Source organism: Aphelocoma coerulescens (assembly GCF_041296385.1).
Source record: "Aphelocoma coerulescens isolate FSJ_1873_10779 chromosome W unlocalized genomic scaffold, UR_Acoe_1.0 ChrW_unloc_scaf_1, whole genome shotgun sequence".
Classification (NCBI taxonomy): domain Eukaryota; kingdom Metazoa; phylum Chordata; class Aves; order Passeriformes; family Corvidae; genus Aphelocoma; species Aphelocoma coerulescens.
In genome coordinates, this window is record NW_027184080.1 from 289,528 (window position 1) to 577,885 (window position 288,358).

General features: G+C 46.2%; 2 protein-coding genes and 1 long non-coding RNA gene across 4 annotated transcripts; 1 reads left to right on the top strand and 2 right to left on the bottom strand.

The window, feature by feature from the left end:
* Positions 1 to 9,092: 9,092 nt before the first annotated feature.
* On the bottom strand, positions 9,093 to 12,728 carry LOC138102722 (uncharacterized). Its single transcript, XM_069000485.1, has one exon. The coding sequence runs from the start codon at positions 12,015 to 12,017 to the stop codon at positions 10,437 to 10,439; it is 1,581 nt and encodes a 526-aa protein (XP_068856586.1). The 5' UTR covers positions 12,018 to 12,728; the 3' UTR covers positions 9,093 to 10,436.
* An 82,389-nt stretch (positions 12,729 to 95,117) lies between these two features.
* LOC138102756 (amyloid-beta A4 precursor protein-binding family A member 1-like) lies at positions 95,118 to 224,363 on the bottom strand. The gene is made up of 12 exons (XM_069000501.1): positions 223,215 to 224,363; positions 214,227 to 214,325; positions 205,396 to 205,435; positions 197,590 to 197,735; positions 118,900 to 118,932; positions 117,277 to 117,363; positions 116,464 to 116,649; positions 107,202 to 107,381; positions 106,210 to 106,422; positions 103,174 to 103,293; positions 95,549 to 95,689; positions 95,118 to 95,189 (listed from the first exon to the last, which is right to left on the bottom strand). The coding sequence occupies exons 1-12, from the start codon at positions 224,361 to 224,363 to the stop codon at positions 95,118 to 95,120; spliced, it is 2,466 nt and encodes an 821-aa protein (XP_068856602.1).
* LOC138102758 (uncharacterized) lies at positions 204,496 to 206,966 on the top strand. 2 transcript variants are annotated; one of them, XR_011147520.1, is made up of 2 exons: positions 204,496 to 204,633; positions 206,460 to 206,966. It is a non-coding gene; the product is annotated as an uncharacterized lncRNA (long non-coding RNA). The 2 variants fall into 2 exon arrangements; XR_011147521.1 differs by having other exon boundaries at positions 206,471 to 206,966.
* Positions 224,364 to 288,358: the final 63,995 nt, after the last annotated feature.

The window sequence follows — 288,358 nt, forward strand, 5'->3', positions numbered from 1 at the left end:
AGGGGTTCGGATTTGGGGGCGGGGGGAGGCTCCAAGACAGCTTGGCCAGAGTCGCCTTGGCAGGGGGGGAGAGAGGATCGGAAGGCGTCAGGGTGTCCATGGCAACCCTTTTTCGTACGGAAGCCGCCGCTTTTCGATTCCCTCTCAGGCAGGGAAGCGGGGTTAGGAGCACATGGAGGAGAAGGGGGAAGGGAGGTTTTTTCTACTAACTTAACAATAATATGAAACAAGGGAATAAACTGAGAAACAGAAAAATCACCAGAAGCTTGAAGAGAGTAGATTTTTTTCCCAACGAGATCCCAAAAAGAGTTAGAAAGGATAGAGTCCCCATTAATATCAGAGAAATGCTTAGAAATCCAAATAATAAAGAACTTGAGTTTCCTCTTAGAAAGATTCCCCTTAGAAGACTTAAAATTACTAACAAGAAGGATTTTTAGAACTTGGGAATAAAGGTCTCTCTCAGATTGGGTAAGGCTAGGTTTTCCCAGCCTCTGTCCCATTCTGGTGGTCCCACGCCCTAACCCAGCAGAAAAAGGAGAAAAAAAAAAGCAAAAAGGACCCGAAAATATAGAAGTGCGCAGAAAAACCCCAATTTCAACTTACAATCCTTTCTCCAGGCATGGGGACAGCCCGTAGGGTCAAAATAAAATCTGCTGGGAAGGTGGTTCAGCCTGTAGATCGATCCTCATAGAGTTTCTTCTCCGAGATGGTAGGCGAGGGTCTCGACCTGTCTCCTTAGATAGCCTCTGCTAGAACGCAGGGGGGGCCTCCTCAGAGAAGTGACGATCCGACGGCGGCTTTCAGTCCCGCAAACAGCTGTGCAGGAGTCGCTCTCTCCAGGGACTTGCTAGAATGCAGGGGGGTCTCCTCAGAGAAGTCACGATCCGACGGCGGCTTTCAGTCCCGCAAACAGCTGTGCAGGAGTCGCTCTCTCCAGGGACTTCCAGCATAGGAGTCCAAGCAGTTCGGTGCGCCACTTACCGCAGGAGGTCCGATGCTGCTCAGCACCGGTATGCCGCGACCTTCCTAGAGAGAGCGTCCTGCAAAGAACAACTCTTCCAGGGGCAATGGCAGGCCTCTCTGGGCAACAGGTGATTTCAGCAAGTGCAGCAATTTCTCAGCTACAAGTGATTCCAGCTCTTGCGAATCAGCTCTTTGTGAAATCACCCAAGGCGAACTCGGGTGTTGGGGTGACCCAACCCACTGCAGGGCTGGGGCTGCGTAATGCCAATCAATCCCAGCCCCTCCCCTGGATCAAGTTCCCCGAAGAGTCAGACTCAGGGGGCGGCTCAGAAGCCTAAGCCGCACCCCCCCTTGGGCGGTGCCCGGGTACAAGCCACCTCCCCCGGTTCGGGAAAATTCTCGGTTACTCGGTCGTTCATTGGTTCTGTTATAACTCCCGCCTCTCGGTTTCCCCCATTGGTTCTTATTACATTGTATCCTCCCCCTGGCTTGTAACTCATTGGTTGTTTTCCCCTTTCACCGGGGTTTTCAAACCCCCTATAAAACTGAGGACAAGGCTCTAGCGAGCCATCCTATCACATCGGATACCAGCTTGTTCGGGTTGCGAAACTTCTAACACTAAACCTGTTAGAAGCCAGACCCGAACAGCCTCTCTCTTCCTTTGTCTCCGAGCTAATGTGAGCTGACATCATCGGCTCCTGCCGTGTTCCCTCTGCCGAGAAGCCAGCTAGCTAGCCCAGCAAGCAGCTCTTTTCCTGATCCCGAAGTCGCTTCAGCGACGCGTGGAGGTAACGCAGCTGGACTGTCTCTGACCTGGGGCACGCCAGAGTTCGTGCCTTCGGGCACCAAACCCTGCGTTAGGTTGGCGCCCAATGTGGGGCTCATGCGAGTGGATCCCTGCGACGTCGCGGCTAAGAAGCGACTTTGGACTGCCGACGCCTCTCGGAGCAGTCTGCTCTGTTTTAGGAGCAGTGCCCTGAGAGAAGGCTGCTAACTCCCACTGATTCTGCACTGAACTGACTTTGGAGAGCAGCCGTGCCTAGGAGAACCCCACCTGTGCCTTTTACTTTGTGACTGGATGACTGTGTGCTGATTTCTGAAACTTGTGTGAGTACCCCTAGTCCCTTATACATTGTTTCTTTTTTTCGTTTTGTGGGTGGAAGAAGTGCTGAGAGAGATGGGATCAAAACTCTCAGTCCCAAAGAGAGGTTTTTCTCCAAGTTGTGAAATCCCTTCAAGTTAGTGGTTTTAAATTCTCTAAGAGTCTGTTAAAACAGTTTGTTTGCTGGCTTTTCTTTTACCTTCCTCAAGTATCTCCCACAAATTTAACACCCCCTGCTTTCTGGCAGGGTGTGGGGGATAAGATTGCTGATTTAAAGTGAAAGGGAGACTCCTCAGGAGAAAAAATTTTCCCCCTTGTTCTAGTCCTTTGGGACTTGCATAAAATGGATCAGAAAGTAAAAGAAAAGCACAAATCCCCTCGCAGTTCTTCCCATATCCCTCCTTCCTCCCCTCCTGCTCCTCATCCCACTTCCCTTTTGTTGGAAAAACCGAATGGGGTGATATGCCAAGAGGCACAGAGTTGCCACCTTCTCTCTGACTCTTCTCGGTCTTTTCAGCCACCCTGTCGGGGTAGCCCTGGCCAGGCCACCTTGACCTCTTCCCAAACCCCGTATCCCTCGCCCTCTTCCCCAGTTGTAAGCCCAGAAAACTGTTCTAAATGCTCTCGGGGACAGAGAGACAGGAGCCTCGTTTGGCAATTCCACACAGGTGGCTTTTATTATCCAGCAGCCCCTGTGAAGGGAAGGACAGGGACAAAGACTCCCTGGTCAGGGGCAGAAACAGGGGCTTTTTATGGGAAAGGCAGGGGGTGGGGTAGAAACCAATTAGCCAGCTGGGTACAGGCTATTACCATATAGAAATAAGGCATGCTGGGGGTGGTTCACTTTGCCACCCTAACCCTGAGGAAGGTTGCTTATCTATGGGGAGATTCTTGTGGCCCTCAGGCCTCTCTCCTCCAAGGAAGTGCAGAGGGCTCTCGTGCCAAGGGCTCACTGCCCTCTACAATCTCTCAACTTCATTATGATGTATTTGTGTATGATTTTTCCCTCCTTGCTTATTTAGTTTAGTGTTTGGTTGGGCTTTTTAAAAAAAACATACTACATGAAATCAACAAGTTATGTGCATTGATATTTCTTTCTCAAAATGTTTGGGTTTTAGTGGAAGGCTGCTGTTAGGGCCTGCTGAAGCCTTCTCTTCTCCAGGCTGAACAAGCCCCGTTACCTCAGCCTCTCCTCATAAGGCAAGTGCTCCAGCCCCCTGACCATCTTGATGGCCTTCTGCTGAACTTACTCCAGTTTGTCAATGCCTTTCTTGAACTGGAGGGGGGAACTAGGCATGGTATTCTAGAGGTGATCTAGTGAGTGTTAAGTAGAGAGGAAGAATAATTTCCTGCAATTTACTGCTTATGCTCCTTTTAATTCAACCCAGGATGCTGTTGGCCCACTTTGCTGGCAGGGCATACTGCTGGCTCATGTTCAGCATTGCTGTCTGCCAAGGTTCCTAGGGCCTTTTCAGCAGTGCTGCTCCCCAGCTAGTCAGTCCCAGCCTGTCTTGTTGACAGGGTTTCTTCCTCCCTAGGGGCAGGACTGGTCATTAGTCCTTGTTGAATTTTATTAATGAAGTTCAATGGGCTTCCAGCCCACTCTACCTGGTCTATATGGCTCTCTCCTATGCCTATAACTTGCTCTTGACTGCTCCGGCTCCTAAAGCTACTGGATGCTGTCACGATCCGCTAATGCAAGCGGGGGTCGTGATGGTTCGTTTATAGATCTCAGAGTGTAAAAAGGACACAAGAAATTTCAGTTTAAATCAAAACAGTGCACCTTTATTAAGTGCCCACAACACAGTAATGCAATAGAAGAGAGAAAGGGAGAGAGAGAGAGAGACAAAGTAGGGAGGAAGAAAAAGAGGGGGGGGGGGCAATAGCTACCAACGGATGAGACGAAGTCCTCGTGGTCTTCCGCCAATAGATTCGTCTTCTTTCCGTGGGGGAGATCTCTCCAACTTGGTTATTTCAGAGAGTCCCTTTATAGTCCTTTTCAGAAGCGAGGGGCAACTGGCCAAGAGGTTGGGAAATTTACAGCCATTGTTGTGGAGTCTGTTGCTTTGGGAAACAGGTACAGGACAGACGCACAAGACCGGTGTGCAGGACAGGTGTGCAGGGCAGGTCGTTCCTTTCCGCTTCGGCGCAGTCCTTCCCGCCTGGGCAGCAAGAACGGCGCAGTCCATTGCGACCTGCACTAATTTTCCTCAGGAATGCGTACCAGTTCCCAGCGGGCACACCCCTAGGCAACACTCGGCAGACATCCCACCTCAGCAGGGCCAGGACTCCTGTGCTCAGTCTCTGTTCTCGGCGATGATCGTGAGGCAGATGAGGGATCTTTGGACCGTCTCTTACACCACCCCGTGACTCACGATTGTCGTCAGGAGAGCTCTATCTGCACGATTTTGTAGTGTCGTTGTGAAGTCTTCAGGACTCGTCAATGTTGGTAGCATATCCCGGAAAAGGGGTAGAGAACATAAGAGAGGAAGGGAAAGAGAAGAAAAGAAAAAGAAGGAAACAAAAGAGAAGGAAATGAATAATTTTAAATCAGAATACACATATAATTTTTTAATTAAAATACCTCTAATTTTTTATCACATCTTATTTTAATACTCGTGTAGTTTGTTTCATGTCAATAACCTTGGGTGTGTCTACAGCGGATGGGGTATTGGCTAAATTGTGGACATCTATTATAGATGTAAGCTGTGTTAGCCGTTTCATCATTCTCCAATTCATGATGTATAAGACTGCTGATAAAGCAAAACCAATCAAAACCAAAATCAAGAGAACAATGATGGGATGACACAATTTGTTCAGGACACCTGTAGCAGTAGGTGACCACCCAAAAAGAGTATCCCACCACCTGTGTTCAACATCTTTCTTTACCCTTTCTAGAACACGATGTATTTCTTTCACATTGTGATGAACAGTTACTAAGGTTTTCTGTCCATTTTTCTTGATCTTTTCCAAAATTTCAATTAAATCTTGGTGAAGCAACAATTGCTTTACCAAAGTAAGGTTCATCCCAATGGGGGTAGGCAATAATTGGTGGATCAGTGTGTAATTGGACTGTAAAAGATGATAAGAAGTAACTGGGGCTAAATATGAAAAATCACATCCTATGATTTTAGTAAAGTTACAAACACAAAAATTTGAATGATTTTTTGTATCTACTACTAAATTTTCTACAAATACTTCATCACAAGCAGTTCTTAAGCATGCACATCCATTACCTATATAGACAAGCACTGTTTCAGGAGTCTCGTTAGGATGAATTTCAAAATGACAGATATTTTGTTCTGTATCTAAACAAATGTCTTGAGCTCTAATTGCATTACTTTCACAGATGAACCCTTGTTGTTCTCGGACAATACAAGTTTCTAAATTAACGGTTTGCCACTTCTCACCAATTTGACGGGCCCATTCTCTATGCTCGAAAGGATAGAGAACAGCTCCATCATGGTTCAGCCCTAATGCAATGACAGGGAATATCAGATGCACTGAAGCATTACGTATAGTCAGTACAAAGGCTGTGGCTGTGTTTGTGAGGGGATCGTAGGTAAAGTTTACTAAGTTCCACCAGGATTGGAATTCTCTTTCAAAATCAGTGGCACTGTCCCAGATTATTTTCCGAATTTCAGTAGGAAAAGTGCCTTCTTCGCCTTCTCTTATAATTGAGGCAGCAACTGACTGCATCCATAATTGAGCCTGGATGCAGCTGAGAGCTAAAGAAATGTTATTTTGTGTAGCATCGAGTGCGTCAATTATCAATTTGTGGTCATTCACATTTACCTTTTCCCAATTTGGTAATATGTTTGATAACAACCACTGATGGCTTCCCAAGGCTAATAGGGATGACTGCAGTGGTTGTTGTATTTTAGTCAAATCTGTAGTTGTGGCAATTAATTTATTCATTAATACTTCTGAATCAATACTATTTAAGATTCCCAATCCTGTTCCCATGACACCGGTTATGTCTCTTCGCGTTCGTTTCTTAGAAGGGTTTCGCTTTCGCAACCAGGTTGTCCACCCCTCGAAGGAAGTTTGCAGAAAGGGTGAACAAGCTGGCTGAACTTCTGAGACATTGTTTTGCATGAGCAATTTGACTTGTTTAAGAGACCATGCTGGATTAAATAGTATTTGTTGTTGGCCTGTTTTCCTGATTGTATATGGTCCAACTTTAAAAATTCTTGGGCTCAGCATAACCGGTGGTTGGGTGGTAGGTATTACAACATTGACATTGAGTTTTCCCCAGTGTTTTGTATCGTTTTTACCACACATGACTTTATGGGAAAATTGCACATCAGTTAAGTTTAGCCAACAATCTTGGTTTTGAATTTCACAAAACAAAACGCGGTCATGAGGTCCAATGCTATAACTGTGTATAGGTTTAGTAAAAGATCTACCAATTAGTCTACATCGTATTGAAACATCATCACCTTGGGTTACCATAAAGGGAGGAAAAACGTTGTTCTTGTCATCTAGTACGAGGGAGGTACTTATACCATGGTACGTAATTACTACACTTAGTATGGGCTTTGCTACAGCATTTATTTTGAATTTATAAGTTAAACCTTTCAAACCTGGCTGATCTGTCTGGTTATTTTGCCAATTGCATGTTACATAGGCTGATTTAGTTAGAGTAAAGTTATACCAGCAGTCAGTTGGTTCATTTTTGCAAAGCTTCGTGATTTGGACATTGTTGGTACTGGGGTCTAGGCTGTAGTTACCGACATTCTTCTGACGACAACACAGGATGAAGAGGGTTTGTGTGTTACACGCCCACTCTGTTGTAGGGCAGAGTTCGGCCGTAATGTTGGGGTGCAGGTCACTTTTCCCATTTGGTTTTAGAAAATTCCCGGTGATTGTAATGGTGGAAGCTTTCCCGGAGAAAGGTCCTTCTACTTTTCTGCATCTTACCTCAATTTTCTCACCAATTGTTCCATTTAGGGTTGTAGTCCAATCTTTTGAGTCCCATCCCCATTCATTTGAATGGTATACCTTAGAGTCGTGCAGTACTGCAGTGTCTGGGTTTGGGCGACGATCTCTAGGATGGGATCTTAGAGCACTAGTGTACCTAATGGTAGTACCAGACCATGGCCACTCAGCTGCTTTTTGGCCATGGTGTTGTGGTAGGATGCAGAAAAGTATCACCAGTTTTATCATGGTTTATGTGGTCTTTTATGTCCCTCGGAGTTCTTCTGTGAAAAGCAAACACAAACAGAGTCTGCCACTAAAGGCAGAAAAAATTAGAATGATGGAATTATCCAGCGTGTATGTATCCGATGCTCTCTCCCTAGGGCATCAGAGGCTACCCATGCATATTTATTTAGAGGGCTTTTCAGCACTAATGGTACTTCTCCTACAGTAGGGAGGTCTACCAAAACAGGTTGTCCAGGGTAGTGTGCAGGATTCTTAGGATCATTAGGTCCCTGTAATGAAGGAATTATACTTGGAGCTGTTGGGCAAAAGGCAGTGATTTTAGGACACCCGTTTACCCCCCATCTATCATTCACACCTTTCACAGCTTCCCATAGCCGAACATCCCAGTTTCCCTCCTGTGGTTTCAGAAGTCGTTTCAGGAGACCATTGGTCCTTTCTACAATGCCGTTAGCTTGAGGGTAGTAAGGGGTGTGAAAAGTCCATTTAATGCCTTCACTTTTTGCCCAGTCCTGTACAACTTTGGCAGTAAAGTGAGACCCATTGTCAGATTGAATTTCTTGTGGTTTTGGGAAAGTTCCAAACCATCCCTGCAATGCTTTGACAGTGTTATCTCCTGTAGCTCTTTTAAAGGCATCGGCCTGGACTAACCCAGATATAATCTCTACTCCTACCAGTACAAAGTGTTTACCTCCTGACTTTTTAAAGGGGCCAATATAATCTACCTGCCACGCATCCCATAAGCCTTTACCCTTTCTTAAATGCAGAGGGTCATCTTCCAAAGGGTGTCTTTCCAGCCGTCTGCGGCATTGTTCACAAGCTGATATGCATGTTTTACACATTTCTCTGGTAACAGGCCACCCACGAGCAAGGGCTTCTTTGTACAAATCTTTTGCACCTGTGTGTTGTCTTTTTACATGCAACCATTCTAATAAGTGCTCCCAGTCTTCTGTAATCTGATCCTTTTTCAAAGGACTTAGTCTTGCTAATTCATCAGCTTTATTGTTCCACTCTCCTGCTGCATTTCCATCTGTCTGGTGAGAGGCTACCCACCCCACGGCAAAATTCCCTTGACTTGCAATATTTAGAATTTCTTGCCACTTTTCCTTTTGCCATACTGGGATTCTGTTAACTTCCCAGTCATTTTGCTGCCAAAAAGGAAGCCACTCAGTACATCCCTTAAACACAGCATAGGAATCGGTGTAGATACAGACAGGAGAAGTATTCTGTGCCTCATGTTGGAAAACACTCCAAACAGCTATCAGCTCGCCAACTTGGGCGCTGCCTTCCCCCTCTGTGATAATTCGTTCACCTGAGGAGGTGTGCAGGGCTACAGCCTTGTATTTCCACACCTTTCCTTCTCGCTTGGCAGAAGCATCTGTAAACCAAGAATTTGCTGACTGTTCGGGGGAAAAAGGAGGGGCTACTTTGATGGCTGAGGCAGGTTTGTCCTGACTGCTACTCAAGTTTTCAGTCTCTTGGATTGCCAGATTTTTTACAGCTCCTTCAGTTACTGAGAAGATGCTACAATAATGTTCAATCTGAGCATACCACTTCCTTACTGAGGCCCTCTGGGCCACCCCGTCAGGTGGGGGGGTCCCAGTAGAGACTGCCTTAATAACTTTGAAAGGGCCTCTCAAAACAATTGGTTGTTGTCGTGCAATCTTCTCCACTTCTATGAGAGCTAAGCTAACCACAAATAATCCTTTTTCCCAGGTAGTGTACCTTTTTTCAGCATCTTTAAAGCCACGAGAGTAAAAACCTACAGGCCTCGTTGGACCCTCAGGACCCCGCTGCCATATGTGTACTGACAGCCCTGAAGAGGCAAATCCCCATTCCACCTGGAAAGGATTTGTAGGGTGAATAGGGCCCAGGGCTTGGTGAGCTGTTGCTTCAAAAATCAACAATTGCAATGCTTCTTCTTGAGAAGCACTCCATTCCCATTTTATCCCTTTTCTTAACAAGTTATAAAGAGGTCTGGCAATTATGGAAAAATCTGGGATGTGTTTTCTCCAGAACACTAATAATCCTAAAGCATGTTGGAGATCTTTTTTGGATTCAGGCATTTTAATCTGATCTAAAGAGGTTAGGGTATCAGGTGGGATACATGTCATACCTCCTTTCCACCAAATTCCCAAAAATTTCACTTCATGTGAAGGATTTTGGATTTTTTCTGAGGGAATTTGCAAATCAAGGCTTTCTAAGTGGGAGATTATTCTTTGTTGGGTATCTCTCACTTCTTCTATTTCATCTCCTCCCACAAGGATATCATCAATGTATTGATAAACAGTCACATTGTCAGCTTTGGGTATTTTTTCTAACTCCTGGGCTAAAGCGTGATGAGCCAGGGTGGGGGAATGTTTGTACCCTTGGGGAAGCCTAGTGAAAGTGTATTGCTGTCCTTCCCATGTGAAAGCAAAACGGTCCATGTCTTCTGGCTGTAAAGGTATCATAAAAAACATGTCTTTGACATCTATAGTTGCCATAATTGAATGAGCTTTTTCTTGAATTAGTGTTATCAATTCTGCTAGATTTGGGACAGCTGCTGTGAGAGGGTCTGTGTTGGCATTTAGCCTGCGAAAATCAATTGTCAGCCTCCACTTCCCATTAGGCTTTCGCACTGGCCACACCGGAGAATTGAAAGGAGAATGAGTATTAACTATTACTCCTTGTTCTCGCAGCTCCTGTATCACTGGCTTGATGCCCTCTTTGGCACCCAGGGGGAGGGGGTATTGTTTCACATTAGTTACTTTGCTGAATGGTAGGGAGGGTGCGGCTTCGAGCAGTCTGATGTTAAAACGTGGTGTGCCAAAAGACCACAGGAGACCCTCTGAGTCCTCCCACTGCCTCCCAACGAGGGCATTCATCCCTAATAGATTGGTTGGGATATCTCCAATCACCATATTAATAGAGAGTTGATTTTCTTCCCCAGGTAAAATGAGCTTAACTAGGGCTACATTCATAGATTCTGTCGTTCCTAAGGCATTTAAAACACAATATCGGTTCTTTGTTGGGACAATTCCACATCTCTGGGCATCTTTCTTTGTCAGCGCAGAAATTTGTGCCCCAGTGTCAATTAGAAAAGTTACAGGTGCCCGTTTAGGGCCTGTAATAGCTGTGATCATTATATCTCCCTTTTTATTTTTAGTGAGCCTTCTCAGGTATACCCATGCTCCATCTCTTCGCTCACTGACAAGAGACGGAGGGTCTAGTTTCCCTGGTTTTGAGGGAGAGGTTGTTTTGGCTCACTGCACAGACTTTGAGGGAGTGGTTGGTCTGACTCACTGCCCAGATTCTGAGGGAGGAGGGGTGCACTGGGTTGAACTGATGGATTTGGTAGAACGGGTTTTCGGCAGTGCCAGTTAGACACTACCTTACTCAATTTATCAAGGGGTAAGCCATCCATCACATCTCTGGGGACCCCCTTTTTGATGCCTAATAACCACCAATGCTGACGGTTAGAGATCTGTTTTACATTCTCTGGCTTTTCGCCATGAGGAGCCCGAATGTACCTGACACCTTTTGTTTTGTCTAATTTTTCTTCTGGAATTTTTATAGGTCCATATTTTCTACTGTAATCAATCAGATCTTTTGCAACTTCACTCCATGTCCAAACTTTGCGATCACCCGCAGGTGAATTCGATTGTGAACCTGGCGGCTGAGAGGGGGTTGAATAGGGAGTAAACCCAGGATCGGTAGATCCAGTTTGGTCGCTTGGGTTTCCAAGGAATCTATCTAGCCTTTCTACGGGACCTACAGCCGCTATGGTTTTTTGAAGGGCAATTGCTGTAGGTTTGAGTGATTCTGGAAGGCCTCGAATTAAAGGGGTCATCAGTGCAGGTTTAACAGGTAATTGCATGGGGAATTCATATCCAGGAGTTAATTTTCTTTCATGGATCATTTGCAAACAGGCAGCTTTGTGGACACTTTCTAGGAGTTGCTCGGGGGTACCAATTATAGCTAAAGGGTCTCCCCTTTCTAAAGGATTGAGTCCCCCGGCCCAGAAGGCTGCACGCTGAGTCAGGGACCACGTGCCACGTTTGTCTCCTGTTGTCAAGAAAACTCCATGTCCCCAGTATCCACTGGCCTCCTGTTCAGTTAATTGAATTTGGTCTCCTCCGGTGAGAGACACTCGGAAGACATATTCTGTCTCAGATTCGTGGGGAAGCCGCCCATACTCCTTTTTTAATCTAGCTAATTCAACAGCACTGTATGGTATTTGTTTAGTGGTGATATGCGGTTCAAAATCTTCATCATTGATATAATTATATTCAGTTTTAATCAGAGGTCTCACACGAGGGCAGCAGTTTTCTCCACAATTTTTTACTAGTATTAGTTCTTTTTGGGGGTATATTTGGTCAATGTGAGGAGTTTCCTTTTCCTCTGTCTCTTTTGGTGAGTCAGCATTTTTCGAATTTCTAAAATATTCCTCTTTTAAAGCAGCCTCTAGCAAGTGATTTTTATTTTTTTCTTCATCTAATTGTTTTTGTAAAATTTCCACTAGGCTTTGAAGGGAATCTATGATCGCTTTTTCTTCAGTACATCGCTTTAAGCGATGATCTATGGCTGCCGCAAGGCATGCCCCTAAAACAGAGCAGATTATGGTTTTATTTCGGCCAAATTTAAATCTAGTCTCATGTTGTAAAGAATATACTCTATCAGTCACATAATCTAAATTAAACCAGTTATTTTGAGCCCATTCTTCCCCTCCCGGAGAGGGCCGGGCATTATGTTTTGCTAGCAGAGCATAAAACGCAGCTTTAACTTTTGCACTGGGGTTTTCAGTCATTTTATGACAGGATCAAAACCACCACAAGGAGGTAAAGTTAATTACACACTGCGACACACACACAGCTTCGCTGTGTCTCCCTTCACTTCCCTGGGTGGGTGAAGAGACCAAATCTGCTTGGGAGGTACTCCTTAAGTTACTTATGGTTGTCTCTTCACTACACCAAGCAGTCCAAATTCATGCACACACCAAAAAACACAGTTCCTCCTTTTACACTAAGAGATCCTTTGCAAAAAATCTGAAGACAGAGCCCTCAACTGAGTATGGGGTGCTTTTCACCCAGGCGTGTGCAGTTTGCGGGAAATTCGAGTCACCCCCCTTGCTTTCTAGACACCGCTCACCCCTTTTGGGGTGTCGGGCTAGGTGCGGCTGGAGTGAAACGTCCTTCCCCTATTACAGACTACACACAACCTTGCAACCCCTTCTGTCTGTCAGATCCTGTCCGTGACGCCAGTTTAATGTCACGATCCGCTAATGCAAGCGGGGGTCGTGATGGTTCGTTTATAGATCTCAGAGTGTAAAAAGGACACAAGAAATTTCAGTTTAAATCAAAACAGTGCACCTTTATTAAGTGCCCACAACACAGTAATGCAATAGAAGAGAGAAAGGGAGAGAGAGAGAGAGACAAAGTAGGGAGGAAGAAAAAGAGGGGGGGGGGGCAATAGCTACCAACGGATGAGACGAAGTCCTCGTGGTCTTCCGCCAATAGATTCGTCTTCTTTCCGTGGGGGAGATCTCTCCAACTTGGTTATTTCAGAGAGTCCCTTTATAGTCCTTTTCAGAAGCGAGGGGCAACTGGCCAAGAGGTTGGGAAATTTACAGCCATTGTTGTGGAGTCTGTTGCTTTGGGAAACAGGTACAGGACAGACGCACAAGACCGGTGTGCAGGACAGGTGTGCAGGGCAGGTCGTTCCTTTCCGCTTCGGCGCAGTCCTTCCCGCCTGGGCAGCAAGAACGGCGCAGTCCATTGCGACCTGCACTAATTTTCCTCAGGAATGCGTACCAGTTCCCAGCGGGCACACCCCTAGGCAACACTCGGCAGACATCCCACCTCAGCAGGGCCAGGACTCCTGTGCTCAGTCTCTGTTCTCGGCGATGATCGTGAGGCAGATGAGGGATCTTTGGACCGTCTCTTACAGATGCTCCATAGCTTTCAGTCACTGCTGCATTACTCCCTGTGAGCTGTTCTAGTGACTGGACAAAAGGGAATATTGCACCCATTTTTAAAAAAGGTAATGAGGAGGATGCCAGGAACTACTGACCAGTCAGCCTTACCTCTGTGCCCGGTAAGATCATGGAACGCATCCTCCTGGAAGTTATGTTGAAATATATGGAAGACAGGGGGGTGATTAGAGAAAGCCAGCATGGACTCACCAAGGGCAAACTGTGCCTGACTAGCCTACCAGCCTTCTACAATCAAGGGACTTCATCACTGCAAAAGGGAAGAGCTACGGATGTCATCTACGTGGACTTCTGTAAGGCTTTGATGCCGTTCCCCACAACATTCTTGCCGCTAAATTTGAGAGATATGGGTTTGATGGATGGACTGTTGGATAAGGAATTGGCTGGATAGCCACGTCCAAAGAGTCACACTCAATGGCTCAATGTTCAAGTGGAAACCAGTAACAAGTGGTGTCCCTTAAGGGTCCATACTGGGACCAATACTGTTTAATAGCCTCATTAATGGCATAAATAGTGGGATTGAGAGCACCCTCAGCAAGTCTGCAGAGGACACCAAGCTGAGCAGTGCAGTTGATTCTCTAGAGGGAAGGGATGCCTGCCATCCAGATGGATCTTGACAGGCTTGAGGAGTGGACCTGTGATAGCCTCACAAAGTTCAACAAGGCCAGGTGCAAGGCCCTGCACCTGGGTCAGAGCAACTCCCAGTATCAATACAGACTGAGGCATGGTGGGATTGAGAGCAGCCCTGTGGAGAAGGACTTGGGGATACTGGTGGATGAAAAATTGGACGTGAGTTGACAATGTGCGCTTGCAGCCCAGAAGCCAACTGTATCCTGGGCTACATCAAAAGCAGCATGGGCAGCAGGTTGAGGGAGGATTCTACCCCTCTATTGCGCTCTCATGAGACCCCACCTGGAGTCCTGCATCCAACTCTGGGGCCGCAACATAAGAAGGACATGGACCTGTTAGAACGGGTCCAGAGGGGGGCCACCAAGATGATCAGAAGGCTAGAATGCTTCTCCTATGAAAAAAGGCTGAGAGAGTTTGGGTTCTTCAGCCTGGAGAAGAGAAGGCACTGGGGAGAGCTTATTGTGGCCTTTCAATATGGAAAGGGGGCTGTATTGGGGTTGCATGGCCTGGTTTTTGGTAGCAGGGGGGCTACAGGGGTGGCTTTTGTGAGAAGCTGCCAGAAGCTTCCTTCATGTCTGGCAGAGTCAATCCCTGGCGGCTCCAAAGATGGATGTGCTGCCTGCCAAGGCTGGACCAATTAGAAATGGTGATAATGCCTCTGTGCTAACATATTTAAGAAGAAAAAAGAAACCCAAAACTGGTGGAGCAGTTGTAATTTCACCCAGAGACGAGCCAAGTGAGAAAATGTGAGAAGAACAACTGTGCAGACACCAAGGGCAGTGAAGAAGGAATGGGAGGAGGTGCTCCAAGCACCGGAGCCGAGATTCCTCTGCAGCCCGTGGTGAAGCCCATGGTGAAGCAGGCTGTTCCTCTGCAGCCCACAGAGGAGCCCCACGCTGGAGCAGGTGGATGTCTGAGAGGAGGCTGTGACCCTGTGGGAGGCCTGTGGAGAGAGGAGTACTGCTCTCATGCTGGAGCAGCCTGTCCTTGAAGGCCTGCACCCCGTGGAAGAGGGACCCGCACTGCAGCAGTTTGGGGAGGACTGTTGCCCATGGGATGGACTCATGTTGCAGCAGGTCACAGAGAGCTGTTGCTCATGAGATGGACTCATGTCAGAGGAGTTCATGGAGAATTGTCTCCTGTGAGAGGGACCCCACAGTGCAGCAGGTGAACGACTCCTCTCCCTGAGCAGCGGGAGAAGCCATGGGTGATGAATGGACCATACCCTCCATTCCCCGTCTCCTTGTGCCGCTGGGGAGGGAGATAGAGCTAGGAAGGAGGGAGGGGTGGGGGGAAGGTGTTTGTAAGGGTTTATTTTGCTTCTCATTATCCTGTTCTGATTTTCTTAGTAATAAATTTACTTCATATCTCTAATTTGAGCCTTTTTTTTTCCTGTGATGGTATTTGGTGAGACATCTCTCCCAGTCCTTATCTCAACCCATGAACCCTTCATTAAATTTTCTCTCCTCTGTCCAGCTGCAGAGGGGAGTGAGTGAGCGGCTTTGGTGGGTGCCTGGCATCTGGTCCAGGTCAACCCATGACAGGGGCTTATAAGAAAGATGGAGACTTTTTGCCAAGACCTGTAGCGACAGGACCAGGGGCAACCCCCTGAGAGAGGGTAGGTTTAAATTAGATATAAGGAAGATTATTTTTTTATTATGAGGGTGTTGAGACATTGGAACAGGTAGCCCAGAGAAGTTGAGATCCAAAATGCCTGTGATCCAAATGGTAGTGGAATCTGACAGCATGCTAGAAAACAAAATTTTACAGAAGCAGTAGGAAAGATGAGCAGCAATGCATTCATATGGTGACTCACCCGATCACCAATAGCAAACACAGTATTATAAGCGATGCCATGGCTCTGGTGGACTGCCAGGGACACTTTTTGTCCATGTCATCTGGCAGCAACAGCCAATTGTACAAATGCCTTTTGAATGTGGGTAAGAGTTGTGTCACCCAACGGGTTCACCAATGGTACTGTGATTTCACACAATTATACAGTAGTTGGATAACGTGGGTGGCGTCTTACCTATGCTGCCGATAATGGTCAAGGGGCAGGGTGTCAGTGTCCCATAATTGGAAGTGTTCAAAGCCAGGTTGGAAGGGGTTCTGAGCAAGCCCATCTAGTGAAAGATGTCCCTTCTAGATGGTCTTTAAAGGTCCCTTCCAACCTAAACCAATCTATGATCCTATGATTCTAGCTTCTACCACCTGCTACTGATGGTAGAGTCAGGGATGGGTAGAAAAACAAAGGCATGTAAAGGGAAAGCTCTGGTCTGTGCCATGCAAGGAAGCAGCTGAAAAGAGCAGACTAGTGGAATCCGTTGTTGTGAGGTGATCAAGGTAAACTTGGAATGATATTGTTTACAAGTGGAAAGCAAGATGGCATGAGGGCAGAGCTAATGGGAGCAGTGCAGGAAACTGAGTGTGGAACAGTGCTGTGCATAACCAGAGTGCTGAGTGCAGGAAGCACTGTGGAGTGTAGGGGTGCTGGTCACAGTGAAGAATGAAACTGCCCTCTGGTGTGTAGTTCTCGTTAGGGGGAAGGGAAGGGAAAGAGGATGGGAGGACTCCCTACGCTATGGTGTTGGGGTGTGCTGGAGATGCGGGAACAGAGCTAAGCTGTGTTTTTACACGCAGTCCAATTCAGGCTCTGGTAAGGAAAAGGTTCCCAATACCAACTGTTTGCATCATATCTACTCAAGGTAGCCCTAAACCTGTTGATGATGAAAATATGATCACTGGCATTCATTGAAAAATTCAACAGCACACAGAGTCTGGACTTCCATTATTTTGCAAACTTTCAGATCAAAACAATTTGATGGCAAGAACAATATGGCAAGAAGATGAGTGGACTGCAACTCATTAGATCAGCATGCTAGCTGGAAGAGAGGAGATAAATATGTACTTGTACATTCAAATGCATACACCAAGATGAACATCCAAGAAGAGATCAGCTGCCATTTAGACACCCAGCATTTGGCCATGGAGCTGAGCTGTTCTGAATATCCTGTGCCAGCTACACTTGGAAAATCTATTGTTGTTGTGGGGTTTTCTTTAAGATAAGGACAGTTCCAAGCAGGGACACAGTTTGGCCATCAGCCAAAGGCTGAGGTTTAAGGGATATCACAGTTGGCTTAACTGGGTAAGTTCTTCTAGATACCCAGCTGTCCCAGAAGAAGAAAAGATGACAGTGAAATATGTCAGACTGATATATAAAAGAGGCTCTACCACTCCATGGGATTTACAAGCTCTTTAGAGTGGAAATCTCTTTGCTGCAAACAGATCAATTTTTATCTTAACTCTTTCCAAGTTATATTTTCTCCTACTCGTTGGGATTTTTTAGAATGTCTATAAGCTATTTTTGAACTACTCTATGACTGAGGAATGCTCATGTCCTGAAAAATCCTCAGAATATGTTCAGACTATTACGTGATCAATGCTTTTTTTAGACCAACAAAGAGGAGTAGGTCGCTTATGTACCTGCAACCACAGAACTTATAAGAACATGATGCCTTTAAAACAGGTTCTCACGTACATAAAACCAGACACTTCTTAAAGGAAACTCTCCCATCTGGAAGCCCTTACAAATATTTTTGAAGGCATTTTAGGTATTAGTGAGAATTTAACATTTTCACTTTAATTTTTATTAATTAGTTTAATATAGTCTGAATTGTACTGCAACATCTTTGTGAAGCTCGGGTGAGGTGCAAGTTACAAGAAGGAGAAATAGGCTATAACAGGATGAAATAGGCTAACAAGATGCCTTAGCTGGCATGACTGCTGTAGTCTTGGCATTAGTTTTCTCATGGGAGTGATTCCTCTCCCTCTATATGAACCATCTGATTGGCATAAAAATGGTGGCCACCATGGAGACATAATATCCTGTTATTTGGAGAATGGAGCAATAAATGAGATTTGCTGTCTTGTCGATTAGATAGCAGTGTGAGATCATTTTATTTGGGACAAACCTGATTCTAAGACTGAAAACTCTCTATCTCTCAACTTCATTTTGATGTATTTGTGTATGATTTCCCCCCCCCCCCTTGCTTATTTAGTTTAGTTTAGTGTTTGGTTGGGCTTTTTTTTAAAAACATACTACATAAAATCAACAAGTTATGTGCATTGATATTTCTTTCTCAAAATGTTTGGGTTTTAATTAGTGAGGACAGGACCTCACGTTTGATAACAGACAACTCAGCCCTCTGTGGGGGTGCTTGTGCACCCCACACTTGGTAAAATGGCCAGGGTAAGAACAGACAATAAGATGCTAGTGTGGGTGGACGTATTGAGTCTGGCTGGGATGGAGTTAACTTTCCCCATAGCACCCTCACAATGCTGTTCTTTGCATTGGTAGCTGGAAAGGTGTTGATAACACACCAGTGTTTTTGACTACTGCTGAGCAGTGCTGGCACAGCATCAGCGCTGTCTCTCCAACTGTCCCTGCCCCAAAGGCCAGTAGGCTGGGGGTGGGCAAGAGGCTGGGAAGGGACATAGCCAGGACAGCTGATCCAAACTGACCAAAGGGCTATTCCTCCTTCTGATGAGGAGAAAGAGTGCGAGAGCATGTCGGTGGGCATCTGGCAGCCAGCCAAGGTCAACCCACTACAGTGGGTGTGAATGGGACACCCACAACTGTGTGAGAGGGCATTTGCCCCAAATTGATAACAATGAAGAGGAAGATGACCATCACCCACTTTAAACAGGAACTGAGGAATTATAAAGGGACTTTGTAATTACAAAGGACACTATTGGAATTCCCAACATTATTGATTGGGCTTTTTTGGGGGAGGGGAATAATATCAGCTACTCCTTCTGAACTCCATCATCATCTCAAAAGGACACACAAACAAACAAAAAAGCCCCAAACACCCCTTTATGGCATATATCAGCGATCCTCACGGCAACACTAGGAAACAGAAGCTCCCTATGAAAATAAACTTCGGTAGGTAAGCCAAGGGTTGGCATGGCATCGCCTGAGGGTGGCACTGCTAGCAGGAACATTTGCACTGCTCTTGGGAGCATGGAGAGTGCAGGAGCGTATCTGAAATGCTTGTGCAGTATGAGAAACAAACAGGATGAACTGGAAGCATTGGTCAGCTTCCAGAGCTATGGTATCATTGGCATTAGTGAGACTTGGTGGAAGGAGTTCCATGATTGGAGTGCTGGGATGGAGGGCTACAGGCTGTTCAGGAGGGATAGGCAGGGCAGGTGGAGGTGTTGCACTATACGTAAGGGAGAGGTTTGATTGTACAGCCCTTACAGTTAGTGATGATGTGGTTGAGAGCCTCTGGGTGAGGATTAGGAGGATGGAAAACAAAGGAGATGTTGTAGTGGGTGTCTACTACTGATCACCCAGCCAGGATGTAAGGCATGATGAGTTATTCTATAGGCAATGAGGAGACATTTCAGGACTGGTAGTCCTTGTCCTTATGGGAGATTTAAACTTCCCAGACATCAACTGGGACTATGATACTGCTGTGACAACCAGATCTTGGAAATTCTTGAAGTTTGGTGGAGATTACTTCTTGGACTGATACTTGTTGAAGATGGTCACCTGACGAAGAGGGATGAAGAAAAGAAGAGGCGTTCGATGCTTTAATAATACTGATAGACCTTGGGCTGCCCGGCCCTCTGAGTTGGAGGACCACGACTACAAGGACGGTGACTTTCCATTTGCGGACACTGAAATTGTAAGGGACCAGTTGCATCAGCTGTATGATCATAAGTCCATGGGGCCTGATGGGATTCATCCAAAAGCACTGAGACTCTGGGAGATGCCCCCTGGCTGGAAGCTAGCCAACATTATTCCAATTTGCAGTTGTAGTGATTGGGGCTGCATCTACCCTGTTCTGGGGTGCACCAAACACAGTAGAACCAACTGGGGTCAGGACAGGTGATTGTCTTGATGTATTTAGCTTTGGTGTGGCCCCACCTTGAGTGCTGTGTGCAGTGCTAGGCCCCAGCATTTAAGAAGGGTGTGAAGGTCCTTGAATTGTCCCCAGAGGAGGGCAACCAAGCTGGTGAAAGGGCTGGAAGGCATGTCCTGTGAGGAGCAGCTGAGGACTGGGTTTGTCTAGTTTGGAGAAAAGGAGGCTGAGGGGTGACCTCATGGCTCTCTGCAGCTTCTTGAGGAGGGGAAGTGGAGAGGGAGGTGCTGAGCTCTGCTCCCTGGGATCCAGTGATAGTGTCCATGGGAATGGTTCAAAGCTGCATCATGGGAGGTTCAGATTGACATTAGGAAGCATTTCTTTACCAAGAGGATGGTCAAACACTGGAACAGGCTTCCTAAAGAGGTGGCTGATGCCCTAAGCCTGACAGTGTTTGAGGCATTTGGACAACGCCCTTAATAACATGCTTTAACTTTTGTTCAGCCCTGAAGTGGTCAGGGAGTTGGACTAGATGATTGTTGAAGGTTCCTTCCAACTGGAACTATTCTGGTCTGTTGTAATATTTCAATTCAAGATTATCTTCTTTCTAATGGCCTCCTTAAAAGAAGCTCTGTGTCCTGCACGAGAATCATAAAATAATCACAAGTCCCATAATCACAGAATGCTTGAGGTTGGAAGGGACCTCTGGAAGTCATCTAGTTTAACCCCCCTTCTTAAAGTATTGGAGCCAGTATCAACCTCTTTGCCACACCACTGTTAACCGGCTTCCAGATAGACTTTGGGATGTTGATCACAACCCTTTGAGCCTGTCATTTTAGACAGTTTCCAGTCCACCCAAATGTCCACTTATGTAGTCAGTGCTTCATCAGTTGGTCTATGAGGGTGTGATGGGAGATGGTATCAAAAATCCTACTAAAGTCAAGATAAACAACAGCTACTGCTCTCCTCTCATCCACCAAGCCAGTCACCTCATCGTAGAAGGCTATAAGGTTGGTCAGACGTGAGTTCCCCTTCATAAATCCACACTGACTACTCCCAATCACCATCTTGTCCTTCATGGGCCTGGAAATGGTCTCCAGGATTAGTTGCTCCATCATCTTCCCAGGGATCAAGATGAGGCTGAACAGGCCTGTGGTTCCCTGGATCCTTGTTCTTGTCCTACTTGAAGATAGGAGTGACATTTGCTTTTCTCCAGTCCTCAGGAACCTCTCCCAATTGCCATGACCTTTCACAGATAATCGAGAGTGGCCTTGCAGTGACATCAGCCAGCTCCCTTGGCACTCATGGGTGCATCCCATCAGGCCCCATGGAGTTGTGTTTGTCCAGTTTGTTTAAATATTCCTTAACCCAATCCTCTGTTGGTGTTTTAGGAGTTCTCCTTTTGGTTTTTTTTTTTTTCTCTTAAGGAATTTCCCCCCATACCTGCTGCTAGGAGACAATAACGACTGGATACTTAAGAGAGACAAAAGAAGTGGCCACAGCTCAGGGGAGGGGTCCAGCTGGCTACTCTCTTTTACCTGGGGTTTTCTCTTGGAGGGCAGAGATGCCACGAGATTTGGACTGGGAAAACGTGGTTGGGTGCAGCCCCTAGCTCTCTTGTTCTCTCAGCATTCAGAGGGGAGAGAGGCTGCGGTCGCTGTGGGGAGAATTCACCACCACTGCGGGTTTCTGCCTTCTGCTGCCTTTCTTCTACCGTGAGTGGAGCTCTGCTCCTGGGAGCGGCCATTGCGCTGGAAGCTTGTTAACACCCTACCTCACAAAAAGGGGGACTTTTTACCATCTGCTCGGGTGCCTCAGGGGAAAAACCCCGGGATCCCGAGCCCACCTTTCCCCGCCCTGCTGGGAGCTGGGCCGCCACTGCCCCACCCCCGGCATTCTTCTGCCACTGTTCCGAGTCTTCGCTACACTGTAGCTCTGCACCCGCTGCCTGACAAGACATCCCATGGTTCCCGCTACAGCTGTGGAGTTTGATACGTCTCCTCTACCACCTGGGATTTTGTGCTCATTCCTGCCATTCCAGCTTGCTGCTCCCGAGAGTCCTGCTGGGGCACCGGGATCGGCTGCCCCTGGGGGTTTGTGAAGCAAGCCTTTCTTCCATCCCTTCCTGTCTCAGTCAAGTCCGCCATTACTGCGTGCTCCCCGAGCTTGCACTGGAGCACCCCCTGCAGCCATGGGGGGAATCATGGCACCTGCCCTGCCCACCAGGAGCCCACCAGCACCCCCTGCCGGCTGTGACCATGGCTACACCAAAGGGGAAAGTGCCTGCGGGTGAGAAGGCTGTTACTGGGTTTCTGGTTCTGTTTGTTGTTACTGCCATAGTTACTGTTGTTTATTTGCCTTGTTATATATGCTAGTAAAGAACCGTTATTCCTATTTCTCATATCTTTGCCTGAAAGCCCCTTGGCACATGGGATTCCTGAAGGCAAATCTTACCAGTAAAGACCAAGGCAAAGAAGGCATTGAGTACTTCGGCCTTCTCAATGTCCTTTGTGACCAGGTCCCTATTCCTATTCAGTAGAGGGCCTACATTTTCCCTAGTCTCCCTTTTGCTGCTGATGTACCTGTAGAAACCTTTTGTGTTGCCTTTCATGTCCCTCACCAGGTTAATCTCCTAATCCCATCCCCGCACACTTGGATAGTGTCTCTATATTGCTCCCAGGCCACTTATCCCTGCTTCTACCACCTGTATGCTTCCTTTTTATGTTTGGGTTTACTCAGGAGCTCTTTGTTCATCCATGCAGTCCTCCTGCTGCCTTTGCTTGAATTCCTGCTCTTTGGGATGGACTGTTCTTAAGCTTGGAGAAAGTGATGCTTGAAAATCAGCCAGTTCTCTTGGACCTCTCTTCTCCCCAGGACCATCTCCCATTGGATGCTTCCATGCATATTCCTGAACAGTCCAAAGCCTGCTCTTCTGAATTCCAGGGTTGTGATATTGCTTAATGCCTTGTTTCCCTTCTCTCGGGATCCTGAACTCTGCCATCTCATGGTCACTGCAGCCAAGGCTGCCCCCAACCTTCACATCCCTGACCAGTTCTTCCTTGTTTGTAAGTATGAGGTCCAGCAGAGCACCTCTACATCAGCTCCTCAGTCACTGGTGTCAGGAAGTTGTCATCAATGCACACCAGAAACCTCCTTGATTGCTTGTGGCCTGCTGTGTTGTCCCTCCAACAGATATTGTAATGCAGTTCCGGTGCTCATGGCACGAGATCTGGCATGCCCTCGATCGGAGAGAGTCCAGCTGCGTTTCTTCTGTGCGTCGCAGAAGCAACTTCGGCATCAAGAAGGGTGCTGCTGGCTGAGCTAGCTAGCTGGCTTCTTTTCAGAGGAAACACAGCAGGAGCTGATGATAATGGCTCACGTTAGTTAGGAGATAAAGGAAGAGAGAGGCTGTTCTGGTCTGACTTCTAACAGGTTTATTGTCAGAAGTTTCGCAACTACAACATGGCAATGATCTTAAGCTGGGATGGGATGAGATGCTGCCGAGAGGCTATTCCTCAGTTTTATAGGGGGTTTGAAAACCGCGGGGAAAGGGGAAAACAACCAATGAGTTACAAGCCGGGGGAGGATACAATTTAACAAGAACCAATGGGGGAAACCGGGAGGTGGGAGATACAACAAAGAACCCATGAACAATTGAGTAACCGAGAATTTTCCCAAACCGGGGGAGGCGGCTTGTACCCGGGCACCGCCCAAGGGGGATGCGGCTTAGGCTTCTGAGCCGCCCCTCAACCCACCCTCCAAGTCGTTCTCTTTGGGAAACTCGATCCAGGGGAGGGGCTGGGATTGATTGGCATCTTGCTGTCCCAGCCCCGCAGTGGGCTGGGTCATAGCAACAATATTGGAGTGGTTCCATTCCCCTATGAGGATCAAAACCTGCAAACGTGAGGTTTCTTCCAGTTGTCTGAAGAAGGCCTCATCTACTTCTTCCTGATCAGGCAGCCTATAGCAGACACCCACCACAGTGTTGTCTGCATTGCCCCCAAATCATGTCCCATAAGCTCTCAGCTGGCTTATCACCCATCCCTATGCAGGGCTCCATGCATTCTTGATGCCCTCTCACATAAAGGGTAACTCCCCCTTCTCGCCTTCCTGGCCTTCCTTCCTAAAGAGCCTGTATCCATCCACTGCAGCACTCCAGTCATATGAGCTATCCCACCATCTTTCCATGACCCCAATGAGTTCATAACCCTGTAACTGCACACAGAATTCTACTTCCTCCTGTTTGTTCCCCATGCTGTGTGCATTAGTGTACAGATACTTCAGAGAGGCATCCAGCTGTGCTGATTTCCCAGTTCTGTCTGGTAGGCACTTTCTTTTTTATGTGGATATCCTTGGGGTGGGCCCCCTTCAGCCCTGTTTTGTTGATTACAAGGTCCCTTCTGTTCCCATTACCCTGCACACTTTGCTTGCCAACCTGGTCCACCCCTTCCTCAGGTGATTGTTGGTCACTCTGTCCCTTTTCTGTCCTTCCTAGTTTACCCCAGGTTGGCCAGACAATTTGCAAAAAAGCTTTTGCCCCATTATTCAGGTGGATCCCATCTCTTCCAAGGAATCATCGATCCTCAAAGAGGGTCATAAAAGCTAAAACCCTGTTGCTGACACCAACTTTGCAAGCTATTGTTGAACCGCAGGATCCATCCAATCCTCCTCAAGCCCTTCCCCCTCACAAGCAGGATAGAGGAGGACACCACCTGGGCCTCCATGCCCTTAACCATTGCCCCCAGAGCCACACAGTCACACTTGATACTTTGCAGGTCACCCCTGGCAGTGTCAGTGGTGCCCACATGGAAGAGCAGCAGGGGATAATAGAGCCCATCAAGCCTCAACTCTCTTGCAACAGCATCCTGGATCCAAGCCCCCAGCAAGCAGCAAACCTCATTAGATGACAGGGCAGGTTGGCAGATGGGGATCCCCATCCCCTGCAGCAGGGAGTCTCCCACTACTGTCGCTCACTGCTTCCTCCTGGTTTTCCTTCATGTCTCAGGTCCAGCTGTTTTAAGTGCTTTGTTGGACAAAGCTCCCAGGCCCTTGTCAGCTATGAGGGAACTGACTCTGTCCTGTGATTGCAAATTTTGAGATGGAGCAGGAGCCTTCCTCCCAGTGCCAGAAGTCACAAGCTTCCAGCCTTTTCCATCACAAAAGTCTCAGAGATCTGGTTGACCTCTTTCTTGTCATCTTTGACCTCCTCCTGCAACTTCTTCACTTGGCAACACAGATCCTCAATGAGCACATGACTCCTGTGGACTAGAAGACTGTCTCCCCAATGCCCTGGCCTCAGCAAGAGGGCCCAGACACCCCCTGCAGAGTTTCATTCTCCTTCTGGAGCCCTGTCTGGGTCAAAACCTCTGATGTTACAGGGTCAGTCATTCCAATGGCTGCTAGGGACCATGCCCTGTGGTGTATTACAGAATCATAGAATTATTAAGGTTGGAAAAGACCTCTAAGATCATCAAGTCCAACCATTAACCAAGCACTGTCAAGTCCACTACTAAACCATGTCTCTAAGCACCACATCTACATGTTTTTTGATCACTTCCAGGGACAGTGATTCCACCACTTCCCTGGGCAGCCTGTTCCAATGCTTGGCCTCTGTTCCAGTGAAGAATTTTTTCCTAACATTGTAGCGGATTGGGTTTGTAACCGGGCAGAAACACCAATTTAGTGTAGTGGTTCGGTCCAAGATACTCATTACTGTTTATCTTCTGTGAGATAAGAATTAGGAGAGACGCAAAGCAGGCACTAAACTTGAAAGAATATAAAGAAGTTTATTAACAGACCTAAAAGAGGAAAAAAAATACCACACCTTCAGAACTCTTCTCCTCCCCCCACCTTTCTCCCTTCTCCCACTGACAATGTAGAAAGACAACCCTTAAGATGTGCAGTCTGTTTACCACTTCCATAATAACCTTGTTCAGTCCATTTAGGAAGAGGAGTCTCTCTTGCTCATGGTATGAACACATTATCACGAGACAGCCGCCCACTTCCAAATAACTTTGTTCAGTCCATTTAGGAAGAGGAGTCTCTCTGCTCGCATGTGAGTCCCTTCCCCCGACTTGCAGCTTTTCCCACAACTGCTTTCGAGGGTCCACTCTTGAAGGTTTTTGGAGTACAATTTTAAGGTTGAGCCGTTCAGAAACAAAAGTTCTGTTCACCCATCTCTGGGAACATTTCATCTCTAAGAACAGAGGCCCTTCTCCTTCCCTGGGAGCAAAGGCTCTTCCTCATCTTCATCATTAGGACTATTTCTGGGAGCATCTCTAGGAACTGAGGTTTTCTCCTTTCCCATTTTGAGCAAAAGTCCTCATCGCTTCCATCTCTCCCTGTCCAAACTTCTCATGAAATTACAGCTGCATCAGCATCTGCCTATCTCAGCGCAGGTACTTTTGCTAACAAGCACGAGTTGAACACTCCACCCCTCATATCTTCATGAAATTACAATGGGTACTCTGATATATCATAGCTTCACAACAGAATTTCAGCTTTAAGCATCTCCTCTCTCTCTTCCCTCAGGTTTTCAGCTCTTCACAGCAATAAAAGGGTTAATCTCACCTCGGCCTTGCAGCTGGAATGTGGCTTATCACAGTGGAGGGGGGGGGAGCCGAGCCACTCCGGCTGCCCACAGCCCTGCTGTGGGGGGGTTCCGCGGGTGGAACAGGGCCCATCGGCTCCAGGATGGCCGTGGCCCGGTCCAGCCTGGCCCGAGCAGGGCCTGGGCCGGGCTCACTGGCCCCTGCACGGGGCCCGCAGCCACCTGTCCCAGCACTGAAAACGAGAGAGAGAGTCTGCCTCGGGGTTTACTATTCTTAAGTGTGTATCACAGAGGCGGTCACAATTTTAAGTGGCTCAAAGAATTGTCCATATTCAAACTGGCCAGCTGATAGGTTCTGTTAGGTCATAGAGGAAGCTGTAAGCACTCCTTTGCGAGAACATCACTTCCGAGACTATGCTTGCTAACCTATGAGAAATATCCAATCTAAAGCTCTCCTGGCGCAACTTGAGACGGTTTCTTCTTGTCCTATTGCTTGTTACCTGTGAGAAGAGATTGAGCCCCTGTGTCTACAACCTCCTTTCAGGTAATTTTAGAGAGCAATAAGGTCTTCCCTGAGCCTCCTTTTCTCCAGACTAAACAACCCCAGTTCCCTCAGCCACTCCCCAGAAGATTTGTTCTCCAGACCCTTCACCAGCTTCATTGTTCTTCTTTGGACACACTCCAGCACCTCGATGAGGGGCCCAAAACTGAACACAGTAGTCGAAGTCTGGCCTCACCAGTATCACCACCTTTGCCGAGGAAGTATATTTTGTTCTGAGCAGAGTTTGTGGTCCCCTTCTTTGCATCCTTCTGGGCAAACTACTGCATTTGATGGCTGTTTCTGCTGGCAGTGTTCTGCAGCACAGATTTAGTTTAGGTTGGAAGGGACCTCTGTAAGTCTCTGATCCAACCTCCTGCTTAAAGCAGGGCCAGCTTAGAACAGGTTATTCGGGGCCTTTTCCAGTCATGTTTTGGATATGTCCAAGGAGGGAGATGGCACGACCCCTCTGGGCCCTTGTTCCAGTGTCTGACCACCCTCATGATGAAAAATATTTTCCTCATATCTAATTACAATTTCCCATGTTCCAACTTGTTCCAGTTGCTTCTCACCCTATCCCTGTGTGCCTCTGAGAAGCCTGGCTCTGTCTTCTTTACACCCTGCCATTAGCTAGCTGTAGACAGTAATGAGATCTCCCCTGAGCCTTCTCTTCTTAAGGCTGAGCAAAACCAGGTCTCTCAGCCCTTCCTCATATGTCATGTGTGCCAGGGCCCTAATCACGTTGGTGGCCTTTGCTGGACTTGCTGAAGTTTGTCCATGTCTTTCTTGTACTGGAGGGGCCCAAAACTGGACATGGTACTCCATATGCCATCTCACAAGTGCCAAAAAGAGGGGGAAGAATAATTTCCTTCACCCTGCTGGTGCCCCTCTTGCTAATGCAGCCTAGTATGGGGCAGGCCTTCTTTGCTGCAAGGGCTCACTGCTGCCTCATCATCCACTTGTCCAGCAGGACCCCCAGCTCCTTTTCTACAAAGCTGCTTTCTATCCCGTTGGCTCCAACCTGTCCTGTTGAATGCAGTTATTCCTCCACAGGTGCAGGATTTCCTTTTGCCTTGTTGAACTTCATGAAATTTGCAGGTCATTTTTCCAGCACCAATATTCCTGCTGCCTAGCTGCTTTGTGGAATGTTTCTTAAAGTGTACAACTCTTAAAAATATTCAAACAGCAATTGTGTTTTCAGCTATATAATTTAGATATATACCTGCCAAAATACAGAAGGAGGGCACTTGGAAAAGAAACCGGGTTATAGGGTTGCATACTGGAGATTGCAGTTTAGGTCAAGTAGACCATTCACTCTGAATTCCTTAAGTCCCTTTAGAATGTTTTTTGTCCTTCAGTCTCCCAAGGAATAACGTGTTTCCTGCAACACTGGTGAATGCTCTTTAGAGGCTACTTTTCCATTGACATGAAAAATCATGAAAAATCCTATGGCATATTTCTGCATTTATTTAAAACTGCCATGCCATCAAGCTGAGCATAACAAATGCTAGTGATGTTTCTATACCTTTGAAAAATGCCTCTGTGCAAAATTCTAAATTGCTGCCATTTCAGGACCTCATCAACCTTTGAACCAACATAATACTTCTCAAGCCTTTAGTTTAGAAATATTGTGATGTCATAAAGCCAGATTTATCTGTTATGCAACCTCCTTCATGCATTGCAGTTTGGAAATACTGCTCTAAAATAGTGCTTTTAAAGAAGTCGTGACAGACTCCAAAGCCACATTTTCAGGACTCTGTTTCTTCAGATTTTATTCATGAAACTTCACTTAATGGATGGGATAAGTTTTACTTAAGGGAGGAGATAGTACAATGGAGCTTTGTTTTTAAACAGTCTGTAATGCAATCAGAAATAATCAAAAAACATTTTTCATGAGCTGTATATAAAAGGTAAGAGCCTGCAGGTTGCAGTTTGGGAATACCTGCTCTAGATGAAGTAGCTTCTAGGTTAACTCAGGTTTGCGCATAACTTAAAACTAGGCCAGAACCTTTAGAACATTTGTATTCTACCCTCTTATGGTTATCTTGTTCTTGTAAGGTTATCTCAAAGCATTGATGTGACGGTTGTGCAAACCTCCCTATTTAGTGTGGTAAGATACTGAGGTTGTGCTTGTTTTCCAAAACCAAAATACTTATTTGAATACTTCACCAATAATAAGCAGCTTAGTTAATCTAAAAATTGATGTATATTGATTTGTTTTAGATGAAAACCTCTCTTGGTAACTCTCACCTCCTGCAAATATGGTGCAAAGTATTTGGTGGAAGCTTAGCAGATTTGTTTTCAGTCTCTGTACTTGGGCTGTTAGCTTATCAAACTGTCATATGTTGTACAGTACTTTCTGAAAATGCAACTGTCAGATTGGATTAGTTTAAAATCAGCTCAGTTGTCAGTATCATTTCCCACTGTCCTATTACTTACCCCATTCTCTTCTGTGAGCTTTCATACAGGGTGTTTGTTCCCTTTGTTCTTACTTTAATAGAATACATGAAAGAAACAAACAAAAAGAACAGTTCTTTTGTCTTGTGGCTGCAAACATTGTCTGAACATTCAACAACGATGTAAACTTAGTTATTCATAATGGATTTACTGTGGTTTGAGAGTATGAGCTTAGGTTGTATATTAGAACTCCAGACTGTCTCCCAGGTAAGACACGGGGTATAGAGTTGTAACCTTCCTTCAAAATTTATCTATTTCTGCCTTTTGTAAGACATTTTTCCATTTGAGTGCACAAAATGCCAGTCACTGATTGTAAATCACTATAGGCTGAGTTCTAGTTTATCTTAGATTTCAGTTAAGCACATTACACAGACTCTTTCCTAAAGGAGTAGGCTTGTCTTACTTTCCGGCTTGAAAGTTAGATTTGAAAGATTACATGCAGCAGGTGTACATGCTTTGTCATTTAATAAAAAAGCAGTTTCGGCACTACAAAACTGTTATGTGTAGTCAGTTGTGGTTTAATCCCAGCAGGCAACTAAGGACCATGCAGATGCTCAGTCACCTTCCCCCCCCCCCCACCCGGTGGGATGGGGGAAAGAATCAAAAGTGAGAAAACCCATGGGCTGAGATAAAGACAGTTTAACAAGGAAAGAAAAAGCCCCACACACGAGCAAAGCAAACCAAGGAATTAAGCCACCACTTCCCATGGGAAGGCAGGTGTTCAGCCACAGCCAGGAGAGCAGGGTCCCATCACGCATAAGGGTTACTTGGGAAGACAAATGCCATCATTCTGAATGTCCCCCCTTCTTTTCTTCTTCCCCCAGCTTTATATTCTCACTCTACTTTCCTTTGTTAGATGGTTACAAATGTCAACTTCTTTCATGACATTTCTTTGCAGCATGACTTATTTCTTAAACATGAGTAGGTGTTCTATACCATTAAATTAGCTTTATGAAATATTAGAAAAATATTCACTAAGGATTTTTTATTGAATTTGAGAGCAGAATTCTGAATGAAGTGCATAATAGGGTATTTGGAGAAACCTTTGACATAGGGTCTGCACTCTGGAGTTCAAGTTTTTTTTCCTCTTCTATTTCTGACGTGCTTTTCTTTTTTTCTGTGCGACATCCATCATTGAGTATAATTTCTAATTTTGTCTGGAAAAGAATCTGATTTGGGGGAACATTTACAATTGCTGATCTGGGGAGTTAAAAACAATACAAATAAATCTTACCTGCATGTGCAGAATTCCTTGTTCAGGATATGTATGTTATTTCTTAATGTCACTGTCAATTAATTTAATGGAGAGCCTTCAGTATGAGCCAGTTCCAATTGCTTTTACAATAGCCTGGTGATAGCAAACTATAGCATATTTCTCTATCTGAAAAAGATTATTAGAAATGTGACAATGTTTGGGTTTATTCGTAAATAAGAAACAGAACCTAATGTTTCACTTGCTGCTTTCACACTGGTTTAACTTAAATCTGGCAGACTTAAGTTGTTAGTTTGAACATAAAAAGTTGAGTACATCCATGATTCAGGCTTTCTGTTTGCAGTTCCTAATGCTAATTAGTCATAAATCTTTACCCTTTAGTCCTGTAATACTGTATTTCTGTTGGTAGTTTTCTGTTGAGTTTGCAAGGCCTCAGGACTGAAGTTTGTCAGGCCTGCTCTGTCTGAATTTTTCTGGATCCCTCCATAGCTTTGTGTTAAATTGGTTTAGCCATATGTACTAGTTTGAAAACAAACTAGTGGGAGACACCAAGTCAGAATAACAATTTAACAGGGAAATAAAAAGAGGGAAAAAATATATAAAGGCAGATAACACTGGGTTAAACTGACAGAGTCAGGATACAACCTGACACCCTGTTAATCAGGGTGGTGGTAGCAGTCCGGTAGAATGGTGGCTGCAGTCCTCCTGAAGCAGTGATCCTGTAGAAAGAAGGTCTGCTCTTCCTCAGAAAGTCCAATGGTGGCTATGTAGCTCCTGTCCTCTGGAAATCCAGTGGAAAAGGGTTGTCTCTGGTGTTCAGAGTCCCAGATTATATCCACGATGGGATGCTTGGTTCCTCCCTCTGGGTGGAGCATCTCACAATGGGATAATGAGTCATGAGGCCAAGTGTTGATTAGGCTCATTAACAGAAGATGGTCCAGAGGGAGTTATCTCTGAGTCATGTGGCATGGCATTGATGGGCCATTAACAGAAAGATAGTCTGGGGGGAGGAGGCAAGGAAACACTGCCCCACCTGGTTTCAACAGCTCATGAGGATGGTAATAGAATACACTGCAACCCAGGACACCATAACAGCAATTTTTATAATTGATGTCTATGGATAATATGATTTTGTATGGTGGCACTATGGCTTTATGATTCTAACATAATAATGTAGTATAGAGAAATACAAGGCCTGGTATGATAGCAGGAGTCCTGAGAATTGGAGACACAGGATGTGGTGTAGAGTAGAGGTATGGGATGATAAGAGATGGGGCACAGGCTTTTGTCACAGGAGACCCCGTGTCTATAAACTATTGAAACAGTATCTAGCATCAGTAAAAATACACCATATACAGTAAATTCAGATGTAACCTGGTGCTGCAGACCAATGAAGAAAGAGCAAGGATTGTTAAAGCATTTTAGCAAATATATACAAATTACCCCAAGTTGATCCTGGAGTGAAGAAGCAGCCACCAACGTGAACATCATATTCTTCCTGGTGGAGGACTCCAGATGCTGACAACTTGCTGTAGGACTGCCCACCGACCCCACTCCTCCCACCCCTGAATGAAACCACCAACTTTAGGCCCAATAAGAGCAGTGGAACAGAGAACACCTACACCAGGAACAGGGGTAGAAACTAAAGAGTGAGTGTATAAGAATTTCAAGTTTACTATTATTCTTTCTTTTTTCTGTAATAAGTAGATCTGGACTAATAATGGTTATGATGCCTTAAAGATCAAGGAATAAAACAACACACTTCCAAGACAATATAAGTATAGGAGGTAATATAAAGGCTGGCCTTTATTGGAGGCCTCCAAGGGGCAGCTATGGAAAAATGCCCAGCCCGCATCAGGTGAATACAGTTCTATAAGTTTAGCAAATTAGCATAATTGACAAGAATCCCCAATTAGAAGCACAAGTGATGAGGCAATTTCCCCTGGTTCTACCCTTTTCCGAATTCCACCCTCCCCCTTCCTTAGATCGGAACTGAACTTTGTTTATGAAAATGTGTCTTGAAGAGCTAGTTTCAACCTTGGCTCCCAGGAAGAACCAAGATAGGATTGGGACCTTGGTCCCCCGGGGCTTGGAGCTTCCTGAATGTGTTTTGTCTTTCTGCCTATCAGAGTAGGGAGAAGTACTGGAGCTAGCTAGAGACTATATAACTATACAACAATAGTCTACAAAGCTATGAATATATATATAAAGGAAATATAAAAGCAAAAATCATTCTGGCATCATTTCCCCCTTTTAGAGATGTGACAAGACTAAGACTCTATCTTGTCTAGTCTCTACTCTTTACATTTAACCACAGCATCACATCATACAGCCAGCTATTATGCAAAGACTAACTACAGATATAAGTAGTATGAACAGTTCCTTTTATCCAGGCCCAGTTCAATAACCATGTGGTGAGTGTATAGGAGATAAAGTTCAATGAACCTTTTGAAAGGTACCTAACATAGAATTTGAGTCTGCTTCCAAATTTCAACCAAATCCTTATTAATTCTTTCACTCTGATCTACAAAAGAACAACTAGTGTTAATGATTTTGTGGCTAGTAGGAAATTGAGAGCCATTCTGTTTTGTACAACTATACCAGACAAACCATGGACTTCTTCTTGTAAGGCCAAAATTGCATCTAAAGTTTGCTTTTCAATATGTTCAATAACAGCTGAGATGCTAACAATTGCTCTCTCCAGTTCAATTACTCCCAAAGAGGAAATGAGAGCTCTGATTACACTATGGAAAAGTGTGGGACCCTCAATGAGGGGATCAATGGATCTTTTCATCTTCCTCATTCATCCATTTCGATCCTCAATATGATAAAATATTGTTATGCTTGGAATTACAGCCCTAAGGGCACAGGCCCAATCTTTATCTAGGGGCAGTGTGGGAGACAGAGGAGTAGAAACTCCTGCAATTAAAGGAGGCTTTGATTTACAACCCTGGAAGAGACTAGGTCTGGCTTAATTGACAGAGATTTGTGGACTTTAAGCAAAAGGATTACAAACTTGTGTTCCTATCATTATAAGTAAAATTGTACACTGGGTGTTTTGGTGAAGGGTTTTAAAATATAATAGTGTGATTTTATATAGTTTAAGTTAAGAATTTAGATGGTATAAGAGAGACATCTGTGTGTACGTGACATGAGAAGTTATTGGTCAAGACATAGCTGCATTGCAGTGAGAAGTGCCACAGGTGATAGGTCATTAATCTAAAACAAAGTGTCGTTTTAAGTATCTATTGGATTAGAAAGTTATAAATTACGATGTAACCCTAAATCTTGTGACTAGTCGCCATTACTCGGAGGTGTTGTAAAATCTCACACCTCGACTGATGCGTTTGTTATTTTAAACAATAAATTCGTGTAGTTGCATAGTCCCATCCCTTAAAGTTATTTTCCTCCGACACGTGAAAGCGCGAGAAACGGACAGGGCAGAAATTTCCAGGCCTCATTTTCACATATCCAATACCACCCTGACAAGTTGTTCTTATGAAGAGCTTTAGATACATTTTGGACTAAAGTCACATGCAAGTTTTGGGGCCAAACCTGAGCCATGGTTGCCAACTGTGCAGATAACAGGCACAAAAGAACAGTTTAAATCACATCATCCTGATTTGTATCAGTCTCTGTTTTCCAGTTGTTCCAGGAGCAGAGGTCTTCTTAACCCTGGAGTAGTGAATTCAGGGTTGTCTGCCAGCAACTTTGACAGCAGTGAGGGTAGTCAGGACTCGGAATGGTCCTCTCCACTTAGCTTGTAAGGGTCACTGTCTCACCACTTAACATAGACTCATTCTCCAGGCTGGAACGGATGAGCAGGTGCGTTCATTACTATTAGTCTGGATAACACGACAAATCTCTGTAGCTTCTACAAAGTGGAACTTAAAGCTATTAAATACCTCTGTAAGTTAATTTGCAAAGACTAACTTCCCCTACTACTGTTGCAACAAAGTGTGGCCCCCTATCTGATGGCAACCCCAAAGAAACCCCAAACCTTGGAATTATATGATTGAGCAAAACTTTCACCACCTCCTTTGCTGTGTTAGTGAGACAGGGGTAAGCTTCAGGCCATCCACTAAAGGTGTCAACCAACACCAACAAGTACTTGTATCCTTCTTTGCGTGGTAACTCAGCAGAATCTATTTGCCAATAATCTCCAGGAAGATCCCCTGCCTTTTGTTATTCCTAACACAACTCTTTTGCTCATGCCAGGGTTGTTTCTATAGCAGATTTCACATTTGCTTACTATAGACTGTACAGTATCAGTCATTTCCCTTTCTATTACTACCTTCTTCAGATGTTTCAAAAGGTTCTCTGTAAGAAGCTGGCATTCTTTATTTGGCCAGATGCATGGGGGGGGGGGGAATAGCTCCTCCCAAAAGCCATGCATGCTGAGTACAGGAAAGTTTCTGTTCATATGCTGTATTTTGCATACATATTCATTGATTGTCCCAGACTAAACATACATATGATAATCATTTCCCCAAAATCATTAACATATTTCCCCTCCCCTTTGTGTTCTTCTGTCCTGGGGGTCTCTCTGGTGGTCACAGACTCCAATGTTCCAGGTGACCTGGCTGAGTTGGCAGGACACTGAGGCTGGTGAACTTCCAGTTCTCCTTCTTACACAATGGGCAATTGTGCAGTTTCCATAGGCCAGTAGTTTTGGAGAACAAGCATTGTGTTAGCTCACCAGGTGTAGGCCATTTATCATCTGGCAATAGTATGGGTGCTTTCATGTTCTCACTGAGCAATTTCCCAAAGGAGCAGGGGTGGGACTACAATCTGTCTCTCTGGTGTAATAGCCCATTTACTTTCTTTGGTTTCAGCCTTAAGGGACTCAGTTAACTGGTGGTCTTTCTGATCATACTTTGGGGTAAACCCTGACAAATCAATTTCCTTCTGTGGCACTACTGTTAAGATGCCTTTTTCTGCAGCCCCTTTTACTATTTCATCAGCAAAATGATTCTCTAATTCCAGAGTTGTTTCCCCGTTTCGATGAGCTTTGCAGTGCATAAAAGCTACTTCTCTAGACTTCCAAATACTCTGTAGCAGGGCATGGATCTCTTCAGTATGTTCGATTCCATTACCTTGAACAGTTGGCAGTCCTCTTTCCTTCCAGGTGACTTCACTGACATATACAACATTAAATGCATATTCAGAATTACTCCATATTTTTACCTTCTTTCCTTCGCTCAGTTCTAGATCTTTGTGATGATGCATCTGATGGTAAGGCCTTTGTCCTGATTACCTTGTTTGCGGTTGTCACTGCATAACTTGTCATCTGTTTGCCATCTTGGACGAAGCTGCTCTCATCTGTATACAGTTCCCAATCTGGATCTTCTGGAGGCATGTCCTTCAGGTCTGGTCTGCTGGAATAGGCCTCTTTGATGGTCTGTAAACAGTCAGATACATTATCAGTTAGTGTCAAGAACAGAGACATACCAGGGTTCACAGCAAATGTTTTCAGAATAACATTACCTTGTTCCAATAACATGGCACGAGGTACCTGTTGTCAATGTTCACAGAACAAACTTACAGTGAGTTGGATGCAATTGTAGGATGCAGCAATTCTTAGCTGCTGCCTTCTCCAGTTCCTTTGCCAGCTGATTTCTGAATATAGTTGGACTGTTCTTTAAACCCTCAGGTAGGACTGTCTCAGTGAGCTGGCTCCTTTTCCCTGTTTCAGGATTCTTCCACTTAACAGCAAAGAGTTCTTGGCCTTTCTTATTCACAAGAATGCAGGAGAAGGTATTTTTAAAATTTAATACAGTAAACCATGTTAAATTATCTGCTATTCTCCCCCCTTTGCAAAATTTCAATAGATTCTTCTTAGGAGAATTTGGCAAACAGAGAAACTGATGAATCACCCAGTGTTTTCCCAATTCAAATTTCAAAGGTTGGAAGAAAGGTCTCATCTCACCCCTGTGGCACTAATAATTCTTACAGTATCTTGACTCAGTTTCCCCTCTAAGGTGTTTTCTTGGGTTACAATGTAAGGTGTAACCAAAAGTATGTATTCTGCTACCATCTACATGAGCTGTTAAAATGAATGGAGCAGTGTTTCTTTATCTTTTCCATGACTCAACTGTGATAACTCCCTCCGGGGAAGCAGCAGCCACCCTGAGGGGGGGCGTCTCCGCTAATGGGCCATCAAGGTCTCCCAGAATGTCTCATAGAATTACATCATCCCATTGTGAAATGCCCCGCCCTGGGGGAGGAACCAAACATTCCTACCTGTATATAATTTGGGGCTTGGGACACCACGAGAACACCACCACTGGATTCCCAGAGGACAGGAGCTCTTGATAACCACCACTGGACCTCCAGAGAAGGACCAGACCTTTCTACAGGATCACCGCTTCGACAAGACCACATCCATCACTCCAACGGGACTGCAACCACCATTTAATCAGACTGCTACCACCACCCTGACGAACAGGGAATCAGGTCGTATTCTGACTTTGTCAGTTTAAGCCAGTGTTTCTGTACTATTGCCTTTATTGTCATTTTTCCTATTAAATTGTAGTTCTGACTTGGAATCTCTTGCAAGATATTTGTGTGGAGTTAATTCCTCCCACTGGTTTGCTTTCAAACTGATTTACTAAAATATGAATATCGATCTAGTATTGATATCCAACTGAGACGGACAAAGACTCTCTAACGGTTTAGAGTTAGAAAGTGGATGTTTATTTGGCGCCAGGCACTGCATGGGATAGCTCCCTAAGATGCAGGGCCCCGATACAAGCAAACACAAAGCTTTTTATTTACAAAAATTATGAATATCCAAAATACATATGCATATTCACAACATTAACACCTCCCATTCTCCGCTTCATCTGGAAATGAGCTTAAATGTCATTAAGCATGCGTAGTGTGTGCTCTGAATTGAGACGGTGGTCTCAAATTGGGTCAGTGGTCCCAAATAGATGAAGTAAGCTCCTCTCCCTCATTTTGACCTTTTTCGCCTTTCTGAACTTTAACAATCTTAATTACTTTAGTGACCTCCAAATTTCCTCTTGCGTGACTTTTGAATAGGTTCTCACAGAGGGAGGAAATTGGTAATTGTCCTTGTTCTCTAGACCAACTTATCAATGTTTCTGTTCCTTGTTCTAAGCACAGCTAAACAAACATACAAATGACAGATCATCAATTATTTAGTAATCAATTACTAACATCTTGAAAACCGTTTCAGGTCCAGCTCTCTTAACTGTTGGGGTCCCTCCCCTGCCATGTAGCCCTGAGGGAGGCACGGGGTTTCCCAGCCCCTGCTCAGCCTCGTTCCCCATTGGTTGGTTTGTGTTCCCCTGCGCGGGCAAAGCAGCTCGGGTGCTGACTGCAGAGTTCCTCGGCAGAGCCCCGGCCATGCGGCTGGGGAAATAAACATCTCTGAAACATCTAGCAAGAATCTGTCCGTATATATTTCTTTTCCACGGGACTCCTGGTTTGATATAGGCGTGTTGCAGTATCCCCACTGCAACAAAATGGTGGAGAATTGAGGCCAGAACGATCCCCGATCCCTAAGCGACTGATTTATGTGAGTAAACCCTGGAAACTTTGGATTCCTCTTCTTGGTTTTGTTTCGCTATTCCATATCTGGACTATGGAAGAATCGTGGGAAATGGGGCTCTCTGAGCCACAGAAAAAAAATGTATCTAGAAGTAAAAGGAATCCTTGAACAACAAAACAAAAAAGTATTGGAACCGGGAGATCTTGAACATTTTTTTATCTGGCTTTTCAAAGGGTTCCCCTGTATTTCTCGAGACTTACTTTTTGATATCGGACCTCCTGGATATTATCAGGAGTGTTACTGGAACGAGATCTGTGATAAGCTAAGGGATGGACGAGCGATAGAAGCTGTCCGCGGATCCTATGTAATCAGTGACGCTCTTCAGGAGCATCTGTATGGTCCCATTACCCCTAAAGCAGATGATCATACCTCTCCCGTGGCCGAGACCGCGTGGCAGCCATCCCGGGAGTGTATGACTGCAGCCGTGCCAGCGGAGGTGCCTGTGCTGGATGTGCCCGGCCCCCTCGGGAGCGCGCGCCTTACTGCGGACCCCATCCCTGTCTCGGGGTCCCCGGCCACGCGACCGCGAGTGAGGGAGCGACGCCGCAGGCGCCATGGGTGCCGTGGGCCACGAGCAGCCAGGAACCGGAGGTCAGCGTGGAAGCCCGCTCTGAGCATACGGCTCGGAGAGCCCTGTGGAGGGAGAAGCGGCGGTTTCCACAGTGACACGAGAAGCCGCGCAGCGCCGAGCCGAAACGAGGCCGCTCTCGAAGCAGCGTGGAGTTTGCGGAGCGGAGCCGCTCACGGGGTGTGGGGCCAGCGGCGATGGCAGCGCGGGGCCGCGCAGAGCCCAGACACGCACCGGAGCAGCGTCGTGCAGAGAGCGCAGAGCAGCCGCAACGCGGGGGCCTGACCGAGACGTCGGAGTCCGCGAGGCGGCGGCCACGCGGGACCAGCACCCACGACAGACACGCAAGCACGTGATAGGAGACGTTCTAGCAACGAAAGTCACAGGAACTGTGAAATGGTACAATGTAAAAAACAACTATGGATTTATAACACGAGATGATACAGGGGAAGATTTATTCATCCATAGAACTGCCATTAAAAGGAATAACCCTAAAAATTACCTGCAAAGTGTAGGAGATGGGGAAGTTGTTCAATTTGATATAGTGCAAGGAAAGAAGGGTTTACAAGCAGCGAATGTTACTGGGCCTGGAGGTATTCCCGTCAAAGGCAGCCGTTATGCACAAAATTATAAACAATATCCACTCCAGCAATTTCCCTACCCACAGCCTAATTTCCCCTTTTACCCTATACCCAATATGAACCCTTTCCTAAGTTTACCCTATCCCCAGTTTATTCCTAATCCGTTTTTCACCCCATGGCTTCCTTATACAATTCCATTTCCCTGCAATTCCTCTCCGATGCCGATGGGGGGATGAAAAGGGGGAGGGAAGAGATTGAACCCTCTCCTGCCTCAGTTTCCCCACAGGCATGTCCAGAGAGTTCTGTCTCCCTTCTGTCAGCCCTAAGATGTTCCACAGAATCTGTTTGGACATTTAAAGACTCAGGAGGGTGGCTTGTTTTGTTTTGAAACTGTCCCTGTTATGTTTATCCAGTTGTCTTCATTCTCCTTTTATTAAAATAAAACGGGTGAGATGTTGGGGTCCCTCCCCTGCCATGTAGCCCTGAGGGAGGCACGGGGTTTCCTCGCCCCTGCTCAGCCTCGTTCCCCATTGGTTGGTTTGTGTTCCCCTGCACAGGCAAAGCAGCTCGGGTGCTGACTGCAGAGTTCCTCGGCAGACCCCCGGCCATGCGGCTGGGGAAATAAACATCTCTGAAACATCTAGCAAGAATCCGTCCGTATATATTTCTTTTCCACGGGACTCCTGGTTTGATATAGGCGTGTTGCAGTATCCCCACTGCAACACTTAACTATTTTAATTAACTCTAGCTGGGCCCGAATTCCCTCCTATTCTAACTAATTTCAACACAGCTAGCCTATAACTAAAATCTTTGTTTCTTTTAAATCTATGTTTCAATGCTAGCACAGGTGTTCATTAAAACAGGAGTCTGTTTGCTTATAGCCTGTTTTAAGGGAGCCTGAAATGCGGCTTCTTCCTCTTTGGACCCCATGTGTCTTGCAAAAGGCACACTGATCCTGCCAGACCAGGCAACTGGCCCATAACTGGATCCCGCCTTTCCCTCTTGGGTAGCCCCATTCCCATTCCCACAGACCACACGCACGGCGGGGCAGGGCCGGCTGCTCCGACCAGAGCCTGGCAGAGCGGACAAGGAGCGCTCGCTGCCCGGTGCGGGGCAGACACAGGGCGGGGACACACTCGCCCGGAGATACTCCCGGCGCCACAGGTCCCACTCGCCCCGCGCCGCTCGCGCCGCGTGGCTGCACGAGTCCTGGGGCCACGGAATGCAAGGCCGTGCGGCGGCCACGCACCCCGGGCCACGGCTCCGCTCCTGTTCTCGGTTCTATTCAAAACAAAACTCGTTACTATGGAAACCGCGACAGTGTCGTCCATTGTAGGAGCTGTGCTCCCGCCCACAAGGATTACATCAGCTCCTTGGAGGGGTGCAGCCCCACCCCTGCTTCCGCCCCCAGCGGCAGCAGAAGCAGAGCTGCCCAGGGGGGTCACGTCACCGCCCGCAGGTCTCGCATTCCCGGCTCCGTCAGGGGCCATGCGGGCGGGTCCTGGGGACGGGAGGTGGGCCGGGCCATGGTCGCGCGGCGGTCCTCCCGCCAGACCAAGAGCGAGACGCCATGGCAGCCCCGGGCCGGGACCCGGTGCCGGTGTTGTGCGTGTTGTACAGGCTTTTCCTTCTCCGCCCCATCCACCGGCCGTGGCCGTTGCCAGGGTGACGGCAGGGCCCACCTCAGCCGCCGCTCTCAGAGCAGCTGTCCTCCTGCCTCCGTCACAGGGGGCGCGGCCTCCTAGCTCTCGGCGCCGTCCTGGCCTGTCGGCGGTGGCTCCGAGAGCCGCTCGCGCCCCGAAATCCCGAAAAAACTCCAAAAAATTCCTTCCTTGCTCACAGCAGAAGCTGGGGCCCCCTCCAAACTGGCCCACTCCAACTCGCTTAGGTCCGGGACCTCTCTTTCCACAGATGGAACACCGCCCATGTTCACTACAATATTGGGTGATTACAATATTCACTAAAAAAGGGGCGCCCCTTCCCCCTTTTTTGGGCGCCGAGCGGACCCCGGCCGCTCCGAAAAACCTGTCCAGACTACGCCGGAACCTAGGCCTCCCCAGGCGAACACACCAATCAAAACCCGCACGTGCTAAACACGAAAACTTCTGGAGGGCCATTTGCTCCTGTCCACCAATAAACAAACTCGAACGGTGGCAGACACACACACACGCCCCGCCTCCCCCCCCCGGCCGAGCTGGGGTGAGCTGCGAAAAGTGCCGAAAGGAAAAAAAGACAGAGAAGCCACTTCAAATGCAAGTGCCCCCTGCACACCACACCGGGCCAGAATAAGCGACCGCACAAACCTTACAAAACCAGTGGGATTCCACAAAAGGTCGCAATTTGGTTTCTAAGAACCAAACTTTCCGGAAATTGCTAGAAATTACTGAAATTGCACAGATACACAATACACGCACAAATACACAATACACAAGTACACAATACACAACGAAAAGAGCTGCTTTTATGTTACCTCCTGTGGGGTCCCGGGACCATGGCTCCTCACCTAAGGCCGCTGCAGGGAAATTCTCTACAAGTTGTCGGCAGGGAAGAATTGCTTGCAAGACGTATCCGATCCAGTCCACAGGAAGGTTATAAGGTCCCAGTCTCATCTGGGTGTGCCAGAAAACTGATACCTTAAAGATCTAGGAATAAAACAACACACTTCCAAGACAATATTAGTGTAGGAGGTAATATAAAGGCTGGCCTTTATTGGAGGCCTCCAAAGGGCAGCTATGGAAAAATGCCCAGCCCGCATCGGGTGAATACAGTTCTATAAGTTTAGCAAATTAGCATAATTGACAAGAATCCCCAATTAGAAGCACAAGTGATGAGGCAATTTCCCCTGGTTCTACCCTTTTCCGAATTCCGCCCCCCCCCCAGATAGGAACTGAACTTTGTGTCATGAACCAAACCACTATACTTTGTTTATGAAAATGTGTCTTGAAGAGCTAGTTTCAACCTTGGCTCCCAGGAAGAACCAAGATAGGACTGGGGCCTTGGTCCCCCAGGGCTTGGAGTTTCCTGAATGTGTTTTGTCTTTCTGCCTATCAGGGTAGGGAGAAGTACTGGAGCTAGCTAGAGACTATATAACTATACAACAATAGTCTACAAAGCTGTGAATATATATATAAAGGAAATATAAAAGCAAAAATCATTCTGGCATCAGTCAGACTTCAAATATACTATGCTTAGTGACCTGCTACACCACTTAGACACACACAAGCCTATGGGGCTGGATGGGATACACTCAGGAGTACTGGGGAATTTGCGGAAGTACTCACCAAGCCACGTTCAACCATTAATCAGCAGTCCTGGCTATCTGGGGAGGTTCCATTCGACTGGAAGTTAGCAAATATGACACACATACAAGAAGGACTGGAAGGAGGATCTGGGGAACTACAGGCTTGTCAGCCTGACCTTTACGCCAGGGAAGGTTATGGATCAGATCATCTTGAGTGCTGTCACACTGCATGTAAAGCACAAACAGATGATCAGGCCTAGTCAGCATGGGTTTATGACAACGTGACCTGCTTTGTGGATGAGGAAATGGCCGTGGATGTTGTCTACCTAGACTTTAGTAAAGCCTTTGACACCATTTCCCACAGCATTCTCCTGGAGAAACTGGCATCTCATGGCTTGGATGGGTGTACTGTTTGCTGGGTGGATGACTGAGCCCAGAGTTGTGGTGAACGGGGGTAGATGCATCTGGTGTTCCCCAGGGCACAGTATTGAGGCCAGTTCTGTTTAACATCTTTATCAATGATCTGGATGGGGGGATTGATTGCATCCTCAGTCAGTTTGCAGATGACACTAAGTTGGGTGGGATTGTTGATCTGCTGGAGGGTAGGAAGGCTCTGCAGAAGGATATGGACAGACTAGATCAATGGGCTGAGGCCAATTGTATGAGATTCAACAAGGTGAAGTGCTGGGTCCTGCACTTGGGTAACAGCAACTCCCTGCAGTGCTACAGTCTGGGGGCAGAGTGGCTGGAAAGCTCCTCAGAAGAAAAGGACCTGGGGGGGCTGGCTGACTGTCAGCTGAACATGAGCCATTATGTGCCCAGGTGGCCAAGAAGGCCAATGGCATGCTGGCTTGTATCAGAAATAGTGTCGCCAGCAGGACTAGAGAAGTGGTTGTCCCCCTGTACGTGGCACTGGTGAGGCTGCACCTCAAATCCTGTGTTCAGTTTTGGGCCTCTCACTAAAAGAAAGACACTGAGGTGCTGGAGTGTGACCAAAGAAGAGCAATGAATCTGCTGAAAAGTCTGGAGCACAAGTCTTATGAGGAGCGGCTGAGGGAGCTGGGGTTGTTTAGTCTGGAGAAAAGGAGGCTTAGGGGAGACATTATTGCTCTTTACAACAACCTGAAAGGAGGTTGTAGCGAGGTGGGTGTCAGTCTCTTCTCCCAGGTAACAAGTGACAGGACAAGAGAAAACAGTCTCAAGTTCTCCAGGGGAGGTTTAGATTGGATATTAGGAAAAATTTCTTCACCAAAAAGGTGGTCAAGCATTGGAACAGACTACCCAGGGAAGTGGTTGAGTCACCATCCCTGGAGGTATTTAAAAGACATGTATATGTGGCACTTAGGGACATAGTTTAGTGGTGACTAGGTAGTGTTAGATTTATGGTTGGACTCAATGACTTGAGAGGTATTTTCCAACCTAAATGATTCTATGGTTCTATAACCACAGTCACGCTTTGACAAACACCCATAGAAAACCAGTGTGGCAATAAGAGCTGTTCCACTGGGGGAGAGGGGGTGGGTGTGTGCAATCAGTTATTCCCTTCCTTGAACAAGTATGTATACAGTTCCTTCCCATTGTCCTGTTGGTATTACTTCTATTTCAATTTATTAGCAGTACATCAGTGCTTGAAACTCCAAGGTAATTTTTTTTCCTCTAGAGCATCTATGGTGTATATATTTATATTTATATTTATATTTATATTTGCAGATTTAAAGCACTCCTTTCAGTTATGTTATATGACCAAAAGCCCATCTGCACACACACAAATGACCAGAGATAAAATGGCAGGTGGGGGAACTCAAATAATAGCCTACCCAAGCTACTCCCAAGCCCATCACAGGAGCTATCAGCCCATCAAAGGCACATGTCCACAAGACCAGAGGAGCACAGAGACACTAAGGCAAGCAGGGAAACCGAAATTACAGACTCAGGAAGTGACCTCCTGTCCAGGTCTTTCCTCGGGCTTTCCCAGGAAAGCCTCTGCCCCAGTCTCCAGATATGAAACTCATCACTAAGATGAACTCATGTAGTGGGTTGACACTGGCCAGATGCCAAGCCCCCACAAAAGCCACTCTCTCACTCCCCCCCATACCGGACAGAGGAGAGAAAATATAACAAAGGGTTCGTGGGTTGAGATAAGGATCGGGAGAGATCACTCATTAAATACCATCACAGGAAAAATGGGCTAAACTTAAAGATATTAAGTGAATTTATTACTAAACAAAATCAGAACAGGATAATGAGAAGCAAAATAAATCCTTAGAAACACCTTCTCCTCACCCCTATCTCCTCCCTAGCTCTACCTCCTACTCCAGCAGCACAAGAAGACAGAGAATGGGAGTTATGGTCAGTTCATCACCCATGGCTTCTCCCCCTGCTCAGGGAGAGGAGTTGTTCCCCTGCTGCACCGTGGGGTCCCTCCCACAGGAGACAGTTCTCGGCAAACTGCTGCAACGTGAGTCCATCCCACGGGCAACAGTCTCCCTCAAACTTCTGCAGCATGGGTCACTCTTCCATGGGGTACAGGCCTTCAAGGACAGGCTGCTCCAGCAGGGGGTCCTCTCTCCGTGGGCCTCCCACGGTGTCACAGCCACCTCTCAGACATCCACCTGCTCCGCCGTGGGTCCCCTCCATGGGCTGCAGGTGGATCTCTGCATCCCTGTGGAGCTCCATGGGCTGCAGGGGGACAGCTCCTTCACCATGGTCTGCACCACGGCCTGCAGAGGATCTTGACTCTGGTGCCTGGAGCACCTCCTCCCCCTCCTTCTTTACTGACCTTGGTGTCTGCATGTTGTTTCTCTCACATGTTCTCACTCTGCTCTTCTCTGGCCACAATTACAACTGCACAACAACTTTTTTTGGTTTTTTCTTCTTAAATATGTTATCACAGAGGCATTACCACCATTTCTAATTGGCCCAGCCATGGCCAGGGGCATGTCCATCTTTGGAGCCACCAGGGATTGGCTCTGACAGACATGGAGGAAGCTTCTGGCAGCTTCTCACAAAAGCCACCTGTTGGGGAAGATGAAACAGGAAAGCCTTATAAATATGATTGCCTAACAAAAGATTTTGGGAATATGAAAACTATAAGCAATATCGAAATGAAGGCCACCTTTGAGATATAAAGTCTTAGTTACTGAACAACTAGAAAACAATGGTATAGCCAGCTGAAGGTAATCCCCTCTTGATTAGACAATACCCTCTGCTTGCAGACAGGTCCAAGGGTCAGAGCAGACTCTACTAGCTCAGCAGAAGGAGTCCAAGGAGTAGTTTTTAGAAGTTAAAATGTAACACTCTATGGTAATGTAATAACTCTTATAGGCTGTATGTAAGTGCTATAGGATTTGTACCTTGTATTAGATTGGCTAATGAGAATTAGAATATTCAGTACAGAAGATGATTTATTGTATTGTAACAAGGACCTCACTCTCTTGCTCTTGCTCTTAGCTCTTAGCTCTTCTCTTTTACTTACGCTCGTAACTCTCTAACTCTCTTAGCTCTTAGCCTCTTGCTCTTGCTCTAGCTCTCTTAATCCATCTCCCTTAGCTCTTCTCTTTTACTTACTCTCTCACTCTCTCTCTCTCTCCCTCCTACACCTTGGGCCTGCTTGGAGCTGCAACTGGCAGCTCTAAGCAGTGCCCTTGTACCCACGCCCTTTGCAATAAACAGCGTGCACCCCAAGATCTGCTTATAGAGATCTCTCGTCTCCAGCCGGGCCCGACCGAACCCTCACCCATCATCACGATCAGTTTCTACAGCCACTCCTGTAGCCACCCGCTAGGGAAAACCAGGCCATGCAAACCCAGTACAACTCATCAGGATCAGCTCTTCAGATAACTTTTCTGTCTAAGGGTGGTTGCTGTGTAGGGGCTGGGAAACATTATGGGATGCATGGGAAAAGCATCTTGGGGTCTGACCTGGTTTAAAAGACAGGTGTCTGCCAAGGAAGGTGGGAACCTTCCTGGAATGGAAAAGATGACCCCCTCCCTCCAAATTATTATAACTTTGAAATTACAGGGCTTTCAGGCAAAGATGTGGGAAAAGAATTTACAGTTCTTTACTAGAATGTATATATATATAAAGACAGACAAACAACAACAACAGCGGCAGCAACGAAAAAGAAACAGAAAACCCAATAACAGCCTTTTCCTGCCCGTCAAGCAATTTCCCCTTTGGTGTAGTTACGACCACAACTGGCAGGGGGCGCTTTTGGCTCGTGTCAGGGCAGAGAGGCTGCAGTGACTCCCCCATGGCCTCAGGGGTGCTCCGACGCGGGCTTGGAAAACCTCCTGAGGTGGTGGTGGGAGCTCAGGGGAGGGGGAGGATGGGAGGTGGCTCTTGTTTGCAAAACTCAAAGGCAGCAGAGGCAACAGCTGGTCTCGGTAACCCTCTGGGCAGCAAGTTAAACTGTAACAGTATCCCCAGAACAGCAGGCAGGAAAAGCGGAGATGGGCAGACCCGGGGCGGCAAGCTAAAGTCTAGCAGTATCCCGGGAGCAGCCAAACGCCCTCTGTGACACACACGACCGTTCTCCTCGACTGCCGAGCGAAAAAAGGGTCCAGCAACCAGCCCCCCACCCCCGCAGACGAAAGTCCCAGAGTCCGCAGACGAAAGTCCCAGAGTCCGCCGGCAAATACCTCTCGCAATATTTATGCTGCAACTCCCAAAACCCTTCCCCCCGTGTCTCGGTTTGAGACAAATTAGGAGGAAACGTCCTGAGACGAATGTGTCCTCTAATGGAAGGCAGGTTTCTGCAGCCCCTCCCCCAGAGGTTCAAAAGGAATTTCTTGGAGGAAAGTGAAAAAAAAACCTGTTTATTTATGTTGGGGTTTTAGTTTAGTCCTAGTTTTTTTCTGTTAAAGGAATTTTTCCCATATGCATGTTGCTAGGAGATAAATGGCCGTACTTAAGAGAAGATGGCCGTACTTAAGAAAGACAAAAGGGCCTGTCCAGGCTTTTGTTTTTTCACCTGGTTGTGAGTTCAGTTTGCTCTCAGCGTCTGGAGGGAGAAGCTGTGGAGAAAGGAGCTGCTGGTTCCCGTTTTCGGCATCTTTCTTTCTGCTGGAAGCAACGCCGGGATCCCAGGACTGCTTTCCCTGCCCTGCTGGAGGCTGGGCTGTGGCCGCCCTGCCCCGCTGCTGCTTCGAGCCTTTGCTGCATTGTAGCCGTGCTCGCCCTGCCTGCCTGGACCCCCGGGGGGTTCCCCCTTTGGATACATCTCGTCTGCCACCTGGGATTTGTGTTTGTGCCTGCCACTCCAGCCTGCCATTCCAGCCTGCTGTTCCGGGAGTCCAGAATCGGCTGCCCAGGGGTTTGTGAAGCCTTTGTTCCATCCCTCCCCGGGATCCCAGGGCACCAGAGCCGCCGCGTGTTCCCCGAGCTCGCTCCGGAGCGCCCCCTGCAGCCGCGGGGGAACCATCGCACCTGCCCTGCTCACCGGGAGCCACCAGAGATCCCTGCTGGCTGCGAGTGGAACTGCACCCGAGGGGAAATAGCCTGACAGCCGAGAAGGCTGGGACTGGGTTTGTGATTGCTTGCTGTTACTGCCATAGTTATTGTTGTTTGTTTCACTGGTTATATATCTATATCTATATATCTATATCTATATATATAGTAAAGCACTGTTATTCCTATTTCCCACATCTTTGCCTAAAGACTCTTGATTTCAAAATTATAATAACTCAGAGGGAAAGGGGTTATATCTGCCACTTCAAGGGAGGCTTCTGCCTTCCTTAGCAGACACCTGTCTTTCAAAACCAAGACAGATCTTGGTGCCCAACCGTGGGGCCTGAGGGCATTAAGAGAGAGAGATGGAAAAGGAATAACAGTTCCTGGATAACTTAATTTTGTTTGTTGGATATAGGAACCTTGTTAGGCAGCAATATGTGGTCTACTTTGCCCTGGTTCGGGTGGCATGTGGCCGTGGCTATATTCTTCCCCTTTGCAGCTCCTTACTTGAATATGGGTCCTCTGACTAAGGCTACCATTGCTGTTATCCAGCTTCCAGGTGAGGAATTCATGGGTTTTTAACTTCCTCTGGAATGTGGGCACGTGGATAAACGGCTATCACACACTGAGCGCATGTTTTTGGGGTTATGTTAACAATGGTACCTTCTGTGAGGAAATGACACCAGGGGAAGTTTTCCCCCAACCCCTCAACCAGTTCTTTGGACCCACCCCATCAATTTTCGAAGGGTTTAGATTCCCTCTGACAACTAACCATCTGCTGCTGGTAGGCCTACTCTATTTAGCATTCAAGGATAAGTTGAGATTGGCTTGGATAACTACCCAGACACCAGCCCCAGAGACTAGAGATCCTGCCCCAGAGCCTGATCCTGCCCCAGAACCTGACATGGCCCCAGAGGGTAGAGTTCCTACCCTAGAGCCTGATCCTGCCCCGGAACGTGACACGGCCCCAGACACTAGAGATCCTACCCCAGAGCCTGATTCAGCCCCAGAGCCTGACACAGCCCCAGACACTAGAGACCCTGCCCCACAGCCTGATACCGCCCAACAGCCCACCTCAGAAATGGACTACCCGAACTGGGTGGGGGTACTGGCGAAAGGGATGCAGGAGATGTGCCAGGAGATGGGCCAGGTGCGCCAGGGGATATGCCAGGAGATGGGCCAGGTGCGCAAGGAGATGTGCCAGGAGATGGGCCAGGTGCGCCAGGAGATGGGCCGGGTGCACCAGGGGATATGCCAATTGCTAAGGGAATACACCTCCGCAGCTAGTGAAAAAACCTCTCCCTGCCCCAAAGAGGGTGAGTCCGACGGTGCAGCAGTGGAACCCACGGATGTTACAACCGCCCAGGTTTCAGCTGAACCCCAAGGACAAGTACAGCCAGCAGCAGTCGCCCCTGTGCAAAGGAGGAAGTATAAGACCAAATCAGTACGACCAGTTAATGATGATGGGGAACCAGGGCCCTCACAACCAGCAGGAGAGCCAGAGCCAGAAATCATCACTGAGTCCCTGTCGTACGACAGTCTCCGTGGTATGCGAGACGACATTGAGCAAAGGGGGCGTGAGCCTTATACCACCTGGCTGCTTCGGGTTTGGGACCTTATGGGCACAAGTGTGCAACTGGATAGTGGTGAGGCAAGGTATCTGGGATCGTTGACCCAGGACCCAGGTGTGAACCAGGTATTTGTGAGGGAGCCAGGGCCCCTTTCTCTCTGGGAGCGGCTCTTAATGAGTGTGAGAGAAAGGTTCATTCACAAAGAAAGAATGCAAGAGTACCATCATAGAATGCAGTGGAAGACACTTGAGGAAGGGATCCAACAGCTAAGAGAGGTGGCAGTATTAGAGGTACTTTTTGGGAGGGATGGACAGCACGGTAATGACCCCGATAAGGTCAGGTGCACAGGACAGATGATGTGGAACCTGGCAAGACTAGGGCCATCTCAATACACCACCTTCATTGCAACGATTGATGCTGACAATACCCGAGAAACAGTGGGCTCTGTTGCCAGCAAGCTCAGGAATTATGACAGTATGGTCAATGGCCCGCTGAAAGCTCATGTCTCTGCTGTGGTCCAGGACCTCAAAGAGGAGATGAAGGAGATGAGAAAGGAAATGAGGGAGGAGATGAGGGAGATGAGGAAGGTCAGTGTGGCACCAGTGCGAGTCACAGGCCCCCAAGTCAGAGCCCGTCGTCCCCCTGCTAGAGAGAGAGGGTACACCCCACGAGCTGAGCTGTGGTTTTTCCTGTGTGAGCATGGGGAAGGCATGAGAAGGTGGGATGGGAAACCCACCTCTGTCCTGGCAGCACAGGTGCGTGAACTCAAGGAGGGAGGCACTAACCGAGGGGGTTCCGCTAAGGTGAAAGTAGCCTCAGCCTCCCGTGACCGAGCTGCCAGGTATTACAGAAGGGAGGATGATATGTCAGATCCCCTCGAAGGTACCTCTAGTATGTATGCCCAGGGAAAGAATGATAACCAGGGCTAGGGGGGCCCTGCCTCTAGCCAGGAAGAGGCACGGGAGAACCGGGTTTTCTGGACGGTGTGGATTCGATGGCCTGGCACATCAGAACCACAAAAATATGATGCATTGGTTGATACTGGGGCACAGTGTACTTTAATGCCATCGGGACATGTGGGGGCAGAACCTGTATCCATCGCTGGGGTGACCAGGGGACCACAGCAGTTGACTCTTTTGGAAGCTGACGTGAGCCTGACTGGGAAGGAGTGGCAAAAGCATCCGATTGTGACTGGCCCAGAGGCCTCGTGAATTCTGGGCATAGACTTCCTCCGGAATGGCTATTACAAAGACCCAAAGGGACTCAGGTGGGCATTTGGGATTGCTGCTGTGGAGGCAGAGGGCATTAGGCAATTGAACACCCTGTCTGGACTATCAGAGAATCCTTCTGCAGTTGGGCTCCTGAAAGTGGAAGAGCAACGAGTGCCAATTGCCACCTCGACAGTGCACCGCCGGCAGTATCGGACAAATCGAGATGCTGTGATCCCCATCCACAAGATGATCCATGAGCTGGAGAGCCAAGGGGTGGTCAGCAAGACCCACTCACCCTTCAACAGCCCCATTTGGCCTGTGCGCAAGTCTGACGGGGAATGGAGATTGACTGTGGACTATCGTGCCTTGAATGAAGTGACTCCACCACTGAGCGCTGCTGTGCCAGACATGTTGGAGCTCCAGTATGATCTGGAGTCCAAAGCAGCAAAGTGGTATGCCACTATTGACATTGCCAATGCATTTTTCTCCATTCCTCTGGCAGCAGAGTGCAGGCCTCAGTTTGCTTTCACCTGGAGGGGTGTGCAGTACACCTGGAACCGACTGCCCCAGGGGTGGAAGCACAGTCCCACCATCTGCCATGGACTGATCCAGGCTGCATTGGAAAAGGGTGAGGCCCCAGAACATCTGCAGTACATTGATGACATCATTGTGTGGGGGAACACCGCAGCAGAAGTGTTGGAGAAAGGAGAGAGAATAATCCAAATTCTCCTGGAAGCTGGTTTCGCCATCAAGAAGAGCAAAGTCAAGGGACCTGCCTGGGAGATCCAGTTCCTGGGAGTAAAGTGGCAAGATGGACGACGTCAGATTCCCACCGAGGTCATCAACAAGATCACTGCGATGTCTCTACCGACCAATAAGAATGAAACACAAGCTTTCCTAGGCGCCATAGGTTTCTGGAGGATGCACATTCCTGAGTACAGCCAGATTGTGAGCCCTCTCTACCTGGTTACCCGCAAGAAGAACGATTTCCACTGGGGCCCTGAACAGCAGCAAGCCTTCGCCCAGATCAAACAGGAAATCGCTCATGCGGTAGCCCTTGGCCCAGTCAGGACAGGACCAGAGGTGAAGAACGTGCTCTACTCTGCAGCCGGGAACAATGGCCTGTCCTGGAGCCTCTGGCAGAAGGTGCCTGGTGAGACTCGGGGCCGACCACTGGGATTCTGGAACCAAAGCTACAGAGGGTCTGAAGCCAACTACACTCCCACAGAGAAAGAAATCTTGGCAGCTTATGAAGGAGTCCAAGCTGCCTCAGAAGTTATCGGCACAGAGGCACAGCTCCTCCTGGCACCCCGACTACCGGTGCTGGGATGGATGTTCAAAGCAAAGGTTCCCTCCGCGCATTACGTCACCGATGCTACTTGGAGCAAATGGATCGCCCTCATCACGCAGCACGCCCAAATTGGAAACCCAAGTCGCCCTGGGATCTTGGAAATAATTACGAACTGGCCAGAAGGTGAGACTTTTGGGTTATCTTCTGAAGAAGAAGAGGAGCAGGTGATGCATGCCCAAGAAGCCCCACCATATAACGAGCTACCAGAGAGTGAAAGACAATACGCCCTCTTCACTGATGGTTCCTGCTGAATTGTAGGCGCTAGCCGGAAATGGAAAGCTGCTGTATGGAGCCCCACACGACAAGTTGCACAGGCTACTGAAGGAGAAGGTGGATCGAGCCAATTTGCTGAGTTCAAAGCTGTTCAATTAGCTCTGGACATAGCTGAAAGAGAGAAGTGGCCAAAGCTCTACCTCTATACTGATTCATGGATGGTAGCCAATGCTCTGTGGGGTTGGCTGGAAAGGTGGAATAAGGCAAACTGGCAGCGCAGAGGGAAACCCATCTGGGCTGCTGAGGAGTGGAAAGACATTGCCACTCGAGTAGAGAAGCTATCTCTGAAGGTCCGTCATGTAGATGCTCACATTCCCAAGAGCCGGGCTAATGAAGAACATCATAATAACAAGCAGGTAGATCAGGCTGCAAAAATAGAGGTGTCCCAGATAGACTTGGATTGGCAACATAAAGGAGAGTTGTTCCTAGCTCGATGGGCCCATGATGCCTCAGGCCATCAGGGCAGAGATGCCACCTGTAAGTGGGCACGAGACCGAGGGGTGGATCTAACCATGGACAGTATCTCCCAGGTGATCCATGACTGTGAGACATGCGCTGCGATCAAGCAGGCCAAGCGGGTGAAGCCCCTGTGGTATGGTGGGCGGTGGTCCAAATACAAGTATGGGGAGGCCTGGCAGATTGATTACATCACACTGCCTCAAACCCGCCAAGGCAAGCGCTATGTGCTCACAATGGTAGAAGCCACCACAGGATGGCTGGAGACCTACCCTGTGCCTCACGCTACTGCCCAGAACACCATCCTGGGCCTTGAAAAGCAAGTCCTTTGGAGGCATGGTACCCCTGAGAGAATTGAATCTGACAATGGGACTCATTTCAAGAACAGCCTTATTAACACCTGGGCTAGAGAACATGGCATTGAGTGGGTGTACCATATCCCTTACCATGCACCAGCAGCTGGGAAGGTTGAGCGGTGTAATGGACTGCTTAAAACCACCTTGAAGGCACTGGGTGGGGGGACTTTCAAAAACTGGGAGGTGCATTTAGCAAGAGCCACCTGGTTAGTTAACACCCGAGGCTCCACTAGCCGAGCAGGCCCTGCCCAATCCGAACCCCTACAAACGACAGACGGGGATAAGGTTCCAGTGGTGCACGTGAGAGGTATGCTTGGAAAAACTGTTTGGGTAAAGTCTGCCTTGAGCAAAGACAAACCCATCCGTGGGGTTGTTTTTGCTCAGGGACCAGGTTGCACCTGGTGGGTGATGCAAAGGGATGGAGAGACCCGATGCATACCACAAGGGGACCTTGTTTTAGGGTGAACTACCCATGGCTCTGTACTTGTATCAGTGTATCAGTATCAGCATGTATATATGTATATAATTCGGGTGATGCATGTATTTATATGGTTAAAAAGGTTAAGTTTCATGTAACATTTTAGTATGGAAAAAATTCGGGGTGGATAATGTTGGGGTTTTAGTTTAGTCCTAGTTTTTTTCTGTTAAAGGAATTTTTCCCATATGCATGTTGCTAGGAGATAAATGGCCGTACTTAAGAGAAGATGGCCGTACTTAAGAAAGACAAAAGGGCCTGTCCAGGCTTTTGTTTTTTCACCTGGTTGTGAGTTCAGTTTGCTCTCAGCGTCTGGAGGGAGAAGCTGTGGAGAAAGGAGCTGCTGGTTCCCGTTTTCGGCATCTTTCTTTCTGCTGGAAGCAACGCCGGGATCCCAGGACTGCTTTCCCTGCCCTGCTGGAGGCTGGGGCTGTGGCCGCCCTGCCCCGCTGCTGCTTCGAGCCTTTGCTGCATTGTAGCCGTGCTCGCCCTGCCTGCCTGGACCCCCGGGGGGTTCCCCCTTTGGATACATCTCGTCTGCCACCTGGGATTTGTGTTTGTGCCTGCCACTCCAGCCTGCCATTCCAGCCTGCTGTTCCGGGAGTCCAGGATCGGCTGCCCAGGGGTTTGTGAAGCCTTTGTTCCATCCCTCCCCGGGATCCCAGGGCACCAGAGCCGCCGCGTGTTCCCCGAGCTCGCTCCGGAGCGCCCCCTGCAGCCGCGGGGGAACCATCGCACCTGCCCTGCTCACCGGGAGCCACCAGAGATCCCTGCTGGCTGCGAGTGGAACTGCACCCGAGGGGAAATAGCCTGACAGCCGAGAAGGCTGGGACTGGGTTTGTGATTGCTTGCTGTTACTGCCATAGTTATTGTTGTTTTGTTTCACTGGTTATATATCTATATCTATATATATATATATATAGTAAAGATCTGTTATTCCTATTTCCCACATCTTTGCCTAAAGACCCTTGATTTCAAAATTATAATAACTCAGAGGGAAAGGGGTTATATCTGCCACTTCAAGGGAGGCTTCTGCCTTCCTTAGCAGACACCTGTCTTTCAAACCGAGACAATTTAACAGCAGGGTGCATGCAGGCACAAGGATAAAAAAAGAGAGAGTAATGTTAGATAATAAACCTTCTTATTGTGGAGAAAGATGGTGCCTGTTCCCATCACTCACTGTTATCTATTGCTGCAGCAACATTTTCCTGTGTAGTGTTCAGTAAACCTGGGCACTGGCGTTTCCAATGCCCTTCTTTCTTACAGTAAGCACACTGATTTGGCCCTAACCTCCCTTGGGATTGATTTGAGCCATCTCTACTATTTCCAGCTTTACCTATGCCTCTACCTCATCCCGACCACGTTCTCCTCTTTGGTGTTGCTCTAAAGCTGCCACTATGGCCCCTGTGAGGTTTTTCTTCTCTTGCTTGTCTGAGTTGTTATATACCCTCCAGGCTTCTCCCATTAATGCTTCTAAATTTCTATTATCTATCTCTTTTAATCTCTGTAGTTTCTGTCTGATGTCTGGGCTGGACTGTCCTAGCATCAAGGAGACTAACTGCTCCTTCCCCGTTTCTGAAGCAGGATCAAGGGTTGCAAACTTTTGCTCGGAGCCTGTCTACAAAGTCGGTAGGAGACTCCTGCTGTCCCTGTATAACATTATACATTAACGCCCAATTTACTGCTTTCGGAATGACATTCTGTAATCCAAATTTGACTAATTCCCGGTATCTGGTTAGCAAGGCATATTCGCCTGGATCATTCGTATCCCACAGAGGATTTGTGGTAGGGAATAGCATGTCCACATTACCCTGTAGGGCTCCACTAGCAATTTGTCTCTGCACATGTGCTTTAGCTGTTTAAATCACTAATTCTTTTTCCGTTTCTGTTCATTCTGTCAGCATTAAATCATTATCACCCCAATCTGGGTCCACACTTTACTGGGGTCTTCCCTGAAAGGTTTAACCTTGTCTCTCCAACTATTCAAATCGCTAGTGGAAAAAGGTACTTTTACTCTCATGGCATTTCCCGTGCGACCTACCACTTCTCTCAAAGGAGCAATAACTGGAAAAACATTTTTAGTCTTGCTTCTAGTGCGAGCTGTCACTGGAGTCCCTGAGCTCGTTCCCTCATCTGGGTCATCTGAGTCATCTTCTTTCTCACTTTCTAATCTACTACCACTAGGTGATAATTGAGGGGCCCCAGGGACTCTCCTGAGGAGATTAGATTGTAATTCTAAAAGATCAACCTCACTATCTTCTTCTTCTCTATCTCTCAGTTTAAGACACGTCTGACCTATACTACATCCAGAACAACACCTTCTCATAGTTCTTTTACCTCCATCCTTTTCTAGGGCCAAAACTAAGGGATCTTGTCGGGGTAAATTAATCTCACATCCACTCTGCCACTCTGATTTCCCTCTCAGGGTAAAGAACATATGCAATACTTCATCAAATCACTTTTCTTTAGATTACTTCCAGGGATCCCTCCTAAAACCTTCCAATGACCCAAAACACACCCTAACGGACTCTTTTTGACAATCTCCTTACTGTCGGTGCTGCCCATTCCTGGTGCTATCCAGATGCCCACACTTTACAGCAAAAATTATCACTTGTGTTCCTTTCTTTACTCTTATTCTGTGGACACTGCACAGACCACAAATTGGGAATCTTTGTTTCGACCTGCACCAGTATTCGCGTTTACAATGTTGACAAGCAATAAACACAAAAGGATCACACAGTCCACTCCCGCACAATCTACACCGTCCTGATCCACACAACAGACAAGGCAACGGAGTACGAAGTGGCATAAGCCGAAAACCTTTTAAGAGACACATGGACAAGAAACACTAGTCTTATATAGAAGACACAAAATGGCATATACAACAATCAAACCCAAAATTCCAAGACCTAGGCCAATACTTAAAGCCATCAGACTTCCTTTTAGGGGACTCTAACCCCTAGGGGACTCTAACCCCTTATGTATCAATGTTGGGAATTTCACCCATGATACAGCACCCTGCGTGAGCAGTCACACACATCTTACAGGAGTTACTTAACCAAGACCAGAAACAGAATTCAAAATAATCAACAAATACCCTAAATTTTCTGCAATTGGTCCTTGTCTACCCCTGCAGAGAGCCAGTGAAGCTGCTGCCACAAGTCGTAGCCCAAGGCAGGGCTTGTCTGAAGCTCCCACTCTATCTGTAATAGCTGACCTGAACTAGCCAAAGGGATATTCCAGACCATAGAATGTCATGCCCGGTATATAAACTGGGGGAGTTATCTTGAAAAGGGAACAATTACGGCTCAGGGATGGGCTTGTGTCTTGGTTTAAGACAATTTAAGGGGAACGCTCTAAAATTAATTACCTCCCCTTAGTTTTAACCAATCTCTTTCCACCAATAAGGAGAAAGAAATATGATTAAATATGTGAAAAACGAGGTTCACTCTTTATAAAATTTTAAGAAAAGTTTAATAAAAGGGGACAATTAGGAGACAATAGCAAAAAGGGTATTACGGCCAGGTGCTTTGGCAGAGCCAAAGGCACACCTCTACATCCAAAAGATCGTCTTTAAAAGTACATCTCTTATTGCATATTCATCACAATCATGCATGATTCATAAATTCTTTGGAGTTTCTATGTATCATCCCATCAGCCTTATCTTCCTCCTTGGCTCCATTCCATCTCTGCTCCCTCCATAAATTCTTCTCTCTGGTTTCGGGTTTTCTTCTTCTCCGATAAGATACTCCAGGAATGTGAAGACTTTCCCTGCCTATCTTTTCTAAATTGACTACATAAACAATAGACATTCTATATCATGTATTACATTACAGAACCTAGGTAAAGTTTTTCTAACATTATGTAACATGCAAAAAGCCAACATCACAATACATTCATAACAATACCTCCCTTTTCCTTTTTTTACAGATCATTTGGCTTGAGCAGTATCCCTTGTTTTCTAGCCTTTATTATTTGCTCATTTTTTTCACAAATCAATCTTTCTTCTTCAAAGGGGTCTTTGATATCATTTTGCTTCTTCAATACCATGATCTTTTGTGTCATTCCAGATGTAGCCAATTTTGGTTCCACAGGCATTGGTACTATTTGCATGCCTTGGACCACAGTAGACATTAATCGAATAAAACAGGGGATCAGGCAAAGGAGAAATATCAAGCCTGCGGTGGCACATAAGAGGAAGAAACCTAGCTTCTTCCACCATTCTATTTCCAATACATTATCCCACCAGTTAAGTTTTAGTGCGGATTCCCACTTTTGGACCGGTACATGGGCTATTTTTCTGATATTTTTGGCTATATCTAGGATGGCATCCCCATGGTCATCTATCTTCAAACATCAGTCTGATGTATTAAATTTTCCACAAACACCACCTTCGTCAGCCAATAGATAGTCTAAAGCCAACCTATTTTGATACACCGCAGCTCTTGTTTGGCTTTGTTGGCTAGCTAGTAATTCCAATGCCTGACCGGTTTGGTTCGTTATTATTTCTACAACTGCTTGGAGCCTTATAATCCGATTTAGCATGTAAATTGGGGTTTGATATCCCCAACTCCCATCTTGTGCCCAAGTGGCTGGCCCATATGTTTCAATTATGTGCTCAGGGGGCCATCCCTCGTCTCTCTATTTTTGAGATCCTCCAATCAATTCTCTTTTATTTCTTTTTAGATCCTCATACACTGGTATTCCTAGTTGATCTCCATCCAGCTCTGGTAAAAGAAAGGATCCTGGGTGTATGATTCTCAGGGTACAACTCCCTCTCCACCGAGAAGGGAGCTTTGCATATGCCCTTTTCCACATATCCAAAATAGGCCATCTGGTGCCTTCCAGTAATCAAATTTTTGTTGATTTATATTTTCCCAAAATTCTGAAATGTCTGGGATCCCAAAGTAAGATTTTTTGTTCGTATCATTGCATTGAAGGAGTTTGACCTTATTATTGTACTTACAATTCTTTTCCTTTGTTTTTTCCTGAGTCCAATACAGAGCTGGTTTCTTGGGAACCCACCAGGTAAAAGTTCCATTACTGACCTTATATCTCTTACATGGAGTATTTCCTACTTTGTTAAGGAAATTGTTCCAGGTACGCCAGAGACACTCCTCTCCTATCACTGTTGATCTTAGTACCCACCCTTCTGGTCTGTTTTTTCCCCTTATCTTTGTCCAATTCCACTTAAGGAGTTCTGTTGGGCTTAAGCTACTGCCTTTCCATGGCCGTTCCTCTGTAGTTAGAGGCCCTCCACAGACCTAACAGTTGGTTACATTAAGCTCCTTACGTATCCTTTCCCCTAATTCCACAAACAGGTATTTTCTAAATTTTGAGATTTCCTTTTCATTTTCTAATTGTTGTTTGAGTTTCACATACATGTCTTGAATTGGGGTTGATATAGAGTTAGATTGCTGTGCTAGCTTTGCCTTCTTGTTTATCAGTTGTTCTTTTACTAAGCCTGAGACTTTACTCCCAACAATATATGTGAAACAAATCCATCTTTCCCCTTTTGGACATTTACTTCCCAACCTGCTACCACTTGTTCCTAGGTTTTCTACAATTTAGTATTTTTTCCCATTTTGTATACAGTTTCCTAATTTGGATGGGTTATACAGTGACTGTTGACATGGGTATGCGCAATGAAAAAGGAACCTCGGTGTTTTTCCATATACAGCTTTCGGTAACACCTATGGCATGGCTGTGTCAGTATCCCCAGAGGGAAGAGACAAAAGAGGAGTGACAGATAAAGGAATAACAGAGGTCCGATATGGCTTATACCTCCACCTCCCATGCCTATCAGGTTGCTACCCACAGCAGGGGTATATGATCTTCTTGGTGGCAAGTACAACGGTCAATTCGGTCTTGCCCTCTATTTCCTCATCACTTCCTTTTAACTAATTTCCAGGCAAATTGCTTTTGACACTTTTTAATTGTAGCTTTGCACCATTCCTCAGGTATCTCCCATTCAACAGGCACTAGTAATTCCCATCCACAAAGCAAGGTTACTATTTCAGCTGTTCTTTGCTCTACCTGGATGGGGAATAGATTTGGCATTCGACACTTTATGCAATGAGTGTCATTTTAGTGAACTACAATACCAATATTTTTTACAGTCTAGACATTTACATTTAACCCAGCTAGCATGTCCAGTATTGGAATGAATCAGACAGGGTATATGGTATGGCACTGTTGGAAGTGGCAATTCCTCCTCCTTTGTAAATAAGTCACAGGCTAAGGCCAGAATATGAGAACTCTCAGACTGAAATAGTCCTGATCCTCCTGTTTGGAGTGGAAGTATTCCTCCCCAAGGAGGGTATCAGAGGTGTCTCAGGGCTTGTCCAGGCAACAGTTGAAACCACTGATATAACCTTGGCCTTATTTCCCAGTCAGGTGTGATTCTTGGTGTATCTCTTGGATCATTTGGGCCTTCCTAGTGCATTACCCCCCAGTTCCCTTTTAAGAGTTAACTTGGTATCACCAGGCTTAGATGTTATAGTCCACTCCTTAGGTTCTTCCACGGGTCCTTTGATTCTGCTGGCGTGGATCCATCCTTGCTCCTTGGTCTGGATTGCTGCCTCAGTCATCAGTAGCACCTGAAAAGGACCTTCCCCTTGTGGAGTTCAGATTCCTTTGAAAGTTACTTTCTCTCATAGTGGCTACCATAATTTTTGCTTCTACTTTGGCTTTTTCTTCATCTCTCCTGACATAAACTTTTTGAGCCTCTTTTAATAAATCATTTAATGATCTTTCGTGCCCGTCCTCCAATTTTTATAATTTCTTCCTAATATCTGGCCAAGCATGAGTGCCAAAATTGACTCTTAGTAAGGCCTGCCCAGCTACTGTCTTGGGATCTATCCCAGAAAATTGTTTCATATTTCTCCTAAGTGTCTCTCTAACCATTCAGTTGGAGACTCTTCCTTTCCCTGTTGCCCTTCAAAAGCCCTTTTTAAATGCTGCTCTCTAGGTGCTGCCTCTTTTATTCCTTTGATTACTAAATTACGGTAATCATTCATATTCCTTCGCCCAGCCCCTTCATTGTGATTCCAAGCAGGAGGTGTCAATGGCATCTTCTGGTCTCCTGGTAGTCCCTGCTGGTTTTCTCTTTCCCAAAACCTCATACCCACAACTCTAATCATTTCTCGTTCCTCTTGAGAAAATAATATTTTCATTATTTCTTGCATCTCTTCCCAAGTGAAAATGTTTGGGCCTAAAAATTGATCTAATTGTTCAGCTGTACCCATAGGATTGCTAATAATCCTTTGATCTCCTTTTTCAAATTTCTAACCTCTGAAGAATTGAGGGGGACATTTACAAATCCTGCTCCCCCAGCTCCCATTGGAATTTCCCTTAAAGGGAACAAATGGACCTCCCCATCCCAATTCTTGTGTCCTTTTTCTCTTATGATACTTCTTTCCTGTCTTGGGGGGGTGTCGGGAGAGGGCTGTTCTGTAACTGAGCTCCCCGTACTTTGGTGTTTTGCTTCCTCTTTAAGAGGAACAGCAGAAGCCGTCGTTGCCAGGGGAACGGTGCAGGCGAGGGAAGGGGGGTAGGAGGTGGGAGTCCTCTCCGAAGATAATTCCTCCAGGAGTGGGGGAACATAGGCGGGGACTGCCACCGGAACCGCCAAGGGAACAAGTTCTTCCGGCGGATACCAAAGTTTAGCGTGGACTCTCTGCACACGGTCCACAGTAGCCGTGGCGGCAGGACTCTGTGCTGCCGGCGGACCGAGCGCGGCCCGAGGGGCCGAAGCTGGGTTCAATGGAGCCGTGGCAGACAACACAGTGGGGGCAGGGGCTAGTGGAACGGCCGCGGACATTGGAACTAGGGCCAGAGCCGGAACTGGGGCTGCCACCGGGGCCGGGGCAGAGGCAGGAGCGGTGGAGGGGGCCCAAAAGCGGCGGGCTGGGCTGCCGCGGAACAGATACCCGGACTAGGGACGGGCGGGACACCGAAAGCAGCGGGCTGGGCTGCCGCTGGATCCGCAGGGGCTGGAGGGGGAGGCGGGAACGCCGGGACTACCGGCGGAGCCGTGGCAGGCAACGCAGCGGGGGCAGGGGCTGATGGAACGGCCACGGACATCGGAATCGGGGCCGGAGCCGGGACCGGGGCCGGAGCCAGGGTAGGGGCGGGGGGGGGACTCCAAAGGTGGTGGGCTGGGGTCCCACAGGGGCTGAAGGGGGCTGCGGGAACACCGGGGCTACCGGCGGAGCCGCCGCCGCTAGGACAAGTGGTGGAGCTGCGGGTGGTGCCATAAGAGCCAGGACGGGGGGGGACCTTGGGCCCCAAGACCGGCGGTGCAGCTGCAAGTGGCACCACAGGAGCCTGGGCTTGGGGGGGGGGGGGGGGGGGGGGCAAGCGGGAATGGAGGGGGCAATGCTTCCAGGGGGGCCCAGCCCTTCTCTTTCTTGTTTTCCCTTTTCTCCTTTTCTTGGGTCTCTGATAACTTAAAAATTCTTATCCCTTTAGCCTCTATGTTTCCCACCCAGCATGAAGCATACTTGCCTTCTTCTGTGTTAAAGGGTTCTTTTGAATTTACAAATACTTGTAAAGCCTGACAGATCCAAACTTCAAAAGAGCCATACCTGGGCCAGAAAACATGGTCGGATCTTATTTCCTTCTCGGCCCAATCAAACATACAAATCTGTATTATTTTGACTTTGCTCTTTTTTCCTTGTACTTGGGTTAGTATTCAGGTTTGCTAACATAACTCCCAAAGGGCTTTCCTGGGGTATCTCTGCTGGCACGCCTCCATTCCCTTTTTTATTTCCTGATTCTTGCTTACTGGTTTTATGTCCCATTTTCTCAGAATCTTTTCCATCCTTCCCAGGCCTTTGTTTCCCACTATATATATATATATATTTTTTTTTTTTTTTTAATAGAAAAAAAACCCCAACAATTCGGACCCCACCCCCTCTTTCCCCTTTTCCTCTCCTAGAATACAAAAGTTCCCCCCTCTTAATACAATATGCCTCCCTCCAGAAAATAAAGTTATATTTCAGGGTTTAACATTTCTATCACATACATTTTCATTCATTCTCACTCACTCTTTTTTCTATTGTTCCAATTTCTCTTTCTCAATCACTGTCAGTCACAACCACACAAGATTAAGGTACCTTTTAATTTCAAATCATTGGCTAATATTCACCCATGGGCCCAATGTTCCAGGTTTCTTGGATTTATCCTCAATTTGGCAGAATTAAGCCTGGATTTCTTGGAATTTAATCCTCAATCTGGAAATCTCAAAACCCAAATTTTTTGGAGTAATCCTCAATTTAGCAGAATTAAACCCGGATTTCTTGGAATTTTTAATCCTCAATTCGGCAGTCTCAAAACCCAAATCTCTGATCCAATCCTCAACCTGACAAATCTTTAGGGGGTCTTTTACTTTTTGTCTCGTTTTCTCGTGGTTTGTACTAGGAAACTCTTGACTCCCCTCCTTCAAGGGATCCAATCGCTCCCCTGAAACCCAGTCCCAGTTAAACCGGGGGTTCTTTCAATCCTTTTATCTTTCGCTTCCCCTCTTTACTGACTGCTTCCCTCACGGGAGAGGAGAAATGCAGCCTCAGAAGCTCCTTACTTGCTTCACAGGTCTGGGGGTAACCAGCCCGCGTCTCATACACACACTTTCATCCCCCGTATCTGCTCCCCCCCCAAGAAAAAGAGGAAAGAAAAAAATACTCACCTTTCTCTGAGTCTTCGTGCACAAGATTTTTACATGCTTAACTACCGCGGTATCTTAGGGAGCCTTTTCTTTCCTTTCTTTTTGCTTTATTGTCTCCTCTTTCGTCCTCCGGGTGTTTGACCTGCAAGCCCCTCTGACCACACTGGGAAACACAAAGCGAGGCCGCCAAAAGCGGGTGGGGGTGCCTCCCCGCTCTGGGTTCCCCGGGAGATCTCAGAGGCAAGGCCTTTTCCCCGTACGGGCCACCAATTGTGAAAAATGAGGTTTACTCTTTATAAAATTTTAAAAGAAGTTTAATAAAAGGGGACAATTAGGAGACGATAGCAAAAAGGGTATTACGGCCAGGTGCTTTGGCAGAGCCAAAGGCACACCTCTACATCCAAAAGATCGTCTTTAAAAGTACATCTCTTATTGCATATTCATCACAATCATGCATGATTCATAAATTCTTTGGAGTTTCTATGTATCATCCCATCAGCCTTATCTTCCTCCTTGGCTCTATTCCATCTCTGCTCCCTCCATAAATTCTTCTCTCTGGTGAAAAGCAGAAAGAACTCCACTACTAAATAAGTAGTAAAGTAGGTATGCTTTATTCCAGCGCTGGGACACACGGGGGATCGCTCCTCCAAAATCATGCGTGCCGACAGCTGCATTCAGCTCGGTATTTATCGGGTTACAAGTTCCATATTCATTAAGTTTCCTAGCAAACTTATACATATTCATCACCTAGCCCTGCCCAGCCTTGCTTTGTATTATAATTAACTCAAAAGTCATTTACATTCGCGTAGCGCTTGCGCAGTGTTGTTTGGTGGTTGTGGTAAGGGTCTCCCGGGGGTCTTGTGATGAAGTCAGGGGGAGTCTTCCTTGTCTGAACTTTTCACCTTTCTTTCCTGCGCATGCTCTTTTATACCTTTGACCTGGGTTTAAGCTTTGGCACTGGTTTGAGCTAGTTTTGGGATGAGGCAGGATGTCTGTCTGAGACTCCGGCTGGTCTTATCAGCGGTCTCTTATCTTTTCTTCCTGCTCTGGTATGCTGACCAAGCTAGATGCATTGTTCCTGACAAACGAATTCTTCTGCTCCTCATCCCCCTGATTCACTGGTTTCGGGTTTTCTTCTTCTCTGATAAGATACTCCAGGAATGTGAAGGCTTTCTCTGCCTATCTTTTCTAAATTGACTACATAAACAACAGACATTCTATATCATGTATTACATTACAGAATCTAGGTAAAGTTTTTCTAACATTAAGTAACATGCAAAAAGCCAACATCACAATGCATTCATAACTATTATATAACATGCGAAAAGCCAACATCACAGTACATTTGTAACAAATATAAGTGAAAAAATAACAGTTTACTAACAAGCAAAACAGCAACGGGCAAAAAATAACAGTAAACAATCACTAGATACAAAATTGTTAGATCTAGCGGACCCCCCCGGGAACAAAGAGGAATTTTAAATGGCAGTGACCTCCTCTCCAAGATGGTGCCAGCCACAGGCTACTGTGTGTAGGCAGACAAAGGGGAAATGGCGCCAGCCCTCCCCCTGCTTATCTCTCTGGCGGCAGTAGTTTCATTGAGAAAGGCAGCTGGCACACTCTGGCAGCTGGTACTCGGTTAAGGGCTAGAACTTGTGGAGGAACTTCGCCTTCCTCTCAGCAGGAGACGTCAAGGCAAGTCAAGGCAAGTCAAGGTGACTCGGACTGGATCGGGGCCACTCTGCTCTGCTCCACTCGGCCCAGTGCCTTGGCCGAAGACAAGCACTCCTGGAATTTGCCCCTAGGCAGTCCAAGACCGCGAAAGGCATCTTCTCAGAAAAAAACCAAAACCAAAAGAAACGCAAAGGAAAAGCCTCCACCCACGCTGCTTCAACTCTCTCCCAGCAAGAGCGACGGGAAAAAAACCAAAAGCCCAAGAGGCAAGAGAGAAAACAAAAATAAACAAACACAAAACCAAACCAAACTAAAACAAAAACAAACAAACAAAAAAAACCCAACCAAAAATAAAAACCCAAAAAACCCCACCACAACCAATGAAGCGGAGGCTCTGCCTTGAGCAAATGCCAAGAGGCCAGAGAGAGTTCTGCTTGGGCAACCTGGCTTTAGAAAAGGGACGACCCGCGATTCCATTTCTGGCCGCAGGGTCTTAAAGAGACACTAGTAATTTTTGGGAATAGATAGATATGGAATACAATAACATTTTGGGTTACCCAGGACATCTTGGCATCAGTCAGCAGAGGGTAAGCAATTATATTGTGCACCATTTGTTTTTCTTGTGTTTTATCTCTCTCTCTCTCTTCCTCTGCCTTTTATTACTACTATTCCTATTATTATATTTTTCTTTATTTCATTTATTAAGTGGTTCTTAACCAATGAGTTATACTTTTTTTTCCCTTATTCTCCTCCCCCATCCTTTGGGGGTGGAGGGGGAAGTGAGCGAGGACCTGTGTGGTGCTTAATTGCTGGCTGGGGTTAAACCATGACAGTGTGTCTACTAGGAATACATGCTCAGCCTCTCTACTGGTTATACTTGGAGCCACAGCAGCCTTGCCTCAGTTGAGCTACCTGATTTGGTCTGCCTCTAACACAACCAATAGCTCTATAACAACTTTGATAAGAAAGTACTCCCTAGTTGGTTCTTACTTGATATACTTCACGTTTCTTCTCATGTAACATAAGAAATTTGAAATTTCTGTTGACATCAGAGCTAGACATATTCGCCAACCATCCCTTTAGTTTCTCAACCGGCACTGTTATGATGTGCATGCTCCATGAATTCTATCTGCCCCTGAATTTAAAATCCATGGGTGTTCTCTATGTTCTTCTTCGGTTTTAAAAAAACTTTTTTTTTAATAGTATCAAAATCTTTGTATGTAAATAATTTTCCAGTATTACCCTGTTGGTATTAAGTCAACCTATAATAACACAAATATTTTTCAGTCTTCACACAAGCAGTTCCAGGATTTGCTGTAAGGACAAACATATTTCAAACAACTAGATGGTTTTTATTCAAGTTGTGTGATGTGTTAAGAATATATCACACTGAAGACTTTGGAAAGAGAATAATGGTTTAAGAATTAGAATCATAGACTGGTTCGGATTGGAAGGAACCTTCAAAGATGTTCTAGTGGGAAGGGACATCTTTCACTAGATCAGATTGCTCAAAGGTCTGTCCAACCAGACATGTTACACTTCCAGTGATGGGGCATCCATAACTTCTCTGGGCAACCTGTTCCAGTGTCCCACTACGCTCATAATAAAAAAAGAGTTCTTCCTTATATCTAGTCTGAATTGTCCCTCTCTCAGTTTAAAAACATCCTGTCACTACAGACTCTGGTAAAAAGTTTCTGTGTCATTCTTATAAGCCCCCTTTCCATATTGAAAGGCCACAATAAGCTCTCCCCAGTGCCTTCTCTTCTCCGGGCTGAAGAACCCCAACTCTCTCAGCCTTTTTTCATAGGAGAAGCATTCTAGCCTTCTGATCATCTTGGTGGCCCTCCTCTGGACCCACTCTAACAGGTCCATGTCCTTCTTATGTTGTGGCCCCAGAGCTGGATGCAGGACTCCAGGTGGGGTCTCATGAGAGCGCAATAGAGGGGTAGAATCCTCTCTCAACCTGCTGCCCATGCTGCTTTTGATGTAGCCCAGGATACAGTTGGCTTCTGGGCTGCAAGCGCACATTGTCGACTCACGTCCAATTTTTCATCCACCAGTATCCCCAAGTCCTTCTCCACAGGGCTGTAACGCAGTTCTTGGTGCCCGAAGCACGAGCTCTGGCGTGCCCCAGGTCAGAGACAGTCCAGCTGCGTTACCTCCATGCGTCGCTGAAGCGACTTCGGAGTCAGGAAAAGAGCTGCTTGCTGGGCTAGCTAGCTGGCTTCTTTGCAGAGGGAACATGGCAAGAGCTGATGGGATCAGCTCACGTTAGCTCGGAGACAAAGGAAGAGAGAGGCTGTTCGGGTCTGGCTTCTAACAGGTTTTATTGTTAGAAGTTTCGCGACCCGAACGAGCTCAGAAGGCTGGAAATCCTATGGGAAGGTATGCGATGGGATGTATGCGATGGGATTGAAGGGATGGTCCCCTGAGGCTTGTCCTCAGTTTTATAGGGAATTTGAAAACCCCGGTGAAAGGGGAAAACAACCAATGAGTTACAAGCCAGGGGGAGGATACAATTTAACAAGAACCACTGGGGGAAACTGAGAGGCGGGACTTATAACAGAGAACCAATGAACAACCGAGTAACTGAGAATTTTCCCGAACTGGGGGAGGCGGCTTGTACCTGGGCACCGCCCGGGGGGGTGCAGCTTAGGCTTCTGAGCTGCCCATCAACCCACCCTCTGAGTCTGCCTCTTTTGGAAACTCGATCCAGGGGATGGGCTGGGATTGATTAGCATCACGCTGCCTGTCGCGGGTTGGGTTTGTAACCGGGCAGAAACACCAATTTAGTGTAGTGGTTTGGTCTAAAATACTCATTACTGTTTATCTTCTGTGAGATAAGAATTAGGAGAAATGCAAAGCAGGCACCAACTTGAATGAATATAAAGAAGTTTATTAACAGACCTAAAAGAAGAAAAGAAAAAAAAAATTATACCACCTTTAGAACTCTCCTCCTCCCCCCACCTTCCTCCCTTCTCCCACTGACAATGTAAAGACAACCCTTAAGATGTTCAGTCTGTTTACCACTTCCATAATAACCTTGTTCAGTCCATTTAGAAAGAGAAGTCTCTTTTTGCTTGTGCTATGAAAACAGTATCACACCGAGACAGCCACCCACTTCCAAATATTGTTCAGTCCATTTAGGAAGAGGAGTCTCTCTGCTTGCGATGTGAGTCCCTTCCCCCGACTTGCAGCTTTTCCCGCAACTGCTTTCGAGGGTCCACTCTTGAAAGTTTTCTGGGGTACAATTTTAAGGTTGAGCTGTTCAGAAACAAAAAAAACAGAGGCCCTTCTCCTTCCCTGGGAGCAAAGGGTCATCTTCATCTTTAAGACTATCTCTGGAAGCATCTCTAGGAATTGAGGTTTTTCTCCTTTCCTCTTTGGAGCAAAAGTCCTCATCTGGTTCATCTGGTTCATCTCTCTCTGTCCAAACTTCTCATGAAATTACAGCTGCGTCAGCATCTGCCTATCTCAGCGCAGGTGCTTCTGCTTACGAGTTGAACACTCCACCCCCCATATCTTCATGAAATTACAACGGGATACTCTGGTATATCACAGCTTCACAACAGACTTTCAGCTTTAAGCATCTCCTCTCTCTCTTCCCTCAGGTTTTCAGCTCTTCACAGCAATAAAAGGGTTAATCTCACCTCGGCCTTGCAGCTGGAATGTGGCTTATCGCAGTTGGTCACCTGACCTCTGCCAAACAGAGGTGCCGCTTTGCTGAAATCTCGGCCGCAGTGGAGGGGGGGGGTTCCGAGCCGCTCCGGCTGCCCACGGCAAGGCAGTGGGGGGGGGGGGGGGTTCCACGGCTGGAACAGGCCCATGGCTCCAGGCTGGCTGTGGCCCGGCCCGGCCTGGCCCAAGCAGGGCCTGGCCGGGCCTGCTGGCCCCTGCACGGGGCCTGCAGCCACCTGTCCCAGCGCCGGAAACGAGAGAGAGCTTGGAGGGGGAGTTTGTCTATTCTTAAGTGTGGATCACAGAGGCGGTCACAACTTTAAGTGGCTTAAAGAATTGTCCATATTCAAACTGGCCAGCTGATAGGTTCTATCAGGTCCCAGAGGAAGCTGTAAGCACCCCTTAGCAAGGATATCTTCCGGGACTATGCTTGCTAACCTATGACACTGCCCCAGCCCCGCGGTGGGCTGGGTCATACCAACAGGGCTGGTCTCAATCCCACCATGCCCCAGTCTGTATTGATACTGGGGGTTGCTCTGACCCAGGTGCAGGGCCTTGCACCTGGCCTTGTTGAACTTTGTGAGGCTATCACAGGTCCACTCTCAAGCCTGTCAAGATCCATCTGGATGGCAGGCATCCCTTCCCTCTAGAGAATCAACTGCACTGCTCAGCTTGGTGTCCTCTGCAGACTTGCTGAGGGTGCTCTCAATCCCACTATTTATGCCATTAATGAGGCTATTAAACAGTATTGGTCCCAGTATGGACCCTTAAGGGACATCACTTGTTACTGGTTTCCACTTGAACATTGAGCCATTGAGTGTGACTCTTTGGATGTGGCTATCCAGGCAATTCCTTATCCAACAGTCCATCCATCAAACCCATATCTCTCAAATTTAGCGGCAAGAATGTTGTGGGGAACGGCATCAAAGCCTTACAGAAGTCCACGTAGATGACATCCGTAGCTCTTCCCTTTTGCAGTGAGGCAGTCACTCCATCATAGAAGACTGCTAGTGATACTGAAATAGTCCAGATACAAACTTTCTAACACAGTTTTGAGTATTAGAAAGCAGACATTCTTTACTGCAGTGTGCTGGTCACTTGGAGGATCCTTCCTCTAGTCGACTGAGCTGACCGTTTGGTAAACAGACTTTTTATCATACACACTGATTACATATTCATTAGCTGTCCCCACTTACTTGATGTATATGTTTTACTTTATTTTACATTGTCACACCCCTTGTTGGAAGTTCTTATTTGGTCTTTTGGGGTCTTCTTTAGTGGTCTTCAATGTCTTGTGTCCCAAAATTTTCAGGTGACTGTTCCTTTACCCCAGCTTTTGAATAGGCTCAATATCATTGTTTTGCATAATTCCTGCCTTGTTAGCCTTATCTAGGTACACAGAGCTGAGCTAGCATCCTGCTTGCCTAAGTTACATCCTTTATCTTCTTCTCCAAGGCTGCATTGTTCCCTTTATTTGGTAAGAGTAAAAAATGCTGTTCTGTTCTACTATTCTTATCACTAGATTAGAAATTAGCAATATAGGAAAGAAGCTGTTTGTACTGGATCTGTATAGGATGGAGTTACCTTTCTTCATACAAGTCTGTATGATGCTATCTCTACATTTGTGGCTAAAATGGTGTTGATAACACAGCAGGATTTTGGCTATTGCTGAGCAGTGCTTGCACAGCATCATCAATGCTGTCTCTCATTTTCTCACCCCCTATCCCCAGAAAGTAGACCAGGGGTGGGCAAGAGGTTGGGAGGGAACACAGCTGGGACAGCTGACCCAAAGTGACCAAAGGGCTATTCCATACCACATGATGTCATGCTCAGCAGTAAAAGCTCAGGGAAAAGAGGGTGAAGGGGGGACATTTGTAGTTATAACATTTGCCTTCCCAAGCAATTGTTACATGTATTGAGGCCTATGAAGTGGCTGGACATCTGCCTGCTGAAGGGAAGTAGTGAATGAATTCCTCTATTTGTTTTACTTGAGCCTGAAGCTTTTGCTTTCCCTATTAAACTGTTATTATCTCAATCTATGAGTCTTCTTGACTTCCTTCTGTTTTCTCCCCATCCCACAGGAGAGGGGAATGAGCAAGAGTCTGGGTGGGTATTTTGTTGCTGGCTGGAGTCAACCCACCATGCAGTTTTCTAAGTGAAAAACATAATTATTGTTAGACAGTGAAATAACATTTTTGCCATATACTTTGCATATTTAAATAGTGAATGTATTTATGGAAAGATTTGCACATGGGAAGAATTAAAAATGAAAGCTGGAACACAACCTTTGCTAAGTAATTGATATAATTTAGGTGCAGTTGTGTCATTTATTATCATAAAACAATGCTGTTTTAAATACATAGTTAATGTTATGCAATTGATTCTGCAGATGCACATAAACATTACTGCAAACTAAGTGGCAGAAGAAACACCTTGTTGGCATACATTAATTCAGTTTTGGCAAGCTGCTTCCTAAATGATCAGCAAACTCAGCCTTGTGATGCCTAGGTTTTAACTTTTATATTTTCCTGATTCTGTACTGCTTCGAGTGTAACTCCGAGGTTTCTTGTAGCTTACTAATTTCTGCTCCCTCATGCTAGGTAGACATAACAAAGCCTCTCCAGGCCTGCTCTCCAAGGTCACCCAGACCATCCTAGGCCCAAAAAGTATAATCCAAAGAGCTTCTAAGGGGGGCAAGCGTGTTTGGGTTTCAAGAGTTCTAGGTTTTTTTTCTGTAAAAGGAATTTTCCCCATACTGTTACTAAGACAACAAATCGCTGGGGTGCTTAAGGAAGACAAAAGAGCTACCCACGGAGGGTGGGGTGGGCCTGGCTACTCCTTTGTTTCACCTGGGTGTGGGGTCAGTTCGCTCTCGGCGTTTGGAGAGAGAAGCTGCAGAGAAAGGAGCTGCTGGTTCTTTTTCGGCCGCTTTTCTTTCTGCTGGAAACAGCGCCGGGATCCCAAGGCCCCACTCCCTGCCCCGCTGGAGGCTGGGCTGTGGCCGCCCTGCCCCGCTGTTGCTTCGAGCCTTCGCTGCGTTGTAGCCGTGCTCGCCCTGCCTGCCTGGACCCCCGGGGGGTTCTCCGTTTGGATACATCTCGTCTGTCCTCCGGGATTTGTGCTCATCCCTGCTGCTCCAGCCTGCTGTTCCCGAAGCTCCATCTGGACACCAGGGCCAGCTGCCCCAGGGGTTTGTGAAGCCTTTGTTCCATCCTTTCCCTGGGTCCCGGGCCGCCAGTGCCGCGTGCTCCCCGAGCTCGCTCCGGAGCACCCCCTGCAGCCGCGGGGGAACCATCACACCTGCCCTGCTCACCGGGAGCCACCAGTGCCCCTGCCGGCTGCAAGTAGAACTGCACCCAAGGGGAAATAGCCTGACAGCCGAGAAGGCTGGGACTGGGTTTGTGATTGTTTGCTGTTACTGCCATAGTTATTGTTGTTTTGTTTGACTGGTTATATATATATATATATATATATATATATATATATATATATAATAGTAAAGAACTGTTATTCCTATTTCCCACATCTTTGCCTAAAGGCCCTTGATTTCAAAATTATAATAACTCAGAGGGAAGGGGTTATATCTGCCACTTCAAGGGAGGCTTCTGCCTTCCTTAGCAGACACCTGTCTTTCAAAACCAAGACAAAGCAGAGGGGAAATTACATCATTGAACTGAAGCTTTAATTGGAGAATTTACCCTGATATGCAAATGAACCAAACCTATAAAGGTGTGAAGAACTAATGACCTGTTGTCCATCTTGGGGTCCATTTTTGGCAATAGCCTGTGGCTCCCAGGGTGTACCTTTGAAGGCCTTTCAAATAAATACCTATTTTATTCTTTTACTCCTGTCCAGTCTCTGTTTCTGGGAGGCCTCTTAAGGCATCAGTTCTTTGGCACCACCAGAAGGGACAACGAGGCTTCCAAAAATCCTCTGCGACTCAGAAAGATCCAGCTCAGCTCCCTCCCCTCTGCCGGCACCCAGGGGGGGCAGTTGCGGCAGTCCAGGAGGCAGAGGAGCTCCAAGAGTCCAGAAAACTGTCCAGATCCAGCACAGAGGCACGTGAGTAACTGAATAAAGGTGGTATTCTGTTGTTAACACCTGAATTAAGTGTTAAGAGATCTCTTGTAGTTAGTTTGGGGACTCGGGAGGGTTCAAGGGGGTTTCCTTTGGTGTTTCCCCTTTCTGTTAGCTTGGTAGCTCGTGAGAGCTTATCAGGGAACGTTCCATTCAGGGATTTAATTTTCCCTCTGTTGGTTTGTTCCTGCCTTGTGAAAATGTTAGGAGGATTGTAGCTGACATCCTTTGGCACATGGCCAGGTGGTGCAGAGGTTTAGGGCTTGGAATTGTTATTCCAGCCACAGTTTGTATCAGCGGGGTTGTGGGTTCAAATCCTACCTTCTTTAGTTTTCTCTCTTTGCGTTATAGAGTGTTTTTAGATCTTGTTGCTTTATTTTCGTTAATTTTCTGTTTATAAGCATAAAATCATGGGTGGTAATATTCCTTGTATGGGGACTGAAGTACCACCCAACACCCCTTTAAAATTTGTATTAGATAACTGGGCAAAGTTGATTGGCAAAGATAAAACCCTTACAAAAGCAGAATTAATTAGGCTTTCTACATTGATTTGGCCAGCTTACAGGATAATTAACTGGCAGAAATGGCCACAATACGTCACTCTGGATGAAGAATTAATATTGAGTTTAATATCGCATCATCAAAGAGACCACTGTTTCTTAGAACTAGAGTGTTATAAACATATATTATAATATTGGCTTCTCGCAAAGTATAAAGGTAGATATTATATAATGTTAGAAATGCTTTTTGCTGTGTGGATGTAGTTTTCTCTCTTCTTAGCAAGAATGTTAGCAAGTGTGAGCAAGTAAGATAACCTCCAAGTGAACAGAGGATGAGGCCCAAGGAGCTGCTAATCAACACTTTGTCCAGAGAACAAAAGGGCCCAAAGGCTACTCCGCCCGGACAACATGGTTATCACCACTCTGCCCGGAGAGACGAAGAGGCCCAAAGCTGCAATCAGCCCTGACTGTCTGGAGAATTAAGAGATCCACCCTACCATCAACTCTTACCTAGCGAGCCCAACCCCAAGAATCAAAAGAAATAAAACCACAAGGCAGAAGACTACGCATGCTCTAAAAAGGCGGAACCAAGGAGTGGCCATGCAGAACAGCTCCCGGAAAAGTTTTAATATGAATAAAGAACAGACAGTAAAAATGGTATAAAAAGGACTCACCTCTAGCATCAGGTGGGCTCTTGGCAGAGCACCAAGGCACCCAGCTGTTACCCCTTTGCTTTATTTTATGTGTCTCTTACTGTCTTTATATTAAAACCCTTTAAATTCTCACAGGAGAGTGAACCTCATTTTTCACAACTGGGGACTCGTCCCAGAGCTACACCTCGCATCTGAAAAGCGTGGGAGGATTCAAGAAGTGAGGGTAAGGCGCCTCCCGCCCAAGTTGGCAGGACCTTTGCTTAGCATCCTCTGGCGCGATTTGGTGGCACCAGGGCAACACCCGGAGGACAAGAAAGACACCAAAATAAAGCAAATGAAAGAGAGCGCTCTCGACAAAAATCCCACAGACACTGGAAAAGAAACAGGACTGGTAAGTATTGTTCAAAGAAAAAGGGGGTGGTTACGGGAGATGAGTGTGTGTGAATGAGACGCGGACTGGTTGCCCCCAGATCTGCGAAGCGAGTGTGGCAGTCTCTGAGTGCTGCGGTTCTGTCTTGTTCGCGAGAACAGCGGCCAGCGAGGAGATGAAGCGAGAGATAAGAGGAGTGAAAGAATCTCCCAGGGTGACTGGGACGGGGTCCCAGGGAAGGGGTTGCAAAGTGGGAGCTACCCCCCCCATATGCTGGGTTGAGGAAAACTCCAAGAGCACCCAGGGCCTAAAAGTACCCCAAGAGAAGTTGGGGGTTGGATGCTAGCAATGCTGGGTTGAGGGAAATCCAAGAACACCCAGAATCCTAAGGATTATATCATACCCATGGGTGGATACTAACAAGTGACTTGAAAGAGGTACCTTATTATTCTCTTGTGAGTAGGAATGAGTGAGTGAACAAATATTAAAAAAGAGTGAATGTGTGAATGGAAAACTGTGTAATTAGAACTTAACTTTGTTTTTGGGGAAGGTGTGCTATAATAAATTTTTTTTTTGTTTTTTGTACTGTGAAAGGGTGGGTAGTATTTTACAGCAGTGAAGTTGGTGTTTTAAAGGAATGAGTTAGTATTTCAAAGGGGGGGATAAACTGATATTTTGAAAAGAGTAAGTTAGAATAGAGAACCCCTGGAAAAATGGGACAACAACCTAGTAAATTAAGTTCAAATTATAAAAGGGTGCCAGAGGATATACCCCAAGACAGTCCCCTCGGGGTCAAACTCGCGAACTACGAAACTGATCCTTCTACAAAAGGAAAAGATAAAGTAAAAATGATTCAATTCTGCATGAAAGAGTAGGTAAAAAAGGAAATCAGATCTGATCATGTGTACTGGCCAAAATATGGGTCTGATGAGGTATGGATTTGCCAGGCTCTAAATGTATTTGTAAATTCAAAAGAGCCATCTCACCCTGAGGAGGGAGAATATGCTTCTTGCTGGACAGGAATTACAGAACCTCTGGGAACCAAAGTCTTTAAAATATCAGAAACCCCAGAGGAAAAGCAAACAGAAGAGAAAAAAAGGCTGGGACCCTTTAGAAGTATTACCTCCGCCGCCAGCACCAGAAGCTGTCCCCCGCCTCCTCCCCCCTCCGGGGCTTCCCCCGCCAGCCACCCTCCGCCCGCACCGGGGGCCTTTCCCCCGGCAGCCCTCCCGCCCCAATGGAGCGGGGGGGAGCTCTGCCCCCGCCCATGCCGGGGATCCCACCCTTCCCATATATCTCGGGAATCCCAGCACCCTCAATTGAATCAAGGGAAATGTCACACGTCCCGGCTTCAGCCCCCACCTCTCCTGCCTTGCGAAACCCAGCTTCAGCGCCGGTCCCCGCCTCCTGTGCTCCGGAATATTTGGCTTCACTGCCATACCCCACCCCCACCCTCTGCACCACAGAATATTTGGCTTCAGCGCCAGACTCTGAATCTGCCCCTCCTCCCCAGGAGAGTTCGGTGCTTTCTTCCCAAATAAACCCTCTTCTTAACGAAGGAGCAGCATACCAGAATACAAGAGGTGCCATTAAGGCTCAGAGGCAGCCCAACAATCCCTCCATTGCTAAACAAACAGAGGGAAGCCCAGAAATTCATTTATTTCCATTAAGAGAAGTGCCTATGGGAGGAGGGGGAACCGGCTTTGTGAATGCTCCTCTAACCTCTACAGAGGTTAGGAATTTCAAAAAAGAAATTAAAGGATTATTAGAAGACCCCATAGGTACAGCTGAACAGTTGGACCAGTTCTTAGGTCCCGACATTTTCACTTGGGAAGAAATGCAATCAATGATGAAAATAATATTTTCAAGAGGAAAGAGAAATGATTAGAATTGCTGGAATAAAAATTTGGGAAAGAGAAAATCAACAAGGTCCACCCGGGGATCAGAAAATGCCCATTACACCTCCTAACTGGAACCAAAATGATGAAGCTGGGAGGGGACATATGAATGATTATCGTAATTTGATAATCAAGGGAATAAAAGAGGGGGCACCCCGAGGACAAAATGTTAGAAAGGACTTTGAGGGGCAGCAAGGGAAGGAGGAAACCCCGACTGAGTGGCTGGAGAGGCTCCGAAAGAATATGAAACAATATTCTGGGATAGGCCCGGAGTCCCTAGCAGGGCAAGCCCTGCTAAGAGTTAACTTTGTCACTCATGCCTGGCCAGATATTAGGAAAAATTGGAAAAAATAGAAGACTGGTACGAGAAACCATTACAAGACCTAGTAAGGGAAGCTCAAAAGATATATGTCCAGAGGGATGAAGAAAAAGCCAAAGTGGAAGCAAAGATCATGATAGCCACTATGCGAGAGAGTACCTTCCAAAAAAAAATCAAAAGCCCTCAGGTAACACTCCTAAACGTTCAAGATTCAGAAATGGTGGAAAGGAGAAAAATAAAACCTCAGCACAGTCAAGATTCCAAGAACAACCCAGGGATGCCTGTTCCTATTGCAAGGAAGAAGGGCATTATAAAAGAGAATGCCCCCACCTGAGGAGGGATCTGAAAATATTTCAAGAGACACACACAGAAGAAAAATAGGAAAGTCATAGGCTCTATTTTTGGGGGATAAATACCATCTGGAGCCTTTGATAACTTTAAAAGTAGGCCCCCAAGAGGAAGTATTAAAATTTATAGTTGACACTGGGGCAGAAAGGACTTGTGTGATGAATATTCCAAAAGGGTGTGATGTAAGTAATGGTATGGTAAAAGTAACATGTTACGGTGGGGATGCTGTAACGCCTATATCAAACCAGGAGTCCCGTGGAAAAGAAATATATACGGACGGATTCTTGCTAGATGTTTCAGAGATGTTTATTTCCCCAGCCGCATGGCCGGGGCTCTGCCGAGGAACTGCTACAGTCAGGACCCGAGGGTCCTTTGCCCACGCAGGAAACACAAACCCAATGTGGAACGAGGCTGACCAGGGGCAGGGAAACCCAGTGTGTCTGTGCCCTCAGGGCCCCTCTTCCCAGGGCTACATGGCGGGGCAGGGACCCCGACATTTCACCCGTTTTATTTTAATAAAAGGAGAATGAAGACAACTGGATAAATATAACAAGAACAGTTTCAAAACAAAACAAGCCACCCTCCTGAGTCTTTAAATGTCCAAACAGATTCTGTGGAACATCTTAGGGCTGACAGAAGGGAGACAGAACTCTCTGAGCATGCTTTGTGGGGAAACTGAGGCAGGAGAGGGTTTAATTTCTTCCCTCCCCCTTTTTCATCCCCCACTCAGCATTGGAAAGGGATTTTTGGGGAAACAATTGGCAAAGTGTCTCGGTTTGAAAGACAGGTGTCTGCTAAGGAAGGCAGAAGCCCCCCTTGAAGTGGCAGATATAACCCCTTTCCGTCTGAGTTATTATGATTTTGAAATCAAGGGTCTTTAGGCAAAGATGTGGGAAATAGGAATAACAGATCTTTACTATATATATATATATATAGATAGATAACCAGTTGAACAAAACAACAACAACTATGACAGTAACAGCAAACACAAACCCAGTCCCAGCCTTCTCGGCTGTCAGGCTATTTCCCCTCGGGTGCAGTTCTACTCGCAGCCGGCAGGGATCGCTGGCGGCTCCCGGTGAGCAGGGCAGGTGCGATGGTTCCCCCGCGGCTGCAGGGGGAGCTCCGGAGCGAGCTCGGGGAGCACGCGGCTGCTCTGGTGCCCTGGGATCCCGGGGAAGGATGGAACAAAAAAAAAAACTTCACAAATCCCGGCTGGGCAGCCGGTCCTGGACTCCCGGAACAGCAGGCTGGAATGGCAGGCCTGGAGCGGCAGGCACAAACACAAATCCCGGGTGGCAGACGAGATGTATCCAAAAGGGGAACCCCCCGGGGCTCCAGGCAGGCAGGGCGAGCACGGCTACAGCGTAGCGAAGGCTCGAAACAGCAGCGGTGCAGGGCGGCCACAGCCCCAGCCTCCAGCAGGGCAGGGAAAGCAGCCTTGGGATCCTGGTGTTGTTTCCAGCAGAAAGGAAAGACGCCGAAAACGGGAACCAACAGCTCTTCTCTCCGCGGCTTCTCTCTCCAGACGCTGAGAGCGAACTCCCAACACACCCAGGTGAAACAAAGAGTAGTCAGGCCCACCCCACCCCCAAAACGGGCTGCTCTGCTGCTTTTGTCTTTCTTAAGTACAGTCATTTGTCCCCTAGCAACATGCATATGGGAGAAAATTCCTCTAACAGAGAAAAAAACTAGGACAAAACTAAAACCCCAACACAAAGGCATGGTTTTGTGAGGAAAACCATGGATGAAAAAACGGATTGGGAATACACTGGGGGTAATAGGACATAGGGTAAAAGGGAAAGGTGGGATTAGGAAAGGGAGACTATAGGGGGGGTTTACAATGGAGATATTGTCTAACATGACTACGATTTCTTGCATATATACTGTCTTTCACAGGAACACCATCAGGCCCAGTGACCTGTGATGCTTGTAACCCTTTTCTACCTTGTATAATTTTGAATTCCACCACCTCTCCATCTCCCAAGCTTGGGATGCATTTTTCAGGGTTATTCTTTTTAATAGCAGTTCTATGCACGAATATGTCTTGCTGGTTATCACATCTTGTTATAAAACCATAATTTTGTTTAACATTATACCATTTCACTGTCCCTAAGATCTTAGCTACTATGGTCTTTTCCTTTTTCCGAGTGGCTGCTGTTTTCTGTCTCGCTGTGTCTTTGCTCTCTCTTTCGGTCGCTCCCCTGTTGGAATTGTTGGGGCTGCTGGTTCCAGCGCGCTTTTCCCAGGGTCGCGTTCGGGGCCGCGTGGGCCGGGCCGGGCCGCGCCACTCCATTCTCCGTGCGTCGCCTCCTCTGGTCGCAGCTTTGCTGCTGCTGCCTGGGGCTGCACCCACATCTCGGCTGGGCCCCCAAGCCCCCCCAAACCCTGCTCCAGCGCGCGTGTCGGCTGGGCACGGCTCCGCACCGCCGCTGCCAGCTGCCGCCCGCGCGCCACCCCTCTCGTTCGGGCGCTCACGGGGCTCGCTCCACCACGCGCTGCGCGGGGCCGGGCGGGCACTGCCGGGTCGCGCCGGTCCTGCCGCGCCTCGCTCTGCTGCCGACACTGCGGCTCGCGTGGCTCCGCCCGCGCGCGGGAATTGTCTCGCTGCTGCTCGCAGAGTGCTCGGTGCACATGGCCTGGGTCGCACGGTCCCTGAGGCAGGCTTCCCTTCACCAGGACACAGCTGACATTGCTCAACAGGCTAAGTTATTAAATAATATTCACGAAAATATTCTTCCATCGGCATATATTTTGAGTCAAATATTAACTGGGTCCAAACGGTCTTCCAAAAGCCCTTGGTAAGAATTAAATCCCAAGAAACATAGAAAAAGTTCTTGAACAACCATGCCAGGAAGTGTTTCAGTTCTTTCTGAGCTTGAATCAAGCTAAAATTTACAAATCGTTGTTCAAGAATCATTTTAAGTTTAAGATAAATGTCCATATGCGGCTCTGAAAGCCAAGAGTCTTCCCACGGTTCCTCCATAGTTTAGATATGGAATAGCAAAACAAAACCAAGAAGAGGCATCCAAAGTTTCCAGGGTTTACTCACACAAATCAGTCGCTTAGGGATTGGAGATCGTTCTGCTCACAATTCACCACCATTTTGTTACGGTGGGGATGCTGTAACGCCTATATCGAACCAGGAGTCCCGTGGAAAAGAAATATATACGGACGGATTCTTGCTAGATGTTTCAGAGATGTTTATTTCCCCAGCCGCATGGCCGGGGCTCTGCCGAGGAACTGCTACAGTCAGGACCCGAGGGTCCTTTGCCCGCGCAGGGAAACACAAACCAACCAATGGGGAACGAGGCTGACCAGGGGCAGGGAAACCCAGTGTGTCTGTGCCCTCAGGGCCCCTCTTCCCAGGGCTACATGGCGGGGCAGGGACCCCGACAGTAACGGGAGCAAAGGGGGAAGGATTTAAGGTCCCTGTCATTAAAGATGTGGTTATTGAAGGGGAAACAAAAATAGGGATAGGGGATGTTTTGTTAGTTCCTAGGACTGGAAGCAATTTATTGGGAAGGGATTTACAAATCCAACTGGGGATTGGAGTCATACCAGAAGAAGGGAAAATGATGGCCAAAGTGTTAAAACTTAGCCAAGAAGATGAAAGAAAAATTAACAGAGAGGTTTGGGCTGGGGAAAGGAATAGGGGTGGACTAGATATTGACCCCATAAGGGTCACAATTGAAGAATGTCCCATTTGTGTACGTCAGTACCCTATATCTTTAGAAGGGAGAAAAGGCTTAAAACCAGTGATAGAAGAATTAATAAAGGATGGGACACTAGAACCTTGTAAATCCCCTCATAATACCCCTATTCTCCCAGTAAAGAAATCTGATGGAAATTATAGATTAGTGCAAGATTTAAGAGAAGTAAACAAAAGAACACGGGCCTGCTACCCTATGGTTCCTAATCCCTACACTCTTTTAAGCAAAATTCCACCTCAACATCAGTGGTTTAGTGTGGGGCATCTTAAAGATGCCTTTTGGGCCTGCCCACTGGCAGAGGAAAGCCGGAATATTTTTGCCTTTGAATGGGAAGATCCAAACACGGGGGAAAAGAACCAATTGAGGTAGACTAAACTGCCACAGGGGTATTGTGAGGCCCCAAATTTATTTGGGCAAGCCTTGGGAGAAATATTACAAACCTTCCCCACTCCCCCAGGAATACAAATTATCCAATATGTAGATGATCTTCTAATATCAGGAGAAGATGAAATTAAAGTTAAAGAAGCTACTATAAAACTTCTAAATTTTCTTGGGGAAAAGGGACTAAGGGCATCAAAAAGGAAATTACAGTTTGTGGAATCAGAAGTAAAATATCTCGGCCACCTGATAAGCAAAGGTAGCCGAAAACTAAGTCCGGAAAGAATTACAGGGATTTTATCCCTCCCTCCTCACTCTTCAAAGAAGGAGGTTAGAAGACTGCTGGGGCTGCTGGGATATTGCAGACTATGGATTGAAGGATATACACAAGCAGTAAAATTTTTATATGAAAAATTAACAGGGGGAGACAATATACAATGGACCAAAGATGATGATAATAAATTAGAAAAACTGAAGTTGAAACTAGCCTCGGTACCAGCCCTAAGCTTACCCTCACTAGAAAAGCCCTTTCATTTATGTGTGAATGCAGAAAATGGAGTAGCTAATGGTGTATTAGTCCAGGAATGGGGAGGGGTGAGAAGACCAATAGCTTATTTATCTAAATTATTGGACCCAGTAAGCTGTTGCTGGCCAGTATGCATTCAAGCCATAGCAGCTACTGCTATTTTGGTGGAGGAGAGCCATAAGCTCACCTTTGGAAGTAAACTGATTGTATACACACCCCATGCGGTCCGAAATGTGCTAAATCAAAAAGCTGAAAAATGGTTAACAGACTCCAGGATATTAAAATTTGAAGCAATTCTGATTGACAGTAATGATCTAACTATAGAAACAAGCAAAAGCCTCAATCCGGCCCAACCAAAAGATGACCTGGCACATGATTGCTTAGAAATTATTCAATACCAAGCAAAAGTTTGGGAAGATCTAGCTGAACAAGCCCTCTTAGAAGGGGAAAGAATATATGTGGATGGTTCATCCAGATGCTTGCAAGGAAAAAGAATGTCAGGATATGCCTTAGTCGATGGGATAAATATGCAGACCATCAAAAAAGGAAAACTACCTTCAAATTGGTTGGCGCAATCTTGTGAATTATATGCCCTAAAAAGAGCACTGGAGCATATAGCACACAAAAAGGGGACCATCTATACTGATTCAAAGTATGCCTTGGGGGTAATACATACCTTTGGAAAGATCTGGGAAGAAAGGGGTTTACTAAATTCAAAGGGGAAGGAACTGATACATGAAGGCCTGATTTCAGAAGTGTTGGAGGCATTAAAATTGCCTGAAGAAATAGCCGTAGTGCATATCAAAGGACACCAAAAAGGGATGACCCCAGAAATAAGAGGGAATAATCTAACAGACCAAGAAGCCAAAGATGCAGCAGAAAATGGGACTGAACGAATTATGTTAATCCTGACCCCAGAAAGGGGAGAATTGGAAATCCCCAAATTTAGTAAAGAAGAAGAAAAGGAATCATTTAAGATAGAGGGAGAACAAGATCAATCTGGAAAATGGAAACTTCCTGATGGGAGATAGTTACTTAATAAGCCACTCACTAAGAGAATATTAGAAGATATGCATCAAAAAACTCATTAGGGTACTCAAGCTTTGTGTGATCATTTTCTGAGAAATTATGGGTGTATTGGAATCTTTGGGGTAGCAAAACAAATAACTGGGAACTGTATAACTTGCCAAAGAGTGAATAGGAAAATAATGAGAAAAACAACATTAGGAGGCCGTGAGTCAGCTCTGCGACCATTCCAAAGTATCCAAGTAGATTTCACTGAACTTCCTCAAGTACAGAGATGGAAGTTCCTATTAGTAATAGTAGACCATCTAACTCATTGGGTAGAAGCAGTTCCTGCTACTAGAGCTACAGCTAACGTAGTATGCAAAACCCTTCTGGAACAAATTATTCCCAGATATGGAATGGTTAATAAAATAGACTCAGATAGAGGAACACATTTTACATCCAAAGTCTTACAACAAATAACTCAAGCCTTGGGAATAAAATGGGAATTACATACCCCCTGGCACCCACAAAGTTCAGGCCAAGTGGAAAGAATGAACCAGACTTTGAAAAGAACTTTAACAAAATTAATGATAGAAACTCAAATGTCATGGGTAAAATGCTTACCTTTGGCTCTGTTGAGAGTCCGAACACAGCCCAGGTCAGACCTGGGAGTATCTCCTTATGAGATGATGTTCGGATTACCCTTCCTTACCACTCAACATGAAACAGCCACTTATGAAGTAGGAGAAGTAAGTGTCAAAAAATATGTCACCACAATTGCCAGAACACTTGAAAATTTGTGGCTGAAAGGAATGATCCCTCAAACCACAACTTTGGAGTTCAAAATTCATAATATCCATCCAGGGAAATGGGTACTAATAAAAACATGGAAAGAACAATCTTTGACTCCACAATGGGAGGGTCCTTTTCGGGTACTGCTGATGACTGAGGCTGCAATCCGGACCAGGGAACGAGGGTGGATCCATGCCAGCAGAATCAAAGGACCTGTAAAAGAACCTGAAGAGTGGACTGTAATATCCAAACCAGGTGATATAAAATTGATTCTTAAACGAAGGCCAGGTGGCAGTGAACTGGAACAATCTAAATAATCCAAGGGATATGCAAAGAATCACACCTAACTTAGAAGTAAAAGCCAAATTTATATCAGTGGCCCCTGGACAAATTCTGGGACATCTTGGAGAAGAATATTCTCACTTCAGACAGGAAGGGTTGGGACTGTATCAAACAGGGAACTCTCATGTTCTGATTCTAGCCTGTGACTTGTATTAAGAAGGGAGAGAATCACAACTTCCATCAGTGCCACATCATATACCCTGTTTGAATCATTCTAACACGGGGCATGCCAGACAGGTCAAATATAAGTAATTAATCTGGAGGGAAATTGGCATTCCACACCATTGACACCCTAGTTGTAAAGGGTGTCAAGCACAAAATCGACCCCCCTATCCAGACAAAATCACAAGCAACAAAAGCAATAACTTTGCTCTGCAGATGGGAATTACTAGTGCCTGTTGAATGGGAAATACCTAAGATACAATAAGATACTACAGTTAAAAAAGGTGCCAAAAGAAATTTGCCTACAAGCTACAAAGGAAGTGACAAGGAAATAGAGGGCAAGACCGGGTTGGCCACTGTACTCACCACCGAGAAGATCCAATACCTGCTATGGGTTGCAACCTCATAGGCAAGGGAGGTGGGAGTATAAGCCATGCTGGACCTCTGTTATTCCTTCTTTTGTCACTTATCCTGGTCCCTTTCGGGACACCGGCAAGACCATGTTACAAATGCTATTGAAAGCTCTACACGGAAAGACACCGGGGCTTCTTTCTTATTACTCATACCCATATCAACAGTCACTGTTATGACTCATCCAAATTATGATAATGAAATTGGACTCTTTCAGTGCAATGACACAAGGAAAAATCCTTATTTTGGAATCCCAAAAATATCCAAATTTTGGGAGAATATAAACCAACAAGAAGGTGATTATTGGAAAGCACCAGATGGCTTATTTTGGATATGTAGGAAAAGGGCATACCCAAGACTTCCTTCACATTGGAAAGGGAGTTGTACACTAGGAATCATTCAACCAGGGTTTTTCCTTTTACCAGAACCAGAGGGAGATCAATTAGGAATACCTGTCTATGAAGACTTCAAAAGAAATAAAAGAGATTTGATTGGAGGATTCGCAAATGGAAAGATGAGGAATGGCCCCCTGAACGAATATTAGAAACATATGGGCCAGCTACCTGGGCACAAGAGGGAAGTTGGGGATGTCGAACCCCAATTTATATGCTAAATTGTATCATCAGACTCCAAGCTCTTGTAGAAATCATAACCAATGAAACAGCCGGGGCTATGGAATTAATAGTCAGCCAGCAACGCCAAACCAGAGCTGCAATATATCAAAATAGGCTGGCTTTAGACTATTTACTGGCTGAAGAAGGGGGTGTATGTGGGAAGTTTAATACATCGGATTGTTGTTTAAAAATCGATGACAATGGGGATGCCGTTCTAGATATCGCCAACAATATCAGAAAAATAGCCCATGTACCGGTCCAAAAATGGGAATCAATGATGACTGCTAACTGGTGGAATGGCATATTGGGGAAAGAATGGTGGAAGAAGCTAGGTTTCTTCCTCTTATGTGCTACAGCTGGTCTAATATTTCTCCCTTGCTTGATCCCCTGCTTTATTCGGCTAATCACCAGCGTAGTTCAAGGCATGCAAGTTGTGGCAATGCCTACTGACCCAAAGTTGGCTATGTCTGGAACAGCACAAAAAATTATGGTATTAAAAAAAAAAAGTAATATAAAAGACCCTCTTGAAGAAGCCAAATTGATCTGTGAAAAGAACGAACAGACATTAGAAGCCAAGAAAAAAGAATTATTGCTCAAGCCAAATGATTTATAAAATAGAAAAAGGGGGGATTGTTATAAACATATATTATAATATTGGCTTCTCACAAAGTATAAAGGTAGATATTATATAATGTTAGAAATGCTTTTTTGCTGTGTGGATGTAGTTTTCTCTCTTTTTAGCAAGAATGTTAGCAAGTGTGAGCAAGTAAGATAACCTCCAAGTGAACAGAGGATGAGGCCCAAGGAGCTGCTAATCAATACTTTGTCCAGGGAACAAAAGGGCCTAAAGGCTACTCTGCCCGGAGAAGGGGGGGCGGCCAGGAGAGTTCGAGAGCTGTTATCACCACTCTGCCTGGAGAGACAAAGAGGCCCAAAGCTGCAATCAGCCCTGACTGTCTGGAGAATTAAGAGATCCACCCTACCATCGACTCTTACCTAGCAGGCCCAACCCCAAGAATCAAGAGAAATAAAACCACAAGGCAGAAGACTACGCATGCTCTAAAAAGGCGGAACCAAGGAGTGGCCATGCAGAACAGCTCCCGGAAAAGTTTTAATATGAATAAAGAACAGACAGTAAAAATGGTATAAAAAGGACTATCCCCGAGCATCAGGTGTGCTCTTGGCAGAGCGCCAAGGCACCCGGCCGTTACCCCTTTGCTTTATTTTATGTGTCTCTTACTGTCTTTATATTAAAACCCTTTAAATTCTCACAGGAGAGTGAACCTCATTTTTCACATAGAGTATGCGAAGCTTTTCTTGGCTGCTTCTAAGTTACAAATACCTAAGAAAGAGCATATACTATTTTTAAGGAGAAAAGAGAGAAAGGTTAAGAAGTCTATGTTGGACCTGACAGAGGGGGAAGACATGGAAATGGATTTAATTGCTCCTGTCTTGAGATCGGGCCCCCTCCCCCCTCCTCTCCCTCCTTCTCAGCCGACACGGGTCCCGGGGGCGGGAAGGGGAGGACAGGCAGCTGTAGATGGATTCTGGCCGGTGAGGGAAGAGAAGGGGGGGGCGGACTGTCCGCCCCCGCCACCTCCTGCCGACTTGGGAGACTTCCCAGCTATGGCTCAGGCTCCGGCAGGGCCGCACCTGAAAGGGGAAGACGATGGGCCGTGGCAGCCTCGGAGGGCATTTGCGTCTTCAGTGGCTTCTGCCCAGAAGACGCCCAGCTCTCTCTCTCCCCCCTCCGCTCCAGTCCCTCCGGGGGGGAGGGGACAGCCAGCGTGTGTAGCCTACGGCACCGCCCTTAGAGGAGGAGCCGGGGGGCAGGACTTTTCACCAGAGGGGCAGGGAGGGAACTTCCGGCGGGGAGGGTAGTGTTCCTCCCTCTCCCAGGCGTTGTTACCATGAAAACACCGCGCGCTGAGCGGCTGGCTCAGGAGATGACATCATCGAAGCGCGCAGGCCCAGGTGCAAACCTGACACACAATCAGACAGCTCCCACACAGGCAGTTCCTCTGAAGAGGAAGATGAGATAGCTGCTTTAAGCAGGCGAAAGAGGGGAAAGACAGCAAGAAAAGCAATAAGGGAGCAAAGACCAAGTGTTACACGGACCAGAACAAAAAAGGAGCCAATTTTACAAGCCCCTCTGAGGCAGGCAGCAGGTAATCAAGGACCAGTCTATATAAAGGTTCTGTACTCCCTCATAGAGTTAGAACAATGGGAGAGTACAGTGGGAAAATATAAAGAAAATCCAGACAAAGTGGCTACTTTGGTACAAAGAGCAATTCAAACACAGAACCCTGACTGGAGTGATTTGGTAGTTATGATAGACACACTGCTTGATCCCACTGAAAAGCAGATGGTGAACAAAGTTATTGTAGACTCTGTGGAATCAGGCATAGCTAATGGGACGCTACAAGGTACGGTTGCAGATAATTTTCCAACAGATGATCCAAGGTGGGACTCAAATGTGCCAGCAGATATGCAAAGATTAAAACGGTATCAAGATCTCATACTATATGGATTGAAGCATCATGTCCCTAAAGCTCTCAGCTGGGCAAAGCTTTATGAAGTGAAGCAAGGTCCTACTGAAACTCCTTCTGATTTTTTGAATAGGTTAAGAGAAGCTGCTATCAAATTCACACACATAAATCCTGATACAACAGAAGGGGCCCTTCATCTGGCTTATTTATGGGTCAGGCTTCAAATGATATAAGGAGAAAGTTGCAAAAGTTAGAAGGGGTTCAAAACATGAATAAAATGTTAGAAGTAGCCTGGAGAGTGTTTCGAGACAGAGACTCCAGTGACAAAGGTAAACCCTGTCCCAGGAAGAAGGATAGTCAGGAAAAGTCATCTAAGAAAGCCTCTCCCCCTAGGGACAAAGACCCATGTGCTTATTGCAAGAAGAAAGGGCATTGGAAAGCTGACTGTCTGATGCTGAAGAAGACACCCCCAGTTCCATAGCTCCCATTGGAACAAAACTCAAACTCAGAATGATGGGGACCGGAGGCTTCTCCCCCAGCAGAGCCTTCGGTTATAGCCAGGCTGGGGAAAGATGATATAGAATTTCTGGTAGACACTGGCACGGCATATTCTATGTTAAATACTTTAGAAGGGAAACTGAGTCATGAAACTGTTCATGTGGTTGGGGCAACAGGGGTAACTGAAACATGGCCTTTCTTCTGACCTTTGAAATTTAAACTGGGGAAGCATTGGGTAACTCATCAATTTCTTTATATGCCCAGCTCCCCATAACCATTGCTGGGGAGGGATTTGTTAGAGAAATTGGAAGCCAAAATTAAATTTAGAAGAGGGGAGGGCGTTCGAGTTATCATTCCAGAAACTAAATTTGTCGAAGTTTCTGCACTTTTTATACAGGACACATGTGGCGAAATCCCCATTGAAGTCGAACATGCTGTCAGTCCAATTGTGTGGGCCAGTGATGTTCCAGGAAGATCCAAACAGGCAGAACCAGTGAGCATTGCACTCAAACCAGGAGCTACACTGGTAAGGCAAAAACAGTATCCTTTAAAATTAGAGAGTCGCAAAGGACTGGCACCTATAATTGAAAAATTCCTCCACCATGGGTTATTAGTGCAATGTGAGTCCAAGTATAACACGCCAATCCTTTCAGTGAAGAAAGCTGATGGTAAAAGTTACCGGTTAGTCCAAGATTTGAGGGCAATTAACAAAATTACTGAGGACATACATCCAGTGGTAGCAAACCCTTATACACTTTTGACCACACTGACAGATGAATTAGGGTAGTTTACTGTTGTGAACCTGAAAGATGCCTTTTTCTGCATTCCTGTGCATAAAAACAGCCAGGAGCTTTTTGCTTTCGAGTGGGAAAACCCTGAAACAGGAAGGAAAAGTCAGCTTACTTGGACAGTCTTACCTCAGGGTTTCAAAAATAGCCCAACAATATTTGGAAACCAGCTAGAAAAAGAATTAAAAGATTGAAGGAGACAAGAGCCAGGAGGGGTTATCCTTCAGTATGTTGATGACATCTTCATTGCAGCTAAGACCAGAGAAGACTGCATCCAATTCACTGTAAGCTTGTTAAACTTTTTGGGACAGAGTGGGTACAGAGTTTCCAAAGACAAGGCGCAGATCACCAAGGAAGCGGTAGTTTCTTTGGGACTTGAGATCTTCCGTGGACACCAACAGCTCAGCAAGGAATGGAAAGAAGCCATCTGCTGACTTCCAGAGCCCCACACCATGAGAGAAATGCAAGCCTTTCTGGGAATGGTAAGTTGGCGTCGTTTATGGATAGCAAATTATGGGTTGTTGGTGAAACCCTTATATGGAGCAATAAAAGCAGCTGAAAATGGCATTATAATTTGGACTGAAAGCACAAGGGCTGCATTTAAACAGCTGGAACACTCTCTAATGTCAGCTCCAGCACTGGGCTTACTGGACTTGACTAAGCCTTTTGAACTTTTTACACATGAGAGACTGAATGTGGCACTGGACGTATTAGCACAGCGCCTCGGAAGCCAATGGAGGGCTGTGGCCTACTTTTCCAAACAGCTAGACAGTGTTAGCCAAGGGTGGCCTGGGTGTTTGAAGGCCGTGGCGGCTACTGTCATCCCGATTCAAGAGGCCCGGAAACTCACCCTTGGACAACACATTGTAGTGTATGTGCCACATGCAGTAGCAGCAGTACTGGAACAGAAAGGAGGACATTGGCTGCCCAGCAATTGGATGCTTAGATATCAGTCACTGCTGTTGGAACAGGATGATGTTACCCTGAAAACAACTTCTGTTGTTAACCCTGCCATGTTTCTGTCCTCTACCTTAACTGATGATGTGCCTGAGCATGACTGTTTGCAGACAATCGAGGAGGTCTATTCCAGCAGACCAGACCTGAAGGACATGCCCCTAGAAAATCCAGACTGGGACCTGTTTACAGACGGGAGCAGCTTCATGAGAAATGGTAAACAAATGACAGGTTATGCAGTAACAACCCAGGACAAGGTGATTGAGGCGAAGGCCCTGCCGGCAGACGTGTCATCGCAGAAAGCTGAACTGATTGCACTTATGAGGGCTCTAGATCTGAGTGAAGGAGCGAAGGTAAATATATGGACTGACTCTAAATATGCATTTAGTGTTGTCCACACCCATGGAACCATCTGGAAGGAGAGAGGACTGTTGAACGCTCAAGGTAACCAGATCAAACACGCTGAACAAATCCTTGCCCTCTTAGAGAGCATGAAAAGACCCACAGAAGTAGCTGTCATGCATTGTAGGGGTCACCAGAAAGGGAAAACCACTTCAGAATTGGGAAATTGCTTTGCTGATGAAACAGCAAAAAGGGCGGCAGAAAAAGGTATTCTTGCAGTAATTCCACAAAAAAAAAAAGATTGACTTGTCAGGTTTCACCCCAAAATATGATCAGGCAGACCACAAGTTAATTAAGTTTCTTAAGGCTGAGATCACAGAAAATGGATGGGCTGTTACACCTGCAAATCAGGTTGTAGTCCCACCTCTAATCCTTCAAGAGCTAGCTCGAAGAGAACATGAAAGCACACATTTCGGGGTTGAAAATCTTCTGAAACATCTAAAGAAGGTAGTAATAGAAAAGGGAATGGCAGATATTGTACAATCAGTAGTGATCAGGTGTGAAATCTGCTGCAAAAACAATCCTGATACGAGGAAGAGTTGTGTTAGGAGTAACAAAAGGCAGGGGATCTTCCTGGAGATTACTGGCAAATAGACTTTGCTGAGTTACCACGCAAAGAAGGATACAGGTACATACTGGTATTGGTTGACACCTTCAGTGGATGGCCTGAAGCTTACCCCTGTCACACTAACACAGCCAAGGAGGTGGTGAAAGTTTTGCTTAATCATATAATACCAAGATTTGGGGTTCCTTTGGGTATATCCTCGGATAGGGGACCACATTTTGTTGCAAATGGGATTCAAGAAGTTAGCCGGAATTTGGGAATTGCTTGGGATCTGCACACACCTTACAAACCCCAAGCAAGCGGTAAAGTGGAATGCATGAATGGGACCCTTAAGGCACACATTAGCAACATTTGTCAAGAGACATCCATGACACGGGTTCAGGCCTTGCCTATAGCTTTGCTGAGGATCCATATACAACCGAGGCGGAGGGATAACATCAGTCCCTATGAAATATTGTATGGCAGGCCATATCAAATTCCACATGTTCCAGGTGAAATTCACATGAGGGGAAAACTTGATTTGCAAAGATATCTAATGGCTTTAGGCTCTACTTTGCAGAAGATCCAGAATTACATTGTGTTATCCAGACCCATAGGACTGGACACTCCTGCACATCCCTTCCAGCCTGGAGACTGGGTCTATGTTAAATGGTGGGACAGTGACCCTCTACAGGCCAAGTGGAGAGGACCATTCCAGATTTTGCTGACCACCCTCACCACAGTCGAAGTTGCTGACAAAGGACCCTGGATTCACTACTCCAGAATTAAGAAGGCTTCTGCTCCTGAAATAACTGAGAAAACAGAGACTGATACATATGAAGATGATGTAGTTTAAATGATTTTTCCTGTGCTTATTATTTATGCAGTTGGTAACCCTGGCTCAGGTTTGTAACTAAATTTTGCATATGATTCTAGTCCAGAGTATATCCAAAGACATTCATTTGGATACAAAATTAATAATTGACATGAGAACTGAAGTGGAGAGATCAAGAAAATTTGTTTACAATTTGAGAATCAACTTAGATCTTACATTGGATAACATTCAAATCTGATTGTATCTTCCACATCCTGGTTTCATGGTTACCAAACTGACCCTGGATCACAGATTGTTTATAATGATTGTAATCATAATTCTTGTTTATAGATATATACTGCTGTTAGACATATTATTAGTGGATATTAGAATATTTAAAATAGTCTAGACAAGGTAGAGGACTTGTCAAGCCTCTAAAGGGGGGAAATGATGCCTAGGTTTTAACTTTTATATTTTCCTGATTCTGTACTGCTTCGAGTGTAACTCTGAGGTTTCTTGTAGCTTACTAATTTCTGCTCTCTCATGCTAGGTAGACATAACAAAGCCTCTCCGGGCCTGCTCTCCAAGGTCACTCAGACCGTCCTAGGCCCAAAAAGTATAATCCAAAGAGCTTCTAAGGGGGGCAAGTGGAGGGGGAATTACATCATTGAACTGAAGCTTTAATTGGAGAATTAACCCTGATATGCAAATGAACCAAACCTATAAAGGTGTGAAGAACTCATGACCTGTCATCCATCTTGGGGTCCATTTTTGGCAATAGCCTGTGGCTTTCAGGGTGTACCTTTGAAGGCCTTTCAAATAAATACCTATTTTATTCTTTTACTCCTGTCCAGTCTCTGTTTCTGGGAGGCCTCTTAAGGCATCACTTGTCTGAGGTATTTTTGGTCTGTATTTTATTGTTGCAATTCTTATAGACCTAAGTGCTTTGCTAAATAAAGGAATTCAGCACAGTAAATATATCACAATGAAATAGATGGCAAACTCCCCCTTAACCCTAACTCCCCCTCCCCCCTACCAACAAAACCTTTGCAGCTCCATTACAGAGAAAGGGTCAAAGACCTGTGACAAAAACATCAGAGGAATTACATTCAGATGTGCAGGATCAGATTCTAGGCTCATTTATATATATGAAGAGAGAGATCACCAAGTTCAGTGTTTACAAAGAACAATATTGTTACAAATACAGTACTATACTTTTCCCAATACTTTATAATAATTCCTATTCAACCTTTTTACAGAACAATAATACAATAATACAAGAGAGTTCAGGCACTGCACAAAATATGTATAAGAGATCTCATGCCCATTTTCATCTTCAGAAACTGATCTTATTTAAAAAATTAAGGAAAAAAACACACAAAACAAATCTGGAAATTCCAACAAAATCTCAAATCAAAACAAGATTCAACACAAGTGGGGAAACCTGCTAATAAAAATAAAAAGGATGTTTAATCCTTACTGTAAACTCTGAAGCATTAATAAGAACATATGAAATAGTGAAGAGGGAAAAAACTTTTAAGACCTTTTACAGAAGAAGGAATGTAAAATGTCAGTTTATTGTTTTGAATCCATGGAGAATTCACACATCTAATCTAATAAACTACTGCACTACTGTAGAAAATTGTTCCTTTTGAGCTCGTTTTTCTTGCAACTATCTTTACTTTTGCAAACTAAAATGGTGGGATTTTTTACAAGACTGATCAGGAATGCACACTGGAAACTTGCCAGTGTAGAAATCTTTTAAACATATTACACTTAATTGGAACAATGAAGATTCTTCACTAGACTCCCATCCTACAAGCATTCACATGCTTAGCTTTTAGCATCTATTCACCATGAAGTCAACAGATGCTTATAATTAGGTATATGCTTGATTGCAAGAAAACAGCCTTGTTTTTAATGATTCCAATTTTTGTGTGTTTAGGTTTTTTTCATCTCCCACTGAAGTCAGTGGGAAGATTTCTCAACCTTAGTTGGACCAAACCACAAAAACAACAAGTGAAGTTGAGGGTTTAAAACACAGTAGGAATCAAAGTGTACTAACTGTCTTAAGACTGTTGAGTTTCCTCAGGCAATTTATGGAAAGGCTGCACTGTATATAATCTACTGAATAGTATATGGTCATATATCATATGTAGATATATTGCTATAATTTTAAGAAGTTATGAAAATTTTCAAATTATCTTCATAAGCCAGCTGTCTACAATTAAAAATTCTAATCAAAAGTCTTTCACAATCTATTTACATCAGTCTGATAGCAGACATAAATATTAACCTGGAATACTAATACCATTTGCTTGCAAAATCTGCTATTCCAGACACTGAGATTAAATTACACAACAAGAAGAACTGAAGTAAATCAAGTGATACACTTTTTTGAAACTAAAATATATTCACTTACTACAATAGCTTATGCTCCGTTTCATTATCTCCCTTACTGCCCATTGAAATAAAAAGATTATTTTCTCTCTCCCTTTCTCTGTTTAGCCCATGTATGTCCATGGTTTCTGAAAGGCAACAATACACCTCTGACCACAGATGGAAATGAAATGCTCAGATAAAAAGAGTTTTCATGGCTGTCATCAACAGAAGTGTGCATGCATATATACATATTCATGAAGTCTCTGGAATAAAGCCCAGGTATCATTACTAGTCTTCAAGCACAATGCACTGCACAGTCCATTCCACAGTAATTGAGAAACTAATGGCTATAAGCATAACACTATTTTTCAAGTGAAAAGGATGGGATTTTTTTCCCATATGTGTTCTGGTCTTGTTCTTAATCACACTGAGCCTTTATATCACAATAAGACATGGCAGAAACTGTTGCTTTCAGGAAATTCAAGGCATCAGTCTGGTCTAAATATATGGTTCAAATTCAGTGTAAACAGCAGTGAAAAGAACCAGCAGCTGCTTTATTCTTTTATTGTTTTTCCACTTTGCCCCTGATATAAGTTATAGACCAATAAAATCCTGCATTTCATACATCTCTACATTTCTTCTTCATACAAATCTATATAGTACTCACATATCCTCTGTCATATGGAAAATCAAATCACAAATTAACTTATAAATAATTTTTCCCACCTTACCTTTACTTCTCCCATTTATCTAAAGAAAAATGTCAATAAAACTAGATGTCTTTCAACAAAAAATACTTTTAAACTTAGTGTAACAAAATTATACTTAGAACAGTGTGCAAACCTATTATTTTCAAGCTTCATAAATATCAAACAAAATTTAAAAATGTGGGTATAAACAAGCACACAGTCATGTGCACGAAATCTGTAATTAAGAGTTTAAAATTTATATCTTCCTGGCAGACCCCTTCAATATTACTCTTGCTGCATATTTAGAAATCACTCCTCTTCTATCATCTGTCCATCTGTCATGTCCCCCCCCAGCTTTAACTTCTGAAATGGGCATATAAAAGACACATTTCATTTGAAAAAGAAGCATTTTAAAGATTAGAAACCTAGGGGACTCAACTGCAGAAAATCACATCTCCTGAACTATTTGCTGAAACATGTCAAAATTGCATTGTTTGTATCAACTCTCAGAGCACTTTTTGGGGTTCTACTATCCTGAAGAACAGAAGTTAAAGGGTGTACATTTGAACAATGGGTTTTATGAGAGCATCAGTTACTCATTCTTCATAGGCATGTAAGTCTTTTTGTGAATCTTACCATGGATACTGCTGCTGCTATTTTACTGTGTGTGGAGTTGCGTAAAGCTTTACTTGTATATAGATGCAACCAAAAAGTCTCATGCCTATATTTTTCCTCCACCTCTATTGACAACAAATGTTGGGGAGAGAGAAATGTATCTGCAAACACAAATGCAGCTCTAGAAACAAGCAGTAATGAGGAAAACTATCCTTCATGCATGTTGTGAAGGTGAGGTGTCAGTCTTAGATATAAACTGGTTGCTCTTGCGCAGTCAACAGCCTGTACATAGCAGCTGGCATGGTCTTCATATGAATCTAGAAAGTAAAAAGATGTGTTAACCAATACTCCTATTAGGCATGCTACCAAACACGAGTGTTCATAGTCTAAGGAGCACTAGGGAGGAAACTAGCTGAGGTAACATAGGACAGAAGGAAAAGGAAAAGCCTGAGAATTTTCATATCCATACTAAGGTCTGGGGAAAAAGGATTCTCTAAGGTGTTGAGTATGTACCAATTATCTCAGTTTTATCTGAAGTTGTGGACACTTCAATAATAAGAAAAACCTTGGTGGTTCTCATTCTCACTTCTAGTATTTATATTTGAACAATAACAACCCAAAAGAGGCAATGATGATGAAATATGAAATACTGTCTAGGCACACTGCTTGCTCTTACCTCACCAACAGCATTTGAGAGAATGTGAACAATTTTCTCATGAGATGTTGCTACAACACTCTGCCCATTGATTTCAATGATACGATGGCCAACTCGCACTCCTCCTCGTTCTGCTATACCTCCTCTCATAAGGCTACAGATCTGGAAGGAAAGGACAAAATTATCACAGTTTTGATGTGGAACAGAGGCTTTTGACTACAAGTGATAATTCAGTATTTACATGCATCCGTCTGCAACAAAGTCTAAAATGTAGTGGATCACTGATTCAAAGTAACATTTATTAGCAATTGAGTGTTGGGGAATAGAATTATTGGGATCAATAAAAGAACTGTGCAAGCAATAGGCCTGGAAGTTTTACGCTTGTGTGTGAGAAAACTTTCCATGGGAAAGTCCCTGTGTGAAGAAAACAAGCAGGCCTGAGAAACAGAGAGCTTCTAACATCTGGCGCCCGAACTTGGAACACCGAACTTGGAACACCGAACTCGGAACTTGGAACACGGAGTACGGGACTCGAACATGGAGCTCGGAATTTGGACTGGGACTGGCACTTTGTTCCTTTCGACCCGGCAGGAGCCTACTGCCGGGTCCGGAGGAGCGCCGGCGGGCATAGAGGGTCGGCGGCTCGCCGGGCCCCAGCCTGGACCAACCTGACATCAGGGGTTTGCCACTTGGCTGACAAAGGCTACACCTGAAAGCTGCAAGACCCTGACAGCAGGGACAGCGCGGTGAGATGTGGTTTGTGACAAGATAGCGCGGAAAGACGCTGTTTTACAGTTTGGGACGCGGTTTTACGGTTTGGTACGCAGTTTGCGGTGAGACGCGGTTCGCGGTTGAGACGCAGTTATGGTTTGCGGTGAATACGCAGTTCGCACTGAGACGCGGTTCGCGATTGAGACACGGTTATGGAAACTGAGGTGGCCTTTGGCGTATTTTTACGCTTTTTAGAAAAGCAGGGAATTAAGGAGATAAACCTTAATAAGGAATTGGTGCGCTTAGTGGAGTTTGGAATGGCAAGAGGTTATTTTAAGGAGTCAGGATCGCTGTTTCATGAGCAGCAGTGGAAAGAGTATGGTGATTGTTTGTGGTATTTGGTTATAGACGACAATAAGGAAGCTAGGAAGTTGATGAAGCCGTGGAGAGCAGTTCTTAATTGCTTGAAATAGTATCGGGTTGAGAAACAGGTAGTGGCAGTTGCTACAGCTCATTTAGGCGGCAATGATCCTCCGCCAGGTATGATGACGCTTGGGAGCGATTATGTTCCCACGCCACCAATAGCGTGTTCCGTGCCTGTGAAACCCCCTATAGATCCGACACCGGGTGCCGTACCTACCGCACCTCCGGTGCAACCGCAGGGTGAGTTATCGGACGGCAACAACAAACAGTTGGGCCAAGAAGCCGCTAGATGTCGCCCTGAGCCTGCTGGAACTGACATTCGCAGAGCATGTAACACCCCTACGTTAACATGTACTCGGGTTGATTGGAGAAAGATGGTAAAAACAGCCCTTGAAAATGAAGATTACGAACTCCCCGAGGCGATCGGAGATGCGGTTGCCTTTCCTGTAATATACCAAGCAGCTGGGGATGATGTAGTAGGAGAATATAGTCCAGTAAATTGGAAGCTGTTAACTCAGCTGAGGGGCACAGTCAATGAGTCCGGGCTGCACAGTGAGCCTGCCAAGCAGATGCTGAATTACGTATGGGGTTGTGGGATTCTTTGCCAGGAGGATATTAAAACTATTATGAGAATGATTATGACCCCTTCACAGGTTATGCTGTGGCAGGCACACTGGCAACGCCTTTGTGATGCCTCTGCTAATACCCACCGTGACGCACAGGACCCCTTACATGGAGTTATGGTAGAGCAGCTTATGGGTGTTGGGCAGTTTGCCAGAGTGGAAATGCAGGTGCAAGTGGGACCAGAAAGATTATTGGAGGCTATGAGACTTGCCCGGCAGGCAATGTCCTTTGTAAAAACAGCACCCCCCCAGCCTTCCTATCTGTCAATTAAACAGGGCAGGGATGAATCCTTTTCGAGTTTTGTTGATAGGGTTACTAATGCTATACACAATTCGGATGTGCAGGATTTTATCAAGGGACCATTGTTAAGACAGTGTGTCATGGAGAATTGCAATCCGTACACCCGGTCCATACTAGTTACCTTGCCAGCTGACGCACCGGTAGAGCTGATGCTAGATAGGATGAGCCGTGTGCCAGTAGGGCCACAGGCAATGTTAGTGGAAGCTGTTAAGGCGGTAGGGAAAGATCTCGTGCAAGCCCAGATGCAAGCCTTTGCAGCCCTTGCCCCCTTGAAAGGGGTAGAAGCACCAAGAGACAGGTGCTATATTACCTCTAATGAAGTCAAGTGCTACCGATGTGGCCAAAGAGGGCACGTGAAACGGCAGTGTCGGGTCCAATGACTATGGTGCCGTAACTGTAATCTCAGTACTCACTCCACGGAAGTCTGCCAGAGGAGGTCGGGAAACGGGAGATGGAGCGCGAAAGGTCGCGGCGCGCGGACACCAACAGTGGCCCCAGTGGTAGTGATGCCAGTCTCCGCAGCTCCCTGCAACCTGCCGGCTGCCTTCGGCCAGCGACCCGAGGAAGCCTCGGTTTGGACCTGGCAACAGTAGTAGATGTGAGTCTGATCGACGGCCGGCCCCAGAGGATTCCAACTGGCATTAAGGGGCCCCTGGATATTAATGGACAGTGTTATGGAGCTTTGCTGTTAGGCCGCTCTTCTAGTAAGGCCGCTCTTCTAGTAGCCTGAGAGGACTTTTTGTATTGCCTGGCCCAATTGATAAGGACTATAAAGGAGAGATTTGCATCACGGCTCAGACTCATTTTCCACCTGTGCACATCCCAGCACACAGCAAGATCGCTCAATTAATCCCTCTGCCCCACCTGACTGCAGACATAGACGAGGGAACGCCGGAGCAGGGAACGGGAAACTTTGGTTCAACTGGGAGCCTCACTCTTCTCACCCTCCCACTAGCTCAGAGGCCAGTTGCTACCGCAGTGTTCACTTGTGATGGTGATTCTATAACATTGTCTGCAGTTTTGGACTCTGGAGCTGACCTGACAATCGTGGCCAATTCATGCTGGCCTCCACATTGGCCCCTTCAACAGGCAGCAGGGGGGGTCAAAGGTGTCGGGGGCACTGCTTCAGTGCAACTCAGCCAGGAGCGACTTCAAGTCATACTAGATGGACGCACTGCATCTGTTGTAGTTACAGTGATGCCTCTGCCTGAGAAAGTTAATGCTTTAATAGGGAGAGATGTGCTCGACCAGCTGGGATTTGTGCCGACCACTGATATGCCTTTTCGGTAGCGGCCGCTGCACTGACTTTCCCGATAGCCTTGCACTGGATTGCAAATGCCTCAGTGTGGATTGAGCAGTGGCCACTCAAAGAGGAAAGTCTGCAGCAAGCTCATGCGCTGGTGCATGAGCAGTTAAATCAAGGATATTTGCGACCATCTACGAGTCCATGGAATACACCCATCTTTGTAATCAGGAAGAAATCTGGGAAATATCGGCTGTTGCATGATTTGCATGCTATTAATGCTCAGATGCAAGCTATGGGGGCCCTGCAGCCTGGTCTTCCCAATCCTGCAGTTGTACCTGAGAATTGGCATTTTATTAATAGTGGATTTAAAGGACTGTTTTTTTACTATCCCATTGCATCCTGATGATATGCATCGCTTTGCTTTTACTCTCCCTGCCATAAACAGGGAGGGACCTGCTTCTCGCTATGAGTGGACAGTACTTCCACAAGGAATGAAAAACAGTCCCACCTTGTGCCAGATGTATGTTGATGCTGCACTAAAGCCGGTTCGAGTGCAGTGGCCGAAAGCCATCATTTATCATTATATGGATGATATACTGATCGCTCAGCCAGACCCAATCACCCCCCAGCAAGAGCTCCTGCTCACCAGACAGTTGAACCAGTATGGCTTGATCGTTGCACCCGAATAGGTTCAACGTACACCTGTTTGGAAATACCTGGGGTGGAGTATTACTGAGGCACAAATCAGGCCACAGAAGGTGACAATTCAAACCAATCTAACAACCCTGAAAGATGCACAAAAACTCTTGGGTGACCTACAGTGGCTGCAGCCCGTTGTTGGCATCAGTAACGAGGATCTGGAGGTGCTGCGGCCCCTGCTGAAAGGGATCGATCCTTCCTCGCCTGTTCGGCCCACACCGGAGCAGGTGGATACTATTCAGCATATTAGTACTGTTATTGCAGACAGAGCGGTTGATCGAATGGACACTGATATTCCAGTCGACTTCACCGTCCTCCACGGAGAGAGTCAACTTATTGGTGCACTGACTCAGTGCAAAAAGAAAAAGGGGGAGCAGGTTAAGGTCTTGGAATGGATGTTTACAAGCCTACAGCCTAAAACAACATTGCAACAGAAAATTGATAATGTGGCAGAATTGATACAGAAAGGCTGCACCCGTATAATACAAGTCACTGGGCAAGAGCCAGGAACGATCTACTTGCCAGTGAAAAGAACTGAGTTCGAGTGGTATCTACAAAATTCTCAAGCTTTGCAAATTAGCCTGCTAAGCAATGCCCAGCAAATTGAAGTACAACCACTCAGGGTCCCGGTACTGAAATGGATGACACAGCATACATGGATTCAGATTCCCAAAAGGAGCAAGCACCCACTACAAGAAGCAGTAACCGTGTTCACTGATGCTGGAAAGAAGTCCTGACGAGCAGCTGCGACGTGGCAGGTTCAAGGACAATGGTGTCATCAGATACTAGAGGCTGAACCTGGAGACTCTTTGCAGACCCTTGAATTAGCTTCAGTGGTCTGGGCCTTTAAGCGATGGTTGTCTGTTAAACTCAATGTAGTAACAGACTCATGTTGCTGGCATTGTGGAACGGATAGAGGATGCTAGGATCAAAGACATAAATAACAGACGCCTGTTTGAACTACTGCGCCAGCTTCAATCAGCTATCGGTCAGAGATTGTGTGCCTATGCTGTAATACATGTCAGGAGTCATCTATGGACAGAGGGCCTGGAAGAAGGGAATGCCTATGCAGATCAGTTAGTTTCTGTGACAGTGCCATTGAATGAATTTGCAAAGGCACGGGAAGCCCATAACACATTCCATCAGAATGCAAGAGGTCTTCATAGACAATTTGATATCACCATGGAAGAAGCTAAAGGAATAGTACGGGCATGTCCTACATGCAGTCATCATGGCCCGGGCCTCGGTATCGGGGTTAATCCCCAAGGCTTAGGCCCGAATGAGCTATGGCAAATGGACGTGACCCATGTTCCTGAGTTTGGCAGACTGAAATATGTGCATGTCACCATAGACACTTGAAGCAAATTTATATGGGCATCAGCGCAGACAGGAGAAAAGGCCCTTCATGTGATACGACACCTGACCAGCTGTTTTGCCGTGATGGGGGTACCGGAGCAGATCAAGACAGACAACGGTCCTGCCTACATTAGTGAGCGGCTGCGAAAGTTTTGTCAGCAATGGAGTGTGCGGCACGTCACTGGAATCCCTCATCTACCCACAGGGCAAGCTATTGTGGAGCGTGCTAATCAGACGCTGAAGTTATATTTAGCCAAGTTCAAGGACATTTCAGATGTGCAGGAAAAATTAGCAAAAGCCTTGTATGTATTAAATTACTTGTGTTTGTTTGGGGATAATGACGCTGCACCTGCCTATCTTCACAGCGGTATTGTAGAAGCAAAAAGGAAAGTAACCAAACCTTTTTTTGTGATGTATAGGCACCCAGCTACAGGGATCTGGCAGGGGCCCGCTGAGGTTCAATATTCAGGCAGGGGGTACATGTGTGTGCTTACCCTAGCAGGACCTCTGTGGGTACCCAGCCGCTGGACTCGTGCTGCGACAGAGCCTGCAGTGAACAGCGCCGACCCTGGATCCAGAAGTGCATCCACGTGAGGAGGAAAGGCTGAAAAGGGCTTTGTGCCCTCTGCATATAGACTGTAAACCTGACTTGGAATAAGGGCTCACCTTATGTCAAGGACTGCTTCAACTGTGGTTTTGTGAACTGTAGAGCTTGGGTTAAAATACTTTGTGATTGTTGTAATAAGAGAATTTGGGTATAACACCAAACTCAGAAGTAAAGTGAAAAATTGTTTTTCATCTGCCTTGAAATAAGAGTATTAGCAGGCATTTTTCAATCAGCTGCCTGCCTATTTAGATCAAGTGAAAGCAGTCAATTTAGCAATTAGTTATGCATTTATGTTTTTACCTGGTGTTTTAGCAAACAGGGCTTATGCTATTTTGCTTAAACTTGCTTGCTGGGAGAGGAATAAGTTTAATATAACCTTGCAAATGCTTAATAAGTTAAGTGTGTGTGTTATTAGTGTTAGACATATAATATTATAAAGTTAAGTAGCCATTGATTTTCTGCTATTAGCCCACAGCCACGGCTGTGGAAGGTTCCAAGGTTTGTGCTGTTTAAGTCTTTCTAACCACTTTTTCCCACTTCACTAATAGATAAGTGAGTTACATCGATTAACTACATAATTACAGAAAAAAAAAGAAGATGGTCTCAACTTAGAGGGATGGTTAAAGTTATTAGGTTTAAAATCATAACTGGTTTTATTTGTGTAGCATTTGATTACTGTAGAACTAGCAATACTGTTAATAACAGTGTGTTCACCTTGCCTCCCAATGCTTGCAATCGATAATATACAAAGTCACTATATGTGTGACCCATCAAGTATTGCTTGCACAAAAGAAAAATGGGGAAATTGTTGGGAAATAGAATTATTGGGATCAATAAAAGAACTGTGCAAGCAATAGGCCTGGAAGCTAAAGGCTTGTGTGTGAGAAAACTTTCCATGGGAAAGTCCCTGTGTGAAGAAAACAAGCAGGACTGAGAAACAGAGAGGGAGTGAAAAACTTGCAGCTGTACTATCCGGGAGTGAACAAGGGAGATGAGCACAAAATTCTTTTGATCATAACAAGACTATGGAAGCTTGCCAATGTAGGTCCAATTATGTAGAAATAGAAATGTGTTTTGATAAGCTTTAAGCCACTTAGGAGCTAACAAGCTGGTATACTATATAAGTGCCTTTGGACTGCTAATAAACGGAGTTTGCTTTATCAACCATATTGGTTTGGACTGTTTCTCTCTCCCCCTGCCGGGGCCAAGGCTCCTTGACCCGCTGAGCTTCTAACAATTGAGTACTACACATTCTCTTCCAAAAGAAACCATCCCTCTGTATTATACTTGTTATTTCATGGTTTGAAAATTTAAGAGTGTAAAAAGAGCCATAGTTTACAAAAAAGTTCAAAGTGCATAAGCCTTGCATTAAGACACAATCAAAGACAGACTTTTTTTGAGACCCTATACAATGTTTTGGTCAGAGATACAAATGCTACAGACTGAAAGCAGCCTTCTTTAACCTAAAGCAGCCCTTTTACTCCTCTGATTGATTCTAAAGCTATGAAATAAAGTTTCTTTTCCTGCTTTTGCCTGGGAAAAAAAGTCAGATGAATAACTTTGACCAGTTCAGCTTTGATATCTTAGACTCTACTGCAGTGAGGGAAAATATACAATTCATTACATATGTAAACTTTAACATATATAAAAGCATCACCAGATGATCTGGAAGCTACTTACAATCCCATTCTGTACACTGAAGCCTAGCTGGTATCTGAGGTCAGGTCTCCTGATCAAGACTGTGGTGACTGGAGGACATCTAACTACATTCAGTTTAACTTGGGCTTGGTTTTTCAAACCCTGCAAAAAATAACAATCAGCATGAAAAAAGCTGACAAAGATGGAGTGAAACAATTTAACATGAGCACTAGGAAAAACAATACTTAGAATGTTACTAGGGGAATAGCTCTGAATAAGCAGTTCTTTGAATATATCATTATGAAACAGGATTCTTGAATACCAGACACAAGCAACAGGATGCCCAGTGAATTGAATGATGCAGTATAAGCCTCTTCTTGTCAAGAAGCTGATTTGGTTGTTTTAAGAAATCTAGCTTCCTGTTGGCAATTTCTTCATTTGAGAACACAAATTATTGTTCTAAATGAAGTAAAGGAAACAAAAAGCAGGTCTGTGCAGTTGACCAGAAAACTGCCAAACATTCTGGCTGGGAAGTGAAATTTAAAATATGCAGCTAAAATAGATAGCTACAAATAAGTGGCTTTCCTGGTGTAGTTATATTCAATTTTGTAATGCAAACATCAAGTCTGTGTATTAAGCAATACTAACATTTACATTACCCCTCCCTTCTAAACTGGATTTATCCGATTCACTATTAAATCTTTGCTACCAGAAGAACTAAAGGAAGAAGGAAAATCCAAATATAAAAGTGAAGATAATTGTAGAGTCTGACCATTACACATATTCAAGCATTCAGAGCTGTTTCTTGTAGATAAATCCAACTCCTGTGTTAGATTCCTTTATCTATACAACATATAGAACTGAACACACATTACTCTTAAACATTGCATTTGCACAGATTTAGCCTTCAATAAACAGAACATATGGGAAAGAGATGCTATGTAGAGAGCGCAGTAGCTTCAAGCTTCAATTATGCTAACATTTATCAATTCCAACATCTGCTTTTGAATTTCTTTCATATGCACAAAGTCAAATATGGGTCCCATTGAAAACAATGGGTTGTCTGCCACAGACTTCAACAAGATTAGGATTTTATTCAGAAAAATAACTCCTATTACAGATGAGGTCTCTACATGCAGTTTACTGCTGCTGATTCTGTTGAGTCTATCTCTAGACTTGGTACTGACTGGAGACCGACATTCTGCTGGAGTGAAAAGTCAGTGCTGTCTAGACAGCAGCTGACAGTTGCACAGTCCTTGAATCTGTTTCTGATAGCTAGCACCAGGTGCTTCTGAAAAAGACATAAGTAGCATAACACAATTAGGGAATAACTATCTTATATGGAAAGTTTTTCCTAGGTTTGTCAGCTTTTAAATGGTTTATAGTGAATTAGTAGCAAGGCTTGCATCTCTAATTTAAAAATAACCTTATATGAAGTACTTGCAAGATATTCTCCCCATCTATATAAAATGCTTATCTTTTTGTATCCTTGTAGCATACTAAAAAAGCTTGCAATCTTGGGATATTTCTGTAACATTGAAATATATACTTGGGTGACTGATGTTTCATTTGGGGGTTCATTTGTTTTATCCAAAAATGTTACATAAACAGTTCTAGATGCATGGCTATAAAGACCTGCAAATGCATCAACTACCTTCTTAACAGAAAGATAAATAACTAGCAGTTCCTCTGGCAACAGCCTCATGTATCCATGAAAAAGGAGTAGAAAGGACTCTAAAGGCAGGAGACAGCAAAGCTAGAGTTTTGATTGCTTTCATTTTGAGAAAGGACAGAAGATTCTTAATGCGTCACATCAAAAGTCCATCTGTATGAGAAAAGCATATACCAATTTTAGAAATAAAACTGATATGGAATAGAAAACAAGTATGACAAAGCTGATAACATGAAGGTTAGTGAGCTTAGTTCTACTGAAGGTGGCACAGAGATACTTAAAGTTTTTTCTGCTTCAGAAAAAAAAAAAAAGAGTGTTGTTTCCAAGGTTTTAATATACTGCATTCATAAGATAGCATTTGAATTCACTGAATCCAGAATGGCTATCTCGCATATTTAAATATTATGTTGCTTGTTATATTACATGTTAGTGCATGGTGCTTACATTTTCAGAAACCAGAATATCAGATATTTATAGCAAATTTTTCAGTTCAAGCATTAAGAAAAGAATCCATGGGCAACAAAGATAGAATTATTTTGTGAATTACTAAACAAACATTTTTTTACTGCAGAACACCACTACCCAGCAGGGAGATAGAAGGATTTCTATAGTCATATATAGCATTACATTGCATGTCTACATGCTACAATATACAGCAGTTCTGTGGCAATTGCCTATTTCAATAGGTAACCCAGAAGACAATTTAGCAGAATTTCCAACACTCTCAAAGGTTGCATCTTTCCCCTTCCTGAAACTTTGAAGTTTAAATACCCCTTCTCTTGTATATTGCATCTACCCCAAAGGCTCTTAATTTCCAGTTGATTTGCCTGCTTTTTGCATTTACATGCTCTCATGTCAATTGAAAGAGTTCTTCTAATTAAAAAAAAAAATAAATCTTACCATTTAGCCAAGTTCAAAGAAACATTATATTTTCCAAGACTCAAGTTGTTTCTACAGAAAATAAAGAGGTTTAATTTTTCTTTTAAATTCAAAGTGCAAATTAGGAAAATTGTAAAATATGTTTTAAAAAACCCAAGCTTTAAAAAAAAAATTAAAAGACTAAAATTGTACCAATGCAGATTTTAGGCACCTTTGTCTCAGACTGTCCTATGAAGTTCAGGTGCCTCTAGATAGTAAGAGACATCTTCCTTTTGGATCCAAATATTCCCTTGGGGCCTGAAGTCCTGCCCTGTGCCCTGGTCTAAGCAGCTAAATGCATAGTTCCCTTCTTAGGGCTCAGAAAATAGGCAAAACAGAATTTGCCCTCTATTTTAGTCATCAAAATGAAACTCCTATAAAACGCACAAGATCAGAGTTAACAAACAACAACTATTTCTATGTTTTTGCCCTCCGACTACTCCAATAAAGGTTTTATAACATGTAATATCCCGGAATGTTCTCTGTACCTTTATAATGCTCTGGCATGTTGAGAGTGGTAAGCCAACCAAACTGGTCCCATTAATTGACATGATCTGGTCCCCTATATTTAGTTTCCCAGACTTCTCTGCTGGTCCTCCATGCATCATGTTGGCTATGATAACTGTAGGCAAAATGGATCCCCAGCCAGATTCCACAATCACTACACCTAGAATTTCTCCCTTTTGCTTTTCAATGTAAACCTGAATCATAAGAAAGAGAGTTTCAAACAAAAGCTTTTTTCTCATTATGGAACTGATGATCCCACCCCCATATGTTTTCATATAAACAAACATAGGCTTTCCATTTACAAAATGCATTTCTTATTCAAAGGCAAAACACAATGGGGTATATAGTTTAACACAGTTTAGATGCCTTTAATCATCAAATAACATTAAAACTAGAGATTTTCTTTAATTCAAAATCCCCCCCCCCCCCAGTAGAAATCATCTGTTCATTCAGCTGGAGGGAGCTGGTATAGAAGAAACACTGGCATGATGGACTTTGGTGGACAGAACCAAGTCAGGGAGGGATTTAAAGCAGTTGCAACTGGGTTTTCAGAACCAATTACCTATGTGTTACAGTGCTACAGTACTTCATCTTAATTAATAAAATGAGCATCAAATATATAGCCTTTTAAAATCCATGGTCAACCACTCCTATAAACCTCAGTGCTTCCAAAAACTTTATGCTGTCTACTGTGCATTCACTTCACTGATGTAATGTCTCAAATGCGAAAATTGTTGGGTAAAAAGAACACACAGACACAGTAAATCATTCAACTATTGATAAATTTAGGGTTCACTGCTTGCTCTTAAAACAGAATTGCCCACAGGATAAACCTACTGAGAAGGATAGAAATTACCTCAGTGAGGTTATTTATTGGAAGCACTAATAGCTTTCTAATTGTTGACAGTACAGGCCTGAACTTAGGATACATGATCTTAATGGTGTTATGGAAAAAAAAAAAGCAGGGACATACATCTTTGCAGTTTTCAGATTTGGAAAAATGAATCAGGTCATCATTGTACATGTCCTGGGTATTGAGCAAGTCACTATATTCCTTCTGACTTAGATCTTCTGGATTGATTCCATTTGCTCTCAGAAATTCCTGGTAGGCCACACTAAATGCTTGACCTATAGACTGTGCAATCAGCTGTGCCTGTAGCAATTCCCAAAGAAGAAAAGAAGAACATCAAACATTCCAATTGTTTCATTCACTGACACATTCTCTGTTATAAACATGCTGCACAATGGTTGATGCCTACAAGGTAAGGAACTGTAATAATATTATTTAAAAATTAACCTAATGTAATAAATTAAAAAGCAAAAGAGAACATCAACATAGCCATCCATGCAGTGAACCCAGATGAGCAAGTAACTACACATAAGAAACACAAGTAAAGCCTTCCTTTCACAGACAAGTACTGCTAACATAAAGGTATACCCATTGCATTACTTCAAACTGAGATTCCAGAGGGACAACTTCAGCTTTCACCTGTGCTAGTTTTTGCTTCTAGAACAAAGGCAAGCTGTCAATAAAAAATTAAAACACCTTCTAGTAAACACACAATAGAATTTTAAAACATAGCAAGAAGGCCTTTAAAAGAAGGCAAAAGTATTGTGGAATGCATAAGAAGTGTTGACAGCAGATTGAGGGAGGTGATCCTTCCTCTCTACTCAGCACTGGTGAGTCCACATCTGGAGCCATGTGTCCACTTCTGGGCTAGCCAGTACAAGAGAGACATGGACATACTGGAAAGAGTCCAAAGAAGGGCCACAAAAATCATTCAGGGACTTGAAGATCTGACATATGTGGAGAGACTGAGAGCTGGGACTGTCCATCCTAGAGAAGAGAAGGTTCATAAGGGATCTTATCAATATGTATAAATAGCTGATGAGAGTGTAAAGAAGATGCAAACAGGCTCCTTCCAGTGGTGCCTGGTGACAGGACAAGAAGCAATGAAAACACCGAAAATTGCACTTAAACATAAGAACAAATTTTTCTACTGTGAGGGTGTGGTTGAATAAAGAAAAAGATTGTCCAGGGAGGTATCCTTATGGACAGTGAAAACACAACTGGACACTTGTTCTAGTGGACCTTGCTTGAGCAGGGGGAATCAACTAGACAATCTCTAGAGGTGCTGTCACACCGTAGTTACGCTATGATGCTATGGTATTTCTTACTTTTCCTTCTTGCCCATGCTTTCCTTGAAAATTCTCACAAGCTTGTTTGAAGTTACTGTTAGATATAATATGGAAAGGCTGGACACAATTGGTCCATTGAGCAGATCCAGCCCTTAAAGTGACTGGAAGTGGTTCATGACCATAGAATCATTCAGGTCGGGAGAGACCTCAGAGGGTCTCTAGTCCAACTTTCTGTTCAAAGCAATCAGCTATGCCAGAGCAGGTTACTCAGGGTTTTTAGTTAGGTGTTGAAAATCTTCAAGGACAGAATACATAACCTCTCTGGGAAGCCTGTTCCAATGCTTAACAGTTCTCATGTGAAAGTTTCTCCTTGTATCCAGTCTGAACCTTTCTTGTTTCAATGTATGCCCGATAGCGCTCATGTTCCCACGATACACTGCTGTGAGGAGCCTGGCTCTGTCTTTTTGATGACCTCATCATGAATATTGGAAAGCTGCTGTTAGGGCCTGCTGAAGCCTTCTCTTCTCCAGGCTGAACAAGCCCCGTTACCTCAGCCTCTCCTCATAAGGCAAGTGCTCCAGCCCCCTGACCATCTTGATGGCCTTCTGCTGAACTTACTCCAGTTTGTCAATGCCTTTCTTGAACTGGAGGGGGGAACTAGGCATGGTATTCTAGAGGTGATCTAGTGAGTGTTAAGTAGAGAGGAAGAATAATTTCCTGCAATTTACTGCTTATGCTCCTTTTAATTCAACCCAGGATGCTGTTGGCCCACTTTGCTGGCAGGGCATACTGCTGGCTCATGTTCAGCATTGCTGTCTGCCAAGGTTCCTAGGGCCTTTTCAGCAGTGCTGCTCCCCAGCTAGTCAGTCCCAGCCTGTCTTGTTGACAGGGTTTCTTCCTCCCTAGGGGCAGGACTGGTCATTAGTCCTTGTTGAATTTTATTAATGAAGTTCAATGGGCTTCCAGCCCACTCTACCTGGTCTATATGGCTCTCTCCTATGCCTATAACTTGCTCTTGACTGCTCCGGCTCCTAAAGCTACTGGATGCTCCATAGCTTTCAGTCACTGCTGCATTACTCCCTGTGAGCTGTTCTAGTGACTGGACAAAAGGGAATATTGCACCCATTTTTAAAAAAGGTAATGAGGAGGATGCCAGGAACTACTGACCAGTCAGCCTTACCTCTGTGCCCGGTAAGATCATGGAACGCATCCTCCTGGAAGTTATGTTGAAATATATGGAAGACAGGGGGGTGATTAGAGAAAGCCAGCATGGACTCACCAAGGGCAAACTGTGCCTGACTAGCCTACCAGCCTTCTACAATCAAGGGACTTCATCACTGCAAAAGGGAAGAGCTACGGATGTCATCTACGTGGACTTCTGTAAGGCTTTGATGCCGTTCCCCACAACATTCTTGCCGCTAAATTTGAGAGATATGGGTTTGATGGATGGACTGTTGGATAAGGAATTGGCTGGATAGCCACGTCCAAAGAGTCACACTCAATGGCTCAATGTTCAAGTGGAAACCAGTAACAAGTGGTGTCCCTTAAGGGTCCATACTGGGACCAATACTGTTTAATAGCCTCATTAATGGCATAAATAGTGGGATTGAGAGCACCCTCAGCAAGTCTGCAGAGGACACCAAGCTGAGCGGTGCAGTTGATTCTCTAGAGGGAAGGGATGCCTGCCATCCAGATGGATCTTGACAGGCTTGAGGAGTGGACCTGTGATAGCCTCACAAAGTTCAACAAGGCCAGGTGCAAGGCCCTGCACCTGGGTCAGAGCAACTCCCAGTATCAATACAGACTGGGGCATGGTGGGATTGAGAGCAGCCCTGTGGAGAAGGACTTGGGGATACTGGTGGATGAAAAATTGGACGTGAGTTGACAATGTGCGCTTGCAGCCCAGAAGCCAACTGTATCCTGGGCTGCATCAAAAGCAGCATGGGCAGCAGGTTGAGGGAGGATTCTACCCCTCTATTGCGCTCTCATGAGACCCCACCTGGAGTCCTGCATCCAACTCTGGGGCCGCAACATAAGAAGGACATGGACCTGTTAGAACGGGTCCAGAGGGGGGCCACCAAGATGATCAGAAGGCTAGAATGCTTCTCCTATGAAAAAAGGCTGAGAGAGTTTGGGTTCTTCAGCCTGGAGAAGAGAAGGCACTGGGGAGAGCTTATTGTGGCCTTTCAATATGGAAAGGGGGCTGTATTGGGGTTGCATGGCCTGGTTTTTGGTAGCAGGGGGGCTACAGGGGTGGCTTTTGTGAGAAGCTGCCAGAAGCTTCCTTCATGTCTGGCAGAGTCAATCCCTGGCGGCTCCAAAGATGGATGTGCTGCCTGCCAAGGCTGGACCAATTAGAAATGGTGATAATGCCTCTGTGCTAACATATTTAAGAAGAAAAAAGAAACCCAAAACTGGTGGAGCAGTTGTAATTTCACCCAGAGACGAGCCAAGTGAGAAAATGTGAGAAGAACAACTGTGCAGACACCAAGGGCAGTGAAGAAGGAATGGGAGGAGGTGCTCCAAGCACCGGAGCCGAGATTCCTCTGCAGCCCGTGGTGAAGCCCATGGTGAAGCAGGCTGTTCCTCTGCAGCCCACAGAGGAGCCCCACGCTGGAGCAGGTGGATGTCTGAGAGGAGGCTGTGACCCTGTGGGAGGCCTGTGGAGAGAGGAGTACTGCTCTCATGCTGGAGCAGCCTGTCCTTGAAGGCCTGCACCCCGTGGAAGAGGGACCCGCACTGCAGCAGTTTGGGGAGGACTGTTGCCCATGGGATGGACTCATGTTGCAGCAGGTCACAGAGAGCTGTTGCTCATGAGATGGACTCATGTCAGAGGAGTTCATGGAGAATTGTCTCCTGTGAGAGGGACCCCACAGTGCAGCAGGTGAACGACTCCTCTCCCTGAGCAGCGGGAGAAGCCATGGGTGATGAATGGACCATACCCTCCATTCCCCGTCTCCTTGTGCTGCTGGGGAGGGAGATAGAGCTAGGAAGGAGGGAGGGGTGGGGGGAAGGTGTTTGTAAGGGTTTATTTTGCTTCTCATTATCCTGTTCTGATTTTCTTAGTAATAAATTTACTTCATATCTCTAATTTGAGCCTTTTTTTTTTCCTGTGATGGTATTTGGTGAGGCATCTCTCCCGGTCCTTATCTCAACCCATGAACCCTTCATTAAATTTTCTCTCCTCTGTCCAGCTGCAGAGGGGAGTGAGTGAGCGGCTTTGGTGGGTGCCTGGCATCTGGTCCAGGTCAACCCATGACAGGGGCTTATAAGAAAGATGGAGACTTTTTGCCAAGACCTGTAGCGACAGGACCAGGGGCAACCCCCTGAGAGAGGGTAGGTTTAAATTAGATATAAGGAAGATTATTTTTTTATTATGAGGGTGTTGAGACATTGGAACAGGTAGCCCAGAGAAGTTGAGATCCAAAATGCCTGTGATCCAAATGGTAGTGGAATCTGACAGCATGCTAGAAAACAAAATTTTACAGAAGCAGTAGGAAAGATGAGCAGCAATGCATTCATATGGCGACTCACCCGATCACCAATAGCAAACACAGGATTATAAGCGATGCCATGGCTCTGGTAGACTGCCAGGGACACTTTTTGTCCATGTCATCTGGCAGCAACAGCCAATTGTACAAATGCCTTTTGAATGTGGGTAAGAGTTGTGTCACCCAACGGGTTCACCAATGGTACTGTGATTTCACACAATTATACAGTAGTTGGATAACGTGGGTGGCGTCTTACCTATGCTGCCGATAATGGTCAAGGGGCAGGGTGTCAGTGTCCCATAATTGGAAGTGTTCAAAGCCAGGTTGGAAGGGGTTCTGAGCAAGCCCATCTAGTGAAAGATGTCCCTTCTAGATGGTCTTTAAAGGTCCCTTCCAACCTAAACCAATCTATGATCCTATGATTCTAGCTTCTACCACCTGCTACTGATGGTAGAGTCAGGGATGGGTAGAAAAACAAAGGCATGTAAAGGGAAAGCTCTGGTCTGTGCCATGCAAGGAAGCAGCTGAAAAGAGCAGACTAGTGGAATCCGTTGTTGTGAGGTGATCAAGGTAAACTTGGAATGATATTGTTTACAAGTGGAAAGCAAGATGGCATGAGGGCAGAGCTAATGGGAGCAGTGCAGGAAACTGAGTGTGGAACAGTGCTGTGCATAACCAGAGTGCTGAGTGCAGGAAGCACTGTGGAGTGTAGGGGTGCTGGTCACAGTGAAGAATGAAACTGCCCTCTGGTGTGTAGTTCTCGTTAGGGGGAAGGGAAGGGAAAGAGGATGGGAGGACTCCCTACACTATGGTGTTGGGGTGTGCTGGAGATGCGGGAACAGAGCTAAGCTGTGTTTTTACACGCAGTCCAATTCAGGCTCTGGTAAGGAAAAGGTTCCCAATACCAACTGTTTGCATCATATCTACTCAAGGTAGCCCTAAACCTGTTGATGATGAAAATATGATCACTGGCATTCATTGAAAAATTCAACAGCACACAGAGTCTGGACTTCCATTATTTTGCAAACTTTCAGATCAAAACAATTTGATGGCAAGAACAATATGGCAAGAAGATGAGTGGACTGCAACTCATTAGATCAGCATGCTAGCTGGAAGAGAGGAGATAAATATGTACTTGTACATTCAAATGCATACACCAAGATGAACATCCAAGAAGAGATCAGCTGCCATTTAGACACCCAGCATTTGGCCATGGAGCTGAGCTGTTCTGAATATCCTGTGCCAGCTACACTTGGAAAATCTATTGTTGTTGTGGGGTTTTCTTTAAGATAAGGACAGTTCCAAGCAGGGACACAGTTTGGCCATCAGCCAAAGGCTGAGGTTTAAGGGATATCACAGTTGGCTTAACTGGGTAAGTTCTTCTAGATACCCAGCTGTCCCAGAAGAAGAAAAGATGACAGTGAAATATGTCAGACTGATATATAAAAGAGGCTCTACCACTCCATGGGATTTACAAGCTCTTTAGAGTGGAAATCTCTTTGCTGCAAACAGATCAATTTTTATCTTAACTCTTTCCAAGTTATATTTTCTCCTACTCGTTGGGATTTTTTAGAATGTCTATAAGCTATTTTTGAACTACTCTATGACTGAGGAATGCTCATGTCCTGAAAAATCCTCAGAATATGTTCAGACTATTACGTGATCAATGCTTTTTTTAGACCAACAGAGAGCAGTAGGTCGCTTATGTACCTGCAACCACAGAACTTATAAGAACATGATGCCTTTAAAACAGGTTCTCACGTACATAAAACCAGACACTTCTTAAAGGAAACTCTCCCATCTGGAAGCCCTTACAAATATTTTTGAAGGCATTTTAGGTATTAGTGAGAATTTAACATTTTCACTTTAATTTTTATTAATTAGTTTAATATAGTCTGAATTGTACTGCAACATCTTTGTGAAGCTCGGGTGAGGTGCAAGTTACAAGAAGGAGAAATAGGCTATAACAGGATGAAATAGGCTAACAAGATGCCTTAGCTGGCATGACTGCTGTAGTCTTGGCATTAGTTTTCTCATGGGAGTGATTCCTCTCCCTCTATATGAACCATCTGATTGGCATAAAAATGGTGGCCACCATGGAGACATAATATCCTGTTATTTGGAGAATGGAGCAATAAATGAGATTTGCTGTCTTGTCGATTAGATAGCAGTGTGAGATCATTTTATTTGGGACAAACCTGATTCTAAGACTGAAAACTCTCTATCTCTCAACTTCATTTTGATGTATTTGTGTATGATTTCCCCCCCCCCCTTGCTTATTTAGTTTAGTTTAGTGTTTGGTTGGGCTTTTTTTTAAAAACATACTACATAAAATCAACAAGTTATGTGCATTGATATTTCTTTCTCAAAATGTTTGGGTTTTAATTAGTGAGGACAGGACCTCACGTTTGATAACAGACAACTCAGCCCTCTGTGGGGGTGCTTGTGCACCCCACACTTGGTAAAATGGCCAGGGTAAGAACAGACAATAAGATGCTAGTGTGGGTGGACGTATTGAGTCTGGCTGGGATGGAGTTAACTTTCCCCATAGCACCCTCACAATGCTGTTCTTTGCATTGGTAGCTGGAAAGGTGTTGATAACACACCAGTGTTTTTGACTACTGCTGAGCAGTGCTGGCACAGCATCAGCGCTGTCTCTCCAACTGTCCCTGCCCCAAAGGCCAGTAGGCTGGGGGTGGGCAAGAGGCTGGGAAGGGACATAGCCAGGACAGCTGATCCAAACTGACCAAAGGGCTATTCCTCCTTCTGATGAGGAGAAAGAGTGCGAGAGCATGTCGGTGGGCATCTGGCAGCCAGCCAAGGTCAACCCACTACAGTGGGTGTGAATGGGACACCCACAACTGTGTGAGAGGGCATTTGCCCCAAATTGATAACAATGAAGAGGAAGATGACCATCACCCACTTTAAACAGGAACTGAGGAATTATAAAGGGACTTTGTAATTACAAAGGACACTATTGGAATTCCCAACATTATTGATTGGGCTTTTTTGGGGGAGGGGAATAATATCAGCTACTCCTTCTGAACTCCATCATCATCTCAAAAGGACACACAAACAAACAAAAAAGCCCCAAACACCCCTTTATGGCATATATCAGCGATCCTCACGGCAACACTAGGAAACAGAAGCTCCCTATGAAAATAAACTTCGGTAGGTAAGCCAAGGGTTGGCATGGCATCGCCTGAGGGTGGCACTGCTAGCAGGAACATTTGCACTGCTCTTGGGAGCATGGAGAGTGCAGGAGCGTATCTGAAATGCTTGTGCAGTATGAGAAACAAACAGGATGAACTGGAAGCATTGGTCAGCTTCCAGAGCTATGGTATCATTGGCATTAGTGAGACTTGGTGGAAGGAGTTCCATGATTGGAGTGCTGGGATGGAGGGCTACAGGCTGTTCAGGAGGGATAGGCAGGGCAGGTGGAGGTGTTGCACTATACGTAAGGGAGAGGTTTGATTGTACAGCCCTTACAGTTAGTGATGATGTGGTTGAGAGCCTCTGGGTGAGGATTAGGAGGATGGAAAACAAAGGAGATGTTGTAGTGGGTGTCTACTACTGATCACCCAGCCAGGATGTAAGGCATGATGAGTTATTCTATAGGCAATGAGGAGACATTTCAGGACTGGTAGTCCTTGTCCTTATGGGAGATTTAAACTTCCCAGACATCAACTGGGACTATGATACTGCTGTGACAACCAGATCTTGGAAATTCTTGAAGTTTGGTGGAGATTACTTCTTGGACTGATACTTGTTGAAGATGGTCACCTGACGAAGAGGGATGAAGAAAAGAAGAGGCGTTCGATGCTTTAATAATACTGATAGACCTTGGGCTGCCCGGCCCTCTGAGTTGGAGGACCACGACTACAAGGACGGTGACTTTCCATTTGCGGACACTGAAATTGTAAGGGACCAGTTGCATCAGCTGTATGATCATAAGTCCATGGGGCCTGATGGGATTCATCCAAAAGCACTGAGACTCTGGGAGATGCCCCCTGGCTGGAAGCTAGCCAACATTATTCCAATTTACAAGAAGGGCATGAGGAAGACCCAGGAAACTACAGACCTCTTAGACTTAGCTCAGTACCTGGGCAAATTGTGGAGAAGATCATACTGTAAAGATAGGGGGAATAATTTCAGCTAATCCTTCTGAAACCTTTAATTAAATCAGAAGGAAATACTAACAAAGAAAAAAAGCTTAACACACCTATTTAAGGCATATATCAGCAATCCTTATGGCAATATTCGGGAATGGAAGCTCCCTATAAAAAGAATCTTCCTTGATGGACACTCACAGATCCTCAGCATGCATGTGTAAGCTGTGGCAAGTGTTCTTTTAGAATCTGCCCCTCACTGTCTTTATGAAAGTATTTAATTTACTTGAAAAAAACAAAGTTCTATAAAAACTGAATTTTTGAGTAAAACACAGGGTTCCATTGTGCAAAGAGAAAGGAAGTTCTTCTACTTTGATGAAATATTTTTATGCAAGTAACAAACAAGCCAAATGGGATCATTTGCTATGGACTTCCAAGTCTGTCAAGATGTGCTCACATTTTGCCTCCTAGAAAAATCACAAGATAAAATCCTTACATCCTCAGACTCAAAGACACGGCAAATCATTTTGAATTGCCTTTTTCCATCTTGGGAGGCATGAGATGCTTCCACATTGTCTCGGGAATTTGATTGCAGCATTCGTCTGCGAGCCATCAGGATAACTATATTCCCTATATCTGCAATGTAGGAAATGGTCCTCAGAGGATGATCCATCATAGTTTCCTGAAGGATAGAAAAAATGGTATCAGATGTTATTTTAACCAGATTTTTATTGCACTTTTGGTGTTTTATAAAGAGATTAATGGGAGTATGACATATTTGTTAAGTAAATGTTTATAAACCAGAAAAAAGGTATCTTTTATGAAAGGACAGACAGGGAGGAACCAACAGCCTCACTTTCAAAAAAAGCAAACCAAAGAAAAGTACATTTTGAAAATGTGGAAAAGAACATAAAGACTTGGGTATCTTGGCCTGAACTCACACCATGCTGAGGACTAAGGACTTCAAATTATTTATCACAATCAAATACTTCAGGCTTGGCTGGGGACAAGCTGGTACTTGTCATTATGGTACTAGGCTGCCTAGAGTCCTGTATAATGTGAACGAAGCTTCTTATCTTTTGGGCTGACTGCAATTAGCATACCTGCCAAATCAGTCAGACAACTGATTAACTCCATGTGTTATGTGGTTCTCAAGCATAGATTTCTGACCAGCAAGTCTTGGAGGGAGCTATAAAAGCCAGCACTCCATGAAAGTCAGATTTTGGCAGGTAGATGAAGGTCTGTTTCAAAGGACTATTATTATAATACTGACAAGGCTTGACCTGCAAAGCTGCTTCTTTGTCCATACCTGTGTGTCTGCGTTCAATACTTTTATTCTCTGTGTAGAAATGAAGAGGTCCACTTCAGTCACAGGTTGAGATTCACCTTCTGAAGCCTGCAATGAGTCAGTAACATTAGTTAGCACCCTTAATAGTTATATTAGGACACAAACAAAAAACAGGCACCAGAACAGAAATTCAAAACAAAGTGATAGATTGCAGAAGCTAAACAAAAAGATATGGAAACCCTGTATTAGATATGAAAGTGGGTTAGATTCAATTTGTAAAATTTTTAATCCCATAAAAACCACTCTGACCTCTGTCTTGGGGTGACCTTATGATGTGTATCCCATATCGCTGCCTATGCCCAGAAATTAATTTCTGTGTCTTTCTATGCCTCTAAACTGAGCCTGAGAGGGGGGAGGAAAAAACTGAGCAAAACTTTTTCAGGGCACTTTGCAGCTTGTTCAAGGTCACACAGAGATAGCAGGGTTTTTTTTCCCAGCTGCGGTGAGGGAGCGAGGAAGCACCCGGCTTGTGGCTTTCCAGTCAGCTTTTTGGCCAGTTGTTTCAGTTTCTTGTTCTCCGGAGAGAGAAACTGAGAGTTGGACTTTGTTTTTCCTTCTCTGGAATTACGGATTTTCTCCCTTTTCTACTGGACTGCTTTCAACCTCAGAGCACATCGGGAGGACTTTCCACCTGGCACAGAGGGCCTGGCCCTGGCCCAAGCCCCAGCTCCGAGGAGACCAAAGGGAGGACTCTTAACACTTTCCCAGGTTTTTCCTCCACAGCAAAACATTTTATTATTTAGCCTTATTTTCCCTTTCCCGTGTGTTTGGTAAATAAATAGTTTTATCTTCTTCACTTTCCTTCGAGGAAAATTTATTTTCTTCCCGAACCTGGGGGGGGGAAGGGGTGGTTGTGCCTTCTCTCAGAGGAGATATTTCTAAATTTGGCCAAACTGGAACAACCTCCTTTCCCATAAAGTGTCTTAACAGTGACAGCTCAGAATAGGGAAAATGTGTAACACAGGTGCAATTTTAAATAATTTATAGCACAGTTCTGGCAAGAGGGTCTTCAGAGTCAGACAATGTACTAACTCCCTCCAGAAGCCATACCTTTGTAAACAAAAGCAAAAGCTTGCAATTTTAAGTGCCTTTTAAAAAAATCTGATAACTATTTAAGAACTTTATAATCATGAGATATTACCAAAGCATGTAATTCAGCATATAATTGTGTCTATACTTTTTTCCTTTATTTGAAACAGCTGTGAATCAAGCAAAACACTCCCTATAAAGGAACAAAAAAGCACTTTTTTTTTTTACTTTGCCAGTTTGCAGAATGAAACCTGACACATAAGTCCTATTTCTTCGGTATGCATTTTTGGTACTACCTGTATCCCTTTGATAAGTCCAATCTCCACCCTATTTCTAACACAGAATGGCTAATGATAATCAATGGCTAATGATGGCCAACCAGGTGATTGATTTCTGAGACATGTTAACTGATATGGTAGCTCAGAAATAAATCTAAAAAACCCTTACTGAAGGGAGAAAAGAAGAAAAAACAACAACAACAAGAAAAAAACCCCAAAACAACAAAGCAAACAAAAGACCAGATGTAACATCAATTGGATGGTGGTTGTACTGCACCTTCTTCCTGCCTTTGGTTAATTTCTGGGCCATCTGTTTGGCATGTAATAAACAGATGGAAAATAAGTTAGAGAAGAACTTGCAAAGACTCTTAAGTCAAACAGGAATATATACACTAATGACAGGGCTCAATCTATCAGTTGTTCTGAATTAGTCTCTTCTTAGATTAATTTCCTCTTTTTTTGGTTAAAAAAAACTTCATGTTTATCAGCTTTTAGAAAAATTAAAATTAAGAGAAATCTTAATCAGGAGAGTATATAAAAGGATTTTTCCTCATCCAAACATTACTCTGAAGAAACAGTTTCCTCCCCCACTCTCCAAGAGCCTTTCCTCATTTACAGCAGTACGAGTCAAGAGCGGTTCCTTCTAGTGGTTTGGTCTAAAATACTCATTACTTACTCATTTACCTTCTGTGAGATAAGAATTAGGAGAAAGCAAAGCAGGTACAAAACTTAAAAGAATATAAAGAAGTTTATTAACAGACCTAAAAGAAAGGAAAAAAATCAGACCAAACCTTCAGAACACTTCTCCTCCCCCCACCTTTCTCCCTTCTCCCACTGACAATGTAAAAAGGCAACCCTTGAGATTTTCAGTCAGTTTACCACTTCTATAATAACCTTTTTCAGTTCACTTAGGGAGAGGAGTCTTTCTTGCTCATGCTATGGGGACATCTCCACAAGTTCTCTCATGGCTTTAGTATCACAGCGAGACAGCTGCCTGGGTTGGTTCTCTGCTTGCATGTGAAAGTCCCTTCCCTCGACTTACAGCTTTCCCCACAACTGTTTTCGAGGGTCCAATCTTGAGCTAATGGGGTACTATTTTAAGGTTGAGCTGTTCAGAAACAAAGGTTCTTTTTACCCATCTCTGGGAGCATCTTCATCTCTAGGAATAGAGGCTCTCCTCCTCCCCCAGGAGCAAAGGGGCCTCATCAAATTACAGCTACTGTCATTTGCTTATTTCAGCACAAGTACTTCTGCTCACAATTACAGTTTGAATGCTCCAACCCCCCCATGCTTTCATGAAATTACAACAGGTACTCTGATATATCATAGTCCATCACCACCATAGCTTTACAACAGAATTTCAGCTTCTAAGCATCTCCTCTTTCTCCTCCCTCAGGGTTTCAGCTCTTCCTTCTTCACTGACTTTGGTGTCTCTATGGTGTTTTCTTCACCTTCCCTCTTCCTCAGACTCGGAAGAGGATTGATGTCTGCAGGCTTCATCTGTTCTGGAGGAAACTTACAGCACTAAAAAAGGGTTAATCTCACCCAGCCCTGCAGCTGGAGTTTGCTTATTGCTGTTGGTCACATGATCTTTGCTGGACAGCAGGGCAGTGGTCTCAGACGAGCCCCAGCTGCACCAGGGGCTGCCTGCAGGGAGCAGGGCTGGGGGGGTTGGGGGGGGGGGGGGGGAGGCGTGGATGGAACAGGGCCGCATGGCTCCAGGATGGCTGTGTCCCGGCCTGGCCCCGCTGGGCCACACAGGCACCTCCCCCAGTTACCTGTCCCAAGGCCGGAAGCAAGAGAGAGCTTTCCCGGGCTCTGTTCATTCTTAAATGTGGACCACAGAGGTGTGTCAAGCTTCTTAAGTGGCTTAAAAAGTTGCCAATATTCAAACTAGCCAGTTGATAGGTTCTGTCAAGTCATAGAGGAAGCTGTAAGCACCTCTTTGCAAGAGAATCACTTCCGTAGCTATGCTAGCCCATGACACTCCTCCAAAGTAAAATCAGCATAAGGTGCAAGAAAATAATCCCACCCATTATTATTCCAACTTTTTCATATTTAAAGAATTTAAATACAAATTGCTTAATGTTCTCACACATATGGCATCATAAATCCCAAATCATGCAATCTTACATCCAAACACAGAAATATATTAAAATTTCATGGAAAAAAAAATAGAAGTGATATCTGACTGAGCCCTTTTGCCCCCAACTACATCTCCTCCTATGTTAATACACCCATGCATTTGGAGACCAGTTTTTTCTGTGAAACCTTCAGAAGGAGTTTTCTATACCATGACATTCTGCCAAGAACAAGGAAGATAATATACGTCATAAACACCAGAAATTTTGTCTTATAATGAAGCATTATTACTGTAATGCTGCTTTATACCCAAAGATATTTCATCATAATCCCACGAAAATATCTTATGTACTATTACTGTGACAAGTACAGTGACTGAAAATAAGCACCATTGACATTCCATTTCTTTGCAGTTGATTAAAATATAAGGCCAAGAACTCGACTCCAAAGTTGGTGGTTTCATTAAGCAGTGGGGGGAATGGGGAGGGTGGGCAGTGCTACAGCATGTTGTCAGCATTGGGAGTCCACCAGGAAGAATATGATGTTCATGTTGGTGGCTGCTTCTTCACTCCGTCAGAGCTAATCCCTGGCAGCTCCAGATGGATGTGCCACTGGTCAAGGCTGGGCCAATTAGAAATTGTGGTGATGCCTCTGTGATAACATATTTAAGAAGAAGAGGGGGAAAAAAGTTTTTGCACATGTAATTGCGGACACAGTGGGGTGAGAACATGTGAGAGGAACAACTCTGCAGACACCAAGGGCAGTGGAGAAGGAGGGGAAGGAGGTGTCTGCAGCCTGTGGTGAAGACCATGGTGAAGCAGCTGTGCCCCTGCAGCCCATGGAGGACCATGGAGATGCAGAGATCCATCCTCATCCTGTGGAGGAGACCCACACCTGAGCAGGTGGATGCCTGAGAGGAGGCTGTGACCCCTTGGGAGGTCCACGCTGGAGCAGGGTTCTGGCAGGGACCGACAGACCCGTGGAGAGATGGCCCCATGCTAGAGCAGCCTGTCCTTGAAGGACTGCACCCCATGGAAGAGTGACCCATGTTGCAGCAGTTTGGGAAGGACTGTTGCCCATGGGATGGACTCATGTAGGAGAAGTTCATGAAGAACTATCTCTCATATGAGGGACCCCACAGTGCAGCAGGTTAATGACTCCTCTCCCTGAGCAGCGGGAGAAGCCACGGGTGATGAACAGACCATAACCTCCATTCCCTGTCTCCCTGCTGTGCTAGGGAGGTAGAGATGGGAAGGAGAGAGGGATGGGGGAAAGGTGTTTGTAAGGGTCCTATTTTACTTCTCATTATCCTGCTCTGATTTTGTTTGTAATAAATTCACTTCATATCTCTAATTTGAGCCTGTTTTGCCCGTGATGGTGTTTGGTGAGCTGTGGAGATACAGATAGAAAGCAGAAGTGAGAGCACTGCTAAACTCATGTCAGCAGTAGATGCGCTAACGCTGCTAGGCCGAAAACTGTGGCAGGCAGTACAGCCTATAATGAAATAGTCAGCATAAAAGAAAGGCATGCTTGGCATGTACCTGTGATAGTGCTAGCTTTTAGTTTTGCAATGTTATTAAGAAACATAGATATGGTTGTTATAGTGATTGCTGCTTATATAAGAATTTATTTTTAGTAACTGCTGAAAAGGTATAAATACTCAGCTCTGTATCAATAAAATCGGCTTATTGCATCCAAGCAATCTGCCCCGTCTCTTTCATTGCCAACCGTCTCGCGACAACTGGTGCCCCATGTGAGGACTGGGCTTTCTCCTACGTGACAGTCGGCAACACCCTGCAGAACTTCAGTAACTTTGCCAAAGGTTAAGCCGCAGGAGAAGCAGGAGCCTTCGGAACTGTGGTTAAGACGCGGAGAGAAGTGGGAGCCACGCCAGCCGGCAACTGATCCTCTGAAAAAGAGGTGAGTTGCTGCAGAGAACTATGGGCCAGGGTCAGGGAATGACCACCCTAGAAAGAGACGTGCTTGAGCTTATGTCAAAGCTGCTAGACAAGCAAGGCAAATCTTTGCCTGCTCACGATTTGAAAACTATACTCCGATGGACTGCTTCTAAACTGGAAGGAATAACTCAGTCCACAATTTTTACGGCAGATTTATGGGATAAAGTAGGAGTGGAACTTTGGAAAGCTGTGGCTAACGGTGATAAAAATACTGCACAAATGATTCCCTCCTGGAAAGTAATTTTTGAAGCTTTAAAAGCTCAAGAAAAATCTCTTGCTAAAGATAATGGGGATGCCCCTTGCTTCCCCTCCTCAGAAGCAGAGCCTCAGAACTCTTTACAATTTGAAGAGACTGTGCCTCCTTCACCAAAGGCTTCAGCCCCCCTTGCAACAAAGAGGGAGAAGGGCTCCTCACGATCTATAAAAGCATTTACTGCTGGCTACAGTCCAGCTGACAGCAGCGAGGATGAAGGAGGGGATCCCTTTGACCCCGGATCTATCCATCCTGAAAAAGAGCCAGATTTATTTCCCCCTGACCCTCACGAGACCTGGGTCTGCTTGAAACAACAAGCATTAAAAGAAGGGGACTTTGACTTCGCAGATAAAATTGTGGCACCGGTCTTGTATACGGGACCGAGAAAACAGAATGCCCATTGGGAACAGCTATCTTTCTCAGAGATTAAAGAGCTTCGGCAGGCAGCCACAGAGCATGGTATCAGTTCACCGTATTTTGTGACCTTGTTAGATTCCATGCTTGCAGCTCATATTATGACACCATATGATTTAAAAACACTGGCACGGCTGCTGCTATCTCCCGCTCAAAACGCTTTATGGGAAAAGGAGTGGGAAAAAGGTCTACAGGATCTGCTCCTATCTTATGTGGGTCATGCTAATTAGACCCTGGTGGCCTTCACGATTAGACAGCTTATGGGAATGGGACCATATATCGACCCTAATGTCCAAGCCCAAGGCATTCCCCGGAAGCCCTTGAGGGAGTCCGAAACGCGGCTCGCCAAGCTTTCCTGAAGGTCCCTGATGCAAAAAAGCCTCAGAAATCATTTATGATCGTTGTCCAGGGGCCCCAAGAATCTTATATGCAGTTTATCAACCGCCTTAAGCAGGCGCTCGAATGCCAAATTGATAATGCAGAGGCTCGTGAAATTTTGCTTCTGAAGCTCGCTGTTGAGAATGCCAATGCAGACTGTAAAAAACTCCTTAAGTCTCTGCCTAACAAGAATCCAACTCTGGTCGAAATGATTGAAGCATGCAATCGTGTTGGCACCCTAGAACATCAATATTCAGCCATGGCTGCAGCCCTTGCATCCATGAGAGGGCCTCCTGCAACTTCAGGAGTCTGTTTCGGCTGCGGCAAACCCGGTCATTTGAGAAGGGACTGATCTGCTCCAAAAAGAGATAAACCCAAAGCTGTTGGGAAATAGAATTATTGGGATCGATAAAAGAACTGTGCAAGCAATAGGCCTGGAAGTTTTTACGCTTGTGTGTGAGAAAAACTTTCCATAGGAAAGTCCCTGTGTGAAGGAAACAAACAGGCCTGAGAAAGAGAGAGGGAGTGAAAAACTTGCAGCTGTGCTATCCGGGAGTGAACAAGGGAGATGAGCACAAAATTCTTTTGATCATAACAAGACTGTGGAAACTTGCCAATGTAGGTCCAATTATGTAGAAATAGAAATGTGTCTTGATAAGCTTTAAGCCACTTAGGAGCTAACAAGCTGGTATACTATATAAGTGCCTTTAGACTGCTAATAAACGGAGTTCGTTTATCAACCATATTGGTTTGGATTCTCTCTCTCTCCCCCCGCTGGGATCCGGGCTCCTCGTCCCGCGGAGCTTCTAACATCTGGCGCCACTCCTGTGTGCTCACGGTGCCACAGAGGCCCACATTCTGCTAACCAATGTCGCTCTAAGTATGATTCCGAAGGTCACCTGCTCCAAGGATACCAGGGAAACTGGAACCAGGGCGTGGGACAGCGGCACCATGCTCTGACACAAATGCCTCAGCCGCCTCTGCAGATGCCTGCTCTGCAGATGCCCGCTCTGCAGATGCCAGCCTCACAGATGTCAGCCTCGCAGATACCCAGCGGCAGCTTCCCTCAAGTCTTCGCCCAGCAACTGCAGGCAGTGCCGGACTGGACTTACAGACCTCAACCACAGTAACGTTAAATAATTCTTCTGTTCATTTACTCACTACAGGAATTTTTTGGACCACTAGGGCCCCAAAAGAGCGCCCTACTTTTAGGAAAGTCCTCAAACAGCCTTCCAGGACTTTCTGCTCTCCCTGTAGTTATGGACTTAAATTTTAAGGACGAACTTAAGATCATAGTTTGGACCTCTAATCCACGGTGTTTTATTCCACGAGGCACCTGCATAGCTAAATTAATCCCTCTCCCACATGATTCACCATCCTTTGTAGAAAAATATGGCACCAAGGTGGGATAATCTGGTTTTATAGGGACCCCAAAAATACTATGGGCACAAACAATTTCTGATAAGCATCCTACCTGTCAGTGCACCCTGTCATTACAGGGACAACAAATAACGCTCACCGGTATTTTAGATACCGGAGCTGACGTTACTGTCATTTCTCAAGATAAGTGGCCCTCTAACTGGGCCCTTATGGAGGTGCCTATGGCCCTCACCAGGATAGGAGGAAGTAGTCGCAGTTATCAAAGTCGCCATCTGATTCAAGTGACAGGACCAGAAAACCACACAGCCTCTGTAAGGCCATTTGTTCTACCTGTGCCCATAGTGTTATGGGGATGAGATGTACTCTCTCAATGGAGCTTCAGAATTCAGTCGGATTTTTAATAGGGACCATTGAGGCACGCAACACCCTGAAATTAACCTGGAAAACTGAGACACCTATTTGGGTGGATCAATGGTCCCTGCCATTGCCTAAACTGTGTGCACTCGCTGAATTGGTCCAGGAAAAGCTTCAAAAGGGACATATAGTCCCCTCCATCAGTCCTTGGAATTCACCTGTGTTTGTTATTAAAAAACAATCTGGCAAGTGGTGCTTGCTCCATGATCTTCACAAGATTAATGCTGTTATGGAGGACATGGGAGCCCTCCAGCCTGGCCTCCCATCTCCTACCATGATCCCCCAAAATTGGCACTTGACAGTCATTGATTTAAAAGATTGCTTTTTTGACATTCCCTTGCATCCTGAGGATGCACCAAAATTTGCCTTTTCTGTCCCAAGCACCAATATGCAGGCACCCTTGCAAAGATATCGCTGGGTTGTCCTGCCCCAAGGCATGAAAAACAGCCCCACTATTTGCCAGTGGTTTGTTGCAAAAATCCTCAGTCCCATTCGCTTAGACATGCCTGACACTCTTTTATATCATTATATGGATGACATTTTAATTGCTGCAAAAAAACAAGAAGTCACGGAGAAAGCCTTAGCCCTTGTCAGTAATGATGTAACTCAAGCAGGACTTTGTGTTGCTCCTGAAAAAATTCAGCATCAACCCCCTTGTAAATAGCTGGGCTGGCGAATTAGGACACAGAGTATTTCTCCTCAACTTTACAAATTCAAACCAACATTTGTACTTTGCATGATGCTCAGAAACTTTTGGGGACAATTAATTGGATTTGTCCCCTGTTAGGAATCTCAAACGCAGACTGACTTGAGCCCTTTGTTTGCTCTGTTAAAAGGGGAACCATATTTACTATCACATAATGTTGGGGTTTTAGGAGGTCTCCTGGTTTCTTTTTTTCTGTTAAAGGAATTTCCCCCATACATGTTGCTAGGGGAACAAATGGCTGGGTACTTAAGAAAAACAAAAGACATGGATACTTTTTTTGTTTCACCTGGGTGTGTAGTCAGTCGGTCTCAGCTTTCGGACAGAGAGGGAAGCTGCTTTCTTCGGCCGCTTTTCCTTCTGCTGGAGAAGCCCCGAGATCCCAAAGCCTGCCTTCCCTGCCCCGCAAGAAGCCGAGCTGTGGCTGCCCTGCCCCGCCGTTGCTTCGAGCCGCGCTCGCCCTGCCTGCCCAGACCTCCGTTTGGATATATCTTGCCTGCCACCCAGGATTTGTGCTCATCCCTGCCGTTCCAGCCTGCTCTTCCCGAGGGTCTGGCCAGACACTGGGGTCAGCTGCCCAGGGGTTTGTGAAGCTTCTTTGTTCCATCCCTTCCCGGGATCCCAGGGCACCAGCATCGCGTGCTCCCCGAGCTCTCTCTGGAGCGCCCCCTGAAGCCGTGGGGGAACCATCGCACCTGCCCCTGCTCACCAGGAGCCGCCAGCGCCCCTGCCAGCTGGGAGCGGAACTGCACCCAAGGGGGAAGGGCCTGACAGCCGAGAAGGCTGGGACTGGGTTTGTGATTGTTTGCTGTTACTGCCATAGTTATTTGTGGGGTATGCCCAGCCCCTGCCCTGGAGGGATCTCTGCTGAGATAAGAGATTTCGTAATCGCCCAGCAGGACTCCCTGGAAAGGCAACCACTTCTTTGGTCACGGCGAGAAAAGACAGACCCACAATCCTTTAGGAGACCCTATGCAGATCCCTTGTAACCCATTTGCCTTCACCCATCCCCTGTATCCCTATAAAAGCTAAGGCCTCTGCCCCTGTGGGAGAGAACTCTCGTCCCTGGCTTTCCCCTTCGCCGGAGTACGGACTGACAATAAAGCTACCTTCTGTGCGGAACCAGCCACACGAGCCTCTCGTCTCTTTCTCTGGTCTGGTGTGGCCTGGAGGCTGCCCTGCAGAGCTGAGCTGGAATCATGAGCTGATAATCACTAAAGAGCTGACAGTCTCTGCAAGGGCCCTCCTGGCCAGCAGCTGAGGGAAGACACCGGGCCTCGGGAAGGAGATTCCTTTCGGGACCGTCTCTCCAGACCGGTCACCTCTTCCTGGGTCAGAGCTACTGACCCCATCACCAGCTGTAATAGTTATTGTTGTTTGTTTGACTGGTTATACACATATATAATAGTAAAGAACTGTTATTCCTATTTCCCACATCTTTGCCTAAAAGGCCCTTGATTTCAAAATCATAATAACTCGGAGGGAAGGGGGTTGCATCAGCCATTCCAAGGGAGGCTTCTGCCTTCCTTAGCAGACACCTGTCTTTCAAACCAAGACAGTCCCCTGTTAGGAATTTCAAATGCAGACTTGTGCCCTCTGTTTGTTCTGTTAAAAGGAGAGCCTGATTTGCGATCACCTCGGCAGCTTACACTGGAAGCTCGCCATGCACTGCAAAAAGTAGCTGATGCTATCTCAAATCGGCAAGCAGCCCGTTTTTTTTTTTAAACCAGCCAAACAGCCCTATGCTTTGATTTTTCAGTGGGACCCTAACTTGCCAGACCCTTTATTAATTATTGAATGGATTTTCCTGCCACACCACGTCTAAAACTGTCAGTACGCAACATGAAATGTTTGCTTTGCTTATTTGTCCTGGGTGGAGGTGTATTCTATTACCATCCTCATGAGCAGTGGAAATCAGGTGGGGCAGTGTTTCCTTGCCTCCTCCCCCCAGACTATCTTGCTGTTAATGGCCCATCATTGTCCTGCTGCATGACTCAGAGATAACTCCCTCCGAACCATCTTCTGTTAATGAGCCTAACCAACACTTGGCCTCATGACTCATTACCCTATTGTGAGATGCTCCACCCAGAGGGAGGAACCAAGCATCCCATTGTGGATATAATCTGGGACTCTTAACACCAGAGACACTGGCTCCACTGGATTTCCAGAGGACAGAAGCTACACAGCCACCACTGGACTTTCTGAGGAAGAGCAGACCCCTTCTACTACAGGATCACCACTTCAGAGGACTGCTACCACCACCCTGCCTAACAGGGACTCAGGTTGTATTTTGGATCTGTCAGTGTTTTCTTTTACTTTCTTTTCCCTTTCTTTAATTTCCATTAAATGGTTATTCTGACTTGGTGCCTCTCACTGGTTTGTTTTCAAACTAGCACATAATTTGGTGCCCAATGGGGGGCAGGCTCTGAGAAAAAAGTCAGAATTACAATTTTGTATTAACAGAAACCTATTCACCATGGTGCTCAGCTTGTCTGCATGGGTTCTGTATCTTGCTCTCTATATTTTTCCTCACATGGGGAACTACCTGCCTGTTGTGTTACTCCTGTTAAAACCAGGGACTGGTATGAGAATTGCTTTATTGGTTTATTATGTCTATAACATAATAACCTGCGAGGCGATGAATACCATTCGGAATATATACTCAATTTTGTTTGGCTGTCCTAGTCTGGGCTCCTATGTCTGGGATCTCTTCAACAATCGCACCCAGCCCCTGGTGGGAGGAGTAGAGAGTGGTTTCCTCCAGCCGTTCAGGCCAGGCACAGCAGTTTTTGAAAATATTGAGTTCCCTCTGGATGTTAAGGATGGTATAATCTTCTTGTCAGTTCTATTCTCTTTTTTCTTTATGGCCTGCATTGTGTACACCATGCTTAGAAACAGAACGCTACTTAGTGTGGTGCAACGTCTGCTTGAGGAGGAGGTAAAAAGGAGCAAAGCAGCAAATACCATGTCTACACAGACTGCCACACAGAAAGGAACCAAAAGCAAAGCAACAGGGTCCATCTCTATGCAGACTGTCACAGAGGAGAAAGGAACCAAACGCAAAGCAACCGCATCCATCTCTACACAGACTGACACAGAGGAGAAAGAAACCAAACACAAAGCAACAGCATCCATGACTACGCAGACTGACTCAGAGGAGAAAGGAACCAAAAGCACTGTCAGCGTCTCCATGCAAACCACCACTGAACCAGAACAGCCCAAACCGATTGCAGTTGCCCCCGTCCAGAAGAAGAAATCAAAAAGCAAATCAGTCCGCATAGTGACTGACGAGGATGCAGCAGGACCTTCGCACCCAGCAGAAGAGGCAGAGCCAGAGATCATCACTCGGTCACTATCCCTGGGTGAGCTGCGTGACCTGCGGAGGGAATTCACGCGCCAGAGGAACGAGTCCATCCTGACCTGGCTGCTCCGCTTCTGGGACGCTGCAGCCAATGACACCATTCTGGAGGGAAGTGAGGTCAGGCAGCTGGGATCTCTGTCCCGGGATGTGGTCATTGACCAGGGGATCGGGAGAACCCAAGAAACTCTCAGCCTCTGGCGGCGACTGCTTACAAGTGTCAGGGACAGGTACCTTTGTAAAGAAGACCTCCAGGTGCACCAAGGGAAATGAAGCACAATGGAACAAGGTATCCGGTGCCTGAGGGAATTGGCTGTGCTGGAGATCATTTTCTCAGAAGATGAGAGATTTCCTAAGAGCCCAGATGGTGTCCAGTGCACATCACAGATGTGGTTGAGGTTCGCACGCCTGGGACCAGAGATATACTCCCGTTACCTGGCAACGCTGCAATGGAGGGAAGGTGAGGACAGGGTGGGCGTTTTGGTGAACAAACTGAGAATTTACGAGGACACCGTCACAGCCCCGTTTCGCACCCATGTCTCATCAGTGGAAACAAGTCTTTCAGCTGAGCAAGTCCGGAGTTTGATTGAAGAAGGCCATCAGAAATTGAAAAAGGAACTTAAGGAAGAGATTTACCACATCCTGCCAGAACCAACAAGAGTCTCTGCCATTAGGAGCCGGCGTCCCCCAACCAGGGAGAGAGGATACACCCCACGAGGTAATCTCTGGTTTTTCCTTCAGGAACATGGAGAAGACATGAGTAAGTGGCATGGAAAACCCACCTCCTCCTTAGCAGCCAGGGTACGTGAACTAAAAAGAGGGACAACTACCACAAGAAGTGCCTCTAGAGTCAACATTGCTCCGGTCTCTCACACACAGAACTCCAGACAGTATAGGAATGGTAATATGAACGATCCTCTTGAAGGGACCTCAGGAATGTATTCACCAGAAGGGAGCAACATGCACCAGAACCAGGAATAGAGGGGCCCTGCCTCTAGCCAGGTAGAGGAAAGGGATAATCGGGTCTTTTGGACGGTGTGGGTCCGATGGCCTGGCACATCTGTCCCGCAAAAATACACGGCTTTGGTTGACACAGGCGCTCAATGTACTCTGATGCCATCAAGGTATGTGGGAGCAGAACCCATTTCTATTTCTGGGGTGACAGGAGGATCCCAGCAGCTGACTCTACTGGAGGCTGAAGTGAGTTTAACCGGGAACGAGTGGCAGAAACACCCCATCGTGACTGGCCCGGAGGCCCCGTGCATTCTCGGCATAGACAATCTCAGAAATGGATATTTCAAGGACCCAAAAGGACATCGTTGGGCTTTTGGGATAGCTGCTGTGGAGACAGAAGATATCGGACAACTGAGTACATTGCCTGGCCTCTCAGATGACCCGTCTGCCATGGGACTGCTAAGAGTTGAAGAACAACAGGTACCAATCGCCACAGCAACAGTGCACCGTCGGCAATACCGCACCAACAGAGACTCTGTGGTTCCTGTCCATGAGATGATTCGTAAACTGGAGAGCCAAGGGGTGGTCAGCAAGGCCCATTCACCTTTCAACAGCCCTATATGGCCAGTGTGTAAGTCCAGCGGAGATAGGAGACTGACGGTGGATTACCGTAGCCTGAATGAGGTCACGCCACCATTGAGCACTGCTGTGCCGGACATGTTGGAACTTCAGTACGAGCTGGAGTCCAAAGCAGCGAAGTGGTACTCCACTATTGACATTGCCAACGCCTTCTTCTCCATTCCTTTGGCAGCAGAATGCAGGCCCCAGTTTGCTTTCACCTGGAAGGGTGTGCAATACACCTGGAACTGACTGCCCCAGGGGTGGAAGCACAGTCCCACCATTTACCATGGACTGATCCATACTGCATTGGAAAAGGGTGAGGCTCCAGAACATCTGCAATACATCGATGACATCATCGTGTGGAGAAACACAGCAAAGGAAGTATTTGAGAAAGGAGAGAAAATCATCCAGATTCTCCGGGAAGCTGGCTTTGCCATCAAAAGGAGCAAAGTCAAGGGACCTGCCCGAGAGATCCAGTTCCTGGGAGTAGAGTGGCAAGATGGACGACGTCAGATTCCCACCGAGGTCGTCAACAAGATCACTGCGATGTCTCCACTGACCAGCAAGAAGGAAACACAAGCTTTCCTAGGTGCCATAGGTTTCTGGAGAATGCACATTCCTGAGTACAGCCAGATTGTGAGCCCTCTCTACCTGGTTACCCGCAAGAAGAACGATTTCCACTGGGGCCCTGAACAGCAGCAAGCCTTTGCCCAGATCAAGCAGGAAATCGCTCATGCGGTAGCCCTTGGCCCAGCCAGGACAGGACCAGAGGTGAAGAACGTGCTCTACTCTGCAGCCGGGAACAATGGCCTGTCCTGGAGCCTCTGGCAGAAGGTGCCTGGTGAGACTCGTGGCCGACCACTGGGATTCTGGAGCCGAAACTACAAAAGGGTCTGAAGCCAACTACACTCCCACAGAGAAGGAAATCTTGGCCGCCTATGAAGGAGTCCAAGCTGCCTCAGAGGTAATCGGCACAGAGGCACAACTCCTCCTGGCACCCCGACTACCAGTGCTGGGGTGGATGTTCAAGGGAAAGGTTCCTTCCAGGCATCACGCCACCGACACCACATGGAGCAAATGGATTGCTCTCATCACACAGCGTGCCCGTATTGGAAACCCGACTCGCCCTGGGATTCTGGAAATTATAACAAACTGGCCTAAAGGTGGGACTTTTGTATTATCTTCTGAAGAAGAGGAAGAGCAAGTGACTCGTGCTGAGGAAGCCCCACCATATAATGAGCTACCGGAGACTGAAAGACGTTATGCCCTCTTCACTGATGGATCCTGCCGAATTGTAGGCGCTAACTGGAAGTGGAAAGCTGCAGTATGGAGCCCCACACGGCAAGTTGCACAAGCTACCGAGGGACAAGGTGGATCGAGTCAGGTTGCAGAGCTTAAAGCCGTCCAGCTGGCTTTGGATATTGCTGAACAAGAGAAGTGGCCGAGGCTCTATCTCTACACTGACTCGTGGATGGTAGCTAATGCTCTGTGGGGATGGCTGGTTCCCTGGAGAAAAGCCAACTGGCAGCGCAGAGGGAAACCCATCTGAGCCACTGAGATTTGGCAGGACATCGCCGCCCGAATGGAGAAGCTGACCGTGAAGGTTCGACACGTGGATGCGCACGTACCCAAGAGTCGGGCTAATGAAGAACATCGCAACAACGAGCAGGTGGACCGAGCTGCCAAGGTGAAAGTATCACAGGTGGATCTGGACTGGCAGCACAAGGGAGGATTATTCCTAGCTCGTTGGGCCCATGATGCCTCTGGTCATCAGGGGAGAGATGCAACATACCAATGGGCCCGTGACCGAGGGGTGGACCTTACCATGGACAGCATTTCACAGGTCATCCACAGTTGTGAGACCTGTGCTGCAATCAAACAGGCCAAGCGGGTGAAGCCTCTGTGGTACGGTGGACGATGGCCAAAGTACAGGTATGGGGAAGCCTGGCAAGTTGATTACATCACCCTTCCCCAAACTCACCAAGGCAAGCGCTACGTGTTGACCATGGTTGAAGCAACCACCGGATGGCTGGAGACCTACCCTGTGCCTCATGCTACAGCCCGGAACACCATCTTAGGCCTGGAAAAGCAAGTCCTGTGGAGACATGGCACCCCCGACAGGATCGAGTCAGACAACGGGACTCATTTTAAGAACAGCCTCATCAACACCTGGGCCAGAGAACACGGTATCGAATGGATATATCACATTCCTTATCATGCACCAGCTGCCGGAAAAGTTGAATGCTGCAATGGACTACTTAAAACCACCCTAAAGGCCCTTGGTGGGGGGACCTTCAAAAATTGGGAACTGAACTTAGCAAAGGCCACCTGGATGGTCAATACCCGAGGGTCCATCAATCAAGCTGGTCCTGCCGAGTCTGAACCCTTGCACACAGTGGATGGAGATAGAGTCCCTGTGGTACACCTGAGAGGTATTTTAGGAAAGACTGTTTGGATTAATCCCACCTCAGGCAAAGGCAAACCCATCCGTGGGATTGTCTTTGCTCAAGGACCTGGTCGCACTTGGTGGGTAATGCAGAAAGATGGAGAAACCCGTTGTGTACCACAAGGAGACCTAATCTTAGGTGAGAACGGTGTGTAGGGTTTCATTGTATATGTGTTTGTGTATATATATATATGGATGTATTTATGTATGTATATGTATATGTATATATATATATATATGTATGTGTGTTTAGAGTTTAAGAAGGTATTGATTTGGGATGGTGTAGATGGTAATAAAATAAGGGGTGGATATGGTCCTGGGTTGAAGTGTATTCTATTCCCATCCTCATGAGACGTGGAAATCAGGTGGGGCAGTGTTTCCTTGCCTCCTCCCCCCAGACTATCTTGCTGTTAATGGCCCATCATTGTCCTGCCGCATGACTCAGAGATAACTCCCTCTGGACTATCTTCTGTTAATGAGCCTAATCAACACTTGGCCTCATGACTCATTACCCTATTGTGAGATGCTCCACCCAGAGGGAGGAACCAAGCATCCCATCGTGGATATATAATCTGGGACTCTGAGCACCAGAGACACGCTTTCCACTGGATTTCCAGAGGACAGAAGCTACACAGCCACCACTGGACTTTCTGAGGAAGAGCAGACCCCTACTACTACAGGATCACCACTTCAGAGGACTGCTACCACCACCCTGCCTAACAGGGACTCAGGTTGTATCTTGACTCTGTCAGTGTTTTCTTTTACTTTCTTTTCCTTTTCTTTAATTTCCATTAAATTGTTATACTGATTTGGTGCCTCCCACTGATTTGTTTTCACACTAGCACACCGTCCTTGTAGTCGTGGTCCTCCAACTCAGAGGGCCGGGCAGCCCAAGGTCTATCAGTATTATTAAAGCATCGAACGCCTCTTCTTTTCTTCATCCCTCTTCGTCAGGTGACCATCTTCAACAAGTATCAGTCCAAGAAGTAATCTCCACCAAACTTCAAGAATTTCCAAGATCTGGTTGTCACAGCAGTATCATAGTCCCAGTTGATGTCTGGGAAGTTTAAATCTCCCATAAGGACAAGGACTACCAGTCCTGAAATGTCTCCTCATTGCCTATAGAATAACTCATCATGCCTTACATCCTGGCTGGGTGATCAGTAGTAGACACCCACTACAACATCTCCTTTGTTTTCCATCCTCCTAATCCTCACCCAGAGGCTCTCAACCACATCATCACTAACTGTAAGGGCTGTACAATCAAACCTCTCCCTTACGTATAGTGCAACACCTCCACCTGCCCTGCCTATCCCTCCTGAACAGCCTGTAGCCCTCCATCCCAGCACTCCAATCATGGAACTCCTTCCACCAAGTCTCACTAATGCCAATGATACCATAGCTCTGGAAGCTGACCAATGCTTCCAGTTCATCCTGTTTGTTTCTCATACTGCACAAGCATTTCAGATACGCTCCTGCACTCTCCATGCTCCCAAGAGCAGTGCAAATGTTCCTGCTAGCAGTGCCACCCTCAGGCGATGCCATGCCAACCCTTGGCTTACCTACCGAAGTTTATTTTCATAGGGAGCTTCTGTTTCCTAGTGTTGCCGTGAGGATCGCTGATATATGCCATAAAGGGGTGTTTGGGGCTTTTTTGTTTGTTTGTGTGTCCTTTTGAGATGATGATGGAGTTCAGAAGGAGTAGCTGATATTATTCCCCTCCCCCAAAAAAGCCCAATCAATAATGTTGGGAATTCCAATAGTGTCCTTTGTAATTACAAAGTCCCTTTATAATTCCTCAGTTCCTGTTTAAAGTGGGTGATGGTCATCTTCCTCTTCATTGTTATCAATTTGGGGCAAATGCCCTCTCACACAGTTGTGGGTGTCCCATTCACACCCACTGTAGTGGGTTGACCTTGGCTGGCTGCCAGATGCCCACCGACATGCTCTCGCACTCTTTCTCCTCATCAGAAGGAGGAATAGCCCTTTGGTCAGTTTGGATCAGCTGTCCTGGCTATGTCCCTTCCCAGCCTCTTGCCCACCCCCAGCCTACTGGCCTTTGGGGCAGGGACAGTTGGAGAGACAGCGCTGATGCTGTGCCAGCACTGCTCAGCAGTAGTCAAAAACACTGGTGTGTTATCAACACCTTTCCAGCTACCAATGCAAAGAACAGCATTGTGAGGGTGCTATGGGGAAAGTTAACTCCATCCCAGCCAGACTCAATACGTCCACCCACACTAGCATCTTATTGTCTGTTCTTACCCTGGCCATTTTACCAAGTGTGGGGTGCACAAGCACCCCCACAGAGGGCTGAGTTGTCTGTTATCAAACGTGAGGTCCTGTCCTCACTAATTAAAACCCAAACATTTTGAGAAAGAAATATCAATGCACATAACTTGTTGATTTTATGTAGTATGTTTTTAAAAAAAAGCCCAACCAAACACTAAACTAAACTAAATAAGCAAGGGGGGGGGGGGAAATCATACACAAATACATCAAAATGAAGTTGAGAGATAGAGAGTTTTCAGTCTTAGAATCAGGTTTGTCCCAAATAAAATGATCTCACACTGCTATCTAATCGACAAGACAGCAAATCTCATTTATTGCTCCATTCTCCAAATAACAGGATATTATGTCTCCATGGTGGCCACCATTTTTATGCCAATCAGATGGTTCATATAGAGGGAGAGGAATCACTCCCATGAGAAAACTAATGCCAAGACTACAGCAGTCATGCCAGCTAAGGCATCTTGTTAGCCTATTTCATCCTGTTATAGCCTATTTCTCCTTCTTGTAACTTGCACCTCACCCGAGCTTCACAAAGATGTTGCAGTACAATTCAGACTATATTAAACTAATTAATAAAAATTAAAGTGAAAATGTTAAATTCTCACTAATACCTAAAATGCCTTCAAAAATATTTGTAAGGGCTTCCAGATGGGAGAGTTTCCTTTAAGAAGTGTCTGGTTTTATGTACGTGAGAACCTGTTTTAAAGGCATCATGTTCTTATAAGTTCTGTGGTTGCAGGTACATAAGCGACCTACTGCTCTCTGTTGGTCTAAAAAAAGCATTGATCACGTAATAGTCTGAACATATTCTGAGGATTTTTCAGGACATGAGCATTCCTCAGTCATAGAGTAGTTCAAAAATAGCTTATAGACATTCTAAAAAATCCCAACGAGTAGGAGAAAATATAACTTGGAAAGAGTTAAGATAAAAATTGATCTGTTTGCAGCAAAGAGATTTCCACTCTAAAGAGCTTGTAAATCCCATGGAGTGGTAGAGCCTCTTTTATATATCAGTCTGACATATTTCACTGTCATCTTTTCTTCTTCTGGGACAGCTGGGTATCTAGAAGAACTTACCCAGTTAAGCCAACTGTGATATCCCTTAAACCTCAGCCTTTGGCTGATGGCCAAACTGTGTCCCTGCTTGGAACTGTCCTTATCTTAAAGAAAACCCCACAACAACAATAGATTTTCCAAGTGTAGCTGGCACAGGATATTCAGAACAGCTCAGCTCCATGGCCAAATGCTGGGTGTCTAAATGGCAGCTGATCTCTTCTTGGATGTTCATCTTGGTGTATGCATTTGAATGTACAAGTACATATTTATCTCCTCTCTTCCAGCTAGCATGCTGATCTAATGAGTTGCAGTCCACTCATCTTCTTGCCATATTGTTCTTGCCATCAAATTGTTTTGATCTGAAAGTTTGCAAAATAATGGAAGTCCAGACTCTGTGTGCTGTTGAATTTTTCAATGAATGCCAGTGATCATATTTTCATCATCAACAGGTTTAGGGCTACCTTGAGTAGATATGATGCAAACAGTTGGTATTGGGAACCTTTTCCTTACCAGAGCCTGAATTGGACTGCGTGTAAAAACACAGCTTAGCTCTGTTCCCGCATCTCCAGCACACCCCAACACCATAGCGTAGGGAGTCCTCCCATCCTCTTTCCCTTCCCTTCCCCCTAACGAGAACTACACACCAGAGGGCAGTTTCATTCTTCACTGTGACCAGCACCCCTATACTCCACAGTGCTTCCTGCACTCAGCACTCTGGTTATGCACAGCACTGTTCCACACTCAGTTTCCTGCACTGCTCCCATTAGCTCTGCCCTCATGCCATCTTGCTTTCCACTTGTAAACAATATCATTCCAAGTTTACCTTGATCACCTCACAACAACGGATTCCACTAGTCTGCTCTTTTCAGCTGCTTCCTTGCATGGCACAGACCAGAGCTTTCCCTTTACATGCCTTTGTTTTTCTACCCATCCCTGACTCTACCATCAGTAGCAGGTGGTAGAAGCTAGAATCATAGGATCATAGATTGGTTTAGGTTGGAAGGGACCTTTAAAGACCATCTAGAAGGGACATCTTTCACTAGATGGGCTTGCTCAGAACCCCTTCCAACCTGGCTTTGAACACTTCCAATTATGGGACACTGACACCCTGCCCCTTGACCATTATCGGCAGCATAGGTAAGACGCCACCCACGTTATCCAACTACTGTATAATTGTGTGAAATCACAGTACCATTGGTGAACCCGTTGGGTGACACAACTCTTACCCACATTCAAAAGGCATTTGTACAATTGGCTGTTGCTGCCAGATGACATGGACAAAAAGTGTCCCTGGCAGTCCACCAGAGCCATGGCATCGCTTATAATACTGTGTTTGCTATTGGTGATCGGGTGAGTCACCATATGAATGCATTGCTGCTCATCTTTCCTACTGCTTCTGTAAAATTTTGTTTTCTAGCATGCTGTCAGATTCCACTACCATTTGGATCACAGGCATTTTGGATCTCAACTTCTCTGGGCTACCTGTTCCAATGTCTCAACACCCTCATAATAAAAAAATAATCTTCCTTATATCTAATTTAAACCTACCCTCTCTCAGGGGGTTGCCCCTGGTCCTGTCGCTACAGGTCTTGGCAAAAAGTCTCCATCTTTCTTATAAGCCCCTGTCATGGGTTGACCTGGACCAGATGCCAGGCACCCACCAAAGCCGCTCACTCACTCCCCTCTGCAGCTGGACAGAGGAGAGAAAATTTAATGAAGGGTTCATGGGTTGAGATAAGGACCGGGAGAGATGTCTCACCAAATACCATCACAGGAAAAAAAAAGGCTCAAATTAGAGATATGAAGTAAATTTATTACTAAGAAAATCAGAACAGGATAATGAGAAGCAAAATAAACCCTTACAAACACCTTCCCCCCACCCCTCCCTCCTTCCTAGCTCTATCTCCCTCCCCAGCGGCACAAGGAGACGGGGAATGGAGGGTATGGTCCATTCATCACCCATGGCTTCTCCCGCTGCTCAGGGAGAGGAGTCGTTCACCTGCTGCACTGTGGGGTCCCTCTCACAGGAGACAATTCTCCATGAACTCCTCTGACATGAGTCCATCTCATGAGCAACAGCTCTCTGTGACCTGCTGCAACATGAGTCCATCCCATGGGCAACAGTCCTCCCCAAACTGCTGCAGTGCGGGTCCCTCTTCCACGGGGTGCAGGCCTTCAAGGACAGGCTGCTCCAGCATGAGAGCAGTACTCCTCTCTCCACAGGCCTCCCACAGGGTCACAGCCTCCTCTCAGACATCCACCTGCTCCAGCGTGGGGCTCCTCTGTGGGCTGCAGAGGAACAGCCTGCTTCACCATGGGCTTCACCACGGGCTGCAGAGGAATCTCGGCTCCGGTGCTTGGAGCACCTCCTCCCATTCCTTCTTCACTGCCCTTGGTGTCTGCACAGTTGTTCTTCTCACATTTTCTCACTTGGCTCGTCTCTGGGTGAAATTACAACTGCTCCACCAGTTTTGGGTTTCTTTTTTCTTCTTAAATATGTTAGCACAGAGGCATTATCACCATTTCTAATTGGTCCAGCCTTGGCAGGCAGCACATCCATCTTTGGAGCCGCCAGGGATTGACTCTGCCAGACATGAAGGAAGCTTCTGGCAGCTTCTCACAAAAGCCACCCCTGTAGCCCCCCTGCTACCAAAAACCAGGCCATGCAACCCCAATACAGCCCCCTTTCCATATTGAAAGGCCACAATAAGCTCTCCCCAGTGCCTTCTCTTCTCCAGGCTGAAGAACCCAAACTCTCTCAGCCTTTTTTCATAGGAGAAGCATTCTAGCCTTCTGATCATCTTGGTGGCCCCCCTCTGGACCCGTTCTAACAGGTCCATGTCCTTCTTATGTTGCGGCCCCAGAGTTGGATGCAGGACTCCAGGTGGGGTCTCATGAGAGCGCAATAGAGGGGTAGAATCCTCCCTCAACCTGCTGCCCATGCTGCTTTTGATGTAGCCCAGGATACAGTTGGCTTCTGGGCTGCAAGCGCACATTGTCAACTCACGTCCAATTTTTCATCCACCAGTATCCCCAAGTCCTTCTCCACAGGGCTGCTCTCAATCCCACCATGCCTCAGTCTGTATTGATACTGGGAGTTGCTCTGACCCAGGTGCAGGGCCTTGCACCTGGCCTTGTTGAACTTTGTGAGGCTATCACAGGTCCACTCCTCAAGCCTGTCAAGATCCATCTGGATGGCAGGCATCCCTTCCCTCTAGAGAATCAACTGCACCGCTCAGCTTGGTGTCCTCTGCAGACTTGCTGAGGGTGCTCTCAATCCCACTATTTATGCCATTAATGAGGCTATTAAACAGTATTGGTCCCAGTATGGACCCTTAAGGGACACCACTTGTTACTGGTTTCCACTTGAACATTGAGCCATTGAGTGTGACTCTTTGGACGTGGCTATCCAGCCAATTCCTTATCCAACAGTCCATCCATCAAACCCATATCTCTCAAATTTAGCGGCAAGAATGTTGTGGGGAACGGCATCAAAGCCTTACAGAAGTCCACGTAGATGACATCCGTAGCTCTTCCCTTTTGCAGTGATGAAGTCCCTTGATTGTAGAAGGCTGGTAGGCTAGTCAGGCACAGTTTGCCCTTGGTGAGTCCATGCTGGCTTTCTCTAATCACCCCCCTGTCTTCCATATATTTCAACATAACTTCCAGGAGGATGCGTTCCATGATCTTACCGGGCACAGAGGTAAGGCTGACTGGTCAGTAGTTCCTGGCATCCTCCTCATTACCTTTTTTAAAAATGGGTGCAATATTCCCTTTTGTCCAGTCACTAGAACAGCTCACAGGGAGTAATGCAGCAGTGACTGAAAGCTATGGAGCATCCAGTAGCTTTAGGAGCCGGAGCAGTCAAGAGCAAGTTATAGGCATAGGAGAGAGCCATATAGACCAGGTAGAGTGGGCTGGAAGCCCATTGAACTTCATTAATAAAATTCAACAAGGACTAATGACCAGTCCTGCCCCTAGGGAGGAAGAAACCCTGTCAACAAGACAGGCTGGGACTGACTAGCTGGGGAGCAGCACTGCTGAAAAGGCCCTAGGAACCTTGGCAGACAGCAATGCTGAACATGAGCCAGCAGTATGCCCTGCCAGCAAAGTGGGCCAACAGCATCCTGGGTTGAATTAAAAGGAGCATAAGCAGTAAATTGCAGGAAATTATTCTTCCTCTCTACTTAACACTCACTAGATCACCTCTAGAATACCATGCCTAGTTCCCCCCTCCAGTTCAAGAAAGGCATTGACAAACTGGAGTAAGTTCAGCAGAAGGCCATCAAGATGGTCAGGGGGCTGGAGCACTTGCCTTATGAGGAGAGGCTGAGGTAACGGGGCTTGTTCAGCCTGGAGAAGAGAAGGCTTCAGCAGGCCCTAACAGCAGCCTTCCACTAAAACCCAAACATTTTGAGAAAGAAATATCAATGCACATAACTTGTTGATTTCATGTAGTATGTTTTTTTTAAAAAGCCCAACCAAACACTAAACTAAATAAGCAAGGAGGGAAAAATCATACACAAATACATCATAATGAAGTTGAGAGATTGTAGAGGGCAGTGAGCCCTTGGCACGAGAGCCCTCTGCACTTCCTTGGAGGAGAGAGGCCTGAGGGCCACAAGAATCTCCCCATAGATAAGCAACCTTCCTCAGGGTTAGGGTGGCAAAGTGAACCACCCCCAGCATGCCTTATTTCTATATGGTAATAGCCTGTACCCAGCTGGCTAATTGGTTTCTACCCCACCCCCTGCCTTTCCCATAAAAAGCCCCTGTTTCTGCCCCTGACCAGGGAGTCTTTGTCCCTGTCCTTCCCTTCACAGGGGCTGCTGGATAATAAAAGCCACCTGTGTGGAATTGCCAAACGAGGCTCCTGTCTCTCTGTCCCCGAGAGCATTTAGAACAGTTTTCTGGGCTTACAACTGGGGAAGAGGGCGAGGGATACGGGGTTTGGGAAGAGGTCAAGGTGGCCTGGCCAGGGCTACCCCGACAGGGTGGCTGAAAAGACCGAGAAGAGTCAGAGAGAAGGTGGCAACTCTGTGCCTCTTGGCATATCACCCCATTCGGTTTTTCCAACAAAAGGGAAGTGGGATGAGGAGCAGGAGGGGAGGAAGGAGGGATATGGGAAGAACTGCGAGGGGATTTGTGCTTTTCTTTTACTTTCTGATCCATTTTATGCAAGTCCCAAAGGACTAGAACAAGGGGGAAAATTTTTTCTCCTGAGGAGTCTCCCTTTCACTTTAAATCAGCAATCTTATCCCCCACACCCTGCCAGAAAGCAGGGGGTGTTAAATTTGTGGGAGATACTTGAGGAAGGTAAAAGAAAAGCCAGCAAACAAACTGTTTTAACAGACTCTTAGAGAATTTAAAACCACTAACTTGAAGGGATTTCACAACTTGGAGAAAAACCTCTCTTTGGGACTGAGAGTTTTGATCCCATCTCTCTCAGCACTTCTTCCACCCACAAAACGAAAAAAAGAAACAATGTATAAGGGACTAGGGGTACTCACACAAGTTTCAGAAATCAGCACACAGTCATCCAGTCACAAAGTAAAAGGCACAGGTGGGGTTCTCCTAGGCACGGCTGCTCTCCAAAGTCAGTTCAGTGCAGAATCAGTGGGAGTTAGCAGCCTTCTCTCAGGGCACTGCTCCTAAAACAGAGCAGACTGCTCCGAGAGGCGTCGGCAGTCCAAAGTCGCTTCTTAGCCGCGACGTCGCAGGGATCCACTCGCATGAGCCCCACATTGGGCGCCAACCTAACGCAGGGTTTGGTGCCCGAAGGCACGAACTCTGGCGTGCCCCAGGTCAGAGACAGTCCAGCTGCGTTACCTCCACGCGTCGCTGAAGCGACTTCGGGATCAGGAAAAGAGCTGCTTGCTGGGCTAGCTAGCTGGCTTCTCGGCAGAGGGAACACGGCAGGAGCCGATGATGTCAGCTCACATTAGCTCGGAGACAAAGGAAGAGAGAGGCTGTTCGGGTCTGGCTTCTAACAGGTTTAGTGTTAGAAGTTTCGCAACCCGAACAAGCTGGTATCCGATGTGATAGGATGGCTCGCTAGAGCCTTGTCCTCAGTTTTATAGGGGGTTTGAAAACCCCGGTGAAAGGGGAAAACAACCAATGAGTTACAAGCCAGGGGGAGGATACAATGTAATAAGAACCAATGGGGGAAACCGAGAGGCGGGAGTTATAACAGAACCAATGAACGACCGAGTAACCGAGAATTTTCCCGAACCGGGGGAGGTGGCTTGTACCCGGGCACCGCCCAAGGGGGGGTGCGGCTTAGGCTTCTGAGCCGCCCCCTGAGTCTGACTCTTCGGGGAACTTGATCCAGGGGAGGGGCTGGGATTGATTGGCATTACGCAGCCCCAGCCCTGCAGTGGGTTGGGTCACCCCAACACCCGAGTTCGCCTTGGGTGATTTCACAAAGAGCTGATTCGCAAGAGCTGGAATCACTTGTAGCTGAGAAATTGCTGCACTTGCTGAAATCACCTGTTGCCCAGAGAGGCCTGCCATTGCCCCTGGAAGAGTTGTTCTTTGCAGGACGCTCTCTCTAGGAAGGTCGCGGCATACCGGTGCTGAGCAGCATCGGACCTCCTGCGGTAAGTGGCGCACCGAACTGCTTGGACTCCTATGCTGGAAGTCCCTGGAGAGAGCGACTCCTGCACAGCTGTTTGCGGGACTGAAAGCCGCCGTCGGATCGTGACTTCTCTGAGGAGACCCCCCTGCATTCTAGCAAGTCCCTGGAGAGAGCGACTCCTGCACAGCTGTTTGCGGGACTGAAAGCCGCCGTCGGATCGTCACTTCTCTGAGGAGGCCCCCCCTGCGTTCTAGCAGAGGCTATCTAAGGAGACAGGTCGAGACCCTCGCCTACCATCTCGGAGAAGAAACTCCATGAGGATCGATCTACAGGCTGAACCACCTTCCCAGCAGATTTTATTTTGACCCTACGGGCTGTCCCCATGCCTGGAGAAAGGATTGTAAGTTGAAATTGGGGTTTTTCTGCGCACTTCTATATTTTCGGGTCCTTTTTGCTTTTTTTTTTCTCCTTTTTCTGCTGGGTTAGGGCGTGGGACCACCAGAATGGGACAGAGGCTGGGAAAACCTAGCCTTACCCAATCTGAGAGAGACCTTTATTCCCAAGTTCTAAAAATCCTTCTTGTTAGTAATTTTAAGTCTTCTAAGGGGAATCTTTCTAAGAGGAAACTCAAGTTCTTTATTATTTGGATTTCTAAGCATTTCTCTGTGTGCTAGTTTGAAAACAAACCAGTGAGAGGCACCAAGTCAGAATAACAATTTAATGGAAATTAAAGAAAAGGAAAAAGAAAGTAAAAGAAAATACTGACAGAGTCAAGATACAACCTGAGTCCCTATTAGGCAGGGTAGTGGTAGCAGTCTGGTGGAATGGTGGCTGCAATCCTCTGAAGTGGTGATCCTGTAGTAGAAGGGGTCTGCTCTTCCTCAGAAAATCCAGCGGTGGCTGTGTAGCTCCTGTCCTCTGGAAATCCAGTGGAGTCCCCCCTTTGGTGCTCAGAGTCCCAGTTATATCCACGATGGGATGCTTGGTTCCTCCCTCTGGGTGGAGCATCTCACAATGGGGTAATGAGTCATGAGGCCAAGTGTTGATTAGGCTCGTTAACAGAAGATAGTCTGGAGGGAGTTATCTCTGAGTCATGCAGCAGGACAATGATGGGCCATTAACAGCAAGATAGTCTGGGGGGAGGAGGCAAGGAAACACTGCCCCACCTGATTTCAACAGCTCATGAGGATGGTAATAGAATACCCCTCAACCCAGGACATTATCCACCCCTTATTCTATTACCATCTACATCATCCCAAATCAATACTTTCTTAAACTCTAAACACACATACATATATATATATATACAATGAAACCCTACACACCGTTCTCACCTAAGATTAGGTCTCCCTGTGGTACACAACGGGTTTCCCCATCTTTTTGCATTACCCACCAAGTGCAACCAGGTCCTTGAGCAAAGACAATCCCACGGATGGGTTTGCCTTTGCCTGAGGTGGGATTAATCCAAACAGTCTTTCCTAAAATACCTCTCAGGTGTACCACAGGGACTCCATCTCCATCCACTGTGTGCAAGGGTTCAGACTCGGCAGGACCAGCTCGATTGATGGACCCTCGGGTTTTGACCATCCAAGTGGCCTTCGCTAAGTTCACTTCCCAATTTTTGAAGGTCCCCCCACCAAGTGCCTTTAGGGTGGTTTTAAGTAGTCCATTGCAGCGTTCAACTTTTCCGGCAGCTGGTGCATGATAAGGAATGTGATATATCCATTCGATACCATGTTCTCTGGCCCAGGTGTTGATGAGGCTGTTCTTAAAATGAGTCCCGTTGTCTGACTCGATCCTGTCGAGGGTGCCATGTCTCCACAGGACTTGCTTTTCCAGGCCCAAGATGGTGTTCCGGGCTGTAGCATGAGGCACAGGGTAGGTCTCCAGCCATCCAGTGGTTGCTTCAACCATGGTCAACACATAGCGCTTGCCTTGGCGAGTTTGGGGAAGGGTGATGTAATCAACTTGCCAGGCTTCCCCATACCTGTACTTTGACCATCGTCCACCGTACCACAGAGGCTTCACCCGCTTGGCCTGTTTGATTGCAGCACAGGTCTCACAGCTGTGGATGACCTGTGAGATGCTGTCCATGGTAAGGTCCACCCCTCGGTCACGGGCCCATTGGTATGTTGCATCTCTCCCCTGATGACCAGAGGCATCATGGGCCCAACGAGCTAGGAATAGTTCTCCCTTGTGCTGCCAGTCCAGATCCACCTGTGATACTTTCACCTTGGCAGCTCGGTCCACCTGCTCGTTGTTGCGATGTTCTTCATTAGCCCGACTCTTGGGTACGTGCGCATCCACGTGTCGAACCTTCACGGTCAGCTTCTCTACTCGGGCGGCGACGTCCTGCCAAATCTCAGCGGCCCAGATGGGTTTCCCTCTGCGCTGCCAGTTGGCTTTTCTCCAGCGAACCAGCCATCCCCACAGAGCATTAGCTACCATCCACGAGTCGGTGTAGAGATAGAGCCTCGGCCACTTCTCTCGTTCAGCAATATCCAAAGCCAGCTGGACGGCTTTAAGCTCTGCAACCTGACTCGATCCACCTTGTCCCTCGGTAGCTTGTGCAACTTGCCGTGTGGGGCTCCATACTGCAGCTTTCCACTTCCTGTTAGTGCCTACAATTCGGCAGGAACCATCAGTGAAGAGGGCATAACGTCTTTCAGTCTCCGGTAGCTCATTATATGGTGGGGCTTCCTCAGCACGAGTCACTTGCTCTTCCTCTTCTTCAGAAGATAATCCAAAAGTCTCACCTTCAGGCCAGTTTGTTATAATTTCCAGAATCCCAGGGCGATTCGGGTTTCCAATACGGGCACGCTGTGTGATGAGAGCAATCCATTTGCTCCATGTGGTGTCAGTGGCGTGATGCGTGGAAGGAACCTTTCCCTTGAACATCCACCCCAGCACTGGTAGTCGGGGTGCCAGGAGGAGTTGTGCCTCTGTGCCGATTACCTCCGAGGCAGCTTGGACTCCTTCATAGGCGGCCAAGATTTCCTTCTCTGTGGGAGTGTAGTTAGCTTCAGATCCTCTGTAGCTTCGGCTCCAGAATCCCAGTGGTCGGCCCCGAGTCTCACCAGGCACCTTCTGCCAGAGGCTCCAGGACAGACCATGGCTCCCGGCTGCAGAGTAGAGCACATTCTTCACCTCTGGTCCTGTCCTGACTGGGCCAAGGGCTACCGCATGAGCGATTTCCTGTTTGATCTGGGCGAAGGCTTGCTGCTGTTCAGGGCCCCAGTGGAAATCGTTCTTCTTGCGGGTAACCAGGTAGAGAGGGCTCACAATCTGGCTGTACTCTGGAATGTGCATTCTCCAAAAACCTATGGCGCCTAGGAAAGCTTGTGTTTCCTTCTTGCTGGTCGGTGGAGACATCGCAGTGATCTTGTTGACGGCCTCGGTGGGAATCTGACGTCGTCCATCTTGCCACTTTACTCCCAGGAACAGGATCTCTTGGGCAGGTCCCTTGACTTTGCTCCTTTTGATGGCAAAGCCAGCTTCCAGGAGAATCTGGATGATTTTCTCTCCTTTCTCAAATACTTCCTTTGCTGTGTTTCCCCACACGATGATGTCGTCGATGTATTGCAGATGTTCTGGGGCCTCACCCTTTTCCAGTGCAGTCTGGATCAGTCCATGGCAAATGGTGGGACTGTGCTTCCACCCCTGGGGCAGTCGGTTCCAGGTGTATTGCACACCCCTCCAAGTGAAAGCAAACTGGGGCCTGCATTCTGCTGCCAAAGGAATGGAGAAGAAGGCGTTGGCAATGTCAATAGTGGAGTACCACTTCGCTGCTTTGGACTCCAGCTCGTACTGAAGTTCCAACATGTCCGGCACAGCAGCACTCAACGGTGGTGTGACTTCATTCAGGCCACGGTAATCCACCGTCAGTCTCCATTCTCCGTTGGACTTACGCACTGGCCATATAGGGCTGTTGAAAGGTGAATGGGCCTTGCTGACCACCCCTTGGCTCTCCAGTTTACGAATCATCTCATGGACGGGAACCACAGAGTCTCTGTCGGTGCGGTATTGCCGACGGTGTACTGTTGCTGTGGCAATTGGTACCTGTTGTTCTTCAACTCTTAGCAGTCCCACGGCAGACGGGTCATCTGAGAGGCCAGGCAATGTACTCAGTTGTCTGATATCTTCTGTCTCCACAGCAGCTATCCCAAAAGCCCAACAATGTCCTTTTGGGTCCTTGAAATATCCATTTCTGAGATAGTCTATGCCGAGAATGCATGGGGCCTCCGGGCCAGTCACGATGGGGTGTTTCTGCCACTCGTTCCCAGTTAAACTCACTTCAGCTTCCAGTACAGTCAGCTGCTGGGATCCTCCTGTCACCCCACAAATGGAAATGGGTTCTGCTCCCACATACCTTGATGGCATCAGAGTACATTGAGCGCCTGTGTCAACCAAAGCCGTGTATTTTTGTGGGTCAGCTGTGCCAGGCCATCGGACCCACACAGTCCAAAAGACCCGATTATCCCTTTCCTCTACCTGGCTAGAGGCAGGGCCCCTCTATTCCTGGTTCTGGTGCATGTTGCTCCCTTCCGGTGAATATGTTCCTGAGGTCCCTTCAAGAGGATCAGTCATACTATCATTCTGGTATCGTCTGGAGTTCTGTGTGTGAGAGACCGGAGCAATGTTGACTCTAGATGCGCTTCTTGTGGTAGTTGTCCCTCTTTTTAGTTCACGTACCCTGGCTGCTAAGGAGGAGGTGGGTTTTCCATGCCACTTACTCATGTCTTCTCCATGTTCCTGAAGGAAAAACCAGAGATTACCTCGTGGGGTGTATCCTCTCTCCCTGGTTGGGGGACGCCGGCTCCTAATGGCAGAGACTCTTGTTGGTTCTGGCAGGATGTGGTAAATCTCTTCCTTAAGTTCCTTTTTCAATTTCTGATGGCCTTCTTCAATCAAACTCCGGACTTGCTCAGCTGAAAGACTTGTTTCCACGGATGAGACATGGGTGCGAAATGGGGCTGTGACGGTGTCCTCGTAAATCCTCAGTTTGTTCACCAAGACGCCCACCCTGTCCTCGCCTTCCCTCCATTGCAGCGTTGCCAGGTAACGGGAGTATATCTCTGGTCCAAGGCGTGCGAACCTCAACCACATCTGTGACGTGCACTGGACACCATCTGGGCTCTTAGGAAATCTCTCGTCTTCTGAGAAAATGATCTCCAGCACAGCCAATTCCCTCAGGCACCGGATACCTTGTTCCATTGTGCTCCATTTCCCTTGGTGCACCTGGAGGTCTTCTTTACAAAGGTACCTGTCCCTGACACTTGTAAGCAGTCGCCGCCAGAGGCTGAGAGTTTCTTGGGTTCTCCCGATCCCCTGGTCAATGACCACATCCCGGGACAGAGATCCCAGCTGCCTGGCCTCACTTCCGTCCAGAATGGTGTCATTGGCTGCAGCATCCCAAATGTGGAGCAGCCAGGTCAGGATGGACTCGTTTGTCTGGCGTGTCAATTCCCTCCGCAGGTCACGCAGCTCACCCAGGGATAGGGACCGAGTGATGATCTCTGGCTCTGCCTCTTCTGCTGGATGTGAAGGTCCTGCTGCATCCTCATCAGTCACTATGCGGACTGACTTGCTTTTTGATTTCTTCTTCTGCACGGGGGCAACTGCAATCGGTTTGGGCTGTTCTGGTTCAGTGGTGGCTTGCATGGGGACGCTGACAGTGCTTTTGGTTCCTTTCTCCTCTGAGTCAGTCTGCGTAGTCATGGACGCTGTTGTTTTGTATTTGGTTCCTTTCTCCTCTGTGATAGTCTGTGTAGAGATGGACGCTGTTGCTTTGCATTTGGTTTCTTTCTCCTCTGTGACAGTCTGCGTAGAGATGGATGCGGTTGCTTTGCGTTTGGTTTCTTTCTCCTCTGTGTCAGTCTGCGTAGAGATGGATGCGGTTGCTTTGCTTTTGCTTCCTTTCTCCTTTGTGACAGTCTGCATAGAGATGGGTGCGGTTGCTTTGCTTTTGGTTCCTTTCTGTGTGGCAGTCTGTGTAGACATGGTATTTGCTGCTTTGCTCCTTTTTACCTCCTCCTCAAGCAGACGTTGCACCACACTAAGTAGCGTTCTGTTTCTAAGCATGGTGTACACAATGCAGGCCATAGACAAAAAAGAGAATAGAACTGACAAGAAGATTATACCATCCTTAACATCCAGAGGGAACTCAATATTTTCAAAAACTGCTGTGCCTGGCCTGAAAGGCTGGAAGAAACCACTCTCTACTCCTCCCACCAGGGGCTGGGTGCGATTGTTGAAGAGATCCCAGACGGAGGAGCCCAGACTAGGAGAGCCAAACAAAACTGAGTATATATTCCGAATGGTATTCATTGCCTCGCAGGTTATTATGTTATAGACATAATAAACCAATAAAGCAATTCTCATACCAGTCCCTGGTTTTAACAGGAGTAACACAACAGGCAGGTAGTTCCCCATGTGAGGAAAAATATAGAGAGCAAGATACAGAACCCATGCAGACAAGCTGAGCACCATGGTGAACAGGTTTCTGTTAATACAAGATTGTAATTCTGACTTTCTCTCAGAGCAGGCCCCACATTGGGCGCCAAATTATGTGCTAGTTTGAAAACAAACCAGTGGGAGGCACCAAGTCAGAATAACAATTTAATGGAAATTAAAGAAAAGGAAAAAGAAAGTAAAAGAAAACACTGACAGAGTCAAGATACAACCTGAGTCCCTATTAGGCAGGGTAGTGGTAGCAGTCTGGTGGAATGGTGGCTGCAATCCTCTGAAGTGGTGATCCTGTAGTAGAAGGGGTCTGCTCTTTCTCAGAAAATCCAGCGGTGGCTGTGTAGCTCCTGTCCTCTGGAAATCCAGTGGAGTCCCCCCTTTGGTGCTCAGAGTCCCAGTTATATCCACGATGGGATGCTTGGTTCCTCCCTCTGGGTGGAGCATCTCACAATGGGGTAATGAGTCATGAGGCCAAGTGTTGATTAGGCTCGTTAACAGAAGATAGTCTGGAGGAAGTTATCTCTGAGTCATGCGGCAGGACAATGATGGGCCATTAACAGCAAGATAGTCTGGGGGGAGGAGGCAAGGAAACACTGCCCCACCTGATTTCAACAGCTCATGAGGATGGTAATAGAATACCCCTCAACCCAGGACACTCTGATATTAATGGGGACTCTATCCTTTCTAACTCTTTTTGGGATCTCGTTGGGAAAAAAATCTACTCTCTTCAAGCTTCTGGTGATTTTTCTGTTTCTCAGTTTATTCCCTTGTTTCATATTATTGTTAAGTTAGTAGAAAAAACCTCCCTTCCCCCTTCTCCTCCATGTGCTCCTAACCCCGCTTCCCTGCCTAAGAGGGAATCGAAAAGCGGCGGCTTCCGTACGAAAAAGGGTTGCCATGGACACCCTGACGCCTTCCGATCCTCTCTCCCCCCCTGCCAAGGCGACTCTGGCCAAGCTGTCTTGGAGCCTCCCCCCGCCCCCAAATCCGAACCCCTATTCCCTGCTATGTATCCAGCTCTCCCCCCGAAAAATGACGCAGGCGACGCAGCCCTCTCTGCTATCTTGCCTCCCCCCGTTCTAAGCTATCCCGCCCCCCCGCAATACCACCCCTCCCCGCCGCCGCCTGCAGCTGTTCCCCTGCCTGTAAGCACACCCCTGCACGCCCCGCACCCCCATCCCCCTGCCGCTTCCCTCCCACCCCTTTTCGCGCATTCCAGCACCCCGCCGTGTTTTGTGATGCAACCGCATCTACCGAGAAACCCCTGCTTTCCGTACACCCCCCTACCCATGCCGGCGCGAGCAGTACCTCGATGGCTGTTATCAGCCATTCTCTCTCCCTTTCAATTGCTAATGAGATAACTCCTGCTCCTCCATACAAACCTGTTTTACCGGTTTCGCTGCCTCAAACCTCGCTACTCCCCAGCCTCCTCCTCTCAGGGAAGGAGAACCTGGGTCCCGTTCCTCCCCCCCCCCCTGGCCTTTTCGGTTTCTCCCGCAAACTCCGCTCCCGTAGTTTGTGCTTTAAACCCTACCGCCTCGGCCCCTTCCCCACAACCGCTTCCAGCCGCCGCCGCTGACTTCAAACAGCCTTGCAGCAGCAGCGGCGGCGACACTCTAACCCCTGCTTCTCCTGAGATCTGTAGTTGCCGCACGGCTGCAGCCTCCCCGCCGCCTTCCCGCGGCCGGGACGCGCCTCCCGCTCCGGCACGGCACTCCCGGTCCCCCGCGACTCCCGCCCCCAGCCTGGCTCGGGCGTTGCCGGCATCCAAAAGCTGCCACGCTTTCCCCCCCTGCCGTTCAGCTCCAGGCTGCCACGGCTCGCCTTAGGAAACACCGCTCCTCCTTTTCAGAGGATGACAGCAGCACCGCGGACTCTGAATCAGAGCCCGACGATCGCTGGACGCAGACACAGAGAGAAGCCACCCGGGAGGGAGATTGGGAACCAGCCCAGGAGATTTCAGCCTTCCCAGTTGTTTTTACGAAAGGGAGGCGGGGGGACCCACAAATATAAGAACATGGGAGCCAATTCCCTACAGAGAAATCAAAGAGCTTTGCAGGGTCACTAAGGAACATGGGCAGGGATCCCATTTTTTTAGAAACTTATTAGAAGCCACTTTTTCCACCTACACGCTCATCCCTCACGATATTAAAAATATTGTTAACTGCCTCCTTACCCCAGCAGAATATATGCTATGGGAGAGGCATTGGAAAAGACATTTAAAAACATTATCTGACTCCTATTCCAAAGACGCAGGTCGGCCAAATTTGACCGTTGAGCAATTAGCCAGAGAAGGTGAACTTCAAAAACCCTCAGACCAAACAAACACCTTACCTGAAGCTGCACTGCAGGATATAGCCATTGCAGCAAAAACATCACTGCTTCTTACCCCTGATGACTCAATACCCACACAACATTTTTCTAACATCAAACAAGGAGTGGGCAAGAGTTTTATTAAATTCGTGGACAGGTTAAAGGTAGCTCTGGAAAAACAAAGTCCGGAGGGACGAAAGGAACTTTTGAGTAAACTTGCTATGGCAAATGCTAATGAACAATGTAAGACTATCTTAAGGGCTTTACCCCTGGACACGGAACCCACCATAGAGCAAATGGTGGAAGGCTGCACATGCTATACATGCACCAAAAACGCAGTTGCCCAAGCAGTTGCGAAGGGCATTGCAGAAGGGGTATCTGGTGCATTTGCAGTGGTGGCTTCGAAAGATAACGCTCTCTGTTTCAATTACGGAGAATTTGGACACTTTATAGAGGACTGCCCAGAAAAGTCACCCACCCAGGACCATCGCACTGGCTACCAAAAGCCCCAGAGACAGCAGCGGTACCAACAGCGCCCGGGAAACTTCCAGCAGAGAGCAGGACAGCCTCACGCTTTGACAACAAATCAAAAGCCTTATCACTTTGACCAGTATGCGAAGTCCACCGCCAAGTGCCGGGAGCAGGCAGGTGAACCTCGGAAGGCACCATCATCCCCGGAGATCCCAGCGCGCAAGAAAGAGACCCGTCACACGGAGCGATACAGATGGGAACCCGGTGCCAGCTGGTAACCACACTGTCCATTGACTTTACAGATGAGTGTTTTTACCATATCCCCACAGGAAAGTATGGGCCACAAAATGGTCCATGGGACACTCTCATCCTAGGTGACACTTTTCATGGTCCAGAACAAATTTTTGTATTACCGGAAATACAAACAGTACACCCTGGAGAAGAGATCTTTGTCCAGCTTTGCTGCACAGACACACCCTTTTACCTTTCACGGGGAAATACCGATTGCACAAGCCTTTTTGCTTCCACGGGACTGCCCAGAACAGGCTCCACTCAATCCAACCATAATGTGGGCACAGGTTGTGGGCTCAAATAAGCCTATCATTGAGTGCGGCCTTCTCTGTAATGGGGAGCAGATCTACCAACCAGGGATGCTGGACACCGGCACAGATGTGACCATCATTGCCTGCTCCAAGTGGCCAGTGAACTGGGAACTGCAGCCGGTGGCAGGTGTGATTTCTGGGATCGGTGGAGCTACAGCGTCTATGCGGAGCAAGCGGAATGTCATCGTCAAAGGCCCTGAAGGCAAGCTAACGACCATCTGGCCATTCGTGGTAAGGGCCCCCATCACCTTATGGGGCAGGGACCTCTTGACCCAATTGGGGGCTTCCTTACACATCCCCAGTAAGGATTTCTAACTGGGGCCACTGAGAGGCGCACACCACCTTCCATCCCTCGGCTCACCTGGAAACGAAAGGATCCAGTGTGGATCGAGCAGTGGCCCCTTTCCAAGGCAAAGTTGTGTGCTCTGGAAGCCCTTGTGGAGGAACAGCTTGCCAAGGGTCACATAATTGAGACCACCAGGCCTTGGAACTCCCCTGTCTTTGTGCTGAAAAAGCCCGGCAAAGACAGGTGGAGGTTCCTCCACAACCTCCGTAAGATCAATGAAGTCATTGATGACATGGGTCCCCTCCAGCCCAGCCTGCCCTCACCATCGATGCTGCCCAGAGACTGGATGCTTGCCATCATAGATATAAAAGACTGCTTCTTCAACATCCCACTCCACCCTCAGGACGCCCCCCGGTTTGCTTTCTCCGTCCCCTCCCTCAACAGAGAGGCCCCACTCAAAAGGTACCATTGGCTTGTCCTTCCCCAAGGCATGAAGAACAGCCCGACCATATGCCAGTGGTCTGTTGCCCACGTTCTGTCCCCCATCCGGAGCCTGTTCCCAGACGCAATCATTCACCACTATATGGATTCTATCCTGATCTGTGCATCACAAAAAACTTACTTGGACATGACTGTTAAAAGGACTATCGAAGCCATAGAGGAAGCAGGGTTCGAGATACGTGAAGACAAAGTGCAGTACACCAGCCCATGGACTTACCTCAGATTCCAGATCCGTGAGAGGACCATCGTACCCCAGCAACTCGCCATCCAAGATGACCCAAAGACCCTAAGAGACTTACACAAGTTATGCGGGTCCATCAATTGTATATGTCCCCTGCTAGGGATTACGACAGAAGACCTCACCCCCCTCTTCAGTCTTCTCCGCGGCGGTGAAGACCTAGACTCTCCGCGCGCCCTCATGCCAGAAGCCCGAGATTCCATCACCAAAGTCCAGGAGGCCCTGTCTTCACGCCAAGCGCATTGCGTCGAGCCCAGCCTGCCCCTCCAGTTTACCATTTTGGGTAAGGGCCCCCGTTTCTACAGGTTGATTTTTCAGTGGGATCCTCAACTTAGAGACCCTTTATTAATACTTGAATGGATCTTTACAAGCAATCAGCCTACAAAAATGATAACCACTCCTCAGGAAATGATGGCACATCTAATAAAAAAGGCCAGAACTCGCCTCTGCTCTCTTGCAGGGTGTGAATTCACATGCATATACTTGCCATTGACAACTGGGGATCTGGATCATTTGCTCCGGACCAATGAGAGCCTCCAGTTCGCCCTGGATAGCTACCCAGGCCAAATTTCCATCCACGTGCCAAAACATAGACTTTTTAATTGCAATTCGGCCTTTAACTTGATCCCAAATTTAATCCAAAGTAGAACACCTCTCAAAGCTCTAACCTTTTTTTTCCGATGGCTCAGGGTTATCCCATAAATCAGTAATGACTTGGAAGGATCCCAGGACTCAGAAGTGGGAGTCTGATGTCCAAATAGTGGAAGGATCACCACAGATTGCCGAGCTAGCAGCCGTCATCAGAGCCTTTGAGAAATTCAAAGACAAACCCTTTAATCTGGTCACAGATTCAGTTTACGTAGCCGGCATAGCTATGAGGGCTGAACACGCCTTTCTCAAGGAGGTCTCCAATCCAAACTTACACCAATTGATTTCTACATTGATTAATTTAATCTCCCACAGAAAGCAACCTTACCATATTATGCATGTATGGTCACACACTGACCTCCGAGGTGCCATCACAGAAGGGAACAGGAGGGCAGACGCGCTAGCCATGTCGGCAGAGACTGCTAACATCCCTGACATCTTTGCCCAGGCGAAGATATCGCATGCATTTTATCATCAAAATGTACCTGCCCTCATCAGGATGTTCAAGCTCTCAAAAGACCAAGTGAGAGCAATTGTAGCAACATGTCCGAACTGCCAAAATTACCACATACCATCTATGGGTACCGGGGTTAACCCCCAGGGCCTGAACAGCTGCCAATTATGGCAGTCTGACGTGACCCACTTCCCATCCTTTGGAAAGTCTAAGTATGTGCACGTGTCGGTCAACATGTTTTCCGGGGCAGTGTTTGCGTCAGCCCACGCAGGAGAGAATGCCGCCCACACCATCAAGCATTTTCTCCTTGCATTTCCCACCCTGGGAGTCCCTGAACAAATAAAAACAGATAATGGGCCCACCTATACCTCCCGCAAATTGAAAGATTTCTTCAACCAGTGGGGAGTAAGACATACGAAGGGCATACCCGCTAATCCCACAGGACAATCCGTTGTAGAACGGACCCATCACACCATCAAAAGAGTCCTCAGTCAGCAACGGAGAGAAACAGAGATTATGTCTCCCGTTGAGAGACTCTGTAAGGCTCTCTAAGTTATTAATTTCCTAAATTGTACATCATCTGAGCCTGACCCCCCCTATACTCCGGCACTTCTCAAATTCAACCCGAGCTAAGCTCACTGAAAAGCTGCCGGTGCTGATCAAAGACCCAGAAACACATCAGATTTCTGGACCTTTCCAGTTTATTACCTGGGGGAGGGGGTATGCCTGTGTTTCACTACCATCTGGCCCCAAATGGTTCCCAGGAAAAAACATCAAACCATACTTAGGCCCTGCAAACACTGCCTCCACAAATAATAACTGAAATATCCCAGAGTCTGACACATCAGGTCCAGATAACCAGAAAAGCTCAGCCTGGAGATGGAGGAAGCGTCGACTGCCAAGAAGAATCCACCGTCCCGTCACCAGGTCACAGACAAAACGCAACTCCAAGAAGGACACTACTTAACAAAATGCAAACTACAGGCCAGACATACGTCTGACCAACGCTGTTATAAATAACAAGTTATTCCCCAGTTATCCCTAAAACCCCACTTACCTATATACCTACCTTCCTGTTCCCTCCCCTCCCTCTCCTCCCCAGCCCTCACTTACCTCCAACCAGAATATCCCAAACCCTCTATCCCCCCCAACAGTATTCATTTTAAAAAACAAAGAAAGGGGAAATCGAAAGGGAGGAGGGAGGAAAAGTGAAGACAACCCTTCCCCTTCACCTCAAAGCTAACAAATTTTCGTTTATATTCCCTATCAGAAGCCCCATCCCTGTCTAAAGATGAGACCCATCTACCTTGGTGCTGCCCTCACTGCTGCCTGGACACTCCTCACAGCACCACAGGCCCTCAGCTGGGTTGTCCCACAGCCCAGCCATAATATCTGGGTGACCCTAGCAAGGACATTAAAACAAGATAACTTGTGCCTGTCCATGGGCAACCTAGACAACCCGTTGTCGACATGCCTGGTAGGGATTCCTCTAGCAGCACATGAATACCCATATACAGGTAAGAAACCCAATCTGGTAGACATTTGGGACGAGTGGACCAAGATTCTTCTGCAAGTACCAGAGGAACCCCAGGAATTGGACTTATTGGGGTCCTCCAAAGCTCATTACTGTGTGCAATTTTATTATAAACTATCTGGCCAACATTTGAACCACCTTGACCTTATTAGGTCTACCCATAAAAAAATGTATCACCAACTAACAAAGTTTATAATCCTCCAAATTGGTGCAATTACACCAGTCATACGCTTTCTTCATCCTCACTCCATCCCAAAGTGTTGCCCTGGGGAGTGTTTCTTATTTGTGGAGACAGGGCATGGGCCGGGATCCCCTCACACCTTCAAGGGGGTCCTTGTAGCCTTGGCCAGCTTACTACCCTCACCCCAAACATTACGATACACCAAGGTTTAAAGAATAATTCGGCACACAAATTGGCACACCAAAAATGATCATATATAGAATGTGATGAAAATTGTGATTCTCAAGTTATTAATTGGAGTAAAGGAAAAAGGGTAGCCGTTTCCCTCCTTCTGCCTTGGGTAGCCGCTGCTAAAGCCCTTGGTGAGCTAAATCACCTGGGGTGCTGGCTTAGCAAGCAGGCCAATGCAACATCTGCCACCCTTAGCGATCTCCTCCAAGATGAAGAAACCACCAGACACGTGACACTGAAAAACCGGGCAGCCATAGACTTCCTGCTCCTAGCCCATGGACACGGCTGTCAAGATTTTGAAGGCATGTGCTGTTTTGATTTAACATCACGTAGTGACTCCATCTCAAAGAACATCCAGCTGCTAAAAGATCAAGTCCACCAAATCAAGACCAAAGAAAAAATCACAGACGGTCTCAACAACTTTCTTGGACAATGGGGACTCCAAGGGTGGGCACTTTCTTTAGTTAAGGGTGCTTTGTGGATTTTCATTGTAATTCTTATTGTATTGCTTATGTTCTCATGTTTTTTACGCTGCTTTAAAAAGGCCATTCGGGAGGCGTTCTTGGTAAAAAAAGAAGGGGGAGTTGTGGAGGGCTGGGAGCCCTTGGCACAAGAGCCCTCTGCACTTCCTTGGAGGAGAGAGGCCTGAGGGCCACAAGAATCTCCCCATAGATAAGCAACCTTCCTCAGGGTTAGGGTGGCAAAGTGAACCACCCCCAGCATGCCTTATTTCTATATGGTAATAGCCTGTACCCAGCTGGCTAATTGGTTTCTACCCCACCCCCTGCCTTTCCCATAAAAAGCCCCTGTTTCTGCCCCTGACCAGGGAGTCTTTGTCCCTGTCCTTCCCTTCACAGGGGCTGCTGGACAATAAAAGCCACCTGTGTGGAATTGCCAAACGAGGCTCCTGTCTCTCTGTCCCTCTGTCCCTGAGTTTGCCTTGGGTGATTTCACAAAGAGCTGATTCGCAAGAGCTGGAATCACTTGTAGCTGAGAAATTGCTGCACTTGCTGAAATCACCTGTTGCCCAGGGAGGCCTGCCATTGCCCCTGGAAGAGTTGTTCTTTGCAGGATGCTCTCTCTAGGAAGGTCGCGGCATGCCGGTGCTGAGCAGCATCGGACCTCCCGCGATAGGAGATAGAGAGTTTTCAGTCTTAGAATCAGGTTTGTCCCAAATAAAATGATCTCACACAGTGCTATCTAATCAACAAGACAGCAAATATCATTTATTGCTCAATCCTCCAAATAACAGGATATTATGTCTCCATGGTGACCACCATGTTTATGACAATCAGATGGTTCATATAGAAAGAGAGGAATCGCTCCTATGTGAAAATTAATGCCAAGACTACAGTAGTCATGCCAGCTAAGGCATCCTGTTAGCATATTTCATCCTGTTATAGCCTATTTCTCCTTCTTGTAACTTGCACCTGTAGTGGTTTGGTCCAAAATACTCATTACTGTTTATCTTCTGTGAGATAAGAATTAGGAGAAACGCAAAGCAGGCACCAAACTTGAAAGAATATAAAGAAGTTTATTAACAGACCTAAAAGAGGGGAAAAAAAATTATACCACACCTTCAGAACTCTCCTCCTCCCCCCACCTTCCTCCCTTCTCCCACTGACAATGTAAAAAGACAACCCTTGAGATGTTCAGTCTGTTTACCACTTCCATAATAACCTTGTTCAGTTCATTTAGGAAGAGAAGTCTCTTCTTGCTCGTGCTATGAAAACAGTATCACAACAAGACAGCCGCCCACTTCCAAATAACTTTGTTCAGTCCATTTAGGAAGAGGAGTCTCTCTGCTCGCGATGTGAGTCCCTTCCCCCGACTTGCAGCTTTTCCCGCAACTGCTTTCAAGGGTCCACTCTTGAAGTTTTTTGGGGTACAATTTTAAGGTTGACCCGTTCAGAAACAAAAGTTCTGTTCACCCATCTCTGGGAACATTTCATCTCTAAGAACAGAGGCCCTTCTCCTTCCCTGGAAGCAAAGGCTCTTCCTCATCTTCATCATTAGGACTATCTCTGGGAGCATCTCTAGGAACTGAGGTTTTCTCCTTTCCCATTTGGAGCAAAAGTCCTCATCGCTTCCATCTCTCCCTGTCCAAATGTCTCATGAAATTATAGCTGCGTCAGCATCTGCCTATCTCAGCACAGGTGCTTTTGCTTATAAGTTGAACACTCCACTACCCATATCTTCATGAAATTACAACGGGATACTCTGATATATCATATCTTCACATCAGAATTTCAGCTTTAAGCATCTCCTCTTTCTCTTCCCTCAGGTTTTCAGCTCTTCACAGCAATAAAAGGCTTAATCTCACCTAGGCCTTGCAGCTGGAATGTGGCTTATCACTGTTGGTCACCTGACCTCTGCCGGACAGTGGTGCCACTTTTGCTGAAATCTTGGCCGCAGTGGAGGGGGGTGAGGGTGGTTCTGAGCCGCTCTGGCTGCCCACAGCCCTGCTGGGGGGGGGGGGGGGGTCATCCTGGAGCCCTGGCCCGGCCCGGCCTGGCCCGAGCAGGGCCTGGGCCGGGCCCACTGGCCCCTGCTCCGGCCCTGCAGCCACCTGTCCCAACACTGGAAATGAGAGAGAGAGAGCTATGGCGGGGGGGGTTTACTATTCTTAAGTGTGTATCACAGAGGCGGTCACAATTTTAAGTGGCTTAAAGAATTTTCCATATTCGAACTGGCCAGCTGATAGGTTCTATCAGGTCCCAGAGGAAGCTGTAAGCATCCCTTTGCAAGGACATCACTTCCGAGACTATGCTTGCTAACCCATGGCACCCGAGCTTCACAAAGACTTTGCAGTACAATTCAGAGTATATTAAACTAATTAATAAAAATTAAAGTGAAAATGGAGAGAGGGGCCCTGCTACCATGCTGGAGCAGCCTGTCCTTGAAGGACTGCACCCCGTGGAAGAGGGACCCGCACTGCAGCAGTTTGGGGAGGACTGTTGCCCATGGGATGGACTCACATTGCAGCAGGCTGCAGAGAGCTGTTGCTCGTGAGATGGACTCATGTCGGAGAAGTTCATGGAGAACTGTCTCCTGTGGGAGGGACCCCACGGTGCAGCAGGGGAATGACTCCTCTCTCTGAGCAGGGGGAGAAGCCACGGGTGATGAACCGACCATAACTCTCATTTCCTGTCTCCTTGTGCCTCTGGGGAGTGAGATAGAGCTGGGAAGAAGGGAGGGGTGGGGGGTGAGAGGAACCAATCTGATTTTTATTTATGCCTCAACATATGTTATATTCCTATAGGGGCCGTACATATACTGGCAGCCCTGTCCCCGGGAGGGCTTCCCATGGCAGCCAATCAGGGCAGAGAAAGCTTCCACGATCGGGCTGTGAGCGACTCCCCCCACTTGCCGGTGGGGCAGAGGCCCCGGATGCCCGGGAAAAAATGCCCAGGAATTCGGGCTATGGGAGGGGCTTTAGCAGATAAAAGCAGTTAACTGCGACACAATGGGAGCCATTTTCTTTGGGTTTGTTGAATGGAGTGGGGGCTCGCCTGTAGGGTCGGCTCGGCCCTCATCCCCCCCTCGCCTTTTCCTCTCTGCGGTCCTGCTTCCCTGTCCACACCCGTCCTGCCTGGCTTCGCCGCTCCCACGGGGCAGCTCATCGTCGCCGCCGTGTTTCCCACTGCCCGCGACCGCAGCCGCCGTGTTCCCTGCGTTGCCCGGCAACAGCCCGCAGTACGAGCCCGCGGCACCCAGCCAAAAGCCGCAGCTGCCGCCGGGCCCCGACCCTGACAGCCCACAGCTACTCCAGGAGAGCTCCCGTAGCCACGGCAACAGCAGAGACACGCAGCCTGCTGCTGTTTGGAAGTCGCGCCTCGCCGCCACGGGAGCCACCCAGACACACCGCGGTTCGCACTACGCACGCTCCGTCTGCTGAGCTGACGGCGACAGAGCGCCCGGTGCTCTTGTGGTAACGCTGACCCTGTCTTCTGTTTCTCTCTCTGATGTCTATATAACTTAAGTCAAAGTAACAAAGTGCTTATATAGCTTGGGTTATAAGATATCTATGTAACCTAATATCAATATAACCAAAATAATGACTTTTTATCAATATAACCTGAAGAATATCAATATAACATGAAGCATAGCCTTCTATACTTACATAGCCTTGTTATAAACATATATTATAATATTGGCTTCTCGCAAGTATAAAGGTAGATATTATATAATGTTAGAAACGCTTTTTGCTGTGTGGATGTAGTTTTCTCTCTTTTTAGCAAGAATGTTAGCAAGTGTGAGCAAGTAAGATAACCTCCAAGTGAACAGAGGATGAGGCCCAAGAAGCTGCTAATCAACACTTTGTCCAGAGAACAAAAGGGCCCAAAGGCTACTCCGCCCGGACAACGGGCGGCCAGGCCAGGAGAGTTCGAGAGCCGTTATCACCGCTCTGCCCAGGGCAGGGGGGGGGCAAAGAGGCCAAAGCTACAATCATCCCTGACTGTCTGGAGAATTAAGAGATCCACCCTACCATCAACTTTTACCTAGCGAGCCCAACCCCAAGAATCAAAAGAAATAAAACCGCAAGGCAGAAGAATACACATGCTCTAAAAAGGAGGAACCAAGGAGTGGCCATGCAGAACAGCTCCTGGAAAAGTCTGAATATGCAGAGAGAGCAGACAGTAATAATGGTATAAAAAGGACTATCCCCGAGCATCAGGTGTGCTCTTGGCAGAGTGCCAAGGCACCCAGCTGTTACCCCTTTGCTTTATTTTATGTGTCTCTTATTGTCTTTATATTAAAACCCTTTAAATTCTCACAGGAGAGTGAACCTCATTTTTCACAATTGGGGGCTCGTCCCGGAGCTACACCTCGACTCTGAAAAGCGTGGGAGGATTCAAGAAGTGAGGGTAAGGCGTCCCCCCCACCCACGTTGGCAGGGTCCTTGCTTAGTATCCTCTGGTGCGGTTTGGTGGCAGCAGGGCAACACCCGGAGGACAAGAAAGACACCAAAATAAAGCAAATGAAAGAGAGCGCTCTCAACAAAAATCCCACAGACACTGGAAAAGAAACAGGACTGGTAAGTATTGTTCAAAGAAAAAGGGGGTGGTTACGGGAGATGAGTGTGTGTGAATGAGATGCGGACTGGTTACCCCCAGATCTGCGAAGCGAGTGTGGCAGTCTCTGAGTGCTGCGGTTCCGTCTTGTTCACGAGAACAGCGGCCAGAGAAGAGACGAAGCGAGAGATAAGAGGAGTGAAAGAATCTCCCGGGGTGACTGGGACAGGGTCCCCGGGAAGTGGTTGCAAAGTGGGAGATACCCCCCCCATATGCTGGGTTGAGGAAAACTTCAAGAGCACCCAGGGTCTAAAGGTACCCCAAGAGAATTTGGGGTTGGATGCTAGTAATGCTGGGTTGAGGGAAATCCAAGAACACCCAGAATCCTAAGGATTATATAATACCCATGGGTGGATACTAACAAGTGACTTGAAAAAGGTACCTTATTATTCTGTTGTAAGAATGAGTGAGTGAACAAATATTAAAAAAAAAAAAAAAAAAAGAGTGAATGTGTGAATGAAAAACTGTGTAATTAGAAGTTAACTTTGTTTTTGGGGAAGGTGTGCTATAATAAATTTTTTTTTGGTTTTTTTTGTACTGTGAAAGGGTGGGTAGTATTTTACAGCAGTGAAGTTGGTGTTTTAAAGGAATGAGTTAGTATTTCAAAGGGGGGGATAAATTGATATTTTGAAAAGAGTAAGTTGGAATAGAGAACCCCTGGAAAAATGGGACAACAACCTAGTAAATTAAGTTCAAATTATAAAAGGGTGCCAGAGGATATACCCCAAGACAGTCCCCTCAGGGTCAAACTCGTGAACTGGGGAACTGATCCTTCTACAAAAGGAAAAGATAAAGTAAAAATGATTCAATTCTCCACAAAAGAGTGGGTAAAAAAGGAAATCAGACCTGATCATGTGTACTGGCCAAAATATGGGTCTGATGAGGCATGGATTTGCCAGGCTCTAAATGTATTTGTAAATTCAAGAGAGCCATCTCACCCTGAGGAGGGAGAATATGCTTCTTGCTGGACAGGAATTACAAAACCTCTGGGAACCAAAGTCTTTAAAATATCAGAAACCCCAGAGGAGAAGCAAACAGAAGAGAAAAAAGGGTGGGAACCTTTAGAGGAATTGCCTCCGCCGCCAGGGGCAGAGGCTGCCCTCCCCCCCCGGCTCCGGGGTTTCCTCCACCAGCCATCCCTCTGCCCACACTGGGGTCCTTTTCTCCGGCAGCCCTCCCGCCCCAATGGAGCTGGGGGGGAGCCCTGCCCCCGCCCATGCTGGGGATCCCACCCTTCCCATATATCTTGGGAATCCCAGCACCCTCAATTGAATCAAGGGAAATGTCACACGTCCTGGCTTCAGCCCCCACCTCTCCTGCCTTGAGAAACCCGGCTTCAGCGCTGGACCCTGCCTCCTGGGCTCCGGAATATTTGGCTTCACTGCCAGACCCCACCCCCACCCTCTGCACTTCAGAATATTTGGCTTCAGCGCCAGACTCTGAATCTGCCCCTCCTCCCCAGGGGAGTTCGGTGCTTTCTTCCCAAATAAACCCTCTTCTTAATGAAGGAGCACCATACCAGAATACAAGAGGTGCCATTAAGGCTCAGAGGCAGCCCAACAATCCCTCCATTGCTAAACAAACAGAGGGAAGCCGAGAAATTCATTTATTTCCATTAAGAGAAGTGCCTATGGGAGGAGGGGGAACCGGCTTTGTGAATGCCCCTCTAACCTCTACAGAGGTTAGGAATTTCAAAAAAGAAATTAAAGGATTATTAGAAGACCCCATAGGTACAGCTGAACAGTTGGACCAGTTCTTAGGTCCCAACATTTTCACTTGGGAAGAAATGCAATCAATAATATTCTCCCAAGAGGAAAGAGAAATGATTAGAATTGCTGGAATAAAAATTTGGGAAAGAGAAAATCAACAAGGTCCACCCAGGGATCAGAAAATGCCCATTACACCTCCTAACTGGAACCAAAATGATGAAGCTGGGAGGGGACATATGAATGATTATCGTAATTTGATAATCAAGGGAATAAAAGAGGGGGCACCCCGAGGACAAAATGTTAGAAAGGCCTTTGAGGGGCAGCAAGGGAAGGAGGAAACCCCGACTGAGTGGCTGGAGAGGCTCTGAAAGAATATGAAACAATATTCTGGGATAGACCCGGAGTCCCTAGCAGGGCAAGCCCTGCTAAGAGTTAACTTTGTCACTCATGCCTGGCCAGATATTAGGAAAAAACTGGAAAAAATAGAAGACTGGTACGAGAAACCATTACAAGACCTAGTAAGGGAAGCTCAAAAGATATATGTCCAGAGGGATGAAGAAAAAGCCAAAGTGGAAGCAAAGATCATGATAGCCACTATGCGAGAGAGTACCTTCCAAAAAAATCTAAATCAAAAGCCCTCAGGTACCACTCCTAAACATTCAGGGTTCAGAAATGGGGGAAGGGAGAAAAATAAAACCTCAGCACAGTCAAGATTCCAAGAACAACCCAGGGATGCCTCTTTCTATTGCAAGGAAGAGGGGCATTATAAAAGAGAATGCCCCCACCTGTTGGAAGCTGCGCGGGACGAGGAGCCCGCATCCCAGCGGGGGGAGTGAGAGAGAGAATCCAACCCAATATGGTTGATAAATGAACTCCGTTTATTAGCAGTCCAATGGCACTTATATAGTATATCAGCTTGTTAGCTCCTAAGTGGCTTAAAGCTTATCAAGACACATTTCTATTTCTACATAATTGGACTTACATTGGCAAGTTTCCACAGCCTTGTTATGATCAAAAGAATTTTGTGCTCATCTCCCTTGTTCACTCCCGGATAGCACAGCTGCAAGTTTTTCACTCCCTCTCAGTTTTCTCAGGCTGTTTGTTTCCTTCACACAGGGACTTTCCCATGGAAAGTTTTTCTCACACACAAGCCTAAAAACTTCCAGGCCTATTGCTTGCACTGTTCTTTTATTGATCCCAATAATTCTATTTCCCAACACCCACCTGAGGAGGGATCTGAAAGTATTTCAAGAGACACACACAGAAGAAAAATAGGGAAGTCATGGGCTCTATTTTTTGGGGGATAAATACCATCTGGAGCCTTTGATAACTTTAAAAGTAGGCCCCCAAGAGGAAGTATTAGAATTTATAGTTGACACTGGGGCAGAAAGGACTTGTGTGATGAATATTCCAAAAGGGTGTGATGTAAGTAATGATATGGTAAAAGTAACGGGAGCAAAGGGGGAAGGATTTAAGGTCCCTGTCATTAAAGATGTGGTTATTGAAGGGGAAACAAAAATAGGGATAGGGGATGTTTTGTTAGTTCCTGGGGCTGGCAGCAATTTATTGGGAAGGGATTTACAAATCCAACTGGGGATTGGAGTCATACCAGAAGAAGGGAAAATGATGGCCAAAGTGTTAAAACTTAGCCAAGAAGATGAAAGAAAAATTAACAGAGAGGTTTGGGCTGGGGAAGGGAATAGGGGTGGACTAGATATTGACCCCATAAGGGTCACAATTGAAAAAGAAAAATGTCCCATTTGTGTACGTCAGTACCCTATATCTTTAGAAGGGAGAAAAGGCTTAAAACCAGTGATAGAAGAATTAATAAAGGATGGGACACTAGAACCTTGTAAATCCCCTCATAATACCCCTATTCTCCCAGTAAAGAAATCTGATGGAAATTATAGATTAGTGCAAGATTTAAGAGAAGTAAACAAAAGAACACGGGCCTGCTACCCTATGGTTCCTAATCCCTACACTCTTTTAAGCAAAATTCCACCTCAACATCAGTGGTTTAGTGTGGGGCATCTTAAAGATGCCTTTTGGGCCTGCCCACTGGCAGAGGAAAGCTGGAATATTTTTGCCTTTGAATGGGAAGATCCAAACACGGGGGAAAAGAACCAATTGAGGTAGACTAAACTGCCACAGGGGTATTGTGAGGCCCCAAATTTATTTGGGCAAGCCTTGGGAGAAATATTACAAACCTTCCCCACTCCCCCAGGAATACAAATTATCCAATATGTAGATGATCTTCTAATATCAGGAGAAGATGAAATTAAAGTTAAAGAAGCTACTATAAAGCTTCTAAATTTTCTTGGGGAAAAGGGACTAAGGGCATCAAAAAGGAAATTACAGTTTGTGGAATCAGAAGTAAAATATCTCGGCCACCTGATAAGCAAAGGTAGCCGAAAACTAAGTCCGGAAAGAATTACAGGGATTTTATCCCTCCCTCCTCACTCTTCAAAGAAGGAGGTTAGAAGACTGCTGGGGCTGCTGGGATATTGCAGACTATGGATTGAAGGATATACACAAGCAGTAAAATTTTTATATGAAAAATTAACAGGGGGAGACAATATACAATGGGCCAAAGATGTTGATAATAAATTAGAAAAACTGAAGTTGAAACTAGCCTCGGTACCAGCCCTAAGCTTACCCTCACTAGAAAAGCCCTTTCATTTATATGTGAATGCAGAAAATGGAGTAGCTAATGGTGTATTAGTCCAGGAATGGGGAGGGGTGAGAAGACCAACAGCTTATTTATCTAAAGTATTGGACCCAGTAAGCCGTGGCTGGCCAGTATGCATTCAAGCCATAGCAGCTACTGCTATTTTGGTGGAGGAGAGCCTTTGGAAGTAAACTGATTGTATACACACCCCATGCGGTCCGAAATGTGCTAAATCAAAAAGCTGAAAAATGGTTAACAGACTCCAGGATATTAAAATATGAAGCAATTCTGATTGACAGTAATGATCTAACTATAAAAACGAGCAAAAGCCTCAATCCAGCCCAATTCCTGTATAGAGAACCAAAAGATGACCTGGCACATGATTGCTTGGAAATTATTCAATACCAAACAAAAGTTTGGGAAGATCTAGCAGAACAAGCCCTCTTAGAAGGGGAAAGAATATATGTGGATGGTTCATCCAGATGCTTGCAAGGAAAAAGAATGTCAGGATATGCCTTAGTTGATGGGATGTTCCGGTTTGGCCAAATTTAGAAATATATCCTCTGAGAGAAGGCACAGCTACCCCTTCCCCCCCAGGTTCGGGAAAAAATAAATTTTCCTCGAAGGAAAGTGAAGAAGATAAAACTATTTATTTACCAAACACACGGGAAAAGGAAAATAAGGCTAAATAATAAAATGTTTCACTGTGGAGGAAAAAAAAACCTGGGAAAGTGTTAAGAGTCCTCCCTTTGGTCTCCTCGGCGCTGGGGCTTGGGCCAGGGCCAGGCCCTCTGTGCCTGGTGGAAAGTCCTCCCGATGTGCTCTGAGGTTGAAAAAACAGTCCAGTATAAAAGGGAGAAAATCTGGAATTCCAGAGAAGGAAAAACAAAGTCCAACTCTCAGTCTCTCTCTCTCCGGAGAACAAGAAGCTGAAACAACTGGTCAAAAGCTGACTGGAAAGCAGCAAGCCGGGTGCTTCCTCGCTCTCCTCCCGCAGCTGAAAAAAAAACCTGCTATCTCTGTGTGACCTTGAACAAGCTGCAAACTGCCCTGAAAAAGTTTTGCTCAGTTTTTTCCTTCCCCCTCTCAGGCTCAGTTTAGAGGCACAGAAAGGCACAAAAATTAATTTTGGGCATAGGCAGCGATATGGGATACACATCATAACGTCACCCCAAGACATTCCACCCCTTATCCCATATTGTTGGCTCAATGCCCAAACTAAGATATTCTAATTCTACACACACATTAATACATATATATATATACACAGCTATATACGAACAGTGACAGTGACAATCAGCAAGCAGGGGTATACAAGCATTTCACACAACAATCAGATCTCCCTGTGGTACACAACGTGTTGTTCCATCTTTCTGCATTACCCACCATGTGCAACCAGGTCCCTGAGCAAAGACCACCCCACGGGTGGGTTTGTCTGCACTCGAGGCAGAATTTATCCACACAGGCTTTCCTAACAGACCTCTGACATGCACTACTGGGACCTTATCTCCATCTGTTGTATTCAGGGATTCAGATTGGGCTGGACCAGCTCTATTGGTGGAACCTCGGGTGTTAACTAACCAGGTGGCCTTTGCTAGATGCTGTTCCCAATTTTTGAAAGTTCCCCCACCTAGTGCCTTCAAAGTGGTTTTCAACAATCCATTGCACCGTTCCACTTTGCCTGCAGCTGGTGCATGGTAAGGGATGTGGTACACCCACTCAATGCCATGTTCTCTAGCCCAGGTGTTAATAAGGCTGTTCTTAAAATGAGTCCCATTGTCAGATTCAATTCTCTCAGGGGTACCATGCCTCCAAAGGACTTGCTTTTCGAGGCCCAGGATGGTGTTCCGGGCCGTAGCGTGAGGCACAGGGTAGGTCTCCAGCCATCCAGTGGTGGCTTCTACCATTGTGAGCACATGGCGCTTGCCTTGGCGGGTTTGAGGCAGTGTGATGTAATCAATCTGCCAGGCCTCCCCATACTTGTATTTGGACCACCGCCCACCATACCACAGGGGCTTCACCCGCTTGGCCTGCTTGATCGCAGCGCATGTCTCACAGTCATGGATCACCTGGGAGATACTGTCCATGGTCAGATCCACCCCTCGATCTCGTGCCCACTTATAGGTGGCATCTCTGCCCTGATGGCCTGAGGCATCATGGGCCCATCGAGCTAGGAACAACTCTCCCTTGTGTTTCCAGTCCAAGTCTACCTGTGACACTTCTATCTTTGCAGCCTGATCTACCTGCCTGTTGTTTTGGTGTTCTTCATTAGCCCTACTCTTGGGGACATGAGCATCTACATGGCGGACTTTCACAACCAGCTTTCTTACTCGGGCAGCAATGTTTTTCCACTCTTCAGCAGCCCAGATTGGTTTTCCCCTACGTTGCCAATTAGCTTTTTCCCACTTTTCTAACCATCCCCACAGAGCATTGGCTACCATCCATGAATCAGTGTAGAGGTAGAGCTTTGGCCACTTCTCCCTTTCAGCAATGTCCAGGGCTAGTTGAACAGCTTTGAGTTCAGCGAGTTGGCTTGATCCACCTTCTCCTTCAGTAGCTTCGGCAACCCGTCGTGTGGGACTCCATACGGCTGCTTTCCACTTTCGTTTCATCCCTACGATGCGACAAGAACCATCGGTGAAAAGAGCGTAGCGTGTGTCTTCTGATGGCAGTTGGTTGTACGGTGGAGCTTCTTCAGCACGTGTCACTTGTTCTTCTTCATCAGCGAGACCAAAGTTTTCACCTTCTGGCCAGTTTGTGATTATTTCCAAAATCCCAGGGCGATTCAATTTTCCGATACAGGCGCGCTGTGTGATGAGAGCAATCCATTTGCTCCATGTGGCATTGGTGGCGTGGTGGGTAGAGGGAACCTCTGCTTTGAACATCCACCCCAGCACTGGTAGTCGGGGTGCCAGGAGGAGTTGTGCCTCAGTGCCAATTACCTCTGAGGCGGCTTTGATTCCTTCATAGGCTGCCAAGATTTCCTTCTCTGTTGGAGTGTAGTTGGCTTCAGACCCTCTGTAGTTTCGGCTCCAAAATCCCAGTGGTCGACCTCGAGTCTCACCAGACACCTTCTGCCAAAGGCTCCAGGACAGGCCATTGTTCCCGGCTGCAGAGTAGAGCACGTTCTTCACTTCGGGTCCTGTCCTGACTGGGCCAAGGGCTACCGCATGAGCGATTTCCTGCTTGATTTGGGCAAAAGCTTGTTGCTGTTCGGGGCCCCAATGGAAATCGTTCTTCTTGCGGGTAACCAGGTAAAGAGGACTCACAATCTGGCTGTACTCAGGAATGTGCATCCTCCAAAAGCCTATGGCACCTAGGAAAGCTTGTGTTTCCTTCTTGTTGGTTGGTGGAGACATTGCAGTGATCTTATTGATGACCTCAGCGGGAATCTGACGCCGTCCATCTTGCCACTTCACTCCCAGGAACTGGATCTCTCGGGCAGGTCCCTTGACTTTGCTCTTCTTGATGGCGAAACCAGCTTCCAGGAGAATCCGGATAACTTTCTCTCCTTTCTCAAACACTTCTGCTGCAGTGTTCCCCCACACAATGATGTCATCAATGTACTGCAAATGTTCTGGAGCCTCACCCTTTTCTAGTGCAATCTGGATTAGTCCATGGCAGATGGTGGGACTGTGCTTCCACCCCTGGGGCAGTCGGTTCCAGGTGTACTGCACACCCCTCCAGGTGAAAGCAAACTGAGGCCTGCACTCTGCTGCCAGAGGAATGGAGAAAAATGCATTGGCAATGTCAATAGTAGCATACCACTTCGCTGCTTTGGACTCTAGCTCATACTGGAGCTCCAACATGTCCGGCACAGCAGCACTCAGTGGTGGAGTCACTTCATTCAAGGCACGATAGTCCACAGTCAATCTCCATTCTCCTTCAGATTTGCGCACAGGCCAAATGGGACTATTGAAGGGTGAGTGGGTCTTGCTGACCACCCCTTGGCTCTCCAGCTCACGGATCATCTTGTGGATGGGAATCACAGCATCTCGAGTTGTCCGGTACTGTCGGCGATGCACTGTCGAGGTAGCAATTGGTACTCTTTGTTCTTCCACCTTCAGAAGGCCGACTGCAGACGGGTTTTCTGATAGCCCAGGCAAAGTGTTCAATTGCTTACTGCCCTCTGTCTCCACAGCAGCTATTCCAAAAGCCCACTTGAGTCCCTTTGGGTCTCTAAAATACCCGTTCCGGAGGAAGTCTATGCCCAAAATGCACGGGGCCTCTGGGCCAGTCACAATGAGATGCTTCTTCCACTCAATTCCAGTCAGGCTCACCTCAGCTTCCACCAAGGTCAAATTTTGTGATCCACCTGTTACACCAGAAATAGAAACAGATTCTACCCCCACATGCTGCGATGGAATTATTGTACACTGCGCACCAGTGTCAACCAAGGCATCATATTTTTGTGGTTCTGATGTACCAGGCCAACGAATCCACACAGTCCAAAAAACGCGGTTTTCCCTGACCTCTACCTGGCTAGAGGCAGGGCCCCTCTATGCCTGGTTATCCTTCTTTCCCTGGGCCTGTGTCTTAGAGGTTCCTTCATGGGAATTGGACATGCCATCGTCTTTTCCATCATTTCCAGCAGTTTGGCTACAGGCAACTGGAGCTACTTCCTTTTTGGTAGATCCTCCTTTCTGAGACTTGCGCTCCTTCAATTCACTCACTCGTGCTGCCAGAGCAGAAGTGGGTTGTCCACCCCACTTCCTCATGTTCTCCCCACTGTCACACAGGAAATTCCACAGCTCACTTCGTGGGATGTGCCTTCTCTCTGGGGAACGTCCGCGGAGAAGGCACTCTTTAATCTCCTGGTGATTCTTCTCCATCTTATCTTCCATTTTCTGCATACGTGTTTCCACAGCTGCGATTCTTGCATGTGTTGGGCCATGCACAGAGTCTGCATATGCTCGGAGCTTCACTGCCATATCCTTCACAGTCTCATTCGCACCATAGTCCGGTTTCATTATTGCTAAAGCAGAAGCGTATTCTGGTGGCCCAAGGTGTATGAGTTTTCGCCACATGTATGGAATAACTCTGGCCCGGTCTGGACTCCTCAATCCTGGGTCATTTGCAAAGACAACCTCTACCACCCCTAGTTCTCTCAGGCGTTGGATCCCTTGCTCTATGGTCTTCCATGGGGTTTGCTGCATGTAGAGATCATCTCCACACATATATCTTTCAGCCACGCCTGTTAAAACTCATCTCCAGACACTGGTAGAATCAGCCCCCCTTTTCATCGCTTGGTCGATCACTGGATCATGTGACAGGGATCCCAAATGCCTCGCTTCAGCACCGTCCAGCATCACATCATCACCTGCCGCATCCCAAATACGGACCATCCAACTTATTATGGATTCATCGGACCGTCGGGTGTAATCCTTTCTTAGGCTGTGAAGGTCCTTTATGGACATGGACTCAGTAATGGTTTCTGTGCCTGAGTCAGATGGTGGTTTTGAGGTTCCTTCCCCTGCATCTTTTGAGGTCTCTTCCCCTGCATCATCATCATCTTTCACTGGGCGATCAGTTTTGGTGGTGTGCTTCTTCCTCGTGACAGGAGCCACTGTAAGTGGCTTAGACTCTCCATCTGGTTTGGGCTTGCTGTCTGGTTTATCTGCAGCCTGAGTGACTGGGGTATCTGCAGGCTTTGCTGATTTATCTTCCTGTCTCTCTACCATTACATGCTGCAGTGTGCGATAGGCATATGCCAAAGCCCAACATATTGCAAGGAGCTTGTTCTCATTGGAATTGTCATTATATTTCTCTTTCAGATATTTCGCCACCTCAGCTGGTTTCTGAACTTGTTCAGGGGGAAACTTGCAAACCATTGGGTCAGAGAATTTCTTCAAGATTTGGCCCATATCCTCCCATTCCCCACACCACTCAGGATGTTCCACCTCTGGGTCAGGTGTCTCAGCAGTCACCCTGGAAATCTGAGCTCTCATTCTAGACAAGCTGCGAGACATATGGAGGAAGCTTAGGAGATACAATACCACGAAGATGATGTCTTTAACATCCAGGGGAAACTGAACATTCTCAAAAGATAACCTATCAAATTTAAAGGGAAGGGAAACCTCGTCTCCTCCTCCTCTAACAATCTGGGTGCAATTACTAATAAATTCCCAAAACAGGCTACTGAAGCTAGGACTGGGGTTAGGACGGAGAAACCATTTATCATACACACTCCGAACAGCTGCCCGTACCTCTGTCAACTTCTTGTAAATCATTATCACCGAGCACAGCAAGATAGAAATCCTGATTCGTCTCCCTGCTCTGTAAAATTTACATATCAGGGACAAGATTTGAGCAAGTTGTGGATAGGCAAACAACCCTAGGGACCAAAAAAAAACCAGTACCTCAATGAAGCCTAAGGACCAAAAAGACATGAGTACATCAAGCCAGAGAGACATTATGAACTCAACCACCATGGTGATTACTTTACCCCAACACAGAATAAACAAATTCAAACCAAAATGTAATTAGCACAGTTTTTTCACTTTCCTTCGAGCCACGCAGTTGGGCGCCACTAAATTTGTTCCGGTTTGGCCAAATTTAGAAATATATCCTCTGAGAGAAGGCACAGCTACCCCTTCCCCCCCAGGTTCGGGAAAAAATAAATTTTCCTCGAAGGAAAGTGAAGAAGATAAAACTATTTATTTACCAAACACACGGGAAAAGGAAAATAAGGCTAAATAATAAAATGTTTCACTGTGGAGGAAAAAAAAACCTGGGAAAGTGTTAAGAGTCCTCCCTTTGGTCTCCTCGGCGCTGGGGCTTGGGCCAGGGCCAGGCCCTCTGTGCCCGGTGGAAAGTCCTCCCGATGTGCTCTGAGGTTGAAAAAACAGTCCAGTATAAAAGGGAGAAAATCTGGAATTCCAGAGAAGGAAAAACAAAGTCCAACTCTCAGTCTCTCTCTCTCCGGAGAACAAGAAGCTGAAACAACTGGTCAAAAGCTGACTGGAAAGCAGCAAGCCGGGTGCTTCCTCGCTCTCCTCCCGCAGCTGAAAAAAAAACCTGCTATCTCTGTGTGACCTTGAACAAGCTGCAAACTGCCCTGAAAAAGTTTTGCTCAGTTTTTTCCTTCCCCCTCTCAGGCTCAGTTTAGAGGCACAGAAAGGCACAAAAATTAATTTTGGGCATAGGCAGCGATATGGGATACACATCATAACGTCACCCCAAGACATGGGATAAATAAGCAGACCATCAAAAAAGGAAAACTACCTTCAAATTGGTTGGCGCAATCTTGTGAATTATACGCTCTAAAGAGAGCACTGGAGCATTTAGCACACAAAAAGGGGACCATCTATACTGATTCAAAGTATGCCTTGGGGGTAATACATACCTTTAGAAAGATCTGGGAAGAAAGGAGTTTACTAAATTCAAAGGGGAAGGAACTGGTACATGAAGGCCTGATTTCAGAAGTTTTGGAGGCATTAAAATTGCCTGAAGAAATAGCCATAGTGCATATCAAAGGACACCAAAAAGGGATGACCCCAGAAATAAGAGGGAATAATCTAGCAGATCAAGAAGCCAAAGATGCAGCAGAAAATGGGACTGAACGAATTATGTTAATCCTAACCCCAGAAAGGGGAGAATTGGAAATCCCCAAATTTAGTAAAGAAGAAGAAAAGGAATTATCTAAGATAGGGGGAGAAAAAGATCAATCTGGAAAATGGAAACTTCCTGATGGGAGACAGTTACTTAATAAGCCACTCACTAAGAGAATATTAGAAGATATGCATCAAAAAACTCATTGGGGTACTCAAGCTTTGTGTGATCATTTTTTAAGAAATTATGGGTGTATTGGAATCTTTGGAGTAGCAAAACAAATAACTGGGAACTGTATAACTTGCCAAAGAGTGAATAGGAAAATAATGAGAAAAACAACATTAGGAGGCCGTGAGTCAGCTCTGCGACCATTCCAAAGTATCCAAGTAGATTTCACTGAACTTCCTCAAGTACAGAGATGGAAGTTCCTATTAGTAATAGTAGACCATCTAACTCATTGGGTAGAAGCAGTTCCTGCTACTAGAGCTACAGCTAACATAGTATGCAAAACCCTTCTAGAACAAATTATTCCCAGATATGGAATGGTTAATAAAATAGACTCAGATAGAAGAACTCATTTTTCATCCAAAGTCTTACAACAAATAACTCAAGCCTTGGGAATAAAATGGGAATTACATTCCCCCTGGCACCCACAAAGTTCAGGCCGAGTAGAAAGAATGAACCAGACTTTGAAAAGAACTTTGACAAAATTAATGATAGAAACTCAAATGCCGTGGGTAAAGTGCTTACCTTTGGCTCTGTTGAGAGTCCAAACACAGCCCAGGTCAGACCTGGGAGTATCTCCTTATGAGATGATGTTTGGATTACCCTTCCTTACCACTCAACATGAAACAGCCACTTATGAAGTAGGAGAAGTAAGTGTCAAAAAATATGTCACCACAATTGCCAGAACACTTGAAAATTTGCGGCTGAAAGGAATGATCCCTCAAACCACAACTTTGGAGTTCAAAATTCATAATATCCATCCAGGGGAATGGGTACTAGTAAAAACATGGAAAGAACAATCTTTGACTCCACAATGGGAGGGTCCTTTTCAGGTACTGCTGACGACTGAGGCAGCAATCCGGACCAGGGAACGAGGGTGGATCCATGCCAGCAGAATCAAAGGACCATTAAAAGAACCTGAAGAATGGACTGTAATATCCGCCCAGGTACAAACCCAACCCGCAACACCAGGTGATACCAAATTGATTCTTAAATGGAGGCCAGGTGGCAGTGAACTGTAACAATCTAAATTATCCAAGGGATATGCAAAGAATCACACCTAACTGAGAAGTAAAAGCCAAATTTATATCAGTGGTTTCAAGTGCCCCCTGGACAAATTCTGGGACATCTTGGAGAAGAATATTCTCACTTCAAATGGGAAGGGTTGGGACTGTATCAAACAGGGAACTCTCATGTTCTGATTCTAGCCTGTGACTTGTATTAAGAAGGAGGAGAATCACAACTTCCATCAGTGCCACATCATATACCCTGTTTGAATCATTCTAACACGGGGCATGCCAGCCAGGTCAAATATAAGTATTTAATCTGTGGGGAAATTGGCATTTTACACCATTGACGCCCTAGTTTGTAAGGAGTGTCAAGCACAAAATCGACCCTCTATCCAGACAATCACAAGCAACAAAAGCAATAACTTTGCTCTGCAGATGGGTGTTGGGGTCTCCTCCCCCCCTGCCATGTAGCCCTGGGAGAGGGGCCCTGAGAGGACAGACACGGGGTTTCCCTGCCCCTGGTCAGCCTCATTCCCAATTGGTTGGTTTGTGTTCCCCTGTGTGGGCAAGGACCCTGGGGTCCCGTGACTGCAGGAGTTCCTGAGCAGAGCCCCGGCCATGCGGCTGGAGAAATAAACATCTCTAAAACATCTACCAAGAATCTGTCCATATATATTTCCTTTCCACGGGACTCCTGGTTTGATATATGCGTGTTACAGAATCCCCACTGTAGCAACCGGTGGAGAATTGCAGGCAAGTCACCGATCCCTAAGGACTGAAAATTCGTGAGTAAAAACCACTCTAGATCTCTCTCTTCTCATCTTGGTTTGGATATTCTCTCTGGACTATGGAAGAATCGTAGGAAATGGGGCTCTCTGAGCCACAGAAAAAAATGCATCTAGAAGTTAAAGGAATCCTTGAACAACAAAACAACAAAGTATTGGAAACGGGAGATCTAGAACATTTTTTTAACTGGCATTTCAAAAGTTTCTCCTATATTTCTCGAGACTTACTTTTTGCTATTGAACCTCCTGGAACTTGTCATGGGTGTTTTTGGGACGAGATCTGGGATAAGGTAAGGGACCAAACAGAACATGGACTAGCGATAGAAGCTCTCCGTGCATCCCTTATAATCAGTGAAGCTCTTGAGGAGCATTTGTATGGTCCCATTACCCCTAAAGCAGGGGATCATACTTATTCCGTGGCCGAGACGGCGCGGCCGCCATCCCAGGGGCGCGTGACTGCAGCTGTGCCAGCAGAGGTGCCTGCGCTGGATGCGCCTGGCCCCCTCAGGAGCCTGCGCCTTATCGCGGACCCCATCCCTGTCTCGGGGTCCCCAGCCACCTGACCGCGAGTGAGGGAGCAATGCCGCAGGCGCCGCAGGTGTCATGGGCCACAAGCAGCCAGGAACCGGGCATCGGCATGGAAGCCCGCTCTGAGCACACAGCTCGGAGAGCCCTGTGGAGGGAGAAGCGGCAGTTTCCACAGCGATACGAGAAGCCGCACAGCGCCGAGCCGAAACAGGGCCGCTCTCAAAGCAGCGTAGAGTTTGCGGAGCGGAACCACTCACAGGGCACGGGGCCGGCGGCGGTGGCAGCGCGGGGCTGCGCATAGCCTAGACGCGCCGGAGCAGCGCCCCTCAGAGGGCACAGAGCAGCCGCAATGCGGGGGCCCGGCTGAAATGTCGGAGTTGGCGAGGCAGCGGCCACGCAGGACCGGCACCCACGACGAACATGCAAGCACGTGATAGGAGAAGTTATAGCAACGAAAATCATGGGAACTGTGAAAGGGTACAATGTAAAAAACAACTATGGATTTATAACACGAGATGATACAGGGGAAGATTCATTCATCCATAGAACTGCCATTAAAAATTACCTGCAAAGTGTAGGAGATGGGGAAGTTGTACAATTTGATATAGTGCAAGGATTCCCGTCAAAGGCAGCCGTTATGCACAAAATTATAAACAATATCCATCCCAGCAGCTTCCCTACCCACAACCTACTTTCCCCTTTTACCCTATACCCAATATGAACCCTTTCCTAAGTTTACCCTGTCCCCAGTTTATTCCTAATCTGTTTTTCATCCCATGGCTTCCCTATACAATTCCCTTTCCCTACAATTCCTCTCCGATGCCGAGGGGGGGATGAAAAGGGGGAGGGAAGAAATTAAACCCTCTCCTGCCTCAGTTTCCCCACAAAGCATGCCCAGAGAGTTCTGTCTCCCTTCTGTCAGCCTTAAGATGTTCCACAGAATCTGTTTGGACATTTGAGGACTCAGGAGGGTGGCTTGTTTTGTCTTGAAACTGTTCTTGTTATGTTTATCCAGTTGTTTTCATTCTCCTTTTATTAAAATAAAACGGGTGAGATGTTGGGGTCTCCTCCCCCCTGCCATGTAGCCCTGGAAGAGGGGCCCTGAGGGGACAGACACAGGGTTTCCCTGCCCCTGGTCAGCCTCATTCCCCATTGGTTGGTTTGTGTTCCCCTGTGTGGGCAAGGACCCTGGGGTCCCGTGACTGCAGGAGTTCCTGAGCAGAGCCCCGGCCATGTGGCTGGAGAAATAAACATCTCTGAAACATCTACCAAGAATCTGTGCATATATATTTCCTTTCCACGGGACTCCTGGTTTGATATATGCGTGTTACAGTAATCCCCACTGTAGCAACTGGTGGAGAATTACTAGTGCCTGTTGAATGGGAAATACCTAAGATACAATAAGATACTACAGTTAAAAAAGGTGCCAAAAGAAATTTGCCTACAAGCTACAAAGGAAGTGACAAGGAAATAGAGGGCAAGACCGGGTTGGCCACTGTACTCGCCACCGAGAAGATCCAATACACCTGCTAAGGGTTGCAACTTCATAGGCAAGGGAGGTGGGAGTATAAGCCATGCCGGACCTCTGTTATTCCTTCTTTTGTCACTTATCCTGGTCCCTTTCGGGACACTGGCAAGACTATGTTACAAATGCTATTGAAAGCTCTACACGGAAAGACACCGGGGCTTCTTTCTTATTACTCATACCCATATCAACAGTCACTGTTATGACTTGTCCAAATTAGGTATTTGCATGCATAAAGGGGAAAAATATTGGATTACAGAAAATTTAGGAACAAGTGGAAACAGACTAGGAAATAATTGTCCAAAAGGAGAAAAATGGATTTGCTTCACAGCTGCCACCAGGGGAACAGTCCAAGATTTGGTAAAAGAACAAGTGGTAAGTAAAAACACAAAGCCAGCACAGCAACCTCGCCCTATATTCACCTCACGTCAGGACCTGTATGCAAAGCTTAAACAACAGTTAAAAGAGGAAAAAAACCCAAGGTTAGGAAAAAACCTGTTTGTGGAACTGGGGGAGAGGATAGGTAAAGAACTTAACATAACCAACTGTTGGGTCTGTGGAGGAGCTTTAATGACAGAAGAATGGCCATGGAAAGGTAGCAGCATAGGCCCGGTAGAACTCCTTAAATGGAACCAGACAAATATAAGAGGGGGGAACCGACCTGAAGGGCGGATTTTAAGTTCAACAGTTATAGGGGAAGAATGTCTCTGGCGAACTGGGAAAAACTTTCTTAATGAAGTAGGAAACACGCCCTGTAAAAGGTATAAAGTGAGTAACAAAACTTCAACATAGTGGGTCCCAGAAAAACCAACTTGGTATTGGGCTCAGAAAAAAAGAAAAGACTGTGTATATGATAATGAAGTTGGACTCTTTCAGTGTAATGACACAAGGAAAAATCCTTATTTTTGGAATCCCAGAAATATCCAAATTTTGGGAGAATATAAATCAACAAGAAGGTGATTATTGGAAAGCACCAGATGGCTTATTTTGGATATGTAGGAAAAGGGCATACCCAAGACTTCCTTCACATTGGAAAGGGAGTTGTACACTAGGAATCATTCAACCAGGGTTTTTCCTTTTACCAGAACCAGAGGGAGATCAATTAGGAATACCTGTCTATGAAGACTTCAAAAGAAATAAAAGAGATTTGATTGGAGGATTCCAAAAATGGAAAGATGAGGAATGGCCCCCTGAACGAATATTAGAAACATATGGGCGAGCTACCTGGGCACAAGAGGGAAGTTGGGGATATCGAACCCCAATTTATATGCTAAATCGTATCATCAGACTCCAAGCTCTTGTAGAAATCATAACCAATGAAACAGCCGGGGCTATGGAATTAATAGTCAGCCAGCAACGCCAAACCAGAGCTGCAATATATCAAAATAGGCTGGCTTTATTTACTGGCTGAAGAAGGGGGTGTATGTGGGAAGTTTAATACATCGGATTGTTGTTTAAAAATCGATGACAATGGGGATGCCGTTCTAGATATCGCCAACAATATCAGAAAAATAGCCCATGTACCGGTCCAAAAATGGGGATCAATGATGACTGCTAACTGGTGGAATGGCATATTGGGGAAAGAATGGTGGAAGAAGCTAGGTTTCTTCCTCTTATGTGCTACAGCTGGTCTAATATTTCTCCCTTGCTTGATCCCCTGCTTTATTCGTCTAATCACCAGCGTAGTTCAAGGCATGCAAGTTGTGGCAATGCCTACTGACCCAAAGTTGGCTATGTCTGGAACAGCACAAAAAATTATGGTATTAAAAAGACAAAGTGATATAAAAGACCCTCTTGAAGAAGACAAACTGATCTGTGAAAAGAACGAACGGACATTAGAAGCCAAGAAAAAAAGAATTATTGCTCAAGCCAAATGATTTATAAAATAGAAAAAGGGGGGATTGTTATAAACATATATTATAATATTGGCTTCTCGCAAGTATAAAGGTAGATATTATATAATGTTAGAAATGCTTTTTGCTGTGTGGATGTAGTTTTCTCTCTTTTTAGCAAGAATGTTAGCAAGTGAGAGCAAGTAAGATAACCTCCAAGTGAACAGAGGATGAGGCCCAAGGAGCTGCTAATCAACACTTTGTCCAGAGAACAAAAGGGCCCAAAGGCTACTCCGCCCGGACAGCGGGCGGCCAGGCCAGGAGAGTTCGAGAGCCGTTATCACCGCTCTGCCCAGGGCAGGGGGGGGGGGGGGGGGGGGGGAGGGGCAAAGAGGCCAAAGCTACAATCAGCCCTGACTGTCTGGAGAATTAAGAGATCCACCCTACCATCAACTTTTACCTAGCGAGCCCAACCCCAAGAATCAAAAGAAATGAAACCGCAAGGCAGAAGAATACACATGCTCTAAAAAGGCGGAACCAAGGAATGGCCATGCAGAACAGCTCCCAGAAAAGTTTGAATATGCAGAGAGAGCAGACAGTAAAAATGGTATAAAAAGGACTATCCCCGAGCATCAGGTGTGCTCTTGGCAGAGCACCAAGGAACCCGGCCGTTACCCCTTTGCTTTATTTTATGTGTCTCTTATTGTCTTTATATTAAAACCCTTTAAATTCTCACAGGAGAGTGAACCTCATTTTTCACAGCCTGAATCACAGCTTTTTCTTATGTAGCCTGAATCATAACTTTTATACGTATATAACCTGATGCTTATATAACCTGAATCATAACTTTTGATACCCATATAACCTGATATGAATATCTTTTTTATACAATGTAATGGCTAGTATATAGTTAACTGTTGCTTAAATGCGGAATAGACAAAAAGAGAGAAAAAAACAAAAAAAACTGTCGGGAGAGGCGTGGGAGACAAGCACCATGATATCATGATCAGCAAGTCTCAACTTTATTGTCTTCTCATCTCATACTTATACAGCACTTAAACAGCTCATACATATTGCAAAAGCTGAGCTCATGATTGGTCATCTTCTCTCGTGGGAACAACACGCCTTGCGGCAACAGTTTCCACATTCCAGTTTGCTCCTTCTGCGGGGCTGGCTGGTTTCGTATCCTGTTACACATCCTGCTGATAAGAAACCGCTTTTCCCAGGATAAGCTGACCTTTACATTCCGCAAGGCTCTATCTTATCATGTCCTCTACTGGCAACCATTCCTCAGTTAAGCTCTCCACAAAAAAACCCCGTTTTCTTTATGTGCTATCATGCTCAGAGTTGTTGTTTTTAGCAGTACTCTTTTGATACAAGTTAGAGCGCAACTGAACAGGGCTAATCCTACCAAAACCATGATCAATAAGAGAAACAATGTTTTCACCATGCTTCTTACCCAACCACCCAATCCCAGTTCACTGACCAGCCCATCTAGGCCAAAGAAACCTGTATCTTCCTTAATTTTTTGAGAGTGATTTATAAGCTGTTGAATCTCTGTATGAATAGAGCGAGAATGATCATTTAGATCCATGCAGCATAGTCCCTCAAATTCTTCACACCCGTGTCCATGAGCTAACAACAGAAAATCGATAGCAGCCCTATTTTGTAGTACAGCATGTTGGACTGTGCTTAAATCATCTGCTAGTGCGGACAGTACTCTACTTGTTCCATTTGCTTGCTTCACTACCCAGCAGCTTAATCTCTCTATATTGCGATGAGCCCGAGCTGCTGCCCCTGTGTCTAGGAGGCTATGTAACGTGATTGTTTCTCCTTTATAGGTTAGGGCACACGGCTTCCGTGGACGGCTATTAAGATCAATGGTGAGCAAGGTTAGTTCCCCAGTTGAGCCGCAGCCTGTATGAGCGTTTGGTTGAGCCTGCAAGGGTTGCATGCCTTGTGTGGCTTGAGGCAAAGGTACAAATTGAGCTAGTCTTTGGCCTTTGGGAATTCTTACAGGTGGATAAACAGTATAAGCTAGTATGAAGATATCACCCTGTGAGTCAGCGTCCACCACGCCTGGTTGAACGAATAGTCCTAGGGCAGTGGCAGATGATCAGCCAAGAATCAAGCCTCCTACTGGTGTACCATTGAGGCAGATGGGTCCTGTGAGTCCTGTAGGGATGTTATGGACTTCAGACATCAGGAGATCACAGTCTACTGAGGCTGCCAAGTCCAGACCGAGGACTGTTGCTGGCTGGAGGCAGGGCAAGGGTTTGCAGCTGCTACTTGTGTCCCTGCGTGGCTGCTGGACGCGCTGCTCCGGGAGTTTCCCTGCTTCTTGTTACGGCAGGCATTCGAGTTATGCGTGTTGGATTGGCATTTGTTGCACCAAACTCCGGATGCTGAGCACTCCCGACGAATGTGGCCCGACTGGCCACATCGATAGCATCTCATTCTGTTTCCCCCTTGAGGCAACCGGGGGCGCGTGGCTGCTGCTTGGAGGGGAGCAAGGGCTGCCATTACCTGCATCTGAGCACTAGCTGCTTGTTCCTTCAATCCCTCCCCCAGCTTCTCTAATGCGTGGACTAAGAAGGCTTGAGCACCTGTGGGCAAGGTCGCAGCTTTATCTAGTAATGCCTGAGTGGTCCAATCACCAGGTATAGAGGTAATCAAAGACCTGGTGGTAGGGTTGCTATTTTGCAAAATGCACTGTCTTAAAATGGCATCTTGCATATGGTCGGGTGTCTCTGCCCTAGAGATAGCATCCATAACCTTATCAACAAAGGAGCTTAATGATTCATCACGACCCTGCTTGATGCTCATATATAGGGGGGTCCCTCCCGATGTCCTGACTTTATCCATTGCTCTCTTAGCTACTGCCATGGCCTCCCTAAGTTTATGCGGCCCTAGTCCGGCTTGAGCTTCAACTCTGAGATACGGGCCCTGTCCCATAAGCTCGTCTACAGTAAGGCCTGTTAAGGGGTCCCCTTGGGGTCTGGGGAGATTAGCGCTACGTGCCGCTTCCTCTCTCCACCCTGCCTCAAAAAGCAATCTCTGAGAAGGGGTGTAAATGAGTTTCATGATGGCCAGGATATCGGCAGGCAGAAGAATGTGGGCATTAAAAAGATAATCTAACATTTGCTTAGCTGGTTCACTAGACACCCCAAAGCTACCGACTGTTGCTCTCAGCTGGGACAGGAGTTTCCAGTCGAGATGGGCAAACTGCACATTCTGGCCCCCTTGCGCATTAGTAGTGAAAACGACAGGGAAAGCCATCGCTTCTTGTGCAGCCGCCAGGAGCTTGGAATCTCCCCTTTCCATGCCGTCTCGGGCAAGCGCCTGCCACAACTCCCTCCTCCTTGCTGCCATAGCCTCCGCCAGGTCAGATTCTGCCCCAGGGACAGGCTCCGTGGCATTAGAGGGGTCGGGTGGCGGCGGCTGGTGTGAGGGGGTTAATGCAGAGGCGGTGATTGAAGCGGAAGGCGAGGGGGCCGGCAAGGGGGTAGACGGCGCAGGGGATTGGCTGTCAGTGGGCGGTGGCTGTGGCGGAATCTCCACAGTGGCAAAGGCAGGGGGGTTAGGGGCAGTGGGGTAAACTGAGGAGTCATAATCTTGGTTACGCGAGTGCGCAGCCTTGATACCTTCGACTGCTCGCTTCTCTGCCTGCACTAACAGTAGCTCATTATGAACTGCTTTCCAAAGTTTACTTATTTTCTTGGCTGGCTTATCATCGTCTAAAACAAGGCTAAAAAGTTGATCCCCGTACCGCCGCCATTCTATTAATTTGTGAATGCTGTGAGGGTCGGCAAAGAAGCCATAGGAACGCGCGTGAGTTAGTAGGGAAGGGAGGTCTTTTTGTAAGTCAAAAGCTTTAAAGTGACGCCTAAGAAGAAAGGCTTTAAACAAATCCTGTGCTGCTTGCCTATCCATACTTACGACGGTACCGTTGCTAGCCCCTCCAGGCTTTGGCAGCACGTATCAGCGAACCCACCGGTGTGGTCGTTCGGGCACGGAGACGGGAACGCAGTTGTCCTCCGCTCTGATTGCCGTCCGTCTAGCTGCGGGACCTGAACCCAACGCACCTCTCCTTGTGGAAGTGGGGGTAGAAGGGGATTAGGGACGTGCCTTCTGTTCGGGCGTCAGATGTCGGGAGAGGCGCGGGAGACAAGCACCACGATATCATGATCAGCAAGTCTCAACTTTATTGTCTTCTCATCTCATACTTATACAGCACTTAAACAGCGCATACATATTGCAAAAGCTGAGCTCATGATTGGTCATCTTCTCTCGTGGGAACAACACGCCTTGTGGCAACAGTTTCCACATTCCAGTTTGCTCCTTCTGCGGGGCTGGCTGGTTTCGTATCCTGTTACACATCCTGCTGATAAGAAACCGCTTTCCCCAGGATAAGCTGACCTTTACATTCCGCAAGGCTCTATCTTATCATGTCCTCTACTGCGCAACCATTCCTCAGATAAGCTCTCCACAAAAAACCCCCAAACTTACCAGGTGTATAGTTTTAGAAGTAGATAAGCATAGTACTAGTGAGAAATTGGCAAATGCAAAGCCAATTAGCCACAAAACAAAGAATTTAGGCTGGTTAAGACCAGACGGACCAAGGAGCACCATAACTATGCATGCCCCGAAGACAATGTTGAAAAGTTCAAGTGCGAAGAAGACTTTAGAAGCCTTCATCAAAGACCCCTGAAGACCCCCGAATTGGGGAAGTGCCTGCGCAGTGCAAAGAATTATCTAATAACCATGAGATCATGCTATGTAAATTAGTTCCGGCGCGTATGTGATGATGCTGTAATGACATAGCAACATTAAGCAAAATTTACTGTATAAATATACCACAGCACCTGACAAAGGTGGGTGAGTTAGGAGGAAAAATTCCCCTCACCACCAGCCCTGCAATAAACAAATACCTGCTCTATAGGCATCGGTCTATGGGGATTTATTTCCAGCCTATCTTTCGGGCATCATCTCCATCTTTTTCCCTCTCTGCTCTCTTTTCTATCTCCCATCAGTAGGAACACTTACTCTTCTTTATCAATAAATGGTTCTCAGATATAATATTGCCTCCTTTGCGCTTGATTTTTGTCCGAGAAATCTATCAAAAAGAATCCTCCCCAACTCCCTCTTTTACAGCTGGATGGGACAGGGGGGAAAGTGTTTTTAAGGGTCTTATTTTACTTCTCATTATCCTGCTCTGATTTTGTTAGTAATAAATTCACTTCATATCTCTAATTTGAGCCTTTTTTTTCCTGTGATGGTATTTGATGAGCAATCTCTCCCTGTCCTTATCGCAACCCATGAACCCTTAATTATATTTTCTCTCCCCTGTCCAGCTGCAGAGAGGAGTGATAGAACGGCATTGGTGGGTGCCTGGCATCTGGCCAGCATCAACCCACTACAAATATTCTATAAGCAGCTGGGGGTAGTCTCGCAATCACTAGCCCTTTTCCTCATGGGGGACTTCAACTTACCAGATGTCTGCTGGAAATACAACACAGCAGAAAGGAAGCAGTCTAAGGAGGTTCCTGAAGTGTGTGGAAGAGAACTTCCCGACACAGTTGGTGATTGAGCCAACTACAGGTGGTACCCCACTGGACCTGTTGTTTGCAAACAGAGAAGAATTTGTGGGTGACATGGTGGTCAGAGGCCGTCTTGGGCACAGCGACCACGAAATGATGAGGTTTTGATTTCCAGAGAAGTAAGGAGGGGAGTCATCAGAACTGCCACCTTGGATTTACAGAGGGCAGACTTTGGCCTGTTTAGGAGCCTGGTTGAGAGAGTCCCTTGGGAGGCAGCCATGAAGGGCAAAGGAGACCAGGAAGGTCAGACATTCTTCAAGAAGGAAATCTTAAATGTACTGATACCAAAATCGGCCAGATAGAAAGTTTCTAAGACAGTTTTTAGTATTAGAAAGCAGGCATTCTTTATTGCAGCGCGCTGGTCACTTGGAGGATCCTTCTTCTAATCGAGTACACTGAGCATTGGGTAAACAGAGTTTTTATCAGGCACACTGATTACATATTCATTAGCTATCCACGCTTACTTGATGTATATGTATTACTTTATTTTACATAGTTGCACCCCTTATCAGAAGTCCTTATATGGTCTTTTGGGGTCTTCTTCAGTGGCCTTCAGCATCCGGTGTCATTATATTTTAGGTGTCCGTTTCTTTGATGCTAGCTCTTGAGTAAGTCCAATACTGTTGTTTTGCATAAATCCTGCTTTGTCAGCCTTACAGAGCTGAGAGCATCCTGTTTGCCTAAGTTACATCCTTTATCTACTTCACCAAGGCTATGCTGTTCTGTTCTACTGTCCTTATCAATACAGGATCCAAAACACAAGCCACTGGGGAAGAAGACCAGTCTGACTGAACAGAGAGCTTTGACATGAACTCAGGACAAAAAGGAGAGTGTAGAGTGTATCACCTTTAGAACAAGGGACAGGCAACTCAGGAGGACTACAAGGATGTCATGAGATTATGCAGGGAGAAAATTAGAAGGCCAAAGCCCAACTAGAACTTAATCTGGTCACTGCCATAAAAGACCATGAAAAATGTTTTAATAAATACATCAGCAACAAAAGGAGGGCTAAGGAGAATCTTTATCCTTTATTTGATGTGTGAGGAAACATAGTGACAAAGGATGACAAAAAGGCAGAGATACTTAATGCCTTCTTTGCCTCAATCTTTCATAGCAGGACCAGTTGTTCTGGGGGTACTCATCCCCCTGAGCTGGAAGACAGACAGGCAGCAGAGTGAATCCCCCATAACCTCAGGAGGAAATGATCAGCGACCTGCTACACCACTTAGACCCACAGAAGTCTATGAGGTTGGATGGGATCCACTCGAGGGTACTGAGGGAGCTGGCAGAAGTGCTCACCAAGCCACTTCCAATCATTTATCAGCAGTCCTGGCTAACTGGGGAGGCCCCAGATGACTGAAGGTTGGCCAATGTGATGCTCATCTACAAGAAGGGTCATAAGGAGGATCCAGGGAACTACAGGCCTGTCAGCCTGACCTTGGTGCCCGGGAAGGTTAGGGAACAGATTTTCTTGAGTGCCATCACATGGCACTTACAGGACAGCCAGGGGATCAGGCCCAGATCCACCCATCTTCATTTCCTTTGTTCTCCAAAGGGTCAGCAATTCCTGGCTCTAATGTGGCTCTTGGTGTCCATTCCCCTGGCTGGTCTTCCTGTCCTTTGTTATCCCAAAGGTTGGCAGTTCAAGGCCTCTTGTCTTGGGGTCCCACCCAGAGCTCAATCTGTGTTTCAATCTGCATCTCAATCTGCAGCTTCCAAACAGAGCTACCTGGACCAGATATACTCCTCAAGACCCAGAAGAAAAGGACCTGGGGCTGCTGGTTGACAGCCGGCTGAACGTAAGCCAGCATGTGCCCAGGTGACCAAGAAGGCCAATGGCATCCTGGCTTGTATCAGAAATAGTGTGGCCAGCAGGACCAGGGAAGTGATTATCTTCTGTACTTGACACTGGTGATGCTGCACCTCAAATCCTGTGTTCAGTTTTGGGCCCACACAACAAGAAAGACATTGAGGTGCTGGAACATGTCCAAAGGGAAATGAAACTTGTGAAGGGTCTGGAGCAGAAGTCTTATGAGGAGCGGCTGAGGGAACTGAGGGTGTTTAGCCTGGAGAAAAGGAGGCTCAGGGGAGACCTTATTGCTTTTTACAACTGCCTGAAAGGATGTGTTAGCGAGGTGTGGGTCGGTTTCTTTTCCCAGGTAAAAAGTGACAGGATGAGAGAAAACAGACTCAAGTTGTGCCAGGGGAGGTTTAGACTGGATATTAGGAAAATTTTCTTTGCCGAAAGGGTTGTCAAACATTGAAACAGGCAGCCCTGGGAAGTGGTCGAGTCACCATCCATGAAAGTGGCATTTAGGGACATGGTTTACAGGTGAGCTTGGCAGTGCTAGATTTACAGTTGAACTCGATAATCTTAAAGGTCTTTTCCAGCCTCAATGATTCTATGATTCTATGTCAAACTGCATGTCATCAGTGCTGAATTGGGGGGATGACCCTTTGTTACCCCTCTATATTCATGGCCTGGCTGGCGATGTGGGTATAGAGGTAGCTCAGGGGCTGTCACCGGAAGATTCGCAGTCTGCCATTAAATGTGCTTCTTAAGGAGTGTAGGTCTTGTGCTTGTCTGGTTCTGCTCCGGCTTCAGGCCCCTGCTCCTCCTGGAGGTCCTCTATGTTTGGCAGGGTGACGAAGCAGGCACCATGCTGGTGGTGTCAGGGTTAGGGCTCACTTGGCCACTTTCCAAGTCTGCCCTACCAGCCCTGGCCCTGCTGCTGACAGCATAGCAGTGGGGGAACAGATGCAAATTGGGGCAGGGTTTGCCCAGTCCCCTTCTCCTCCTGCTGAGAATTCAGCAGAGGAGAAAGTTGACTTGACTACCCTCTTGGACAGTTGGGATTTTATGCTCTTTTCTGAATTGCCCCTTTCAGCATCTGCCATTGTGGAGTCAGGAAACTGAGGGGAAACCTGTCACAAAGGAGGAAGGGGTGTGGTGTCCCACTGAGTGGCAGACCCCACTTTTGCAGCTCTCTGTTATTCCAGGATGCTGGGAGTTTATTTCTGTCTCTGTCCTGTTACGAATGGAGTGAGAGCTTTTAGATCAGTCCTGCCTTAGGCTCAGATTTCTGGCAGTAGCTCTATTCGAGGTGGCCTGCACCCCAAATTGCTCTTGCTTAAAATTTCTTAAGAATGGCCAATTAGGTCTATTATAAAATGCATTATTTATTGAATAGACACAAGATTAACAGACAGAAGTCTTTAAACAGACTACTTACTACACAGGTGTCTTGGGGTGACTTTATGATGTGTATCCCCTGTTGCCCCTCTATGCCCAGACATGTTTCCTGTGCCTTTCTGTGTCTTTAAAACTGGGTGCAAGAGAAAAAAAAGGCAGACAAACTTTTCAAAGCAGTTTTGTGCTCCAAGGTCACTACTCCTCTGTGTTCTTCTGCTGTAGCAGCCAGAGCAGAAGAAGCACCCTTTTTGCTGCTTTTCAGCCAGCTTTCGGCTTGGTTTTCTCCAGAGAGAGATGGAGAGTTAAATAACTTTTTTCCTGGGACTTCGGTTTCTTCTTCTTCTCTTCTGGACTGTTCAACAATACCAGAACACACCAGGAGATCCTACACCGTTGGCCTGGAGGGGGGCCTATGCCAAACTCCAGCTCCAAAGAGGAGAGAGAGAGAGAGACCACAGAAAGGACTCTAAAATCTTCCCATGTTTCTCTCCACAGCAAGAGGTTTTATTATTTAGCATTATTATTCTTTTCCTGTGTGTTTGTTAAATAAATAGGTTTTTTTCTCTTTCCTCCGAGGAAATTTTTTTTCCTGAACCTGGTTGGGGAGGGGTGGCTGTATCCTGCCTTCTATCAGAGGATATTTTCCTCCAAATTTGTCTCAAACTGGCACAACAGGATAAAACAAAGGACTGCTAGTAGATACAAACATAGTGCATGATAAGATACCTATATTACAGCTAGCAAAGAAATAGTATAGATTAAAAGTCAATCTAACCACTGAATTGATGATAGAGTACACATAGAGCCCTTTCACTCAACTTCTGGAAGAGGAACCACCAAGATGCATCCAAACTTTTGGGAGAAGCCCTACACATTTCCAGGGAGTATGCAGAAGACTTCTGCTTTGTGAAAATTTTTTGTAGCGTTTATGGTTTGTTAAGTGAACAAGTCTGTCAGTGAGAAATTCCAGCTTATCTTCCTACATCTTGCTCTCAAGGTAAGATGTTTATTGTCAGCTGGGAATCCCACCTCCCTGGTGTCAGAGATAACTCACTAAGGGACAGATGTCCGGCTTGGGTTATCTCACCAATTCATGTGAGGGGAGAAGATTCCCTGAGCTATCTCACCAGCTGATATACAGAACAGATAAGCTCTTCTGTGGCAGAGGGGAAGTCCTGCTACATGTCCTCTCCATGCCCTTTTATCCAATCATCCTGGGCATGCCTGGGTTAGTGTGGCACAATCCAATGGTTTGTTGGGCACAGAGAAGAATTTACCTTCCTGCCACTGAGGCAGGGGCTGCTGCTGCTCTCCCCCTCCCACCGCAGCCAGTAGGGTACAGTGGGCTCTGGCAGTGGTAGTTGGCTAAGGCTCCAGGCAGGTGCTAGCGCTTGCCAGGTATCCTGTGCTGGCAGCATCAACTTCCCCAAGCCACCTGCCACCAGAATTTAGGGAGTTTTAGATGTCTTTGAGAAAAAGCAAGTGGGGACTTTACCCTCCATCCCCCATCAGATGTATGATATTTCTATTGCACTGTTACCAGACACTCCTCTCTCCTTGGGTTGTATCTATCCTCTGTCAGAACCAGAGGTGATGGCCTTGAAGGCTTATAGTGAGGATGGCTTAGCCCAGGGTTATATTCAGTACTCCACCCTTTGGAGCCCCTGTATTTTTTGTAAAGAAGAAGGATGGAGACTTGAGACCATGTGTGGACTAGTGGGGATGGGGTGCAAATTCTTAGGGATATATCTTTCAATTGTTGTAATCTATACCACCACTCAAAATACTATCCTGAGCCTTGAAAAGCATGGTCTGTGGCAGCACAGCACCCCAGAAAGAATTGAGTCAGACAATGGGACTCATTTCCTAAACAACCTCATAGACACCTGGGCCAAGGAACATGGCATTGAGTGGGTGTATCACATGCCCGATCATGCACCAGCCTCTGGGAAGATTGAACGATACAATGGACTATTAAAATCTATGCTGAGAGCCATGGGTGCTGGGACATTCAAGCATTATGATGCAAATATAGCAGAAGCCATGTGTCTAGTTAATACTAGAGGATATGCTAACTGACCTGGCCCTGTGCAAGCGAAACCCCAACCTACTGTGGAAGAAGTTAAGGTCTCCTCAGTGATTTGTGATGTGCATGTCTTTTTGAGCTTTGCCAATTTTTATCAGTTTTATTCAGCATTTTGCTCAAAAGGTTGCTCTGTTCACAGCACTGATTCCTAAGTGTGTCCCTTTTTAGTGGACACCTGAGATTCAGGGAGCCTTTGATGACTTGAAGCAGGCATTTACAACAGCCCAGGTTTTAGTCCACCCAGATACCAGCTGTTCTTTTGTATTGGAGGCAGATGCTTCTGCCCATGCCATTGGAGTGATACTGTCTCAGCATGATGCATCTGATGGACAGTTTCACCCTTGTACCTATTTCTTCTGACAGTTGACTGAAGCAGAGAGGAATTATGATATCTGGGAGAGTTGTTGGCCATCCATGAGGTGTTTGCTGAGTGGAGGCACCTTCTCATGGGTCCTGCTGATCTTGCTTTGGTAGTGACTGACTACTGAAATGTGCAATGTTTTAGAAACCTGAAGTGCCTCTCTCCCCAGTTGACTTGTTGGGCAACTTTTCTCTTAATTTCCATTTAATATCACCTATAGACTGGACAAACAGAATGGTAGCTTGGTGTGCTGATTTTGGCTGGGGTGCAGCTAATTTTCTTTCCAGTGGCTGATATGGGGCTGTGTTTTGGATTTGTGCTGAACACAGGGTTGATAATGTAAAGATGTTTTTGTTATTGCTGAACAGGGCTTACACAGAGCCAAGGCCTTAGCTGCTTTTCATACTGCCATGCTAGCAAGGAAGTTGGGGGTGCATGGGAGGTTGGGAGGGAACACAGATGGGACAGGTGACCCCAACCGACCAAAGAGATATTCTAGACCATATGACATCCTGCTCAGTATATAAAGCAGGGGGGGAAGGAGGAAGGGGAGATGTTTGGAGTGATGGCATTTGTCTTCTCAAGTCACCATTATGTGTGATGGGGCCCTGCTCTCCTAGGGATGGCTGAACACCTGCTTGCCCTTGTTTTGCTTTGCCTGTGTGCGTAACTTTTGCTTTCCTTATTAAACTGCCTTTATCTCAATCCATGAGTTTTCTAGCTTTTAGCCTTCCAATTCTCACACAGACACACAGAATCACCGGGTTGGAAGAGACCTTCAAAATCACCAAGTCCAACCCATGCTTTAACACCACCTCAACTAAACCATGGCACAGAGTGCCACATCCAATCTTTTTTTAAACACATCCAGGGATGGTGACTCCACCACCTCCCCGGGCAGACGATTCCAGAACTTTATCACCCTTTCAGTAAAAAACTTTTTCCTAACATCCAACCTAAATTTCCCTTGGTGCAACTTGAGACTGTGTCCTCTTGTTCTGTCAGTTGTTGCCTGGAAAAAGAGACCAACCCCCATCTGACTACAACCACCTTTCAGGTAGTTGTAGAGAGTGATAAGGTCACCTCTGGGTCTTCTTTTCTCCAGGCTAAACAACCCCAGCTCCCTCAGTCATTCCTCATAGAGCTCGTGTTCCAAGCCCTTCACCAGCCTTGTTGCCCTCCATTGGACATGTTCAAGTCTCTCAACGTCCTTCCTGAACTGAGGAGCCCAGAACTGGACACAGTACTCGAGGTGCAGCCTCACCAGTGCCAAGTACAGGGAAAGAATGACTTCCCTGGTCCTGCTGGACACACTATTTGTGATACAGGCCAGGATGCCGTTGGCCTTCTTGGCTACCAGGGCACACTGCTGGCTTACGTTCAGTCAGCTGTCGACCAGTACCCCCAGGTCCCTTTCTGCCTGGGCACTGTCCAGCCACACTGTCCCCAGCCTATAGCATTGCAGGGGGTTATTGTGGCCAAAATGCAGGACTTGGCACTTGGACTTGTTAAAGTTCATTTTCTTGGACTCGGCCCATCTATCCAACTGTTCCAGGTCTCTTTGCAGAGCCCTCCTACCTTCCAACAGATCGACACGCCCCCAGCTTAGTGTCATCTGCAAATTTACTAATAGTAGACTTAATACCCTCATCCATGTTGTCAATAAAAATATTAAACAAAATTGGCCCCAGCACAGATCCCTGAGGGACACCACTAGTGACTGGCTGCCAACTGGATGTAGAACCATTCACCACCACTCTCTGGGCCCAGCCAGCCAGCCAGTTCTTAACCCAGCGAAGACTGCACCTGTCCAAGCCGTGGGCTGCCAGCTTTTCCAGGAGTTTACTGTGGGAAACTCTCCCCAATCCTGCTGGTGGTGGAGTGAGTGAGCAGCTGTGTGGGGCTGATGCCTTGATGGGGCTACCTGAAAACAGAGGCTAGACAAAACTAAGAGGATAAAAGCGGGTATTAATTGAAGGGCCTTCAGGTACACTTTGGGCAGTCAAAAGCCTTCAGAGAAGGCTACACCCAAAATGGACGATGGGTCACGAGTTTTTTATACTTTAATAAGTTTGGTCCATTTGCATATCAGGATTAATTCTCCAATTACCATTTCAGGTAATGAAGTCATTGCCCCAAGTTTGTTCCCCCCTTTTATAGGCTTTGCTTACATATTTCGAGGCCTGAGACAGTAAGGTGTCCTTGAAGTCCAGGCCTAGAGAGAATTTGTTTTGTCTGACTAGGAAGGGAGAACAGTAGCTAACAGGCTATATGGAGTTTTAGAGTTACACACTAAAGCAGTACAAGATCTGAAAAATATAAAAGTTAAAATCCTAAGGCATCAGGGCTTGGTTGCTGGCTGGGGTGAAACCACAACAGGTGGATACCCTGTCATGTTAGGAATTCCCAGCAGGAGCTGCTGAGGCAGATCCACCCCCCTCTGTAATTTTTTGTCTCTGCAAAATTTTGTTGCATCCATGCTGGCCCATGCCTTTTTAAGTTCTGTGCATTGGGCAATGGTTGGTGATTCCTTGGTCATGCAGTTTCTGGCAGGGGATACTTCACAAAATCTGCAGAAAGATGATTGTCTGCATCATGATGAGCAGCCGTATATTCCTGCTGGCCCACTGCACACACAGTTCCTTCAGCACTGTCATCACATGCGGACAGCAGGGCATGGTGGTCATTGGAAGACTGCGTTGAGTCATGTAGATGTACTGGTGGCCTATTGTACATACAGATGTCACAAGCTATATTCTTGCTTGCAATGTCAATGTCCAGGCTAAGAAACTGACAGAGAGGCTGCAGTGTCTACTAAATCCCTTACCAACTCCTCAGTGGCTATGGCAAATTATTTAAATGGATTTGTATTGGGTCTGGCTGAGCTGTAGTTCATTTTCCCACAACAGCCCTCACAGTGCTGTACTTTGCACTGGGAGCTGGAAAGGTGCTGATAACACACCAGTGTTTTGGGTGCTGCTGAGCAGTGCTGGCACAGCATCAGCACTGTATCTCTAACCTTCCCCCCCATCCAGGGGCTGGGGGTGGGCAAGATCCTGGAAGGGGACACAGCTAGGCCAGCTGACCCAAACTGACCAAAGGGGTATTCCATAACCATATGACATCATCTCAGATGTAAAAGCTAAGGGAGGGAGGAGGAAGGGGAGGCATTTGTTATTTGGAATGTTTGTCTTCCAGAGCAACTGCTATGCATGCTGAAACCCTGCTTCCAGGGAAGTGGCTGGCCATTGCTTGCTGATGGGAAGTAAAGAATAATCTTTTTTCCTCTTTGCTTGTGCACATCCAGCTTTTCACTTTTGCTTTAGTAAACTGCCTTATCTAAACCTATGAGTTGTTTTCCAACTTGCTTGGTGGGCACCTGGTGTCCAGCCAAGGTCAACCCATGTTGCTGCCTGTTCTGAGCTTCCCCTCCCCCTCCCCAAGACACTTGCCTCTGCCATGTGCTCTGAGCTCCTTTGTTCTAAGCTCGGGCAAAACCAAATGTAACTCAAACTCTTTAGCAGTGTCTGATTGTCCGGTCACCCCGGGTCCGCCCCCAGTCCTCCCCTTTCCCCTTCTCCGAATAAAAGAGACGATCAAGGGAGGTCTCGCCTCTCTTGGCTCTGCTACCCTTTCTGCAAAGATCTCTTGTCGTCTGTTTCTTTTGAAAGCTTCTAACTGCGGGAAATTGAGTGAGCAGAGAGCTATATTTCTCCCTCTTCACTTCTGCTGGTGGTATTTGCTTTGCAGCTGATACAGGTACCGATTTTAGAGCTACTAAAGTGCTAGATTGCCCGTGCTACCTCTCTGGGTTGCTTGAGGCTTTCTAAGGCATTGAACTACAAGTGCTAGCCGGTAAAAAGCTGAAAAGATACCTCCTCAAACCCACCACAGGATTTTAATGTAAACTTGACTGTGTCTCAGGGGCAGAGGTCTTTGTGGTAGTGGACTTGTTTATGAAGGCTGCTATTTTTGTTCTACTAAAGAAACTGCCCACAGACCCTCAGACTGTGCATTTGTTTTTGCAGCATTTGTTTTGCTGCCATGGCCTGCCAGATAGCATGGTAATGGATCAAGGGGCCCAGTTACCTGCCCAGTTCTTGACACAGCTTATGGGCCTGCTGTGGGTGCAACTCTGTCTTTCCTACCTGTATCACCCACAGTCTAATAGTCAGATGGAGTGGGTGAACCAGATCCTGCAGTAGTATCTCCATTATTATATTAATTATCATCAGGATGACTGGGTGTCTGTTACCATTGGCAGAATTTCTCTATGACAGCAATGTCCACTCTTCCATGCAGCAGACCCCTTTTTATGTGCAATGTGGTTTTCATCCCCATGACCACCCCACTACTCTGAAGGCTGTCCAGGGGGTTTTCCCTGTGAAAGGCAAGATGCTTAGTGCAATACAACTTCCTTAGAAGTACGAACATTACCTGAGACTATGAGCTTTTACTTCAGAGCTGATGTGACCTGAAGACCCAACCTAAACTGGCTCTCACTGGCTGAGAACACCCCATACCCACGATAAAACAATAGAAGTTTTACCTTTCAAAAAAAACCCCAGGCATAAAATCATGGCCAGAACTGCAGTTGACCAGTTTAAACCCACACACACAGACACCTGCATGGGATGTTGGTTTAGAACCAAGGAAATTAACACAGCACTGATGCATACATCCACACCACCTGCAGAGGATAAGCATGTACTGGTCCTGCATCAGAAAAGTACATACTGATTATGCGAGCAATAGTAACTGGTTAGCCCACCCCTTAACATGAGTAATTTGATTGGTCTACACAACTGTATTGTAACATATATAAACCCTGCTTTCCTCTGTATCAGGGTCCTCTATGCATTACGTTGGGGTACCCCTGTGCACATAGCTAAAGTAAGAGAATAAATTCTCTTGGTAATTCTATGCTAAGCATCCATGTCTCCCTCCTTGGCCAGTGAAGAACTGACTTTTACATCCCTGAGAACTCCCTTGAGTGGTCTCCCTTGAGCAGATGGCATATACATTTGCTTCTTCAAGAGCAGCTGGAAAAAGCAAAGGCTGCTTACAAAGACTATGCAGATAGAAATTGGTGACTAGCACCAGATTGCAGTTGGAGATTATGTTAGACTATCTGGTGAACATGTTTATTTTGTGTGCTTATTTTCTAATTTAGACTACCATTATCTCGGCCTGTATAGAATTGTGGCTCAGGTTAGTTCAAGTGCATTTTGTCTGCAGCTTCCATGTGCTCTCAAGATTGAACCTGTTGTTCGTGTCTCCCTGTTAAAATCTATTCACCCAGATCCCTTCTAGCAGTAACCATGACCTCTGCCTCCAGTTATGGTCTACAACCAGAGAGAATATCACATATGGGATATCTTGGATTCTAGGATATCCTGGGGTACCCTGCAGTATTTGATTGATTGGGCAGGGTATGGCCCAAAGAACCAATCCTGGGAGCCTGTATCAGAGGTTCCACCCTAGCTAAGGTTCAGGTTTTTTGTGTCCATTATCCTGCTAAGTCAGGTCCACTGGAGGGGGTGGGGGCATGTCATTGGGGGGGGGATGGGGGGGTGTTAGGTTTATGCTTGTATCTGTTCAAAGTAGACAAAATTTTGTACATAGTATGTCTATAACTGCCCTTGGTTTTTTTATCGGGAGAGCTAATAAAACTGGCTATCAGGCAGAGCTCAGCCTCTTTGAGCTATTACTTGTCTAGAGCCTTTAAATCATATCTCTTTGTTTCTTCTTTTGAGCCTGCCTTGACAATTATGGATTTTTGGCTAACAGAGCAGATGTTGTACTGTACAAATTAGAATTATCTGGACCTTTTTCCTTTCACCCTGGTTCCAAAAGCAGCATTAAATAAGCAGTTTATCTTGCAAAAAGAAAGATTAGTTACTTAATATTTTTGAAACCACAAATAACACAACATGAGAAGACTTAAGTGTACAAGAAGTTCACATCTGCAGCTTTAAAACACCAACTTGAGAAACAGGAAGAGTCACTCACCTTGATTCTGCTGACAGCCTCCTGTGCCTGCATCATTCTCACATTCTTGGAGGGAGTTTTTTCAGAAAGGACTTGGGTGGAGCCAAGGTAATTGGCAGCAAAAATTATTCCATCAATCAAGTCTTCAGGATCACAAGGTCCAGGAACTAGAAATACAAGGGGGAAAATCACATTAAACCATGGCAAAAAAATATTCTAACTACTTGAGCCTGTACCTAAGAGCTGTAAATATTCCTCTGAACTACTTCATTCTAGCATGATGGCATGAAAATCAGTATTTTTAATCAATACATGCAAAACCCCTGGGCATGTCTCCTCACCATCTCTCCAGCAGAAATTAACTTCTAATTCAATTTCTAATAATAATAGATCATTCTCCTATATGGCAGGGTTCACTCTAGAGCAAAATAAGCTCTTTAGTTTTGTTCTTGCATAGGAACAAGAATACTTCAGCTAATCTCACAGCACTTTGAACAGGCAGTGGAATCTCCTCAAGAGTGCTTTACAATTATGATACTGTGTTGGTTTTGCATGGCCTGGTTTTTTGGTAGTGGAGGGGGGGGGGCACAGAGGTGGCTTCTGTGAGAAGCTGCTAGAAGCTTCCACCATGTCCGGCAGAGCCAATCCCCGATGGCTCTGAAGATGGACATGCCGCTGGCCAAGGCTGGGCCAATTAGAGATGATGGTAACACCTCTGTGATAACATATTTAAGAAGAAAATCAAAACAAAGGGCACACAGTTTTTCTTCTAGTCAGAGAAGAGGAGGAGATGAGAACATGTGAGGATAACAACATGGCAACACCAAGGTCAGTGAAGAAGGAGGGGGAGGAGGTGCTCCAGGTGCAAGAGCTGAGGTTCCTCTGCAGGCCATGGTGAGGACCATAGTGAAGCAGGCTGTCCCCCTGCAGCCCATGCAGATCCACGGGGGATGCAGAGATCCACCCACAGCCTGTGGGGGAGGTGCCCACACCCAAGCAGGTGGATGCCTGGAGGAGGCTGTGATCCAGTGGGAGACCCAGTGGAGAGAGGGGGCCCCTGCTTCCAGGCTGGAGCAGCCTGTCCTTGGAGGACTGCACCCCGTGGAAGAGCAACCCACGGTGCAGCAGTTTTGGGAGGACTGTCTGCCCGTGGGAGCGACTCACATTGCAGCAGTTTTGGGAGGACTGCTGCTCGTGAAATTGGAGCCACATTGGAGAGGTTCACGGAGAACTGTCTCCCATGGGAGGGACCCCACAGCATAGTAGTGGAAGGACTTCTCTCCCTGAGCAGCAGAAGAAAACCTTCAGTGACGAACTGACCAGAACCCCCAACCCCCTGTCTCCCTGTGCTGTCGGTGGGAAGGAGGGAGGGGTTGGGGGAAGAAAGGGTGTTTTTAAGGGCTCATTTTATTTCTCACTATCCTCCTCTGATTTTGTTTGCAATAAACTCACTTTGTACCTCTAAGTTGAGCCTGTCTTGTCCTTGGAGTGTTTTCTCCTGGTCCTTATCTCAACTCATGAACCCTTCATTTAATTTTTTTTTCTCTCCTCTGCCCAGCTGTAGCAGGGGAGGGTGAGTGAGCAACTTTCGTGGGTGCCTGGCATTTGGCCAGTGTCAAACCACGACACATACACACCTCACATACACCCCTCCATAATACAGGAGATCAATGTTATCAAAATCACACTAATTTCCAACATGGGTGTTGTGTAAGGAGGGGAAAGGTGTTAAACAAAAATATTTTTATGGTAAATATACAGAGCAAGGGCTCTTGCATTTGGAAAAAGCTACTGTCTTAGTCAGGCAAGGTGCTTAATGACTTCAGCTCTCATCAGCTTCTGTGTAAAGTTAAAGTAAAAATCACCTCACAAGTCAGTAGAGCGAAACAGATATAATGTACAGGTTTTCTGGTGTTTGGAGATTATATCTGCAGAAAACTGGGCTTTTCTATATATGTTAAAATCCTCATGATCTGAGAAAAAGGCAGGTTTATCCAAGAAGTGTCTTGTTTTGCTACAAGTAAGAAAAAAATTCTATGTTCAAGGCCAGTGAAAATGTACAGATAATCATAATTTGAGAGAATTGGTAAAAATATCTGTATTTTATCAAGAAGTATAAAGTGGTTTTGCTCTCTAATTTGCTAGAAACAAAACCCGATCCTTTTATAACAGTTTCTAGTCAACTCAAGAGTTAGCCTGAGATTTAATAGGTGCTAAATCCTGAAGTTGAACATGCCAATTTCCTTTTAACTCACCAAACATGACATTACCAAGGACTGAGAACTTTAACCCTGAAAAGAATGTGTCATTATTAAGTTAATAAAAAAAATTAGTAGCTAATCTTAATCACTCTCATAATATATACACAGATATGAGTACATACACAAACTTTATCATGAGCATTTCCCAATTTATGGCTTCTTTATAGATGAAAGTTTACGACTACTGATTTTGAGATACCTTGAGTGGGCTCAATCTGTTCAGATACTACATAAATGGACACCCAAAAAATTAAAGGAATTATGGCCACTAGTCACTTTCAAGAATGAAACACAAAGGAATGGAATTTGTATTGTTAGGACTTCAGGTAAATGATTGGGCCACTGATTAGGCTGTGGCCCAAGGTTTAGCTAATTGAACAGGATGTGGAAAACTACTGGCCATGACATGAGAAATTGCCAGAAATGACAGGTAACAGAGTGAGAAGCTGCCAAAAGTTACAGGCAGCAACATGAGAGATAGCTGGATTGTGCTGGTCATTAAGGGGAAGCTACGTGAGACTTCACAGACACCTGACAAGCATTGGGGGCCTTTGGGGGAGTGAAACCTTGCAAGGCCAGTAGTTCCTGGGTAACTGTGGCGTATAAGGCTGAGAGTGTCTAGGGACTGATATCAGAACTGCCAAATTTGTGTATGGATGTAGCAAAATGGACCAGTAGGGAAAAAGCAATTAGGGGTGGGTTGTTTATTTGTGAGGAGACCAGGGTGGAGAATGGGAGGGATCAAGGTAGATGTGGGGAAGAGGGAGGAAGTAAAAGCATGGGAAAACGGAGAAAAGGGGGATAGAAGAGGCTGGTTGCATGTAAGCAGGCTGCCAGTCAGTACACTTGTTTGACTAAGCCTTGTGCCTGATCAGTGCAGTCTGTCCTGTCTTCTTATTAAATCCTTTTTCTTAATTCATTTTCTGTGTTCTCTCACCCTCTATCCTATGTGAGCACTCCAAGGTCTAAGTGCCAGCAACTGGAGAAGGGGCCACGAGTCACGGGGCCCATAGGTCTAGATGCCAGCAACTGGAAGAATCAGGTGTTTTTATATTTCCCTATTGACTTTTAATACTCTATGTGCATGTAAGTAGGAGACCTGCATCTGGAAAGACTCAAGGTATGGGTGAGGGGCCCCAAGTCCAGGCGTGGATATTAGAAAGGGAGATATAAGGATGACAAAAAGAAGGGCCAAGCAGCAGGAAAAAGGATAATAGAATAAACATGTACCTTTTTGAGCGCGTCAAGGGGAGGGCCACTAAGATGATTAGAGGGATATAACACCTTTCCTATGAGGAAAAACTGATAAAATTGGGGTTGTTCAGCCTGAAGAAGAGAAAGCTCCAGGAAGACCTTATTGTGGCCTTTCAGTAATTAAAGGGGGCCTATAAGAAAGATGGGGGCAAACTTTTTAGCAAGTCTGTTGTGATAGGATAAGGGGTAATGGTTTTAAACTAAAAGAGGGTAGATTTAGATTAGATATAAGGCAGAATTTTTTTTACAGTGAGGGTGGTAAAGCACTGGAATAGGTTGCCCAGAGAGACAGTAGATGCCCCATCCCAGGAAACATTCAAGGTCAGGTTGAATGAGGCTCTGGAAAACCTGATCTAGTTAAAGATGTCCCTGCTCATTGCAAGGGGATTGGATTAAATTACCTTTAAAGGTCCTTTCCAACCCAAACTATTCTATGATTAGTATGTAAATCATGTGATCTGTAGTGTTTTTGGGCTCCCATTGGGAAACCCTGTGCTTGATCAGTCACTGCAGTCTAAGTCCAGGCAAAGAACAAAACCTGTTGTTCTGACCATATTGTCAAAAATAGGTTAGAAACTGTTATACTGTTAATAGTAATATTGTTAAATAGTTAATAATTGTTATGTTAATAATGCATGTACTGTTAAAAGGTTTGGTTATTATATTATAAAAGGGGTACTGTGTTACACCTAAGTAAAGTGCACCCCCTACCAACCAACGACCCAGCCTGGACAAAACCCTTAAGAACCAATCAGTGCCTTAACCTTCATGCAAATGAAGGATCCAAATGGAGACCAATCCAAAGGGACAAAAAACAGTATAAAAAGGGGGCATCCAGGTCAGTGAGGTGTGCCACTCAACCTTGAACATCGGGAACATCCCTGCTCTGAAGAAGAAGATCCAGCGCCAGCTCTGCAGCATCCATGCTCATCGCTGACCAGGAGCCCTCCTGCTCTACTTCCCTGGACCATCAGTGTACGCTCTACCCGCAGACCCCTATGCTTTAGGCCACACAATAAAAGCTGAAATCACTTTAGTACCAGGAGTGCGTCCCGTTTTAAACAATATCACACATGTCAAACCTGCTTCCATGATCAGGACAGCTGGGGGGTTTGGGGTACTTTCCCTGGCTATCAGGGGAACACCCAGATTGGATAGGGCAAGCATCCTGATATCACTAAATTGGTGCTTGTTCCAGGCCTGACAGCATCAACATCTTACCAACCACATCCAACCAACCATATAGCATCTAGAAATGCTACATATTGGCATATTAAATCTCAAGCCCTGAAACTATACAGTATTCTAATTGCTGATATTTAATACTCTATGCATAAAGGCCTTATCACCACTTCAATTATCAAACTTTATAGCATAATTCTTGATCAAAACACAAAATCTTAACATCGGGTGAAAGAAGTACAGAAAACTCAGGAAGCATGTTCAGAAGGAGAGAGGAATTTTTTTTTTAATGAGGTATGAACACTCAGAACAACAGCACTGTTTTTCACAAGCCCCCCTCTGTACATTATGTTAGTGTATGAAATTATATCTTGAATAGAAACGCAGTACAGGTGAAAGTTTTTTTCATATTATCAATTACCTGCAAAAAAATAGTGTGTTCAATGTTTCAAGCAACAGCTGAGGAAAGGGCAGTCAATAACTAACTCATGTAAGCACAAGTTAACTATTGGGAGAGAACAAATGTTAGTTCAGACAGCAGATGTTAATTACAAAACCTAAGAAGCCGAATTCACCCTAATCTTGTCAAGATAGAGGGGACAAGGATCATCTCAGAGACCGCTGAATCATTCCTCAAAGGACTACGCATGCCCAGGAAGAAAGGTGAAAAGTGCACTGTGAGGAAGACTACTGGCCTTCATCAGAAAGACCCCCGAGGAAGAGGAGAGGCCTTCCTCAGCGCGACCACCAGGACACACAGCGCATGCGTGACCCGTATGCTAAAGATATTAATGACTTCCTAGAAAGAATTTGCATAACCACGCCTGTCCCAAGGAATGTGATGAATATTCATAATTTAACCCTTAATACTGTGTTGTAGGGAGCACCGGTGTGTGTGTTTGGAGGAGCGATCCCCACTGTAGCGGGTTCGGTTTGTAACCGGGCAGAAACACCAATTTAGTGTAGTGGTTTGGCCCAAAATACTCATTACTGTTTACCTTCTGTGAGATAAGAATTAGTAGAAATGCAAAGCAGGCACCAAACTTGAAAGAATATAAAGAAGTTTATTAACAGACCTAAAAGAAGGAAAAAAAATTATACCACACCTTCAGAACTCTCCTCCTCCCCCACCTTCCTCCCTTCTCCCACTGACAATGTAAAAAGGCAACCCTTAAGATGTTCAGTCTGTTTACCGCTTCCATAATAACCTTGTTCAGTCCATTTAGGAATGCTTATGCTATGAAAACATTATCACAACGAGTTCAGTCCATTTAGGAAGAGGAGTCTCTCTGCTCGCATGCGAGTCCCTTCCCACGACTTGCAGCTTTTCCCACAACTGCTTTCGAGGGTCCACTCTTGAAGGTTTTTGGGGTACAATTTTAAGGTTGAGCCATTCAGAAACAAAAGTTCTCTTCATCCATCTCTGGGAGCATTTCATCTCTAAGAACAGAGGGCCCTTCTCCTTCCCTGGGAGCAAAGGGTCTTCCTCATCTTCATTGTTAGGACTATCTCTGGGAGCATCTCTAGGAACTGAGGTTTTCTCCTTTCCCATTTGGAGCAAAAGTCCTCATCGCTTCCATCTCTCTCTGTCCAAACTTCTCATGAAATTACAGCTGCGTCAGCATCTGCCTATCTCAGCACAGGTGCTTTTGCTTATAAGTTGAACTGAACACTCCACCCCTCGTATCTTCATGAGATTACAACGGGTACTCAGATATAGCAAAGCTTCACAACAGAATTTCAGCTTTAAGCATCTCCTCTTTCTCTTCCCTCAGGTTTTCAGCTCTTCACAGCAATAAAAGGGTTAATCTCACCTAGGCCTTGCAGCTGGAATGTGGCTTATCGAAGTGGAGGGGGGAGGGGAACTGAGCTGAGCCACTCCGGCTGCCCACAGCCCTGCTGTGGGGGGGTTCTGCGGGCGGAACAGGTCCATCGGCTCCTGGATGGCCGTGGCCCGGCCCGGCCTGGCCCGAGCAGAGCCTGGGCCGGGCCCACTGGCCCCTGCACGGGGCCCGCAGCCACCTTTCCCAGCGCCGGAAATGAGACAGGGCTGGGCGGGGGGGGGGGGGGGGGGGGGGTTGTCTGATCTTAAGTGTGTATCACAGAGGCGGTCACAGTTTTAAGTGGCTCAAAGAATTGTCCATATTCAAACTGGCCAGCTGATAGGTTCTGTTAGGTCATGGGGGAAGCTGTAAGCACTCCTTTGCAAGAACATCACTTCCGAGACTATGCTAGCTAATCCATGACACCCACACACCCGGTGCGCTGAATAAAGCAAATACCCACTTCTCTGACTCTGTCTCTGAAGTGTCTCCTGGCCCGGTTTCAGCGCGATTCACAGCCCACTGGACAGATATCTCAGAGAATGGTAAGAGATTTTTTATTTGGGGGGCAGGGACACACTTTAAGATGGTCTGTGACAGAGGGCTGTCTACCAGAGACAGATTTTTCACTGGTTTGAATTTCCAAATCTCATCTAGTTTCAAAGCAACCTATGTAATTTACACCAGTTCATCTGGTCACAGGTTTCTAAAATATAAAACATATACTTTTAAAGACTAAACCAGTTCTAAAATTTACAGTCTAAAGACAGTACATTGTAAAGCACTTAAGGAATTCCAAATTAAATATGAAATCAGCTTTGGGTTTTTTTGTCATTCTATAAAACATAAGGGTTATTTAATCAGAGGATAAGTACTTGAAAATCATCGAAGTTTCCTCCTACTTTCCTGCCAATTAAATCTCAGTTTTGTGGAGATTTTGATTGTTTTGTCTAACCTTTATTCCTTATCAGACAACAAACTATTCTCCACACACACATTCACAAACATTATTAATTCCATTGTGGTTTTTTTAATCAGTGATTTAAATTATATCAATAGAACCAATAGAAAGGTATTAGGAGCCATCAATAAAGTGTTACAAAATAAGAGAGAGAGATTTTAATAAACTTTAAAAAAATCCGACTAGGGTTTTATTCAAGTTTCAGGTTGGATGCAGTTTAATGTAAATCGGTTCATCCAACCCTGGCAAGTTTTATATTCTGCACATAAAAATAAAGTTCTATACATTAAAAATATTTGAGTTCTTAATATAATGAAAAAGCATTAAGTTATTAAATATATCTTACCTTCAACATATGTTGGGAACGAAGCCAAGCTTTTTCTGGACTGTAATCAAGACAAATAGGATTTCAAACAGAACAAAGTATGCTTAATTATACATTAAAAATTTCTCCATAAAAATGAAATCACAGTTATTAGCAAAGGATGGTGAGAGTTTATTGGGAAAATATTTACTTTTAAATTAAAAGTCTGATAAATTATTAGAGGGTTATTATCTTTCAATATGGTATGTTCCATTAACATGTTCATCAAGTAGGTAACGCACTATATTATTTAGAATTAGCTCTTGGTGTTTGCAACATGCTTCCTGGCTACTAATTAGTGCTGTGCTCTCTTTAACAAACAGAAATACAGGAAAATACATAATCTCTCAAAGACATTTTCCAAATAAATACATATGGAGATATTTTAAATGGACCAATACTATAATTAATCATGACAAAAAGCATTGACCTGCTCTGTTAATTATGAACCAAATTAATTACTTATTAAGATTGCTCTTGACAGGCTATATAGCCACCTATATCTGCTGGAGTAAATACATTTAATAACAGTCCTATACTGATTATGCTTATGCTGTAACAAGCACAAAAGCACATATAAACATGCATTATTTAGACAATGAAAATTGCAAGCAAGGCATTTACTCCTTCTTTGTTTAATCAAGTAAAAGCTCACTTTCATGAAAAGTGGACTAATAGAAAAAAAGCCAAAACATCCCTCGGACATTTGTAAACATACAGACTAAAATAATACCTCATTTCCAAATGCAATTTTCTATGAAAGACTCTGCGGTAACAATATAAACATCTAGAAACAATAACTTCAAGGAGGGAGACTCCCCATTTTGTTATATTCAACAATATATAGATAGGGGAGAATTTACTAAAGAAAAATTTTGTACTAAACAAATGGCAATATGTATACTAAAACATATGCTTCTGTCTAAATAAAGTATGTAATTCATGCTATTATGTATAAAACTGAAATGTAATCAGACCATGCAAAGACAGAGTTTCAAAATCCCTCCACCAGCCTGGCTGAGAGAAAAATTTCACAACACTAAAAGTTCTCTCACAGATGTAATCAATAAGTGAGGATTCCACCCAGGTGGGGTTGTATCTTATCACCGGGACATTCACACCATGACGACTTGATCATCACCTTCTGATATCTACATCTCATCTGATAAGGAATCAGACATTCCGGGAACTAAAAATAACTGTTCCAGGAACCAGAGATGGCCCATTCTTCATCAGAGATGGCCCATTCATCATCTAGGATGGACAATTCATCAGACCCAGGAAAGGCTTTGTGCAGCCCAACTCTGGGACAAGAAAACTTCATGAATATGCTAAAATTACGAGAAGAATAGAGTTAATTCGGACTCTGCCCGAAAACTGTATAAGAAGGAACCAGCCGAAGCAGCATTCGTGAACTTGGGAAGTCTGATGCGATAGAGATCAGATCTATGCGTGTTCACTCAGCTCTGACCCCGGGCTCGGAGCTGCTTTTCTCGATCGTGGCTTTTGAAACCGATATTTCGTTTGCATAATAAATGTTATTTCTTTATAAATTTTGATTGGGCAATTCTGTTTATCTCACTTCTATTAGACCTTTTTAAAATAAAGGGTTTGGATAAGGCAAGCATTACAAGATCTTGACAAACCTGCCCCTCATTCTACAATGCATTAAATTTGGAGCAACTTTATTTATATAAATAAGATCCATGTCTCAGAAGAGATTCAGTTGCATTTATATATTCGCATATACACCTACTTATTTTCTTTTATGATAGGCAGTTTTAATGGCTTCTGTACTCTAGTGACAAATCGATCACTTATGAAGTGCACACTTATGTGACAGGTAAATTACTAAGCCAGTGAGTCTTTTCCATTTATTGTTACAAAGACACGAAGAATAAGTAATATTTTTCATCCTACTACACTGTCCTCACTGTAAAATAATTGGTGGCAGAAAAGCAAAAGACGTATGAAACAGAAATCAGCCTAGAGAACTTTAAAATATTTGGTCTTTCCTAATGAAAGAGAGTTGCTGAGTTGTCCAGCAAAACTGAAAGCTCTTGTGATGGTGTAGGAGGTTAGGATTTTTCCTTTTGTTTTGTTCTTTTAGGGAATTTTCTCCCATTTGTTGCTAAGAGACAATAACGACCTGTACTTAAGAGACAAAAGATGTAGCCACGGAGGAGCAGTGCAGCTGGCTGCTACTCTGAACCTGAGGGGTTTTCTCTTAGGAAGGGCAGAGATACCGCGAGATTTTTGGACTGGGGGGAAAGGGCCGGGCACAGATCCTAGCTCTCTCTCGTTCTCATCATCTCGCATCAGAGGAGGGACAGTCGATCTGCGGCCGCTGCTCGGAGGATTCGCTGCCACTACGGAGCTTTTTCCTCCTATTGCTTCTCATACTGTGGGTGAGCCTTTGCTCGTTAGAGCGGCTGTTGAACTGGGACCTTATTAACACCCGATCTGACTGGAAAGGACCCTCACCATCAATTCGGGTGCCTCAGGGGAAAACCCGGGACCCCGACCCTCTCCCCCTTCCCAGAGGGCGTCTCCCCAGCTGCGTGCGGCAGCCTGCTACGGAGAAACCCGGCTGCCGATGCCAAGCCTCATTGCTTGTTGCCGCTGCCTCGGGCTTTTTTCGTTACACTCTAACCCAGCACCCTGTGTCCACCCAACGTCCGCGGCTCCTGCTAAGGCTGTGGAGTTTTCTGTTACATTTTGTTTGCCACCCTGGGGGCTGTGCCTGCCTCTGCCTTCCCAGCCGCCGCTCTGAGGTTCCTGCTGCAGCCCATTTTTGCCATCCAGCCTGCCCGCCATTACCACGTGAGGGAGATGCGACTGAACTCCCGCCACAGCACCCCCTGCAGCTGCGAGGGAATCATCGCACCTGCCCTGTCCAGCCGGGAGCCAACAGCGCCCCTGCCGGCTGTGACCATAACTACACCAAAGGGGAAAGTGCCTGACAGCCAAGAGAAGGCTGTGGTTGGGTTTCTGGTTTTGTTTGTTGTTGCTGCTGTTGTTGTTGTTTGTTTGTGTTGTTATACATATACATACTAGTAAAGAACTGTTATTCCTTTTCACATATCTTTGCCTGAAAGCCCCATAATTTTGGAGTTATAATAATTTGGAGGGAAGGGGGTCACATTTTCTATTCCAAGGGAGGTTCCCGGCTTCCTTGGCAGACACCTGTCTTTCAGACCAAGACAGGTGGATTTGGCAGTGTTAGGTTTATGGTTGGACTTGATGATCTTAAAGGTCTTTTCCAACCTAAATGATTCTTTGATTCTATGCTTTGTCTCAGAGAAAATATCAGCAGAGAGAAATTTGTGACTAAGTAATGATTGCCTCCTGTCAAAATGATTAAGGGAAGTCAAATGCTGAGAGGACACAGGCATTTATTTTCAAATCAGGGTTGGCTGTTCTTTAGCTATTCAATCTATTGTGATGACTATTTTTACTGTGGCACTTATATTCACTTCAATAATTGCATGCAATTGCTGCTACCATGATGCTAGAATTAGCTGCATTCTGACAGGCCTAGAGAACAAAACAACTGTACACTTCAAAAAAATCAAAGGCAGCTTATCCATAAAAGTACCCTTTTCGAAGCATGCATAGGAGGGCAAACAGGATGTGGCACATCAGGACATGATACGGCAGTTTGCGCAGGCAGGGCATGTAGGAGGGTGCAGCCACCCCCCCAGCTCCTGAGCTGAGCTCACCTGGTGGTTTTGCCTACCCGACTAGGACAGACACAGCAATGGTTTACACACAGTCAAAAGCCATTGCTAGCAGGAGCATGGCAACCCAGATGGAGCTCCCTCAGAAGCACACAGCTGTCCATGTCTCTGGCTGCAGGGAGTGTTTGAGTCTGGTATCAGTACTGGAGGGCAGCAGAGATGACACCTGGGACCAGGTGAATGATCTGCTCTGCCTGGTGGCAGAGTATAAAGATGAAGTGGAGGGGCTGAAGACTATCAGGGAGTGTGAGAGAAATAGACTGGTGGAGTCACACCCTTCCATTCCTGAGAGAAATGCAGCAGACGGAAGCTCAGCAAGAGTTGGAGGAGCCCTGACCCTCTTGCCATCAGGTAGAGGGAGACCTAAAAGCCAGGGGGAATGGAAACAGGTCCATGCTCAGGAAGGGAGGAGAATCCCCTCCTGGCTTCCCTCGGCTTCCCAGATGCCATTACAGAATAGGTATGAGGCCCTGGAACTTGAGGGTCAGGGAAATGATAGTGAAGAAGATCTATCTGGGGGTTTGCCCAGAGCAAGTCAGTCAACCCTATACATTACAACTAGGGCTGTTAAGAAAGAAAGAAGGGTAATTGTAGGTGACTCCCTTCTGAGGGAACTGAGGGCCCTGTATGCTAACCAGACCCATCCCACAGGGGAGTCTGCTGCTTCCCTGGGACCTGGGTGAGGGATATTGCAAGAAGACTCCTGGACTCATTTGGCTTTTTGATTATTACCCACTTCTGGTTGTCCAGGTTGGCAGTGACACAGTTAAGAAGTCCTAGGGCAATCAAAAAGGACTTCAGGGCACTGGGACAGTAAGAAACAGGAGGAGCTGGAAGCCATTGTGCAGCAGGACAGCTACAACGTAGCCGCCATCACAGAATTGTGGTGGGATGACTCACATGACTGGAGTGCTGCAATGGATTGCTATAAGCTCTTCAGAAGGGATAGGAGAGGAAGGAGAGGCAGTGGAGTGGCTCTGAACATTAGGAAGTGTTTTGACTGTATAGCACTCAAGGATAGTGATGATCAGGTTGGGTGCCTATGGGTAAGAATCAGGGGGAGACCAACAAGGCAGAGATCCTGGTGGGAGTCTCTTCTAGGCCACCCAACCAGGATGAAGAGGCGGATGAAGTATTCTATAAGCAGCTGGCTGATCTTTCATGATCACCAGCCCTTGTTCTTGTGGGAGACTAACCTGCTGGATATCTGCTGAAAACTCAACACAGAGGAGAGGAGACATTCTAGGAGGTTCCTGGAGTGTGTGGAAGACAACTTCCTGATACAGCTGGTAAGGGAGCCTACCAGGGGCAGTGCCCTGCTAGACCTGCTGTTTACGAGCAGAGAAGGGCTGGTGGGACATGTGGTGGTCGAAGACTGTTTTGGGCATAGCGACCATGAAATTATGAGTTTTCAATTCTTGGTGAAGTAAGGAAGGGGGTCAACAAAACCTCTACCTTGGATTTCCAGAGGGCAGACTTTGGCCTGTTCAGGACACAGGTTCAGAGAGTCCCCTGGGAAAGAGTCCTTAAAAACAAAGGGATCCAGGAAGGCTGTACATACTTTAAGAAGGAAGCCTTAAAGGCCCAGGAGCAGCCCGTCCCTATGTGTTGAGAGACCCGCCTGTCTGAACAGGGAGCTTTCACAGGAACTCAGGGGAAATAAAAGCATTTATGACCTTTGGAAGAAGGGGCAGGATGCTCAGGAAGAGTACAAGGATGTCATTGGGCCATGTGTAGAGAGAAAATTAGAAAGGTGAAAGCTCAGCTAAAACTCAACCTGGCCACAGCTGTGAAAGATAAAAAGTATTTTTATAAATACATCAACAACAAAATGAGGGCCAAGGAAAATCTCCACCCAGTATTGGACAGGGGGGGAAACATCATCACCAAGAAAGAGGAAAAGGCTGAGGTTCTTATTGCCTTCTTTGCCTCAGTCTTTAACAGAAAGACCAGTTATCCTCAGGGCAGCCAGCTCCCTGAGCTGGTAGGGATAGGGAGCAGAACAGATCCCCTGTGATCCAGGAAGAAGCAGTTAGTGACCTGCTGAGACACTTAGACACTCATAAGTCTATGGGGTCTGATGGGATTCATCTGAGGGTACTCCTCCTTTTATGACCAGATGACCCGCTTAGTGGATGAGGGAAAGGCTGTGCATGTATCTACCTGGACATCAGTAAAGCCTTTAACACTGTCTCCCATGGCATTCTCCTGGAGAAGCTGACGGCCCATGTCTTGACAGGTACAGTCTTTGCTGGGTTAAAAACAGGCTGGATCGATGGACCAAGGCCAATTGCATAAGGTTCAATAAGTCAGAGTGCCAAGTCCTGCACTTTGGTCACAAGAACCCCCTGCAGTGCTACAGGCTGGGGGCAGAGTGGCTGGAAAGTGCCACAACAGAAAAGGACCTGGGGATGCTGGTTGACATCTGGCTGAATGTGAGCCAGCACGTGCCCAGGTGACCAAGAAGGCCAATGGCATCCTGGCTTGTATCAGAAATAGTGTAGCCAGCAGGACCAGGGAAGTGATTGTTCCCCTGTACGTGGTACTGGTGAGGCCACACCTTGAGTACTGTGTCCAGTTCTGGGCCCCTCACTACAAGAAGGACATTGAGGTGCTGGAGCAAGTCCAGAGAAGGGCAATAAAGCTGGTCAAGGGTCTAGAGAGTGAGTCATATGAGGAGCAGCTGAGGGAACTGGGGGTGTTTAGTCTGGATAAAAGGAGTCTCGGGGAGACCTTATCGCTCTCTACAACTACCTGAAAGGAGGTTGTAACAAGGTGGGGGTCAGCCTCTTCTCCCAGGCAACTAGCGACAGGACAAGGGGAAATGGCCTCAAGCTGTGCCAGGGGAGGTTCAGGTTGGACATCAGGAAGAATTTCTTCATGGAAAGGGTGGTTAATCATTGGTACAGGCTGTCCACAGAGGTGGTGGAGTCACCATCCCTAGAAGTGTTCAAGAAGCAACTGGATGCATCACCTAGTGCTATGGTTTAGTTGACAAGATGGTGTTTAGTCAAAGGTTGGACTCGATGATCTTGGTGGTCTTTTCCAACCTTTCTGATTCTATATAATTATTTTTAAATTTTTATGTGTATAAATACAGTTTTGACAGATATTCAGTAATCTGACTAGGCAATAAAACTTCAGGATAAAGCTTTGTAAACTCACATCAAATGAATGTTTTTAGTACAAAGGCTCTCCCCAGACAAATTTTTTCATTCATTATCTATGTCAAGAAACAGTGATAAAACTAAAGTAACAACAAGGTATCTGATAACAATATTTAAAAAGGGGAATCAATTTTTAATTACATATCCATGAGTAATAAAAAATAGGTCATTAATGTTGAATTACTGGTTTTATCCATCAACTGAACATTGTAAAATTTACATCTTAAATAAAGGCTTTGTTAAGAACTAAAAGTGTTTTCCAAAAATTATGAAGCTTTGTTGTTATTTTGTAAGGGACGTACTAAACCATGCAGTGTTCATAGAATCATGGAATATCCTGAGTTGAAAGGGACCCATCAGGATCATCGAGTCCGACTCCTGGCCCTGTGCAGGACACCTCAAGAATCCCACCATGTGCCTGAGAGTGTTGTTCAAATGCTTCTTCAACTTTGTCAGGTTTGGTGCTGTGACCACTTCCCTGGGGAGCCTGTTCCAGTGCTTGACCACCCTCTGGGTGAAAAACTTTTTCCTGATATCCATCCCAAATCTCCCTTGACTCAGCTTCATGCTGTTTCCTCAAGTCCTGTCACTGGTCATGAGAGTGAAGAGATCAGGACTTGTCCCTCTGCTTCCCCTCATGAGGATGTTGAAGACTGTTTAATTTTTATGTTGCTTATTCACATGGAAAAAACCCTAGCACTCCACAACACATCTGACTGGAATTACTCTCAAAGTTTATTACTTTTAACACTGTGTGATCACATATTGAAAACTGAGTAGCATATTGTTTATTTTTTTCCTTTGAGTAATATTAATATCTAACAACTGTCAACCTTTAGAGTTATCACAAAGCAACTACATCTGTAAACTAAATAAAACCAGAGGCTTTAGAAAGCTAAAGAATATTGTAGATGAAATCATAATGACACAATTCAATATTGCTGAAAGCTTTGGTGCAGGATAAATTAAGGGCAAAATTCCTAAGTCTTCTGAAAGCTTCCATTGCCTTCTAAATGCAAGCATGGTTTAAAATTAATATATATACACAGGCTACAAGATTTTTTTCCCCATAGAAGATTAAAAAAATGGACTAAGTCTTGCTTAAATTTCAACCAATATTTCTTGTTACAGCACATTAGTTTATTCATTTGTAGAATAAATCATGCTGTTAGCTGATAGCTAAGCACAAGTTATCTGTCAGCGACTGTGTCTACTTGCTTACACATCTCTGTTAACAAATCTAATGTTCAAGTTTGAAAAAAAATTCTCATATCAGTGAGATGAGAAGCAATTCATATCTCATCTCAGTGGAACTACTGCAGAGTAGAAACTTGTCAGCTACAGGCCTTGACAAAAAAAAAAAATTAGTGTATAGCTTGCCTTCAAGGAGCCCAGCATCAGGATTACTAGATTCTAGTTACAGTTCTGCCTGTGAATCATTGGCAGACTATTGAGAAATCACTTACTTGTTCCTCTGGGTCAGTTTGTCCATAGATAAGATAGTAGGCAGCATTAAATTACGACATTGGAAGGGCCTATTCACCTGGCTGAGAAGGGTTATTTTCTTTATGGCAAGGTATTCTGCAGCAACAAGGAAGAGGGCTAGCTCCTCTTGCCCTAAATACAGAGGTTACACTGGCAGTTGTTCCTCAATAAGTCAATACTCTCTAGCCTGTTAAATGTGTTGTGGCCAAACACAGTAAGGAACACAATCACAAATGGTCTTAGATACAGCATGTTATGCATTCAGTCAGACAGGGAGGCAAGCACAAAGGAAAAATGTCAAACCAGTTTTTTCTTGTTGTTGTTTTGGTATGAGAGGAGATTACACATGTACAAAGACATAAAGAAAATAGAAAGGCATAAGCAATACAGACAAGATGGTGTCTTTAAAAGATTGCACTACCTCTTTATTAGTGGAGGTCTCTGCTGTACTGCAGACATCCTGATGATGTTGCCTACTTGGTTCAGCACCCCAGGGTGAAGAGCAATCAGGAGATAGAAACTAGACATGGTAAGAAAATAAAATTACATAATTTGAGTGACCAATGTAGAAATATTCCTGGTTTGGCAGTGGGAATAAGAAAAGAGGAAAACACCAAAACATGACTAACACTTTCTGAAGTGTTATAGCCCTTTCTTCTCATTGCAATGATCACATGCAGTCTATTGGGATGCTGAGACTTATCTAAACAGGTAAATTGTCACAGAAAACCTTTTTTCTTTGTCAATAATCTATTCAATTAAGCACATTGAAAAATTAATAGCTGCCCTCAGTGGTAGACAATTGTATTTTGACCTCCCCAGCTGCCACACACTCACCCAGATTCTCTCTCATTCCCCCTCCTCAACAGGGGGAGAAGATGGAAAAGCTCATGGATAAAGACAGGAATACCACTTACCAATTACTGTCATACGCAAAACAGACTTGACTTAAGGAAAATTCCTTTAATTTTTGCCAATTAAAATAAATTTGGACAATGAGAAACAAAGAAAAATTTAAACAACCCCTTTTTCCCAGGTTCAGCTTTACTCCTCTATTTCCCCACACCCCAATCAACACAGAGGGGATAGGAAATGGGGGATATAGGTCAGTCCATAACAGTTCCTGTCTGCTGCTCCTTCCTCCTCACACTTTTCCCCTGCTCCAGCATAGGTCCTCTCCACAGCTGCAGTTCCTGTCAGGAGAAATCTGCTCTAGCGTGGATTTTCCACAGGCCTCAATTCCTTCAAGAAGTATCCACCTGCTCCAGTGTGGGGTCCTCCACAGGCCCCAGTGTGGATATCTGCTCTGGTGTGGTCTCTTCCACAATCTGCAGGGGAATATCTGCTCTGTTGCCTGGAGAACCTGCTCCTGCTCCATCTTCTCTGACCTTGGTGTTCATGCTACTGTTTCTCATGTCTTCTTTTTTTTCCCCTCACTCCTCTGCTCATCATCTGGCATTTTTGTCATTTCTTAAATGTTTTCACAGAGGCACGACCAACTTCACTGACTGGCTCAGCTTCAGCCTGCTGTGTGTCCATCAACAAGCTGTCTGGAACCAGCTGTGTCTGGCACAGGGCATTCCCATACCTCTTCCCAGAGACCACCACTGCAGACCCCCCACTATCAAAACCGTAACTAACTCTTAATGGAGAAACCAACTTTCAGACTATTCCCCCCCTCATTCACTATCATAAAGAATGTTCTTCTCTGTTCTAGCTATAAAACCTTTATGAGATATTGTATACTTGCAAAAGACATATTAGAAAAATAAAGCAAACAGCAGAGAAAACCAGTATCATGAATTTTCCATCTCTGTATGATCCACCAGCAAATACCTAGCTAAACTGCTATAAGAAATGCTATCATACTAATAGGAGACTGCTGTGAAATGCTGCCAATATTAAAGAGCTATAACGCGGTAAAGTCAAGAGTAGTACTTTAGTAAAAATATGATACAAAAATACAGCATGTAAAACAGTGTAAAGCTTTGACCTAGCAAGTATTTCAAAACCAGATCTTTAGGAGATGTGGCAATGCAGGCATCACAGGGTTGAACCCTTGGAGGAAGCTTTAGTATCCAGCTATGCACAGTGTTGGGGTCTTTTTAACCCAGCAGCCCTGAAATTCTATAGTCTCCTTAACATAGGAATCTTGGTCCTTGCTTTGTCAGATCAGTACAGTTTGTCAGTAATAGCAAAACAGTAAAATTTTATCCTTCTAGTTTCATAAGGAACTATTAAATCCCTTCTCTAAGCAAGCTAGTGGTATAACAATGTAATATGATGTGCTAGTTTGAAAACAAACCAGTGGGAGGCACCAAGTCAGAATAACAATTTAATGGAAATTAAAGAAAAGGAAAAGAAAGTAAAAGAAAACACTGACAAAGTCAAGATACAACCTGAGTCCCTGTTAGGCAGGGTGGTGGTAGCAGTCTGGTAGAATGGTGGCTGCAGTCCTCTGAAGTGGTGATCCTGTAGTAGAAGGGGTCTGCTCTTCCTCAGAAAGTCCAGCGGTGGCTGTGTAGCTCCTGTCCTCTGGAAATCCAGTGGAAAGAGTGTTTCTGGTGTTCAGAGTCCCAGATTATATCCACGATGGGATGCTTGGTTCTTCCCTCTGGGTGGAGCATCTCACAATGGGGTAATGAGTCATGAGGCCAAGTGTTGATTAGGCTCGTTAACAGAACATAGTCCAGAAGGAGTTATCTCTGAGTCATGCGGCAGGACAATGATGGGCCATTAACAGCAAGATAGTCTGGGGGGAGGAGGCAAGGAAACACTGCCCCACCTGATTTCCACAGCTCATGAGGATGGTAATAGAATACACCTCAACCCAGGACATATGATTATATTTCTACTTTGAAATGTCAGCAGCAATAACCCAGAAGAAAATTCTTGGCTGCATTCCCACCACAGCTTAAATCTTGTACTGTATCAAATATTATGTTATGAAATCTAATTTCTGCTACTTTTTCTTCACAAACACATGACAAAAAAAATCCACCGTACTCCTCCTTTTCCTCATTTCTTGAAAAGGCCTATCTTAAATGCTTACTAAAAAGAAATTCCAGAATCAGATTCAACTCATAGACGCTACCAAGGAATTAGAAGGCTCATTGGTTTTGTCCACTGTCAAGACTTCATCTCTGTTGCTGGTTGCTAGATATTTAGAACGGGAGTGAAGTGACATTCTGTTCCAACAGGTCACCAGAGACCACAGTGCCTCCTTCTTCAACATGCTGTCTGTTCACTGTTAAAGCTCTTTGTCTGGTAATCCTTGGAGGTCAGTGTCATGGGGACTTAGTATTTCTTCTTGCAAAGTCTCAAATAATACTCTATTTCTTGGTCCCCCTCCCTAATGCACCATAACCTGCTGACTTCCTCCTGCAGCTTCTAAATCTGTTCCTTCTTGCAGAATACTAGTTACTTGGCTTGAACATAGCTGGAAAAACATAGATATGTCTCATGTTTAAACTGCATGTAATAAATTTTTCATCATCAGAATTCCCTTTGATGCAGAAGACATCAGAGTGTTTTGGATAATTCTGATAGGAGACAAGTGTCAGGGACCAATAACGGCCGGCTGCTCCACAAGCGAAGATGAGGCAGGAACGGAGCACAAGAATAAGGCAAGCAGGAGCAGTGACCTCACCAACAAGGAGCCAGGATGCAGAGCAGCAAGTCTGGGTCAAGATCAGAGGCAGTGGTCAGGGTCAGAGACAGTCCAGTGATTACCCAGCAAGTCCATAGTGATGAGACAGGTCTGTGGCCAAGCCAAGAAGACAAGCCAGCAGGTCTAGGTCACAGTCAGAATCAGAGATCCACCAGGCACAGACATAGCTGCTACCCAGTTATGATGCAGCACAGGCATTGCCCAGTGGTAATGCCTCAGCTGAAAAGCAGCTCCCAGGGGAAAGTAGTGTAGGCCCTGACTTCTAGCTTTCTTCACAATAGCTCTTAGTGGTGAAGGAGCTAACCTTGGACTCAGACAGGTAAATTCCCAGAATAGAGGGAATATGCTTCAGGCCCTGACACTTACAACAATTTTATTTAAAAAGTGAATTGATATTGATTTTAAAAATAAAAGAACCCCAGACAAAAATAAACTTCTATCATTCCATGTTCTTCCAAACAAACAGGTCACCAAAAAGTGTTCCACAGCAACAAAGTGTAGGTACAAAAATGCTGCTAGCGAGGATTTTCTTGCTATTTTCTAAGTTCGTGAGAGACTTTTCTCTCTCACAGAAGAGGTAGCAGGGAATGTAAACAACCAAGACACCTGCAACCTTGATAAGTCTTGTTTATGGTATAGTAGAAAAATATTTTGACAATGGATGTTTTAGGATTTTAGCCAATCACCCCCAAGGGGTGGCTGGTCCTTTGTCCAATTAGACTATGAAGAAAAAAGTCTATAAAAGAGTTTGTAAAATAATTAAATAAATCAATCTTGCTGCACAATTCCTGCCTGCTGGATCTTCTCTCCTCCTCCTCCCTATGGCTGCGGGACACGGTGATATACCATAGGAACCAGGCCAGCGGTAATAACAAAGAGCAATGTAGGTGTTTATAGTGCAGTCATCCTGGAAATAACTGAGTGGATTCACATTAGGGATGACTTTGGCCCACCAAATTTAGTCTATTGGTCCTTTTCATAACAGGTATAAATTTTAACACAGTTAAAAGTTGCTTATGAACTTACTTTATTGTGAATTTTTAAAAACCTTGTAAATTTAATAGTGAAGATTACCTTCACAGAGCAGCAATGAGAACTGGAACAACAGGCTATGAACCTCTTCTGATGCAAATTAGACTTGATGCCAAGAAGTACAGAATTGATAAAAGAAAATCTAAGACTGTAAACCTGAATAGTGGCCTTTAACACTCAGGTAGAGGGAGAGGGATTACTTTACAATAATATGTCACAAGCACATAGTGAGCCAACTAGGAAAGATGCCCTCCTAGGCTTCTTATTTATGAATAGAGAAAGACTTGGGGGGGATGCAATGGTAGGAGGCTGTCTTGGCCACAGTGATCACAAGACGGTTGAGTTTAAAATTTTTGGTGCAATGAGAAAAAAGGTCAGCAAAGTTATTACCCTGGATTTCAAGAGAGCAAAGTTTAAGCTACTCAGGGAGCTAGTTAGCAGAGTACCCTGGGAATCTGAGGGCTTAAGAGTCCACAAGTGATGGTCAGTCTTTAAGAACCACCTTTTAGAAGCACAGGAGCAGGCAATTCCACTGTAAGTCAAGCAAGAGGGGCAGAAGACCAGCTTGGCTGACCAGGGAACTCCTTGTAGAGCTCAAGAGGAAAAAAAAAATTGTATGATCTCTGGAGGCAATATCAGGTTTCACAGAAAGATTACAGAGCTGTGGCTCATATATGCAGGGAGAAGACAAAAAATGTCAAAGCTCAACTAGAGTTGAAACTGGCCAGAGTTGTGTCAGACAAAAAGAAAGGCTTTTTAAAGTATGTTAAGAGGAGCTCTAAAGAATGCATTGGACTGATACTTATTGAAGATGGTCACCTGACTAAGAGGGATGAAGAAAAGAAGAGGCGTTCAATGCTTTTTTGCCTTTCTTTAATAATACTGATAGACCTTGGGCTGCCTGGCCCTCTGAGTTGGAGGACCACGACTACAAGGACAGTGACTTTCCATTTGCGGACACTGAAATTGTAAGGGACCAGTTGCATCAGCTGTATGATCACAAGTCCATGGGGCCTGATGGGATTCATCCAAAAGCACTGAGACTCTGGGAGATGCCCCCTGGCTGGAAGCTAGCCAACATTATTCCAATTTGCAGTTGTAGTGATTGGGGCTGCATCTACCCTGTTCTGGGGTGCACCAAACACAGTAGAACCAACTGGGGTCAGGACAGGTGATTATCTTGATGTATTTAGCTTTGGTGTGGCCCCACCTTGAGTGCTGTGTGCAGTGCTAGGCCCCAGCATTTAAGAAGGGTATGAAGGTCCTTGAATTGCCCCCAGAGGAGGGCAACCAAGCTGGTGAAAGGGCTGAAAGGCATGTCCTGTGAGGAGCAGCTGAGGACTGGGTTTGTCTAGTTTGGAGAAAAGGAGGCTGAGGGGTGACCTCATGGCTCTCTGCAGCTTCCTGAAGAGGGGAAGTGGAAAGGGAGGTGCTGAGCTCTGCTCCCTGGGATCCAGTGATAGTGTCCATGGGAATGGTTCAAAGCTGCATCATGGGAGGTTCAGATTGACATTAGGAAGCATTTCTTTACCAAGATGTCATAGGTTAGCAAGCATAGTCCCGGAAGGGATATCCTTGCTAAGGGGTGCTTACAGCTTCCTCTGGGACCTGATAGAACCTATCAGCTGGCCAGTTTGAATATGGACAATTCTTTAAGCCACTTAAAGTTGTGACCGCCTCTGTGATACACACTTAAGAATAGACAAACTCCCCCCCAAGCTCTCTCTCATTTCCGGCGCTGGGACAGGTGGCTGCAGGCCCCGTGCAGGGCCCAGCAGGCCCTGCCAGGCCCTGCTTGGGCCAGGCCGGGCCGGGCCACGGCCAGCCTGGAGCCATGGGCCTGTTCCAGCCATGGACCCCCCCCCCCCCACTGCCTTGCCGTGGGCAGCCGGAGCGGCTCGGAACCCCCCCCCTCCACTGCGGCCGAGATTCAGCAAAGCGGCACCTCTGTCCGGCAGAGGTCAGGTGACCAACAGCGATAAGCCACATTCCAGCTGCAAGGCCGAGGTGAGATTAACCCTTTTATTGCTGTGAAGAGCTGAAAACCTGAGGGAAGAGAGAGAGAGGAGATGCTTAAAGCTGAAAGTCTGTTGTGAAGCTATGATATATCAGAGTATCCTGTTGTAATTTCATGAAGATATGGGGGGTGGAGTGTTCAAGTCATAAGCAATAGGCAGATGCTGCCGCAGCTGTAATTTCATGAGAAGTTTGGACAGAGAGAGATGAACCAGATGAACCAGATGAGGACTTTTGCTCCAAAGAGGAAAGGAGAAAAACCTCAATTCCTAGAGATGCTTCCAGAGATAGTCTTAAAGATGAAGATGACCCTTTGCTCCCAGGGAAGGAGAAGGGCCTTTGTTTTTTTTTGTTTCTGAACAGCTCAACCTTAAAATTGTACCCCAGAAAACTTTCAAGAGTGGACCCTCGAAAGCAGTTGCGGGAAAAGCTGCAAGTCGGGGGAAGGGACTCACATCGTAAGCAGAGAGACTTCTCTTCCTGAATGGACTGAACAATATTTGGAAGTGGGTGGCTGTCTCGGTGTGATACTGTTTTCATAGCATGAGCAAAAAGAGACTTCTCTTTCTAAATGGACTGAACAAGGTTATTATGGAAGTGGTAAACAGACTGAACATCTTAAGGGTTGTCTTTACATTGTCAGTGGGAGAAGGGAGGAAGGTGGGGGGAGGAGGAGAGTTCTAAAGGTGGTATAATTTTTTTTTCTTTTCTTCTTTTAGGTCTGTTAATAAACTTCTTTATATTCATTCAAGTTCGTGCCTGCTTTGCATTTCTCCTAATTTTTATCTCACAGAAGATAAACAGTAATGAGTATTTTAGACCAAACCACTACACAAGAGGATGGTCAAACACTGGAACAGGCTTCCTAAAGAGGTGGCTGATGACCTAAGCCTGACAGTGTTTAAGAGGCATTTCGACAATGCCCTTAATAACATGCTTTAACTTTTGGTCAGCCCTGAAGTGGTCAGGGAGTTGGACTAGATGATCATTCTAGGTACCTTCCAATAATATAATATAATATAATATAATATAATATAATATAATATAATATAATATAATATAATATAATATAATATAATATAATTGAGGATTCATAGCAAATCTCTAGAGACTGCAAGGAGATAAGGAGTCTGAATCATTTTAGATACACATCTGTGATAGTACCTTTATAGAAATAGTAAGTAATACTAACAAGTTTTTCATAGAATCTGTTAGCATTATTATCTGACAGAAAACAAAACTGACAAGTCCAGAATTTACAGGAACAGACAAGGTTCTATACCATAAGGTAAATGTCCTGGGTTACAGTGTATTCTATTACCATCCTCATGCGCTGTTGAAACCAGGTGGGGCAGTGTTTCCTTGCCTCCTCCCTCCGGACTATCTTTTGTTAATGGGCCCATCAATGCCTTGCCTCATGACTCGTCATCCCATTGTGAGATGCTCCATCCAGAGGGAGGAACCAAGCATTCCATCCTGGATATAATCTGAGATTACGAACACTACAGACAACCCTTTCCACTGGATTCCCAGAGGACAAGAGCTACATAGCCACCACTGGACCTTCCGAGGAAGAGCAGACCCTTCTACAGGATCACCACTTCAACAGAACCACATCCACCACTCAGGAGGCCTGCAGCCATCATTTTACCAGACTGCTACTGCCACCCTGACTAACAGGGTGTCAGGTTGTATCCTGACTCTGTCAGTTTAAACCAGCGTTTTCTGCCTTTTTTAAATTTCCCTATTAAATTGTTATTCTGACTTGGTGCCTCCCACTGGTTTGTTTTCAAACTAGTACAGTAAATTATTTGGTATTTATTCTAATTATCCAGTGCATGTTAGTGATAAGGACAGTAGAACAGAACAGCATTTTACTCGCTTGATAAGATAGTGGAACAGAACATTATACTCTTATCAAGGACAGTAGAACAAAACAGCACAGCCTTGAAGAAATAAATAAAAGATGTAACTTAGGCAAACAGAAGTAATGCAAAACACAAGCAGGATGCCAGCTCAGCTCTGCAAGGCTGACAAAGTAGAAGTTATGCAAAACAATAATATTGCACTTGCTGAAAAGTGGGGCTTGAGGAACAGCTTTCTAAAAAGGACATCAGACATTGAAGACAGACCCCAAAGAACCATATAAAGACTTCTGATAAGGGGTGTGACTATGTCAAATAAAGTCAAGGAAGTGGGGATAGCTAATGAATATGTAATCAGTGTGTATGATTAAAAACTCTGTTCACCCAGCATTCGTCGCACTCAAATGGAGGAAGGATCCCTTCAGTGATTAGTGCTACAATAAAGAGTGTCTGCTTTCTAATACTCAAAACTGTGTTAGAAAGTTTCTATCTAGCGGATTTTAGTATCATTAGGAAAAAAGAAAAATAGGAGCACTTGTTTCAGAAAAAAAAGTCAGTGGAGCTTTCTGTGTCAAATTCATCTGTATTACAACTCTAATAAAGTCAGAAGTGTTCCATAAAGGAAAATTTGGTGCATTGACAACATATATGTATAGTTCCTATGCATCTTTTAAGTAAAAATTTTAAATAGATACAGCTTTACATACTTTGCTGAGAAATAAAATGAGTCAGAAGAGTATAACCCTCTCCATTTCACTGTAATGTATATTACACGGTCCCTGTTCCTTTAATTGGGACATGTGATCCTATAGATCTGTATACTTACATCTCCATTTAGTGGCCTCTGATTAACACATTCCCTGGTTGGACTAATGTCCTGCCTCATCACCCAAATAGGTGCTTTTGGTTCATCGGGGGTATAAGGAGAACGAACAGTCCTTGTCTTCACTTCTTCAATAGCTTCTTTAATATCTTTGATGGCCAGTGATATTGCATCCTTTTTTTCCTTTCTGCTCTGCTGTACTGACTGTCCTGGGTTGGCTGTGGCCCTAGAGCCAGCTGACAGTTGACCATTGCTTTTGTGCACCCTGCCAGAGACACCATGAGCATGCTCCAAGCTTTGCTCTGACTCTAGGATGTCTTCAGCAGCCTTTCCCAAGCTCTGAGAGCTCATACTCTGTTTCACCTCTGCCACAATCTGATCAATATCTTCCTCTAGTTCATAGCTGTCCATTCTTGGATATGGAGCAAACTCTGCCTCTTTCTCAGGGCTGTCTGACTCTTCATCAGATCGTTCATCATAATGGTGAAGGCGGGCACCAAGAGCTTCCTTGTGATAGTTGTCAGTTTCCTCCCTTTCCCACTCATAGAGCTGAAGCCCCTCCCTAACATCAAGGTCCAGCACATCCCCTATCTCCTCATATACATGCTCCTGCTGCCTATAGTCAGCATAGGGCTCAGCATACCGTTCATCTTCTCCTTGGTGGAGGGGGTCATGAGTGTATACATAACCTGAGTACAGTGCATTCATGGCTTCCTCATGTCCAGTAGAGTAGAAATGGACACGGTCAGGCAACGTTTGATTATGAACAGCCTCAGCATGCTCTGCTTCAGCATGTTCTGTGTACTCCTCAGTCTCAGGCCTGTACTGCACTGCATATGTACTCTCATCCTCATTCTCCTGTACTATATCTACATCATAGCCATCCTCTGCTGTGGCTATAACATCCCCTTCCACCATGTCCATGTGACTGTGGAAATCACTCTCAGTGCTGGCTGATCGAGCTAGCATTCCTTCTTCTTCCTGCCCAGATGGTACCCCTTGGTTGCTGTTTCTGTGTCTTGAATAGCAGATAGACTGTCGCTCCTCTTCTACCTGTGAGTGCTCCAAGTCAGCTTCCACCGATTCATTCATATCTTCATTTGCTGGCTCTTCATTCACCTCCACCTCAGATGGTACGACCAAATGGTTCATGGAAAGTTCTTCTGTGTAGACCACTTATTCTATAGACATTTTGTCTACCAGGACTGGAAAGAAATTAAGAGTGATATTAATAAAAAAAACCCCAAAAAACAACAAAGCCACAACCACAATCAAAACAAAGTCAAACAAAAAGCCCCCCAATTTGGAGTCAACAAACAACCCCAGAGTAGCAAAAGGCACCCTTGCTTCTCAAACAAAGTTTTGGCTTCATCAGCTCTCAGGTCAGAGGACAACCAGCACAACAGCATGACCTTCCAATGCAAATTGATTTCTACCAGCACCATTCATTCAGAGATGGGACCACAATTCCTTTGAGAATTGCAGTTTACAGTTCTATGGTCAAATTTTCTCGGAAGGAATCCACTATCTCAGACCAGTCCAAGAGGTGCTTCTATGGACTGGCCACACATCTAGACAATGCAGACAAGATGCACATCAAAGCAACTAACTTTCACCAGGGGCTCAGTTGTGGTAGAGATACTGTGGTAGGTTGTGGCAGCATAAAATGACAAAGAGACTTTATCCTATTGAAGTAGTCTGCAATTGGTCATATATATAATACCTTTGCAGACTAGACATTGCCAACATATCTTCAACTGAGATCCTCATCCTAGGGCACCTTTTAGTCAATAGAGAGAAAAAGAAACTTTTAGGGTGCAATGCAAAGTACCCATTTCTCTTCCCTAGTGAAGTATAAGATAGCTAGCTCCAGTATAGACATCTTTATGAAATACATCTAAAATTATGAAAAATTACTTCTGACCCAAATGCCTTTCCTAAAATAGGGAATAAAAATTACAAATGTTTGTAACTGTGACCATTCCCACTTTGAGATTAGTGAGACATTTTAGTTTTACCAAATGCATTCTGCTCAGAGTAAATAAATCTCAAATGATGACATAATTACAACAGAGGTCTGCCAAGAATGATAATTACATAGAGCATAGAAATAAGAAAAACCTATAGGAATACAGATTATTCTCTAGATGTTTCTCAGAGCTACCAAGTTTACCTAGCTCAGAGGGTATAGTTTTTACCTGACAATTGCAGCTATTCTGAACCTTTTTCAATGTCTTAAAATATAGCATCATATCTTATATATTTCAAGTCTAATCACATGCCCATAGGAAAAATGTAATTTTAGCCTGTGGTTTACTACCAAATATAAGGGGACAAAAATGCCTGTCAGAAGGCTTATATTTTTATATATAAAATGATACTTCAAAAAGATGCTATAGAACATGACAGATAACAATAATAATAAAAAAATAATTCAACAAATAAAATAGGACTTTAACCAAAATTAGTGAACTTGGAGAGTCTTAAATTATACTGATGAGCTAAGCAAGCTCTGAAGCCACAGAAACAGTTGTTGAGTTTTTAATTTTTTGTTTGGTTAGTTTTTTTTACTCCTGCAGAGAAAAAGCAATAGTGATTTCAGCTGCTGTCCATCAGAGTTCCTGATGGGCAGGGGAGGGCAGCTAGGAGTTATTTGTGCTACAGCTCTATAGGAACCCCCAGTGGGTGTAGCTTCCATTTCAGCGTTTCACCTCATCTGTGCCATACCCATTGTTTTAGTATTTAAAACTAAGTATTCAAAAGAGAGGAAATCTTGGCCCAATCTCCAGACGGACTTTTTTCACTTTCAGAAACAACACATACATAATTTGCACAAATCTAACATGCCATGCTTAGCCTCTAATATATGCCTTTCCCACCTTCCTAGAAAATAAAGAAACAAACCCAAAACAAACCTAGGACTTAAGTCATAACACATAGATACAGAATACTAATTAAGAAATCACATAAAAACATTATTGAACAGATAAAAATACCATACACAAAACTGACTGAGCTTTCTGGGACTTCATATAAACAAAAAGCAAAGAGAAGTAGCTCATGGATTTTGACTTGCATCAAAAGAAGTATTAGAAAATTGCGGGGGAAGCTTCTTTTAACTGAAAAAGTGAAAGTATGTGAATAAGAACCCTCCAGTGACAGGGTAATGTCTTTTTCATCCAAGATTTCTAAGAACTGAGGAGAAATTGAAGACTTCTTACAACATGCATTATAAACAATGACAACCCCACACAAAACAGATGACTAGAGCTATAATTTTTAAGGAAACAATATAAAGAACAACAGCATTGAAGAATTCTGCATCTTAAGCATGGATTTAACAAAAAAAAAGTGTGAAGAATAATGCATATTTTTAGAAAAATCCATTCCAAGAACAATTCATTGTTTGCATTGAAGTTTGTGGTAAAATTTCCATTGATTTACAAAGAATTAGGCCCAAACATAATGTTATTTAAAAACCCTGACTTTAACCAATCAGTTGCACTCAAAGCACCAATGAACATCTAGGTAAGAGCCAGTGACTCACTCTCAGAGAAAAGGTAGTAGTAAAGAGAAATGAAGTTACACACAGCAACATAGAATGACAAATTTTCTGAAAACTTTATTATTTCTATACTGCCACATATCTTTAACTGAACAACATCAAAATTATGGACTGTGGTGAGTTTACATTGGTTGGCTGCCAGACCCCCATCCAGCCACTCTCTCAATTCCCTTCCTCAACAGGACAGGGGAAGAAAATAAAATGGAAAAGCTCTTGGGTTGAGATAGAGACAGGAAGATCACTTACCAATTACTGTCATGGGCAAAACAGACTTGAGGAAAATTGATTTAATGTATTGCCAATTAAAATAGATTTGGATGGTGAGAAACAAATTTAAAAAACACCTTTGCCCCACCCCTTTTCCCCAGGTACAACTTCACTCCTTCAATCCTGACTTATCTATTTCCTCACACCCTGAGGAACAGGGGATTTAGGTCAGTCCATAACAGTTCCTTTCTGTTCCTTCCTGCTGATGCTTTTTCCCTGCCCTAACATGGGTTCTCCATAGGCTGCAGTTCCTTCAGGAAATATCCATCTGTTCTAGCATGGAGTCTTCCATGGGCTGCAGTGTTGATATCTGCTCTGGAGTGGTATCCTTTACAAGCTGCAGGGAAATATCTGTTTCACTGAGATCTCTTCTAAAACTTCCACAGGATTTAGGGGAATCAGCTTCTGAACCACCTCCTTCCCCTCCTTCTTCTCTGACCTTGATGTTTCTCACACTTTTTTCCTCACTCTGTTGTGCAACATTTTGCCCTTTTAAAAATACATTTTTACAAAGGCATCATCAGCTTCGTTGATTGGCTCAGCTTTGGCCTGTGGTGGATCTGTTGCCAAGCCAGCTGAAACCAGATGTGACTGTCAGGTAACCTATGGCCTCTACTCAAAAAGATATGAGGGAATTTTTATTGTACCCTTTAAAGTGAATTAAACATGTTTGTAACTAAATATATATTAAAAAAATATTCATGAACAATGCACTGGACAGAGGCCTACCACCAAAAGTGGTTCTACAAGAAGTCTGCAAAGATGCATCAGGAGCTGATTCCTTATCTACACTTGCACCAGCTCCAATCCCCTGAGTGGTTGCATGGGGCACCTCAGCCTGGCCTGGGGTCCATCCCCCAGCCCAACTCTGCTACCCAAAGGTGGTCCCTGAGTTATCCCTGCATTCCAGGTTGGCTACAAGACAATGCTGAGGCTGTTTCTTATCAGAAAGGGAAAGTACACTGCCCTTGCAAGGAGTCATTCTGTTTTTGGCATTCCTGCTTCCAGCAAGTTTAATCCCTTCTTGCTCTCCATGCCAGATCATTCCTCAGTCACAAATTACCACTGCTGAGCAGTTACAATTTGAATTTCCCGTTCAGAGTCCCCACATACACCTTGCCATGTAAACCCAATACAGGGAAGAAGTAAAAATTCAACTGCATGAAGACTATGCCTCAACTCAAATGAACTATAAAATGTCACAATATACACACATTTATTACCCAGAATAACAGCTTTGTTCCAATTATCAGACACTTAAAAGAAAGCACTCTCATGACTAGCTCTGTACTCAAGCCTTGATGGATGACTGACTTCAAAACAGATAAATCAGACATAAAGTACTAATAAAACTAGTCTTTCACTGAAGGTTAAATGACCTTCCTGGCTATCAAGAAAAAAAAATTAAACATTTCCACATATTTTTGAGAAACAACAACAACAAAGAAACAGAAAAAAAACGCCAAGTCAGTAATTTGAAGCTTCAGGAGCACAGATCACTGGTGGTAATCATGATATGCAATTAGAACAGCTGAAAATTTGAGCATTCAGGTTCAAATATGGTTTTGGGTTTTATTTATTTCCAGATTCCACAATTCCCTCCCTTCTGAATTGGTAACCTGTTTGCTTATATTTCTGTGCATCAAATAAATTGGTAAAGGGCATCACTCCTCCCAAAACAACTTTAAAAAAACAAAACACTTGTACAAATATTATATTCACTGATGGGCAAGACATATGCCTTCAAAGTGGCATTGAAAAAGAAAATTCACCTTATTTGACACCTATGAACCCTAATAAACATCATCATCATGAAATGAAAAGTAAAGCAGTTTTATACAGAAAATTAGCGTGCACAGTTTTCTTAAACACTGTCAGGCTTAGGTCATCAGCCACCTCTTTAGGAAGCCTGTTCCAGTGTTTGACCATCCTCTTGGTAAAGAAATGCTTCCTAATGTCAATCTGAACCTCCCATGATGCAGCTTTGAACCATTCCCATGGACACTATCACTGGATCCCAGGGAGCAGAGCTCAGCACCTCCCTTTCCACTTCCCCTCTTCAGGAAGCTGCAGAGAGCCATGAGGTCACCCCTCAGCCTCCTTTTCTCCAAACTAGACAAACCCAGTCCTCAGCTGCTCCTCACAGGACATGCCTTTCAGCCCTTTCACCAGCTTGGTTGCCCTCCTCTGGGGGCAATTCAAGGACCTTCATACCCTTCTTAAATGCTGGGGCCTAGCACTGCACACAGCACTCAAGGTGGGGCCACACCAAAGCTAAATACATCAAGATAATCACCTGTCCTGACCCCAGTTGGTTCTACTGTGTTTGGTGCACCCCAGAACATGGTTTGCCCTCTTGGCTGCCAGGGCTCACTGCTGACTTATATTGAGCCTGCTGCTGACCAGCACCCCCAGATCCCTTTCTGCAGGGCTGCTCTCTTGACACTCCTCTCCCAGTTTATATTTGTGCCTGACATTACTCTGTACCCTTTCATGCCACTGATAATTGCTCAATGCTCCAATGTATCCAGATCTCTGCAAGGTCTCTTGTTCCTCAAGAGTCAACAGCACCTCCCAGTTTAGCAGCATCAACCAACTAATTAATGTTGCATTCAACTCCTGCATCCAGATCATTGATGAAAATATTAAACAGAACTGGCCCTAGGAATGTTGCTACTGGGTCACCAGATAGATGTTGGTATTTTTATATAACAACTTGGATACTGTTATTCTTAAATAGGACAGATTTGGTTTAGGCCTTTGAATCGTGCCACAACCGGGCCAGGAGACACTTCAGAGACAGAGTCAGAGAAGTGGGTATTTGCTTTATTCGGCGTGCCGGGTGTGTGGGGATTGCTCCTCCAAACACACACACCTGGTGCTCTCTACAACACAGTATTAAGGGTTAAATTATGAATATTCATCACATTCCTTGGGACAGGTATGGTTAAACAAATTATTTCTCGGAAGTCATTAGCATATGGGCCACGCATGCGCTGTGTGTCCTGGTGGTCGCGCTGAGGAAGGCCTCTCCTCTTCCTCGGGGGTCTTTCTGATGAAGGCCAGTACTCATCCTCGCAGTGAACTTTTTCACCTTTCTCCCTGGGCATGCGTAGTCCTTTGAGGGATGATTCAGCAATCTCTGAGATGATCCTTGTCCCCTCTATCTTGACAAGATTAGGGTGAATTCGGCTTCTCAGGCTTTGTAATTAACATCTTCTGTCTGAACTAACATTTGCTGTCTCCCAATAGTTAACTTGTGCTTACATGAGTTAGTTATTGACTGCCCCTTCTTCAATCCCCCCTTTTCTTTGGTTATTTGTAATTCTTTACAAATCTTGTATGTCTTTAAATTAAGAACCCTTCTCTATCTTATTTCTAAGTTTATACTTGTTTATATTGAGCATAAGCATCACAATTCCAAGTACATGATATCATACAACAGTAACTACTAATACAAACAATAAGTAAGAATGCAATAACACAAATAGCTATTACAAACAATTGTTTAAGCCAGGATAAGTTGGGTAACCATGATGTCAGTTTGTTTCATACCTTTTTAAGCCTTCAAGAAGTGTCATCTAAAGTGATTTGATGCAATGTTCACTTTGGATAAATAATTTTAAGTTTTCTGGATATGACTATGAGATCTTTTTATCTTAGCCCACCCATCTGTGCTAATTTTAATTTAATTTTTTTTTTTTTTTTTTTGTATCTAATTTAAATCATAATTAGAGTTAGGGCTTGGATCTGAACTCTACTGGCCACTGCCTTTGCTGTTTTGTCTGCCATAGCATTTCTCAGTTCAGGGATAGTGTTACCCTGGGAGTGTCCCTTACAATGCATTACAGCCACTTTTGAAGGTTTTACCACTGCTTCCAGTAACTGCATGATTTCAGTAGCGTGCTTGATTTCTTTCTTCTGTGAGGTTAATAAACCTCTTTCTTTCCAGATAGCCCTGTGAGCGTGTACCACCCAAAAAGCATACCTTGAATCAGTCCAAATGTTGATAGAATTTCCTTCGGCCAACGCCAAGGCTCGAGTTAGGGCTGTTATTTCAGCCTTTTGAGCTGATGTCCCCACAGGTAACGGTTTTGCCTCAATGACAGCGTCTGTGGCTGTAACTGCATACCCAGCGAGCCACTCACCATTCTTGACATAACTGCTCCCATCAGTGAACCAGCTGTCTGCATTTTCTAGCGGAGAGTCCTTTAGGTCAGGGCAGCTGGAGTAAACTGCCTCCATGGTTTCAATGCAGTCATGCTGTACAGGCTCCTCAGTAGCCTTGCCTTGGAGGTAAGCTGCTGGGTTTAAAATGTTAGTTACTTGGATACTCACATCCTCCGATTCTGCTAGGACAGCCTGGTGTTTGAGAAAGCGAGATGGGGTTAACCAGTGATTTCCTTTCTGTATGAGCACTGCTGACACTGTGTGAGAGACAAAAACAGTTATCTGCTGGCCCAGTGTGAACTTGAGAGCTTCCTCTATGTTCAGGGTCACAGCTGCCACTGCACGCAGGCAGGGGGGGGCCATCCTTGGCTGACCACGTCCAGCTGCTTGGAGAAATAAGCCACTGGACTTCTGTACAGTCCCAGCTTCTGTGCCAAAAGTCCCAGCGCCAGTCCTTGTCTCTCATGTGAGAACAACAGAAAAGGTTTAGTGACATCCAGTATGCCCAGTGCTGGAGCTTGCATCAACTCACATTTCAGAGTTACAAATGCATTATTAGTTTCTGGTGTCCAGCATAGGTGAGTTCCCCTAGTCTCTTTTAGGAGCTGGTATAAAGGTGGCCTGGGCATTTGACAAATTGCCTCTTTCCTGTTGTCTCCCAAGGCTCTCTCCCCTCCTGCCAGTTCATACCCCAGATATGTAACTTTCTGGAGGACTAGCTGAGCCTTTTCAGGGGAGACTCTATATCCACTTAGTCCCAGAAAATTTAAAAGACTTACAGTCCAGTTCTTGCAGTCTTCACAGGTCCTTGTTGCTATCAGTAGATCATTGACATACTGCAGGAGTGTACCTTCTCCAAGTGGCGGTGTCCAGGCTTCCAGTTCTTGGGATAATCGACCTCCAAATATCGTGGGGCTATTTTTGAATCCTTGTGGCAATACAGTCCATGTGAGCTGACTTTTTCTCCCTGTTCTGGGGTTTTCCCATTCAAAGGCAAAAATTTCCTGACTGCTTTCAGCTAATGGCAGACAAAAGAGAGCATCTTTTAAATCTAAAACTGAAAACCACACTCAGTCACTTTGTAATTTTGTGAGTAAAGTGTCCTCAGGTCCTGAACTAATCAATAACTTCCATTTGGCTTCTGTACTGGTAGAATTGGGGTATTGCAGGAAGATCTACACTCTCTCAACAACCTCTGATTAATAAATGTAGTAATTATTGGTTCTATTCTTACTCATGTTTCATGCCTTAGTGTATATTGTTTAATTGACACCGGTTGTGCCCCTTCCAGTAATTCAATAATCACTGGGGGAGCCCGTTTTGATCTCTGGAATTTCAACATCTACTAATGGGATCACTTGATTTGTTATTTTACTATCTATGGGTATTTCTCTTTCCTTTATCTAATCTTAGTGGTTTAACTTACACTTTAAAGTCTTAGTCAGGTATCTTCAGGAGGCTTCTTTGGTTGTAGCTTCTTTATACAGTTTTTGTTATAATAATATTCTTACTCTGCTGTATAATTCTACACATTATGAAGGATTCGTTTTTATGATACAAAACTAACACACAAAACATTTTCATACAAAATGTTCTCATGCAAACATGTCTTTACATTAGGACTATGCTCTGTTTTCCAGGAGACAGATTATAGCACTCTTGTCATTTAATCTTGACACAAACTACAAACTGTGGCTTTATTTTGGTGGGATTAAAAATGAAATGAATTCTCTTTCAAACCTAGGGTTTTTGTTTTTTGGTTGTTTTCTTTTTTTTGTCTTCATCCCATTCTGCACCTACAACTGAGATTGCAGAATGTGCTATAAATAGGAGGGGTGAGGAAAAGTGAAAACATCCTCTTAAGACATATGGCATGAGATTGAACAGCACTTTAGTTTGAGAGCTGGTAGAAGGCTTTTCTGTATCCCCCTTGGTTTAGGAAGGGGGATTCAATCATTTCTCATGTAGCATTTGCTTGTGTTTTGTCAAGATTCTTTAATTCACTAATTAGAAAATCCAAAAATTTAGCTAGATTATAATAATTTTGAAGCCTTCTGAGGCAGAACCGGGAAGGTTAGTTCATATTCGTAGGATTTCAAATATGTATCAATTCTTATACCAACTCTCAGGATAATATTGGTTGAGACAAATTATACATCTATAAGACTTTAACCACACCATTTTTCAGTAAAAAGACAAAACAAGTTAGACAAAAATTAAACTCAAGAATATGTAGAATGCGTTAACTTCTATTTGATCTCTCACCAAGTCACTTGTAATGAAAACACAAACAAATTACAAACATTAACCAACTGACAATGTGAGCAATTATGGTGACACTTTACATTTCATTGGTTTTCACACAGCTCCATCTCATGTGTTTGTAGATTCCTATAAAAGAAAAGTGAAAATTTGGCCCACTAGACCGATTATTAAAAAGAAGTAAAACTTTTTGGGGCTAACACAAAGTGACAGTGAAGCAATGGTTATCACATTTAGGTGTGATTTTGCTGCTAGCAGTTTCCTTGCTCTCAAACTGCTTTCTTTATCTTTGATGTCGGGACATTTGACATTCCTAGAAAAAAGAAACAAACTTCTTCCCCCCAAAAAATGAAAACTATGTCTGAGTGAAACAAGAGTTGAATTGCATTAACTTATTCAAGTGGAGTTTTAGTTTTTATTCTATGAAGTGCTTGTGGCACCACTTTTATTGTCTCCCACAGGTTTTCGGTGGGGTTTCTTCCAATTGATTCTTCAGTGGAGGGAGTGAGACTGCTTTTAAAAGTTTAGCAAGAGTTGCAGTCTGTGAATCAGGCATTTGGATTGCCCTTTTTTTTTTTTTTTTCTTCAGGGTTTTAGAAGGCTTCTGCTTTTCGCCCTGGAGCAGTTTGCCTTATCGGCTTGCTCCTTTTGTTCTAGTGATTTTCCTTTTGGACAAGATCAAGTTCGGCAGCAAGCAATGTTACTGCCTAAAACCCTTTTTTTTTTTACCAAGTCCACCCCAGGAGTAGAGAGGTGACTAACAAATTAACCAAGGAAGGATAGCAAAACATTTTCCCCCTAGGTTTCTCTACAGCCCCCACAGACGAGGCTGCATGACAAATACCTGGGCCTGCACAGGGACAACACCATCCCCACAAGGCTGCAGCTGCAGAATTGACTGCAGGATTAGAATCTGCCAATTCTAGTTTTCCACAATAAACCACAGACTGGTGGCGGGGTTCCCCACAAGATAGGTCTGAAACCTGCCAATTCTGGCTTTTCACAACAAAACACGAAAGGCACAGGGGCACGGGTCCCCTCCAAACAGGAGCCTTTCAGCTTTGCACAAGCACCACATAACAGGAGCCTTACAGCTCTGCACACCCAAACCTGTTAATCACAATGTCCACAATTCTTACAACTTCTGCCATCACCTTTGCCATTTCTTTTGCCTTTTCCTCATCTTTTCTTACATACACATACACTTGCTGTACTTTTCTAACCAGTTTCTCTCAAATTTCTCACTATTCTCTGCCACTCTCCCCTTACTCTAACATTATCTGCACTTTCATTTTTTTTATTCTTGCTCTTTCTAGTCTGATACAAGGCTCTCTCCTCTGGCAGCTTGGACACCACCCACTCCATCTAGTAGAAGTACAATACCACTTTCTCTCACAATTAATACATGCACAGAAATACAAGCTTCACAACTGTTTTCATGCACTAAACACAGGATTTCAAAAGGGAAATCAGATGGAGCTACATTAGAAAGGCGTTGGGGGTCTGGATGTTTTCAATTCAATAGCTAAAATCTTTTCTCCTCTAAAATCTACCCCCCCTTCGGACAGTGAGGTTGAATTCCAAACCAACCGTTTATATGATTTATACTCATTCACTCTTTGCCAAACGCTTCGCTTTTCTCTGGCCGAGCCCGTCGCCGGGGTACGGAACCCCAGATAGAGCTCCTCACTCGCTTCGCACTTTGACAGCACGTCTCATCCACTCTCACTCACACAGCAGCAGAACAGCAACAGACAAAACGCAAATAGCCGTACAATATCGCATAACAGCGAGGTCCAACCCCTTAAAGGTATCTTTTAGAGTGGGGTCCAACCCCGGGGGTCCAACCCCTTAAAAGTACTTTTCCTCTTGCCCAGGACTAATTTTGGGAGACCCAGTCTTCCTCGGGACTTTCAACCCACCCTCAGGGACTAGAACCCTGGACCTGCAGCTATTTCTGTGTTTAAAAGGAATAGTAAATACCTTAATTTGGTGCAGATGGTCCTTGTCTGCCCCCGCCGTGAGCCAAAGGACAGCTGAGCTCCCCCTGAAAATTCAGGGTCGCGATTGGGAGGTCTGCTTACCCCTGGATCCGGCAGCCGGGCAGAGAGGGTCCCATCTCGGGGTGCCAGATGAATCGTGCCGCAACTGGGCCAGGAGACACTTCAGAGACAGAGTCAGAGAAGTGGGTATTTGCTTTATTCGGCGCGCCGGGTGTGTGGGGATCGCTCCTCCAAACACACACACCTGGTGCTCTCTACAACACAGTATTAAGGGTTAAATTATGAATATTCATCACATTCCTTGGGACAGGTGTGGTTAAACAAATTATTTCTCAGAAGTCATTAGCATATGGGCCACGCATGCGCTGTGTGTCCTGGTGGTCGCGCTGAGGAAGGCCTCTCCTCTTCCTCGGGGGTCTTTCTGATGAAGGCCAGTACTCATCCTCGCAGTGAACTTTTTCACCTTTCTCCCTGGGCATGCGTAGTCCTTTGAGGGATGATTCAGCAATCTCTGAGATGATCCTTGTCCCCTCTATCTTGACAAGATTAGGGTGAATTCGGCTTCTCAGGCTTTGTAATTAATATCTTCTGTCTGAACTAACATTTGCTGTCTCCCAATAGTTAACTTGTGCTTACATGAGTTAGTTATTGACTGCCCCTTCTTCACCTTAAAAAATAATCTTTGGTAGTATATGTACTTTTCATTCTAGTCAGCCGATGTAATTTTTGGGAGAGATAAACATGTAAAAAGCAATTTTTGACCTATTCCCAGTTTTATAACCAAAACTATTTTCAAAGTATGTAAACTTCGAATACTTTTTTTGATTCATAATATTTAATACCACAAAAAAGTTGGTTTTTTTTCTTTCCAAGCTTTCAAAATATTTACAATTTTTTTCACAATAATGCAGAATGGGTTTGATATTTTATAATTTCTTATTCTCAGAAATATTAGAGTGTTAAATAAAAGTCATCTCTATGTAAAGACCAGACACTGAAAAATCAAAATTTGTCCAAACAGTGAAAAGTTTACTGAATTGATGAAAACCAGAAGAAACAGAATTTTCAGCTTTACACCTGCATTCCAGGTTGGCTACAAGACAATGCTGGGGCTGTTTCTTATCTCATAAGCAGGGGAAAGTTCACTGCCTTACAGGGAATCCTTCTGCCTCTGGCATTCCTACTTCCAGCCAGTTTAACCCCTTCTTGCCCTCCATGCCAAATCATTCCTTGGTCACGAATTACCACTGCTGAGCAGTTACAATTTGAATTTCCCTTTCAGTGTCCTGAAAAAAAATTACTGAGAGGGACCAAAGTGAGTGAGGCCAAGTGAAGGGCTTAGCACTGGCAGCTGGATCTGGTACACCAGGCAGAGTCCACTGGCTGCTAGCACAGACAGTGTCTGTCTCTTCCCCAAACCTGGTGTGTGGGGGGTGTGGATACATATTGTGCCTTCCTGCGTCTTTAAGCTGTTTCTCAGGAGAGTGGGTACAGAAGCCAGGCAAATTTTTTTCAGAGTGGTTTGTATCTCAAGGACATATACACTTCCCTGCGTTCTCTCACCACTGCAGCAGAGCAGAGCAAAGAACTTTTCCCGCTTTTCCCAGCTCTCGGTTCCTTTTCTCAGGAGAGAGACAGAGAGTTAAAATTCTTTGCTTTCTTTTCACTGGCCTGCTAGCTGAAGCGGGAACTCTTCTGGAACTGTTCAGAACATCAGAACATCACTGGGAGGCCCTACACTGCGGCCCGGAGGGGCCCACACCAAACCCCAGCTCCGGAGAGAAAGAGAGCAGAGCCACACCTACAAATTTGAATTTTACCAGGTTCTCTCCACAGCGAGAGGTTTTATTATTTAGCATTATTCTGTTTCTGTGCCTGCATGCACTCTGCTTGTCAAATCCATAACTTCTTTTTTACTTTCCTCCTAGGAATTTCTTCCCGAACCTGTGGGGGAGGGGCAGCTGAAACCGGCCTTCTTTGGAGGAGCGTTTCCCTTAATTTGTCTCAAACCAGGACAAAGGAAAGTGGAAAAAAACCCCTGTAGTAATTACATTTTTGTTTGGTTTTAATTACTTTGTATTGGGGTAAAGTAATCACCATGTTGTTTGAGGTAGTAGTGTCTTTCTGGTTTCAGGTACTAATGCCTTTCTGGTCCCTAGGCCTGTTTGCCTACCCACAGATAGCACCGGTTTTGTCCCTGGTACGTAACTTTTACAGAGCCGGGGCATGAATCTGGATTTCTAGTTTGCTGTGCTTGGTGATAATGATTTATAAAAAGTTAACAGAAGTACTGGCAGTTGTTCAAAATGTGTATGATCTGTGGTTTTTCCATCCTAGTCACCATCCTAGTTTCAGTAGCCTGTTTTGGGGGTTTATTAGTAATTGCACCCAGTTTGCTAGAGGAGGAGGAGGGGATGGGGTTTCCCAGCCTTTCACCTCCTTCTTCCCCTTTAAATTTGATACGTCACCTTTTGAGAATGTTCAGTTTCCCCTGGATGTTAAAGAGACCACCTTCCTGGTATTTAATCTGGTAGGATTCCTCTATATGGTCTGCAGCTTGTCTAGAATGAGGGCTGAGATTTCCAGGGTGACTGATGAGACACCTGGCCCAGGCGTGGAAAATCCTGAGTGGTGTGGTGAATGGGAGGATATGGGCCAAACCCCAAAGGAATTCTCTGACCCAATAGCTTGGAATTTCCCCCCTGAACAAATTCAGAAAACAGCTGAGGTGGGGAAATATCTGAAAGAGAAGTGCAGTGACAATTCTAATGAGAAAAAGCTTATTGCAATATGCTGGGCCTTGGCATATGCTTATTGCACACTGCTAGATACTGTATGGCAGCAGATAAAGGCAGAGGGACAGGAAGATAAATCAGCAGACACCTTAGTCACTCAGGCTGCAGCCAAACCAGACAGCAAGCCTAAGCTAATTACAATTGCTCCTACCACTAGAAAAAAAACCACAACCAAAACTGATCGCCCAGTGAAAGATGATGATGATGCAGGGGAAGGAACCTCAAAGCCAGCAACTGACTCAGAACCAGAAATCATTATTGAGTCCATGTTCATGAAGGACCTTCATGGCCTAAGAAAGGATTATACCTGACGGTCTGATGAATCTATATTAAGTTGGATGGTCCATATTTGGGATGCTGTAGGCAATGATACAAGTCCGGAGGGTACTGAAGCGAGGCATTTGGGATCCTTGTCACATGATACAGCTATCGACCAAGAGATGCTAAAGGGGCCTGAACCTCTCAGTCTCTGGACATGGCTCTTGAGAAGTGTAAAGGAAAGATACCTGTGCGCAGATGACTTCTATGTGCAGCAAACCCTGTGGAAGACCATAGAAGAAGGGATCCAATGCTTGAGAGAACTAGCCGTGGTAGAAATTGTCTACACAGATGACCCAGGATTGAGGAATCCAGACAGGGTAAGATGTACACCAGTGAGGTGGCGAAAACTCATACGACTTGGGCCACAAGAATGCGCTTCTGCTTTAGCAATAATAAAACCAGATGGCAGGGATGAGACCATACATGATATGGTGAATGTTGGGGTTTTTGGGAGTTCCCCTTTTGGTTTTTTTTCTTCCTTTTCCTCTTGAGGAATTTTCCCCATATATGTTACCAGGGGGACAAATTGCTGGGTACTTGGGGAGGATAAAGAACCTGGCCACTAAGGGTGTGGTCCAACAGGCTACTCTCTTTCACCTGGGTGTGTGGGCAGTTGGTGCCCGGCGTTCAGACAGAGAGAGGCTGCTGCCATCTTGTCAGCACTGCAGGCTTTCTGCTTTCCACTGCCTTCTTTCTACCGGAGAAACCCCGGGATTCCCAAACCCGCCTTTCCCTGCCCTGCTGGGAGCTGGGCTGCGGCTGCCCTGCTGTTGCTTCGATCCTTTGCTACTCTGTAGCCCTGCTGGCCCTGCCTGCCGAGACCTCTGGGGGTTTTCCACCTCAGCTCCGGAGTTTCGATGCATCTCATCTGCCACCTGGGATTTGTGCTTGTCCCTGCTGTTCCAGCCTGCTGTTCCCGAGGGTCCAGCTGGACACTGGGATAAGCTGCCATGGGGGTTTGTGAAGCCTTTGTTCCATCTCTTCCAGGGATCCCAGGCCGCCAGTGCCGCGTGCTCCCCGAGCTTGCTCCGGACCTCCCCCTGCAGCCGCGGGGGAACCATTGCACCTGCCCTACTCACTGGGAGCCGCCAGCGCCCCTGCTGGCTGTGACAGTAACTGCACTGAAGGGGAAAGGGCCTGACAGCCAAGAAGGCTGGCACTGGGTTTGTGGTTCTGTTTGATGTTACTGCCATAGATATTGTTTGTTTGCCTTGTTATACATATATATATATAGAATAGTAAAGAACTGTTATTCCTGTTCCTTATATCTTTGCCTGAAAGCCCCTTAATTTCAAAATTATAATAATTCGGAGGGAAGGGGGTTGCATTTTCTTTTTCATTTCAAGGGAGACTCCTGCCTTCCTTGGCAGACACCTGTCTTTCAAACCAAGACAGTGAAGAAGCTCCAAGCATATGCAGATGCCATGCATGGCCCAACACATGCAAGAATCGCAGCTATGGAAACACCTCTGCAGAAAGTGGAAGATAAGATAGAGGAGAATCACCAGGAACTCAAGAAGGAGCTTAAAAGAGAACCTTCTCCAAATCTCAGCTGTACAGACCAGCGGTTCTGTTACCAGATGCAGACGTCCCCCAGAGAGAGAGAGAAGGTACACCCCATGAGGTGAGCTGTGGTTCTTCCTGTGTGATAGTGGGGAAGACATGAGGAGGTGGGATTGAATCCAACTTCTGCTCTGGCAGTGAAGTGCCTGCATTGAAGGAGGGCAAGACTCAGGAAGTTTCACCAGAAAGGAAGCAGCTCCAGTTGCTTGTAGCTGAACTGCCAGGTGTGGATACAAAAATGCTGTTAGCAAGAAATTTTCCTGCTTCTTTCTAAGACCGTGAGATATTTTTCTCTCTCACGGAAGATATTAGCAGAGTTCTGTAAACTATGAACACCTGGGACCTTGTAGAACTATGTTTACGGTACAGAAGAAAAATATTTTGACAATGGATGTTTTAGCATTTTAGCCAATCACCCCAGGGGGTGGCTGATCCATTGACCAATTAGACTATGAAGAAGAAAGTCTATAAAAAAGGGTTTGTAAAATAATTAAATAAATCAATCTTCCTGCACAATTCCTGCCTGCTGGATCTTCTCTCCTCTCCTCCCTAGGGCTGCGGGATACAGTAATAGCCAGGTGTTGGGGTTTTAAGAGTTCTAGTTTTTTTTTTGTTAAAGGAATTTTCCCCCATACTGTTACTAAGACAACAAATCGCTGGGGTACTTAAGGAAGACAAAAGAGCTACCCATGGAGGGTGGGGTGGGCCTGGCTACTCCTTTGTTTCACCTGGGTGTGGGGTCAGTTCGCTCTCAGGGTTTGGAGAGAGAAGCTGCTGGTTCTTTTTTTTTTCAGCCGCTTTTCTTTCTGCAGAGAAAGATCCTGGAATCCCCAGCCCACCTTCCCTGCCCCGCTAGAGGCCAGGCTGTGGCCGCCCTGCCCCGCTGCTGCTTCAAGCCTTCACTGCGTTGTAGCCGTGCTCGCCCTGCCTGCCCAGACCTCCGGGGGGTTCTCCATTTGGATACATCTCATCTGTCCTCTGGGATTTGTGCTCATCCCTGCCGCTCCAGCCTGCTGCTCCAGCCTGCCGTTCCAGCCTGCCGTTCCAGCCTGCTGTTCCCGAAGCTTCAGCCGGACTCCGGGGCAAGCTGTCCGGGGGTTTGTGAAGCCTTTGTTCCATCCTTCCCCGGGATCCCAGGCCACCGGTGCCACGTGCTCCCCGAGCTCGCTCTGGTGCACCCCCTGCAGCCGTGGGGAAACCATCGCACCCGCCCTGCTCACCGGGAGCCGCCAGCGCCCCTGCCGGCTGCAAGCAGAACTGCACCCACGAGGAAAAAGGCCCATCAGCCGAGAAGGCTGGGACTGGGTTTGTGATTGTTTGCTGTTACTGCTATAGTTATTGTTTTTTTGTTTGACTGGTTATATATATAATAGTAAAGAACTGTTATTCCTATTTCCCACATCTTTGCCTACAAGCCCTTGATTTCAAAATTATAATAACTCGGAGGGAAAGGGGTTACCTCTGCCACTCCAAGGGAGGCTTCTGCCTTCCTTAGCAGACACCTGTCTTTCAAAACCGAGACACCAGGTATGATGGAAGAGAAAATGACATGTACGATCCCCTTGAAGGAACCTCTAAAATGTATGCCCAGGGAAGGAAGGAAAACCAGGACTAGAGGGGCCCTGCCTCTAGCCAGGTAGAGGTCAGGGAGAACCTTGTTTTTTGGACTGTGTGGATTCGTTGGCCTGGTACATCAGAACCACAAAAATATGATGTGTTGGTCGACACTGGTGAGCAGTGCACACTAATCCCATCGCAACATGTGGGGACAGAATCTCTTTCTATTACTGGCGTGACAGGGGCATCACAGGACTTGACTCTGCTGGAAGCTGAGGTGAGCCTGACAGGAAAACAGTGGAAGAAAAATCCCACTGTGACTGGCCCAGAGGCCCCGTGCATTTTGGGCATAGACTTCCTCTGAAGCAGGCATTTCAAAGCCCCAGAGGGACTCAGGTGGGCTTTTGGAATAGCTGCTGTGGAGACAGAGGACATTAGGCAATTGAACACTTTGCCTGGACTATCAGAGAACCCTTCTGCAGTTACCCTTCTGAAGGTGGATGAGACACGAGTAACAATTGCCACCTCGACAGTGCATTGCCGACAGTACCAGACAACTCAAGATGCTGTGATTCCCATTCACAAGATGATCTGTGAGCTGGAGAGCCAAGGGGTGATCAGAAAAACCCACTCACCCTTCAACAGCCCCTTTTGGCCTGTGCACAAATCTGAAGGAGAATGGAGATTGACTGTGGACTATCGTGCCTTGAATGAAGTGACTCCACCCCTGAGCGCTGCTGTGCTGGACATGTTGGAGCTCCAGTACGAGCTGGAGTCCAAAGCAGCGAAGTGGTACGCCACTATTGACATTGCTAATGCATTTTTCTCCATTCCTCTGGCAGCAGAATGCAGGCCTCAGTTTGCCTTCACCTGGAGGGGTGTGCAGTATACCTGGAATCGACTGCCCCAGGGGTGGAAGCACAGTCCCACCATCTGCCATGGACTGATCCAGACTGCACTGGAAAAGGGTGAGGCTCCAGAACACCTGCAGAACATTGATGACATCATTGTGTGGGGGAACACCGCCACAGAAGTGTTTGAGAAAGGAGAGAAAATCGTCCAGATTCTCCTGGAAGCTGGTTTCGCCATCAAGAAGAGCAAAGTCAAGGGACCTGCTCAAGAGATCCAGTTCCTGGGAGTGAAATGGCAAGATGGACGGCATCAGATTCCCACCGAGGTTATCAATAAGATCACAGCAATGCCTCCACCGACCAACAAGAAGGAAACACAAGCTTTCCTAGGTGCCATAGGCTTTTGGAGGATGCATATTCCTGAGTACAGCCAGATTGTGAGTCCTCTCTACCTGGTAATCCACAAAAAGAACAATTTCCACTGGGGCCCTGAACAGCAGCATGCTTTCGCCCAGATTAAGCAGGAAATCACTCATGCCATAGCCCTTGGCCCAGTCAAGACAGGACCAGAAGTGAAGAACGTGCTCTACTCTGCAGCCAGGGGCCGTGGTCTGTCCTGGAGCCTTTGGCAGAAGGTGTCTGGTGAGACTCGAGGTCGACCACTGGGATTCTGGAGTCAAAGCTACAGAGGGTCTGAAGCCAACTACACCCCAACAGAAAAGTAAATCCTGGCAGCCTATGAAGGAATCCAAGCCACCTCAGAAGTAATTGGCACTGAAGCACAACTCCTCCTAGCACCCTGACTACCGGTGCTGGGGTGGATGTTCAAAGCAAAGGTTCCCTCTACCCACCATGCCACCAATGCCACATGGAGCAAATGGATTGCTCTCATCACACAACACGCCCATATCAGAAAACTGAATTGCCCTGGGATTTTGGAAATAATCGCAAATTGGCCTGAAGGTGAAAACTTTGGTCTCACTGATGAAGAAGAACAAGTGACATGGGCTGTGGAAGCCCCTCTGTACAGCCAACTGCCAGCAGAAGAAATGCTATGCTCTTTTCACTGATGGTTCTTGTCACACCATAGGGATGAAACTAAAGTGGAAAGCAGCCGTATGGAGCCCCACATGACAGGTTGCAGAAGCTACTGAAGGAGAAAGTGGATCGAGCCAACTTGCTGTACTCAAAGCCATTCTGCTGGCCCTGGACATTGCTGAAAGAGAGAAGTGGCCAAAGCTCTATCTCTACACTGCTTCATGGATGGTAGCCAATGCTGTATGGGGATGGCTGGAAAAGTGGGAAAAGGCTAATTGGCAGCCTAGGGGAAAACCAATCTGGGCTGCTGAAGATTGGAAAGACATCTCTGCCCAGGTAAAACAGCTAGTTGTGAAAGTCTGCCACGTAGATGCCCATGTCCCCAAGAGTAGGGTGTCTTGTGGTGACTTTATGATGTGTATCCCATATTGCTGCCCTATGCCCAGCAATTAATTTTTGTTCCTTTCTATGCCTTTAAACTGAGCCTGAGAGGGGGGAGGAAAAACTGAGCAAAACTTTTTCAAAGCAGTTTGCAGCTTGTTCAAGGTCACACACAGATAGAGCCTTTTTTTAAACTGCAGCAGGAGAGTGAGAGGGAAGGGAAGCAACCGGCTTGCTTTTCTTTCCAGCCAGCTTTCAGCAGTTTTTTTTTCCTCAGCTCCTTTTCATCTGGAGAGTTGAACTTTCATTTTCCTGGGACTTTGTTTTTTTTTCCTTTTCTCTTTGCTGGATTGTTTCAACATCAGAATACATTGGGAGGACTCTCCACCGAGGCCTTGGCCCTGGAGGTGGGCCCACCACCCCATACCAACTCCAAGGAGGGAGAGGGAGATCTACGGAAGGACTCTGAATTTTCCCCCAGGTTTGTCTCAGCAGAGCGGGAGGTTTTATAATTTAGCATTATTATCCTTTTCCTGAGTGTTCGTTAAATAAATAGTTTTTATCTCTTTCACTTTCCTTCGAGGAAAATTCATTTTTACCTGAACCTGGTGGGGGAGGGGTGGTTGTAGCCTGCCTTCTCTCAGAGGATATATTTCTAAATCTGGCCAAAACGGAACATAGGGCTAATGAGGAGCACCGAAACAACAAGCAGGTAGACCAGGCTGCAAAGATATAGGTGTCACAGATAGACTTAGATTGGAAATTGCTGATGAGTGGAAAGGCATTGCCACTTGGGTAGAGAAGCTACCTGTGAAAGTCCGCCAGGTAGATGCTCATGTCCCCAAAAGTCAGGCTAATAAAGAACATCATAACAACAAACAAGTAGATCAGGCTGCGAAAATAGAGGTCTCCCAGATAGACTTGGAGTGGCAACATAAAGGAGAGTTGTTCCTAGCTCAATGGGCCCATGATGCCTCAGATCATCAAGGCAGAGATGCCACCTATAAGTGGGCACAAGACCGAGGGGTGAATCTAAACATGGACAGTATCTCCAAAGTTATCCATGACTGTTAGACGTGCCCTGTGATCAAGCAGGCCAAGCAGGTGAAGCCCCTGTGGTATGGTGAGCAGTGGTCCAAATACATGTATGGAGAGGCCTGGCAGATTGATTACATCACACTGCCTCAAACCCACCAAGGCAAGCGCTATGTGCTCACAATGGTAGAAGCCACCACAGGATGGCTGGAGACATACCCTGTGCCTCATGCTACGGCCCATAACATCATCCTGGTCCTTGAAAAGCAAGTCCTTTGGAGGCATGGTACCCCTGAGAGAATTGAATCTGACAATGGGACTCACTTCAAGAACAGCCTTATAAACACCTGGGCTAGAGAACATGGCATTGAGTGGGTGTACCATATCCCTTACCATGCACCAGCTGCAGGCAAAGTGGAACGGTGCAATGGATCGTTGAAAACCACCTTGTAGGCACTAGGTGGGGGAACTTTCAAAAATTGGGAGCAGCATCTGGCAAAGGCCACCTGGTTAGTTAACACCCGAGGTTCCACCAATAGAGTCGGCCCTGCCCAATCTGAGCACCTTCATACAGTAGATGGAGATAAGGTCCAGGTAGTACATCAGAGGTCTGTTAGGAAAGACTGTGTGGATAAATTCTGCCTCAAGTACAGACAAACCCATCCATGGGATTTTCTTTGCTCAGGGATCTGGTTGCACATGGTGGGTAATGCAGAGAGATGGAACAACATGTTGTGTACCCCAGGGAGATTTGATGTTGGGTTAGAGCCACACGCAATGTGGAATGCCTATATACCACTGCTTGCTTAATGTCACTGTCACTGTTCATACATAGCAGTATATATATATATGTATGTATGTGTGTGTGTGTAGAGTTAGAATAAATTATTTTGGGCATTAAGCCGACGATATGGAATAAAGGGTGGAACGTCCTGGGGTGACTGTATGATAGTGTATTCCCTATTGTCTGCCCTATGCCAGACATGAATCCTGTGCCTTCCTGCGTCTTTAAGCTGTTTCTCAGGAGAGTGGGTACAGAAGCCAGGCAAATTTTTTTCAGAGTGGTTTGTATCTCAAGGACATTTACATTGCCCTGCGTTCTCTCACCACTGCAGCAGAGCAGAGCAAAGAACTTTTCCTGCTTTTCCCAGCTCTCGGTTCCTTTTCTCAGGAGAGAGACAGAGAGTTAAAATTCTTTGCTTTCTTTTCGCTGGCCTGCTAGCTACGGCGAGATCTCTTCTGGAACTGTTCAGAACATCAGAACATCACTGGGAGGCCCTACACTGTGGCCTGGAGGGGCCCACACCAAACCCCAGCTCCAGAGAGAGATCAGAGCCACGCCTACAAAGGACTTTAAATTTTACCAGGTCCTCTCCACAGCGAGAGGTTTTTATTTGTTGCTATGACCCAGCCCACTGTGAGGCTGGGGCAGCGTGATGCCAATCAATCCTAGCTGGATCCTAACTGGAATCCTAACTCCCTGGATCGAGTTTCCCGAAGAGGCAGACTCAGAGGGTGGGTCGATGGGCGGCTCAGAAGCCTAAGCAGCACCCCCTTGGGCGGTGCCCGGGTACAAGCCACCGCCCTTGGTTTGGGAAAATTCCTGGTTACTCAGTTGTTCATTGGTTCTTTGTTATAACTCCCGGCTCTCGGTTTCCCTCATTGGTTCTTGTTAAATTGTATCCTCCCCCTGGCTTGTAACTCATTGGTTGTCTTCCCCTTTCGCCGTAGTTTTCAAATCCCCTATAAAACTGAGGGCAAGCCTCGGGGGAGCATTCCATCGCATTCCATCGCATTCCATCGCATTCCATCCCTTCCTAGCTTGTTCGGGTTGTGAAACTTCTAACAATAAACCTGTTAGGAGTCAGACCAGAACAGCCTCTCTCTTCCTTTGTCTCCGAGCTAATGTGAGCCAATACCATCAGCTCCTGCCGTTTCCCTCTGCAAAGAAGCCAGCTAGCTAGCTCAGCCAGCAGCACCCTTCCTGATGCTGAAGCCGCTTCAGCGACCCACAGAAGTAACACAGTTGGACCCTCTCTGACCAGGGGCACGCCAGAGCTCGTGCCTCGAGCACAAGTACTGTGTTTGGTTGGCGCCCACCTTGAGGCTCATGTGAGTGGATCCCTGCGACGTCGTCGCTGTTGGTGAACCGCAAGAAGAAGTGACTTTGGACTTGCCGGTGCCTATTGGTGCAGTCTGCTCTGTTTTAGGAGTGGTGCCCTGAGAAAAGGCTGCTAACTCCCACTGATTCTGCACTGAACTGACTTTGGAGAGCAGCCGTGCCTAGGAGAACCCCACCTATGCTTTTTAATTTGGGACCAGACGCCTTTAAACTGATTTCTGAAACTTGTGTGAGTATCCCCGGTCCCTGATATTTTGTTTCTTTTATAACTTTGTGGGTGGCAGGTGGAAGAAGTGCTGAGAGAGAGATGGGATCAAAACTCTCAGCCCCAAAGAGAGGTTTTTCTCCAAGTTGCGAAATTCCTTGAAGTTAGTGGGTTTAAATTTTCAAAGGGTCTGTTAAAACAGTTTGTTTGCTGGCTTTTCTTTTACCTTCCTCAAGTATCTCCTGCAAATTTAAAATCTCCTGCCTTCTGGCAGGCTGTGGATGATTAGATTACTGATTTAATGCAAAAAGGAGACTCCTCAGGAGAAAAATTCTTTCCTCTAGTTCTAGTCCTTCGGGACTTGCATAAAATGGATCAGAAAGTAAAAGAAAAGCACAAATCCCCCCGTAGTTCTTCCCGTATCCCTCCTTCCTCCTTTCTTGCTCCTCATCCCACTTCCCCTTTGTTGGAAAAACCAAATGGGGTGATATTCCCACAGGCACAGAGTTGCTACCTTCTCTCTGACCCCTCTCGGTCTTTTCAGCCACCCTGTCGGGATAGCCCTGGCCAGGCTGCCTCGACCTCTTCCCAAACCCCGTATCCCTCACCCTCTTCCCCAGTTGTAAGCCCAGAAAACCGTTCTAAATGCTGTTTGCCATTATGCCCCCCCCACTCCATGTGTCTGAACAATGGCGCCGACTGCATGGCACAGTCCACCCCTCCCCCCTCTTCTTCTTCTCACAGTCCCTTTCGCCCTCCTACCCCCAACCCTTTCCTATCCTCGCCCCCAGACATGACGTCTTCGGGTTCCTCCCACACGTCGGGTACCACCCCCTGTGTCGGGAATCCACGCTCATCCTGTGACCACACCTCCTGGTCCTCCAACCCCGCCCCCTGTGGAGGACTTCCTGGTTCACACGCCCCCCCCCCCCCCCCCCCTTCCAGTTCCCATGGGGACGAAACTGGAACCGACGCCATCTTGAAATCGGGTCTGGCAGACCCCTCAGCCCCCTCCTATCCCTTCACTGCTCCTGTTACCTATGACAGAGCAGGCAATAATCCCACATGGAAACCTTTTGATTCTGCAGGGCTGAAAGGGCTTTGCAAAGCCCAGAAAGAATTTGGGAAGGAGAGTCAGTATTTTAAGAACCTTCTTAAGATAACTCTCACTAGTACAATGATTGTGCCACATGACCTGAAAAGTATATTCTCCTGCTTGCTTTCCCCATCCGAATTTCAAATGTGGGAAGAAGGTTGGAGAAAGCAACTGACAGACGTCCTCCCGATTTTACTGCAGGATCCGAACAATGCAGGAGTTTCTATAGACCACCTAACCGGTGAGGGGTTATTAGCCAAGCCCCAGAACCAGGCTCAAAATACACCACAGCCAGTCCTGAATGCTGTAAAGCAGGCAGCACAGCAAGCGTTCTTAGCGATGTCCCCTAAATTAGCACCTCAATTGAATTATACTGAGATTCGGTAACTGCAAAATGAGCCATTTATTGATTTTGTGGATAAACTGAGGCTCATAGTGGTAAGGCAAGTGGAAGATCCGAAAACAAGAGAGCATATTATAATGCAAATTGAAAAGACTAATGCCAATGATGCTTGTAAACGAGTGATTTTGGGTCTTCCATTCGAAGCTCCATCGACCCTAAGTCAAATGATTCGTGCTTGCACAACTTTAGTGCTTATTAATCAGCCAAATTTAAAAACGGGGGAAAATTTGATAGGAAATGCAGCTGCTGCTGATGCAACAGAATCTCAGGGCAATGGAAATGCTAACTGGGTCTGTCACAGGTGTGGCAGACCAGGGCACTTAGCCCGAAACTGCAAAGCTTCGGCTCCAATTAATCAGGGTTCCTGAGCTGTCTCCCCAGGGCAAATGACATCGCCTGCCACCGATGGGATGCAGCCAAAAAACTAACAAGACCGCGTGGAGTGGCAGGCCCATGTGGGGGAATGAATCAAGAAACTGCCACCAGGAAAATGGTTACCACGACCACTGCAACTCAAATGGACTTGGTGACACCCCAGAGAATCATCATGAGTTGCAAGAATCTGAGAGACTGTATATTGATTGTGTTAAAAGATGTTGTACATTCACCAGCTGACCTTTGTGTTACACCAGAAATTGTTCAAGTGGGGTCACAAGGGTTGTTTACTGTCAATATCCAGTGTGTTAACTCTCCCTATTTTCTTGCTGCTAACCAAGTTGTAGCCCAAGCTATTTTCATGCCCAGTAGTCCGCCACAGGACTACAACCCCTCTGTCTTCTGGGCTGATGTAGTTGGGAACGACAAACCCATGCTTAATTGCAAACTGTCTTGCCAAGGCTCAGACATCAGCCTGGCAGGAATGATGGACACAGGAGCAGACATGACAGTAATTTCTTCCCACAATTGGCTGTCACACTGGGAGCTGCAGCTGGCAGAAGCTATCGTGACGGGTGTGGGGGGATCTATATCTGCCCAGAAAAGCAAGGCAGTTGTCCAAATGGAGGGTCCAGAGGGACAGATAGCATCAGTCCGTCCTTTTGTAATTAACTCTGGGTTCACACTGTGGGGCAGGGATCTCATGTCCCAGTGGGGGGCTTGAGTCAAAATTCCATCTCAACCCCAAAATTTTCAATAAAGGCCACGGCAGAGCGCCTCTTTAAGAAATTAAATTGGATCTCTGACGATCACGTCTGGATGGATCAGTGGCCTTTGAAAAACGACAAATTAAAGGTGCTCACCACATTAGTTGAGGAGCAATTGAAAAAAGGAAATATCAAACCATCTAATAGTCCTTGGAATTCCCTGGTATTTGTAATCAAAAAGCTGGGGAAAGACAAGTGGCGCCTCCTACACGACTTGAGGAAAATAAATGCAGTCATTGAGGACATGGGACCCCTGCAGCCCATAATGCCTTCACTCTCCATGCTCCCCAGGCAGTGAAAGGTAGCAGTCATTGATATTAAAGACTGTTTCTTCCAGATCCCTCTACACCCAAACGATGCACCCCGGTTTGCCTTCTCGGTACCTTCCATCAACCGAAAGGCTCCCATGCAGCACTACCAGTGGGGAGTTCTGCCGCAAGGCATGAAGAACTCACCCACCATCTGCCAGTGGTATGCAGCTCGCATTCTGTCCCCCATCAGAAAGTTAGCAGCAAAGGCAATAGTGCTCCACTATATGGATGATGTTTTGGTGTGTGCTCCTAACCAATCCTATTTAGACTGGACATTGGGGAAGGTAATTGAGGCCTTAGAGGCAAACGGATTTGAGATCCAGGCTGAAAAGGCCCAAAAAACCTCTCCATTTAAATACCTTGGACTGAAAATCCATGAACAGACTGTGGTTCCCCAACAAGTGAAAATTAATGATAACCCGAAGACCTTGCAGGAACTCCACCAGCTCTGTGGGTCCATAAATTGGGTGAGGCCGTTCCTAGGGCTGACGACAGAGGATCTCGCTCTTCTGTTTAACCTTCTGCGAGGGAAAGATGACCTCACATCACCCAGGCATCTAACAGAGGAGGCGAGACAGTCCATCTGTAAGGTACAGGAAGCACTGTTGTCCCGGCAGGCACACTGCTGAGCCCCAGGTCTGTCTTTTCAATTTATTGTATTAGGGGAAATGCCATACCTTCATGGGCTGATATTTTAATGGGACGAGGTGCAGAGTGATCCCCTGTTAATCATCGAGTGGGTTTTCCTCGCACACCAGTTGTCCAAAAGTATCACAACGCCACAGCAGCTCATGGCTCAATTGGTGATGAAAGCTAGATCCCACCTCCTCACCCTTGCAGGGTGTGACTTTACATGCATCTACCTATCATTGGTAACTGATTCACTTGATAACCTCCTTCAAAACAACGTGCACCTCCAATACGCCCTAGACAGCTACACAGGCCAAATTTCTATAGACCATCCAAAACACAAACTGTTTACTTCAGTCTTCAAACTGATTACAAAAGAAATTCAAAGCAGAAAATCATTAAATGCCTTGACAATCTTTTCAGATGGCTCCGGAAGTTCCCGCAAGTCTGGCATCACATGGAAGGATCTCCGCACTCAGAAGTGGGATTCTGATGTGCAGGTAGTTGAAGGATCCCCACAAGTGGCAGAACTTGCAGCCATGGTCAGGGCATTTGAGCGGTTCAGTGAACCATTTAATTTGATAACTGACTCAGCCTATGTTGCAGGTGTAGTTTCCAGGGCAGAGAGAGCCTTACTAAAGGAGGTTGAAAACCCAAAAATTCATAACTTGATTTCAAAATTGATTCAACTGATCTCCCACCAAAAGCGACCATTCTATGTCATGCATGTGAGATCACACACTGACCTGCCGGGATTTATTGCTGAAGGGAACAGGAGAACAGATGCCCTAGCTATGCCCATCGAGTTAGCGAATCTGCCTAACAGATTCCAGCAAGACCAGCTGAGCCATGCAATGTTCCATCAGAATGCTCCAGCTCTCATTCAAATGTTCCACCTCACTAGAGACCAGGCGAAAGCCATTGTGGCAACATGTCCCAACTGCCAAAAATATCAGCTTCCGTCATTAGGTCAGGGGGTTAACCCCCGAGGCCTAGACAGTTGCGAGGTATGGCAAACAGATGTCACCCACTTCCCCCAATTTGGCCGCCAGAAATATATTCATGTTTCTGTGGATACCTTTTCTGATGCAACCTTTGCCTCAGCCCCCTGTGGGGAGAGGGCCAAAGATGTTATCAACCACCTAGTCCAGGCCTTCGCTGTGTTGGGAACACCAAATAAAATAAAAACTGACAATGGCCCAGCGTATACCTCGGCAGAGTTAAAAGGATTGATGAGTGAGTGGAGTGTGGATCACATCACTGGCATCCCTCACTCGTCCACAGGCCAAGCCATCATGGAAAGAAAGCATCAAACACTAAAAAGACTGCTAGAAAAACAAAAAGGTGGCAATGAGTTTGCTGCCCCAATCATAAGACTTTCCAAAGCATTGTTCACTTTGAACTTTTTAAACTGTTCCTATGAGGAACCAAACCCTCCCATGATGAGACACTTCACAAACTCTGCCAAACATAAACTAACTGAGAGACCCGAGGTTCTAATAAAGGACCCTAATACTTTACAAATATGTGGCCCGTAACCCCATGTCATCCAGGGTAGAGGCTACAGATGTGTATCCACCCCAGAGGGTCCAAAATGGATTCCTGGGAAGTGGATCAAACCCTTTTTGAGACCACCTGCAGATGCCAAGCAAAGGAAAGAAGCTGCCACAGCCTGGAAAAGAAGAAAAACCAAGCCACCTAGGAAAGACTCCTCCTCCAGGCCTGAAAAACAAACCCTCCACCTCCCAGTCTCCTTAAAATGTGTCTCCCTTCCCAAAATGACCCCTCAGTTTTGTTTTGAAAGAGGGGGAGTCCAAGGGAGCCATTGTTATTTAAGTTAATTGTATTTGTATTAATTTTATTTGTGTTACACTTTCTAAAGTTACCACCTGTCATAGGTCAGCAAGCATAGTCCCGGAAGGGATGTCCTGGCTTAGGGGTGCTTACAGCTTCCTCTGGGACCTGATAGAACCTATCAGCTGGCCAGTCTGAATAGGGACAATTCTTTAAGCCACTTAAAGTTGTGACCGCCTCTGTGATACACACTTAAGAATAGACAAATTCCCCCCCCAAGCTCTCTCTCATTTCCGGCGCTGGGACAGGTGGCTGCGGGGCCCGAGCAGGATCCCGTGGGCCCGGCCCAGGCCCTGCTTGGGCCCTGCTCGGGCCAGGCCACGGCTCCAGGATGACCCCCCCCCCCAGCAGGAATGTGGGCAGCCAGAGCAGCTTTCAGCAAAGCGGCATCTCTATCCAGCAGAGGTCAGGTGACCAACAGCCATAAGCCACACAGCTGCAAGGCCTAGGTGAGATTAACCCTTTTAGTGCTGTGAAGGGCTGAAAACCTGAGGGAAGAGAAAGAGGAGATGCTTAAACCTGAAAGTCTGTTGTGAAGCTATGATATATCAGAGTATCCCGTTGTAATTTCATGAAGATATGGGGGGTGGAGTGTTCAGCTCGTGCTTGTTAGCAAAAGTACCTGCGCTGAGATAGACAGATGCTGACGCAGCTGTAATTTCATGAGAAGTTTGGACAGGGAGAGATGGAAGCGATGAGGACTTTTGCTCCAAATGGGAAAGGAGAAAACCTCAGTTCCTACAGATGCTCCCAGAGATAGTCCTAGAGATGAAGATGAGGAAGAGCCTTTGCTCCCAGGGAAGGAGAAGGGCCTCTGTTTTTGTTTCTGAATGGCTCAACCTTAAAATTGTACCCCAAAAAACTTCAAGAGTGGACCCTCAAAAGCAGTTGCGGGAAAAGCTGCAAGTCGGGGGGAAGGGATTCACATGCAAGCAGAGAACCAACCCGGGCAACTGTCTCGTTGTGATAATGTTTTCATAGCATTTCATAGCACGAGCAAGAAGAGACTTCTCTTTCTAAATGGACTGAACAAGGTTATTATGGAAGGGGTAAACCGACTGAACATCTTAAGGGTTGTCTTTTCACACTGTCAGTGGGAGAAGGGAGGAAGGTGGGAGGAGGACGAGAGTTCTGAAGGTGGTATATTTTTTTTTTCCCCCCTTTTAGGTCTGTTAATAAACTTCTTTATATTCTTTCAAGTTTGGTGCCTGCTTTGCATTTCTCCTAATTCTTATCTCACAGAAGGTAAACAGTAATGAGTATTTTGGACCAAACCACTACACTAAATTGGTGTTTCTGCCCGGTTATGAACCGAATCCGCTACACTCTGGGACCTGATAGAACCTAGCAGCTGGCCAGTTTGAATATGGACAATTCTTTAGGCCACTTAAAGTTGTGACCGCCTCTGTGATACACACTTAAAAATAGACAAACCCCCCGCAGCTCTCTCTCTCATTTCTGGTGCTGGGAATGGTGACTGCAGGCCCCGTGCGGGGTCCCATGGGCCCGGCCGAGGCCCTGCTCGGGCCAGGCCGGGCCGGGCCACGGCCATCCTGGAGCTGATGGGCCTGTTCCATCCATGGAACCCCCCCCCCACTGCCTTGCTGTGGGCAGCTGGAGTGGCTCGGCTCTCCCCCCTCTCCACTTCGATAAGCCACATTCCAGCTGCAAGGCCTAGGTGAGATTAACCCTTTTATTGCTGTGAAGAGCCGAAAACCTGAGGGAAGAGAAAGAAGAGATGCTTAAAGCTGAACGTCTGTTGTGAAGCTATGATATATCAGAGTACTCGTTGTAATTTCATGAAGATATGGGGGGTGGAGTGTTCAACTCGTAAGCAAAAGCACCTGCGCTGAGATAGGCAGATGCTGACGCAGCTGTAATTTCATGAGAAGTTTGGACAGGGAGAAATGGACCAGATGAGGACTTTTGCTCCAAATGGGAAAGGAGAAAACCTCAGTTCCTAGAGATGCTCCCAGAGATAGTCCTAAAGATGAAGATGATGAAGACCCTTTGCTCCCAGGGAAGGAGAAGGGCCTCTGTTCTTTTTTCTGAATGGCTCAACCTAAAAATTGTACCCCAAAAAACTTCAAGAGTGGACCCTCAAAAGCAGTTTGGGAAAAGCTGCAAGTCGGGGGAAGGGACTCACATCGCGAGCAGAGAGACCTCTTCCTAAATGGTCTGAACAATATTTGGAAGTGGGCGGCTGTCTCGTTGTGATAATGTTTTCATAGCACGAGCAAGCAGAGACTTCTCTTTCTAAATGGACTGAACAAGGTTATTATGGAAGTGGTAAACAGACTGAACATCTTAAGGGTTGTCTTTTTACATTGTCAGTGGGAGAAGGGGGAAGGTGGGGGGAGGAGGAGGGTTCTAAAGGTATGGTATAATTGTTTTTCCTTCTTTTAGGTCTGTTAATAAACTTCTTTATATTCTTTCAAGTTTGGTGCCTGCTTTGCATTTCTCCTAATTCTTATCTCACAGAAGGTAAACAGTAATGAGTATTTTGTGCCAAACCACTACACTAAATTGGTGTTTCTGCCCGGTTTCAAACTGAACCCGCTACACCACCCTTGACTGCGTGATGACATCCTACCTGCTTCTGTCCCACCTGTTGCTGCAGTTCCTCCTGTGCACCGGGAGCTCCAGCAGCTGGATTCCTTCCATGATCAAGGACATTGTTTGGGTTTTGTTTATAGTGTTGTTAATTTTATTAGCCCTTCCCATTTTTAAGTGTTTGGTTCTGAAATCCCTTAAGCCTTCCCCCTCATTTCATGGTAATAAAAAAGGGGAAGATTTTTCTATGACCCAGCCCACTGTGAGGCTGGGGCAGCGTGATGCCAATCAATCCTAGCTGGATCCTAACTGGAATCCTAACTCCCTGGATCGAGTTTCCCGAAGAGGCAGACTCAGAGGGTGGGTCGATGGGCGGCTCAGAAGCCTAAGCAGCACCCCCTTGGGCGGTGCCCGGGTACAAGCCACCGCCCTTGGTTCGGGAAAATTCCTGGTTACTCAGTTGTTCATTGGTTCTTTGTTATAACTCCCGGCTCTCGGTTTCCCTCATTGGTTCTTGTTAAATTGTATCCTCCCCCTGGCTTGTAACTCATTGGTTGTCTTCCCCTTTCGCCGTAGTTTTCAAATCCCCTATAAAACTGAGGGCAAGCCTCGGGGGAGCATTCCATCGCATTCCATCGCATTCCATCCCTTCCTAGCTTGTTCGGGTTGTGAAACTTCTAACAATAAACCTGTTAGGAGTCAGACCAGAACAGCCTCTCTCTTCCTTTGTCTCCGAGCTAATGTGAGCCAATACCATCAGCTCCTGCCGTTTCCCTCTGCAAAGAAGCCAGCTAGCTAGCTCAGCCAGCAGCACCCTTCCTGATGCTGAAGCCGCTTCAGCGACGCACAGAAATAATGTAGTTGGACTCTCTCTGACCAGGGGCACGCCAGAGCTCGTGCCTCGAGCACAAGAACTGCGTTATTTATTATTTAGCATTATTCTTTTTCTGTGCCTGCATGCACTCTGCTTGTTAAATAAATAACTTCATTTTCAATTTCCTCCAAGGAATTTCTTCCCGAACCTGTGAGGGAGGGATGGCTGAAACCTGCCTTCTTTGAAGGAGATGTTCCTTCCAGAGCATTTCCCTTAATTTGTCTCAGACCAGGACAGCCTGATATCTGGGCAGGGATACTGTATGAACAGATGGGCTTTGCCAGTACTTGGCGGATCTGTAAGCATTCATGTGCTTGTGAATCTAGTGTTGTGTGTGCCTTCACTAGTGAACTTCTGTCGCTGACAGCCAAAGAAGAGGAAGGGGACTTGACCACCTGTGCTTACATTTTATGCGAACCCTATATGCAGAAGCTCTTGAAGGTAGTGCCTTTCTTGTGGGAGTCTATGTAATTGGTCATGTCAGTGTCCTGTATGTATCCTGGGTTCTTGTGTGTCTGTCTCAGTTTGAAAGACAGGTGTCTGCTAAGGAAGGCAGAAGCCCCCCTTGAAGTGGCAGATGTAACCCCTTTCCCTCTGAGTTATTATGATTTTGAAATCAAGGGTCTTTAGGCAAAGATGTGGGAAATAGGAATAACAGTTCTTTACTAGATAGATAGATAGATAGATAGATAGATATATAACCAGTCGAACAAAACAACAACTATGACAGTAACAGCAAACACAAACCCAGTCCCGGCCTTCTCGGCTTTCAGGCTATTTCCTCTCGGGTGCACTTCCGCTCGCAGCCGACAGGGATCGCTGGCGGCTCCCAGTGAGCAGGGCCGGTGCGATGGTTCCCCCGCGGCTGCAGGGGGCGCTCCAGAGCGAGCTCGGGGAGCACGCGGCTGCTCTGGTGCCCTGGGATCCCGGGGAAGGATGGAACAAAAAAAAAAACTTCACAAATCCCGGCTGGGCAGCCGGTCCTGGACTCCCGGAACAGCAGGCTGGAATGGCAGGCCTGGAGCGGCAGGCACAAACACAAATCCCGGGTGGCAGACGAGATGTATCCAAAAGGGGAACCCCCCGGGGCTCCAGGCAGGCAGGGCGAGCACGGCTACAGCGTAGCGAAGGCTCGAAACAGCAGCGGTGCAGGGCGGCCCCAGCCCCAGCCTCCAGCAGGGCAGGGAAAACAGCCTTGGGATCCCGGCGTTATTTCCAGCAGAAAGGAAAGACGCCGAAAACAGGAACCAGCAGCTCTTCTCTCCGCGGCTTCTCTCTCCAGACGCTGAGAGCGAACTCCCAACACGCCCAGGTGAAACAAAGAGTAGCCAGGCCCACCCCACCCCCAAAACGGGCTGCTTTTGTTTTTCTTAAGTATAGTCATTTGTCCCCTAGCAACATGCATATGGGAGAAAATTCCTCTAACAGAAAAAAACTAGGACAAAACTAAAACCCCAACATTATCCACCCCGAATTTTTTCCCATACTAACATGTTACATGAAACTTAACCTTTTTAACCATATAAATACATGCATCACCCAAATTATATACATATGTACATGCTGATACTGATACAAGTACAGAGCCATGGGTAGTTCACCCTAAAACAAGGTCCCCTTGCGGTATGCATCGGGTCTCTCCATCCCTTTGCATCACCCACCAGGTACAACCTGGTCCCTGAGCAAAAACAACCCCACGGATGGGTTTGTCTTTGCTCAAGGCAGACTTTACCCAAACAGTTTTTCCAAGCATACCTCTCACGTGCACCACTGGAACCTTATCCCCATCTGTTGTTTGTAGGGGTTCGGATTGGGCAGGGCCTGCTCGGCTGGTGGAGCCTCGGGTGTTAACTAACCAGGTGGCTCTTGCTAAATGCACCTCCCAGTTTTTGAAAGTCCCCCCACCCAGTGCCTTCAAGGTGGTTTTAAGCAGTCCATTACACCGCTCAACTTTCCCAGCTGCTGGTGCATGGTAAGGGATGTGGTACACCCACTCAATGCCATGTTCTCTAGCCCGGGTGTTTATAAGGCTGTTCTTGAAGTGAGTCCCATTGTCAGATTCAATTCTCTCAGGGGTACCATGCCTCCAAAGGACTTGCTTTTCAAGGACCAGGATGGTGTTCCGGGCCGTAGCGTGAGGCACAGGGTAGGTCTCCAGCCATCCTGTGGTGGCTTCTACCATCGTGAGCACATGGCGCTTGCCTTGGCGGGTTTGAGGCAGTGTGATGTAATCAATCTACCAGGCCTCCCCATACTTGTATTTGGACCACCGCCCACCATACCACAGGGGCTTCACCCGCTTGGCCTGCTTGATCTCAGCGCATGTCTCACAGTCATGGATCACCTGGGAGATACTGTCCATGTTTAGATCCACCCCTTGGTCTCGTGCCCACTTATAGGTGGCATCTCTGCCCTGATGGCCTGAGGCATCATGGGCCCATTGAGCTAGGAACAGCTCTCCTTTATGTTGCCAATCCAAGTCTATCTGGGACACCTCTATTTTCGCAGCCTCATCTACCTGCTTGTTATTACGATGTTCTTCATTAGCCCGGCTCTTGGGGATGTGAGCATCTACATGACGGGCCTTCACAGATAGTTTCTCTACTCGAGTGGCAATGTCTTTCCACTCCTCAGCAGCCCAGATTGGTTTTCCTCTGCGCTGCCAGTTTGCCTTATTCCACCTTTCCAGCCAACCCCACAGAGCATTGGCTACCATCCATGAATCAGTGTAGAGGTAGAGCTTTGGCCACTTCTCTCTTTCAGCTATGTCCAGAGCTAATTGAACGGCTTTTAGCTCAGCAAATTGGCTCGATCCACCTTCTCCTTCCGTAGCCTGTGCAACTTGTCGTGTGGGGCTCCATACAGCAGCTTTCCATTTCCGGCTAGCACCTACAATTCGGCAGGAACCATCAGTGAAGAGGGCATATTGTCTTTCACTCTCTGGTAGCTCGTTATACGGTGGGGCTTCTTCGGCACACGTCACCTGCTCCTCTTCTTCTTCAGAAGATAACCCAAAAGTCTCACCTTCTGGCCAGTTCGTAATTATTTCCAAGATCCCAGGGCGACTTGGGTTTCCAATTTGGGCGCGCTGCGTGATGAGGGCGATCCATTTGCTCCAAGTAGCATCGGTGGCGTGATGCGTGGAGGGAACCTCTGCTTTGAACATCCACCCCAGCACCGGTAGTCGGGATGCCAGGAGGAGTTGTGCCTCTGTGCCGATAACTTCTGAGGCAGCTTGGACTCCTTCATAAGCTGCCAAGATTTCTTTCTCTGTGGGAGTGTAGTTGGCTTCAGACCCTCTGTAGCTTCGGCTCCAGAATCCCAGTGGTCGGCCACGAGTCTCACCAGACACCTTCTGCCAGAGGCTCCAGGACAGGCCACTGTTCCCGGCTGCAGAGTAGAGCACGTTCTTCACCTCTGGTCCTGTCCTGACTGGGCCAAGGGCTACCGCATGAGCGATTTCCTGCTTGATCTGGGCAAAGGCTTGCTGCTGTTCAGGGCCCCAGTGGAAATCGTTCTTCTTTCGGGTAACCAGGTAGAGAGGGCTCACGATCTGGCTGTACTTGGGAATGTGCATCCTCCAGAAACCTATGGCACCTAGGAAAGCTTGTGTTTCCTTCTTATTGTTCGGTGGAGACATCGCAGTGATCTTATTGATGACCTCGGTGGGAATCTGACGTCGTCCATCTTGCCACTTTACTCCCAGGAACTGGATCTCTCGGGCAGGTCCCTTGACTTTGCTCTTCTTGATGGCGAAACCAGCTTCCAGGAGAATTTGGATTATTCTCTCTCCCTTCTCAAACACTTCTGTTGCGGTGTTCCCCCACACAATGATGTCATCAATGTACTGCAAATGTTCTGGAGCCTCACCCTTTTCTAGTGCAGTCTGGATCAGTCCATGGCAGATGGTGGGACTGTGCTTCCACCCCTGGGGCAGTCAGTTCCAGGTGTACTGCACACCCCTCCAGGTGAAAGCAAACTGAGGCCTGCACTCTGCTGCCAGAGGAATGGAGAAAAATGCATTGGCAATGTTAATAGTAGCATACCACTTCGCTGCTTTGGACTCTAGCTCGTACTGTAGCTCCAACATGTCCGGCACAGCAGCCCTCAGCGGTGGAGTCACTTCATTCAAGCCACGATAGTCCACAGTCAATCTCCATTCCCCATCAGACTTGTGCACAGGCCAAATGGGGCTGTTGAAGGGTGAGTGGGTCTTGCTCACCACCCCTTGGCTCTCCAGCTCACGAATCATCTTGTGGATAGGAATCACAGCATCTCAATTCGTCCGATACTGCTGGCGGTGCACTGTCGAGGTGGCAATTGGCACTCGTTGCTCTTCCACTTTCAGGAGCCCAACTGCAGAAGGATCCTCTGATAGTCCAGACAGGGTGTTCAATTGCCTAATGCCCTCTGCCTCCACAGCAGCAATCCCAAATGCCCACCTGAGTCCCTTTGGGTCTTTGTAATAGCCATTCCGGAGGAAATCTATGCCCAGAATACACGGGGCCTCTAGGCTGGTCACAATTGGATGATTTTGCCACTCCTTCCCAGTCAGGCTCACGTCAGCTCACCACAGGGTCAACTGCTGTGATCCCCTGGTCACCCCAGCAATGGATACAGGTTCTGCCCCCACATGTCCCGATGGCATTAAAGTACACTGTGCCCCAGTATCAACAAATGCATCATATTTTTGTGGCTCTGATGTGCCAGGCCATCGAATCCACACCGTCCAGAAAACGCGGTTCTCCCGTGCCTCTTCCTGGCTAGAGGCAGGGCCCCTCTAGCCCTGGTTATCATTCTTTCCCTGGGCATACATGCTAGAGGTACCTTCAACGGGATCCGACATATCATCCTCCCTTCTGTAATACCTGGCAGCTCGGTCACGGGAGGCTGAGGCTACTTTCACCTTAGCGGAACCCCCTCGGTTAGTGCCTCCCTCCTTGAGTTCACGCACCCGCGCTGCCAGGATAGAAGTGGGTTTCCCATCCCACCTTCTCATGTCTTCCCCATGCTCACACAGGAAAAACCACAGCTCAGCTCGTGGGGTGTACCCTCTCTCTCTCGCAGGGGGACGACGGGCTCTGACCTGGGGGCCTGTGACTCGCACTGGTGCCACACTGACCTTCCTCATCTCCTCCCTTATCTCCTTTATCTCCTCTTTGAGGTCCTGGACCACAGCAGAGACATGAGCTTTCAGTGGGCTATTGACCATACTGTCATAATTCCTGAGCTTGTTGGCAACAGAGCCCACCGTTTCTCGGTTATTGTCAGCATCAATCGTTGCAATGAAGGTGGTGTATTGCGATGGCCCTAGTCTTGCCAGGTTCCACATCATCTGTCCTGTGCACCTGACCTTATCGGGGTCATTACCGTGCTGTCCATCCCTCCCAAAGAGTACCTCTAATACTGCCACCTCTCTTAGCTGCTGGATACCTTCCTCGAGTGTCTTCCACTGCATTCTATGATGGTACTTCTGCATTCTTTCTTTGTGAATGAACCTTTCTCTCACACTCATTAAGAGCCGCTCCCAGAGAGAAAGGGGTCCTGGCTCCCTCACAAATACCTGGTTCACACCTGGGTCCTGGGTCAACGATCCCAGATACCTTGCCTCACCACTATCCAGTTGCACACTTGTGCCCATAAGGTCCCAAACCCGAAGCAGCCAGGTGGTATAAGGCTCACGCCCCCTTTGCACAATGTCGTCTCGCATACCACAGAGACTGTCGTACGACAGGGACTCAATGATGATTTCTGGCTCTGGCTCCCCTGCTGGTTGTGAGGGCCCTGGTTCCCCATCATCATTAACTGGTCGTACTGATTTGGTCTTATACTTCCTCCTTTGCACAGGGGCGACTGCTGCTGGCTGTACTTGTCCTTGGGGTTCAGCTGAAACCTGGACGGTTGTAACATCTGTGGGTTCCACTGCTGCACCGTCGGACTCACCCTCTTTGGGGCAGGGAGAGGTTTTTTCACTAGCTGAGGAGGTGTATTCCCTTAGCAATTGGCATATCCCCTGGTGCACCTGGCCCATCTCCTGGCGCACCTGGCCCATCTCCTGGCACATCTCCTTGCGCACCTGGCCCATGTCCTGGCACATCTCCTGCATCCCTTTCGCCAGTACCCCCACCCATTTTGGGTAGACCATTTCTGAGGTGGGCTGTTGGGCGGTATCAGGCTCTGGGGTAGGATCTCTAGTGTCTGGGGCCGTGTCAGGTTCCGGGGCAGGATCAGGCTCTGGGGTAGGAACTCTACTCTCTGGGGCCATGTCAGGCTCTGGGGCAGGATCAGGCTCTGGGGCAGGATCTCTAGTCTCTGGGGCTGGTGTCTGGGTAGTTATCCAAGCCAATCTCAACTTATCCTTGAGTGCTAAATAGAGTAGGTCTACCAGCAGCAGGTGGTTAGTATTCAGAGGGAATCTAAACCCTTCGAAAACTGATGGGGTGGGTCCAAAGAACTGGTTGAGGGGTTGGGGGAAAACTTCCCCTGGTGTCATTTCCTCACAGAAGGTACCATTGTTAACATAACCCCAAAAACATGCGCTCAGTGTGTGGTAGCCATTTATCCACGTGCCCACATTCCGGAGGAAGTTAAAAACCCATGAATTCCTCACCTTATCGACCCATAGCGCAAGCTGGATAACAGCAATGGTAGCCTTAGTCAGAGGACCCATATTCAAGTAAGGAGCTGCAAAGGGGAAGAATATAGCCACGGCCACATGCCACCCGAACCAGGGCAAAGTAGACCACATAGTGCTGCCTACCAAGGTTCCTATATCCAACACACAAAATTAAGTTATCCAGGAACTGTTATTCCTTTTTCACCTCTCTCTCTTAATGCCCTCAGGCCCCACGGTTGGGCGCCAAGATCTGTCTCGGTTTGAAAGACAGGTGTCTGCTAAGGAAGGCAGAAGCCCCCCTTGAAGTGGCAGATGTAACCCCTTTCCCTCTGAGTTATTATGATTTTGAAATCAAGGGTCTTTAGGCAAAGATGTGGGAAATAGGAATAACAGTTCTTTACTAGATAGATAGATAGATAGATATATAACCAGTCGAACAAAACAACAACAACTATGACAGTAACAGCAAACACAAACCCAGTCCCGGCCTTCTCGGCTGTCAGGCTATTTCCCCTCGGGTGCAGTTCCGCTCGCAGCCGACAGGGATCGCTGGCAGCTCCCAGTGAGCAGGGCCGGTGCGATGGTTCCCCCGCGGCTGCAGGGGGCGCTCCGGAGCGAGCTCGGGGAGCACGCGGCTGCTCTGGTGCCCTGGGATCCCAGGGAAGGATGGAACAAAAAAAAAAACTTCACAAATCCCGGCTGGGCAGCCGGTCCTGGACTCCTGGAACAGCAGGCTGGAATGGCAGGCCTGGAGCGGCAGGCACAAACACAAATCCCGGGTGGCAGACGAGATGTATCCAAAAGGGGAACCCCCCGGGGCTCCAGGCAGGCAGGGTGAGCACGGCTACAGCGTAGCGAAGGCTCGAAACAGCAGCGGTGCAGGGCGGCCCCAGCCCCAGCCTCCAGCAGGGCAGGGAAAACAGCCTTGGGATCCCGGCGTTATTTCCAGCAGAAAGGAAAGACGCCGAAAACGGGAACCAGCAGCTCTTCTCTCCGCGGCTTCTCTCTCCAGACGCTGAGAGCGAACTCCCAACACGCCCAGGTGAAACAAAGAGTAGCCAGGCCCACCCCACCCCCAAAACGGGCTGCTTTTGTTTTTCTTAAGTATAGTCATTTGTCCCCTAGCAACATGCATATGGGAGAAAATTCCTCTAACAGAAAAAAACTAGGACAAAACTAAAACCCCAACACTTTTTCTGGGATATGTGTTCAGCTTTACTACTGGTGGAGCCTGCAAACAGGAGAGTGGCAGCTGCATTCCTTAGCCTGGGAAAAGACCCTTGGTTTCCAGGTGAAAGGAATGAGAAGGAGGTGTCTTTACAAACAATCTGTGAGCCTGCTAGTAGATAAAGCCAGATACTGAGAGGTGAAAGAAGCAATGGGAGGAACGATAAATTCCATAGGAATTCCACTAAATTGACACAGACTGTTACTCACTCAAGACTGTACTAATCCCTGGATTTAGAGAAAGAAAACAGAGACACAAGGAAGAAGAAAAAGGGGGCAGGTACTCATTAGAAGGGGGTTGTATTAGGAAATTTGGGAAGTCTACCTCTCAAGTACCTCAGACAATGGGGAAAAAGAGAGGGAAATGCGGTCGGAAAAGTAGGATAAAAAGAAGGCTGCATCCTCCAGCAACTTGAGAGACCCCATGGGAATTGCCCATGACCTATCCCTTTATTCAAATAAAGTAGCAGGATTCCTCTGTCTCCTTTTTTTGGCATAAACCTCTGGTGTTTGTGGATTAATTTTCCTGACACAGGGAACACTGGGCTGGGCTCCAGCCACCAGGCAGTAGGGAGTCCTGAGCCAGAGCAGCTGGAGACAGCACCTGCCTTAACATCCCTTAATACATTATACCTATACTTCTTGACTTCTTGATATACAGCTAGTATTCAGTCAACAATTAAGACCATCTAACAGATGCAGGATAAAAAAGTCCTTTCATTGCTTGTCCACATCTCCCCTTCTATCTGAGGAAAAAAGAACTGAAAGAATCCTGCACCTGACATAACCATTCTCCATAAGTTCCTTTATTATTAAAAAAAAGAAATATACCTAGAATTAAGTCACTCCCCAGTAATGCTCACCTTCTCTTCCAATTGGAAGTCCCAATTTCCAATTTTTATTCTGTTTTGCTCTAGCTTTAAGTTTTAAAAAACATGGTTCAGGTGCACATCTTCAATTCAGACACACCAGAGTTCATAAATGTGTACAAGTGAATGAGAACAAAGTGACAGTGATCTCTGGGAAATGAGAGAGACAGAGAAAAAAGAAAGAACATGTATGAGCAATATCGGCTCAGGAAAGGAATAGGTCTTTCTTAGCAATAAAGTCTTGCCAACAGAAGAAACAACCAATGAACTCAAGAGGGATTTGATACCATCTATTGTCTTGGTTTACAAGACAGGTGTCTGCTAAGGAAGGCAGGAGCCTCCCTTGGAATGGAAGATGCAACCCCCTTCCCTCCAAATTATTATAATTTTGAAATTAACGGGCTTTCAGGCAAAGATATGAGGAATAGGAATAACAGTTCTTTACTAATATATATATATAAAACAAGGCAAACCAGGAAGCGGCGCAGCCAGCGGCGAACCCGGAAGTATCGCTGCCGCGGGAAAACCCCAAAGCGGTGGCGGTGGTGGCCGCGCCCCGGCAGGCGGTGGCGCCGAATGCAGCCGCAGAGCAAGGGCCAGCAGCAGCGCCGAACACTGCCACGGAGCAAGAGACGGGCACAGTGCCAGGCACGGCTGCAGCCCCGGAGACGGCTGCAGCAGCTCCAGTACCAGTTCAGTCAGGACCGGCCGAGACAGCATCCTGTAAAGAGGCTGCTGTTCAAATTGCAGCGCAGCCAGCTGTAGTCTGTGCTGTCTGTTCTGCCACTAGCAAACCTAGCCAAAGTGCCCCTCTCCGTCCACCTCTGTTCGCTCATAGCGTCTCAAAGTTGCCTTTGCCTGATGACTCATCATCAGGCAGTGAAGCAGACGAGGTTCTGGCCCCGGGGTGTAAAGCTGCTGTAGCCGGGCGGCGAAGGAAAAGGCTGCTCCGGTCACAACCCTGGACCTTTCAGGACTGCACTGTAACAGTGTGTCCGACCCACTACAATCGCCTCTTAGAGTCAGTTAAGACGCGAGCGTTGGAGGAGGGTGACTGGAGGTTATTGGAAACACTTGGAATGCCAAATAGATTTGAGGATTCTGGGGGTAATCAGGAAGCTGTTACACTCCATCCACAGGCTGTGCCACAAGTTCAGGATGGTAGTGACTCCCCAAAAGGGGAGATCCAAGCTTTCCCAGTGTATAAGGCTCTCCCAAATTCAGGCGAGCATGACAAGCATGAGGTAATTGCTTGGAAGGTGCCCAGGACCTCCAATCCAAGGTGGCACAACATGGACTAGGTTCTGCTGAGGTTATGCAGATAATAAGGGTGATAAATATAGATTTGCTTTCTCCATTTGATATCAGACACTTAGCTCAAATTATATTTCAACCTGTACAATTTACAGTTTTTGAGAGAACCTGGAGAAAGCTGGCCGACAGGGCTGCATTAGGGAATATGCAGCTCCCTGCTGACAATCCTAGACGTGCAGTGGGGACGGATGCTCTTATGAGGACTGGTCCCTTCTCTGATCCCAATATTAAGGGTACCTTTCCCTCTAGCATCCTGCAGCAAGTTCAACAGGTTGGCATGGCTGCCCTGTTGAAAACCATAGAGTTGTCTGCTCCTAGAAAGCGATATACTGAAATAATTCAAGGGAGATCAGTCATACCTCTCTTTCATCGAGAAAGTCGCTGCTTCTCTCGAGAACCAGGTTGACAATAACGAGTTAAGGCAGATGTTGTTACGGCAGTTAGTGAGAGATAACGCAAACGAAGAGTGCAGAAAAATCAGAGATGCCTTACCAGGAGACCCGGCGGTAACAGACATGGTCGAAGCCTGCCCTAAGGTGAGATCTGGGAACCAGAAAAGGCCTGCTTTGGCTGCGTTCCTGCAGCCTGTTCACACATCTTCTGGTCGTGAACCAAAGCAACCCAAACAGGTGAAAAAACAGAAGTGGCCTAAGCCAAGACAAAAAGAGAACACACCGATCCCCCAGTGCAAGAGGTGTAGCAGACCAGGGCATTGCTCAGACTATTGGTCTGCCTTTGTTGGGAAACTTCTGCCAGGGTGCACGGAGGGGGAATTGCTCTCCGATGCAGTCTCTCCCCCAGAGAGTGGCAGAGGTACAGGCACAGGCCTACTCAGCCACCCTAGAGACAGCACCCAGGGATCAGACGGTTTTGACGTCCATACCACAGCCGCAGTCGTCTTAGACTCTAGCGGTATTTGTAAGGTTCCCTTGGATGCATATGGACCCTTAGCCCAGGGATCCAGTGCAATGCTGGTGGGAAAACCTGATGTTGCCCATCAAGGAATCTTAGTGCACTCAGGAGTTATTGATGCTGACTTTAAAGGTCAGATTTGCACTATGGTCTCCACGCAAAAACCCCCTGTAACTATTCCTGAAAAGACCTGCCTTGCTAAATGAGTGCCTTTTAAGTCTTGTGTCCCCAGGATAGAACAACAAACTCACGAAGATAGCGGCAGTGGATCTACGGGACTTCTGCAGGCCTTCTGGACTGCAGACATCTCTGACCAAAGGCCACAGATGACATGTACCCTGATCCTGTCGAACGCCCGTCCGGCCTGGACTCAGCTTTGAGGTTTGATTGATACAGGTGCTGATGTAACTATCATCTCCTTCCCTGCATGGCCTCCCTAATGGCCTTTAGCCCCTGTGGGATTGGCCATCGCAGGATTAGGAGGAACCACACAGAGCTATTTAAGCGAACAGCCTGTGGTGGTGAAGGACTCAGAGGGGCACCCAGCTACAATTAGGCCTTATGTTACTACCACTTCCCTTAACCTTTGGGGACGGGATGTGTTGGCAGCTTGGGGCGTAGGGACTGGGACAAATTTTTAGCAGGGGTCACTGTGTGTAAGGGCGCACAGTATCCTACACTGCCTTTGCAGTGGTTGATTAACATACCAATCCGAGTCCGGCTCTGCTCAGTTAGTTGAATTAAGGGCTGTTACCATGGCTTTTCAACGATTCTCACAGGAACCTTTGAATTTGGTTACTGAAGCTGACGAGCAAAAGCTTTGTATACAATCACTCACAGTACCACAAAATTCAAATAATCCTGTTATTCTGAATCATTTTCTCTTATTGCAGTCTGCACGCGAGACACAAGTGCTCCGGGCAAAAGTCTGGGTACGGAATTTACTTACTAACCAGTGGGAAAGCCCTCATGAGCTTATCGTTTGGGGTCGTGGGTATGCTTGCGTTTCCACAGATACTGGGGTACGGTGGCTACCTTCAAAATGCGTTCGCCCTGACCTACGGCACCAGAGGCAGAACAGGCAACCTCCAAATGATGGCCAGAAAGCCAACCATCCAAATGGTGACCAGAATGTTGATCATCAGCCTAATGACTCTTCTGATGATGACCAAGATGTCAACCATCAGGCAGATGGTCCTTCCACAAGCCGAGACTGAACTTTAAATTTCTTGTTATGGAGTCAGATAGTTAAAGCCTTAAGGACATATTTAGAATTAATAACTGATATAAATTTCTATTTAGGATTAATAGTAGAGTTGTTATAAAACAAAAAGGGGGAATTGTAGATACAAAAATGCTGCTAGCAAGAATTTTCTTGCTATTTTCTAAGTCAGTGAGAGACTTTTCTCTCTCACAGAAGAGGTAGCAGAGTTATGTAAACAAACAAACAACCTGCAACCTTGCAAAGCCTTGTTTATGGTACACTAGAAAAATATTTTGACAATGGATGTTTTAGGATTTTAGCCAATCACCCCAAGGGGTGGCTGATCCTTTGTCCAATTAGACTATGAAGAAAAAAGTCTATAAAAGAGTTTGTAAAATAATTAAATAAATCAATCTTGCTGCACAATTCCTGCCTGCTGGATCTTCTCTCCTCCTCCTCCTCTACGGCTGCGGGACACGGCGATGTACCCTAGGGCCTCGGCCTGCGGTAATAGGATGTTATGAGTTATCAAACCATAGTCCCGGAAGTGATGTTCTTTCAAAGGGGTGCTTACAGCTTCCTCTGTGACCTGATAGGACCTATCAGCTGGCCAGTCTGAATATGGACAATTTTTTGAGCCACTTAAAATTGTGAAAGTTTCTGTGATCCACACTTAAGAACAGACTAACCCTGGGGCAGAGCCCCTCTCTCGTTTCCAGTGCTGGGACAGGTGGCTGCGGGCCCCATGCGGGGGCCAGCGGGCCCGGCCCAGGCCCTGCTTGGGCCAGGCCGGGTCGGGCCACGGCCATCCGGGAGCCAATGGGCCCTGTTCCACCCGTGGAACCCCCCTACAACACACACAGCCCTGCTGTGGGCAGCCGGAGCAGCCCAGCTCCCCCTCTCCAGTGTGGCCAAGATTCAGCCGAAAGGTGCCTTGCTGTCCAGCAAAAGATCATGTGACCAACAGCGATAAGCCACATTCCAGCTGCAAGGCCTAGGTGAGATTAACCCTTTTAGTGCTGTGAAGAACTGAAAACCTGAGGGAAGAGAAAGAAGAGATGCTTAAAGCTGAAATTCTGTTGTAAAGCTATGATGTATCAGAGTACCCGTTGTAATTTCATGAAGGCATGGGAGGTGGAGCGTTCAACTTGTACTTGAGAGCAAAAGCACCTGCGCTGAGATAGGCAGATGCTGACGCAGCTGTAATTTCATGAGAAGTTTGGACAGGGAGAGATGGAAGCGATGAGGACTTTTGCTCCAAACGGGAAAGGAGAAAACCTCAGTTCCTAGAGATGCTCCCAGAGATAGTCCTAGAGATGAAGATGAGGAAGAGCCTTTGCTCCCAGGGAAGGAGAAGGGCCTCTGTTCTTAGAGATGAAATGCTCCCAGAGATGGGTGAAGAGAACTTTTGTTTCTGAACGGCTCAACCTTAAAATTGTACCCCAAAAAACTTCAAGAGTGGACCCTTGAAAGCAGTTTGGGAAAAGCTGCAAGTCGTGGGAAGGGACTCGCATGCGAGCAGAGAACCAACCCGGGCGGCTGGCTCATTGTGATAAGGTTTTCCTAGCATGGACAAGAGAGACTCCTCTTTCTAAATGGACTGAACAAGGTTATTATGGAAGTGATAAACAGACTGAACATCTTAAGGGTTGTCTTTTTACATTGTCAGTGGGAGAAGGGAGAAAGGTGGGGGGGGGGGGGAAGAGTTCTGAAGGTGTGGGATGATTTTATTTTTCCTCTTTTAGGTCTGTTAATAAACTTCTTTATATTCTTTCAAGTTTGGTGCCTGCTTTGCTTTTCTCCTAATTCTTATCTCACAGAAGGTAAACAGTAATGAGTATTTTGGACCAAACCACTACACTAAATTGGTGTTTCCGCCTGGGTACAAACCGAACCCACTACATACGAGAACTCCTAAAACCCCAACATCGATCTAACACTATAGAAAGGGTGCCCAATGTTATAACACAAAGTAGTAGCAATCTAAAAGCAATGAAGACAAAAATCTTTGCAAGCCTCCACAGATGACCATCTCTGTAACAACGCATTTCACACACACACTGGATCAAAAATGATGAAAAAAGACATGAACAAATCCTTAATAGCAAGTGGTAAAGAGACTAAAAGTGCTTGTGTTGTAGTTACAGGAGAAAGAGTGCCCATAAGGGTGTAGCCAAACTATGTATTCCACACCCATCTACATTTTTCCTGATTAACTGTTAATGGTGAGTCATTTGTAACAGCTGTGAGCTGGGTGTAGTATTCTCTTTGTCTTCACATGATAACTACACCCAGCCTAAGGGGGGTCATATCTGCCAATGGGCCATCAAGGACTCCCGAAGGGTTGGGTTTGTAGCAGGGCAGAAACACCAATTTAGTGTAGTGGTTTGGTCCAAAATATTCATTACTGTTTATCTTCTGTGAGATAAGAATTAGGAGAAATGCAAAGCAGGCACCAAACTTGAAAGAATATAAAGAAGTTTATTAACAGACCTAAAAGAAGGGAAAAAAAATTATACCACCTTCAGAACTCTCCTCCTCCCCCCACCTTCCTCCCTTCTCCCACTGACAATGTAAAAAGACAACTCCTAAGATGTTCAGTCTGTTTACCACTTCCATAATAACCTTGTTCAGTCCATTTAGAAAGAGAAGTCTCTGCTTGCTCGTGCTATGAAAACATTATCACAACGAGACAGCCGCCCACTTCCAAATATTGTTCAGTCCATTTAGGAAGAGGTCTCTCTGCTCGCGATGTGAGTCCCTTCCCCCAACTTGCAGCTTTTCCCAAACTGCTTTTGAGGGTCCACTCTTGAAGTTTTTTGGGGTACAATTTTAAGGTTGAGCCGTTCAGAACCAAGAACAGAGGCCCTTCTCCTTCCCTGGGAGCAAAGGCTCTTCCGCATCTTCATCTTTAGGACTATCTCTGGGAGCATCTCTAGGAACTGAGGTTTTTCTCCTTTCCCGTTGTTCCAGTTTGGCCAAATTTAGAAATATATCCTCTGAGAGAAGGCACAACCACCCCTTCCCCCCCAGGTTCGGGAAAAAATAAATTTTCCTCGAAGGAAAGTGAAGGAGATAAAACTATTTATTTACCAAACACAAGGGAAAAGGAAAATAAGGCTAAATAATAAAATGTTTCACTGTGGAGGAAAAAACCTGGGGAAGTGTTAAGAGTCCTCCCTTTGGTCTCCTTGGCGCTGGGGCTTGGGCCAGGGCCAGGCCCTCTGTGCCCGGTGGAAAGTCCTTCCGATGTGCTCTGAGGTTGAAAAGCAGTCCAGTAGAAAAGGGAGAAAATCCGGAATTCCAGGGAAGGAAAAACAAAGTCCAAACTCTCAGTCTCTCTCTCCAGAGAACAAGAAACTGAAACAACTGGCCAAAAGCTGACTGGAAAAAAAAAGCAAGCCGGGTGCTTCCTCGCTCCCCTGCCGCAGCTGGGAAAGAAAACCTGCTATCTCTGTGTGACCTTGAACAAGCTGCAAACTGCCCTGAAAAAGTTTTCCTCAGTTTAGAGGCATAGAAAGACACAGAAATTAATTTCTGGGCATAGGCAGCAATATGGGATACACATCATAAGGTCACCCCAAGACACCCGTTTGGAGCAAAAGTCCTCATCGCTTCCATCTCTCCCTGTCCAAACTTCTCATGAAATTACAGCTGCGTCAGCATCTGCCTATCTCAGCGCAGGTACTTTTGCTAACAAGCACGAGCTGAACACTCCACCCCCCATATCTTCATGAAATTACAACGGGATACTCTGATATATCATAGCTTCACAACAGACGTTCAGCTTTAAGCATCTCCTCTTTCTCTTCCCTCAGGTTTTCAGCTCTTCACAGCAGTGAAAGGGTTAATCTCACCTTGGCCTTGCAGCTGTGTGGCTTATGGCTGTTGGTCACCTGACCTCTGCCAGACATCGGTGCTGCTTTTGCTGAAATCTTGGCCACAGTGGGGGAGGGGGGGGGGGATGCTGTGGCCCGGCCCGGCCTGGCCTGAGCAGGGGCCAGGCCCACTGGGCCCGAGCAGGGCCCCGCAGCCACCTGTCTCAGTGCCGGAAACAAGACAGAGCTTGGGGGGGAGTTTGTCTATTCTTAAGTGTGGATCACAGAGGCGGTCACAACTTTAAGTGGCCTAAAGAATTGTCCATATTCAAACTGGCCAGCTGCTACGTTCTATCAGGTCCCAGAGGAAACTGTAAGCACCCCTTAGCAAGGACATCCCTGCCAGTACTATGCTTGCTAACCTATGACATTCTCCTATGACTCACAGGATTGCATCATTCTTTTGTGAAACTCCCCGCCCTGGGGAGAGGTACTGAACATTACTGCCTAGACTTTGAGGGTATATAATCTGGGGGTTTTGAGACTGGGACACAACCACCACCAATGGACAGATCCAGAGGAGGGCCGGAACTTTCTGAAGAACTACTGCTTTTAACCATCACTTCAACAGCACTGCTATCCCTGCTTAATCGGACTGCAACTACCACCCTGACCAATGGGGTATTAGGTTGTACTCTGACTTTGTGGTTTTAAGACAGTTCTTCTGTATTCATTGTATTTATTGTAATCTTTCTATTAAATTGTAACTCCAACTTAAAATCTCTCACAAGGTATTTGTGTGGGGTTAATTTCTCATGATGGTTTACCTCCAAACCAGCACAGCTTGTTCTCAACAAGTGAAGTTACAGCATAAGCACAATAAGTAAAATTACTATTATAAAAGTCCAAGCTAAGGAAATTTGATTTTCTTGCTCAGTTTTTACTGCACAATTATTCACTGATATATTAGGTTTTTTCCTAGGTTTATTATAGATTTTATCTTAAATTAGCTGCCAAGATAACCTACAATTTTGAGCACTGGAATTGATGCACTAGCATTTAAATAATGATTATTAAGTCAGTTTCCAGAGAAGAAACAAAAATTATAATAGCATTTAAGTGAATATCAATATTATAATGTGAGGCTAGCTTTTATCTTTATTAAAGAGATCATCCCCAGTTAGGCTCTCTGGACTGAGTGCAGCAAGTTATAGACTATTCCATATTGTTTCAAAGCAGAAAAAAGCTTCAAAAGGCTAAAGTAGAATACAGAGCATATGCAATATTTGAAGTGTCTCTAGAACAGTTAAACAACAATTTTTTAACTTCTTACAGGTATTTTTGACAAAGAAATAATTTTAGCAGTTACCAAGACAAGCAAGCAGTAGCTCTTGGTCTAAAGACCTACTGCTTCTTACCCTGACTAAACCAAAAGTCAAGAGCACAAAATCAATCCAATGAAAAACTAGAGGAAAAAGTGTTGAAACTCCAGTAAATTTTCAGTTAGCCTCTGTCACACATTAAGCAAATAAATTCCTTTTGAGGAATTGGTTATACTTGAAAACTTCAATGTAAGAGGATATTCCCTCATGGGAGGCCATCAGGATTCAGACAATATAAAAGGAAGAGGGACCTGATTCTCCCTTGACTCATTTTTGTCAGGGAGCAGCAAGGGCTGGCTGCTGCAATCAGAAGTGGGCCAGGGGTGAAGCACAAGAATAAGGCAAGCTGGATCAGCGACCTTGCCAACAAGGAGCCAAAATGCCAGAGGCAGTAGCTGAGGTCAGACACAGTCCAGTGATCACCCAGCAAGTCCACAGTGATTAGGCAGATCCAAGGTCAAGCCAGGAAGCCAAGCCAGAAGATCCAGGTCACAGTCAGAATCATGGAGGTTTGAGATGGGGCACAGACAGTTACAATGTAGCACAGACAGGGGCAAGTGGGAAAGCCCCAGCTTAAAAGCAGCTCTCAAGGGAAAAGTAGGGCTGGGCTCCTAGCTCTTTTCACAACAGCTCTTATCTGTGAAGGAGCTGACCTTGGATTCAGCCAGCCAAAGTCTTTGACTTAGTCAACTAAACTCCTAGAAAGGGAATGTGCTTCAGATCCTTACAATTTTATTCCATAAGCATCACTGTAATTTCTGACATTGAGTAGAACAGCAAATGAATCTACATAATTTATCTTTTACATTGTAATGTGCAGTTAAAATGTACCACTGCTTAAGAACCATAATACTTAATCATGCCGAATGAGGTGTTTAAAAAAAAAAAACCTAGAGAAACAGAAGGTCAAAGACCAAGACCCTTCATTTCAATTAGGGTTATCACCCTAATTTGGGGGGGAGGGTGTACACATGGTGTTAATGACTTCTTCTAGAAAGGTATGAAAAGGACAATGACAAAGATGTGGGAATTATATGTACATAAGGAAGGAGATGAATAGAACTGGGGAGATGTGAAAGTAAAAATTTGGGAAGTATTTAATGTGAGCACAGCAGCTCATTCCCACTCCTTTCTCCCTCTGCAAAAAAAAATTAATTAAAACTTTATTGCTGCCATATCCTAAGCTCCTTCTCAAGGTTCTGAAATTTTCTTGGATTACATTATTGAGAAGAAGGTTGTTCCGGTTTGGCCAAATTTAGAAATATATCCTCTGAGAGAAGGCAGGTCACCACCCCTCCCCCACCAGGTTCAGGGAAAATTTATTTTCTTCAAAGGAAAGTGAAAGAGATTAAACTATTTATTTAACAAACACACATGGGAAAGGGAAATAATGCTAAATAATAAAATCTTTCGCTGTGGAGAAAAAACCTGGGAAAGTGTTAGAGTCCTCCCTTTAGTCTCCTCGGAGCTGGGGCTTGGCCCAGGGCCAGGCCCTCTGTGCCCAGTGGAAAGTCCTCCTGATGTGCTCTGATGTTGAAGCAGTCCAGTAGAAAAGGGAGAAAATCCGAAATTCCAGGGAAGGAAAAACAAAGTTCAACTCTCAGTCTTTCTCCGGAGAAAAAAGAAACTGGAAAAACTGGCCAAAAGCTGACTGGAAAGCCGCAAGTCGGGTGCTTCCTCGCTTCCCTGCCGCAGCTGGAAAAAACAGTCGCTATCTCTATGTGACCTTGAACAAGCTGCAAACTGCTTTGAGAAAGTTTTGCTCAGTTCTTTTTTCCTTCCCCCTCTCAGGCTCAGTTTAGAGGCATAGAAAGGCACAAAAATTAATTTCTGGGCATAATGCAGCGATATGGGATACACATCACAAAGTCACCCCAAGACAAGGGGGCTTTTAGGCAAAGATATGAGGAATAGGAATAACAGTTATTTACTATTATATATATAAGTGTATAACAAGGCAAACAAACAACATCTATGGCAGTAACAACAAACAGAACCACAAACCCAGTGCCAGCCTTCTCGGCTGTCAGGCCCTTTCCCCTTTGGTGCAGTTACTGTCGCAGCCAGCAGGGGCTCTGGCGGCTCCCAGTGAGTAGGGCAGGTGCGATGGTCCCCCCGCGGCTGCAGGGAGAGCTCCGGAGCGAGCGTGGGGAGCGCACAGTAATGGCGGCCTGGGATGCCTGGAAGGGATGGAACAAAGGCTTCACAAACCCCTGGGCAGCCGATCCCGGTGTCCGGCTGGACCCTCAGGAACAGCAGGCTGGAACGGCAGGGACAAGCACAAATCTCAGGTGGCAGACGAGATGTATCGAACTCCGGAGCTGCGGTGGAAAACTCCCAGAGGTCTCAGCAGGCAGGGCGTGCAGGGCTACAAAGTAGAGAAGGCTCGAAGCAACGGCGGGGGCAGGGCAGCCGCAGCCCACCTCCCAGCAGGGCAGGGAAAGGCGGGCTTGGGAATCCTGGGGTTCCTCCGGTAGATGGAAGGCAGCTGAAAAAGTAGAAATCTGCCATGCTGATGAATTCCTTCCAGCCTCTCTCTCGGTCCAGACACTGGGAACCAACAGCCCACAAGCCCAGGTGGAAGAGAGTAGCCAGATGGACCTGGCCATAGGGCGAGGGGTCCATCTAGCTACTCTCTTTCACCTGGGGTTTTCTTGTGTATGGTGGGGGATGCCGCGAGATTTGAACTGAGAAAAAGGGGTTGGGTATAGCCCCTGGCTGTCTGGTTTTCTCTCAGTGTTCGGCGAGAGAGGAGGGCGGCCATCGTTGTGGAGGGAGTTCATCGCTGCTGCAGTCTTCTGCTTTTGGCTGCCTTCCTTCTATCGTGAGTCGAGCTTGCTCACTGGAGTGGCTGTTATACTAGGACCCCTAACACCCTACCTCACTAAAAGAGGGACCTTTTAACCATCTGCTCGGGTGCCTCAGGGAAAACCCCGGGATCCCAAGCACGCCTTCCCTGCCCCACTGGGAGCCGGGCTGCGGCCACTCTGCCCCCGCTGTTGCTTCAAGCCTTCACTACACTGTAGCCCTGCTCACTCTGCCTGCCGAGACCTCTGGGAGTTTTCCACCGCAGCTCTGGAGTTCAATACATCTCGTCTGCCACCTGAGATTTGTGCTTGTCCCTGCCGTTCCAGCCTGCTGTTCCTGAAGGTCCAGCCGGACACCGGGATCGGCTGCCCAGGGTGTTTGTGAAGCTTTTCTTGCATGTCTTCCAGGGATCCCAGGTCACCATTACCGTGTGCTCCCCACGCTCGCTCCGGAGCACCCCCTGCAGCCACGGGGGAACCATCGCACCTGCCCTACTCACTGGGATCCGCCAGCGCCCCTGTCGGCTGCAACTGGAACTGCACCAAAGGGGAAAGGGCCTGACAGCCAAGAAGGCTGGCACTGGGTTTGTGGTTCTGTTTGTTGTTACTGCCATAGTTATTGTTGTTTCTTTGTCTTGTCATACACATATATATAAATAAGTAAAGAACTGTCATTCCTATTGTCTTGGGGTGACCTTATGATGCGTATCCCATATCGCTGCCTATGCCCAGAAATTAATTTTTGTGCCTTTCTATGCCTCTAAACTGAGCCTGAGAGGGGGAAAGAAAAAAGAACTGAGCAAAACTTTCTCAAAGCAGTTTGCAGCTTGTTCAAGGTCACATAAAGATAGCGGATTTTTTTTCCCCAGCTGCAGCAGGGGAGCAAGGAAACACCCGGCTTGCAGCTTTCCAGTCAGCTTTTGGCCAGTTTTTCCGGTTTCTTGTTCTCCGGAGAGAGACTGAGAGTCGAACTTTTCCTTCCCTGGAATTTCGGATTTTCTCCCTTTTCTACTGGACTGCTTGATTGCTGTAACATCAGAGCACATCGGGAGGACTTTCCACCGGGCACAGAGGGCCTGGCCCTGGGCCAAGCCCCAGCTCCCAGGAGACCAAAGGGAGGACTCTAACACTTTCCCAGGTTTTTTTCCTCCACAGCGAAAGATTTTACCATTTAACATTATTTTCCTTTTCCCGTGTGTTTGTTAATTAAATAGTTTTATCTTCTTCACTTTCCTTCGAGGAAAATTTATTTTTTCCCAAACCTGGTGGGGGAGGGTGGTTGTGCCTTCTCTCAGAGGATATATTTCTAAATTTGGCCAAACCGGAACAAATTTAGTGGCGCCCAACTGCGTAGCTCGAAGGAAAGTGAAAAAAAACCTGTGCTAATTACATTTTTGTTTGAATTTACTTATTCTGTGTTGGGGTAAAGTAGTCACCATGCTGGTTGAGTTCATAATGTCTCTCTGGCTCGATGTACTCATGTCTTTCTGGTCCTTAGGCTTCGTTGAGGTACTAGTGCTTTTTTGGTCCCTAGGGTTGTTTGCCTATCCACAACTTGCTCCAATCTTGTCCTTGATATGTAAATTTTACAGAGAAGGGAGACGAATCAGGATTTCTATCTTGCTGTGCTCAGTGATAATGATTTATAAGAAGTTAACAGAGGTACAGGCAGCTGTTCGAAGTGTGTATGATATGTGGTTTCTCTGTCCTAACCCCAGTCCTAGCTTCAGTAGCCTGTTTTGGGAATTTATTAGTAATTGCACCCAGATTGTTAGAGGAGGAGGAGACGGGGTTTCCCTTCCCTTTAAATTTGATAGGTTATCTTTTGAGAATGTTCTGTATCCCCTGGATGTTAAAGAGACCACCCTCCTGGTATTTAATCTGGTAATCTTCCTCTATGTGCTCTGTATGTCTTGCAGCTTGTCTAGAATAAGAGCTCAGATTTCCAGGGTGACTGCTGAGCCACCTGACCGAGAGGTGGAAAATCCTGAGTGGTGTGGGGAATGGGAGGACATCGGCCAAACCCTGAAGAAATTCTCTGACCCGATAGTTTGGGATTTCCCATCTGAACAAATTCAGAAACCAGCTGAGGTGGGAAAATATCTGAAAGAAAAATACAATGACAATTCTAATGAGAACAAGCTCCTTGCAATATGTTGGGCTTTGGCATATGCCTGTCACACACTGCAGCAGGTAATGGTAGAGAGGCAGGAAGATCAATCAGCAAAGCCTGCAGATACCCCAGTCACTCAGGCTGCAGATAAACCAGACAGCAAGCCCAAACCAGATGGAGAGTCTAAGCCACTGACAGTGGCTCCTGTCACAAGGAAGAAGCACACCACCAAAACTGATCGCCCAGTGAAAGATGATGATGATGCAGGGGAAGGAACCTCAAAAGATGCAGGGGAAGGAACCTCAAAACCACCAACTGACTCAGGCACAGAAACCAATGCTGAGTCCATGTCCATAAAGAACCTTCACAGCCTAAGAAAGGATTACACCCAACGGTCCGATGAATCCATAATAAGTTGGATGGTCCGTATTTGGGATGCGGCAGGTGATGATGTGATGCTGGATGGTGCTGAAGCGAGGCATTTGGGATCCCTGTCACATGATCCAGTGATCGACCAAGCGATGAAAAGGGGGACTGACTCTACCAGTGTCTGGAGACGAGTTTTGACAGGCGTGGCTGAAAGATATATGTGTGGAGATGATCTCTACATGCAGCAAACCCCGTGGAAGACCATAGAACAAGGGATCCAACGCCTGAGAGAACTAGGGGTGGTAGAGGTTATCTTCGCAAATGACCCAGGATTGAGGAGTCCAGACCGGGCCAAAGTTATTCCATATATGTGGTGAAAACTCATACAGCTTGGGCCACCAGAATACGCTTCTGCTTTAGCAATAATGAAACTGGACTACGGTGTGAATGAGACCATGCGGGATATGGCATTGAAGCTCTGAGCATATGCAGACTCTGTGCGTGGCCCAACACATGCAAGAGTCACAGCTGAGGAAACACATATGCAGAAAATGGAAGATGAAATGAAGAAGAGTCTCCAGGAGATTAAAGAGTGCCTTCTCCGCGGACGTTCCCCAGAGAGAAGGTACATCCCACAAAGTGAGCTGTGGGATTTCCTGTGTGACAGTGGGGAAAACATGAGGAAGTGGGGTGGACAACCCACTTCTGCTCTGGCAGCACGAGTGAGTGAATTGAAGGAGCGCAAGTCTCAGAAAGGAGGATCTACCAAAAAGGAAGTAGCTCCAGTTGCCTGTAGCCAAACTGCAGGAAATGATGGAAAAGACGATGGCATGTCCAATTCCCATGAAGGAACCTCTAAGATACAGGCCCAGGGAAAGAAGGATAACCAGGCATAGAGGGGCCCTGCCTCTAGCCATGTAGAGGTCAGGGAAAACCGTGTTTTTTGGACTGTGTGGATTCATTGGCTTGGTACATCAGAACCACAAAAATATGATGCCTTGGTTGACACTGGTGTGCAGTGTAAAATAATGTGGGGGTAGAATCTGTTTCTATTTCTGGTGTAACAGGTGGATCACAAAATTTGACCTTGGTGGAAGCTGAGGTGAGCCTGACTGGAAATGAGTGGAAGAGACATCTCATTGTGACTGGCCCAAAGGCCCCGTGCATTTTGGGCATAGACTTCCTCCGGAATGGGTATTTCAGAGACCCAAAGGGACTCAGGCGGGCTTTTGGAATAGCTGCTGTGGAGACAGAGGTCATTAAGCAATTGAACACTTTGCCTGGGTTATCAGAGAACCCATCTACAGTCGGCCTTCTGAAGGTGGAAGAACAAAGAGTACCAATTCCCACCTCGACAGGGCATCGCCGACAGTACCGGACAACTCGAGATGCTGTGATTCCCATCCACAAGATGATCCGTGAGCTGGAGAACCAAGGGGTGGTCAGCAAGACCCACTCACCCTTCAATAGTCCCATTTGGCCTGTGCGCAAATCTGAAGGAGAATGGAGATTGACTGTGGACTATTGTGCCTTGAATGAAGTGACTCCACCGCTGAGCGCTGCTTTGCCGGACACGCTGGAGCTCCAGTACGAGCTGGAGTCCAAAGCAGCAAAGTGGTATGCCACTATTGACATTGCTAATGCATTTTTCTCCATTCCTCTGGAAGCAGAGTGCAGGGCCCAGTTTGCTTTCACCTGGAGGGGTGTGCAGTACACCTGGAACTGACTGCCCCAGGGGTGGAAGCACAGTCCCACCATCTGCCATGGACTGATCCAGACTGCACTAGAAAAGGGTGAGGCTCCAGAACATTTGCAGTACATTGATGACATCATTGTGTGAGGGAACACCGCAACAGAAGTGTTTGAGAAAGGAGAGAAAGTTATCTGGATTCTCCTGGAAGCTGGTTTTGCCATCAAGAAGAGCAAAGTCAAGGGACCTGCCCGAAAGATCCAGTTCCTGGGAGTGAAGTGGCAAGATGGACGGCGTCAGATTCCCGCTGAGGTCATCAATAAGATCACAGCAATGTCTCCACCAACCAACAAGAAGGAAACACAAGCTTTCCTAGGTGCCATAGGCTTTTGGAGGATGCATATTCCTGAGTACAGCCAGATTGTGAGTCCTCTTTACCTGGTTACCCGCAAGAAGAACGATTTCCATTGGGGCCCTGAACAGCAACAAGCTTTTGCCCAGATCAAGCAGGAAATCACTCATGCGGTAGCCCTTGGCCCAGTCAGGACAGGACCCGAAGTGAAGAACACGCTCTACTCTGCAGCCGGGAGCCATGGCCTGTCCTGGAGCCTTTGGCAGAAGGTGTCTGGTGAGACTCGGGGCCGACCACTGGGATTTTGGAGCCGAAGCTACAGAGGGTCTGAAGCCAACTACACCCCAACAGAGAAGGAAATCTTGGTAGCCTATGAAGGAATCCAAGCCTCCTCAGAGGTAATCGGCACTGAGGCACAACTCCTCCTGGCACCCCGACTACCGGTGCTGGGGTGGATGTTCAAAGCAGAGGTTCCCTCTACCCACCGTGCCACCAATGCCACATGGAGCAAATGTATTGCTCTCATCACACAGCACGCCCGTATTGGAAAACTGAATCACCCTGGGATTTTGGAAATAATTACAAATTGGCCTGAAAGTGAAAACTTTGGTCTCGCTGATGAAGAAGAACAAGTGATACGTGCTGAAGAAGCTCCATCGTACAACGAACTGCTATCAGAAGACACACACTACGCTCTTTTCACCGATGGTTCTTGTCGCATCGTAGGGATGAAACTAAGGTGGAAAGCAGCCATATGGAGCCCCACGTGACAGGTTGCAGAAGCTACTGAAGAAGAAGGTGGATCGAGCCAACTTGCTGTACTCAAAGCCATTCTGCTGGCCCTGGACATTGCTGAAAGAGAGAAGTGGCCAAAGCTCTACCTCTACACCGATTCATGGATGGTAGCCAATGCTCTGTGGGGATGGTTAGAAAAGTGGGAAAAAGCTAATTGGCAGAGTAGGGGAAAACCAATCTGGGCTGCTGAAGATTGGAAAAACATTGCTGCCCGAGTAAGAAAGCTGGTTGTGAAAGTCCGCCATGTAGATGCCCATGTCACCAAGAGTAGGGCTAATGAAGAACTCCAAAACAACAAGCAGGTAGATCAGGCTGCAAAGATAGAAGTGTCACAGGTAGACTTGGACTGGAAACACAAGGGAGAGTTGTTCCTAGCTCGATGGGCCCATGATGCCTCAGGCCATCACTTATAAGTGGGCACGAGACCGAGGGGTGGATCTGACCATGGACAGCATCTCCCAGGTGATTGTGAGACATGCGCTGCGATCAAGCAGGCCAAGCGGGTGAAGCCCCTGTGGTACGCTGGACGATGGTCCAAATACAAGTATGGAGAGGCCTGGCAGATTGATTACATCACACTGCCTCAAACCCGCCAAGGCAAGCGCTATGTGCTCACGATGGTAGAAGCCACCACAGGATGGCTGGAGACCTACCCTGTGCCTCACGCTACAGCCTGGAACACCATCCTGGTCCTTGAAAAGCAAGTCCTTTGGAGGCATGGCACCCCTGAGAGAATTGAATCTGACAATGGGACTCATTTTAAGAACAGCCTTATTAACACCTGGGCTAGAGAACATGGCATTGAGTGGGTGTACCATATCCCTTACCATGCACCAGCTGCAGGCAAAGTGGAACGGTGCAATGGATTGTTGAAAACCACTTTGAAGGCACTGGGTGGGGGAACTTTCAAAAATTGGGAACAGAATCTAGCAAAGGCCGCCTGGTTAGTTAACACCCGAGGTTCCACCAATAGAGCAGGTCCAGCCCAATCTGAATGCCTGCATGCAACAGATGGAGATAAGGTCCCAGTAGTGCATGTCAGAGGTCTGTTAGGAAAGACTGTGTGGATAAATTCTGCCTCGAGTACAGACGAACCCATCCGTGGGGTTGTCTTTGCTCAGGGACCTGGTTGCACATGGTGGGTAATGCAGAAAGATGGAACAACACGTGTACCACAGGGAGATCTGATTGTTGTGTGAAAACCACCTGTAGTGTGAAATGCTTGTATACCCCTGCTTGCTGATTGTCACTGTTCGTATATAGCTGTGTATATATATATATATATGTGTATTAATGTGTGTGTAGAATTAGAATATCTTAGTTTGGGCATTGAGCCACCAATATGGGATAAGGGGTGGAAAGTCTTGGGGTGACCTTATGATGCATATCCCATATCGCTGCCTATGCCCAGAAATTAAATTTTGTGCCTTTCTATGCCTCTAAACTGAGCCTGAGAGGGGGAAGGAAAAAAGAACTGAGCAAAACTTTCTCAAAGCAGTTTGCAGCTTGTTCAAGGTCACATAAAGATAGGGTTTTTTTTTTTCCCCAGCTGCAGCAGGGGAGCAAGGAAACACCCGGCTTGCAGCTTTCCAGTCAGCTTTTGGCCAGTTTTTCCGGTTTCTTGTTCTCCGGAGAGAGACTGAGAGTCGAACTTTTCCTTCCCTGGAATTTCGGATTTTCTCCCTTTTCTACTGGACTGCTTGATTGCTGTAACATCAGAGCACATCGGGAGGACTTTCCACTGGGCACAGAGGGCCTGGCCCTGGGCCAAGCCCCAGCTCCCAGGAGACCAAAGGGAGGACTCAAACATTTTCCCAGGTTTTTTTCCTCCACAGCGAAAGATTTTACCATTTAACATTATTTTCCTTTTCCCGTGTGTTTGCTAAATAAATAGCTTTATCTTCTTCATTTTCCTTCGAGGAAAATTTATTTTTTCCCAAACCTGGTGGGGGAGGGTGGTTGTGCCTTCTCTCAGAGGATATATTTCTAAATTTGGCCAAACCGGAACACCTATTTCTCATATCTTTGCCTGAAAGCCCCTTAATTTCAAAATTATAATAATTCAGAGGGAAGGGGGTTGCATTTTTCTCATTTCAAGGGAGGTTCCTGCCTTCTTTGGCAGACACCTGTCTTTCAAACCAAGAGAGAGGGCCAACAGCATCCTGGGTTGGATTAAAAGGAGCATAAGCAGTAAATTGCAGGAAATTATTCTTCCTCTCTACTTAACACTCACTAGATCACCTCTAGAATACCATGCCTAGTCCCCCCCTCCAGTTCAAGAAAGGCATTGACAAACTGGAGTAAGTTCAGCAGGCCTTCAAGATGGTCAGGGGGCTGGAGCACTTGCCTTATGAGGAGAGGCTGAGGTAATGGGGCTTGTTCAGCCTGGAAAAGAGGAGGCTTCAGCGGGCCCTAACAGCAGCCTTCTAATATCCATGATGAGGTCATCAAGAAGATGGAGCCAGGCTCCACACAGCAGTGCATGGTGTGGGAACATGAAAGCTATCAGGCATACATTGAAACAAGAAAGTTTCAGACTGGATACAAGGAAAAAATTTTCATCATGAGGACTGTCAAGCAATGTAACAGGCTTCCCAGAAAGGCTGTGGAGTTTCCATTCTTGAAGATATTAAAAACCCAACTGGACACAGTCCTGAGAAACCTGCTCTAGTCAGCCCTGCTTTCAGCAGGGTGGGTTAGACTAGACAAGCTCCCAATGTGCTTTCCAATCTCAGATATTCTGTAACTGTTATGGCTTACCCAAAATCTCTGGGCTACATCTGCTCTGTTCTAGCAGTTTCCTGCATGCACAGGAAAGAAACAAAGCAGCACAGATAAGCTTTTAATAATTTACATCCTTAGAACACATTTCAGACAGGAGATCAGGCATCAGCACAGGTAAACAACTGCTCATTGGCTTTCAATATAGAGTAAGTCAAAGATATTGGTGTGGGGTGACCTTGGTTGGAAGCCAGGTGTCTACCAAAATTGTTCTATCACTCTCCTCAGCTGGACAGGGAAGAGAACATATAACAAAGGGTCCATGAGTTGAGATAAGGACAGGGAGACATCACTCACCAATTACTGTTACAGGCAAAACAGACTCAACTCGGGGAAATGCATTGAATTTATTACCAGTCAAAATCAGAGTGGCATAATGAGAAGTAAAAGAAATCTTACACCTTTCCCCCATCCCTCCCTCCTTCATGGGCTTAACTTCATTCCCGATTCTCTACCTCACCCCCCAGCGGCACAGGAAGATGGGCAATGGGGCTTGTGGTCAGTTCATCACATGTTGTTTCTGCTGCTGCTCAGGGAGAGGAGTCCTTCCCCTGCTCCAGTGTGGGGTCCCTCCCATGGGAGACAGTCCTCCATAGACTTCTCCAACATGAGTCCATCCCACAGGCTACAGTTCTTCACAAACTGCTCCAGCATGGGTCCTTTTCCACAGGGTGCAGTCCTTCAGGAGCAGACTAGTCCAGTGTGGGTCCTCACAGGATCACAAGTCCTACCAGCAAACCTGTTCCAGTGTGGGGTTCTCTCTTGATGCAGTCCAGCACCTTAATTGTGCCTCCCCTGATGGGAGAGACTTTTTAGAGTCTTTGCCAGGAGTCCAAGAGATGGACTGGATTTCTGTATTTTCTCAGTCTTCAGGTTATTATATCTTATCAGTAATTCACATGCCGACAGCATAGCATGAAGCAGAGCAAAATACAAAAGACAAGTTGCAGGAAAGCTCAAGGCTTTTTAAAGGTAAACTAACCAATGGTCACTAAAAGCATACATTATTTTTACTTTTCTACCAATTATCTTGTCACGTAGACAGGAACTGTGGAATTCTTTATCCAGTCATCCCAAACTACTTCTACTGCAGAATATGGAGTAGTAGAAGAAGAAGATCTGTAGAACAACAACAACCTTCCATTTTGATGTTTTTTGCTTTTATCTACTTACTATATTAATAAACCCAAAACCTCTAATTTTTTCACCCTGTGACAATCTTACATAATATTCTATCACCTAGTTCACACCAGTGTAGATTCTAATTCTTCCCAGAGGATAGGCAATTTTCTCCATGGACAAAGGTCAAAAACAGTGTTGTCCAGGGGAGTAGAACCCTTCAAAACAGGCAGAGAAATACTCTCTGCACTCTGGGTTCCCACGTCTCTACAGGTCCACAGGTCCTGCCAGAGGCCTGCTCCAACAAGGGCTTTTTACAGGGTCACAGTCTTTTTTCAGGCATCCACCTGCTCTGGCTTGGGTCTCCTCCATGGGCTGCAGGTGGATCTCTGCCTCCCCCATTAACCTCAATGGTCTGCCCCACAAGCTGGGGAGGAATCTCAGCTCTGGCACCTGGAGCACCTTGTCTCCCTCCTTCACTGACCTTGGTGTCCACAGATTTGTTCCTCTCACATATTTTCACTCCGCACTTCTCTGGCCACAATTACTTCTGTACAGTAACTTTTTCTCCTTGTTGGGGGTTAGGTTTTCTTTTCTCCTTAGGGAAGTTTCTTCCCATTCGTTGTCATAGAGATGGCGAACTGGCATCGATTTAAAAGACAAAAGATGTACCCAGTGCCTTGGCATACCGTTGGAATGGTTCTGGGGGAAGGGAAGAAGCGGTGTGGTTTTTGGCAGTTTCTTAGTTGGGAGTGGGTCAGTCTTTGCCCGGCTTGGAGGGCAGATGGCTGTGGGTTTTGGTGCTGGACTTCTGCCCAGGGGACTTGCTTCTACTGCTGAGCATTCCTTGCTGTTTCTCCTTGCTGTTGGTAGGCCACTGCTCTCAGGAGCGGCCGTTAGACTGGGACTTTTTGACACCTGCCCTTGCTGGGAGAGACCCTCACCATTTGTGTGGGTGACTCAGGGGAAAACTGGGGCCCCACCTCCTCCCTCTCTCCAGAAGGAGCACCTCCCAGCTGCTTACTGGACCCTCGGCAGCTGCTGCCATTGCCAGGACACTGCATGGGACACGTGAGAGCCAGGGGAGAACCAAAACACCACCCCCTGTCCACCTCTCTCTCCCCAAGGCCGCCATTACTCCCCGGGGAGGCTCAGAGCTTGCTTCGGCCGCTCTCTGAAGCCTCCTGAGCCAACAGCGCCCCCTGAAGCCACGGGGAGTCACTGCACCCCCTCTGCCTCACCAGGAGCCAAAAGCACCCCCTGGAGCCGCGGGGGGGGGGGGCGACTGTGTATGTCACTGCAGCCTCTCTGGCTCGACACGAGCTAACAGCAACCCCTGACGGTTGTGGTTGTAACTACACAAAAGGGAAAAATTGCTTGACAGGCAGAAAAAAGGCTGTCGTTGGGTTTTCTGGGTTTTCTTTTGTTGTTGCTATTATTGTTGTTGTTTGTCTGTCTTTTTATATGTATATACATGCTAGTAAAGTGTTATTCTTTTTCCCCATATTTTTGCCTGAAAGCCCCGTAATTTCAACGTTATAGTAATTTGGAGGGAGTGGGTCATCTTTTCCATTCCAGGAAGGTTCCTGCCTTCCTTGGCAGACACCTGTCTTTTAAACCAGGACACTCCTTAAATATGTTATCACAGAGGTGTTACTGCCATTGCTGATGGGCTCAACCTTGGTCAGCAGCAGGTCTGTCTTGGAGCTGGCTGGCATTGGCTCTGTCAGACATAGGGAAAGCTTCTAGCAGTTTCTCATAGAAGCCACCTCTGTAGCCCCCCTGCTGCCAAAACCGTGTCAGGCAAACCCAATACAGGGGTGATGCAACCAATGAGGCCACCGGCATTTTAGGCCAACCACCTGTGTTCAAAAGCAATTAACAGTAAAGACTATAGGCCCTGATGGGGAGCATCAATACACAGAGGTCCAACACCACACAGGAGTCTGAGCCCACAATGTAACTGTTACACATAATGGTTGGCCACCAACAAGGATCCAGACACATCAAGTAATCAGAATGGGTGTCTAGTTCCTCTGGGGTCCATGGTGCCTATCTAAACTGGACCAGAGTGCGCAGCCTAGACTGGTGCAAGTGTGAAGTACAAGCACATCATAGAAGAGAAATCTTAGGATAGAAATCAATATCATCACACATTAAATTTCACGTCACAGCTGATAAATAACATAAAGAATAGAAATTTTCAGTTTTCTGAAGTTGCTGAATAAAGCTTAAAGACTAAATGGCAAAAAAAAAAATGCAAAAGTGTGAACACAGGAAAGTAAACATGACTGGAACTAGAGGAAAAACAGATAAAAAGGACTATAGTAAGTTTTGCAAGTCAGTTTTTTTGCAAGTCATGGTTTGTTTGTGTGTTGGTTTTGCACGGCCTGGTTTTTGGTAGCAGGGGAGCCACAGAAGTGGCTTCTGTGGGAAGCTGCTAGAAGCTTCCACCATGTCCAGCAGAGCCAATCCCTGATGGCTCTGAAGATGGACATGCTGCTGGCCAAGGCTGGGCCAATTAGAGATGATGGTAATGCTGCTGTGATAACATATTTAAGAAGAAAATCAAAACAAGGGGGGAACAGTTTTTTCCTAGCCAGAGAAGAGGAGGAGGTGAGAACATGTGAGGGAAACAACATGGAGACACCAAGGTCAGTGAAGAAGGAGGGGGAGGAGGTGCTCCAGGCACCGGAGCTGAGATTCCTCTGCAGGCTGTGGTGAAGACCATGGTGAAGCAGGCTGTCCCCCTGCAGCCCATGGGGAGCCACAGGGAATGCA

What these genes read in the sequence shown, in the direction of transcription:
- LOC138102756 (XM_069000501.1), bottom strand. Translation starts at nt 224,363, where the DNA reads ATGAACCATTTGGTCGTACCATCTGAGGTGGAGGTGAATGAAGAGCCA. An exon ending in TATTGAACGCAGACACACAG is followed by an intron (nt 116,650 to 117,276) that starts GTATGGACAAAG and finishes TCTATCCTTCAG; the next exon opens with GAAACTATGATGGATCATCC. An exon ending in GTGTCTTTGAGTCTGAGGAT is followed by an intron (nt 107,382 to 116,463) that starts GTAAGGATTTTA and finishes GAATTGCTACAG; the next exon opens with GCACAGCTGATTGCACAGTC.
- LOC138102722 (XM_069000485.1), bottom strand. Translation starts at nt 12,017, where the DNA reads ATGACTGAAAACCCCAGTGCAAAAGTTAAAGCTGCGTTTTATGCTCTG.